Source organism: Lytechinus pictus, chromosome 15 (assembly GCF_037042905.1).
Source record: "Lytechinus pictus isolate F3 Inbred chromosome 15, Lp3.0, whole genome shotgun sequence".
In the NCBI taxonomy this organism is placed as follows: domain Eukaryota; kingdom Metazoa; phylum Echinodermata; class Echinoidea; order Temnopleuroida; family Toxopneustidae; genus Lytechinus; species Lytechinus pictus.
This window is the reverse complement of record NC_087259.1, coordinates 18,290,960-18,528,344: the sequence shown is the minus strand read 5'-3', so window position 1 is coordinate 18,528,344 and position 237,385 is coordinate 18,290,960. Positions and strand designations below refer to the sequence as shown.

General features: G+C 36.7%; 3 protein-coding genes and 2 long non-coding RNA genes across 10 annotated transcripts; 3 read left to right on the top strand and 2 right to left on the bottom strand.

Moving 5' to 3' along the window:
* The first annotated feature begins 28,413 nt into the window (after positions 1-28,413).
* LOC135156830 (uncharacterized) lies at positions 28,414-33,862 on the top strand. Its single transcript, XR_010295873.1, has 2 exons — positions 28,414-28,816; positions 33,665-33,862. It is a non-coding gene; the product is annotated as an uncharacterized LOC135156830 (long non-coding RNA).
* A 39,621-nt stretch (positions 33,863-73,483) lies between these two features.
* Positions 73,484-94,444, bottom strand: LOC129277847 (negative elongation factor B-like). Of its 2 annotated transcripts, XR_010295829.1 has the most exons (7): positions 94,377-94,438; positions 86,234-87,146; positions 85,089-85,191; positions 83,773-83,868; positions 82,509-83,000; positions 76,295-77,653; positions 73,484-74,162 (listed from the first exon to the last, which is right to left on the bottom strand). XR_010295829.1 is itself a non-coding variant. In XM_054914022.2 (6 exons), exons 2-6 carry the CDS (start codon positions 87,121-87,123, stop codon positions 77,522-77,524), a joined length of 1,713 nt encoding a protein of 570 aa, XP_054769997.2. In that variant the 5' UTR covers positions 87,124-87,146; positions 94,377-94,444; the 3' UTR covers positions 73,484-77,521. The 2 variants fall into 2 exon arrangements, 1 of the variants encoding a protein (XP_054769997.2); XM_054914022.2 differs by having other exon boundaries at positions 73,484-77,653; positions 94,377-94,444.
* Positions 94,445-109,116: 14,672 nt separating this feature from the next.
* Positions 109,117-173,900, top strand: LOC129277845 (uncharacterized). Of its 5 annotated transcripts, XM_064110185.1 has the most exons (33): positions 109,245-109,445; positions 118,669-118,797; positions 119,359-119,438; positions 120,426-120,540; positions 121,007-121,182; positions 125,278-125,374; positions 125,652-125,746; positions 127,997-128,111; positions 128,666-128,773; positions 129,894-130,081; positions 135,066-135,186; positions 136,313-136,369; positions 139,749-139,809; positions 141,027-141,140; positions 143,689-143,808; positions 144,808-144,926; positions 145,538-145,778; positions 145,982-146,128; positions 146,894-147,007; positions 147,503-147,616; positions 148,002-148,115; positions 148,501-148,614; positions 148,866-148,979; positions 149,237-149,350; positions 149,597-149,710; positions 150,802-150,915; positions 158,414-158,527; positions 159,061-159,174; positions 159,532-159,659; positions 160,213-160,417; positions 169,515-169,661; positions 170,267-170,643; positions 171,436-173,900. In XM_064110185.1, the coding sequence occupies exons 1-33, from the start codon at positions 109,341-109,343 to the stop codon at positions 171,637-171,639; spliced, it is 4,389 nt and encodes a 1,462-aa protein (XP_063966255.1). In that variant the 5' UTR covers positions 109,245-109,340; the 3' UTR covers positions 171,640-173,900. The 5 variants fall into 5 exon arrangements, with proteins under 5 accessions (XP_063966256.1, XP_063966257.1, XP_063966258.1 ...); XM_064110186.1 differs by lacking the exon at positions 148,501-148,614 and having other exon boundaries at positions 109,117-109,445; XM_064110187.1 differs by lacking the exon at positions 148,866-148,979 and having other exon boundaries at positions 109,148-109,445.
* LOC129268256 (uncharacterized) lies at positions 163,396-169,208 on the top strand. Its single transcript, XR_010295850.1, has 4 exons — positions 163,396-163,482; positions 166,405-166,507; positions 167,060-168,534; positions 169,136-169,208. It is a non-coding gene; the product is annotated as an uncharacterized LOC129268256 (long non-coding RNA).
* LOC129277370 (uncharacterized) lies at positions 173,715-216,235 on the bottom strand. The gene is made up of 21 exons (XM_064110190.1): positions 215,867-216,235; positions 210,594-210,719; positions 200,923-201,002; positions 199,956-200,070; positions 198,671-198,840; positions 193,129-193,225; positions 192,500-192,594; positions 191,776-191,890; positions 189,694-189,801; positions 188,972-189,159; positions 188,221-188,341; positions 186,409-186,495; positions 184,835-184,895; positions 183,936-184,049; positions 183,013-183,135; positions 182,596-182,714; positions 181,850-182,081; positions 181,060-181,200; positions 180,124-180,276; positions 177,194-177,729; positions 173,715-175,837 (listed from the first exon to the last, which is right to left on the bottom strand). The coding sequence occupies exons 1-21, from the start codon at positions 216,011-216,013 to the stop codon at positions 175,742-175,744; spliced, it is 3,024 nt and encodes a 1,007-aa protein (XP_063966260.1). The 5' UTR covers positions 216,014-216,235; the 3' UTR covers positions 173,715-175,741.
* Between the last annotated feature and the right edge of the window lie 21,150 nt (positions 216,236-237,385).

Below are 237,385 nucleotides of genomic sequence, written 5' to 3'. Positions count from 1 at the left end.
TACCACAACGCATATTACAGTCTGAAATAGGATGTGCAGTATACCACCATGTGAACTTAATTGTGTATGGATATATCAATATATGTTATTTACAGAAATGTTGAAGTTTACTTGCAATATGTAAAGGAATAATTGAAACTTTCATTGTAATGGTGAAAGTTTCGGATGCGTTTTTTATTTTTTGACGAATCGTCAAATACTCAAATAACTGAAATAACTCTATGGTTTATATCGTTCCTATATTTTTGTTTCATGTAGTAATGCGTAAGACAGCTTGATACAGTTGATGATACGTCACCTCTTCGTTTCCAACCTACAGTGGTAAATCGCGTTGTAATTTTTTTAAACAAATTCCACTGGAGCTATTACGTGGATTTGCTCAGGCCTAAACTGCATTGCTATGATTTACATTAATTGTTACATCTTGAAATAGTTGATGTATACAAGATACATGGGACCTTGGAATTCATGTTTCACTTGTATTGTATGAAAGAGAGAGATAAGAACTTATCGTCCAAAATGATACGAACTTAAGAGCATTGTTGTCATATTTATATAGTCATTGCCAATAAAGTATATTTTTACAGCATATTTATCTTTAGTATCTTATATTTGTTTTATTCACACCGTTTACACGCATTCTGTTTCTTTTGAAAATCTATTTGGAGTATATACAATTTGAGCAAGATTATGAGATACATAACCTTTTGATACTTGATATGATTGTTGCAAGAGCGGAAGAGCCAATGTTTGTTGAACATGTTGCATAGGATTGACAAGACAACTCACTGTTTTGAATGGATATCAAGCGAATAACAAAATATTATATATTCAAACACTTACAGATCTAAGCAGTGCACTCCCAATTAGTAAATGCTGAGTGCTGACTACTGAGTCTACCTCAACTCTATAATAAAAAGCATGTATATCTTTTCAAGAATATATTACCCAAAATAAAACATTAATTTTCTTTCATGCAGAATATGCAATTTAGTTATTGCACAACCAGTGTTCATACGCGGCGATACAGGGGCGTCATCCCTGTAAGATTTGTCAAGCCCTGAAACAAAAAGTAGAAAAGATAAAAATGGGAGTACCCAGAAGAACGAAGTATGCCTATACAATGCAAGAGAGGTTTTCTGTGTGAAGTAAATGAAAAATGAAAGCAAAGAATGCAAGAACTATTCACTGCATCTTCTTTTCTATCTATATTATAATAGATGAAAGAAAGCGAACTATTCAAGATGACATGGTCGAAAACAACCTTTGATTTTCTAACAAAGCGAGGAATGCAATAACTATCTTTGTATCTTTGCTCCAATCGGTTATTTTGCTTAATGGTAGAAAGCAAACTACTTAACGATGTCTTGGTCGAAAAAACTATTGATTTTTCGAACAAAGCGACGAATGAAAGAAACTAATCTTTGCATCTTCGCTCCAATCGGTTACTTCATACTTCCATAGTTTTCATTTTAACCCACATACACGACTCTCTTTATTGGCTTTCTGACTCACACAAATTGTATTACATATATTCCAGTAGATGGCACTAGCTTCAGGTCAACTCCATTCACCCACATGGTGATAACATAGAACACTGTACAATATATGTTATTATTATTCATTTTTATTCCATTTTAAGTCCAGACATAATACACAAAGCAGATTTTGATACAAAGGTAAAAGTAATCGAAGTTATGTAAGTAAACGTATGTTGTAGACAAAATAATTTCTAACTGTTATATCTTCGCTGTAACACAATCCATGTATAGACCTATGGCTGGTATGAATATTGACGATGGAAATAATAGAGTTTAATCTGTCATTTATGTTGACGGAGTTTTCAAGTTCTTGGATTATTTTGTTGACAAGGTGGTGCTGTGCCTTTAGTTGTAGACTCCATCCTCACTCTCTAATTCTTCATCATCGTCGTCATCGTCACCTCCATCTGGGAACTGGAATAAACCATCAAATTGTGGACCATGCCTGGCTAAGACTCTTTGTACGGCTTTCTGGAATTCCATGCCATTTTCTAATCTTTCCTTGAGATCAGAAACGATCTCGTGATTGATGCCTGCTTCTCCTAGGCTAACGTTCTGCTGCAAGAACTTGGAGTAAAGATCGAAAAAGATGCGTTTGACGGCCCACAGTAGTTTCACGTGAGCCTTTTCTTTAGCGTCTTCTTCTTCCATTCCCTCTGAGATATATTTCTGATATTTTTCGTCTCTCAAGTCCTTGGTGGCTGTCATGGCCTGCTTTAACCATACTCGGTAAGCAATGTTGTCTTCAATTTCATCTACGTTATCTGTCTCTGACATTGACGATTCATCCTCTCCTTCGTTTTCTGAATCACTAGATTCTTCAACTCCCTGAGTTTGAGAGGATGGTTCGGAGTAATCATCCTCACTTGTTCCCAATGCCAGAGGACCTATAGTCGAAAGTTTGATATGCAGAGGCATGAACAAAAAGCTCACACTGATACAGAAGATGAAGGCAAAATTGAATCTTCCTACGCTGAAGAAGGTACAAGTGAGGATGATTACTCCGAACCATCCTCTCAAACTCAGGGAGTTGAAGAATCTAGTGATTCAGAAAACGAAGGAGAGGATGAATCGTCAATGTCAGAGACAGATAACGTAGATGAAATTGAAGACAACATTGCTTACCGAGTATGGTTAAAGCAGGCCATGACAGCCACCAAGGACTTGAGAGACGAAAAATATCAGAAATATATCTCAGAAGGAATGGAAGAAGAAGACGCTAAAGAAAAGGCTCACGTGAAAATACTGTGGGCCGTCAAACGCATCTTTTTCGATCTTTACTCCAAGTTCTTGCAGCAGAACGTTAGCCTAGGAGAAGCAGGCATCAATCACGAGATCGTTTCTGATCTCAAGGAAAGATTAGAAAATGGCATGGAATTCCAGAAAGCCGTACAATGAATCTTAGCCAGGCATGGTCCACAATTTGATGGTTTATTCCAGTTCCCAGATGGAGGTGACGATGACGACGATGATGAAGAAACAGAGAGTGAGGATGGAGTCTACAACTAAAGGCACAGCACCACCTTGTCAACAAAATAATCCAAGAACTTGAAAACTCCGTCAACATAAATGACAGATTAAACTCTATTATTTCCATCGTCAATATTCATACCAGCCATAGGTCTATACATGGATTGTGTTACAGCGAAGATATGACAGTTAGCAATTATTTTGTCTACAACATACGTTTACTACATAACTTCGATTACTTTTACCTTTGTATCAAAATCTGCTTTGTGTATTATGTCTGGACTTAAAATGGAATAAAAATGAATAATAATAACATATATTGTACAGTGTTCTATGTTATCACCATGTGGGTGAATGGAGTTGACCTGAAGCTAGTGCCATCTACTGGAATATATGTAATACAATTTGTGTGAGTCAGAAAGCCAATAAAGAGAGTCGTGTATGTGGGTTAAAATGAAAACTATGGAAGTATGAAGTAACCGATTGGAGCGAAGATGCAAAGATTAGTTTCTTTCATTCGTCGCTTTGTTCGAAAAATCAATAGTTTTTTCGACCAAGACATCGTTAAGTAGTTTGCTTTCTACCATTAAGCAAAATAACCGATTGGAGCAAAGATACAAAGATAGTTATTGCATTCCTCGCTTTGTTAGAAAATCAAAGGTTGTTTTCGACCATGTCATCTTGAATAGTTCGCTTTCTTTCATCTATTATAATATAGATAGAAAAGAAGATGCAGTGAATAGTTCTTGCATTCTTTGCTTTCATTTTTCATTTACTTCACACAGAAAACCTCTCTTGCATTGTATAGGCATACTTCGTTCTTCTGGGTACTCCCATTTTTATATTTTCTACTTTTTGTTTCAGGGCTTGACAAATCTTACAGGGATGACGCCCCTGTATCGCCGCGTATGAACACTGGTTGTGCAATAACTAAATTGCATATTCTGCATGAAAGAAAATTAATGTTTTATTTTGGGTAATATATTCTTGAAAAGATATACATGCTTTTTATTATAGAGTTGAGGTAGACTCAGTAGTCAGCACTCAGCATTTACTAATTGGGAGTGCACTGCTTAGATCTGTAAGTGTTTGAATATATAATATTTTGTTATTCGCTTGATATCCATTCAAAACAGTGAGTTGTCTTGTCAATCCTATGCAACATGTTCAACAAACATTGGCTCTTCCGCTCTTGCAACAATCATATCAAGTATCAAAAGGTTATGTATCTCATAATCTTGCTCAAATTGTATATACTCCAAATAGATTTTCAAAAGAAACAGAATGCGTGTAAACGGTGTGAATAAAACAAATATAAGATACTAAAGATAAATATGCTGTAAAAATATACTTTATTGGCAATGACTATATAAATATGACCAGGCGCGGATCCAGGATTTCGTAGGGAGGGGGGCCCAAATTCGACCTGATTTTGGCGCCCCTGTGTACTTTTCGGAAAAATGGCGGCCCCTCCCTCCCCCAGGCAATCATAAGTGCCTTAAATGCATGTTAAATTATCTTATTTCATAGGCACATGAAGAAGAGGCAATTGATTAATGGTTTCATAATGATGTGTTCATGAATAAATGTAATATCACTTTAAAAAAGAATCAATGCGAGCGCGAAGCGCGAGCGATTTCTATTTTAACCATTTGATGCTTTCAATCTCGTTTAACTTCTCATCAGAGTAGGCCCTGCTAGAATTATGTGAGCGGGAGCCAGGCGCGGATCCAGGATTTCTTAGGAGGCCCTAATTTCAAGTCAAGTAATAATCGTGCCAAAATATTGACTCCCATTGCCGATTGGGTAATGTCTAGTTGCTTCACACAAAAACCTCTCTTGCATTGTATAGGCATACTTCGTTCTTCTGGGTACCCCCATTTTTTTCTTTTCTACTTTTTGTTTCAGGGCTTGAAAAATCTTACGGGGATGACGCCCCTGTATCGCCGCGTATGAACACTGGTTGTGCAATAACTAAATTGCATATTCTGCATGAGAGAAAATTAATGTTTTATTTTGGGTAATATATTCTTGAAAAGACATACATGCTTGTTATTATAGAGTTGAGGTAGACTCAGTAGTCAGCACTCAGTATTTACTAATTGGGAGTGCACTGCCTACTTAGATATGTAAGTGTTTGGATATATTATATAATCTTTTGTTATTCGCTTGAAATCCATTCAAAACAGTGAGTTGTCTTGTCAATCCTATTCAACACACATTGGATTTTCCGCTCTTGCAACAATCAGTGACGTACCGTGGGTCACGGCATTGGGGGGGGCACCAGCAAAATTTTTAAGTCACTTATATAGTGATCGCGCGAAGCGCGCTAAGTTGTCAGGTATACTGACCTATTAGAGACATTTTAAGGAAGCACTTGCAGTCATTGTAATCATGAATAACATACGCATCTCATCAATCAAATAATACGAGCGCGAAGCGCGAGCTGAAATTTTTTGATATTCAGACCTAAAAAAGGACTTTATAATCGAATTTTTGTAATCATGATACGTACCTGTCTTGCTAAACAATGCGAGCGCGAAGCGCGAGCCGAAATTTTTGTATATATTGATCCCAAACAGGGAGATCTTAAGGACTTTATTTTAGGAATCTCTTAATAGTATACATATCTCACCATAGTCATGTAATGCGAGTGCCAAGCGCTTACTGATTTTGTTAGAATTACATCTGAACACATGAAGCACTTTTTGTAGTCAATGTTATCATGATTATCATACGCATCTCACTAATCAAATATTGCGAGTGCGAAGCGCGAGCTGAAAATTTAGATAATTCAGACCTGAAGCGGGGCAGTCTAAGGCTTGTTTGTAGGAATTCACTAAGACCATACGTATTTCACTAACCAAATGATGCGAGCGCGAAGCGCGAGCTGAAAATTTTGGATATTCAGATCAGAAAAGGGGACATTTCAAGGACTGATTTTGGGAATTCATGGAGAGCAGACATATCTCACCAATCCACTGAAGCGATCGTAATCACGGACAGGAAATGTTTTATATTAAGACCTTAACATGGGGCAATCACTTTAAGTAGTCATGAAAAAGAAGCATATGTCACTACATAAAACAATAATATATTTGGTGTATATATATTGACTTGAAAACGGGAGGTTTTCGAACAACAGGTTTATATCTCTTTAAACAGACAATGCGAGCACCAGGAACAATGAAGACATGGACCCTGAGCAAATTATGTTTCATAACGTTATGATAAAAATGTTTCCTATGTTATATAACATAACATGATTATAATACAATATACAATTATAATGAATAATAATTTCTTCTTTGCCACTACGTTCCTCTTCCTTTCTCCCTCTTTTTCTCCTTTCCCCCCCTTTTTTTTTGGTCAGCCGATTGGGGGGGGGGGGGCACGTGCCCCCCATGCCCCCCGTAGTTACGCCACTGGCAAATGGTGTAAACGGTGTAAATAAAACAAGTATAAGATACTAAAGATAAATGCTGTAAAAATATACTTTATTGGCAATGTCTATATAAATATGAAAACAATGCTCTTAAGTTCGCATCGTTTTGGACGATAAGTTCTTATCTCTCTCTTTCATACAATACAAGTGAAACATGAATATCAAGGTCCCATGTATCTTGTATACATCAACTATTTCAAGATGTAACAATAAATGTAAATGATAGCAACGCAGTTTAGGCCTGAGTAAATCCACGTAATAGTTTCAGTGGAATTCGTTTAAAAAGATTACAACGTGATTTCCCACTGTAGGTCGGAAAGAGTGCTTCCACAACTTAAAACTGGAATTCCTTATTTGAGCCCCGAAATTTCCTTAAATTTGGACAAAATTCCTTGAATTAGAGTCTGTCTATATTTTTGCGTTACAAGCCTAGTTGTTGTTTCACTGATCATGTAGAATGTTACATACATGTATCAACATATCAAATGCTAAGCCTTTATTAGTTGCTGTATGATCAGGCACAGAGAAGAAAGTAGTAAAGAAACAGAACTAACAGAAACGTCTTTACGCACAGTATGGTAGTCAGTGGCGTACCGTGGGTCATGGCATTGAGGGGGGGACCAGCAAAAATGTTGAGTCACTTAGTGGGCGCGCGAAGCGCGCTCAATCGCCACGTGATATTTTAAGGACGGTGTCATTAAACGGTTATGTATCTCAGTTATCAGATAATGCGAGCGCGAAGCGCGAGCTGAAATTTTTTTATATTCAGACCTAAGAAAGGATATAATGAGCAAAGTTTTGTAATCATGATACGTATCTCTCACAAAACAAACAATAGGAGCGCGAAGAGCGAGCTGAGAGTTTTTGTATATATTGACCCGAAACAGAGACATTTTAAGGACTGTTTAATGGAATTCATTAAGAGCATATATATCTCAACATAGTCATCTAATGCGAGCGCCATGCAAGCGCTTGCTGATTTTGTTAGAATTACATATAAACATGCACATAAAGCACTTGTAATCATGATTAACATATACCCATCTCACTAATCAAATCTTTCGAGCGCGCAGCGCGAGCTGAAAATTTAGGAAATTCAGACCTGAAGAGGGGCATTTTAAGGCTTGTTTGTAGGAATTCCCGAAGACCATACGTAGTTCACTAACCAAATGATGCGAGCGCGAAGCGCGAGCGGAAAAATTTTGATATTCAGATTAGAAAAAGGGACATTTTAAGGACCGATTCTAGGAATTCATGGAGAGCAAACATATTTCACCAATCCACTACTGCGAACGTAAGCACGGACAGGAAATGTTTTATATTAAGACCTTAAAATGGGGCAATCACTTTAAGTAGTCATGAAAAAGAAGCATACTATTGTACATAAAACAATAATAACTCGAAGTGCGAGGAAATATATTTGGCAGTTTGGTGTATATTGACTTGAAAACGGGAGGTTTAGTATAACAGGATTATATATCTCGGTAAACAGACAATGCGAGCACCAGGAACAATGAAGACATAGGCCCTGAGCAAATTCTGTTTCATAAAGTTATGAAAAAATGTTTCTTATGTAATATAACATAACATAATTATGATATAATATAACATTATAATGAACAATAATGTCTTCTTTCCCACTACGTTTCTCTTCCTTTCTCCCTCTTTTTCTCCTTTTCCCCGTTTTTTTTTTGAGGGGGGGGGGGGGGGGGTCAGCCGATGGGGGGGGGGGGGCACGTGCCCCCATGCCCCCCCCCCCCCCGTAGTTACGCCACTGAATCGATGAATGTTCATGTTTCACCATGTGTTCCTACCTCTCAAATTTGGGCGGAGGTACTTGTCTAGGGAGCCAGCTTGTTTTAGCCTCTCCGCTTTTCTTTTTCGATTTTCGCAACCTGAAAATTTTTTGCTGGCCATGGTACTTGAGAACTTTGTAGTTGGGTGTGGTCGCCTGGGCGCCATGAGTTGCAGACTGGCGAGTTTGAATTCGCGCCTTGCCCGCTTTCCAGACCATAATGCGCATGCTCGTAACTTCGAGAACTTCGAGAATTTCTCGGAAGTCTCTTCGTGACGGAATGTATGAATGCGGAAATAGTCACGAATAGTCTTAAGGCCTGAACAAGTTCTTGTAATGCGATCGAGGCGGTCTTAATATACGGTTATTATCAATTTCCACTTTCCAAATAACTATGGAGCGCAAGTTATCCCGACCTACAACTAGCTACACGGTGGGTCATTGCTTGCTTGTTATTGGTGTTGAACGTGACGATGTTAACATGTGCTTTGTAACCTATGCAATTATAGGTATATGGCTTAAAAAGAATGCAACTTGTATAACTTATAATAGTTGCATTCTTTTTAAGCCATACCCATACACAATTCCATCGCCCCCTCGTTCGCACATCAATTTGGCGCCCCCCTCGTTCTCACATCAATTTGGCGCCCCCCTCGTTCGAATAGCGATTCGGCGCCCCCTAGTTCGAACATCAATTTGGCGCCCCTAGTTCGAACATTCAATCGGCGCCCCCCGATGTCGAACATAAATATTGCGCCCCTACGTCGAACATCAATTCGGCGCACCCCCCCTTACGTCGAACATCTATTTGGCCTCCCTAGGTCGAACATCAATTTGGCGCCCCCAGTTGGAACATCAAATTGGCGCCCCTAGTTCGAACATCAATTCGGCGCCCCCCCCCCTAGTTCGAGTATCAATTCGGCGCCCCTACATGTAGGTCGATCATCAATTCGCCCCCCCCGTTCGAACATCAATTCGGCCCCCAGTTCGAACATCATTTTGGCATCCCTTCGATCTCAATTTGCCTTCCCTAGTTCGAATATCTTTTCGCCCCCTAGTTCCAACATCAATTTGGCGCCCCTACGTCGAACATCAATTCGCCCCCCCCCCCCGTTCGAACATCAATTCGGCCCCCAGTTCGAACATCAATTCGGCGCCCCCCCTAGTTTGAGTATCAATTCGGCGCCCCTACATGTAGGTCGATCATCAATTCGCCCCCCCCCCGTTCGAACATCAATTCGGCCCCCAGTTCGAACATCATTTTGACATTCCTTCGAACATCATTTCGGCGCCCTTTTGCTTCGAACATCATTTTCTTTCCTCCTCTTCCTCTTCTTTTCTTCTCGTCCTTCCCCCTTTTCTTCTTTTCCTCCCCGGGGGGGGGGGGGCACTCGACCAAAAAAGTGGTAGGGGTGTGCCGCGGGCGAGGCAAAAAACGGGGGCCTTGGAGTGGGCTTATTGTAAAAAGGAGGGTCCTCGGAACGGGCTTCGGAACTACAAATGTTTGTGAAAACGGGGGTCCTCGGAACGGATCTCCGTATCTCTGTGAGTGCATATGCATCCCTATGAAACGGGCAATCGTGCATGACGCAGCTAGCGCGGCCTCCGCCGGGTGCGCTCTCGCTTAGGCGATGGTCGAAAAGCGCTCTACGGCCGCTTTTCACCAAATTGCAGCTCCTTGTAGCAAATCAATGCGACCGGAACGGCGTAACGAAAAATATGCGAAGCTTTGGAACGGATTTCTTTCTTCTTTTTTCTCGATAAGAAGGAAATGCTATGCCTTGGAGCGGCTTTCTTTGTTCTTTTTCTCAAAAAGACAAAAATGCTATGCCTTGGAACGGAAATTTGAGTGTAAAAATGGGGGTCCCCTCCGCGGCACATACCCACTATGCATTATATACTGAGTGCCCCCCCCCCGGGTTTTCCTCCCCCCTTTCTCTCTCTTTTTTTCTTCTCTTTTTTCTTCCCTCTTCTTCTCTCTCCTTTTTTCCTCTTCCTCTCTCTCCCCCCTCTTCTTTCCCCGCTTCCTCTTTTTTCTTCCCCCCTCCCCCTCCCTTTTTCTTATCTTCCTTCCCCCTCTTCCTCCTTTTTCTCTTTGTTCCCCTCTTCTCCTTTTTTCTTCTTTCCTTTCTTCTCTTCTTTTTTCTTCTTTTCTTTCCCCTCTCCTTTTTCTTCCTCTCTCCTTTTCTTTTCCCCTCTTCCCCTTTTTTCTTCCCCCTCTCCCTCCCCCTCCCTTTTCTTTTCTTCTCTTCCTCTTTTTTCTCCTTTTCTTTCCTCTTTTTTCTCTCTCTCTTTTTCTTCTCTTCCTTTCCCCTCTTCCCCTCCCTCTCTTTTTTCCCCTTTTCCTTTCCCTCTCCTTTTCCTTCTCTTTCTTTCCCCTTTTCCTCTCCCTTTTCTTTCCCCCTCTTCCCTTTTTCTTCTTTTCTTTCCCCCTTTCCTCTCTCTTTTTCTCCTCTTCTTCCTTCCCCCTCTCTTTCCCCCTCTTCTTTTCCCCTTTCTCTCTCTTCTCTTCTTTCCTCCTTCTTCCTCTCTTTTTTTTTCTCCTTTTCCTTTCCCCCTCTCCCCTCTCCTCTTTTCTTTCCCCCTTTTCCTCTCTCTTTTTTCTTCCCTTCTTCCCCCTCTTCCTTTCTTCTTTTTCTTCTTTTCTTTCCCCTCTTCCCCTCTTTTTTCTCTTTCTTTCCCTCTTTTCTTTTTTTTTAGCCGAAGGGGGGGGGGGGCAAGGCCCCCTCGGCCCCCCCCATGGATCCGCGCCTGAATATGACAACAATGCTCTTAAGTTCGTATCATTTTGGACGATAAGTTCTTATCTCTCTCTTTCATACAATACAAGTGAAACATGAATTCCAAGGTCCCATGTATCTTGTATACATCAACTATTTCAAGATGTAACAATTAATGTAAATCATAGCAATGCAGTTTAGGCCTGAGCAAATCCACGTAATAGCTCCAGTGGAATTTGTTTAAAAAAATTACAACGCGATTTACCACTGTAGGTTGGAAACGAAGAGGTGACGTATCATCAACTGTATCAAGCTGTCTTACGCATTACTACATGAAACAAAAATATAGGAACGATATAAACCATAGAGTTATTTCAGTTATTTGAGTATTTGACGATTCGTCAAAAAATAAAAAACGCATCCGAAACTTTCACCATTACAATGAAAGTTTCAATTATTCCTTTACATATTGCAAGTAAACTTCAACATTTCTGTAAATAACATATATTGATATATCCATACACAATTAAGTTCACATGGTGGTATACTGCACATCCTATTTCAGACTGTAATATGCGTTGTGGTATGAATGTCTACCCACCTAGAACATGCAAAACGTTTACTAGTATACATGTAGTAACTAGTAAACTATACTACTAGACCGATTTTTACTCAAACGGCTTTCCAATAGAGAAATAACAAGAGAACATTCACCTAAGAATAGAAATCCTCATTTTTGTTCTGATAAATATCAATAGTATCAGTACAAAATGTAAACAGTGTCAGCATAAAATGTAATTTGAAATTAATAGAAATGTCAAAGAAAATCGGTTATTCAATCTGCTCAGATTAATGAATAATACTCTCACTACTGCTAAAGTTATATAATTGTTGGCCGTGTACCCCATTCACCGTCCAATTGAAATATAGGACCCATATATAATATTATATTCCACTTGTTATCATTATATTTTCCAATCCGTTTGGGATTAGTGGCTTAAGTGTTGCAAGCAATATAAAAACAACAGTTAAAGTTAGACGCTTCTCATACATTTGTCAACGTGCAGAATGCTTCCCTTCATGCAAGAAGAAATCACAACTCTTATTCATATTTTGTTTTTTAGCCTTTAATAAACAAGAGCGACTTTTGTTAGGAATAGAGTTATGGAGTGCTCAGCTCGTGAAGCTCACGAATTACTCATTAAAATATTGACGAATTGCCTACGTGCCCCCTCCTAAAACAAGTTACAGAAGTCGCTAGGACAGAACATAATTTTTGTCTCGCCTACATAGCAGAGCGAGACAATAATTGGCGCCTCTTTTTGACGACGGGGACGGCGTCAACACTGAAATCTTAACCAAAGTTAAGTTTTTGAAATGTCATAGTTCATGAAACTTGGAAACAAGGGTAATAAAGTATAGCAAAATATCCTGACTACGTTTGTTTAAGGTAACATGACCAAGGTCAAAGGTAATTTAGGGTCAATGCAGGCCTGGCCGCCTGGGTCAATGAACTTAGAAAATGTTGGGAGAATCAACATCGAAATCTTACCAAAATTAATTTTTTGAAATGTCGACATAAATTAAATAGTTTATGGATCTACTAGTAATTCATGAAATTAAGACCAAAAAAACAATCAAATATCCATTTGTTATACGTTACGCGTTTCACTTGTTATACATCGTTAGAATCATCAATGACACAGGAAAGCCTCATCTTTCGAGGATGTTCTGAAGTTGTAGCTATTATCTTTAAATTTTTTTGTTAGTTGATGGTGGACTGCATGAAAGAAGCAGCCACCATCCCCTTTCACATCTAATATAATTCGAAGACCGAAAGTAGCGAGATTTTCCGTCAGACGTCTTCTGAAAAGTTCTGTTCCAGTACTCCTTTGAGTCCTCTCTGTTAATAAAAAGATTTTAAAATGTTTAATTGATAATTGCATGTCTTACATTATCAGAGGGACGACTGATTCAATGATGAGAAGGAGCTGAATCTCCCCTTTATCGTTTACTTTTATTTCACCAATGATTTCTAAGAGGTAAGGGACACGTCCGCTATGTTTTAATTTCTGATATTGTTAACGTTTGCTTGATATCTCAGTTTAAAATTATTTATTATCACATTTTCGTCGGCCTGATTCATACCAATAAACAACGCAAACAACCCTTTGTTGTTAGCAAAATTAAAAACTAGAATCAGATATTCCAAAGCGTGTGTAAGATTAAAGCTAATCTCCCACATTAGATGTATTCAATTTTAAAAATACAATATAAAAAATGTACGTCGTATTATACAAACTAGCAGATATTCAGATACACCCGTGTATCTGACAAGTTCGATGGTATAAGTAACATTGAGATGTTTTCTATCATGTAGTGTATATGATTATAAAGTGTTTTGAATTGGAAACATGCGCTAAATGTAAATATTTATTTTGATATCAATATATGAATTGAGTAATTTGAATTTATTTCGCGTTGTGTTTATGTTAATCATCAACCATAATCTTGAAATACAATGGATCGTTAGCTTGTATGTAGATTTAGTTGTATGTGAAATAATATGTAGAGTTTATGGAGTTTTGAAACTTTTGGAAACGTACTTGAAGTAGATCTAATTTAGTTGATTTGGGATTGTGGGGGCCTAACTTAAAAATAGCATTACCTGCCGTTGATACGGCGTGCTAAGAATTTTTATTTAGTGTTTGAGATCTACTTGACGCCCCCCCCCCCGTAGGGATAGTAATTTTTAGTTTGCTTGTGAAAGAAATATGCACCAGTCGGTGACTGGCCGTTTTCTTTGGGGACTTCTCATTTAACAGTATTTTACCTAGACCAATTGAGAGGTCCCTCATTAACTGGTTCACATGCTTTGCAAAGTACAAAATTAATGAAGTTAACTTTCTGCCGGTTCATCCGTTTGTACAGGGGCCGCGGAACGGTTTACAAAGTGGAGGGGAAGGGGGCTGCTGACCATGCAAAAAATCACATTCATAAAATTATGGTAATTTTTGTCTCACCTGCATAGCAGAGTGAGACTATAGGCGCCGCTTTTCCGACGGCGGCGGCGACGGCGACGGCGACGGCGGCGGCGACGGCGGCGGCGGCGTCAACACCAAATCTTAACCTGAGGTTAAGTTTTTGAAATGACAGCATAACTTAGAAAGTATATGGACCTAGTTCATGAAACTTGGCCATAAGGTTAATCAAGTATTACTGAACATCCTGCCTGAGTTTCATGTCACATGACCAAGGTCAAAGGTCATTTAGGGTCAATGAACTTAGACCATGTTGGGGGAATCAACATCAAAATCTTAACCTAAGGTTAAGTTTTTGAAATGTCATCATAACTTAGAAAATATATGGACCTAATTCATGAAACTTATACATAAGGTTAATCAAGTGTCACTGAACATCCTGCATGAGTTTCACGTCACATGACCAAGGTCAAAGGTCATTTAGGGTCAATGAACTTTGGCCAAATTGGGGTATTTGTTGAATTACAGCCATAAATTTGAAAGTGTGTTGGTCTAGTTCATAAAACTTGGACATAATAGTAATCAAGTATCACTGAACATCCTGTGCGAGTTTCAGGTCACATGATCAAGGTCAAAGGTCATGTAAGGTCAAAGAACTTTGGCCACGTTGGGGGTATTTGTTGAATTGCCATCATATCTCTATAAGTGTATTGGTCTAGTTCATAAAACGTGGAAATAAGAGTAACCAAGTATCACTGAACATCTTGTGCGAGTTATAGTAGTTTTCAAAATCAGCACTGCTGCTATATTGAATCGCGTGATGCAGGTGAGACGGCCAGAGGCATTCCACTTGTTACGTTTTTGCACACGGTTTTGACAAAAGTGGGGAAGGGCCTGAGGCCCAAGTGGGGAGGGCCTGAGGCCCCCAAACCCCAACTTCCTCGGCCCCTGTTCTATCCATGGAATTACCCGACTAGCTGACTGCAAACTGCATGATTTTGCAGTGTACAAAGAAAACGTCGAATCCAATATCGTTTGGAAAATGACCACAAAAGCCGTTATAGAAATAGATTACTTGAATCTGTGAAATCATTAAGTCCAAAATGTTTTTATGCATGTTTTTATTTTGTATGTAATTGTAATGGTAATTATACATCAATAGAAATGTTTTGACCTTGTGGGCAAATAACGGCTCTTTTTTTTTTTTGGGGGGGGGGTTGATATTCGGTTGGCAAGCAAAATCCACAGAGTGACACACAAAATGTTGACGTGCGCACAAAATGTGCCAGTCCAGTCTTTCTTTTTGGTAAATGTCAAATATCATAGAGTCTATGTCAACTATTGTATGAGAACCATTGATATGGTCTTTAAATGACAGAAAGAAATCATATATTTCGATTTATACATCACATGAGGAAAAATTATGATTATGGCAGCAAAAACTTTCACCGAATTACGGTTTCGTTTTTTCTGGGGATTCACTATATTCTAACTTCTCAATGAGACATCAAATTATCAATCGATATACACTGTTGGTCATAAAGGTGGAATAAAATATTTTTGAATAAAAATCGACAGTTTTGTTGGTATTTGAAAGGCTACGCGTAGACAAAATGGTAATTGAGTGATTACATTATGTTTCCCCATTACACAGGTGACATTATAACATGAGAAATTTGGATTACGTAATAAATTCTTTTGTTGTAGTCTATAAAAGCCTATGCATATGATATTCTGTCCCTTTTCCTGATTTAGCACTGTGTATAAGAAGGTTGCATTTTTTCGAGTTCCTTGTACCGTTTGGAATAAAAATCGGTAGAGACGTTCCCTGGACTATGCCTGGTCCAACGGCAACAGCAACACGCGAGAGAGTGGTAGCACTGTGACAGAAGGGCTACAAGCAGACTGATATCGCAGAAGTCCTAGGGATATCACAGAGTGCAGTCTCTAAGATCCTGAAACGTCAACGTGAGGCGGGGAATGTGCGGCCACGGAAATCTCCAGGACGTCCCAGATTGACCACAAGAAGAGATGATCGCCAACTGTTGAATTTCAGCCGCAGAAACCGGAAATTGACCACGAGCCGTCTTCGTCGCTTGTGGAGGAGATGTCATGGATCAACGTTTCCCGGTCAACCGTTAATCGCAGATTGCTCCAACATGGTTACCGAGCACGACGGTTGACCAAATGTCCACACGTGTCTGGTCGCCACAGAGTAGTTCGTCTTCTTTGGGCTAGGGAGCACAGAAGGCTTCGTCCAGGACATTGGCAACATGTGGTCTTCACGGACGAGAGCCGGTTCATCCTTTACCGAGAGGATAGGAGACAACGAGTTCGTCGATTAGCCGGGGAAAACCTTCGCAATGAATGAATCCACGAGACGACTCAAGGCGGAGGCGGCTCAGTGATGATATGGGCCGGCATCCATTATGGAGTGGAAACGCCATTGGTGGTTCCGGACGGAAACGTCAACGCCGCCGCCTACAGGGATATCTTGGAGTTCCACTGTCTTCCATATGCAAGACGAGTGTATGGGCACCTTTTCCGACTGCAGGATGACAACGCTAGACCGCAGAGGGCCACTGCAGTAAAGGAATTCCTGGAGGCAGAGGGCGTCGTACAGTTGCCATGGTCAGCTTGTTCGCCGGATATCAACCCCATAGAGCATGCATGGGATGCCCTACGTATGTAGGCCGAGCCATCAACGACAGAGAGGTCATTCCTCAAAATCTGCAGGAGTTGGCAGATGCTCTGAGGGAAGAATGGGACGCTATGCCTGTTGACGTCATCAACAAGCTAGTGGACAGCATGCCACGACGTCTGCATTCGCTGGTTCGTGCCAGGGGTGGACATACCCGATACTAGTGACTGAGTAAGAACAATGACTCAAGTTTGATGCAAATTTGTCCATGAAATCACAAAAAAGAAGTCATCTGGAAAACTGAGAGAGATTGAAAATAAATATCTTATGATTCTTTAATTTACTGTATATTGTCGTCATTGTTGTTCTATGCTCATGACATCCATCGCTTAGGACATAAACTTGTAAAATATCACTGTCAAACGTGTGTAAAAGGCAGAATAATAAAGTAAAGTGGTAATCATGCACCATAAATGCCATATTCATATCATTTTGTAATAATTACGCTGTGAAAACTTGATGAAAAAAAATATTCCACCTTTATGACCAACAGTGTATGTTCATGTTTCACCATGTGTTCCTAACTCTCAAATTTGGGCGGAGGTACTTGTCTAGGGAGCCAGCTTGCTTTAGCCTCTCCGCTTTTCTTTTTCGATTTTCGCAAACTGAAGATTTTTTGCTGGCCATGATACTTGAGAACTTTGTAGTTGGGCGTGGCTGGGCGCCATGAGTTGCAGACTGGCGAGTTTGAATTCGCTCCTTGCCCGCTTTCCAGACCATAATGCGCATGCTCGTAACTTCGAGAATTTCTCGGAAATCTCTTCGGGACGGAATGTATGAATGCGGAAATAATAACACGAATTCTTGTCATGTGATCGAGGCGGTCTGATACGGTTATTATCAATTTCCACTTTCCAAATAACTATGGAGCCGCAAGTTATCCCGACCTACAACTAGCTACACGTCGGGTCATTGCTTGCTTGTTATTGGTGTTGAACATGACGATGTTAACATGTGCTTTGTAACCTATGCAATTATAGGTATATGGCTTAAAAAGAATGCAACTTGTATAACTTATACTAGTTGCATTCTTTTTAAGCCATACCCATACACAATTTCAGCGCCCCCTAGTTCTAACATCAATTTGGCGCCCCCCTCGTTCGAACATCAATTTGGTGCCCCAAGTTCGAATAGCAATCTGGCGCCCCTAGTTCGAACATTCAATCGGCGCTCCCCGATGTCGAACATAAATTTTGCGCCCCTACGTCGAACATCAATTCGGTGCAACCCCCCCCCTACGTCGAACATCTATTTGGCCTCCCTAGGTCGAACATCAATTTGGCGCCCCCAATTGGAACATCAAATTGGCGCCCCTAGTTCGAATATCAATTCAGCGCCCCCTAGTTCAAACATCAATGTGGTGCCCCTAGTTCGAACATCAATTCGGCGCCCCCCTAGTTCGAGTAACAATTCGGCGCCCCTACATGTAGGTCGATCATCAATATGCCCCCCCCGTTCGAATATCATTTCGCCCCCCCAGCTCGAGTATCAATTTGGCGCCCCCCTAGTTCGAACATCAATTCGGTGCCCCCCTAGTTTGAGTATCAGTTTGGCGCCCCCCTAGCTCGAACATCGATTCGCCCCCCCAGTTCGAGTATCAATTTGGCGCCCCCAGTTCGAACATCATTTTAACATCCCTTCGAACATCATTTCGGCGCTCGAATATCAATTCGGCGCCCCTACATGTAGGTCCAACATCAATTTGGCGCCCCATAGTTCGATTATCAATTTGGCGCCCCCTAGTTCCAACATCAATTCTGAGCCCCCCTAGTTCGAGTATCAATTTGGCGCCCCCCCCCTAGTTCGAACATCGATTCGGCCCCCTTCCCCCCCTAATTCGAGTATCAATCTGGCGCCCCCAGTTCGAACATCATTTTAACATCCCTTCGAACATCATTTCGGCGCCCATACATGTAGGTCAAACATCAATTTGGCGCCCCTAGTTCGAATATTATTTCGCCCCCCCTAGCTCGAGTATCAATTTGGCGCCCCCTAGTTCGAACATCAATTTGGCGCCCCAACGTCGAACATCAATTCGCCCCCCCCCCCCCCCCCCGTTCGAACATCAATTCGGCCCCCAATTCGAACATCATTTTGACATTCCTTCAAACATCATTTCGGCGCCCTTTTGGTTCGAACATCATTTTCTTTCCTGCTCTTCCTCTTTTTTCTCTTTTTTTCTCCTCTTCTTCCTTCCCCCTCTTCCTCTCTCTTTTCCCCTCTCTCTCTCTTCTCTTCTTTCCTCCTTCCTCTCTCTTTTTTCTCCTTTTCCTTTCCCCCTCTCCCCTTTCCTCTTTTCTTTCCCTCCTTTTCCTCTCTCTTTTTTCTTCCCCTTCTTCCTTTCTTCTTTTCCTTCCCCTCTTCCCCTCTTTTTTCTCTTTCTTTCACTCTTCTTTTTTTTTGCCAAGGGGGGGGGGGGGGCAAGGCCCCCTCTGCCCCCCCCCCCGTGGATCCGCGCCTGAATGATTATGAGTAGGCCTATGATTTAATTTTCATCATCATCATCTTATAATCGATATACAGGCCTAATTGTAAGAATTATTTTATTAGAATGATTTATTTGATGAGCGACTATCTCGTCATCGATGTGTGTGTGTGTGCTTTGGCTTTCACGTCTTGAACTTCAATAACAACATGCTTTAACGAGACATACTTTATTTTTGGAGAATGCATCAAAAACACTTTTTGTACAGAAAGCCTATACACTGTGCAGATTTGACACCCAGGATCCAACAGCTTCCATTTTACAGTTCTACAGTACTTCACGATTACCTATCAACATGCCAGAAGGATTGACCCAAAATAACATCGAATTGATTACCGACAATACATGAATGGTGATAAGTTTCTCAATACAATTTGCCAAGTAGTGCGTGAAGCCGTTGAAAATGCATTTAAAAAGATCATCAGCAGAATTGAAGAGAGCGAAGGAAGATTACTGGACCTCGAAAGTACAAAGAGATCGCTACCCTATCAAAATAAACGAATTATACATTAGTACCCTGATTTATCAAACACCATCGACGGTCAACGGGAATCTCTAGCTCTTCGTACGTTTCAAACGGACAGCGAATGACCAAGAACAATACAGTCGAGATATGCTATTTCGTAGGTGGTTTTTTTACCGTACTCATTAAGCAACTCCTGGGGAAAAATGAGACTGATCGGTTTAGTCATGCATGAGTAATTAAAGATTAAAATAAAAATGACCATTTTTGAAAGTCACAAGAGTCGTTTTTCAGATTGTGCAAATGCAAAGTTAGGCAAAAGTTGTTTTAAGGTGAATTTTATGGTGTTATGCTGTTTTGCTATCCATCATTTAGCAACTCCACACATAATTTTGATATCGTATGTTCATGGTTGAGTGAGCACAATATCGCAGGGGCCGCGGAAGCGGGGGTGGGGGCCCACTTTTTTCCAAAATCATGTACAAAAATGTAAAAATGACCATACGATTGTGATTTTTTGCATGGTCAGCCCCCCCCCACTTTTGGCTTAGCCCCTCCCCCACACTTTGAAAACAGTTCCGCGGCCAATGTATTGTGACGTATCATCATAGGGGTTTTTGGTAGTATCCTCGACAACTTGTTAGGTCATATTAAGATTTGAAAATGTTGGTGGCTCCCCCGATTATAGGCCCCTCCCCCATTTTTAAATTCTGGATCCACCACTGATTTGTCCATAAATTTAACTGATCGTGAGAAATTGTTAGGAAAAGAATACATTTATGCAGTATAAAGAGTATTCATTCCTAAGTTTTCGAATGTGCTCGCTCAACCATGAAAATGTTAAGTTCGGTAAGTGTGTGGTGATAGAAATGATGGATGATAAAAACGACAGCAATTAAAGTCACATTTGAGACCGAATTTGCCCCCAATATTCACCTTATTATCCTTTAAAATGAGTCTGTGACATTGAAAATACCAATTTTCTCACTTTGATGCGTGTGCTCACTCATCCGTAAATAAACAAATCGATTTCATTTTTGCACAGAATTGTGCCCATAGTATGATAAACATTACTGCCAAATGACATTGCTAAAGACAGCCTTGAAAAAAAGTTCCACCATATTGAATAAGGGGTTACTTATTCTTAAACATATGTACCCATAGCGTACACAAGTCTATGAGAGAGGAAGTCAAAATTTTAACAAATATGTTAAGGGGTTTGTTTCATGGACGGTTTTTGTTACTTCTGCCAACAGTTATTTCATAAAAGTTTGCACATGGCTTCAGAGTAACACAATCCAAAAGGCGCGCACACCAAAATAACAATTCGATACGGCACAGAGTAGGGCCAAGGCCTTGAACTTTCTTGTCATTTGCATAATTTTCGAATATTGTGTGCTCACTGATGCATTAAACATCGGGATTTTCATAAAAATCAAATCAAATGAACCATGCAAGGAGGTTTGTGACAGATATCCATAGTTACAAGTTGCATTTTTTTCAAAAACGTAAAAAAGAGCTAATCACATTCCACATGTTCATTCAAGTGTGAATGCTTAATTAAACGCCTTTGAATCATTGAAGCATGTTAATTGGTCATGAACATAACGATAAAAGATCAGTTTCAGTTACCAAAATGAAACAATACTTGCCTATGATATTGAAAATCGTATTTTTTGTTTTCAATAAATGTTCATTGAACCGTGAAACCATGAATATTGTTGAAGATACTCTTTCCAAAAATAATTGTCATCATATTCTATCATTTTTATTGATGAAAATGTGTAAAAAATCCAATATAGCAATTTTGGACTTGTGTTTATTCAACCGTGAAATTTAGCCAAAAGCCTTCTGACTATTTTTCATGATGAGAATGTGGAATCAGTTCCAATAAAATGGAATCAAAGTCATGATTTTTGGCTTGTGACTTTTGAAAAGTGACATTTTGGCCTTCTTACGGTGCTCACTGAAGCATGACGTAAAATACGTCCATAACATTTACTCAGAGGGTAGCTTATGAAATTACCTACACGCTCATGTAAAAATATATCAAAAACTCGCATTGGTTCGGAAATTATTGATGTTTGTTCAAGGGGGGACTTTTTTTTGTTGTGTATAGATGAAATCAAATTGTTTTTACATAGTAATGATATTCGTCTTCTTGCATTAAATGAAACATTCCTTGATGATTCTATTTTTGACAGTGAACTAAATATTGCTAATTTTAACCTTGTTCGAAAAGACAGAAATAGGAATGGTGGCGGAGTGGCCGTGTATATACGTAATTCTTTGTATTTTGAACTTATCAAATATGATGTTGTAAATTCTTTAGAAATCATCCCATTCATTATTCGACCAAAATTCTCTAATCCAATTATTTTTCTTACTTGGTATAGACCACCAAATAGCAATGTTCATTTATATCTTCAATATGAAAATCTGTTATCATTCTTGGATAGTTTTAATTATTCAATTATTGTCATGGGAGACACAAACTGTGATTTACTGAAAATATCTGGATCGTCCGATTTAAAACGTGTAAGTGATATATATAACTTATTTTCACTACAGCAAATTAATACAACAGATTATACCAGGATTACAGCAAAGCAATGACACTCATTGATCATATGTTAACTAACTCAATTGAGAAAATAAAATCACATGGTGTTTTGCATGTTGGAATGAGTGATCACTCTTTAAGTCATTTAATATGAAAGTCAAAGACTGAAAATTCTTCTCGAGTTATTAATTATAGAAATTTTTCTGGTTTTGATTTAGAATCTTATTTAGATGATTTAAGTAATCAACCTTGGCATGAAATTCTTGATTGTACGTGTATCAGTGAAGCAGTCAGTAAATGGGAGGGTTTAGTTATGAATGTTGTTAACCAGCATATGCCTATCAAGAGCAAGCAAATTAGAAATAAGAAGTCTCCATGGATGAATTCATATATTTTTTAATTGGTAAGAAAAGGAGATATATTAAAGCGAAAAGCTTGGAGAAATAAAAATGAAATAATAATGAAAGAATATAGAAAACGGAGAAATAATGTTACTTTTCAGATAAGGAAAAGAAAGAAAAAATATTATTCGGAAAAGATATTGAAAATAAAAGAAAACTCTGGTAACAGCTGGAAAGTTTTGACATCTTTATTACCACGTACCAATAGTAATAAAAATACATTTCAAACAGATAGTGAAAGTTTGTTCGAAAAAAAGTGAAAAATTTAAAGAGTATTTTGCAAACGTTGGTAATCATTTAGCATCCACAATTCCTATTATAAATGAATCCATATCTCATCAAGAGTATCAAGCCATATCTTCTTTCAATTTTAGAGTATTATCAGAGGCAGATGTTTTAAAGGAATTTAATCTCTTGAAAAATAAACCTTCATGTGGAATAGATGGAATCACTGCACAGTTTTTAAAGTTATCTTCTGCTGTTATAGTTCCTTCTTTAACTTATCTTTTTAATAAGTTACTGCTAGATTGTGTTTTTTCTAATCAGTTTAAAGCTGCTAAAGTAATGCCATTATTTAAATCTGGTAACAAGGATGACCCTTGTAATTTTAGACTCATATCAATTTTACCAACTGTTTCGAAAATTCTTGAGAAACTTGTTAGTAATCAATTGAAATCTTACATGAAAGAAAACAATATACTGTGACGGATTCGGCGGCGGGCGTGGGTGTTCGGTCCGCCGGCAGCTCGCTCTTGTCAGGATACCTGCCGCCCGGGGGGGGGGGGGGGGGGGGGCACTTACATTGACGAGTGGATACCATGCGCGACCAAAAAAACACGTAAAAAGGATGTCCTTTTCACGATAGGGCACGTTACGTACGTAACGTGATTAGGGTGTCAAAAAACACAAAAATAATGAAAAAGGGTGTCTATTTCGCAAGGAAAATTACGTGTTTAGGGTCGAATTTGCGGGAATGATAAAACAAAATTAGAATGTTTTATAAAGGGTGTCCATTTTGCCCCAAAACTTCGTGTTTAGAGTCTGATTTGCGCGAGGTGTAGAAGGTGGGGTCGTACTAATAAACCAAAATAAGGTAAAGCCGACGACCGAAGGACCCGTAACAATAAAACATTCCTGTACATACTTGTTTAGGGGTTCATTTCAGGGAATATTTGCCAAGAGTATCGTTTTGTTTCCAATACTTGTTAAGGGTAGGGTTTCACACGCCAATACTTGTTAAGGGGTGCATTTTCAGAATATGGAAATTACAAGTTTAGGGTGCTTTTCGAGACCCCATAGTCGATACCGTACTGCACCAACGTCTGTTCAGCACTGCACCCACGTCTGTTCAGTACCACGACTACGTCTGCAGGCGCGGATCCAGGAGGGGGCCGAGCCGGCCCCGGCCCCCCTATTTTTTTACAACCTGCAGAAAAAAGTGTACCAATTAACTTGATAGAAACTATGAAAAACAGAAAGAAAAAGAGGTATCATACCCATGATGTGTAATTTGCAGCCTCGTAACGGCCGGCCCGGCCCGACCCCGAAAGAAAACAAGAAAAAAGTGAGGGGATCAATTGGAAAATAGACTTTATATTTTAAAAAAATCGCTCGCGCTTCGCGCTCGCATTGCTTGTGTAATAAATCCCATTCAAGAGGATTAATGGCACTTATATATCCAGTTCTGAAATCAATTTGCACACAATATTTTAGCTCGCACATCAAGCTATCATTATTTTGTTTGATTTAAACAAATTGTTTATCAAAATTTTCGGCTCGCGCTGTGCACTCGCATTGCTTGATTTGTGAGATACCCATGCTCTGAAAATTCTTACCAAAATTTGTCAAAATTCTCCTTTATCATGTCAGTATATCAACAAATTAAGCTCGTGCTTCGCGCTCACATGTAATTGTTTGTGAACACACAATTTGTTCTTTATTTAAATAAAAACGCGCTTAGATTGTCCAGTTGTCAGGTCGGAATATCAAAAAATTTTGAGCTCGCGCTTCGCACTCTCATTATTTAATGGGTGATACTTGTACCCTCTTCATTAATCACTAAAGAACAGTCCTAATTGAGTCCCTTTTCACGTTACTATAATAAAATTTCGGCTCGCGCTTCGCGCTCACAATGTTTAGTTGGATACTTATCTTTTTTTCATGATAATAAAATCTCATCAGAATCTTCAGGTCTATGGAGATAAAATATCAAATAATTTGAGCTCGCGCTTCGCGCTCGCATTATATATTAAGACCACATGAGATACCTTATTTTGTTTATAACAATAAAAACTAACATATTCTTAAAACTTTAGTCTTTAGTTGGGACTACCCCCTGAAAAAAAAAATCAGATTATAGTGGCAAATCGAGAAAAATGTTGATGAAAATATTTTTCGGCCCCCCCCCCCTATTGGCGAAAGCTGGATCCGCCCCTGGTCTGAGTCCGTACTGCAACCACTGACATCTGTTCATTACCGGAAACTACGTCTGGTTCCTCGACCATATGTATGGGTCCTTCTGCAGTCAGGCTCTCACGACCATACCCATTGGCTCTGCTCTACTTGTAGTTTCCACCGTTGTCTGCTTCGAACCTCCGACCATCTGCTTCAGACCAGCAACCATCCGCTTCAGACCAACCCGTCTGCTCCGGACCACCAGCCGTCTGCTCCAGACTCCGAACCGTCCGCTTCAAGACCAACCAGACTACCAAAAGAGCAAGACCTGGTATAGTCTCTTGCTAGCGTGCAAAAGACCCAACATACAAGGAAATCTAACCACAGTCGTCGCCTAGGACTAGAAATCCATCCTAGGTTTACCCGTGGAAAGACATTCGAACGGTCATATAAATCATTTCGATCGCAGCCACCAACTTATTTTATTGGAAAGCGAATCCAAATCAATCTGCATATACTTTACGTGCAATGCACCCCGTGGGCGCCGTATTTCAACAGATTGTAGGCAAAGCCTCACGAGTGTGTGTGTATTTGAGTTTTGTCAGACGTGTATCAATCAGATATTATTATTTACGTCTGGGACCGACCTTTAACGTCACCATCCGGAAGACGTGACCAGGGCTCGAACCTCTGCATCAATTTGTAACTTCCCCCACATACCTTGGATTATAGGCGCACAACAATCGCCCAATATAGAAACTTAACGTACTTTTGCATTAATTATACATTTTCTGTTACAGTTAACCTCTGCTAGAATCTTAGATCAGCTATAACTTTGCTCTCCGAATTCAGATATGCCTGAATGACATATCAAATTAAAGCATTTATTTAGATCAAGCTAGTGATAACCACAATAACCAGTTAAACATCTCCAAAAAATTGTTATTCCACAAAAATGGTTCATAACATGAATACCATGTTGTTATCTACGTCATTATTAGTGTAGAAACATGCATGTAATATCACCAGCTACGACAAAATCATTATAAATCAATTGAAGATAAATTTGTACACACGAAATAAAACCCATCTCGTGACAATACAGTCGGGCTTCAGAGAAAAGCATTCGACTGTAACATCTTTATTGAAAGTTACCGATGAATGATTGAAAGCAATGGATAATGGCCTTTATACTGGTGCTGTGTTCATCGACGTGAAAAAAAGCCTTTGACACCGTAGATACTACAATACTTATTAGAAAACTCACAAGAATTGGTGTTTCGGCGGATGCCTTACACTGGTTCGAAAGTTACTTGTATAATAGGAAGATGTGTACTTTAATAGATTCTGTAATATCAAATATATCATATATAAACTATGGAATTCCTCAGGGCTCCATACTTGGACCAATTTTGTTTACAATTTACATAAATGATCTCATAATACAAGTAAAAAAAAATGCAAATTGCATTTATATGCAGATGATACAGTGTTATATTTCTCTCATAGAAATATTGATATTGTTGAAAAAAATATAAATTTTGATCTCCGTAAAATTCATAACTGGTTATGTTGTAATAAAATAAGTCTTAATGTTAATAAAACCATTTGCATATTATTTGGGACTGGGGCAATGCTATCTAAATGTGATACTTTAAATGTAACTATATCTGGTAAACGTATTGATCAACGAAATACTGTTAAATATCTGGGAATGAACCTTGATCCAAAGTTAAAATGGAATATACATACAGACGAAATGTGCACTAAAATTAGTAAGGAAGTCAGCTTTCTGGCCCGTCTTAGACATTTTATATTAGAATCCAATCTTAAGATAGTTTACAATTCTATTATCCTTCCACTTTTTGATTATGCAGATATTGTTTATGATTCGGCAAGCAAAAAATACACTGACCGTTTGCAAAAATTACAAAATAGGGCCGGACGTCTCATTTTAAAAATAAATCCATTTAATCACGTTTCAAACAATGATATTCATATAAGATAAGGATGGCAGTCTCTCAAATCAAGGCGTAAATTACATTTAAACATAATGGTATACAAATCCCTTCATAACTTAGCCCCACCTTATTTAGAAGAGTCTTTCCAATATTGTAATTATTCGTATTCTCTCCGATCGCAAGGAAATATGAAAATGCTGTCGAAGAACGTTCTTATATAGAGGATCACGAGAATATAATGATCTACCATCTACAATAAAATCATCAAATAGCCTATTTACTTTTTATAAAAATTTAAATCAGATAATTCAGTCTTGCCCTGACCTTTAAAAGAAATACTAGCGACAAGTGGGTTGGGGGGGGGGGGGGTCGCGTTAGGGTATAGATGTATTCACCGTCCACATTCTTACTAATGATTTTAGTCAGAATACAAAAAGGACATACATTAGTTGATTAGTAATACCTGAACAATGTTCTTTTAATTACAAACCATGTATCTGGTTTCTAGCTGACAACTATTTCAACTGTCAATAATATACAGCCAATACCGAAATAATTTTTTTATATATATACATGTACATGCTAAATACATAATAACTTCTCGTGCTCGATAATAGTAGGCATGTAAACATCATTCAAAGATTTTTTTTCCTTTCCTCCTGCATCTCATTCTGAACCTTCATATTAGGAAAATAAAGAAATGAATGTTTCTCTTTTATTTCTTGTTTTTCTTCTTCAACGAAACATCCCTCTTTTGGAGTACACAACAAAAGCACAGTAATGTGATTTTAGTTTGCTTGTTTTTTTTTCCTTCTTGCACCTCTTTATATAAAGGGAAAAAAGTATATGTTCCTCTTCTTTATAACCAGATGGCGCCGATTTTTCTTGCCCGGCACCGATTTAGATTTAGGTGGCGCTGATTATCCTTGATCTGCACCGGTTAAGAACTCAGGCAGCGTTGATTTTTCTGTACCGGCGCCGATTTATAACCAGATGGCGCCGATTTAGATTTAGGTGGCGCATATTATCCTTGATCGGCGCCGGTTAAGACTCTTGCAGTGCCAATTTTTCTTGACTGGCGCCGATTTATAACCAAATGGCGCTGATTATTCTGGTCCGGCGCCGATTTAGATTTAGGCGGCGCTGATTATCCTTGATCGGCGCCGGTTAAGAACTCAAGCAGCGTCGATTTTTCTTTACCGGCGCCGATTATTCTTATCTGGTGCCGATTTAGATTTAGGTGGCGCATATTATCCTTGTTCGGTGCCGGTTAAGACTCTTGCAGTGCCGATTTTTCTTGACTGGCGCCGATTTATAACCAAATGGCGCTGATTATTCTGGTCCGGCGCCGATTTAGATTAATGTGGCGCTGGTTATTCTTAATTGGCGCCAGTTATATGCAGGCAGCGCCCTGCTGATTATCATAAACCGGCGAACTTGTTGGGAAAAGGGTAGTTAAAAGAAAAGATAAGGAAGATGATATGATTGTGCTTTGCTCTGGGATAGTCTTTCCTTACTGTTGCTAATATTCTATAAGTGTATAATTTTTTTAAGTGGCGCCTTTTTTTCTCTCCTTTATTTTTATTTTTTCAAGCAGCGTCTTTTCATTCTTTTACTTTACTTTTATTTTTTTTTAATTATTAGGGGGCGCGCGCCCCCTGCGCCACCCCCTGGATCCGCCACTGTTATGCATCAGTAACCCCAGTAACCCCAGGGCTAACGTACCGTGTTTTGAGCGTCCTTATACCAGTAGGCTGACAGACACACCCTTCACCAGTCTTTGACTAAGAGAAAATTCTGTTCGTTTCTTGACGTTATCTGAATAGCTTGGATCGAAAATGAAGCATCTTTTAGCAATCGTATTGGTGGTGATGGTCTTCGGTGCTTTACTGCCAGGTAAGCGGCTTAAAGTGAAAGGACAAAGAAATGAAGGCTGGGATAGATGAGGAAAAATAAGACTGGCGTAACTTTTAATATTTCATCATAATATGGCTTTTTCAAAGTTCAATATTTAGTTTGATTTCATTATACTGCTATGCACTTAATACACGATGATAAGAGCCGTTGTTGGATCACGTACACTCACTCTAATTGTTTAGGTAAAAAGGTATTGCAATTTTTCCTCCACTGATTTGACAAAAATATTGACTTCTTGAATATTTCTAAATGTCTGTAAAGTATGTTTTGTTTAACGGTTGCATTCATTTTGAGATTTATTCGTTCATCCTCCCTCAATGAAATATTTTTGCTTTCTGAAAAGCGAAAAATGAAGAAGCGCTCACCGTATATAGATGAGTAATATTAATTAAGAATTACACATTGTAATCACTCATTCAATGAACAAGGTTATGATATAAACTTGTTCTCAGTTACATCTCCATGTGTGGCAAAATAAGGGTGGGAATGTTTGGCTTATTTTCTCTTTTTTCTATGGGACAAATGCTTGATTTTCTTACACTGTCAGTATTCATTACAGCTATTAATCATATAACTTGGCTACTATGTAAATCTAATTCTTTGAATTATTTTTTTCTCAATTGAAAATAGATTGAAAAATGAAAGTTTTCATGCCGTATAGTTTTCCACCCATAGATGGCGTACACAAAAAATATGCCCAAAATTCAAGTTTTTTAGAGCTCTGGTGAATACAAAACCTATTCCCAAGTTACTAATGAAAAATAAATGAAACTGTATGGAAATTAGTAATTTCGGTCACAAAAGTGATATTTTAATGATTTTTTAAAGTGTGTGCTATGTACAGTATTGGCATACCATAGTCCTACCTGTAGATTCCCCACAGGCTGGGTGGTTGCAGTGAACAAGTGATTGTAATCATTATTAGTGTTATCATTATTATCATTACTTTTTAATTATTTTACTATTATATTATTATATTATTATATTATTATATTATTATCATTATTAATGTTATAATTATTATTGTTATTATTAGTTCTGTTATTATCATCATTATACTATTATTATAATTATACTATTATATTATAATTATTTATTATTGTTATTTTTGTTACTATGGTTGATGTTATCCTAGCCTTTCGTGAAAAGCTCCCCCGGTATTCTGGAAAAAAAAGGGCGCGGCCACCTCCGTTCCGCGAACGCGGACAATTGTCACAAGACTCATTTTGAGGTGCTATAGAATGACACCCGAAGGCAGTTTCGCTCGATGTTTGCGTTTTATCTCTAAAGATTCGATATGGCGATTAAATCAGGCGCCGTTCTAGGAGGGGGCTTTGGGAACTGACCCCCACCCCCCCCCAAAAAAAAAAAAAAAAATCGACCACAAAAAATAGATATGGGTATAGGCCCTATATTGCGCATGATATATACACTCTAAAAACACGAAGAGCTAATTAAAGAGCGTGTATAGTGACTGCTCGTCGCGCCAAATGCACGTGAAGCACACCGAAAATTTTACAATTTTGTATGTATCGTGCTACTTTAATTTACATCAAATGTGGATTTGATGGTTTTTATAGCGCTTTCAGATGCTTTTTCAAACACATCTTTGCATTGGATACCAAACTTTTCAATTTGTCAAAATTATTGAGCACGGGCAAATCGATATGTTTGCTGCATCCCCAATATTTTCAGTGTCGATCGCCCCCGACCCGTCCCCAACATAGATGCAACATGCATGATTATGACTTGAATCCATTCTGCATTGTGTAGACTTGTGTGTTATATGGGGGCAGCCGTAAATTAACGATGTTGCAGATGTACATTAATATTTGGAGGTTCAATGAGGGGAGATCTCATTACACAAATGGACAAATCAAACCCGGACAATTATTTCCAGAGAGTAGAGTGTGACAAATGTAGCAAATAGAAAAAAAATATTATTTTTCTTATCCAAGTGGTTTTAAGACAGTGAAAGTAATTTGCTACATAGAAGAAACATCTTTTTGCCTCAATATGGGCTCCAAATTCGCAGATTTTCTAATAAAAAGGTAAAATACAGAAAAGGGGTTGGTAATTTCAGGAGCCCCTGACGGGGGTAGGCTTTGCTGTACCAGCACATCTTTATATGTAACTGATAGAGGAAATGCAACTCTTTCGTCTCCATGTGGTTTTAAGACAATGAAAATTTATTGCTTTTTAGCAGAAACACACTTTAGCCTCAGTGGGGGCTCCATATCTGCAGATTTTTCCACAAATTGGCAAAATACGGAAAAGGGGATGGTGTTTTCGGTATCCCACTGACAGGGGTGGCTTCGATTTTTCAGCAATTCTTTATATGTAGCAGATAAAAAAAGGTCTACTCTTTTGTCTCTATTAAAACAATAAAAGTGGTTTCCCTAAATAGTAGAAACACTCTTTTCATCAATGTGCCTCCAAAATGACGAATTTTCCAAGAAATTGGCAAAATACGAAAAAAGGGGTGGGCGACTTGGGGCAGCCCCCTGAAAGGATAGGCTTGTTGTGCCCTCACTTCTTTAAATGTAGGTGATAGAGAAAAGCCTACTCTTTCGTCTCCAGGTGATTTCAAGAAAATAAAAGTTGCTTTTTTACCTAACCGAAGGGCTCCAAAAGGCAAGATATTTTAATAGTCGAGCTTCGGATAAGGGTGGGGTACCATCGACAGGCCCTTGCGGGACTATGTTTTTGAGGTGTCCGAATGTAATTGCTTGCGACATGCAGAGCAATCCCTCCTCTAACTTTTCCAAGAGGTTTCATTAACATAAAAGTTGCTAAAATATGTAAAAAAAAAAAAAAAAAAAAAAAAAAAAAACACCGCCTTTTGCCCATATATGTAATATATATATATATATATATATATACACTTTTTTATCGCGACGTTCATTACATGCATTTATGCGTGCTAGTCACACCAACCATGGACCTATTTCGTAATAGGTCCATGGTCCATTGTACTCTTTTGAAAGGCAAGATAGCGAGTGCATAGAAGTCGGTATCACTCGTGTGACTCCCTGGGGGGGGGGGCACTCGACCAAAAAAGTGGTAGGGGTGTGCCGCGGGCGAGACAAAAAACGGGGGCATTGGAGCGGGTTCATCGGAGCGGGCTTCGGAACTACAAATGTTTGTGAAAACGGGGGTCCTTGGAACGGGTCGCCTGCGTGCGAGTGCGTATGCATCCCTATGGAACTTACATGCAGCTAGCCCGGCGGCACGACTGACGGGCGCGCTAGCGCAGAGGCGATGGCCGGACAGCGAGCTGCGGCAACTTTTCACTAAAATTGCGACCGGAGCGGCGTAACGGAAAATATGCGAAGCCCTGGATCGGATTTTTTTTTTCTTCTTTTTTTTTCTCGAGAAGAAGAAATTGCTATGCTCTGGAGCGGCTTTTATTGTTCTTTTTCTCAATAAGACAAAAATGCTATGCCTCGGAACGGAAATTTGAGTGTAAAAATGGGGGTCCCCTCCGCGGCACATACCCACTATGCATTATATACTGAGTGCCCCCCCCCCCCACCCGGGAGTGTGACTAGTGACGGAGGTTGCTTTTTTGGTGTCATTTTATCGCAAAATCGGGGTATACATTTGGAGGTATTTTTCATATATCTAAGCAAGTTAAGACATCAATACTGTCATGAAGCATATCAATATTGTCTATAATATATTCTCTTTCGTGTTGAATGCTGATATTTTGCATTAATTGTTGATATTAATGACAAAAGAGAAAGATATCAATTCACATGCAAGTTTTTTGCTTAAAACATGGAAATTTTGGCATAAATTCTTATATTTTTCAAAAAAAATATTTACCGGACTGTCAAGAAAACGATTGCTCGATTTCTTCTGTCTGAATCATTGTGAAAGGCGTATTTATTTAATACTATTCCATTGTTTGTGTAAAAATATAAGAATAATTGATTTTCATGAAAAATCCAAGATTGCCGACAAAAATTGGGCCCTCTGGGCCTTCCGTACAGGATATGACCCGATAGCAACACATTTTATTGACCACTGATATCATGCCAACACGTTGGGGCCATCAAACCTTATGTACCCGATCAGCTGAATAAACTCCCCCAGCCCCCGGACTAAGAGGACACTCTCTTAAATTTGCCAAGCAACGATCTGGACTGGATATAAGGAAACACTTCTTTAGCCAAAGGGTTGTCAATCAATGGAATAAACTCCCACAGTCCACAATTGAGGCACCAACTCTCCTGCAATTTAAGACACAATTATCAAAATTGGGTTTATGAAAGGGGTATAAGAGCCTACTTAACCATGCCACACTCATCTGTACACCCTCGTTGTGAAGACAGCGAGATGTGGCCATCAAAGTAACTCAAGGTAACTCATAATAAAATCCTCAGAATGTTAGTTTTCACTTAGAAAATTTTATCCCTGGCACCAAATTCTCTCGTAGTATTTTAAGGGGTCCCATTAAACCCATCCACTGCGAGGTTCTATTATACCTTAGTACATTTAAAGTTCTCAATTAAAAAAAAATCTTTCTTGAACCCCCCCCACCTGGATAGAGTAACAACACGAACCCATTTCCTGATAACCAGTCCTGCATTCCTCATCATCAATAGGCGGGGGGGGGGGGAACCTAGCTGCTCGGTCAATATTCATGGTATATGGCTACCTATGATATACCATTTTCATTGCATTGAATAAATTAACCAACGTCGAAAATTTCCTAAACCCTCCAAAAGTCCCCCCCCCCCCCCAAAAAAAAAAAAAAAAAAAAAAAAAGAATAGTCTAATCGCCTGGATTAATTTTTTAAAAATTATTTTCATTTCGGCTAGGTCATGTCGACGCAGCACTTCGACCAGGCCAAGAGGGTCGAGACATTCGATTCGAACGCGATGAGATGATCGCTAAACCGCGACGTAGCAACGGCAACGGCCCACTGCAGCACGGTGTTAGTCGCCGCCGCCGCAGCCGCAGCGGCGTCATCATGGCCTACAATCTGAACGCCGAAGAGTCGGTGCTTGAGACTATTGGTGAGTTTTGAATTTGGATTATTATTAGCCTTACCGTTTTTTTTCCAAACACAAGACAAATATTCACGTTCAAAGTTTATAGTGAATATAGTGCAGTTTAGCGGCATTAACAGTAACAGTCTGCCTGGGTATAAAAACACTTGCACAATAATTTTATAAAACACGATGCATCTTCGCGTCTCGGCCTCCTGTTTTAACTAACCCGTGTTACAACCGATAATCCCGACCCTTCGCTGGAGAACGCAAACGCTTATTTACGACGGTAGTTGATTTCGGAAGAGACTTTTGGGGCCGTCGTCATGGTCGTAGAATTCTGCCCGGCAATGCAAATTATGTGACATGAGATTTTTTTTTTCGTTTCGCATCTGCAACGGAAACATTCAATGCGTTTCGTGTGCAAAATTCTGGTTTCTACTATGGTAACAGCGATATATCCAATTTAGGACGACTTTCCAGAGCCACATTTGGTTCCTCCCAGAGCTCGAGAGGCCGCCCCGGGGGGGGGGGGGGGGAGCACTTTCATTGAAGAGTGGATACCAGGCGCGACCACGCGTAAAAGTGGAAAGAGTGGGCAAGTACGTTACTTATGGGCCTATGTAACGTTATAAGGGTGTCAAAAACGATGTTTAAAATACTGAAAAGGGGGATATATTTCCAATTCTTGTAGGGTTTCACAAGCTAAATACTTATTAAAAGATGCATTTTCATATTATGGAAAAGATTTTCTTCCCTTGTTTAGGATGCTTTTCGAAACCCCATGGTCGCGCCTGGTATCCACTCATCAATGGAAGTGGTCCCCCCCACCCCCGGGAATTTGAATCTAATCCTCCATTTCTGGGGAAAGTAAAACATAATGCCCATTACATTGTGTGCTAGAGGCATATCGTTTGTGTAGGAGGAGTCAGCAAAAGAAAAAACCCCGCAAATTCGGCTGGTGTTCAGACGTTTAGGCCTATTGCATATGTTGTGTACATATCAATGCATGCGAAATGATTTCGGCTGGAGAGGTGATCTGACCTTTGGAATCAATTGCCAGTGATTCACGAATAATCCACATTAAATGCAATATCGAGTCGATGGATTGTAATGAGCTATATCTCAGCCTAAATTCAGTAAGTTTTTCCTCACTCAATATGTACTCGATTTGTTTGAAAAACCACTTTCTTATCCCATGTCATAATCTATTGTGGGCCCTGCATTTCGAACATCTCCAGCCAGCTGTCATAATAGAGGCTCGCCGCCGGCTCAGGGGGCATATACGATGATGATCAGACGTATATGCATGAAAACGGGATTTAATCTCGCAGCATGGTGCGGGTGTCGCGTGAAAGAATTTTGCACACGAAAAGCAGATCTATAGGGCCTGTATCACAAAGCTTAGCAATGAATGTAGAACAGTTTTCTATGATTGATTCCATTGATAATAATGTACAATTAATCGTGAAAATCGAATGTACGATTAGTCGCTAATTTTCGTGTTAGTGGACACTAATGTTACCGTCCTCGAGGTTTGCGAAAGGTGGCTATTGTCGCAGCGACGCGTAATGTCGCAATTATGCGTTGACTGTGACATTATGTGTTGGATGATTTTGGCATAATGTCAAAGTCAACGTATAATGTCGTAGCTTAAATTACTACAGCATAATGTCGGTTTTTTATTAAGGAATCGAGTGGCAGATAAGATAATAAGATATGAAATATGTTTTCACTCAGTAATTTGTTTAAGCTCGGTCATCTGAACGTTTTTTGAAAGTTTGATTTGAGGGGCAGGCGTAAATGCAGGGGGGGGGGGGCAGTATTGAATTAAGTATGATGAAGAGTGGTCACTTATTTAAAATTTGATACTTTATCGTTGTTCATGACATTTTAAGAAAGAAATTATATTTCGTATTGTAACTCGGAATGTACCGTATGAATAATATTATTTAAGCAATATATAGGTCCTATACCAATTTCCCCTGGGGGAGAAGGGAGCACGTGATAAATTAATAACATGTTGGTACGTAGCGGGAAGGGGTAGAATAATATGCCCCGCCCCTCGGAAAAAAGTGAAAACCTTCCTCTTTTACTGTTAGAGTTTCACAAAATTCACTAAAAAAAGCACGAAATCATAAATATCACATAAGATTCGTTTTTCACATCCCCTCCTCAAAGAAAAAAAAAACAACAATCGCGTATACTATTTCAAAAAAAATGAAATAAACGGGCATTACAATGTTTTACATGCATTGACAACCTATTTTCGTTTCTCTCCTAAAGAACGAGAGCCCCCAAGCAGTGGTGACCCCAGGATTTGAAACTGGTGGATGCCAAAGGAAAGATAATGGGGATAACATTTATTTTGCATGTTTCACAAAATGGAGTGTTAGCGCAAGCTTTGTGACTAGGGCGCTGGATCCAACTTTTGGTTCCCTGCTTAAGTCCAGGGGCAGAGCACGCATACATATTTCTAATACAGTATATGAATCAGGATTTCGCCAAAATGGGGTGGGGCGCAGAATGTTTTTCATCCATGTTTTCCCGATCTGCCGCTAAAGGCCAATTTTGCTGTTGGTTTATAGATCGAGGGAGCAGTCCCAACTAAAGACTTAAGTTTTAATTACATTGAATAAGCTTTATTCTTTCAAACAAGATAGGCTTTCTCACATTGCCTAAATAGATAATGAGTGCGCGAAGCGCAAGCTCAACGGTTTAAAAAAATATTTGATGCATTAATAATTTAATACCAAAGCAATGAACAATCTGAGCAGTTTTTGGTAGTATAAGATACGCGAGCGCGAATCACGCGCTAATTCTTTAAAATATTGATGGCATATATTCCGAATAACAATACAAAATATAATTTCATTTTTTTAATGTCATGAACAAGAAATCTAAATTTACTTTTCAGCTAGATGACCTCACTCTCTCGCAAAATAAGTTGAATTGCAGTTATAGCGATATGCAAGATGCAGACGAATGGTGGTATACTTGCGTTTCACTCGGGGGGGGGGGGGGCAGTCAAATATATTGCTGTACACACGCGTGACTCCCCCCCCCAAAAAAAAAAAAAACTAGATTTTAATTCGTCATGCGGACGAATTAGGTGGTCTGTCCTTATTCTCGCCAACATGATCACTATTACCATGTTCAAGCAGATCAATATGATCTTCATGATGACAACGGAATGTTCATTATGGATGGAATACTTGTGAAAGTCGGGAGATGATAAAGAACTGTGAAAAGGGTCTCTTTGATATATGAAAATACATGTGATATTAAAATAGTAATTATAATCTGTTTAATCTTGCTAAATTTTAACTTTCATACCTTTGAAATACCATAAAGGATCATGTGCGAGGTGGTAAAAAGAAAAAAAAGGAAAAAAAAATCACCTTGTTCACCCCCAGGACTCGAACCTGCGCCCCCGAGAACTCAAGTCAAGTGCGTTATTCATTGAGCCACGATATTCCCCATAGAGATTACACGTAAGCAAATTTGAGAATTACAAATCCAAATTTTGCAAGCGAAAAACGGGCATGATCCTGGCATCTGATCGAAAAATGGAGGGCACACTTCCGAAAGCTTAGAATCTCAGCTACATCATACCAAAAGCTCAGGGATAACTATCAAGAAAAAAATGGAGGTATAGCTCACAAAATAGAGGAATGTAGGATCTAGTTTTAAGAAAAAGTCATGTCCCATAGAGATTACACGTAAAATGAGGAAAAATGACATGCCTCTTTTCATCGCAATTTTACACCATGATGCGTTTTTCAAAATGAAAATTCATGATAACTGACGAGAAAGAGTACATTCTAAACTACTACATATCGAAATCTGGGCGACAAATGATCAATATTCACGGAGTTATGATCAAATTTGCATAAATTTGATGACGTCATTTTTGAAAAAATGAAATTTTCAGTTTAGGCGCAATTTTGATGATGTCATGATCAAATTGAGGGACAATGGTGACATGAAATCAAATCTACAACTCATACTCTATCGATATATGAAAAAAAATTGGGGGTCAACGGACTATTTAAAGAACTACAGTGAATTTTTAATAGGCATGTTTTTGCCCATATATGGCCTATAGTAAGAGCTCGCGCGCACACGTGCTGCAAACTTTAACGGGTGTTAATTTCGTTATTAATGGTCGTAGAAGGTTGATCAAGGTATCAAATTGCTCAGAATTATATTATCAATGCAATGATATATAAAAAAAACGGCGTTTCTGCGTTGCGTTGAAGGCGTTACGCGCGGAAACGCGCGCGCATACCTGTGCGTGCGCAAATTTTTGAAATGCCTAAAATGACCTGAAACGTACTTTACTTTGGTCAAAAAGTGATTTTGAGCATTTTAAAAATTTGACGAGCGCATACGCGCGCTTCGTGACCTCCAGGTGACCTTTGATGACATGACCTGTTGACCCTTGACCTGAAATTGATGTGATGTTAATTTGATTGATTTTTGATAATTGATAATGGAGATATGATCGACAATGTGATTTTACAAAATGGCGCCTGGATGACGTCACGATGACGTGATGACCTTGAAAAAGTTGATTTTACTTGAAATCATAGGGCTTGATGACTGACAGAAATTTGAAGGAAATTGACCAAGTCGATTTCGAGTGAACGTGTGTACAAAAAAGTGTACGGAAGAAATAAAAATAAATAAAGAATAAAGAATAAAGAATAAAGAAAGAAAATTCTGGCGAAATCAAAAGGTGATCTGTCGTTGACAGACCACCTAATAAAGAATAAATAAAGAATAATAATAAAGAAAGAAAATTCTGGCGAAATCGAGAGGTGATCTGTCATAGACACACCACCTAATAAATAAATAAATAAATAAATAAAGAAAGAAAATTCTGGCGAAATCAATAGGTGATCTGTCATAGACAGACCACCTAATAAAGAAATAAAGAATAAATAAATAAATAAATAAAGAAAGAAAGAAAATTCTAGCGAAATCAAGAGGTGATCTGTCAAAGACAGACCACCTAATAAAGAAAGAAAATTCTAGCGAAATCAAGAGGTGATCTGTCAAAGACAGACCACCTAATAAAGAATAAATAAATAAAGAAAGAAAATTCTAGCGAAATCAAAAGGTGATCTGTCATAGACAGACCACCTAATAAAGAATAAAGAATAAAGAAATAAAGAAATAAAGAAAGAAAATTCTGACGAAATCAATAGGTGATCTGTCATAGACAGACCACCTAAAAAAAAAAAAAAAAAACGCGTTAAAGGGATGTTTTTTATGCGGGCCGCGTGTGCACTCGTTTAGGGTAAAAAAAAAACCACAAATTTTCAAAAAAGGGGGTAGTTTTTTTTAAAACTGGTCAATGGTCAATCGCATGGTCAAACGTATTAAGGGTATGTTTTTTTCCAAAGATTTTTTTTTTAACACTAGCTAGTGTTTAGGGTATGTTTTTTTCCCCCCAAGCTTTTTCCCCGGGACATATTCTGGCGACAAATTGTTTAGGGGCCAAAATGTGTAAATAAAGCCCGCGAAAAACTTGTTTAGGGGGTCATTTTGCACACAGAGAAAAAAAAATCATTGAGGGGGTGTTTGGAAATAATTTGGCAACTCGTGTGTACAGCAATACATTTGACTGCCCCCGGGCTTTCACTAGGCCACACATCAAAAATTTTCAAAGTCGATACTGACCCCCTCCCCTTCATCCGCACCTGCCCCACCAGACACGCTCTTAAAAACGTTCATAGGACTGAGCTTGCAAAAATTAATCAGAGAAAATATTTTATGTCTTATATTTAACTCGAGTCCCGAAGCGAAAATTACCGCTACGACATTATGCGTTAAGACTTGCGACGTTATGCGTTAGTAGACGACATTATGCGTTGACTGTGACATTACACTTCGTAATTCCGAAGGTTCGTAATTTCGAAACACGTAAATTGCCTATATAGTATCCCTAAATTAGACCCCAAAACAGCCAATCTGGAATACAATTATTGGAAATGGTTTTTCAACTGATTTGAGTAGGTATGGGTGTCAACATATTTACCAAAAAAAAGTTAGGATGAATACGGGTTGGGGAAAGTGCTTTTTTTCAAGGTCAAAGGTCAATGACCTTTTCACATATACTGTATAATGGTATCTCTGAGATGGAAAGGCGCAGGTTGGTGAAAATGGTGTCAAAATGCACAAATTCTTACCGAAATATCAAATAAAATAAAATCAAGTACCTAGAATGCACATTCACCAATATAATTCAAGGCCAAAGCCTTTCAAAGGTCAATGACCTTTTTTACATTATATACCATACTGTATAATGGTATCTCTGAGATGATAAGGTACAGGCTGGTGATCATGGTGTCAAAATGTACAGATTCTTACAAGAAGATCAAATGAAATAAATTGAAGTACGTAGAATGAACATTCACCGATAAAATTCAAGGTCAAAGCCTTTCAAAGGTCAATGACCTTTGTTTACATTATATACCATACCGTATAATGGTATCTGTGAAATGAAAAAGGCACAGGCTGGTAATCTTGGTGTCAAAATGCACAGATTCTTAACAGAAGATCAAATAAAAAAAAATTAAGTACCTAGAATGCACATTCACCCATAAATTCAAGGTCAAAGGTCAATGACCTTTTATACATTATATATCATATTATATAATGGTATCTCAGAGATAAAACGGCGCAGGTAGGTGTTCTTGGTGTCAAAATACACATATTCTTGCAGGAAGATTAGATAAAATAACATTAAGCATCGAGAATGCAAATTAATCCATAAAATTCAAGGACAAAGGTCAATGTCCTTTTTAACATAAGATAATAATAATTGTATTTCTGAGATAAAACACCGCCGGTTGATGATCTTTGTGCCAAAATTCAAAGATTTGTGCAACAAGATTAAACGACACCAAAATAAGTATAAAGAATAAACTTTCACCCTTTTAATCCAAGATCAGAGGAAATATATATATATATATATATATATATATATATATATATATATATATAGTATATATTTATCTGTATGACATAAAAATAACCCAAAATTTATCCTCTGTGTTCATATTTTATTTGTGAATAATGTCACGAAGAATCATTTTTATCACTGCAGTCATCCTGCTGTTGTTTTAGTGATAACCTTGTCAACGGGTTTTTTTATATGCTGTTTGAGCATGGATAGATTTTTCTATTCTCTTTTGGAAAGACAGAGAGTAAACATCGCTGTCATACAAATACTAAATTATTTTCTGCTTAAGGGATAAGAAAGCTTATTCAGTGCATGATTCCAATTTCGATAATACATGTATGTATTTGCGGAAGGGTTAAATTTTCTCCTGCAATAGATCCATGAATAAAACCATATTGTGATCGGCGATGTTGCGTGTTGGCATGTTTGAGATTTTCTTTTTCGAAAAAAAACACATATAAGAATGAGTTCAATTCACTGTCTTCGAATATAAAAAAAAAATGTATCTCGAAAATAAAATGACCAAACATGCAAACACTACACTCTTTATACTTTGATTACACAAAAAAAGTTTGAATTTCTAAATCTAGGCATTATTTTGCCTGTGGTTATTGTCAACGTATACCATGTGAACATGTTTGGATATCTTATATCTTATTTTCTTGAATAAAGAAATTGAGCAAATTTTATTGTCACTTGACACATCCACTTTTTATATTCTGCGAAAAAGTAACTTTTCGCATATACATACATACACTGCGTGATTTTCTTTATTTTTCCAAAAAATAATGCTGAGTTTACGTAAGTCTTGCATTAATTTTCTCATATGCAAATGAAGTAATTCATTAAAATGAAGCTCAACGTGATAATATTGCATATGACCTGATCTTGTACACGATGCCTTTATAATTCCGTTGTCTGTTTGTTTGTTATTAACCGAAATCTTTTCCATACTCTCCTTCGAAGTTTTATGAAGTTAAAACTGTATTTTCTACGATTTTTTTTTTCTTCTTTTTTCTAGAACAGGTTGCCTTACAAACACATTTCTATAAAAATATCGCTATAAATATTATGGTCAATGCAAATGAGTTTATAAATACGATTGTATTTTTAACTTCACCTTGCCATTTTCAGAGCTAATGTTGGATCTCATTTGGTAAATAGAAAACCCAGTGTAATAGGGATCTCATTATTGTATCTTCGATACAAAACACGTCTATGCATTTTGCTTTTTATCTCCTTATATTCCAAATCAAACCATTTGTAATGTTTTGGTTGTTCAAGTGCACTGCAAAATTCTTAATACCTTTTTTTTCGACCTCATTATAATACATATTCAGTTTTTGATGAATAGGCTACAATTACAGCACGTGAATGTGTCGGATTCCTATGCAAATGTGATCCATCTTACATGTCTTATGAATTCCAACACGAAGGAGACCTTGTTATATACGTTGTTCCCCTGCTGTTATTATGTAAAAGGAAAATATTTCTATCATCATTGGTTTACATGCGCATTTCTACATTATACCAATGCGAATGAGATTATTCAGCTGTTACATTTCAAAAGCGACTTGCCCTTTTCAGAGTCAAAATTCCTCATTTGGTACAGGGTCCATTTCTATTTGCCCTATTTTAACATAAATTCCTGCATGACAGGGATCTCATATAATTGCGTCTCCGATACGTTTCCTCACGTCTGCTTGCTATGCATTTTTCTCTTTATTTCTTCCCATTTGAAATCAAACCATTTTGGCATTGTTTATTGTCAGATGTATTGCAAAAAAATCTTAATTGCACTCAGATGACATTATCATAGGTTCTGTTTTTTATGAATAGGTTACAATTTACAGCACGTGAATATGTCGAATTCCTATGCAAATGAGGATCTTTAATGCTCGTACCTATACACTACTATGCTTAATAGAAACCTTGTTTTACCGTTCATTCGCCCCTACTTTTTGTACATCAATGTTAACTTATATTGCTCTTGACATTCTCTATCATCTATTGCTTTACATTCCAACCACATTCATTTGTCAATGACATCTTTTTCTTCTTTTTTTTTCTAAGAGGGCAGGATTTTTTTTTTCCATTCCAAAATGCTGTTTGACGCCAGTTTACGAATGCACAGGATTATTATATTCCCTTATTCGTCAGCATGAATCTGATTACATCATGTGCATCTATTGTATGGGTTTTTTTATGTACTAGTATTAGTTCCATCAGCGTCTATAAATTTCTTCCACATAATTCCTTATATATCTATTTTGCCTCCCAAAATGTTCTTCCGAGGCTCCAGTAAGCTGTAATATGTATATAAATATATGTGTGTATATTTTGCTTTAACACTACCTTTTCTCCATGATATATCTTCTGTTATTCAAGGTATAATGATGTCATGAAACGATAGAAAAGTATACTTCTAATCTAATTACTGTTTTCTATCAATTCAAAGATATTTTTAGTTATCTTTTCAACCTCATAGTTTTACACGAAAATTAGGAAATTAAAACTATATCAATAGATTCATAGACTTTTAAAACCTTTTTTTATGACAATGATTAATTTATGCACCGGCCCCGAGTCTGTCAGATCGTCACGCAAAGGTGAACATGTATACGGACTCTTTATTCATTGCTTTTAGCCTACACCTCTTGCACTTGCACACACCGAGCACTATTTCGCTTACTTCTTTAACTCGCCATATGCCATACATTGTTCTTTCATGTTTGACTCAACAGATTTACTGAATGCTGGAATCTTTTCACCCCAAAGTAAATATTATACAGCTAACGAATTCAATAATGCTTTCAACAAAACAGTTCCAAATTCTATTCCAGATTACTTTAGTTTAATGCACGTAAATATAAGAAGCTTACAGAAAAATTTTGATACGCTTTGCGAACTTTTATCCATTCTTGATACATTTCCATTTTCTATCATTGGTCTCACAGAGACTTGGTTGCATTCAACGTCACCTCCCATTCTCAATATCGATAACTACAAATTTCTCCACATTGATCGTAAAATTGGTAAGGGGGGCGGTGTCGCTTTCTATATTCATAATGATTTGAATTTCAAATTAAGACATGATATTGAGCTGAAAAATATAGAATCCTTATTCATAGAAATTACTAATGCTAAAAATAAAAATAAAATAATCGGTGTTATTTATAGACCCCCAATCAGTTTAGCTGAAACATTTTTAAATGAATTGGAAGCCAGTCTTGATTCAATTTCGCGTGAAAACAAAGATATTTATATCATGGGTGACTTTAACATTGATCTATCATTTCCCTACAATGCAATCGCTCAACATTTTACAAATCTATTATCATATTTTGGACTTCAACATCTTATAAATAAACCTACTAGAATTACAAACGTATCCAATACAATACTTGATAATATTTTTTCTAACGCACTTGATAATAACAATAATGGAATAATTTACTATGACATTTCAGACCATCTGCCTATTTTTGCAATGTATCCAAACGATAAACGCCAACTCAAGGCTACTGACAAATCATACACTATAATGCGAAGGAAAGAAACCCATCGTAATATTGAGTCATTGAAGGCAGATTTGGCTGAAGAATCTTGGCAAGATATTTATCTTGAACATAATGTTAGTGACTCTTATGAAAGATTTTTGGACAAACTTCTTTATTATTACGAAAAAAATATGCCATTAATAAAAATTAAATCGAATAAAAAAAAGAGCAAACAACCTTGGATTACCCAAACTATAATCAAATCCATATTTACTAGAAATAGATTATATAAAATATCAATTAAATCGCCTACAACTGAAAATATAAATAAATACAAAAAATACCGCAATAAATTAACATCAGTTATACGCCAAGCTCGAAAATCCTACTTTTCTGATAAAATTGAAAATAATAAAGATAATAATTATACATTATGGAAATCTATAAAAGAAATTTTAGGTAAGAAAAAGGAAACATGTGATAACGTTAATTTCGTAGACAATGGTCAACAAATGCAAGACTCCTTTGATGTTGCTAATGCATTTAATAATTTCTTCAATAATATTGGCCCAAAACTAGCTTCAAAAATAACATCTAATGATGATGACTTTTCTGTATATTTAAACGATGTTCCAGAACATTCTTTATTTTTCAATCCAACAAATACTAACGAGATTTTAGAGATTGTTAGGTCCATGAAACCGACTAAATCCTGTGGGCATGATGGTATAAGTGTCTATCTTTTGAAAAAAATAATTTATTTTATAGCCTCCCCGCTTTCGCATATTTTCAATCGTTCTCTTTCTTGTGGTATTTTCCCCGATCTACTGAAAATTGCAAAAATAATTCCAATATACAAAAAAGATGATCCATGTCTTATCTCAAACTATCGTCCAATTTCTTTATTACCGGGTATCTCTAAAATACTTGAGAGAATAGTTTACAAGCGTTTATATTCTTTTTTGAACAGCAATAATTTACTGATTCCTAATCAATATGGTTTCAGAGATAATCATTCAACGGACCTTGCACTTTTGCAATTATGTGACAAAATTTCTGATTCTTTATCTAAAAAGGAACACACTGTTGGTGTTTTTATGGATTTGTCGAAAGCATTCGATACCATGGATCATCGCATTTTACTTTGTAAATTAATGAAATATGGAGTTAGGGGGGTGGTTCTCGCTTGGTTTAAAGATTACTTAAGCAATCGACGCCATTATGTTTGTTTTAAATCTAAATCATCTAATATTTGTACTTTAAAATGTGGAGTACCACAAGGATCTATTTTGGGTCCCTTGTTATTTTTGATTTATATGAATGACATTGTGAATGCATCTAGAATATTAACGTTTGTTTTATTTGCAGATGATACAAATGTATTCTATTCACACAAAGACTTAGATATACTTGTTCCAACACTTAATTTAGAATTGAAGAAATTATCAATGTGGTTTAGAGCTAATAAGCTCTCTTTAAATATAAACAAAACAAATTTTATGTATTTTCAACACATTCAAAGTAAACACAAGTTTCTCAACAACATTTTTATAGATGATATTCCCATCACGGAAAAACAAGAAACCACATTTTTAGGTGTTTTGATTGATTCAAATTTGACTTGGAACAGTCACATTCGCAATATTTGTATGTTGACATCCAGAGGGATAGGAATCTTATATAGATTGAAATATTATATCTCAAAAAAGTCATTATTTATGCTTTACAATTCATTCATCTTATCCCACTTATCTTACTGCAACATTGTTTGGGGGTATAGTAGTAAGTCAAGAATAGAAACTATATTCCGTCTTCAAAAAAAGGCACTTCGCATCTGTACACTTTCACATTACATTGCACACACTAATCCAATATTTCACAACTTAAAGACATTGAAAATTGAGGATATTAACACATACCAAATAGCCATATTTATGTTTAAATTTTCCACAAATACCATTCCAATTCCATTTCGCAATTTTTTTATCTATAACAAAGACATACATACTTATCCAACGCGTCATTCAACAGATATCCACTTAACCAACCCCAGAATCTTACTCACTCATAAAACAATTCGCCACCATGGTCCAGATATTTGGAATGCCTTGCCACATAACATCAAACAGTCCGCGTCTCTTTTTTCTTTTAAAGCTTCATTGAAAAAGTTTCTTATTTCTAAGTATTCATAAATGTATCACCTGCACTCACCCACTAGCACTCACTCGTACTTTAAAAAAAAACTTTATCTTGTCTCTCCCCATTTAAAATCTAAACTTTTATACTTTCTCTTTTGTGACATCATTTTATCGAATTCTATTCATAACCTATTATTACGGTTCCCATGTAGCCCTCCCTCATGGCTGCTATTGTTTCAAGCAGTTACCTGCTTATTATAGCTGGCCCCTGCATTTTTACCCACTTTACTATTTTACGTGCTTCATTTATGTATTTTTCAGCCTTATTCATTATTTATATTTTCGATTTTCACACAAAAATGTACTCATTTATGTCATTGTTATTGTATCATTCTATTTTCATTTGTTGATTTATGAATAAAATGCAGAAATTCCTGCAAAAAAAAAAAATAAAGATGGCTAATTTGTAATGAAAGCATGGATGTTTCATAATTTTAATCTGAAATAATGAAGGTCATGGAGAACGTCAGAGGTCAATGAACTCTTTCCAATATATCAGTTGAAATAAACAGAATCAAGTATATAATCTGAAATGATTTTTATTTTAAGTAGCAGCATTTAATGCATCATCTAAATCAAGGCTGTCGTGTCTTTTCATCTCCAGCGATAGGCCACTCACCTCAATGCTATAATAAATACTTAACTATTAGCTTAATCTTCTGAAAATGGATAAGATAGGTCTAACTCTCAAGTCACAGCTAGCATCATCTGAGTTCCAAACAACAGAGGGATGATGACGAAGATGAAATGAAGGCCGCCATTGGAGCTGCAGCTTCCGTCCTAGTAAATGGCATGTATCTCAACTTCAACAAAGATGAATTCCTGTTGTATTATTAATTACCTCTCATTGCGAGCTGCCAGAATCTCTTGAGATGCTAATGCTGCAGGACAAAACTTCATTATCCGCTCTCTGCTGTGTCACCCAGGATGCTACTTTTACTAGGTTTCAGTTTGTACAAGGATCATGTATTTGGTCCAGAACAACTAATTGTTATCACGCACAAATTTGGCATATAATAATGAAATACAAAAGGAGATAATAGCTTATAAGTACACATCCATCGACCTAACAAAACTCCAACAGCACCACTTCCAGTTCTTGAGAATCAAGCTGTGCAACATATCAGTAATAATACAGATCCTGGTCTGATATCCCTTGACAGAACGTTAGGCTTTCATTGAATGGGCCAGATCAACGTCCTGAAAATGTCAGAAGGTTTTCAAGAGTTTAATTACTCTTTGCTGAAGTTGAGATACTTAATTTACTATGACAAAAGCATTTGAAGTTAGTGACCTATTGCTATAGAGAAATAAGTACCTTGATCTGACATTATTGACATAGTTGATTCTCCTCTAACCCCTAAATATATTTTTCATGGCCATTATGATTATTTATCCTTATTTCAGAGTGGAATTATTAATTAAACATCCAAATTTTCATTACAAATAGCTATCTTTCTTTCTATTATTCACAAATAAAATGTGAATATACTGAATAAATTGGGGGGGGGGGAATCATGCATGGATATATAAATATTAACTTTTGACCTTTGACTTTGGATATCAAAGGTGAAGGATTATTCTTTTTTATTATTTTGTACCTTTTTATCTTATTGCAAAAATTGCTTTTTGACACCAAAATCACCAACATACAGCGTTTTATCTCAGAGATACCATTATACGATATATAGCCTATGTAAAAAGGTCATTGACCTTTGAATTTGAACTTTATGGATTAATATGCATTCTAGGTGATTAATTTTATCTTATTGGACCTTCCTGTAAGAATCTGTGCATTTTGACACAACGATCACCAACCCGAGTGTGCCGTTTCAGCTCAGAGATACTATTATACCATATGATACATGATGTTAAAAAAGGTCATTGACCTTTGAAAGGCTTTAACCTTGAATGTTATTGTTAAATGAGCATTCTGTGTACTTAATTTCGATCTTCCTGTAAGAAAATCTGCATTTTGACACCAAGATCACCAACCAGCACCTTTACATCTCAGAGATACCATTATAGTGTAAAAAAAAAAGTTCATTAACCTTTGCAAGGCTTTGACCTTGAATTTCATGGGTGAATGAGCATTGTATGTACTTAATTTGATTTTATTTGATCTTGTAAGAATCTCTGCATTTTGACACCAAGATCACCAACCTGCGCCTTTTCATCTCTGAGATACCATTATACCGTATATGGTATATAATGTAGAAAAGGTCATTGACCTTTGAAAGGCTTTGACCTTGAATGTTATTAATTTGCATTGTCGGTACTTGATTTTATTTTATTTTATTTTATCTTCCTGTAAGAACCTCTGCATTTAGGCTAAGATCATCAACCTGCGCCTTTTCATCTCAGATATACCATTATACCGTATATGGTTTATAATGTAGAAAAGGTCATTGACCTTTGAAAGGCTTTGACCTTGAATGTTATTAATTTGCATTGTCGGTACTTGATTTTATTTTATTTTATTTTATCTTCCTGTAAGAACCTCTGCATTTTGACACTAAGATCATCAACCTGCGCCTTTTCATCTCAGATATACCATTATACCGTATATGGTTTATAATGTAGAAAAGGTCATTGACCTTTGAAAGGCTTTGATCTTGAATTTCATGGGTGAATGAGCATTGTAGGTGCTTGATTTGATTTTATTTGATCTTCTTGTTAGAATCTGTGCATTTTGACACCATTATCACCATCCTGTAATATTTTATCTGGGAGATACCATGATACAGTATATCTAAAAAGGTCATTGACCTTTGACCTTGAAGAAAAGCACTCTCCCCAACCCGTATTCCTCCTAACTTTTTTTTGGGTAAATTTTGACACCCATTCCTACTCAAATCAGTCAAAAAACCATTTCCAATAATTTTATTCCAGATGGTTACTAATTACGGGATACTAAATATCCGAACCTCCGGAATAACGAAGCTTCGGAATAACCAACGTATGCGATGCGTTGGACGCTCTTGGCATATAGACCGGGGGCTCAGGGAGTTTATTCAGCTGATCGGGCACGTAAGGTTTGATTGTCCCAATATGTTGGCATGATATCAGTGGTCAAGAAAATGTAATGCTGTCGGGTCATATCCTGTATGGAAGGCCCAGAGGACCCTATTTTTGTCGGCCATCTTAGATTTTTCATGAAAATCAATTATTTTCATATTTTTGCACAAACAATGGAAAAACATTTTTTTTAAATACGCATTTCACAATGATTTAGATAGTTTAAATCGATTGCAGTCGTTTTCTGGACAGTCCGGTTAATATTTTTTTTTTAAATATAAGAATATATGCCAAAATGTCCATGTTTTAGGCAAAAATTTGCATGTGCATTGATGTCTTTCTGTTTTGTCATTAATATCAACAATTAATGCAAAATATCAGCATTCTACACGAAATAGGATATATTAACGAGAAAATTGATATGCTTCACGACAGTATTAATGTCTTAACTTGCTTAGATATAGGGAAAATACCTTCAAATGTGTTCCCCGATATTGTTAAAATGACACCAAAAAGCAATCTCCGTCACTAGTCACACTAATGATACAGACTACAATGCGCTCGCTGGTTTGCCTTTCAAAGAGTACAATAGACTCAATCGGTCTGGCCTCGCCTTGGATGGCATACATAAATGCATGGAATGAGCGTCGCGATATAAAAGTGTATATTTTATATATGGGTATCAGGGCAAAAGGCGTGTTTTTTTTTTTTTTTTTTTTTTTTTTACATATTAAAACAACTTTCATGTTAATGGAACCTCTTGGAAAAGTTAGAAGAGGCATTGCTGTGCATGTCGCAAGGAATTACATTCGGGCACCTCAAGTTAAAACATAGTCCCGCAAACCTGTCAAAGGTACCCCACCCTTATCCGAAGCTTGACTATCAAATATCTTGCCTTTTGGAGCCCTCAATGTGCCAAAATGATGCTTCGGTTAGGTAAAAAAAACAACTTTCATTTTCTTGAAATCACTTGGAGACGGAAGAGTAGGCTTTTCTCTATCAGCCACATTCAAAGAAGTGAGGGCACATCAAAGCCTACCCTTCAGGGGGCTGCCCCAAGTCACCCAGCCCCATTTTCGTATTATGCCAATTTCTTGGAAAATTCGTCATTTTGGAGCCACATTGATGAAAAAAGTGTTTTTACTATGTAGTGAAGCCACTTTGTTGTTTTAAACCACTTGGAGACAAAAATAGTAGACTTTCTTCTATCTGCTCCGTAATAAGGAATTGCTTGAAAATCGAAGCCACCCCCGTCAGTGGGTTGCCGAAGACACCATCCCCCTTTTCCGTATTTTGTAAATTTATGTAAAAATTTGCAAATTTGGAGACCCCACTGAGGCTAAAGGGTGTTTCTGCTAAAACGCAATCCATTTCATTGTCTTAAAACCACATGGAGACGAGAGAGTTGCCTTTCCTTTCCTCCTGAAATTACTCACCCCTTTTCTCATAAATAAACCACTTTCATTGTCTTAAAATGATTTGGATAAAAAAGTTGTATTTTTCTATCTCCTGCATATAACAAAGTGCTGGCACATCGAAGCCTACCCCCTCAGGGGACGGCTGAAGTCACACAACCCCTATTTCGCCTTTTAACAATTTATAGGAAAATCCGTCAATTTAGAGCCCCCATTGAGGCAAAAATGTGTTTCTGCTATATATCGATCCATTTCATTGCCTTAATCCACTTGGAGACAAAAGAGTAACATTTATTCTATCAGTTATAAAGAAGTGCTGGTACAGCAAAGCCTGCTCCCGTCAAGGGCTTCAGAAATTACCCAACCCTTTTCGGTATATTTCCTTTTTATTAGAAAATCTGCGAATTTAGAGCCCACATTGAGGCACAAAGATGTTTCTCCTAAATAGCAAACCACTTTCATTGTCTTAAAAATCTACTTGGTTCCAAAAAGCAGTATTTTCTCTATCTGCTACATTATAATGAAGTGCTGGCACATTGAAGCCTACCCCCTCAGGGGGCAGCTGAAGTCACCCAACCCCTTTTTCATATTTTGCCCATTTCTAGGAAAATTTTCGAACCCCATTGAGACAAACATGACAAACTACGTTTCTGCTTTGCAGAAAAGACACTTTTATTGTTTTGTAACTCCTGGGAGACAAAAAGGTAGGATTTTCTTCATCAACTTCATTTGAAGGCGTGCTCGCACACAGAAGCCTACCCCCTGTCAGAGAATGCCGAATCCCCCCCCATCCTTTTGCCTATTTTCCCACTTTATCAGTTTCTTGAATAATTTGCAGTTTTTGATAATGAAGCAAATTTAATTTTTTTGAAGCAACTTAAAGATGAAAGAATAGGCTTTCTTTTATCAGCTACATGCACAAAACGTGCTGGCGCATTGAAGCTACTCAATTCAGGGGCTGCTGAAGTCACCCCACCTTTTTGCATTTTTTCCCTCTTTATGGGAAAATTCGCAGTGTTTAGCCCCATTGATGCAAAAATGTATTTCTGCTATGAAGTAAAACCATGTGCTGGCACATCAAAGCCTACCCCCTCAGGGGGCTTCTGAAGTCCCCCGCCCCCTTTCCGTATTTTGCCAATTTATGGAAAAATCTGCCAATTTGAAGCCACCGAAGAGGGTAGGCGTCGATGTACCAGCACCTTTTTTATATGTAGCTGATATAGATATAAAAAAAAACCTTCTTTTTAATTTCCAGGTGGTTTAAAAAACAAAAGTGACTTTACTATTATATCAGAAACGCCCTTTGCCTCAATGGTGACTCCAAAATGACGAATTTTTAAATAATTAGACAAAATGGACAAACAGGATGGGGTGACTTAATATTCGGCAGCCCATGAAGAGGGTAGGCGTCGATGTGCCAGCACTTCGTTATATTTAGCAGACAGAGAAAATACGAATTTTTCCTATCCAAATGTTTTTAAGACAATGAAAGTGGTTTGCTATATAGGAGAAACATCTTTTTGCCTCAATGTGGGCTGCTTCAAATTCGCAGATTTTCTAATAAAAAGGTAATCTATGAGAAAACGGGTGAGTACTTTCAGGAGCCCCTGACGGGGTAGGCTTTGCTGTACCAGCACTTTTTTATATGTAACTGATAGAGGAAAGGCAACTCTTTCGTCTCCATGTGGTTTTAAGACCATGAAGACAGTGAAAATGGATAGCCTTTTAGCAGAAACACCCTTTAGCGTCAGTGGGGCTCCAAATTTGCAGATTTTTCCATAAATTTGCAAAATACGGAAAAAGGGGGTGGCTTCGATTTTACAGCAATTCTTTATATGTAGCACGTAGAAGAATGTCTACTCTTTTGTGTTCAAGTGGTTTAAAACAACAAAAGTGGATTCACTACATAGTAGAAACACTTTTTTCATCAATGTGGCTCCAAAATGACGAATTTTCCAAGAAATGGGCAAAATACGAAAAAGGGACTGGGTGACTTGGGGCAGATGCCAGTGTGCCCTCACTTCTTTGAATGTGGCTGATATAGAAAAGCCTACTCTTCCGTCTCCAAGTGATTTTAAGAAAATACTTTTTTTTACCTATCCGAAGCATCATTTTGCCACATTGAGGGCTCCAAAAGGCAAGATATTTAATCGTCAAGCTTCGGATAAGGGTGGGGTACCTTCGACAGGCTCTTGCGGAACTATGTTTTAAGGTGCCCGAATGTAATTGCTTGCGACATGCAGAGCAATACCTCTTCTAACTTTTCCAAAAGGTCATTAACATAAAAGTTGCCTATTAAAACGCCTTTTGCCCTCATACCCATATATGGAATATACACTTTTCTATCGCGACGCTCATTACATGCATATATGCGTGCTAGTCACACCAACAAAGGCGAAGCAAGACCGATTTATACCTCTGTCACATTTTCTCTACGGCGGCCTTACGGCGAGTCGAAAACAGCAGTTTTAACATTTTTTGTACCAGCTAAATACAGGTGGTTTGAATAGAAATGAATAAAACGGCTGTTTTCGACTCGCCGGACGGCCGCCGTACGTAGAGCAAATGTGACCAAGGTATGAGTTTATTGTACTCTTTTTGAAAGGCATGCCAGCGAGCGCATTGTAGTCTGTATCACTAGTGTGACTAGTGACGGAGGTTGCTTTTTGGTGTCATTTTATCGCAATATCGGGGATACATTTTGGAGGTATTTTCCCTATATCTTAGCAAATTAAGACATTAATACTGTCATGAAGCATATCAATGTTCTCGTTAATATATCCTCTTTCGTGTAGAATGCTGATATTTTGCATTAATTGTTGATATTAATGACAAAATAGAAAAATATCAATGCACATGCAAATTTTTGCCTAAACATGGAAATTTGGACAAATTCTTATATTCTACAAAAAAATATTAACCGGACTGTCCAGAAAACGATTGCAATCGATTGATACTATCTAAATCATTGTAAAATGCGTAATATTTAATATTTTTCCATTGTTTCTGCAAAAATATGAAAATAATTGATTTTCATGAAAAATCCAAGATGGCCGACAAAAATAGGGTCCTCTGGGCCTTCCGTACAGGATATGACCCGGCAGCAACACATTTTGTTGACCACTGATATCATGCCAACATGTCGGGACCATCAAACCTTACGTACCCGATCAGCTGAATAAACTCTCTGAGCCCCCGGTCTAATAATGTCGAAATCTGCGACATTATGCGTTGCTGCGACATTATCGGTTGTAACAACCCGTCTTTGTATAACGGTGTTATTTTACGCTTTTCCGGTTCACATTAGTAGGTCTAAAGTTGGTCTACATGTAAGTCTGTACCTAGAATGGCGATTGGTCTAAGATCTACATAGTACATGGTCTTATAACCACCTTGTCAAGTTCTCATTAAATATGATGCTCTTTTGGTTTCATATCCACTTTGCCTTTTTGTTTCACTTTGTCAAATAAAAAAAAAGTTCATAAACAGTTCTGCTAACTACTTGTAAGGTGTTAGACCAACATTTGGGATGAGACCAAACGGAATTTCATAAAGACTTCTCATGATAACAGATTTGAAATAGCAGTTAAAAGCTACTGAAATTCTTCAACCTGATTGGCTGATAGTTAATTTGTTATAGAAATTGTGCATTTGTTATTATAAAAAGTATTTGTGAAACGGGACGTTGATCATGTTGATATATATGGAAGCTATCTTTCCCAAAGTTAACATGGAGGGACTGACATACCAAATTCCATAGTTGTCACGTGTGTGATTGTAAAGTAATTTGTTTGTTTGAAGAGAGAGAGAGAGAGAGAGAGAGAGAGAGAAGAAAATAAACATAAAAAAAAAAAAGCCAATCCCCTCAGCTCAGTCCGCATAAACGAAGCGAGTGAAATACCCGATTTCCCATGTGATGGAAACGGGGAGGGAAGGGGGAGGGTGTCCTCTTAGCCTCTTAGCATGCATGCAGTAGGAGGGGGGGGGGGGGCTCTATTATGTGGGTAAGATTGACCCAAACTTTTTCACTTTCATTTTCGACCCACTTCTCCCTCTCTTGATCCCTTCCCTTCTTCTCTCACCCCTTTCCTACATGTATAGCCCTTCTTCCTTGCTCGCGGCGTCCGCCAAAAGCTTTTGCTGTTCAGGAATTACGCCTTCTTCAGCTAATAAATCTGTTATATATCTATACGGTTTTATGGCAAATATTCTGTATCATTTATATTGAAAATTATATTTTGTGGAAATGGAAGAAAGGTTTATTTGGATTAATGAATCATTCACTGCTCAATCTATATATTCACCATCGCAATGCTTATACATATTTCATTTTATGAGTGCAGTTGTACTATTATCTAGGTATTTTTTTTTCATATTTGATATCTTTATTGTCTGTTTTCCTGTTTTCCTCTATTCTCCCTCCCTCTTTGTTTGCTGTCCCTCTTTCTTTCTATGAACACTTTCTCTCATTGACAGAAAACGTCGTTCCCGTCCGTGAAAGTGGTTTTGGAGCGGGTGCTGACATCAAGACAGGTCGTTTTGAATTGTAGAACGCAGAGCCCTATAATATGATGACATGGAAAACGACTCCTTGTGCGAGATTTAAATTTACCAAGAACCAAAATATTTTATTTTCTTACAATACTTATCCTTTCGATAGATGATTAGAAGATAATGGAATATATATTTTAATTGGACTATATGAAATGTAGTTCATTTTATACTTTGATATTATCCTCAGTTATATGGCGTCCACCGGGCATGTTAACAGTATCTTAAAGATCTATAAGTATTAAACAATATTTCTAGGGGTCATGTACTGGTATTTTCATTGCTTGTAACTTTTCGTCTAGTTTGATGCGTAGAGTATTTTTTTTTTAATTTAGAAATATAGTTGATATTACTTCAAATATTAACTGGCCTTCAATGCTCCTACATAAACTTATGGTAGACTATTATTGCAATTATTACAAATTCGCGTTTTTTATCGAATTGTCGAATGGTGACAATTTATGTCAGTTCATGTCAGTATTTTCAAATATGAAATTTGTTTGTACTTTGCTGAGAAAAAAATAAATTTGAATGACGAATCACTTCTCTATCACTATCACTCTACTACAAAAAGGAATTATTCTAGTTAGTTCGCCGCACTCTCTCATATAAAATTTAAATATCAATTAGTTCCTAATTGCATATTTTCTGAGGAGTGAAGTTAGGAGTATATATATGTATTTAGACATTAAGAGAATGCCCAATACTGTGACGCATAAGCCGTCATTAAATGTATTTTAAACAAAAAATGCTTTATTCGTTTGCATAAGATTGAGGTATCTAACTAGTAAACTGTGGAAATAAAGTCACATTCGAAACATGCTTCGAAGCATAATGGCATTATTCATTTGTTGGAGTTTCATCTGTAACAGCTTGGCATATGTTGATATTGTACGCAATCAATTGATATCGATGTTTGTGTGTGTGTGTGTGTGTGTGTGTGTGTGTGCGGTAGGCGTTCGGGAGGCAGATGATTGTCAAAATAATTTTGTAGCGGCCGTGGAACCTAGAGAGGGGGAATTGGACTTCGATCAGCCCCGCCCCCGCCCATTTAATATACGTGTACAAAACATAAAACAATTACCATCTATATGTTCTTGTCCATGGTAAGCTCTTACGAACATATCCGTTCCGCGGCATTCGTTTTAAAGGGGAATCCAACCCAAATAAAAACTTGTTTTTATAAGGAAAAGGAAAATCAGACAAATTGATAGCTGAAAGTTTGAACAATATTATAACAAGAAAGTTATGAATTTTTAAAAGTTGTAAATATTGGTAATCACTATACCCATGGAGACTTCAAATTGGCCGCATATGGGATATCATAGTGATGTAAGCTAAGGCAAGGACTACTCTTCCATGTACTCCAATACATATTATGGCTAAAATGTCATTTTTACCAAATGTTTTATTTCAAATTATATTTTTCTTTCATGAGGACATAGAGCAATATACTACCTGGGTTATATGTAGATTACTGCCGCAGGGGAATGGGTACTAAGGAGAAAACCACAAATCCCTGATAATAAAGTACATGGCCTATGGGAAAGTTGTCCTTGTCATAATTTACTTACCCAGTTGCCAATTTGAAATCTACATAGTCTTAGAGATCTCAATTTTAAAACAGCCATAACTTTCTTATTGCTTGTCGGATTTCTTTCAAACTTTCACCATTTTGTTTAATTTATTTTTCTCCTTCCCAACACAACATTTTATAGCCAAGGCTGGGTTCCCCTTTAAAGGCGCCCATGGTTCGAAGCCGAGGGCGATTTGTGTGTGTGTGTGCGTGCGTGTGTGTGTGAGGGTGTGTGTGTGTGTGGGGAATGTGGAGCTTTCCGACCATGACGTCCAGATAGAGACAAGGGTGGGTGGGTGAGATGTGACACCTATGGTATATACTGTTGGTAAAATTGTGCTGCCTTCTGGAATATGATAAATACAAAGGTGTATGAGAAAGAAGGAGGGGGGGGGGGGTGGGAGAGAAGAAAGTAAAGGAAAAGAAAATAGAAAATGAGTAAGCGAAAGGCGAAAAGAAAAAGGAAATAAGAAGAGGAAATGGGAAAAGAAAGGGAAACGAGTACAAAGAAAAGAGAATAATAAACTAAAACGTAATAAAATGTTTATAGTGAAGAAAACGAAAGAGATGGGTTATGTAGAGATAGAAAGAGGAGAGCCAAATTGTTTTAATCACTCGTATTATTCATGGTATAGGCCACGTTTTTCATTTCTGAAATTTGAATACCACAAAACGCTATGTCGGGAAAGCTTACGCAACATCTTCATTTGATAGTCGGGTCAATATGGGGGTTGACCCTAAACAAATTGCAACTAATTTTTTTCAACTTATTTTTTGGTTCTATTTGGCCTACTAAAAGGATGACTTTCTAAAAATCTACCTAAAGTACGTGGTTGTTGCTACTTACAAATTGACATAGTTGATTTAATATCCGCCTGGGACATGATTTTGATGTCTACACCATGGTCTCAAGGGTTAAGAAATACAAGTTACAAGGACAGTCAGTAATTCAGTGTCCAAAAATCTAATGGACATAGTTTCCACCTTGGATATATATGATTTTTGTGTCCGAACTATGGTTTTAAGGGTCAAAAATAATTTTGGACTGCTAACAGTGATACGTAGTGTTGTTAAATTTGTCTAAAAATCCAAGAATTTTTGAAAAGGGCGTCTAAAATCGACTTCAATTACTTCAAAAATGGACAATGTTCATGCAATATCAACCTGTGAAAATGATAGATATTTTCACAAGTATGGACTTTTCCCATTTTGTCCAAATATCAAAGTTGGCTTCTAAAATTGGGCGTTAAAATGAATGTTATCTCATGAAACAATAGGATTACTTATCCCAATGTATATAAGTGTAGATGTCACCTTAGATGCCCTATGGGAAGCCATCTTTGATTTTTAGGCCAAAATGGACAAATGCATCATTGTAACTAGTCCTAATGTATTTGTGACCCTTGAAACCATGGTGTAAACCGCATACATTTGTAATTCCGAAGCTTCGTTATTCCGAAGGTTCGGATATTCCGAAGGTTCGTAATTCCGAAGGTTCATGTTATGTTATATCGAGGTTTTTACCTGACTGCTAAGAAAGCACGAATGCCTGTGAGCAAGCAACCAGGGGACCGACGGCTTAAGGTCCTCTCCGAGGGACCTGGTAATGAGGATAAATGCCTTACCAAAGGGCACTAGCGCACCACTTGGGAATCGAACCCGGGTCACCGGAATCCGAAACCCCCGCTCTACATAATTCCGAAGGTTCGTTATTCCGAAGGTTCGTTAGTCCGAAAACGAAATGAGTATCGTAATTCCGAAGGTTCGTTAGTCCGAAAACGAAGTGAGGTTCGTAATCCCGAAGGTTCGTTAATCCGAAAACGAAATGAGGTTCGTAATTCCGAAGGTTCGTTAGTCCGAAGCTTCGTTATTCCGAAGGTTCGTTATTCCGAAGGTTCGTAATTCCGAAGGTTCGTTAGTCCGAAAACGAAATGAGTATCGTAATTCCGAAGGTTCGTTAGTCCGAAAACGAAATGAGGTTCGTAATCCCGAAGGTTCGTTAATCCGAAAACGAAATGAGGTTCGTAATTCCGAAGGTTCGTTAGTCCGAAAACGAAATGATTAACGAACGCTATTTCATTTTCGGACTAACGAACCTTATTTTGTTTTCGGATTAACGAATCTTCGGAACAACGAACCTTATTTCGTTTTCGGATTATCGAACCTTCGGAACATCGAACCTTATTTCGTTTTCGGATTATCGAACCTTCGGAATAGACCAGTTCGTAGTTACTTCATGGACAATTTTGGTCAAATTACCTTTAATTTCTTTCATTGAGATTTCAAAGCAAGCTATTATGTAAGGATGCCTTACATATCAGGTTGAATAAATTGAATAGACCAGATGACTAGAATAGCACACAATTGAACACTCTATGAAGGTACTTGTTGCATTTCTACTTTGAATGCATATTAGAGCATGTTGTACAATGTACTTGGCAAAATGTGAAATACCAGTCGTTCGTGGACGCAGTGTTTTTTGTGGATGTAAAATGAAAAACACAATTCAAAAGAATATATGAATAATCAAGACATCAAAGATGATGCTTATCTCATTAAATTTTAAACCACCATGTCACTTTGGTACAAACATGGACCTATTACGAAATAGGTCCATGGTACAAATGACCTTCCTCTGATCATGCGCAGAGTGGAACTACGAACTGGCTTTTAACGAGCCTTCGGAATAACGCCACAAATGTTCGGATTAACGAACCCTTTTACGTTTTCGGATTAACGAACATCGAGGTATAGGCAATAATACGTGTTTCGGAATTACGAACCTTCGGAATAAACCTTCGAAATTACGAACCTTCGGAATTACGAAGTGTAACTGGTGTAAACACGAAATTCATATTCTCCAGGTGGATATAGAAAAAAAAAAAACATGCCCATGGAAACAACAGCAGTCAGTTTAAATTATTTCCGGAATCCAGTTTGGATTTTCGACATACCGGACACCTGACTGTCCTTTCAACTTGTCTCTAGTGTATTACCTAACCCTTTAAACCATGTTAAGACACTAAAATCATAATAGCTCCATGCTATAATCATATTCCCCAGCAGACATGTATTGCGCAAACTATGTCCATTTTCAAATAAAAGCAGACATTTTAGACTCCAATTCAATTCAATTCATCTTTATTTCACAAGCCGATTAAAAATGCACTTTTAAAAACAACATAAATACAGTATACACTCCAAAAACACTGAGTAAAATTCTACCCAATATTGAGTAAATAGGGAACATGCATGTTTGCTGGGTATTTTTTCACCCCATATTGGGCTATTTCAACACAACATTGCGTAAATTTACCAAATATTGGGTATCTTTGTACCCAACCAGCATGCATATTCCCAATCAACCCAATATTGTGTAAACCGCTTTTTTAGAGTGTAAACAGTTCCAAGATAACAATGTAGAGCAGCTCATCACAGAATATGTAGATTTCCATAATGCACTGCCAAACCCAGCACAAAACAAATATTATTCAACGTGAGCTGGTAAAAAAAGACTTAAAATATGTTTTGAAGGTGAGTTCTTAAAGTAGGATGGCGTATTATTCCAAAGCTTTGAACCATTTACTTTGAAGAAAGCAAAGGTTTTTGTTATGTCTTGTAGTAAGAATGAAAGGAGTCTGCTGAAGAAAACATGTTGTCAAAATATGTGGTATTTATACGTGAATAAAGCCGTTTAGTATTCAACAATGTCTGGAAGTCGTAAAATATTGAGCTGCTTATATAGAGGGGTGTGTGCAGTGGCCACGGAAATCGGCTGCGTGACGGGCTGCGTGAGTGAGAGCATGGACCTATTACGAATGGACATTCAACGAATCCCCTCCTTTGACACAGAGACCGTCGCCGCTAATCCTTTTATAAACAGAGCGCTGGCAGCTGACACCCATCAAGCCGGTCGTAAAACATGCTCTCACTGATGGACAGCGGAAATCAATTGTACGCTGCTCCTACCCATTGCGATGTTGTTCGTTCACTTTATCAAAAGCAACGCACAGCAGCGAACGTTAGCGCTATGAAAATGATAGCAGAAACAAGAAAACAGGCGTGCATAAACGTATTTTTTACGTACATCGCTAACAACCGGAAATGAAATGCATTGACATCACCTTGCAGATCCGTATATCTACGGCAAAAAAGCAGTTGAAACTCGACGAAAAAATCTGCGGAAAAACGTTAAAATCTCAGCTTATTCGGACAGTATTGATGTCGATAGTAGCGCTTACCTTCGGTCAGAAGTTGATTTTCATTTGGGCATAAAATTCCACAGGATTGATGAAATTTAACGGGATTTTTTTTTGATGGACAGACGACAATCGCACATTATAGAGAGCCTAAAATAATGTACTGAAAAACCGGATATGAATTGCGCATTGCATTCTAGGTAATGTAAGGACTTTCCCTATTGGCAATCGGGGCTACAACATGACCGTCTTTGGTCGAAAGAGGGCCAGTGATCGATCGGTGACGATCATCGGCCGAAAGGAGCTTGTGTAAACAATCACCCCGGGCGGACGTCGTAAAAACCGCGTAAAGAGAAAGTTAAAGCAATTTTGACAGCTGGAAACAGGTGGTGGTCATAAAATGCTCTCGTTGAATGTCCATTCGTAATAGGTCCATGGTGAGAGCTAGAGTGCGAACGGCCCTTTTCGGGGGATCAGTGTACGGTTCCGGGGGGGGGGGGGCACTTCCATTGACGAGTGAATACCATGCGCGACCATGGGGTCTTGGAAAGCACCCTAAACGCGTATTTTCCATATTCTGAAAATGCACCCCTTAACAAGTATTGGCGTGTGAAACCCTACCCTTAACAAGTATTGGAAACAAAACGATACTCTTGGCAAGTATTTCCTAAAATGAACCCCTAAACAAGTAGAGCGATATTTTATTGTCACCTTAATTTACGCATCATTTGGTTTAATACGGCCCCACCTTCCACAGCTCGCGCAAATCGGACTCTAAACACATAGTGTTGGGGCAAAAAGGACATCCTTTATAAAACATTTTAATTTTGTTTTATCATTCCCGCAAATTTGACCCTAAACACATAGCTTTCCTAGCGAAATAGATACACTTTTTCCCATTATTTTTGTGTTTTTTACACCCTTATCACGTTACCTACGTAACGTGCCCTATCTTGAAAAAAAGACATCCTTTTTACGTGTTTTTTTTCGGTCGCGCATGGTATCCACTCGTCAATGTAAGTGCCCCCCCCCCCCGGTGGTACGGTTCAAAACTGTGAATGATCCTCTGACCCTTATGTTTCCATAATTTAAGTCCCGGGGCGGGGGGGGGGTGGCACTCGACCAAAAAAAGTAATGGGTATGTGCCGCAGGCGAGACAAAAAACGGGGGCCTTGGAGCGAGCTTATTGTAAAAAGGAGGGTCCTCGGAACGACAAATGTTTGTAAAAACGGGGGTCCTTGGAACGGGTCGTTTAAGGAATTTCATTCCGTCCTTATTTGCTTCAGTTTTAGTCTCACTCTGCTATGCTTTCCGGCGGCGGCGGCGGCGACGGCGGCGACGGCGGCGTCAACACCAAATTTTAACCTAAGATTAAGTATTTGGAAATGACAGCATAACTTAGAAAGTATATAAACCTAGTTCATGAAACTTAGCCATAAGGTTAATCAAGTATTACTGAACATCCTGCCTGAGTTTCATGTCACACGACCAAGGTCAAAGGTAATTTAGGGTCGATGAACTTAGACCATGTTGGGGGAATCAACATCAAAATCTTAACCTAAGGTTAAGTTTTTGAAATGTGATCATAACCTAGAAAATATATGGACCTAGTTCATGAAACTTGGACATAAGGTAATCAAGTATCACTGAACATCCTGCTTGAGTTTCACATCACATGACCAAGGTCAAAGGTCATTTAGGGTCAATGAACTTTGGCCGAATTGGGGGTATCTGTTGAATTACCATCATAACTTTGAAAGTTTATGAATCTGATTCATGAAACTTGAACATAATAGTAATCAAGTATTACTGAACACCATGTGCAAGTTTCAGGTCACATGATCAAGATCAAAGGTCATGTAAGATCAATGAACTTTAGCCACGTTGGGGGTATTTTGTTGAATTACCATCATATCTCTGTCAGTGTATTGGTCTAGTTCATAAAACGTGGAAATAAGAGTAACCAAGTATCACTGAACATTTTGTGCGAGTTATAGTAGTTTTCAAAGTCAGCACTGCTGCTATATTGAATCGCGTGATGCAAGTGAGACCGCCAGAGGCATTCCACTTGTTGGTAAATATATATGTTTTTTTTTTGCATATCCTTGTTGATATAAAATGAAGATTTGTAATTTTTTTGTATTTATCTGGAGTTTATGTAATTCATTTGAATGAAATCCTTAATAAAAACATGTTGAAAAAAGTGTGTGTGGGTGCGTGCATATTTGTATTATATTGTGACATGTACAGCCATGTATCTTTTTCTATTTTGGGGGACTATATGTCTAACAAGTTTTTTAACTTTCTTAATCGTCTCTAATTTTATCATCAGATAATATCTTGATGTTATTCTGTATATATATTTTATGATTGAAATAAATAATTGAATTGGATATTGTCAAAACAGCTGTTAATTTTCTTTATTCTCTTTAAGAGGCACATACTCACTAGGCGGCGGATCTCGTTCGATCAAAGAAGTGATTGCGTGGAACATCCATCTCTAATAGGTCCGTCCTTGGAATGTATTTGGACTTTTGAATAAGAACTTTGTAACCTTGATTTAAAAGCCAGTTCTGAGTTCCATTCTGCGCATGATCAAGAGTTTCTGCACATGCTTAGAAAAAGGTCGTTCGTTCTAAAGTGACATGGTGGTTAAGATAAGCATAAATTTTGATGCCTTGATTTTTCATATATTCTTTTGAATTGTGTTTTTCATTATAGATCCACAATACATACAACAATGTGTCCACTAGCGACTATAGTATTTCACAGTTGGCCAAGTACATTGTTACAAACCAACATGCTAATGCATTCAAAGTATAGAAACGCAACAAGTATTCTCAGAGAGCATTCATTTGTGTGCTATTCTAGACACCTGGTCCATTCAATTTCTTCATCCTGCTATGTAAGGCATGCTTACGAAATATCTTGCTTTGGAATCTGCCTATCATAATGAAAGAAATGAAAGGTCATTTGACCAAACTATTGTCCCTGAAGTAACTACGAACTGGTCTATTACTTGGATTCCGTGTTTTACGCGTCTATATAAGTAGGCCAACACGAATTAATGCTACACCAGGCCATGCCAACATTACTGCTCTTGACGATATCTGAATAGCTTGGATCGAAAATGAAGCATCTTTTAGCAATCGTATTGGTGGTGATGGTCTTCAGTGCTTTACTGCCAGGTAAGCGGCTTACAGTAAAAGGTCGTGGAAATTCTTTAAGTTGGTTTGGATATAGATTAAGAAAATTGAATATCAGATATTCTGAATGATTCTACTTATACAATAGGCCTATACAAATTTATGATATAAATACCATCCGTTAATAGCGCTCACTTTTATGCGAGGTTATTACCTTGACACAAATTCGTGAAATTAGTATCACCTTGATTAAGTATAATAGATAAAATGTTTGATTTTTTATTACATTGTCACTTTCTACTAGTACTACCGCAATTCCAATAAGTCACCAACTCTATATTTCGCATGTCCCACTCATAGGTCTCGTTATGAATCGCTCGGGTCATGGTACATTGCGGCATAAACAGCCTTTAATGAAATGCAAAACAGAAACAAATCATGCCAGGATTGCCCAATTTATACGGGATAGGACATGCTTTATAAAATCGCCCCTAAATTGACTCGTAATAAGCCTTGGCTCTAAAACTTAATTTCTTCACTTTTTCCAATTTCGTCAATAGTGGGCAGCACAAGAATATGCCTTACAGTTTTCATTAATAAAAAGGGCTACGTATTAGCTACAATTTAAGACTAGGCTTTGTTGCGTGCTGTATAATACACACTCACACTAGTACGAGGTTAGTGTATACTATATACTAACGTATAATAGATTCAACGCATACTAGCAAATATTTCATCAAAGTATGATATTTTTAATGGTAGGTTTTGATTCAATAAAACAGTAGTTATACGAAAATTGGTTGAAGGTACCAAGTGAGTAATGAAAAAATTTCACACCTCAAAAATCGCAAAATTTATGAAAGTCCGTTTCATTATAATTGAGATTTAACTGGCCCTTCCAGCCCTGCTGCTAGTAAATAGGTATGTAATACATAATATGCAATTATTCTTCGGAATGTACATGATGTAAAATGTTTTTGTTCACACTCGACTTTCGTCTTTTTGTAAAATTACGATGCAAGTTCTATCTACATGTATTTTTTTCCGGGGGGGGGGGGGGGGTAAGTTTGTTTCGATGAAGGCATGTATACATTTTTTTTCCAGTGAACTTGTATAAATTTGTGACATTTAGTTTTTGTTTACTTTAATTTCGGCTAGACCAAGTGGATGCAGCACTTCGTCAAAGTCTGGAACATCGAGACCCGATCCCAAATTATACAAAATCTATCTCGTCCTATCGCCGTCGCTCTTATTACGCTCGCCGTTGCTCTTACACTCGGATTGCCAATGTAGAACTTGGGAACCTTGGTGAGTTCTGATTGTTTTTCTTCATTGTTTCATATAGGTACCCATGTAATTTTTTTTAAATAAAAATCTGATATTTGGCATTTGGTTTCTCTTCTTTCCGGCCAAAATTCGGACTCGGTTGGCTTTTCTAAGCGTATGTTCGAATTGACCTGTAGCTCCAGTGGCGTACCTAGGATTTTTCACAGGGGGCAAAATCGGTCGCCAAAAAATTTGACAAGGTCTTCAAGCTCGTCAGGGGGGGGGGGTACAATAAAGGTCTTCAAGCTCGTCAGGGGGGTCAAAAAGGGTCTTTTAAGCTCGTCAGGGGGGCATGTATATGTCTTTTGTATGGGTTCTGGCTCGTCAGGGGGGGGGGGGCGCAGAGTGCCCCCCTGCCCCCCCCCCCCCTAGGTACGCTATAGTGTGTAGCTCACATGCACGCCCTTATTCCAGGCACTGCGTGACTTTATACCACCCTTCCTATGCGGAGACTCGTTCTCTAAAGAGCTGAATTTATCAAATGAGGGGAAGAGCCACATGGGGGTATGATGGGGGTTCATTGACATTTAATTGCCCCGGCGCCTATTTCTCCGATGGAAAATCTGCGCGTTAAGCCAAACAGAAACCACCGGGATAAACCATAAAATCCCCGATGGCTAAATAAACCATAATCCTCATTTTTACATTATTCTGAACCAAAAGCTGTTAAATCCTAACTCTATAGATATCTTTAAGATTTTGTTGCTTGCCTTTCATAGTATTCGTGGATCAGCACCACAACACAGTCTTTCATTTACCAATCACTACAGACCAGGCAGATCTTTGCGCTCATCCACCTCTGGCTTCATTGTCATTCCGAAAGTTTCAAAAACTTGGGGGGAAAGATCAATGCTTTTGCATGCCCCATTTTGTGTAATAGCCTTCCTGAAGACATAAAAAAATGTACCTCTGTCGAAACTTTCAAAAATCTTCTAAAAACTTCTAAAAAAGCATTTTTAACTCTTAGCTCTTTATGCGCCTTGAGCACTCTACAGAGTGGATTTGTCGCTTTACAAGTCTCATTATTATTATTTATAACATGCTTTTGTCGTGTAAATATAGATAGTACTCCTATTTTACCCATAGGCCCTACTCATTTTGGGAACAAAACGTGCCATATGCTAATTTGTCTTAAATACAAATTCCCTGGCGCCGTCTGACAAGTCGGATCCAAAATACGGGCATTATTCTTCCAGAGGATTGGCCAAATTTTAACCGACAAGACATGAAACTTATGCCATAAAAATCTCTGGCAAACGAAATTATGCCATTGACACATTAAAAAACTTTATGCAAAAGGTCCTGAAAATATTGGTCAAAATAATCAATGTTTGTAAAACTGTAAAAACTGTGGTGTTAAAACTGACACCAATGGTGTTAATAGAGAACCACACCCTGAGGTGTTAAAATAACACCCTAGAGATTGAACATAACACCAAAGAGTGTGAATGTAACAACCATATGTATTGTAATAACACCTATATGTGTAAAACTAACACCACCAATTTTACACCGGTGTAAAATAACTGGTGTGGTCCTCTATGTACACCGGTTAACACCACAGTTTTTGCTGTGAATGTAATAACCATCAATATTGACCAATAATCATAATTGTGATCATCATGATGTATTGCTCAATCCATATTCATCATCGAAATCGTTATTTTGACCTATTTTCATGAGTATATAGTCTATACTATTTAGCATGTTTAGGATTTTCATTTTGATATATTTATATTTACACACACACACGCGCAAACGTTTACATATGTATACATACTTATAAACATTCGAATATAAAGTATAAAAAACTTATTAAATTATATATTTGTATCTTATACAGAACACTTTCAAGTTTAATGTGATTTTTTTTTTCACATTTCATTTACATTTATTTTTTTCTGATATTTTTCATCCCCCTGCATGCCTGTATGTAGCCTCTTGTCGAGGCCCTGGCGGCTGCTTCCCGAGGGATTTCCCAATTCCTGGCGTCTCGTGGCGCTCTGCTTCGCTATCTCCCTTGCTTCGCCATCTTCGCTCGGAAAGCAGCCGACAGGGCCTCGGCAAGAGGCTAGCCTCTATGTATCTATGACTCTCTCTCTCTCTTTTTATCTCTTACAGTGAAAGAGATTCCCGAGATTCCAGTCCGTGACAGTGGTTTAGGAGCAGGTATTGACGTGAAGACGGGTCGTTTTGAGTTGTAGAAACGCTGGCAGAGCTCTTCATGAGGACATATAGGAAAAGGCTCCTTATGCGAGATTTGAAAATCGTTCTATTGCCTTTCTTTACAGTATTTATGCTCAAGATAGAATTGTTTCATTCGTTACATTCTGCTGCATAATGATCAGAATTATCATGATTGTAAAATAGAAAATTGATATAGATAATTGTATTATCCAGTTATCGCCAATGGCCAATGTAAGGCCTATATCCAGTAGGTTAACAGCATTAAACACAGTCTGACTTTTACATTTTATGTCTCCAGGCAGAAGTAAATCTGTCATCGAAGCAGTGGCGTAACAGGCGGGGGGGCAGGGGGGGCAAGCTGCCCCCCCTGGAGGAGCTCACCGGGAAAATAAATAAAAAACGGGAAAAAAAAAAAAAGGGGGAAGAAAGGAAAAGGGAAAGGAAAGAAAAAAGGGGAAAGGGGAAAGGGAAAGGAAAAGGGAAAAGAAAACATAAAAAAGGGAAAACGGAAAGATAACGGGAAAAGGAAGGAAAGAAGAACAAGTGAGAAAGAACAATTTTCCCCGATATACAAATACATTAGCATGATTAGTAAGACAGGGAAATAAATAAAAGATGACAAAAAGGCAAACAAAAGCGGGAAATAAAGGCATAATGGAATTAGCCAAAATCTAAATTGGAAAATAAAGAATAGGGACAAGATAACGTACACTACCGGGCTGCCGAGGATTGAGATAACGAGCGGGAAAAAATGGATGGTATATAGCATAATGTCGTATGAAAATCTATCATAAACTTGCTAAATCTCCAAAGGCTCTGTCCAAGAGTAAAGACCCCGTGCAGTGGGGGCTCTTCATCTGTAACCTTCAATGGGTTCTATAACGGGCCCCTATATGGACCCTTCCTGCATTAATTAAGCTTTACATGGAAGCACTGGCATACCGGGGGTGGTTCCACAGCCAAGGAGAAATAAAAGAAAATAAAGGAGGCAGCGAAATGAGATGAATGAAAAAATATATGACATGATATTTGCTATAATGATGTAAAAATCTATCACATAATTAGAATTTCGTTTTAACATGCCATTTTTTTTCTGGCTCGCTTCGCTCGCTGGCGACTTTTTACAAATTTTCCCACATTTGCTATGGTGTGCCCCTCACAATATTTGGATGATTACGATACGCAACTGCATTGAATTTATGTGTTGTGTGAAAGCTATATAAATGTACACGCAATTTGATTAAAATAAGTGGCCATCTGTAAGATTTATGGCTTTGATATCAAGAGGTTTCGGGGCTCTGCCCTGGACCCCACCCGTAAAGCACTGTTATATGGATGAGTTTGGACCATGGCCCCAAAAAGTTCTACAACCAAACACAAAAAATGAGGAAAGAAAGGAAAGTGTGTTATATTTTTCTGAATATCACGTTAAAATCTATCTTCATGTTAGATTCTCATGAAAAGGTGATTTTTTTTTATCTCGCTCGCTTCGCTCGCTCGGGACCTATATTAAGCTACTTCTTGCCACAAGCGCCAAACTCGGCCCCTCGAGCATACAGTGCTTCGCCCTGATGCTCACAATCATAACAAATATCCTGTTCACCGTGGCGTACAAAAAAAAAGAGAGAAAAAAGGAAAGAGAGGAGGGTGAAATATAATATCATCTTTTTAACATTATGTCAAAATCTATCACAAAATTTGATTTTTGCAATAAAAATGTCAAAAAATTTTGCTCGCTCGCTTCGCTCGCTTATATATACATATATTTGCCCGATACGCCATATCACCCCCTCAAAATTTTTGCCTTATGACGCCATGATATGACCGGGAAATTTTTGGCTCTTGCCCCCCCTGGCCACCGACCCCTGTTACGCCGCTGCATCGAAGTTTCACTTTCTTATATAAGTGAACTGATGAATATTAAAAAAAATTCAACGTTGTATTTTGTAAGACTAAACAATTTAATGTTGAATCTCGAATCTTCACTTTGAATTGCTCTACCATAAATTACGGACCGTTTTAGTCTGCTCGTTGCGCTCGCTCGTATGTAAATGCCCGTGTTGAGTGAAGTGCTGAATACCTATCTTTTCAAAATTGAGAAAATGCCCATGAGACGCTCGAGTGTTATATTGCCCTTTCCTAGTGACCGTAAATTGGTAAACTCTCAAAATAAAAGTACATTCAACAACAATTTGCCCGAGAATAGATAGCATTTTATAAAGATTTTGTTGTGATAATAAGCCTGTTCACGGTTGTAACCTGCACACAAGCAGTAAAAGGTCATTTGAGATAAAGATGAAGCTGGTTTTCAAATTCACTGACATAGGCATTTGTGATTTGATGATTATTCATGTATTCCTTTTAAAATATTGTTTTCATCACATCCAAGCTGAAGAGTAACAATGTCTTCATAATCACTGGTATTTGACAGTAGCCCAAACTATAGTCAAAATGTGACAGGAGCAGACAATAAAACAAACAGATAAAAAAAAATTTACCCCTGATGTACTATTCTAGTCACCTGCTTTATACAATGCCTTTCATTCTTAGAATTTGAATGCTTTGCCGGGAAAACTTACTCAACATCTTCATTTAAAAATGTTAGTACCCATCCTAATGAAAAAATGCAAAGGTCATTTGAGAAAAGTTGATCATTAGCTAACCGTGAACAGGCTTATTGGAATGTCTGATTATAAATCTACATCACCTCTGATCGGAGGCGTCGATCCGGGAGGGGGGGGGGGGTGGGGGCAGGAGCAATTTTCATCCAAATAAAACATTGATGGGGGCAAACATATCAATATGCGCCCAAATCTTTTTCTTAAAAAAAATCTGTAGTATCCAATGCAAAAAAGGTACTACAAAGCAATGTAAAACCATCTATATCTTGGCATAGGCCCTACAAAAATGCTGTTACACATACAAAATTTGGCACGTAGAAAATATTTGAGCTTTCTTCCACTATTCGCCCTCCCCATCCAAAACGTGGATCGACGCCTCTTCTCTATCCAATGATTATCATTTTCGCAATCAAGACTCGACCCGCTTTGATGCTATTATGACAATAATTTGTGTGTATGTGGTGGGGCAGTTTGGAAGCAGATGGTCAGTGGATTTTCTAAGGGCACTATATCGACATGGAAATGGAAACCACCGTGGTCAGGGGCGGATCCAGGATTTTCTAAGGGGGAAGGGGCACATTTTCCCGATATAAATTTAAAAAGAAAGAAAAAACTCCCCGGCATGCACATTTACATTATTTTTTATTATAATGACTATTAGGGGAAGGGGAGGGGGGGGGGGGGGCACGGGCCGGATCCGCCACTGACCGTGGTGTTAGGTGTATATATATCTGGACGTTAATATTAGAAGTACGTGTATATTGTTCGGAAAACAATGGATATATATTCCCATCGGGAAGACCTGAAGTCCTCTAAATTTTCACACCAACTGATTTTGGAAAGACTCTTTCGGCGAGTAATATGTGCAATGCTCGAGTGTTGTTTTCCGGACATATTAATAATGTCCAGATACAGACTCGGTTGGAATGTTTGAGATCGTTGGACAAATTGTGCTACTCTCGGGAGAAATGAGAAGTCATTGAGAAAGAATGGAAAAGGAAAGAGGAAAAGAAAATGTAGACGTAAAAAAAGGCTGAGAGGATAGTAAAAGAGGGAAAGAAGTTCAAAAGTGAGTTGAAATTTTTTTACATTTATAGATGGGATGAATACGTGTATAGTCTGGCAAATATGGTTGTGAATTTTGGAAGGGCGGGTGGGGTGGGTAACACATCCCCAAAATGTTATGGGTTGGCCCCCCCCCAAGTTTGTTGAAGTGTTATATTTCGCGAAAGATAAGACTCGACTTAGAATTAATGTTTTTAAAACTCATTAATTTCGATCGTAAAATAAAAATTCATGGGATAATTTTAAATTTCTAATAAAAGATTATGTGAATTCATTTCAAAAATTGAAATGAAAGTCCATGAGCCAAGAATGATTTTTTTGAACAAATGAAAGGAAAATGATGAAATGAAGCAATCCAAAATGACATTGGAGGCCACCTAATTGACTCCAATTTTACCCCATTATGATCAATATTTAACTTCACGTAATAAATTGTCAAATTTTTTTAACATTACAACAAGGTGTTTAAAGGACAAGTCCACCCCAACAAAAAGTTGATTTGAATAAAGAGAGAAATATCCCAAGCATAACACTGGTTTTTTTTTTTTTACCAAAATCGGATGTAAAATAAGAAAGCTTTGACATTTTAAAGTTTCGTTTAATTTCACAAAACAGTTATGCACATCCTGGTCGGTATGCATATTAGGACAATGATGACGTATTCCACTCACTCTTTCTTTTGTATTTTATTATATGAAATATTCTCATTTTCTCCTTATTGTCAAGTGAAACAAAGATTAATTCCTTCCTGAACATGTGGGATTAGCATTGTTTTAATACTACATGGTTCAATCAAGATGTTAAAATCTGTAAAATTTTTTTTAAAAAATTGTACATTCAAGCAATAAAAAAAAGTGAGTGACGGGCACTATAATCGACTGTCTCATTTGCATGTCACTGTAATGTACATACAACTGTTTTGTGGAAAATAAGCAAAACTTTAAAATGTCAAACTTTCTTAGTTTACATCCGATTTTGATGAAATTATCGGCGTTTTCCTAGTCGACTTTTCTCTTTTTATTCAAATCGCCATTTTCTGGGGTGGACCTGACCACGAGTCTCGCCTGATTTCGCGATCAATAAAATATGCCGAAAGATCATTTGTACCAAGTGTGAACTTAACTGATGCACAAATAAAGAAATGAGAGCAATTTGATCAAAAACGTAACCTTTGACCCCATCCTCAACAACACACATGTAGCATTACCCAGTGATCATTTCAACCAAGTGTGATCGAAATTGATATGGAAACACAGAAAATAAAACAAGTTGCACAAAAACCTAAAGGATGAATATGACCTCATATCATTTGACCTTTTGACCCCTAGATGACCTTTGTCCCCATTATCGTCATGGACACTGATGTTGCCCTATCCAAGGATCGTGTATACCAAGTGTGAACATAATTGATGTACACATAAAGAAATGAGATCAAGTTGAACAAAAACTTAAAGGGATGAAATTGTTTTTATTTCTATTTATTTATTATTATTATTATTATTTTTTTTTTTTTTTTTTGGGGGGGGGGGTTCAGAGCAATTATGAAAAATCTTTGTTTTCGTCAATTTTGACAGGTCACGGGTCGGCAGGAGAGCCGAAAATCCGTCGGAAATAGATCTTTATTTCCCTTTAATTCAGCCCTCCTTTCTTTTCTCCATTAGTAATTAAAAAAATGACCATCCCTCAATCCCATTAATTTTTCTCTCTCTCTCTCCGATCTCTACCCTCTTCCTTACCCACTCTCTCATATACATTTATGAACCATGTTCAAAATCCCCCTTCCCCCCAAACCACCATTCTCTCAATATCTTTTCTTGTCAAAACTGCACTATATCACTCTAAACTTAAATGTCACAAAAGCAAAATGGGAATGTACATGTTTTAGACACTTTACTCACTTTATCAAGGTGGTTTTTAGCAGTAAACAACAAAATTGGGATGTTTACATATACAACTTGCAGATGATGTTAGACACATGATATAATGAATACGCAGGCGATGAGCCTGTTGAGGCACCTGCAACACAAAGAAATATAAATCAATATTATTTTGTAGTTGATTGTCAATTATGATCAACTGATCATTTCCTTCTTGTCTCAGGGTCCAGATTATAATCCATCCAGCAGCTCATTATTTAAATCGGAACAATTTTCAATTTTACTGCTTTATGAGACCAAGATGAACATGAACAATGTGATGGGTACAATAACAATAATCCAATTATTCACAAGACATAAACTTTATGGCCCGTTTTCCGAACACTGGTATAACTTAGACCATGGTCTAACTCTGTGCTAAATCTATGGGAAGTCAGTCAAAATCTTTAAGTTGTATGTTTCTTATATTTACTGTGCTCTTTCCCGTTTCTTTGATATTGAAGACAATTATCTATACAAAATTCCTAGACGATTGAGAATGATTCGAGAGTCAAATGAGCTGAAATATCATATATCTACTGATTTATTTCACAATGGCTTTCCATACTTAAACCACAACTTTAAACCAGAGTTTAAAACCCGACTTCAGAATACGGGCCTATGAATCTAATACCCCTTTCATAAACCCAATAAAACCCAATTATGCGGCTACTAGCAGCATAATTTGGTCGTAAAATCAGAGGACAAGATTTTGAGTTTATGAACTTATTTCCAAATAATGCGGATAATTGCCATGGTGCGGTCACAAGGTCACCCTTTTCCAACACAACCGCATCGGAGGGGGCGTGTCCAGGTGTCATGACGATTATCCACCTTTTTCAGGACGGGCGCTCGTAAAAATATTTTTCGGAGTTTGTGAACGCAATTTTTATTGAATTATCCGCATTACTCTTAGGCGGCTAATTGGAGGATAGGTTTTATTAGGTTTATGAAAGGGGTATAAGAGGTTAGAGCGCCTAGTGTTTCACAGATTTATTATTACACTTGCCGTCCGATTCAACAAGTCATTCACGCACACAATGTAGTTTGCTGTGCAAACCCTTCACTCAAATTAAGGGGTCTGAATAAGCAGCCTACAATGCCATGCGTACTGTCTGCTATTCTTTGCATGATGAACCACTTGTTGATCAAAGTGTCAATCAGGGTCTGTGCCTGCAGACTAATTTAGCCCCTGACTGAGAATGGCAATGTGTGGATTGACACCCAGACAAAGATGTGACGTCATTTTGGAATTCATACACACGACTCTTGATTACAAGGCGAAAGTCAGAACTTTGTCACAGCTTTCAGACACAACATCATAGATTTTGGCCCCATATATTCATCCAATAGGTTCACAGGAATGGAGAAACAAAAATGTTGCCATAAAAAAAAAAATAAAAAAAAAGAAGAAATTGTGTAAAAATCTCAACATGATTGGCTCAAGTTGAACAGAGAATGTGAATAATCTCTTGGATTCTGTGTTAAAATAGTCAACATTGAGAAAATGTCTTACATTGAGAAAAACAGTTACCAGAGTGCAAGGTTTTTCATATGGATTTTGGAAATCAATTTTGATTGAAATAATAATACAATGTAATAATAACAATACATCCACTTATATAGAACATTTGCTATATGCATATGTTTTTGATACTTGGTATCATACTACCCCGGCTCTAGCTGAGCCACCAAATAGGTGCTAAAGCGTTCAAGGCATTTATCCTACCGATTACCCGTCATGAATCATGATTTTCTGTGTTTTTCTATGATATCCACACAAAGAGAATACATGTATTACCTGAACAGGAAAAAAGCTTGGACCAAACTTCTGACCAATTGCAGGACAGTTTATATGCTGGGTCACTTACAGTTAAAGATAAATTCCAGTTTTGGTAACGATCTCAAAATGACTTTTTACAGAACCTAATATAATGACCACCCAAGTGTCTGTTTATATGAATAAAAAATATGTGCCAAAGGATTCTGGAAGAAATTGTGTAATTGCTGAGAAATAAGCAAAATAAGCACAGATTCGGTCACTTCCGTCGGGTTTTTATTCCAGCAATAATAATACACTGTCCAACGTGTGCCTATCTGTGTTGGTGATCTTCAGTGTGAACATTTTACAGCATAGATTTCAAGATTTCACAAAGTTCAGTTTATGTAACTGTACCAGACCTAGATCTTCGATGATATACTGACAATTAAGCCTGGTTTTACAGACTTTCTCATGAAATCAGTGTTTACTGCAACTACTGGCATTTCTCTTTAACTCTACCGAGGTCGACCTTTTATACATGCAAGTCAAACAATCACTAAAGTTGAAGCATTTTCAGACCTGAATATGAAATAAAAGTATTAGCTTACATTCTTCTTGCATTCTTCTCCACGGCAAACGGTAGAATTGACCAGTATATACCAGCAATACAATGGTTCAGTAATATCGAGGTTTGCAATCAAATTCTAAATGCCAATGACCAATCAAGGTATCGTTGCATGTGCACTTACTTCAAAACACAGATTCGGTTTGGATAGAATCTCACATGATGAATTATTGAACATACACACAAAAGCGTCCCCATGCTTTACATACAAGCTCTTTCCACCCATGTGACAGCAAGAGGACAGAAATAAGTTAATCTAAAGACTAACTTCTTATCTCAAATGAATTCTTATTGAATTACAACTACACTTGCCAGCAAGTGTTAAAACCACCATGGTAAATCAGTAATACACATTGATTACTCTCTATATTAATGTATCACATTACATAAAATTACAAATGCAATGGAATTTGTAACAGGATGGAGACCAAAAGCCACAAGGGTGATGAGTCCCCCCCCCCCCATCTTTCAGCCCTTTCAATGACTTGAGGAAGCAGTTGACAAGAGTTTATATACTTGAAGAGCAAAATGATACACTGATGTCAATGTAATTTCATACTTGCCTCAGAATGTACATTTATCTACTTGCAATATGAAGGGAAAAAATACTGTCCAATGCATAAGTTTGTCCCAGACATGAAAAAAAAAAAAAAAAAAAAAAAACAACACAATAATTACTCAATCAACAGGTCAGGACATCATGTGCTTCCTTCTTCTTTTGTGAATACAGTGCAGCATTCAGTTTTTCACTCTTATAAATCACAAAGCAGATCACACAGTCTACAAACTGGGCCAAATTTTGCAATAGGATTTATGATATGCAAATATGGAAAGGTCATGACATGAAAACTGGGTTCACTACATATCTTCTCTCCCTCAAGTTATGATCAGTCCCACATGAAGGAATTTGTGTAAAGTCTGTTTGCTGCTTAACCAAAACCCATCCGCTTTTGACTCTTTGTGGCATAAGATTCAGAAAAAGACAATAGTTTTGAGCATCACATTCACATACTCTCATTCCTAAACTAGCACCAGTGAGCTTGATTACAATATCCCTCTTAGGTCACCTGGGGACGCTTCACAAAGAATTAGGTGTGACCCGAGAGTCGTGCTTAAAACTGCCAATGCACACATGATATGTAACGCGCAATCTTATTGATAAAGATGCAGTAGTGCATCTCCTCTTTGTATGATTTTATCAATGCAATGATGCCTTCTCTACCACACACAACTAGCAGTTTAAGTGCAACTCTCACACTCAAGTCTTTGTGAAACACCCCCCAGGACATCATCGCAGATATTGTACTGTGGAATTTCTCCTGCACAACATGGCTAAACATAATTCAGGCAGTTCTGAGCAAAAGCATGCATGAAATCTTCTGGCCTGGAGATGGTGCACATTAACGGCTCCGGTTCATACAAACTCATTGTGGTTGTCAGCCATCAGAGCTGTGAAGACAAGGTCGCAGGGGTCGGAACACTTTTCAGTGGTGAGTCAGCGGGCTCTGGGAGTCTGGGACGGACATTGACTGGACTGCAAGTGTTAGAGCTGATCTAGCATGGAGTTGCGCACATTAGCACAGTGATTATCGGTCAACAGAGCTATGTTCATAAAGGCGCAGGTGTGGGAACACTCCTCAACGGTGAGTCAACAGGCTCTGGGACTTTGACTGGATTGGGTGTATGGGAGCTAATCTTCTCCATCACTGTGCCGTACAGATCACGTACTGCTTGGCTGTGCTGTACATGTAAAAGAGAACATGAAAAAAAAAAAGACGATGTGTCATTATTGGAAGACACCGACAGGGATAAATCATCTTACAGAATTAAACTTTCAATGTGTATTTTTGATGCCAAACATGAATCCAAGAAAGTGGGCCCAAAAGCTGGTGCGGATCCAAAGGGGGGGGGGGGGGAGAAGGTGCAGGGGCATCTCGCAAAATATGTGAAAATCTAATGTTGCAAAATATTGCATGCACTAATTGCGTAAATGAGTAATGACCTTTTTATTTTTTTGTGCTTGTCAATATCTTTAAGAGAGAAAAATGTCCTTAAAGGGATGGTCCGGGCTGAAAATATTTATATCTTAATACATAGAGTAGAATTCACTGAGCAAAATGCCGAAAATTTCATCAAAATCGGATAACAAATAATCAAGTTATTGAAGTTTAAAGTTTAGCAATATTTTGTGAAAACAGTCATCATGATCATTCTGTTCATTAGGTGGGTTGATGATGTCACATCTCCCCTTTCCGTTTTCTTATGTTATTACATACAATCACAATTTGTTCATTATTTCATACTTGTGTGAATAATATGTCTCCCTTATAATGAAATAAGTTGCAGCAATAAATATCTAATGCACTAAATCAGTTGTCAACCCAATTTTTCTAGTTCTTGGAGGTAAAAATTTGAATAAACCTAATTTCATATAATAAAATACAAAAGAACAAGTGGGGATGTGACATCATCAGCCCACCTAATGAATATTCATGACGACTGTTTTCACAAAATATTGCTAAACTTTAAAATTCAATAACTTTGTTATTTGTTATCCGATTTTGATGAAATTTTCGGCATTTTGCTCAGTAAATTCTACTGTATTTATTAAGCTATAAATACTTTCAGCCCGGACCATCCCTTTAAATTGGGACTGACAACCTTTTTTTTTTACAAGACATATTCGCACCCTGTTAAAGTATGACTCTGGATCCGCGCCAGCAAATGGGAAGACAGAAGCAAAATAAAGACATTACAGTGTCCTATACATTAATACAGACAGCTTTTTTTTCAAAAACTATAGTTACAGAGTGGTTAAAGTGGCTCTCTCTTTCACAAAAAAAAATCTGCAATGTCCCAGTTAATGGGGACAGTTGTCAGATATCATAGGCATTCAATTAAATACTTGCCATAACTACTGAATACAAGTGTGGGTCAATCAATAGAATTTATGGTGATATCTTTTGTTCAATTTGTGATCCAAAATATTGATATCTTGTTTACACAAAAGGCAATGCCTGAAATGGTGTTTCATATACTTATCAATTCAGATAGCTGCTCGAGTGCATGCAGTAAAAATTAATGATGCTGACATTACCTCAAGATTTTATGAATCATTTTGATCATATCTTCCTTCCGAACTGCTACATGAACCAATTAGAACTCTCAGCTTGATCTAATGGCAACAAGCAATTTACTTGATTGGCTCCATAAACTTTAACATGGACCCTGATATAGTCATCAATATCATAGACATACAGGAGCAAAGTTTGAAATAGTTTTACCAAATAATCCTCCTGGTGGGTGTTTCATAAAGCTGTTCATAAGGTTACGCAAGACTTTACGCACGACTGGTGACCTTTCTTGTGCCACACTATCCCTATGTAGCTCACTTTTCCAATAGCACCTAAGATCATGTTCCAGTCGTGCATAATGTTGTGCGTAACTTTACGAACATCTTTATGAAACACCCACCAGTTCTCTTGAGGACTAAATATTTTCACATACATGTACACATTGACTTCTATGACCTTTGAAATTTCGATCCTAAATAAAACCAGGTCATTGCCACTACTTTATGTGTAAATAAAATAACAAATGTTTGAGGGTAACCATCTGGTCCTGCAGTTATCTTGAGATATCTAAATATGTGTTATTCTATGTAATGACCTCTGTTACCTTTGACCTTGTGACCTCAAAAGCTGGTTAGCCCACCTTCACTCCCATATGCATGCACAAGCCAAGATTGAAGATGATGATCCACCAAAGATAGATAGTAATCCTAAGAATGAGTCATCTATAGGTTAATAGTGATCGCTGCAACCTTTGATCTTATATCACATGAATATGCATGCGATCCAACTTGCCAAATGTTGAAGTTCTCCTGCCAAACGATTCTTTAGTGAGAATAAAAACAAGCCATTTTTAGGTACAACTTTTGTGACCTCTGACCTTGTGACCCCCACATTACATCGGTGTCACTCCATGATGCATACACAAGCAAACTTGATCCATTACAGGGTGCTACATAAATTTTTTGAAGCACTTGCCCAGTCAGGCAAGTGAATTCCTAAATAGTTGGAAAATACTTGCCCGAAAATATATTTCACTTGCCCGGAAAATCTCTCTCAAAACATTTTTACCGCTCCAAAAGAAAGAAGTGCAGGTTTATATACCATTGCTTTTTTCCTCTCATTTAAACATGAACTGGCCTATGTACCTTGTATTTGCCTGCCATGACCATGATGACTGACATTAGTGTCAATATGCCATATGATTAATTTCCTCTATCAAATATTTTCATGCACTTTTGTATACGGTATGTCAATGGCACAAAATAAAAAAGAGAATCACTGAAAATAATACTGAATACAAAGAAAGAAAGAAAGAAAGAAAGAAGGAAATAAATAAATAAATAAAGAATGAAGGAGAGAGAAAAAAGGAAAGAAAAGAGAACAGAGAAGAAATATGGGAAAATGAAGTAAAGAAAATGGGGGAAAATGAAAAGAGAGAGAGGATAAATCAGGATGAAAGAAAGAATAAAGGAATGAAAAAAATGTTTCCTTCATTCTTTGAAATAAAGAAAGAAAGGAAAGAAAAAGAAAGAAATGGAAGATGAATTAATGTGTGAAAGAAAGAATGAAGGCAAAAAAGAAAAAGGAAGTAAGAAAAAATGAGGAGGAAAGAAAAAGGTTTCCTTCATTTTTTGAAAGAAAGAAATAATTATGAAAAACAGGGAGGAAGGAAGTAACATTGAAGGAAAGAATGAAAGAAAGGATGAAAAAGAGATAGGAAAGAATGAAGGGGAGAGAGAATGAAAAAAAAAGAAGAAAATAATGGAAGAAGGAAAGAGAACAAAAAGAAAGAGGAGAGGAAGGGAGAAGGAAGCAAAAAGAAAATATCAAGGAAAGAAAGAATGAAGGAATAAAAAGATGAAAAACATGAAAAACAATGAGGGAAATAAGAAAGACTGATGAATGAAGAAAATAAATGAACACAGAATCAAAGGAAGGAAAGCTAGGAAATAAAGATAAATGGAATGAAAAAGGGAATTCAGGAAGGATAGAAGAAAGGATGAAGAAAGAAGGAAAAAATTAGAGAAAAAGAAAAATCAGGAAGGAAAGAAAGAATAAGGGAAAAGAAAAGGAAAAAAGAATGAAACCAAGAGAGAACTGAAGAAAGAAAAGGATGGAAGAAGGAGAGAAGAAAGAAGGGATGACAGAAAGAAAGAACAAAAAGAAGAACGAGAGGAAGAGAGAAGGGAGCAAACAAAGATTTTAGGAAAGAAAGAAGGAAGGAAATTAAGAAAAAAGAAGGAATTAAAGTATGAAAAGGAAGGAAAGAAAAATGAACAGAGAGAGAGGGAGGATCAGGAAAGAAAGCAAGGAAAGATTGAAAACAAAGATAGATGGAACAATTAAACAAGGCCAGCAGAAAGGATAGACGAAAGGATGAATTGGATTGAAAATGAAAAAAAAAGAAAGAAAGAAAGGAAGGAAGGAAGAAAGAAAGAAAGATAGGAAGGAAGAAAGAAAGGAAGAAAGGAAGAAAGAAAGAAAGGAAGGAAGAAAGAAAGAAAGAGGAAAGAAAGTTCAAACTTAAAAAAAAATCCAATCATCTAAAAAAAAAATTACAGATATGTTTTTATAAATCTTAAAATTGAGAGAAAACTAAAATGTTTTAGAATTAAATAAAAAAAAATCAAAGTGAAACCTTGTCAAACTTGAAAATTAGGTGAATCATCACGGCATCACACACACACAGCTACAAGTTCACACCGATCTCAAGACTCAAAACGAAAGCTGAAAACTCAATAACTTGCTCCTCTGATCACATCACCAAATCAGTGATATGAGAATCGATATAATTATAACAAATTCCCACCAATTTTGTGATTATTTTGGTGGAAAAAATATTTTTCATGTGAGATTGTTGACTCTGATTGATCGGGGATGTGCAGGTCCGGAGTGCAGGTAAGCACAGCCTGCATGCCTGCCACACACGGGCGGGAGGCCCCGGCCATGTCCACCGGCTAGTACATGTTTGTATGCTGAATTTGTGTGTGTGTGTCTTTGTGTGTAGATTTAAGAAAATAGCGCAATTACCGGCTTGCAATATGAATTGAGGGAAGTTGTTCACTTTGTTTTTTCTCTCTCTCTTTTGTATTTTTGCTTGTGAAATATGGGAAAACTTTGAAAAATTTCATTCACAATGAGAATTTTGCTTGCCCGATTCGGGCAAGCAGTTTTTGTCTTTGCTTCAAAACACTTGCCCGACTCTTACTTTTACTTGCCCCGGGCAATCGGGCAAGCGCTTATGTCGCACCCTGCATTACACAGTTCTCACCGCAATAACCAGCAATGTCAGGTACAAGAACTCTGTGACCTTTGAACTTGGTATGATGACTTTAAAATCTACTCACGTCGCCTCTTCAAAATGAATATGTGTACAAACTAAAGTTCATCAGTAATACAAGTTTTAATTCATTGCAACACATCAAAAAAGGGAAGGATGGAAAGATGACTCAGTTCCAGCATTTTAAACGGGGTGGAGACATAAAAATAGTAAAAAAAATGCACGACACAGTGTGTTTTACCTCTGGTTTAGGTTCAAGGGCATTCTGTAGCTTAGAGAGCTTAGCTGCCGGCAGCTTATGAAACACAAACTCCATCAATCGTAAAGAATGCCTTGCTACATTCTCCCTGGATGCTCCATGAAGCAAAAATCCATCAAAGACTATCTCACAGAAGGAATCGGATGAGAACTCGTCCAGGAGTACAGACAACTGGGCAACGAACGGGTGAAGGAAGATATCGTTGAACGATAAATCCCCTTCCATCTTGACAATGTTCGGGAGGACCCTGGCGAGGGCGTCTTTGTTTCGTTTACTGGTCGCATGCAAGGCATAGTACAGGATGAGCGTAGCACCGATCTTGTTCCGTCGTATGTACTTGAGGAGGAATGGTGGAAGTGTCTTCAGGTCAGTGTCGTCGCTGGTGTCGTTGAGACGGCGGTTGACAATTCTCATCTGGTCGTCAACGAGGAGCGACATGAGTGCTGGCAAGAACTTCAGGACGAGATCGTTTTCCTAAAACAGGATGCAAGAATGAGTATGGGTATGCATTTTGAATCTTGGAAAAATCGAAATACATGCAATATCTTTTGAATTCCAACATAAAACAGAGATTTAATCTCTAGACCAATACCCAGTATTTGATCAAAGATTGACCAGTAGGGGGCCCACAAGGGAACCCACATAAAAAGTTAACGGTCACCACCATTCTTAACTCTTTCCCCTCTTTGTTCGTCTAGAGTCACATACAGCAGGGAGTTCAACTCAAGTCACAATGCACACAATGCATTAAGTCTATTGTTCATACACACATACACAATAGTGATGTGTGCATCGCATTGTACTATGTTACACACAAAGCTTTTCTTTACAATATATATCAATCAAAACCTGCTGTGAGCTGAATTAGCAGAGCCCATGCTCCTTGAAATTAATGTGGCGCTGGAGTGATTCTGTCTGTGGTGGGCAAAGAGTTAACTTTCCCAACAATTTCACCATGAGCAAAAGACAAAGCAAAATTTAAGAAAAAAAAGTTGAAACTGCATTACCCGTAACACTCTCCTCCCTTGACTTAATGTCAGCGAAGGGGTCGAGGGGGCAATAACATTCAATAATTTTCTAATTTTCGATTACCTTTTTTTTCAAATTCATTTTTACTCCCCCCCCGGAATCACCACTGCATATGCATGTATCTACAGTATTTACTTTGTACATTAATATTTTGGTGACTCATAATATCTATCAAACATTGTGACAAAGGAAGAAGAAGAAGCAAGATTAAACTCACCAACTTGGGTTCTCTAAATCGTTGGCTGTCCAACATATCCCAAGCACCAAGACCAAGCGAGAGCATGCGGAGAAGAGATGTCAAATCTGGGCTGTCCTGTACAAAATTAAATATAGAAACAAAGTTTATGACATCCATTTCTCTTTCCTTGCAAACTACTGTACATCTAGGGTGTGTTTCATGAAGGATCTTGTCCATGATTTTCTGTGAAAATTTGTTCTCAGCCAATCAAATGAAATGAGTTCGGTAGCTTACAACAAATAGCAAAATGCTCCTGGACATTCCTTATCAGTGAGGAGCAATAAAATGCCGGCGTACATGTTATGTACCGGTACCCATTTTTGGTTCATATCTTTCCTGTCTTATTAGGCTCTCGACTGGTAAAATAAACATCCTTTGTAGTCTCCCATCAATTGGAAATCCTTTACGACAAACAAATCCAAACTACTGTACCCTTAAAGAATGAAAAAATTATTTGATATGAGGAAGAAACTTTGATGATGGGTTGTTGGGTACATCACTGGTTTGGACAAAAGATAGCGCACCAAAATATGTGTCTGTACGCTGTACAAGTAGAATAGTATTCATTTTGATGAGAAATGGCTGAATCCTATGTTTGATCCCCAAGTCCTTCACAATTTATGAGATGTTGCAAATTACGTTTTCCATATTTTTTAACCCATCTATTACTGGAAACAGTTTGACCCACGCATGTATTCCCAAACCTATAGGAATAACAGGATTTTAACCCTTTGCACCCAAATTACCGGCCAACCGGTGAAAGCACAATTCTAAATGTTAGGTGATGTACGTGTACGGATATTTAGTCAATAATTTCAGTCAAGATTGGTATTGATTTCGGAAGGATTTAGCATATAATGGCCCAAATATGCTTCTCTCCTGGCTCGTGGAACATTACACAGGGTAATACGCAGCAGGTCACATGCTGACTATGGGGAAGCTATTGATACATCTGACTTTAGTCAAATCAGTGATTTCAAGCCTAACACAGACACTAAAGTTGATACTTCTGACTGTAGACTAGGTCTACAAGAAGCTAACAACTTAAGTACTAGCAGGGGGAAGATACGGTTGGGGCTCGAATCATGGGAGTTTGTGAATGTGGTCGATACAGGCTAATAATTCAGGGTATGGGTCACGGCCACTCCAAATAGTTTAGGGTTCAAAGGGTTAAAGGTCAGGGGGTGAACTAAGGTCCTGTAAAACAGCATATGTCTACTGATTAAGATCCCCTGTTTAAAAAGACGACATGAATAAAGATACTTTCAAACTTTTCTTGAATTACTCGTACATACCCTTGGAAGTTTGTCTTGACTGATGAGGCTGGTCATGTGACGAATAACACTGGTTGCTAGAGTGTGTACAGCGAAGGGATCGCACAGGATCATAGATAGGTCACTGTTAAAAAAAAAAACGGTTCAGAAAAGACTTGGGGATAGTATTTCATCAACGAAATTCATACCTTAGGATCAAACATTAAAGGAGAATGAAACCCTTGAAACCAGCTGAATCCATATCAAAGAGAAAAATCAAAGAAACATATTGTTGAAAGTTTGAGGAAGATTGAATGAATAATAAGAAAGTTATGAGCATTTGAATATTGAGATCACTAATGCCATGTAGATCCTCCCATTGGCAATGCGACCAAGATCTGTGATGTCACACACGTACAACTCCCTCATTGCTTTAGTACTTATTTCACTTATATTCTCACTTTTATAGAATCTGTCACAAGGTGAGGTGTTCTCTTTATGAGAGGACAAGTACAGAGGTTTCACAACATTATATCATTGATGAATCGTTTGTCATATGATTAGAATGAGCAAAAAGAGATGTTTTGGGGTATATTTTCAGTGTCCAAAAGGGGAGAGTTGTTCATCTGTGATATCATAGATCTTGGTTGCGTTGCCAATGGGAGGATCTCCATAGCATTAGTGATCTCGACATTCAAATGCTCATAACTCTTCTATTGCTAGTCCTATTTTACTCAAACTTTTGTTGATCTTATTCTTTGATTTTTCTGCTTTCACAAAAGCTAACTTGCTCCAAGAGTTTCATTCTCCTTTAAACTTTGACAAAAATAACTGAACTTTGTGTGATACTGTTATTGTCTTTTGAGAAACTTCTGTAAAATGATGATTGATATAAATCTTGAGTACAGATGGGGTGATGGTCAAGTACAATTCACATAAATTTTCCTTTATTTTTTTACTGCAACTGATCAGATAAAAGTATGACAAATTCAAAGGATCCTCCAAACATGACTAAAACTCCCCACCTCCCCAACCACATTAAGAGAGAAGTGACAGCAATACTTAAACATCATGAATTCCTAGAATGTTAACTTTCCAATATACAGTTGCAGATACTTTCCCATCGTTAAAAATGTGTAGTTTGGAGAAACCTCTGCCTTATTGTTTGGTGATTGATTGATGCTTACCCAAGGACTTGTTCCTGTCCCCTTCGCACACCATCCAGAAAACCTTGTAACTCCTTCGCCTTCTTATCATCCACCTGTCTATCCCTAACACATGCATCTAAGGTCCAGGTAAACTTGTGGCACGGATCCTCGGTACAAATTTCATGGATCTCCAAATCATGTAGAGACATCAGTAGTTCTGCTCTTAGTGTACAGTAATGCATGTTCCTGGTGCTGAGGAAGAGTGTCCGCAAGAATTGGAGCACCATGTCAAAGAGCTTCACACTCTTTCCGACCATTTTTGTGAGTTTTTGGACCACATGGCCCTGCCGTCTCATCTTTGGTGACACAAGAAAGAACATTTGAGAGTTCACTGCCTCGCTACCAAACAGCACCGACTCTTTATTCTTGATGTAGTCTGTGAGGAGCGGTGAGACCTCGTCACCAAAAAGAGACGGGTTCCGCTGCCAGATCTGTTGCTTCACCTCAATGGAGGCCACATCATAGAGACTCCTGTCTTCCACAAGAACTGTTAGGTACTTCTCTGGAATCTTTGGAAGACATTTCATAACAGACATCACCACAGGTTGGATGCTCTTGACCCTTATCAATGGAAAGCACTTCGAGAGGAGATCCTCTATAGTCTTGAAGCGCCCCTTGGTGTCACTGTTGGCAAGCTCCTGCGTCCGGGACATGAGTTTCTCACGTAATTCTTCCATAATAGAGTGGTGAAACTCAAAACGTCGAATCATGTGGAGATCCAAGAGAGGAAGGGCAGGTTGGAGGGTTGGGAGGAGGATGCCATTTTCCGACTGAAAGTCCTCAATGGCCTGGAGGGGATCTGTACAATTGGTGAGGGCCTCCCGAAGGTGTATACTCCCGGCAATACCCACTTCCTCAAATCCAGACATGTTGTCAAGCGTGCTTACCAAATCTGCATGGTTACAAACACATAGAGGGCAATCAATGACATGTGAGCCAATCTATGAAAACTGACATTATAATATAAAGATAGGGAAATAAGCAGTATTTTCTATATTGTAGTTTACTTTCTTGGGCAATTTTTTATTGAAGGCCAAGTCTACTCAAACAGCTAGTGGGCTTAAAGAAATGGATGAAAATCAAACAAGTATGACAGTGGAAATTTCATCAAAATTTGATGTAAAATAAGTTACATCCTGACCAATATGTTAATGGGAGAGCCAAAGATGCCAATATCAGAGACTTTTGTAAAGAATTTGGGTATCCAATTTCAGAGACAGTCTCCAGTTTTGGAGACCAATATCCTTTGTTTACATTTGCTGCAAAAGGATTACCTTGGCGGCAAATAAAAATGTGATAAGCAGATTCCTCATGAAAAATAACCCCTTTTCACCGTCTACTTTTGTTGTGATAAGGATTTTTGTTGTCAATCACACACAAAAAAAATGGGCTTCTGACCTTAGTGAGACAAAATTTTGGGTGGAAAAAATCATACTTTTGTAGGTGTTGTTTCGTTTGTCCTTTTGCAAAGCAAGTCTCCAATGTGGGAGATTGTCTCCCCTATTGGAGAGAGTCTCCCATATTGGCCATGCGCCTCTACTGTACATCGGGCGGTGAAATCACAGACTCTGACTCTGTGTTTCCGAACACCTCTGGCTCTGTCACACTCACAGATATGACAGAGGTGTTCAGAAAACACGGCAGGATTTTCGTTAGACCAAAAGCTTTGGTCTCTGTTATGTTGGTTGTTCAGCTGAACTCCGTTGGCTTCACTCACCAAATACAGAGACCAAAGTTCTAGCGCGATCTGTACAGGGGACTCAAAAATTGTCATATTTATGTTTATGTATATAAGTTCGGATAAAACAGGGAGGTGAAGTTGCGTGACAGCCGAGGTAAGTCACTGTTTTTGTTCGTTTTAACTTGATTTTTCCCCGTTTTTTGGCAATCAATGCCAAGAGGGAATATTAATTTGCATTTCGGACGCATTAATTTTCAAAAGTTTGATTCATTAAACTTTAATTTAAAGACAAAAATTGAAGAGCCCTGACGGGGGGATTTTGCTTTGTATTTGTAATTGTATTATTGTAAGTCCCCTAATCTAATGGTGGCTGCACGATAGCGAGCCGTCTGTGTACGAGGAGAAATTTAAATTCTATTTCTATTTTCCCTGGTGTAGAGCTTTAAGATAATAATTTAATATACTTCAATTTCTTTGACTGAGTGTGACTGTGGTGTGGATGTTTGAGTCGCACAAAAAAATACTTTTACGTGGGTGGGGGCTCGGGGCGATTTCACTCCTGCCCCCGAAATGTGAAAAAATAAATATTCGGGGTGTAGCTGTGTGGGCATGCCGGGATGAGGGTAGCCATCAATAAAAAATGTTTTATTTGGGGGCTTAATTTGAAATTAAATTTATTATTATTTTTCATTTTTTACAGGATTTAAAACAAAATGATGTAATTTATTGTGCCCCTTTCCATTCCTCGTTTTTTCCCTGATTTACTTTCTTTAATTTCATTTATAGGTCTTAAGGGTGGATGTCAGGCTGCCGGGGTGGAATTCAGCCGGAATTGCCAATGGAAGTGGACGTACCTGCACAGTCGTGAGCTTGGAGACTGAAGCCTTGCCCTATACAGTTGTGAACATTTTTTTCAATCAAGTTTTAGGGCCACTCAGTGTTATTCCCATTTGAAATATAATCAGGGGCGGATCCAACATTTCCCTACAGGGCCAGGGGGGCATTTTGTATAGGAATTTTTTGACAAAAGTCTTCACTGCCAAATCATAGTAATTTGTTTCCCCCAGGAAAAATTTGACAAGCAAAGAAAAAAAAAGGGTCTCAGTTGCCTTTTGAGTACCTCTCAAGGGGGAGAGGCCGAATGTGCAACCCCCCCCCCTGATTCGCCACTGGAACTAATGTCCATTTCATTTAGTTTGTAATTTTTTACAGGAGGAAAGAATGGAGTAAGAAGTTTTGTGTTTTGTATTTTTACCAATTATTGTTTATTCAAAGTAAAACGTATTTAAGTTAGTATTGTTCCAAAATGCATCACTAATCTTAATTAACTTGTTTAAATTTAAAATGTAAGCCTGAATAATAATGAATTGTGAACTTTGAATAAATAGAAATATACATGTATATGTCATATTCTGTAAATTGTAATATTTTCAAATCATATTTTATCTCCATTCTTATCTAATCATTGTCTCCCTTTCTCATTATGTTCATCACTCTTCAATTAAATTTATATTCTATTACTGGTATAAAAAATGCCAACAATACTAAACACTGATACATCGATCAATAGAAAAAAACAAAGAAAAAGAGGGAAAATACAAAGAAATTACAGGTACATGGAGGGCCCAGGCCGGGGGTAACGACAAATCATGCTTGTCTGGGTATTAAAAACAGGAGAAGGGTGGTCAATACAATATTGCAAATAGAAACTATGAAGTGGGTTTTGTTTTTATCAAATAATATTTGCAGTTCCTTTGGAGTGATGTTGTTTTTGTTTTTCTTTAATAGAATATCACCCATTCTAGAAAACTGAACTTTGTATCTAACACTTAGTTGCCCTAGTGTTGTTTTCCAATCTACATTTTCTAGTTCCTGGTATCATGATTATGGATGTAATCATTTAAGGTGTACCAGTTAGAAATTTTTTGACTTTTTGTATATATTTACATAAATTATGCAAGTTGCAGGTCACGTGGTTGATAAATTGTTGACACAAGCATTAGCTCTATGATCATCTTCTCAATGACTCTTAAGACAAGCTTCTGTAACAATAAAATTATTGTATTTACTAGATAATTTGAACAACTTGAACAAATTGTGGCAATATTATTTAATAAGTTATATATCAGTGATAATGGGGTACTCCAGGCTGAAAATGATATGATTTGAACAAAGAAAACATTAAAAATTTGATCAAAATCGGATAAGGAATAACAAAATTATCGCTGCATTTTAAAGAATGATTTGCATTATTCTGGTGAAACAGGTCTGGCGTGTCTTCATGGATATTCAATAAGCAAGCTTATGATGTCACATCCTCACTTTTATTATATGAAATTAGATTGATTAATTTTTAAACGTTAAATTCAATAACCCCGCTATTTGATGTTAGATTTTAATGAAATAAGCACTTTGATATGTGAATGTTACTATATCAAAGTGCTTATTTCATTAAATATTTTCATTAAATATTTTCATCCCGGAGCATCCCTTTAAATGATTTATTTATTATTTCTGTTTTCTCAAGAAAGAGTGGTCTCTTTAATAAAAAAAACTGAGTTAAGTAGAGAGCCCTGTAATGATACAACAAGTGGAACGTCACTGGCAGTCTTACCTGACACCTGCATTACACGATTCAATATAGCAGCAGACCAGCAGTGCCCGGGAGCAGTGCTGACTTTGAAAACTACTATAAAATAGTTATTCAACAAATACCCCCACATGGCCAAAGTTAATTGACATTGAATGACCTTTGACCTTGGTCCTGTGACCTGAAACTCGCTGCAGGATGTTCAGTGATACTTGATTAATCTTATGTCCAAGTTTCATGAACTATGTCCAAATACTTTCTAAGTTATGCTGTTATTTCAGAAACTTATTCGGTTAAGATTTGATGTTGACGCTGCCGTCGGAAAAGCGGCGCCTATAGTCTCACTCTGCTATCCAGGTGAGACAAAAATCATGATACAGTGATGAAAAATAAAGTAAAATAAATTTAATAAAAAAGAAAAACCACATGCTATATAAAAGAAATGAAATTCAAAATCATAAATTCGTCATTTTTATTGAATGAAGAATTTAATTTATTGATAATTGGAAAAAATATTACCCCTATTTTCTTTCAATATAACCAAAATACGTGTAGGGCCTAGTGTGATTTTCATCACATAACATGATTTAGAACAAAAATCAAGCCATATTTTTTGGTTATCATGTGGGACGGAATCTTCATGACTGCATTCGTCGGACGGAATTTTCCTCTTAAATCCATCTCTGCCGGCTTTTCACCTTCCCTCCCCATCATCCTCATCCCTATCATCATCCCCATGGGCGGAAATCTGTCCCCAGGGGAGACCTGGGGCTGGAAAATTTGACCGTGAGCATTAAAAAAAAGGTTATCGCCCAAAATGTAGGGTCACCCTTGTCCCTCTCACCATCTCCATGCACCCCTCTCATCATCCCCATCCCTCTCATCAAGAGTCATCATCCCCATCCCTCTTATCATTGCCATCCCTCACCTCCTCGTCCCTCTCATCATCAAGGCCCATCCCTCATCATCGCCATCCCTCACATCCTCGTCCGTTTCATCATCCTCATCTCCATCTCTTTCATTACCTTCATCCCTCTCATCACCCCCCCCCCCTCTCATTAAGAGTCATCAAAAATTATCATCCCTCTCATCATCACCATCTCTCACCTCCTCGTCCCTCTTATCATCAAGGCCCACCCCTCATCATCGCCATCCCTCACATCCTCGCCCCTCTCACCATCTCCAAAACTCGGCTCTCTACACCAGGGAAACTCAATATAAAAAATAAAAATGAAATTGGCATGCCCACACAGATACACCTAGAACATTTTCACATTTCGGGGGCAGGAGTGAAGAGGCTCCGAGCCCCCATCCACGTATAAGTATTTTTTGAGCGACTCAAACATCCACACCACAGTCGCACTCAAAGTCAAAGAAATTGAAGCATATTGATTATTGCAACTTAAAACTCGGCTCTCTACACCAGGGAAACTCAATATAAAAATAATAAAAAAAGAAAAAAAAAAGGCCTAAAAATAATCAATTTGAAGTTAAAAATTAAGCCCCCAAATAAACATTTATTATTGATGGCTACCCTCAGCCCGGCATGCCAACACATCTACACTGCGAATATTTTTTCACATTTCGGGGGCAGGAGTGAAATCGCCCCGAGCCCCCACCAACGTAAAAGTATATTTTGTGCGACTCAAACATCCACACCACAGTCACACTCAAAGTCAAAGAAATTGAAGCATATTGATTATTACAACTTAAAACTCAGCTCTCTACACCAGGGACACTCAATATAAAAAAATAAAATGAAATGAAAAAAAAAATAGGCCTAAAAATAATCAATTTGAAGTTAAAAATTAAGCCCCCAAATAAACATTTATTATTGATGGCTACCCTCATCCCGGCATGCCCACACAGCTACACCCCGAATATTTATTTTTTCACATTTCGGGGGCAGGAGTGAAATCGCCCCGAGCCCCCACCCTCGTAAAAGTATATTTTGTGCGACTCAAACATCCACACCACAGTCACACTCAAAGTCAAAGAAATTGAAGCATATTGATTATTACAACTTAAAACTCAGCTCTCTACACCAGGGACACTCAATATAAAAAAATAAAATGAAATGAAAAAAAAAATAGGCCTAAAAATAATCAATTTGAAGTTAAAAATTAAGCCCCCAAATAAACATTTATTATTGATGGCTACCCTCAGCACGGCATGCCCACACATCTACACTGCGAATATTTTTTTCACATTTCGGGGGCAGGAGTGAAATCGCCCCGAGCCCCCACCCTCGTAAAAGTATTTTTTGTGCGACTCAAACATCCACACCACAGTCACACTCAGTCAAAGAAATTGAAGTATATTAAATTATTATCTTAAAGCTCTACACCAGGGAAAATAAAAAAATATATAAATATTTACAAAAAAAGGCAGAGCCTATACGACACTGCCAAACTTCAAGCTCTAGTTCACTCTCTCACTCAGTCAAGCTCAGCTCTTTGACTGTGCACGCCCACTTCCATTGAGGATTCGGGCTGAATCCCACCCCGCCAGTTTAGGCGGCCGAGCTACGTAGAATTGCGATGAAGAGCAGCGGACCGTTCATCGGTTGTTCGCTTCTTGCGACCAGAGAGAAAAGGTGAAAAACTTTAACAAAATCGTGCAAATGCACCAAATTTTATTCTTGTGATGAGAAAATGGAGTTAATGGAATACAAGAAAGTCCATCTTCTGCGATAAAAGTGGTAACTTGAGGAGAAATGATCACAAAATCAAGTCAGTTGTTGAGTGGGGCCGAGCCGAGCACCGACACGGTTAATACACGCGCGCCTATGGGAATCGCGAGCTGTCGAAAAACGCCTAAAATTACACCTTTTTTTTTATTTCAGCGAAAAAAAGTAATAGAAAGTGAAGAACATTACCATCAGACCATATCTCTAGAAAATCTTTACAAGAAATTACGAAATGACGGAAAAATAGACGCAGATTTGTGAGAAAAAAAATCTCGTAATGGGTGGGACAACTCGGCCCGCGGTCCGAGATGTCCCGTGGTCCGAGTTGACCCGATATATTTTTGTTCAAATATTAAAATTGGCATAGTCTATATCGTTTGAAAACAAAGTAAGTAGCTTTAGGTCCCCCCATCATACATGTAAGTTAGGCGCAGGCAGAAAAAAGCCACTGGCACTGCGCAGACTTTTCCTTCAGTTCGGGCACCTTATTACCTAGACAGCTGGCAGCCGTCTGTTTCGAGGAGTTTTTTAACTTTTTTTTTTTTAAATTTCTCCTCGTAGTCGTACACAGACGGCTCGCTAGCGTGCAGCCACCATTAGGGGACTTGCAATGCAAAATCCCCCCGTCGGGGCTCTTCAATTTTTGTATTTAATGAATAAAAATTTTGCAAATTAACGCGACCAAAATGCAAATTAATATTCCCTCTTGGCATTAATTGCCAAAAAACTGAGAAAAATCAAGTTAAAAGGAACAAAAACAGTGACTTACCTCGGCTGTCGCGCAAATTCACTTCCCCGTTTTATCCGATCTTAAGTACATAAACATATGGCCATTGAGTCCCCTGTACAGATCGCGCTAGAACTTCGGTCTCTGTATTTGGTGAGTGAAGCCAACGGAGTTCAGCTGAACAACCAACATAACAGAGACCGAAGCTTTTGGTCTACTTATTACCATACATGTATTTGAACGACTGGGACCAAGATGAAGAACCTACTTGACATTAACGTGCAACATCTGCTACAAAGATTGAATGATATTTATTCTTCAAATATCCAAAACGCTTTGAAATTAACAAAAAATAAAGATCTTTATTGACGGAATCAATACAATAGAATGATACAGAATGAAATGTGGTATTAACGAAATTAAAACTAAACGAACCTGACGTAATTTAGAGAGCGTGTACTATTTCCGAAGATGGCCGCCATGGGCCAATTTTTCATATGCGCATGCGCCATAGACCCATATCTTTCAAGCGCGCGAGAATAAAAATGTCTAAAAATCCCGGGGGGGGGGGGGCTGGGGGAAGTCAAATGTATTGCTGCACACATGCGTGACCAAATTATTTCCAAACACCCCCCTAAAAAAACGAGTTTTTTTCTGTGTGCAAAATGACCCCGTAATAGTCCAGGATAGGCCCCATAGAAAATTGTCCAAACCTTGTTTTTTCATACATACAATATTTTTTCATGGTTTCTTGTCAATTCGAGGGTGCTGATTACGAATCTGAATGATGCCACTCGTGTAACCTTGAGCATTTTCCGCAAATTGGCAAAATAATATGGCCGCCAAAATGTGCAAATTACCCATGAAAATCATAAAATTGCCAGTAGATTGGCTATAAAATGTATGTAATTGTGTTGCAGGAGTGAAATACTCTCTGAAAAAACGATTTTTGAAAAAAATATGTATTTTCTTGATATTTAAAATGGCCGCCATAGACCGCTGTATTCAACTTTATGTACAATATGAATGGGGAAAATAATTTTCACAAAAGTGAGCACTAAATGCAAGTAGTTGTGATTTTTTGTGAAGTAATGGATGAAAACATGATTGCTAACGAAATATATCATTTGTTATGTCATATGTGTAATAAATGAAACATTTTAGTATTCAAAAAGCCACCAAACGCCCTGACAGTATTATGTATAATGTTAATGGGGACAAAAGAAAATCACAAGAGTGAGTACTAAAATGCATATAATTAAGATAAGTGAGTGGCATATTGGCTAAAAATTCAATTTTAACGGAATATAATATTTGAGATGCAATTTATGTGATAAATGCTGTATTTTGAAATTCAAAATGGCCGCCATATGCCCATTATACATTATGTACAATGCGAATGGAGAAACTCATTTTCACGAGAATAAGTACATAAAATGCATGTAATTGTGATATACGAGTAAAATATTGTCTGAAAACACGTTTTCTAGCTAAACATATCATTTCTCTAGTCATGCATGAGATAAATGCTGTATTGTTAAATTCAAAATGGCCCCTATAGGCCCTAACAGTATTATCTACAATGTAAATGGGGACATATAATTTTGTAAGAATTTGGATTTGCTTGACTATGAAATCCATATAATCCTTTTGTATGAGTAAAATATTATTTGAAAGCATGATTTTTATGAAATATAGCATTTCTTCTGCCATGTAAGTGATATATACTGTATTTTGACATTCAAAATAGCCGCTACAAGCCTTAAAGGAGAATGAAACCCTTGAAACCAGCTGAATCCATATCAAAGAGAAAAATCAAAGGAACACATTGTTCAAAGTTTGAGGAAGATTGAATGAATAATAAGAAAGTTATGAGCATTTGAATATTGAGATCACTAGTGCCATGTAGATCCTCCCATCGGCAATGCGACCAAGATCTGTGATATCACACACGTACAACTCCCTCATTACTTTAGTACTTATTTCACTTATATTCTCACTTTTATAGAGTCTATCACAAGGTGAGGTGTTCTCTTTATGAGATGACAAGTACAGAGGTTTCACAACATTATATCATTGATGAATCGTTTGTCATATGATTAGAATGAGCAAAAAGAAATATTTGGGGTATATTTTCAGTGTCCAAATGGGAGAGTTGTACGTGTGTGACATCACAGATCTTGGTCGCATTGCCAATGGGAGGATCTCCATAGCATTAGTGATCTCGACATTCAAATGCTCATAACTCTTTTATTGCTAGTCCTATTTTACTCAAACTTTTGTTGATCTTATTTTTTTATTTTTCTGCTTTCACAAAAGCTAACTTGCTCCAAGAGTTTCATTCTCCTTTAACTAAATTATGCTACATGCGTTTAGGGAAACTTATTTTCAGTGGTAATCATAAAATATGCATGTTGCTGTGATGTACGAGTAAAAATATTGTCTTAAATATGATTTCTAACTAAATACATCCCATGTTGCTCATGGAGGTAATAAATGCTGTACTTTGAAATTCAAAATGGCTGTCATAGGCCCTAAAAGTGTTATGTACATTGTAATTTGGTACATATAATTTCGACAGAATTTGGCTTTGCTTGACTATAAGAATTGCATATAATTGTGATGTTAGAGTGAAATATTGTCTAAAACCATGGTTACTAACGAGATATATCATATCTGGTGTAATTAAGGTGGCAAATGCTGCATTCTGAAATCGTAAATGGCCGCCATAGGCCCTTACTGTATAATGTACAATTTGAATGAGGACAGAGAATTTTCACACAAGGGCATATTGCGGCCATTTTCAATTTTGAAATATAACATTAATCACATAAATTTTATATAATATGATATATTTCGTGAGTAATCATGTTTTTAGACAATATTTCACTCATACACCACCTTTTAGTCAAGCAAAGCGAAAATCTGTTAAAATCATTTGTCCCCATTCACATTGTACATAATAATGTTAGGGCCTGTAGCGGCCATTTTGACTTTCAAAATCCAGTATTTTCACCTACCTGGCAGGAGAACTGATATATTTTGTTAGAAATTGTACTTTCAGACAATATTTTACTCATAGATCAGAATTACGTGCATTTATGGTGCTCACTCCTGTGAAAATTGATTTCCTAGTTCGCATTGTACATAATACAATATATGTTTATGGCGGCCATTTTGAAAGTCAAAATAAAGTATCATAACACAAACTTAAAACCTGAATGATATATTTCGTTAAAAATTATGTTTTTTTAGACAGTATCCCAATTATTTATCACAAATAAATGCATTTCAGTGCTCACTCGTGTGATTTCATTGGTCCTCTTTCCCATTGTACATAATACTTTAAGGGCCTTTGGCGGCCATTTTGAATATCAAAATACAACATTTATCACATACATGGCATATTAAATAATATATTTTGTGAACAATTATGTTTTTAGTCAGCATTCCACTCGTTTACTTTAATAATATGCATTTTAGTGCTAACTCTTGTGATTTGTTTTTGCCCCCTTTGCTGTAGTACATAATACTTTTTGGGCCAGTGGCGGCTATTTTGAATATAAAATACAACAATTTTCCCATACATGACATGATAAATGATATATCTTGTTAACATTGATGATTTACATACATTACTTCGTCCATATATCACAATTACTTGCAGTTTAGGGAATATTTTTGTGAAAAATATTTTTCCCTATTCACATTGTACATAATAGGGTATATGGCGGCCATTTTTAATATGAAGAAAATAAATATTTTTTTCAAAAATCGTTTTTTCAGAGATTATGTCACTCCTGCAACACAATTAAATACATTTTGTAGCCAGTCTGCTGGCAATTTTATGATTTTCATGGGTAATTTGCATATTTTGGCGGCCATATTGGATTTTGCCAATTTGCGGAAAATGCTCAAGGTTACACAAGTGGCATCATTCAGATTCGTAATCAGCACCCTCGAATTGACAAGAAACCATGAAAAAATATTGTATATATGAAAAAACAAGGTTATGCCTCTTCTATCCTGGACTATAAACAAGTTTTTCGCGGGCTTCGCTCATTTACACATTTTGGCTCCTTATATAAGTTGTCGCCAGAATATGACCCGAATGCGGGGCCCGAATGAAAAGCTTCAAACATACCCTAAAATAAATATATACGTTTGACCCCGCGATTGACCATTGACCAGTCTTTCAAAACCACCTTTTTTAAATCGGGAGCTAATTTTTTTAATCATTGTTTTATGCATGTTGTCGATCCTAAAATTAGAACATTCGATGGGTATATGTTTGCAAGGACCTAGCTGGCCACGGAGGATTATCTATTGTTACTGGGGGTGCTGCGACAATGCTCAGCCTGAGCACCCCCAGTAACAATAGAATAATCCTCCGTGGACAGGTCCATGTATGTTTGTGATCCTGAACAATTAACAACCAAATAATTACTGCGAGCGCGAGCAGAAATTTTTAATATACGTTTTGATCTGATCGAAAAGGACGTGTTAAAGGAGAATGAAACCCTTGAAACCAGCTGAATCCATATCAAAGAGAAAAATCAAAGAAACATATCGTTGAAAGTTTGAGGAAGATTGAATGAATAATAAGAAAGTTATGAGCATTGGAATATTGAGATCACTAATGCCATGTAGATCCTCCAATTGGCAATGCGACCAAGATCTGTGATGTCACACACGTACAACTCCCTCATTACTTTAGTACTTATTTCACTTATATTCTCACTTTTATAGAGTCTATCACAAGGTGAGGTGTTCTCTTTATGAGAGGCCAAGTACAGAGGTTTCACAACATTATATCATTGATGAATCGTTTGTCATATGATTAGAATGAGCAAAAAGAGATGTTTTGGGGTATATTTTCAGTGTCCAAAAGGGGAGAGTTGTTCATCTGTGATATCATAGATCTTGGTCGCATTGCCAATGGGAGGATCTCCATAGCATTAGTGATCTCCACATTCAAATGCTCATAACTCTTCTATTGCTAGTCCTATTTTACTCAAACTTTTGTTGATCTTATTCTTTGATTTTTATGCTTTCACAAAAGCTAACTTGATCCAAGAGTTTCATTCTCCTTTAAGGACTGCTTCCAGTCAGCCATGAAGACGTTACATATTTTCCCAGGACCAAAATCCAGTTGAAACCAATTAGAGCAAAACCAATTAAAACCAGTTGGCCAACTGGTTTTAATAGGGAAATTGGAACAACTGCATGGCCTTCCAATTAATTGGACAACTGGAACCAGTTGGCAATTGGTTTCAATTGGTTCCCGTTGTAGGCCAATTGGGCAACTGCATCTCAGTTGTTTCCAGTTGTTCCAATTTCCCTATTAAAACCAGTTGAAACCAATTGGAGGCAACTGGTTTCAATTGGTTCCAGTTGAAACTAATTGGTTTCAACTGGAACCAGTTGGAACTTCCAGTTGGAATGAACTTAATTAGTTACAAATTATTAGCATTTGTACTAATTATTGCTCATGCCAACTCAGAAGCATTTTTATATGTCTATTAATACCATTGTAAAGAGCAGTAATACAATTTAAACTCTCATACAAATATATTTATATGGTGGAGCTTCGAATATATGTATTTGTATTTGATGTAATTTGGTAACAGTTAGTGGTGTACTAATTATCTTTTAATCTGTTAAAATTGTAATCTATAATATGAACATGCATGGTTTTCACTGCTAACTATTCTAAACATTTACCTTAAAAAAGTGAGGCACTTGAGAATTAAAAGAAATTAATAGATACATTGTAAATGATGATGAATCACATAAAACATTAATCTGTACACATTGGCAGATAATATGCAAACTGATTTCAATTGGATCCAGTTGGGTAACTGGAAAAAAATCAAATTGGAAAACAATTGGAAGTCATTTCCAGTTACCCAACTGGATCCAGTTAGGATTTCCAAGATATCCAACTGGTTCCAGTAAGAAGTCATTTCCAGTTACCCAACTTTCCAGTTAGAAGTCATTTCCAGCCTATGCTTTAAACGCGTTTATGGTCCATGTGTACAGCAATATATTTGACTGCCCCCCGGGTAAAAATCCCGGCTATAAATTTGCATTTGAATAAGGCATGAAACGTTTGTGCCTCTGTTGAGACTTTGAAGAATTCCCACTTGGAACACTCGCTATATCCACTGGTGTATAGCTGCAGATCGATAGGGGGGGGGGGCAAAGCTTGGGCTGTGCCACGCTCCCCAAAAGTTGACAACCAAGAAAAAAAAAAACTAAACGTAAATGAAGGGGAAAGGGATTGAATATCATCATAATGTTCTGAATATAGTGTGTCAAAATCTGAATGGAACAAAAGTTTTTTTAAGTTAAAAGTGTCAATTTTTTTATAGCTTGCTCAGCTCGCTCGCAACCTTTTAGAAATTTTGTTCCATACACCGTAGGTCTACGTGTCTGGCCACCTCAACATGTTTGGCTCACGTTCGCAAAGGCCTACACCACCATCACTGCACTGGCTGCTGATATGTAGCCCTAATTGCCCAGTATATGTATGCCTATATTATATAGGCATCCACTGTTTGCGGCAAAAGGCAGACGAGTGTTGCATAATTGTGATGAAATGCAGTGTAAAAATTTAAGGGAAAACTTTTTTTTCATTTTTTACAGGAAATATTCATTCCAACATTATCGAGCCTATAGCTGCTCTGCCCCCTGAATTAGAAAGCTTTCTCATGCCTGCCCATTGTAATGATGTAGTAGGCAAAAAAAAAAGGTTTAGGCCTACACCCAAAGTTTAAGGTCATTTTGTCCAAGGAAAAAAAAGGGTCCTCGCTTTCAAAGGGGGCACACTTGTGTTATCGCGGCATATTTAGGCTACATTACAAATTTTGATTAGGCCTCTCAGGGGGGGGGGGGCACGGGCCGGATGTGCCCACCCCGGCCATGGATCCGCCAGTATTATAGTCACATATTTTTTTATAGAAGTTCCTGAACGAAATATGGAAGTGACATTGTCATTTAGACGCAAACATGGATGTGGCATTGCTATTTAGACGCAAATTGAAAAATTGATAACCTAAACACATACCGGAATAATAGTCTTTAAAAAAAAGTATGTTTCGATAATTTTTGTATTCTTTTTTATATTGATACTTTGTAGTACATTGGAACTTAGAAATACAAGCTCTGCCTTTAAATAATTGTCCCTTATTCTCATCTTTAAATGTGTGTCTCCAATCTGCAACTTCAAATGATACCGTATTATCCTTGTTTTTATTTATTATTGTAGTGTATTAATTTATCATTAATGTTTTGTTCTTTCTTGTCGAATGTAACAATGTGTCCGACAATGTATTAGATGTTGTGAGATATGAAAATGGTCCAACTGAACTGAATTGAACTGACAAACACACACAATGATGGTAATGTTTACTGTTCTCTACCTATATGCACGTGAGAAAATTTTGTGGTGCTCGCCGCTCTCATTTTTTTTTATCCACGACAAAGAAAAAAAGGAACAAAGAGAGAAGGTTGAAATATGATATTATTTTCTGAATATTATGTCATACTCTATCACAAAATTAGATGTTTGTAATAAAATGTGCAAAAATGTCTTCTCAAAGAGATGTAAAATGTTCGTTGTCAAAATGTCCCGTACGTACGAGTACACAACATGGAATTGCCCATGGGCATTTCAACACTGTAAACCATGCCCCTTTTATTCTCTATGCTTTTTAAATACCATTTTACAACTTCCCTCCATATATTTTAGAGGCTAGGGGGAGGGGGTGTGTTACACCCACAAATGTAATAATCGCCCACAAATGTAATAACGCCCACAAATGTAATAACACTTTACCCACAAATGTAATAACGCCCACAAATGTAATAACACTTTACCCACAAATGTAATAATTTCACCCACAAATGTAATAATGCACTTTACCCACAAATGTAATAATTTTTGATCGCCCACAAATGTAATAATGACTTTACCCACAAATGTAATAAATTTGAAGGGATTTTTGGCGAATCTGTTCTAAACTAAAATCCTATAGTAATGCGTTCATATAGCACAAAAGTGCAGTCTTTTTTCCAGACCTGGTTAATAAAACATTATAGTACAATTCCAAAGTCTATTTCCAGACCCGGTTGTTTCAAAATTATAATATACGTCCAAAGTCTTTTTTCCAGACCCGGTTAATTTAACAATTATAATGCAAGTCCAAAGTCTTTTTTCCAGACCCGGTTGTTTAAAAAATTATGATATACGTCCAAAGTCTTTTTTCCAGACCCGGTTAATTCAAAAATTATGACGCAAGTTCAAAGTCTTTTTTTACAGACCCGGTTGTTTCAAAAATTATAATATACGTCCAAAGTCTTTTTTCCAGACCCGGTTAATTCAAAAATTATAATATATGTCCAAAGTCTTTTTTTCAGACCCGGTTGTTTCAAAAATTGTAATAAACGTCCAAAGTCTTTTTTCCAGACCCGCTTGTTTCAAAAATTATAATGCAAGTCCAAAGTCTTTTTTTCAGACTCGGTCGTTTCAAACATTAGAATATAAATCCAAAGTATTTTTTCTAGACCCGGTTGTTTCAAAAATTATGATATACGTCCAAAGTCTTTTGTCCAGACCCGGTTAATTCAAAAATTATAATGCAAGTCCAAAGTCTTTTTTCCAGACCCGGTTAATTCAAAAATTATAATATACGTCCAAAGTATTTTTTCCAGACCCTGTTGTTTCAAAAATTATAATATACGTCCAAAGTCTTTTTTCCAGACCCGGTTGTTTAAAAAATTGTAATGCAAGTCCAAAGTTTTTTTTTCAGACCCGGTCATTTCAAACATTAGAATATAAATCCAAAGTCTTTTTTCCAGACCCGGTTGTTTCAAAAATTATAATATACGTCCAAAGTCTTTTTTCCAGAACCGGTTAATCAAAAATTATAATGCAAGTCCAAAGTCTTTTTTCCAGACCCGGTTGTTAAAAAAATTATAATATAAGTCCAAAGTCTTTTTTCCAGACCCGGTTAATAAAACATTATAGTACAATCCCAAAGTCTTTTTTCCAGACCCGGTTATTTCAAACATTAGAATATAAGTCCAAAGTCTTTTTTCCAGAACCGGTTAATCAAAAATTATAATGCAAGTCCAAAGTCTTTTTTCCAGACCCGGTTAATTCAAAAATTATAATATACGTCCAAAGTATTTTTTCCAGACCCTGTTGTTTCAAAAATTATAATATACGTCCAAAGTCTTTTTTTCAGACTCGGTCGTTTCAAACATTAGAATATAAATCCAAAGTATTTTTTCTAGACCCGGTTGTTTCAAAAATTATGATATACGTCCAAAGTCTTTTGTCCAGACCCGGTTAATTCAAAAATTATAATGCAAGTCCAAAGTCTTTTTTCCAGACCCGGTTAATTAAAAAATTATAATATACGTCCAAAGTATTTTTTCCAGACCCTGTTGTTTCAAAAATTATAATATACGTCCAAAGTCTTTTTTCCAGACCCGGTTGTTTAAAAAATTGTAATGCAAGTCCAAAGTTTTTTTTTCAGACCCGGTCATTTCAAACATTAGAATATAAATCCAAAGTCTTTTTTCCAGACCCGGTTGTTTCAAAAATTATAATATACGTCCAAAGTCTTTTTTCCAGAACCGGTTAATCAAAAATTATAATGCAAGTCCAAAGTCTTTTTTCCAGACCCGGTTGTTAAAAAAATTATGATATAAGTCCAAAGTCTTTTTTCCAGACCCGGTTAATAAAACATTATAGTACAATCCCAAAGTCTTTTTTCCAGACCCGGTTATTTCAAACATTAGAATATACGTCCAAAGTCTTTTTTCCAGACCTGGTAGTTTCAAAATTATTATAAGTCCAAACTAAGATAATGATATTCTAGTTGAATAAAATGAGAATCGAGCTCAGTCTTTTCTCCAGACCCAGTCAATTGAAACTGGTGGAAATGTAACAAAGACCCCAACTCTTTTGTAAATGTTAAATAACATGGAAATATAGCGTAGTCTTTCATCCAGACCCAGATCTTTCAAATAACAAATGAATAATAATAATAATAAATTATTAATAATAAAAAAGCAAACAACGACCCACGATCCTATTTATGTTGAATAACATGGAAATATAGCGTAGTCTTTCCTCCAGACCCAGATCTTTCAAATAACAAATGAATAATAATAATAAATTCGTAATAATAAAAAAAGCAAACAAACACCCACGATCCTATTTATGTTGAATAACATGAAAATATAGCGTAGTCTTTCCTCCAGACCCAGACCTTTCAAATAAAAAATGAATAATAATAATAATAAATTAGTAATAATAAAAAAAGCAAACAAAGACACACGATCCCCTTTATGTTGAAAACATGGAAATATAACGTAGTCTTTCCTCCAGACCCAGTTATAAAAGTCATTTAAAACACAACAACAACAAAACAAAGACCCTGCAATCTTATCATCATTGAATAACATGGAAATATGGTGTAGTCTTTCCTCCAGACCCAATTATTTCAAAATAATCAAAATCATTAAAAAAGAATAACAGAATCTAAGGCCCAACTATCCTTCAAACTAAGAACCTTCAATAAATAAAAGTTTAGAGAGTTTTCTTTATTCCAGACCTTGTCATTTAAAAAATAAGATAAATTAAATCCTCATGACTAAGACTCAATCATATTCTTGTGCCTGTTCAACATGAATAAGATGATTGGGGGAGTATTTCATCAACATTTATGTCCGACAAGTTGTCAGATCTGACAACTGTTCTTGATGTTGATTGGCTAAGAAGCAGTGCTACCAGTGTCGGATAAAACGTCAGACAACTCCTTTCATGAAATGCTCCCCGGGCTCTAAGTTTTGATGTTGTTTTTTTATTATAAATTTCTTTTCCTGGAAGAAAAAATGAATGTTTAATTGCATCATTTATTATAGGATGTTAGGCTGGAAGAGGGTTAATTTTTTTTTCTGTTTTTTTTTTAACAAACTGGTCTGGTCAAATTAAGTATGTGTTATCACAAGGGTTTATAGTTTGGAAGATGCTGGGGTCTAAGTTTTAAGATTAATGTTTCGCTTAATTTGTATTTTAAAGAGAACTGGGTGAGGGGTAAACACAACACTCTAAGCCCAAGCATTTTAAGTTGGTTTAATTTTGAAGATTGGTCTTAGCTGTGATTTTTTTTCAATATTTGTTTATCTTTTAAATAACCGGGTCTAGACGAAAGACTAAGCATAATACTCGTGTTATTCCACAAGAATAAGAATATGACAAAGTCATATTCTTATTAATATATTTTAAGATTGTTTAAATCATTTTTAAATTACTGGGTCTGGAATAAAGACAACGCTCTAAACATGTGCTTTTCTACATGCATGGTCTTAATTTGGAGGATTGTTGGTTCTAAGATTCGTTTTGGGGGTTGGGTTTTATTGATTTTTTATTCTTGAAATAATTGTGTCTGGAGGAAAGTCGATCTTCGACAATCGGTCTTCATGTTATATCACAATAATTAGATTATTGGGTATTCGTTTTAGAATATTTGTAAAAACTACTTTATTTTTTTCAAATAATAACCAAGTCTGGAGAAAGGATGTTTGCTTTACCCATGCATTATTACAATGTTTTGTAGGGGTCGTAGTATTATTTTTTTTTAAATGGGTGTGGGGTAAAGACATATTTTTTTACTGGGTGAAACTTTGGAAAATTGGTTATAGATTTGAAGTTTTTTAATTCATTTTTTAATAGCCGGGTCTGGAGGAAAGACTTTGGACTCATATTGTAATTGTTTAATTATCCGGGTCTGGAAAAAAGACTTTGCACTTTGGTGCTATATGAACGCATTGCTATAGGGTTTATTTTTTAGTTTTAAGTAACCGGGTCTGGAGAAAAGACTACGCTTGATTCTCAATTTACTCTTAGTGCATATATTCACAATATACGCCGTATAAGTTGAAACAACAACAAAGACATTAATTCCGCCAGTTTTGATTAACTGGGTCTGGAGAAAAGACTAAGCTCGATTCTCTTTTTTTTTTCCACTGGAATATCATTATCGTATCTTAGTTTTGACTTATATTATAATTTTTGAAATAACCGGGTCTGGAAAAAAGACTTTGGACTTATATTATAATTTGTGAAATAACCGGGTCTGGAAAAAGACTTTGGACTTATATTATAATTTTTTAAACAACCGGGTCTGGAAAAAAGACTGGACTTATATTATAATTTTTTAAACAACCGGGTCTGGAAAAAGACTTTGGACTTATATTGTAGTTGTTTAATTATCCGGGTCTGGAAAAAAGACTTTGCACTTTTGTGCTGTATGAACGCATTGCTATAGGGTTTATTTTTTAGTTTTAAGTAACCGGGTCTGGAGAAAAGACTACGCTTGATTCTCAATTTACTCTTAGCGCATATATTCACAATATATATATATATATATTATAATTTTTGAAATAATCGGGTCTGGAAAAAGACTCTGGACTTATATTAAAATTTTTTAAACAACCGGGTCTGGAAAGAAGACTTTGGACTTGCATTATAATTTTGGAATTAACCGGTTCTGAAAAAAAGACTTTGGACTTGCATTATAATTTTTGAAACAACCGGGTCTGAAAAAAAGACTTTGGACTTGCATTATAATTTTTGAATCAACCGGGTCTGGAAAAAAGACTTTGTACGTATATTATCATTTTTGAAACAACCGGGTCTGAAAAAAAGACTTTGGACTTGCATTATAATTTTTTAATCAACCGGGTCTGAAAAAAAAGACTTTGAACTTGCATTATAAATTTGGAATTAACCGGGTCTGGAAAAAAAGACTTTGGACGTATATTATAATTTTGAAACAACCGGGTCTGGAAAAAGACTTTGGACTTGTACTATGATGTTTAATTAACGTCTGGAAAAAACACTTTGCACTTTTGTGCTATATGAACGCATTACTATAGGATTTTAGTTTAGAACGGATTCGCCAAAAATCCCTTCAAATTTATTACATTTGTGGGTAAAGTCATTATTACATTTGTGGGCGATCAAAAATTATTACATTTGTGGGTAAAGTGCATTATTACATTTGTGGGTGAAATTATTACATTTGTGGGTAAAGTGTTATTACATTTGTGGGCGTTATTACATTTGTGGGTAAAGTGTTATTACATTTGTGGGCGTTATTACATTTGTGGGTGCAACAGGGTGCTCCAAGCTCCATTGGGCAATAATCATTAATAATATTCTAATATCGTATTTTTGTTCTATAATGCATCATGACTGGTGGAAAAAACGCAGCATGGGAGTAATGGGACTAAATATTGACTGAAATTCTTCAAGTCAATTTAGTTTTAAAGGACACGAGAAAAGATCTAATGAAGATTTCTTTCTCCCCCTTTCTCTCCCTATCTCTTTTCTTTTTCTCTGTCCTTTTTTTCTCTTTGCTATTCCCTCCCTTTGGGTCCTTTCATACTATTCGTTCTATTTTTGGCAATGTTCTGAATGGGGTGTTTATGTTAGTGTGTTTATGTGATAGTGTGCTTCATATGAGGTACGTTTTTCTTTTGATTAAGATTAGGCCAAGTAAAAATAGAAAGTAGTTGATCGTCTGGATTTTTCGAGAGCAGTGATGAGGGAGGTCCTTACTATTTGCTATCTTACTATTTAAATAAAACAAGGATACATTTTCTCGGCCTTTTTTTTTTTTACATCGGTGATGAGGGAGGTCCTTACTATTGACTATTTTTTAATCAAAATTAATGATTGTCAGGCCATGTCAGGCTTGATTTAGGTGATCGATGCATGCCCAAATAAATGATTAGAAACATATATATGCATATACCGTATCGTATAAATAAATATATATACATCTAGATTCTATATTCAATCTATGGAAAATGTATGATGCAATAAAAATTCATTGATGTATTACTGATGTATACCGGTACTGTATTGTTGGAAAACAAAATGTTCATGTCAAGTGAATGATTTAAACATTATTCTACATTATAAGGGTAAAAAATACTTGGGGGAGGGGGCATTTATAAAATAAAAAATAAGAGTAATTTTTATTACCATGGAGACATGTTCAGTTTTCCATTTAATCTCTTTTTTTTCAGGGCATGGACAGTTTCGCATCGCAGTTTGTCCTGCTTGGTTATTCATTTAAATAATGTGTAATATTGTATATTCAATTGGTATTCATTTTTCTTTATTGATATCAATTGTTTAATAATTATCAAATTCGTTGTTAATTGTTCACTTGATGTTTATTATTTCAATATTTGTAACTTAAAATTGTCCTATCAAATTGAATAGCTTAAGGAAGGATGAAGTTTATAAAATTTGAACAGAATTGGTACTTGCCGGAATCCTTTTCATATATACTGTATTTATTTAAAATTTGTCTATATGTTCATCTTTGTACAGGGTCCCATCCTCGCAAGGAATGAATTTCTTTGGGTCCTTCCGATTTTTTAGTTGTAAATTTTGTTTTACTTGAGCTTTTAATTGGAAAATAAATGAAATTGTAAATAAATTTCAGCAATGTCAATGGTTAGTGTACATATCAGAGGGAACTGGCCTGGGCAGTTGCCCCCCAAATTCCAAGACTGAAAAGGATGAAAAGAAGAAAAAGATAACAAATAAGTAAATTAGAGGTAATATTTTATGGATGTTTAGTTTAAATCTGCCCCACCATGTCCCCCTTTTGAGAACCATAACAAAATATTTTTAGTGGAAAATGTCGTAAAAATACGCTAGTGGAGACCCTTTTTTTTCTTGTCAATTTTTCTAAAAAAAAATGCCCCCTTCCTTTGGCATATCCTAGATCGACGTGCCCCTGGTTCACAACTATTAAGACCCCCCCCCCCTTCCATACGCATATTTTCGCGCTCCCTCACCGTTTGTTCCCACTCATTACACCACGTAGCGGTATGCAGCATTGGGTATCATAATAAGTACTTATACGTAGTGCTTTATTTGGTCACTATTGTTAAAAATTTCAGTCGAACTGAATGCAAATATTATCCGAAAGAACTTGACAACCCCTACACCCACCTTAGACCCACATTACGAACTTCACTCATTATGGTCAGTGAACCATTCAACCAAGTCCTTTATGAAGGATTATTTTTTTATTCACAAAGCTTATTCAACAAGCTTTTGGATGAATAGAGAACCATATATATTTCGAGTTTCTCCTTTGATCCAGCTCTGCAAAAATCACAGATGCTATACCTCGTCCCGAATATGATGCGACATTTCGGAACTGTAAATTTTAACTTGAATATATTTTAGCGAATCACAATTCATTTACGCGATTCATGTGCATCTTCATGGATATGGAAATACTGTAGAAGAGTCTGAAGCTTTAAAAGAGGACGGTTGGGAGAAATACAATAGCTATGGCCAACTTTCTTGTCAGGATTATTTTTACAATCAGTGTTCTCGTGTATTCAACAAAATCGGAACAGAGTCACTGTGGTCACAAACCACTGCTACTAACACCGGTAAGTGATTCAAAGATGACGTTTTTGCCCGATATCTTGCAAGGCTCCCCCCGAAAAAAAATAGCATTCGGTCCACACTCCGAGTCTAAAAATAATATGAAGATCATACTCAAAAGTTAGTACCAAGCTGAAAAAAAAGATTTATACCTTATATAATAATAAGAGAAATAGTACCATAATATCTTTTTAAAAATTCTTATTTTTTGAGGGGGGTGTATTCTTTCAATAATGTAAAGTAATCATAAAAGAGCCGAATTCTAGTTCACAAGAAAATAAAAACAGATCGCTTTGAAGTGATAATTCTCGAAATTTTACAAGATTATGATAATTTCAGGTTAATACCTTCCAATCCATGGTGGCCCTAGAAAAATGTTTGTACATACATGCATTAATCTGATCTTGAAACCTATAAACATGATAAAGAAGAAGAGATGCATGTCTCAGAAGAGTCAAGGTTTACGGCGTCATAATGTTGAAAAGGAGTTATTCGTATCATTAATGATTCCTGGAAGCGTTTGAGACATCACATATATATGAATAGGTTTGATTTATGAATTGATAATTCTATCTTATTTCGACGAAGTGAGACTTGTGACCCGCATTTGCCAAAAATCTATACTCAATGGTTTGATTCGATTTTTATGAGGAATTCGATTTTTTTTGTTATATGACATGATGCAATAAAAGTGTACACTCCAAATGGTACAACAAAGTCCGCCAGTAGTTTTATGTGCCTGTTTTATTTTCATGTCATCATGAGCAGCGTTGAAGATCAAACGAGTTGAACAAAGCAAAACAGCCCCCCATAAAAAAAGACCTACAACCCAACAACATTAATAGTGGAGCGGTTATGTGACAAAAAATGGCCAAGATGCTCGGATCTGGCAGAAAGTGTGAAATTTGGCATACATGGATATTTTTGGGCGCTGATTTCAAAAATTGCCGGCCCCAAGCGATTTGACCATCGGGTCGGCCGCCATTTTGAAATCCAAAATGGCCGCCATAAAAAATCATTAAATGTCATTTTCTTGAGTTTTACATGGCATGTGACACTGAAATTCGGCATATATGGGTATTTTGGGGCACTGATTTCAAATATTGCCGGTCCCCAGCAATTTGACCATTTGGCCGGCGGCAAAATGGCCGCCATCTTGAAATCCAAGATGGCCGCCATGATATGATATTGCAATAATTTTCTCGAGTTTTATATGAACTGCGGTACTGAAATTTGGCACATAGGCTTAATTTGGGGTGCTGATTTCAAAAATTGCCGGCCCCAAGCGATTTGACCATTGGGTCGGCCGCCATTTTGAAATCCAAGATGGCCGCCATGAAAAATCATTAAATGTAATTTTTTGAGTTTTACATGGCATGTGACACTGAAATTTGGCATATATGGGTATTTTGAGGCACTGATTTCAAATATTGCCAGCCTCCAGCAATTTGACCATTTGTCCAGAGGCAAAATGGCCGCTATCTTGAAATCCAAGATGGCCGCCATGATATATTATTGCAATCATTTTCTCGAGTTTTATATGAACTGCACTATTGAAATTTGGCATATAGGCTTAATTCGAGGTGCTGATTTCAAATTTTGCCGGTCCCTAGTGATTTGACCATCGGGTCAGCCGCCATTTTGAAATCCAAAATGGCCGCCAAGAGAAATCATTAATGTAATTTTCTTGAGTTTTACGTGACATGTGACACTAAAATTTGGCACAGTTTGGGGATTTTGAGGCACTGATTTCAAATATTGCCAGCCCCCAGCAATTCGACCATGTGGTCAGAGGCAAAATGGCCGCCATCTTGAAATCCAAGATGGCCGCCATGATATATTATTGCAATCATTTTTTCGAGTTTTATGTGTACTGCGGTATTGAAATTTGGCATGTAGGCTTAATTCGGGGTGCTGATTTTAAATATTGCCGGCCCCAAGTGATTTGACCATCGGGTCGGCCGCCATTTTGAAATCCAAGATGGCCGCCATGCATATCGAAAAATAAGACCTCAAATTTCTTCTCCCTTTCACTGCAAACGTTCGAGTGCACTTAAGCGTATCACCAATACATAAAGACACGTCGATAGGGGTGCATGGTAGATATACATTTCAGGTGAACAATGGGTGCGAAGGGTGACCGTTGTTGTATGAGCTTGCATGATTTCACCCTCCATGGAATACACTATTCCACCACACAGATTTGTCATGGTACTATCGCCAATCCTTGCTACGAGTCTGAAACTGCGTAGATTTCCCGTTTGACAGGCAAAACGATGGGAGCTATATCGCATATGATAGATTTCAACAACTGAACTTCTCTTGCAAATTATATATCGTGGAATTCATAATTTTTCGACAAGAAAATGTAAAATTTTGAGCTAAACAATGTATATCGTCATGGGTTCGATGGCTAAAAATGAAACACAAAATTTGTGCCTGGAACGTGTGGTATGGGCACATTGCTGAAGCCCCATTTAATACTGTATAAAAAACGGGCTTACGCACATGCATATATTATTGTGGTCTTGGGTGAAATTATGTTATGTGTCTTTTGATTAGATGGTAAATAACCAAGTGTTTTCAATCAATCAAAATATATGTATCATCAGTCGAAAGAGAAGAAAATAAGCTTTCTTTTTGCGTCCGAGTTGCTTTCTACACGTGTTTTATAAAGTTTGATGGAATCGCCCACAACTGGGATTTCCCTGTGATCTCCATAGACTTCTCTCGAATTCAGTAATGTTCATCCAATTTATGGCAGCCATCTTGAGATCCAAGATGGCTGCCATAAAAAAATTCATTAAAAAAATAAGTATCATAATTATAACGTAGTTATTATTTTGAAATTTGGCATTTTTGGATAACCATCGTGTGTTCGTCATTATCTGACAATGGGAGCATGTTCGCCTCTCGATCGGGAGATCGGGAGTTCAAGCTCCGACAGCATCAGACCAAAAGATTTTAAAAGAAGGGAGTTCCTTCTAACCTGTTTGGCGGTCAATGAATTAAAGGGAAGTTCAACCTGACAAAAAGTTTATTGAAACAATAACAGAATAAATAATAAAAAATATTGAAGGTTTGAGGAAATTCCATCAAATATTAAAAAAACTATTGGAATTTCATTTGGTCTATTTGTGACGTCAGATGCAAGCAGTTCCCCCATGTTTCTTATAGTACAAAATCAATGAAATGTAGCCTCCTAAAAAAAATCAAAATGTTTTTATTGAAGCCTCGGTATATCAACAAACAAATGATTTCACACCCGCTCCAGAAAGATAAAAAAATACCCATGATGAACCATTTATGCATTTTATATCACACAACATAATGGGGCAGCTGCTCGTACAGTAGCCTATATGACGTCACAAATCAAAAACTTAAAATTCTAATATCTTTGATGGATCCACCTATATCATTTTTATATCATATTTTCTTTTGTTTTTACAACAAACTTTTCTCCGGGGTGAACTCCCCTTTTTAAGGGATAGAGCAACGTCTGACTGTGTGGCGCTGCTAAATTGCTGCCGGGCTCACGATCTACAGGGTATGGGCAAAATAAATTTTCGGAGCATTTCTGTTATTGAATTCTATTTTGAACAATAAAATGTGTATTATTATCATCCATCATTGATATTAATTTCATCATCATCATCATACCACTATAACCATCAGTACTTCAAGTCTGGAGCAGTTTGATTTGTAATAAAATATTGCAATTATTGGAGCAATATTTTCAAACCAGCAGGTCAAAAACTTGCCTGTATGTCTAAAATGCAGTGCCTCAAATTATTTAAAACCAAGAAAATGATTTTGATGAATTTTCATGACAGTAGATCCTCTCTAGATTTCAAGATGTGGCCATTTTGCAGCATGTCTATTGGACAGATTACTGGGGGCATTTTCAATATCCCTAGATGCCAAACTTTAAAAAAATACGTTATGTGATACTAGATAAAGTGATTTTTTTCAATGATCTTTTTTCATGGCAGCCATCTTGGATTTCAAGATGGCTGACATTTTGCTTCTGACTCGGGATCAGATCACTGAGGGCCAGCAATATTTTAAATAAGCACCCCACACTCCGTCGATATGTCAAAGTGCAATACTGCAGATCATATGAAGAAATAATTTACAGCCTCTCAACAGAAAATGATTGTTCCGGATGGTTATTATTCAACCAAAGCCACTTCAAATGTGTAACTGCAGAAGAAGCTAGCTGGTTTGTGTATGTATGGTGCTTCAAACTTAAGTAACATCTATATCAGCAATTAAGGGTGCCAAAGTATTGTAATCCTTGCAACGGACAAAGATGTGCTTGTGTTCGATTTGTTTTCAGTGCCTATACAATGGGTTTTACTCACCATTATAATGTTGTACATCATTCAAACTTGGTAACCATATTGGAATTCAAATTAGCATCTATTTATTATCTTCTTTTCATTGATCAACGATGCAAAGATCTAGTTTTTCTCCAAATCTAAAGTGTTACAGGCCATACGTAAGACTTGAGCAAATTATCTTTCATGGCGGCCATCTTGGATTTTAAGATGGCGGCCGTTTTGTCGCTGACCTGGAGATCAAATTGCTGGGGGCCGGCAATATTTGACATCAGTGCTTCAAAATACCCCTATATGCCAAATTTCAGTGTCACATATCATGTAAAACTCAAGAAAATGACATTTAATGAGTTTTCGTGGCGGCCATCTTGGATTTCAAAATGGCGGCCATTTTGCCGCCGACCAAATTGTCAAATTGCTGGGGGCCGGCAATATTTGAAATCAGTGCCTAAAAATACCCATTTATGCCAAATTTCAGTGTCACACGTCATGTAAAACTCAAGAAAATGACATTAATGATTTCTCATGGCGGCCATCTTGGATTTCAAAATGGCGGCCGACCCGATGGTCAAATCACTTGGGGCCAGCAATATTTGAAATCAGCACCCCGAATTAAGCCTATATGCCAAATTTCAATACCGCAGTTCATATAAAACTCGAGAAAATGATTGCAATAATATATCATGGCGGCCATCTTGGATTTCAAGATGGCGGCCATTTTGCCGCCGGCCAAATGGTCAAATTGCTGGGGGCCGGCAATATTAGAAATCAGTGCCTCAAAATACCCCTATATGCCAAATTTCAGTGTCACATGACATGAAAAACTCAAGAAAATGACATTTAATGATTTTTCATGGCGGCCATTTTGGATTTCAAAATGGCGGCCGACCCGATGGTCAAATCGCTTGGGGCCGGCAATTTTTGAAATCAGCGCCCAAAAATACCCCTGTATGCCAAATTTCACACTTTCTGCCAGATTCGAGCATCTTTTTCACATATCTACTGGACTATAACGGCACCACACAAAGGCAAATCAATACTAAACCAATCACATTTTTTTCTTTGGTTATGGTCGGTCGCTTTTCGAAACGTTTTATAACCATTCTTCCACATTCCAAATGCTCTCCTTTGCACCGAACCAACATGGCATGGTGATTATCAATTTCTGTATTCAAGTTATAATCTATCAGACAGATGTTCTGATTTTTAGTAAATAAATGAAAAGTTAACAGATATTGAATTTGAATCCTACAATACGAGACTTCATTAATCTAGTAATGTTGAAGAGTTCGAAGGTCAGACAGTGTGCTCCCAGTGTCTTCACATAAAACAATAAATATTTTCAAAATGAACAAATCAAAAATGTTCATCAATTTCATTTCACAATATTTATTTCACATTTTTGCACACCAACAAGCTCTTGAATGTCTTGATCTCTCTTCTACACATTCTTTCATATCAGTTTAATTAATGACTATTAGCAATTCAATGTATGTTTGCAATTCTCAAACAATAAGAGAACAAATGGGAACAGCATTTGAATTATTACAACCAATTAATAAGAATAACAGAACAAATAAATATATCATACAAATACTTTTTCAAGTGATTCACACTTTTAAAATGCTCAAATTTAACGACGTAAACATAATAGTTAAAGACAGGCGCGGATCTAGCTTTTTTCCAAGAGGGGGTTTGACCGAGAAATTTGATAAGCCCCCCCCCCCAAAAAAAAAAAAAAGAAGGGTTTCATTGCCAAAGGCAGGTCAAAAAAAGGGTTGGCTCCAAAATGTATAGGTCTTTAATTTGTTTGTATTTGGCAGCCCAAATGGGGTTTAGACCTCCAATCCCCCCCCCCCTCACTGAAAGAGATTTTCACATTGTGTTGCACACTGTGAACACCCTGCATTGTTCCCAGCTAAGATATCAATTCGATTTTCATTTGGTTAATTTTTGGTCTGTTTATGCTTGTGCGTTTAACATAAAAAGATGAACGTCAGATGAACGTCAAATTCGTACATTGGTGACTTCTAAAGAAACCGTAATTGATCAGAATCCTGAGATAAAAAAAACGGAACTATAAACCCTATCCACACTCTAGTCACCATGTAACCCGAACTATTGTGAGGATTTCATTTAAATACCTTTGTCACATAATCTTCTGTTTCGTTGAATAGTTCCTGTTTTTGTTGTCTATCTAAACCATTTTTTTTTCTGACAGCTTCGAAATTTTCGTTAATTTCGTGAATAAGATCTGCCTAAAATGATCATTTTACGCTCCACATCATACAAACAACGATAATTGATATTTCAAAGTGGCCCGCCTGCCATTGCTACCCACTGTGATAACCCCTGGTCATTTTAATCAGTTCTATTTGATCGAAAATAACACCAAGGTTTTTGAGATTTGTTGATGTGACGAAGTGCCGATCAATTGGTATTACTTAACTGGTCTATTTGCAAACTTCATGACAGTCATATTTGTCTAATACCAATATTCATAGAATTGTATTACCCGTGTGTGAAGTCGTTTCACAAAACTTATAGCTTGCAGACACCCACTGTATTGTTTGATGTCCGTAATGCCCCATGCACTAGTTTTACATTTCAACCGGGTTTTTTTTCTTAAATTTTAGTTTACGACAGTTTTGTTGGAATCATCAATTACAAGCTATTTCATTCAAAATTGAAATCTGAGCATTCCACTTATTTGGTCCTTTATAAATCACCCTATTGATATTGGAATGTTGTTGACAAATCCAATGTGAGTATATTTCGGATTAGCATTTTATTTATATTCAATACAAATTATTAGAACTTTTATAAGTATGGCTCAAAATCTCCTCCACAAATCATACTGGTTTCGTTTTAGTGGCTCCATGTAAGTTCACTTTAATTCAAGTTCTATTTCCATGAAATTTCTTTTTTTTTCATTAAAAGTTTACAGACCAATAGTACAGAACAATGAATTTGAATAGAGTATTTTATGAATATGACAGAATGCGTCAAACTCAGAAAGCAGTGGCTTCTGTCGGGATTACGCACGTAATTATCATTCTGCGAGTCCCCTTATCCTTATTTATCATGCTTATGATGCCTAATTGATCATAAACTATCCACGTTTTTGTATATAGGACACAAATGCCATCAATGTTAATAGAATGACAATGAAATTTAGACATGTGACAAGTTTACTTGTCTTTGGCCTGCCCGAAGCTGAAAATGCGACCCTGCATTATGACTGATTGACATAAATGATTTATTGAGAGAGAAAAAAATCAATATATAAAAGCTAAAACCTCCAAACTACATACAGTTCAGAGAAATATACAAATACAATGCAATATCATGATAGCATATACGTATTATGTTTGTGATAAATCACCTTTGGCATGCCATAAACAGTAAACACACAGTTCAGATTGGTTCAAGTCCTTTAGAGCTATAGTTCAATAATAAACTTCAATAAGTGGTAAATAGGTCGAATGTCCGCCGATAAATTGGCGCTGGTCCGTGTTTCGCCTCTGTTATGTTGTAGTTGCGCAATCGCTGAAAGTTTGGGTGTTTGGCGCCAATTTCCACCAGTTGAAAATATTCATTTCTAACTCCACGGTTAAAGTTTCAAATCATTGCCCATTCATTTACATTGAGACTATGATTAGTCTTCTTATTACTCGAATTTTCTAGCTTTCCAGCTTTTCGAGCTCATTTTCATAGCTACATGTTCTCCTTACTACATCCCGCTTTCACAATGCCATATCCTTAGCTTCCATAATGATTGCGGAACATGAAAACCTTATTTACATTTTTTTTTTCATTTAAAACGTTTCATTGACAAAAGGAAATTGTTTGCGACCATGAATCCGAAATACTAATCCCCTTTACTTCGTAAAATAACATATCAAAGTACATCATCATTTTCTTTACAAATTGTGGCCATAGTCCTATTAAAATTTGGTAACATTAAATAGATAATAATAATGCAACTTATATAGAGCGCACATAAATGGCCTTCTCTGCTGAATAAGCCTGTTCACGGTTGTAAACTGCGCACGAGCAGAAAAAGGTCATTGGAGATAACCATGAAGGTGGCTTTCAAATTCACTGACATAGGCATTTGTGATTTGATGATTATTCATGTATTCCTTTCAAAATAAGAGTAATAAATAGAGCCTTCATAATCACTGGTATTTGACAGTAGCCTAAACAATAGTCAAATATGCCAAAGGCAGACAATGAAACAGATTTCCAAACTTTATCCCTGATGTACTATTCTAGTCACCTGGTCTATACAATGCCTTTTGTTCTTAGAATTTGAATACTCTACCGGTAAAGCTTACGCAACATCTACATTTGAAAATGATAGTGCTTATCCTAATGAAAAATCACAAAGGTCATTTGAGAAAAGTTGATCATGAGCTAATCGTGAACTGGCTTATTGGCGCACAATCAACTTTTTGAAGGGACACTCCTATACCGTGATTTTCCTTTTCTGGGTCGGGAACAATGTGGGGGAATTTTATGCCGAATGAAATTGACACAATGGCTGGGATTCGAACCAAAGACCTACTGTCAAACAGCTAAACGAATTGCATGACCGTAAATACATTTCCGTAGGCCTTAGCATGAAGTGTTACTATACAGTACCTTCGACGAACACATTTATAGTCTGGCTCATATAAGGTATTTAAAAAGCGGTCACCATGGTTACGGTAATAATCAATGACAGAGATTGTGTTTAATTTCAATATTCCTCAAAATTCAACTGTTACTACCCGAGAGGGGGGGGGGGGTGACGAATTTCAGTGTATGAAGACGTTTACAATGCAGGAATGAAAGGTAATGTTTGCTATCTTAATACAATTCCAATCAAATCTATTTTCTCTAGAAAAGTCGAATTCATGTTGAGAGGCCAAAGACCACCCAGTCACGGATATTGACACCTGACCAGAGAATGAAGACGCACGTGGAATATGACCAATCCGTGTTAGATCTTGATGTCGCTACCGATATTCAGGTAAGACAACATATTAAAGGGGACCGAGCTGACCAACATTGTACATGTTGTACTTGGTGTCATGGTGGATTTCCTCTTGAAAAAAAATTAAGAGTGGTGGTTTTACTACCAAGAGGTTTGCGAGACGTCCCCATGTATTTTGACGTGGGTCGGGGCAAGATTATGCCTAACCATAAATGATTGGTCATTTTTTTATCGTATTTTTTTTAAGTTAAAAAAAGATAGTGACAAAATATGGGTGTTATAGTTGTCAAAACAAGCCGTATATTTGCTCTTTATACCTTGGTCACATTTGTTCTACGGAATACGGCGAGTCGAAGACAGCCGTTTTGACATTTTTGTACCAGCTATATATAGGTGGTTTGAATAAAAATTATTAAAACGGCTGTTTTCGACTCGCCGTACGGCCGCCGTAGAGCAAATGTGACCAAGGTATTAGGCCTACTGTTATTTTTCCCTCTTCATGAACATTTTCACCTTTTCCTCGGGGAATAAAGTTTTCTACCCAGTTTTCATAGAAGGTTAAACATTGTATAACAATAAATATTGATTTTTCTAAAGGATGCTGTAACTGAGGTGGTGGAGCGCATATCGAAAACACTCTCTGTCAAACAGGACCCGGGTTTCTTTTTATTTCCAAAGTGAGTATTTAAAAAGCAATTCAACCTAAGATAATTACATCAGACACAAGTATTTCGATGACATAAATGAATTTATGAAAAGGGAAACAATGTGTTGGCCATTTTATTGAGAGACAATGTTCACGTCGAATTGCAGGTTTTGAATATTATTGGAACGAACCAATAGCGGTTTATAAAGAAGATCTTTATCAATTACAAGGGCTATTTTGAATAGGAGTGGGCTATACATGGGTCAAAAATACTTTTTTTGTCATTTTAATATGGCAACAGTTTTTATTCATTCCTTGTAATGTATCTCAACATGAAATGACAATATTTTTTGTCTCGGGTCCGAGAAAAAAGTGTGCCGGGCCAAAATCCAAAATGGCCGCCAAAATCCCCCAAAGTCTCAGTGTTTGCCACAACTTCTTTATTTGGTGGTTTTTTTCTCTGGTTTTTGTGTCTATTCATATGTTTTGGGAGGCAGGCAATCTGTTTTACCTAAAATTAGTACTTAAAAATCATTATTTATAGAGTTAAAAAGTGATTTTACCTAAATTTACACATGCATCATAATTTAGAAAGTTTATGGATCTAGTTCATGAAACATAGACATAAGGGTAAGCAAGTGAGAATGATTGTTTTGCAAAAGTCTTGACTCACATGATCAAGGTCAAAGGTATTTTACTATTATATGAATATTTTCTTTTTGTGAAATATTATTCAATAGTTGTTTTCAAAGTCCGAACAGCTCATATCAATTCGCGTAACGCAAGCGAGACTGCCAGAGGCGTTCTTATCACACATTATGGGAGTACTAGAAAATCTTTAAAAAATGTATTTTCAAATTCACTTTTGTCTCACCCTCTCGTCCAAAATACGAATCGGCACCCTGAAAAATCGATGATGAGGCTTTTGAAAAAGTGATAAAATAACATCCAGGATGGATGAATTGATTAGTGAACATAATTATGCATAAATATATATTTTTTTCCAAATCTTTGTCAGAGACTGTGAAGATCCTGTGAGTGCTACGATCATTGATGGCCAGGTATACTGTACCGTAGGATCCTGTTACGCGCCTGTATGTGGAGAAATAATAGTACCAGAAAGCTTATCAGAGGTATACTATTTGTCTAGTATCACAGCAGGGGCTGGCCTCGGTGAGGCGGGGCGAAAGGGCCTCTTCCAAAGTTTACATTTATGGTGCTGAAAAAAATTAGCTTTTGATCGCAAGTAAATTTTAGGTTAAAAAAAAAAACAATCGAAAGTCGTCTATTAACTCTGCAATTAAAATGATGGACATCCTCCAAGAAAAAACAAGATGCCTACTGTAGTCAAAATTGATTTCCCACTTGTAAATTTACATTTTGAAATTATTGCAAATATTGCCTTGCAACGCCCCTAAAATGTCACGGTGTTTAAGGTTCTATAACAGCAATCGTGTACTGTCTTATAATGGGTCAATTATACATGTAATGTATATGCAAATGTGCTCAAAGGATAATTCCAACCCAAAGAGAAAAAAGTTGATTTGAATAAAAAGTACACAGAATTGATAAAAATATATTATATTTTCCCATAAATAGCCTTGTTATGACTGCAATGATGACGGAACCAACTGCTTGGGATTTGGAGGAAGGGATATATCGGAATTGACTGAAAAGGTGCATTTCACGCTCTTCGTTGGCTCTATCAATACGTCGTGTGACTCGGGAACTATTGCCTACGCTTCGGCATGTTACCTTGATGACGTACTAGACAGGTAAGAAATGGGTCATGGTATTGGGGGGGGGGGGCACCAACAAAAATTTTGAGTCACTTAGTGGGCGCGCGATTGCCAGGTATACTGACCTAATAGAGACATTTTAAGGACTGTGCCTTTATACGGATATGTATCTCACTGGTCAAATAATGTGAGCGCGAAGCGCGAGCTGAAAATTTTTGATGTTCAGACCTAAAAAGGGACATTATAAGCTCAATTTTGTAATCATGATCCGTACCTGACTCGCTAAACAAACAATGCGAGCACGAAGCGCGAACTGAATTTTTGTATATATTGACCCCAAACAGGGACATTTAAGGACTATTATTTAGGAATCCATTAAGAGTATACATATCTCACCATAGTCATCTAATGCGAGTGCCAAGCTCTTACTGATTTTGTTAGAATTATATCTAAACACATGAAACACTTTTTGTGGTCATTGTAATCATGATATACGCATCTCACTAATCAAATATTGCGAGCGCGAAGCGCGAGCTTAAAATTTTAGGAAATTCAGAACTGAAGAGGGGCATTCTAAGGCTTGTTTGTAGGAATTCATTAAAACCATAGTATTTCGCTAACCAAATGATGCGAGCGCGAAGCGTGAGCTAAATATTTTTGATATTCAGATCAGAAACATGGACATGTTAAGGACTGATTTTAGGAATTTATGAAGAGCAGACATATAAACACAAATACACTAATGAGAACGAAAGAACGGATTGGAAATTTTTCTTCCATACCCATATATCATTTAATTTGTATTCAATTTTGATTCTGCCGCACTTAAACTATGGTATAATAGCATGGGGGAATTGTGCTGACTACACCTCGTCAACAAAATTCTACTCTTACAGAAAAAGGTTATGCACATTTATTTGTCATACAGATCTTCGTTCACACACTGATGCACTTTTCTACAATCATAATATTTTGAAGGTCGGTGATTTATATAGTTATAATCTGGGAAAGCTTATGTATACTTTAGATATAAATGAACTACCAAACATTTTTTATTCCATGTTCACTAAAAATGTCAATATTCATCATTATCCAACACGGTCCGCCGGACTTTTTTCACCCACCAAGGGCTAGAACCATCCTTATGAATAAAACATTTATTTTTGCCGGTATAAAACTTTGGAACTCTCTTTTGGAATCAGTGCGCAATAAACCGACACATTTTAGTATCAGTAATGGGTTAAAGAAAATTCTTCTCCACAAATATAAACCGCTGATCTCCAACGTCTCTACTTAAGCAGCTTCCTCCTCTTTTTATTTTTCTTATTCTATCTTCCCCTCTCCTCACACTTTTGTCTTCTCTTTCAATTCTTAATGTGCAGTTTTCTTGTTTGCTTTGTCTGTTTTACTTTTGGTCTGTTTGATTGTTTTCTGTAGTGTTTTTTTTTGTTTCTCTGTCCTGTCTTGTCCTCCTCTGTACACTGTCTTTGTTTTTTCCTGTTATTAATATTTTCTTTTATACCATGGGTATGATTATTTTGTAATGGTTGTATTAATTTTATATAGTGCATTAACGTACGAAGCTTGACCCCATTAGTATTTTTCAATTATTCTATTGAACATTGTTAATTTCTATTTGTATTTGATAAATTTTAATCAGTTATTTATTTCAGGGGACTCACATAAACAAGCGATGCTTTTCTGTGAGTTCCCTTTTTTCATTTCTGTTATTCATATTCTGATTTGTTCCTACTTACTTTGTAAATTTGTTTGAAATGAAAAAGAATAAATTCAATCAATCAATCAATTGGAAATGTTACATATTCAGGCCTTAAAAGGGGCAATCACTTTAAGTAGTCATGAAAAAGAAACATATGTCACTACATAAAACAATAATAACTCGAAGTGCTAGGAAATGCATGTGGTGTACATTGACCTGAAAACGGGATGTCTTATTACAACATGATTATATATCTCGTTAAGCAGGCAATGCGAGCATCAGGAACGATGAACACATAGGCCCTGAGCAAATCATATTTCATAAAGTTATGAAAAAAAAATTCTTATGTAACATAACATTAGATATATGATATAATAAACATATTATAATGTACAATACTTTCTTCTTTCCCACTACGTTTTTCTTCCTCCCCCCTTTGTCTCCTTTCCCCCCATTTTTTTTTTTGCAAGCCGATGGGGGGAGGGCACGTGCCCCCATCGTAGTTACGCCACTGGCGAAGGTGCTCAACTAGTGGTATATTTAACGATTAAAATATCCTTGGCCTGATGTTATCGCCATTATAAGGACAAGTTGCCCACTATTTCCCTATTTCATTTTCTTCTGGCCCAGATGTTACCACCATATGACAAGGTGCCCATATTTACCAAATTATATATTTACCAAATTATATATTTTTTTTATTATCTTATGTGGCTGATGTTACAATCAAATGATGACAAGTTGTTCATAATTACCAACATCTTTTGCGCTTGATGTTACTACATTATGATGACAAGTAGCCCATATGTTTTTTTATCATTATGGCCCGATGTTACAATAATGACCAGTTGCCCATATTCACCTAACTGGGTTAAAAAAAATATTTTGTGCCTGATGTTACAATCATATTTATATGACAAATTGCCAATAATCCTAAAATAAAAGCCATAATTTAAAATCACTTATACAATTATACCAAATTACAAGAAGAATTTCTTACAAACTTATTGAACATGAATATACACATTTTTTAAAATAAAACTTAATATCTTCCATGATGGTGGGAGCATAAGGTTAATAATACTCATAATGAAATGTCAACGCTCTTCAAAACTGTACGAACTCTCAAAGCGATTTCCAGACATAAAATTAACAGCCTAAAAACTTACACACTAATTCGAGCAGTGGAAGTAGCTTACTTGAACACTTATACACCTAAAAAACAAAATTAGTAATTATGTATGGATAATATTCTATAGATATTATTAAATTAATAGTTCCGTTGAAGAGACAGGCCTATGTGTTGAGTTTGGTTTTGAAATTAAATCGACATGAAATTATATCAACAGTCGAGTCATCCTTCAAGTGTATGAAGACTTTAATATGGCATTGAATGGAGAGACGCGTTTTACTCTGTGTTCACCTCCATATTTCAGTTCAAAAGAAAATAAAACACAAACAAGAATCACGTGGTAGAAATAGGGGCTTTAAAATTTCAACCAACAAGCTTTTTAGTTTGTGTTTTAATTAACCAAACACTTTGGTTGATTGCACCTTTCTCACATTTTCGTTATGGCTGAAAGCGTCAGTATAATGATTATTTTTCAGTCTCATTTTTCTATTCATACTCTTTTTATCATATTTTGAAAGGCCTGGAATGTACACCAAAACCCACAAGGGGGGGGGGGTGGGAATCGGTAAAATGAGCCGCCTATTGTGTGGATTCGCCTTTCGGTGACCTGTTGCACTATTGTGTACTTTTTGTTAGAACGTAATTCTTTACAAATCAAACTCATCAACCTGTATTTTTGAGATTGCAAGATAAGTTTGAATTATTTTACTTCACTATTCACCACTTCACACGCAAGTTTTGTTCAACCGATTCATGTACAGAGCTTTATATTGACAACCCAAATTTGATATAAATAAATAAATTTCATATATATATATATTTATATATGCTAAAACAGGGAGGTCGAAGAGTAAACATACAGGAAGGGATTTTATTTCGTTTTTATTCGTTACCCAGTATCATTGGGAAGTTGATTAATTTTCATTATTTTAAGGCGAAATTACAGTTGCATCGCAGGCGCACGTCAGTGCCACACCACAAAATTCATTTTCATATCATGCCCAGGGGCCAGTTTCATAAATCTTGTAATAATAACAAATAAGCAATAACAGTTTAAAGCTACTGAAATCATTCAATTTGATTGGCTGATCGTGAACATGTTATAGAAAGCGTGTATTTGTTATATGAAACGGATACCAGTCTTCATAAACCTTTATGACACGGGGCCCCAGTTTTTTGTTAGTAAGTTTCACCAAGGCATACTATTTAGTACCTCGTCCTAACTAAGATCGATCTCAATATTTGGTTATTTGGATATTTGTTTATTTGAATTCATTAGACCGATTGCAGGTTTCATGAACATCTGCCCTCTTGGTCTTCAGCTGGTAAGAGAACGCCTTTTGTCCGTGATCCAACATGAGATCTTCCATGCCCTGGTAAGTACTCAATAAATTTTAACCAGTGATTGTATAACAAGATAACTACTTAAGTAAACAAAATATATGATGATATTATTTATAATGGTGATGATGCTAATGATGTTAATGATAATGATGAACGATGAAAATGGTAGCAATGACAAAATAGTATGCGGGCATTCGACTGACCGGGGTAACGCACAGAAACACAAAGTATTACGCGCTTATAAGTGTTACTTTTCTATTTTTTTTTTATTTAGGCCTATTTATTTTGATCGTGGTTGTCATTATACAGGGTTTTTCTCATGGACTTTATGCGTTCTTTCGTGACAAAGATGGAGAGCCTCTGACACCAAGAGAAAGTAATGGACTGCCACCTTTTAACCCAGAGTGAGTATTATGTATAAATTCCCCCGCCACTAGTTCCGGCTAGTGTAGTGACGACACAACGTATAGTTCCATTGGGTCCAATTTCGTCTGCAAGGTTCAGCGCGTACTTTTGAGGCTCGGTCCCACTGCAATTACGGATGCAGAGAGGATGTTAAACGGAGAAGAAGCTTGCCATCCGTCGGAAAACGTTATGTTTCCGTTGTGTACTCTTTGCATACGTGTTTCGTACACTCTATATCCATCGAGTATCCGTCCACTGTGATTTCATTGTTCGCCCCGCCCATTTCGTTCATTGTCTGAATTGGATGAAAACGGATGGAGCCACCCCGAAATTTTGCTTGCCTGCTGTATCCGTTATGAATAAGTTTTGTCTCCGTCGGCCAGTGGGACCAGGCCTTTAGAAGTAGTACTACTCCATTATAAGCATGATAGGATCAATATAATTTGAATGCCATGGGGGCACTTACATTAAAGGAGAATGAAACGCTTGGAGCAAGTTAGCTTTTGTGAAAGCAGAAAAATCAAAGAATAAGATCAACAAAACTTTGAGTAAAATAGGACTAGCAATAGAAGAGTTATGGGCATTTGAATGTCGAGATCACTAATGCTATGGAGATCCTCCCATTGGCAATGCGACCAAGATCTGTGATGTCACACACGTACAACTCTCCCATTTGGACACTGAAAATATACCCCAAAACATCTCTTTTTGCTCATTCTAATCATATGACAAACGATTCATCAATGATATAATGTTGTGAAACCTCTGTACTTGTCATCTCATAAAGAGAACACCTCACCTTGTGATAGACTCTATAAAAGTGAGAATATAAGTTAAATAAGTACTAAAGTAATGAGGGAGTTGTACGTGTGTGATATCACAGATCTTGGTCGCATTGCCGATGGGAGGATCTACATGGCACTAGTGATCTCAATATTCAAATGCTCATAACTTCCTTATTATTCATTCAATCTTCCTCAAACTTTCAACAATATGTTTCTTTGATTTTTCTCTTTGATATGGATTCAGCTGGTTTCAAGGGTTTCATTCTCCTTTCGAGTGGATACCATGCGCGACCAAAAAAAAAACCCACGTAAATTAATAGGATGTCTTTTTCAAGATAGGTCACGTTACATACGTAACGTAATAAGCTAGGGTGTCAATAACACTAAAATAATGAAAAAAGGGTATCTATTTTGCTAGGAAAGCTACGTATTTAGGGTCAAATTTGCGAGGGTATAAAAAAGACTAAATTTTTTAATGAAAAAGGATGTACTTTTTGCCCCAACAGTCAATACTACGTGTTTAGAGTCCGATTTGCGCAAGGTGTTCTAAACCGGCCGTTCTAAACCCAATATGATATATGTAAAGCATGGAGCTATAGCTCCATGGGTAAAGGTAACACCGACGTCCGAGACATTTAAAATATCGCTGTACTTGTTTAGGGGTTCAATTAAGGGAATACTTGCGAAGGGTATTGTTTTGTTTCCAATACTTGTTTAGGGCAGGGTTTCACACGCCAATGCTGGTTGAGGGGTGCATTTTCAGAATATGGAAAATACTGTCTTGTTTATGGTGCTTTTCGAGACCCCATGGTCGCACATGGTATCCACTCGTCAATGGAAGTGCCCCCCCCCCCCCGGTTTGAATAATTGGAGAAAAATTAAAATGAGATCTAAACTAGTGAAATTGTGATTTTTTTATTCAGGATCTATGCGACTTCGTTTTATAGCCCTTTGCCTACAAATAAGGCATTCCCAAATGTTTCAAATTCCTGTCCAGTGACGTCGAGTTCTACATTAGCAATGTTGACTGTCTATGCCCAATTTTATGAAATTGCAGCTATAGCTGCAATTTCATAAACTTGGGCATTAAGTTACTATGCGGAGACAGAGTGACTCCTGGTGGGTGTTTAATAAAGCTGTTCGTATGTTAAGAGTGACTTTAAGAACGACTGCCTGGTGATCCTTTCTGGTGGTAAATGGTATATTCATTGGCGATGGTTTATAGCGCGTATAAGAAGGGTTCACCAGTCGTTCTTAAAGTCGCTCTTAACTTACGAACAGCTTTATGAAACGGCCCCTAAGACTCTGAAGCAAGTCCAAAATGCGCACTGTTGATTGGTTGAAAATCAAGTTGCGCATGATTTTTAGAGTTGCGTTTGATTGCAACTCTTTCTGCAACGGGCCCCAGAAGTGTTAAAGGCAGGAGGATTGTATTACATTCTGCTTTTTATGAATTTCCTGTAGTATTGGTGTGCATCAGTGGAGCGATCAAGTGATCCGGGAATTAAGTATAAGTTGGGAGTCACCGGGAGGGACAGCAGCACGTGCGGTCCAAGCGCTCGTTACACCAAATATTGTGGTAAATTAACATTACTTTATATTGGTCTGTATGTATGATTTTTCTTTTTTGGGGGGAGGGCAGAGTAATGAGGAAGATTTGGACCTTGCCATCCTCCCTTTTATAGCTTTTAAAATACATTTTTTGGGGAACAAGTAGGCTAAGTAAGATAACGAATCACGAAGAAGGCGAGGTAGGAAACAGCGAAGGGGGAGAAAAGGAAATAATAGAAGCATGAATTGAATAATAATGATTACAAGAAAATGATGGTGAAGATGATGACTGCGATGATGATAATACTAAAAGCAACCTAATTTGCTGTGACGATTATGTACAGAAGTAGAACGACAACATGGAGACGAACATAAAGAAAGAGAAGGAAAAGAAACGGAATAATAATATTAAAAAGAAGAAAAGAAGTCCTAGTAGTAGTATTTGTAGTAGTATATATTAGGAGGAGAAGAAAAAGGTTAAGAAGAAGAAGAAGGAGGAGGAGGAGGGGGAGGTGGAAAGGGAGAATATTAAGAAGGAGATGTTTTTCTGTAATAATATTTTTCTTCTTTTTTTCTTTTCAGAGAGAAGCTAGAGCTCACTTTGGGTGCCCTTCGCTCGCCGGGCTTGAGATAGAAGATGGAGGTGGAGCCGGTACAGCACTCTCACACTTTGAGAAAAGAATACTAGCGGTATCGGCCTTATAATTATACGAGTTTCAGAATCTAAAGTAGTTCATGTTATTATAGACCCCGCACACTCTTCTCTAGGACGCTGTCCAACTGGAAATGGGGAGTTTTCCTAATTACTCGACGCACGGACGGTTCAAGAACAGAGACAATGTTTTGTTAGATGATCTTCGTGACAAGAACAATCAAGCTTTTATCGAAATCTTATGAATCAAAACAGCAGTTTCGTTCTTGACTCTGGACAAAAGACATATATGCATTTTGTTGTCCGCTCCGAAATAAGGATGAAACTGCTGTTCCAGTCACCAATTTCCTTTTTTAAAGACAGATCGCAACTGTCTTTGTCAAACGGGCATTTTCAGTCCCGGAGCGAAAACTTACCATTTATAGATCCCGCACACTAATTTCAGGACGCCATTGTACAAGTGATATGGAAACAATGTTTTATTTTGTCAGAGTACAGCCGGGGAGTACAGACACCTAAAGTTATGAAACTAACGAACGGGTCCTGCATAGTCTGTCGAAAGTGATTCCGCTGCGATCTGTAAAATATCAAATACCCCTCTGAATAGCCAAGCTCATGCTCTCTTCATGCTCTTGGTCGTCGCAAAACATGATACGCCGAGGGCGCAAAGACTTGCGCTATAGGACGGCGCCTTATACCGAATACGTATGTGCCGCGGTTGAGACCCCCATTTTCAGCCTAAGGAAAGAGTTCATCTTGCGACAGCCACCCAAAATAACAAATGGTTGTTGAGACTCTCGGTTAATTTACTTCCTAATTTCTCTATCGGTTCTTTTTTATCTATTATTTTTTTAGTGTTTCTTACCTTAGCTGTGACTTGAAGTCACGTCGTTGCACATACTCGAACTCGGATCACAGAATAAGACATTATCGGCCGGGCTGGTTTTGAATATGCCTGTCTCGTACTTTTATTTAATTTGAATATATTTCAAAACAAGTGCAATTACTGGTTTACCATGCAATTAAATGCGTGTTTACGCATACCACTAATAGTGTTTTTAATATAATGTGAAAGATGGTTTTGATCAGTGTGTGAGTTATTTGTAATATAGTGTAAATAATGGTACTGGTTTTCTTTTTTATACAATTGGTTAACAGACAGAATCAATGAACGGTTATCTAGCACCAGTAAGCGCGTTCTCACGTATGACCCTTGCTCTTCTTGAAGACACTGGATGGTACATACCGGACTATGATCAGGCCGATAGGTTGAACTGGGGTAAAGATCTCGGCTGCGACTTCGTCCAAAAGAGTTGCCACAACTGGATTAACACCAAACAGAATGCGTAAGAAAAGAACGCCTTATAATGATCTTTGATATCCAACTCATCTCCAGTGCTCGTAGTCCTTACTACTACGACGTCATCATTATCATGATTATATAAGATAATAAAATACATTGTGCAGTTGTGGGAAGAGTTTGAACTTCGGCATTTTATGATTTACATCTGCAAATTGACTCGACCAATTTCGTAATAGTCTATCCAGGGCCGTAGTCAGAAGCATTTTGCGGGGGAGGGGGTATACCAGCTAAATTTGCCAACTACTTGGCGCGACAGCGCCAACGTACACATGGGGGAGGGGGGGGGGGGGGCTAATGGGGGATGTGTGGGGATGTGCCCCCCTTACATGCTAAAAGATTTTGAATTTCTAGAATTGAATTTGTGGCATTTGGTGAATACTTTAAGGTGAATTCTACAAAGATTTAAAGATATTTGCACTGTAAAAATACATATTTTGGATCCAAATAGAACGGCTACTGAGCCTTATTGTTGCTGTAACTTGCAGATAGTCGTCAGAAAGTATGGCTCCACACACTTTACATTGAAGTTTGATCGGCTCCTGAGGTTGCTCAGGTTGATCCATTGTTGACAATGATCAAATGTATTTTTTTTCTGGAGGGGGGGGGGGGACTTGTATGTCAAAATTGGCATTTTGGTGCAAACGGATATGTTCAATATGAGATTATCATCTGCGTGAAGTAACTGTGTGTTTTGTAGTAATCAAGTTGAGCAAAGCCTTGTTGAAGTGATTTTTTATTGATACAATATATATTTAGGCTTTATTTTTTGGAAAAAAAATCAAATCTGAAGTGAAACTCGCTTTTTGGTCAATTATGGCGCTAATTAGCCTACTGTTAAAATGGCACCGTCGCGCTCGCAACATCGATTCTTTTAGACATTTCATTTAATAAGACATGAAACTTAAACATTCTCAGCGGTTTTTTATCATGAAAAAGATTTGTATCTAACTAAAGAATTGACGACGCAAGCGCGAAGCGGGAGCTGAAATTTTCAATATAGGCCCTACTGACCAAAAAAAGGACTTGGTAAGGACTACATTTAATGACTGATTAATAGGATACATATCTCACCAATCGAATAATGCGAGCGCAAAGCGCGAGCTGAAAAATTGTGATAATATTCCAACCTGAAATCTGGACATTCTAAGCAGTTTTGTAACCAAGGACAGATAAGTACTTTTATTAAACAATCATTGATGCAAGCGCGAAGTGCGAGCCCAAAAATTGTGATTTTCTAACCTAAAATAATGTTTTACTTCAAAAAGGGTATTTCATAAAAAAGGCACATTTCATTTTTAAAAAGGCACTTTCCATTTTGAAAAAAAAAAGGAATTTTTTCCTACGAGGAATTTGCCGGGGGCAAGTGTCCTCCCCCGCCCCTGGTTCCGCCGACCCTGCAAACCTGTTTCAACTGTCTGGATCACAATCAAACAATATTAACAGTACTATTTACATGAATCAGGGAAGATAATTAATAACATGTAGGCTAGCTAGCTAAATATAGTACCAGACTCTTTTGATGACTGGGAAAGCATGGTGTCATTTCATAAAGACTAATTATGGGCAAACATTAGTTTAAGTATGTTTAAACATGATTTTAAATGACTAAAGTTGATTTTAAAGTAGATTTATTTTATGACAGTTCTGGGAATAAAAGGGATTAGAATGCTTTCAAACAGCATGTTGGAAGCCTGGAATTGATTGCACCAAAGACTTGATTGACTGCAACCCCTACCTACCCCCACTCCCACCCATCCCCACTCCAAGCACATTCTGACTCCATACAAAAAATACGGCAATTTTTTTTTTTTAATGTATAGGCCTGCTATTTGTACATGACATTTTTGTGCTTTTTGCCAACTGTAAACTTGTTTGTCATCATGAATTTGCCATACTGCACATTACATGACTGAACACGAGTTACAAGTCTTTAAGTCTTGTGTTCTGTTCTTTACAGATCTGAATTTTGCCGACTGGGCAGTAATTGTACAGCACTTTACCAACCGGTAGAACCTAGAGTGTCTTGCCACTTTAATATATAGGCCTACTCCATAATTTGCCAACTATACTATGGCTTTAATTATTCTATTTCAACTTTGGAAATTCACCCCCAACCCATATTCTTTACCTCGTCTTGCCTCTCCTTATTTTGCAAAACTAGTTATAGCTCCATCTTTTTTGCCCTTGTAATTGTATGACTGGTAGGGCCCTAAGCCTGTCTACATGGACTTGTATTTGCCAACTGGTAGCCTTTATATGTCTACATTCTGTAGCCTTCTCCGGAGATAGTTCCTCTATCAAACTCTCCCCCTCTCTTTCTTTCTTTCTTTCTTTCTTTCTTTCTTTCTTTCTTTCTTTCTTTCTTTCTTTCTTTCTTTCTTTCTTTCTTTCTTTCTTTCTTTCTTTCTTTCTTTCTTTCTTTCTTTCTTTCTTTCTTTCTTTCTTTCTTTCTTTCTTTCTTTCTTTCTTTCTTTTTTTCCCTTTTTCTTTCATTCTCTCTTTTTCTCCCCTATTCTCCATTTTGCCAACGGGGGGGGGGGGCGTTTTATAAAGCTGTTCGTAAGTTAAGAGCGACTTTAAGAACGACTAGTGAACCTTCCTTGTACCATCGCCAATGAACATTTTGGAGTATACCATTTAACACGAAAAAGGATCACCAGTCGCTCTTAACTCACGAACAGCTTTATGAAACACCCACCTGGTATATGAATTTGCCGACTGCCATCAATGTGGGGGGGGGGGGGGTGTCACACCCCGTACGACGTAAGAAATAAATCTGGCGTCACAAGGGTCCCGTGACAAAGGTTAGCGAATCGTACGCTTGATTTTCACGATTGATTATACATTATTGTAGTCAATGCAATCAATCGTTAAAAATATTCTTCAATGATTTCTAATAAATTTGTTTACGGCCTCGTGTCAGTGCTTTATGGAGTATTGCGACAAGTTACATGGCATCACATATCTACAGTGCGTCCTAAAAAAAAACTATACACTTTTGAAATGGCTGCCAAATAAAAAATATAGCACTTTGGGGGAAAAGACTTATAGATATGGAAAGCCAATAAAGTCAACTTTCAAATGACACCAAAAAATTGGAAAACTATTCATGCTTGAGCGAGCACTGCCCACTGAAACAAAGGGTATGAACATTAGGGTGGGTCGGAATTAGCATTCCAATTTCTTTCAGGTATTTTGTTTGGTACATGCAAAGTTGAGGGTTATTTGGTGAATCAAAGATCAGTTGTGATCAGTTTATTGTTTGTGAAAATTTGATGCGTTATTAAATTGAAATTTAATGCATGAGTGATCATGAATTGCAATTTTTAGTGCAGCATTTTGTCTTTATCATGTGGATCTCAACAATGTGTTCATGACAGTCAGGAGAAGAGGGGGTAATATGACTTAGGTAGGTGAAGTACGTTGATGGGATAGAGGTCAACAGAACATTTAGCAACCCCTCTCTCCATCTCAACCCCCCCCCCTCCGCTTCTCTCCTGAGAGACTAAGCTCAGCTAGGCTGGGCAGGAATTAGCCTTACAGTTTTTTTGAGTGATTAGTCCTTTGGAACTTGCTAAGCTAAATTAATGAGTGAGATAAGTTTTGGTTTCTTAGGCAAATTTCATGAGTTACTAAATTGAAATTTAATCATGAGTGAACAGCAATTGTAATTTTAGTGTAGCATATTCATCTTGTGGACCTCAGAAGTGTGTTCGTGAGAGTCAGAGTAATGTGATTGTACCTGTTACAAGCAAGAGGGCGAGATATGCTAAGACTTGGTTAAAAGGGCATTCCTCTTCTTTTTTGTCCTATAAAAATTACAAATTAAAAATCATATGTACCCTCCCCTCTCCACCACCATTTCCCAGCCCCCCCTCTCTCTGTCTCACTTCCTGGATTGTAGCGTATTCAAAACTTATAACTGCCAAGTGACCGGTGGCTGATGGTCAGTTTTGTTATTGAATGATTACCAAGAAATTTAATGATTATGATGATTAATGAAATAATTTATTGAAAAAAATGAATGTTTAATTGATCACATTGCACATTGAATGAGTTGATTTACTGATAAATTGTTGATTAAATGATTGATAGGAAAAAGTTGATGCCCCAATTCAGAATTAATCATTAAATCAACATTCTGCTCTGGACTTCGCGCGTACATGACAATAGCCATTAGTCTCTCAACAGGAGGGGAGGGCGGGAAAGAGGGAGGGGGCAGGGGCTGAATGTTCTGTTGAGCCTTATTCCATCAACCTACTTCTCCCACTTAAGTCCTATCTCACCCCCTATTCTCCTGACTCCCATGAACACATTGCTGAAATCCACATGATAAAGTTGAAATGCTGCCCAAAATGAGATCCAAATAATAAAGTTGAAATGCTGCCCAAAAAGTGTAATTTGTGTTCACTCATGCATTAAAGTTCAATTTAATAATTTATAAAATTTGCTTATGCAACCAAAACTGGTCACGGTTGATCATCAATTTATCACAACGCCCTAAACTTTGCAAGTTCGAAAGGATTTGCTGCCTCTCAAAAACTGACATAAATTGGAAGGCTAATTCCAGCCCACCCTAATTTTCATACCCTTTGTTTCAGTGGACAGTGCTCGCTCAAGCCTGAATAGTTTTCCAACTTTTTGGTGTCATTTGAAAGTTGACTTTATTGGCTTTCCATATATGTAAGTCTTTTTCCCCAAAGTGCTACATTTTTTATTTGGCAGCCATTTCAAAAGTGTATAGTTTTTTTTTGGGATGCACTGTATATAGACTGGGCACAGATCAAGTTGATGTAAGGCTTTCCCAACTAATAGAAAGTCTGAATTAGAGCTTAAAGTAAAGTTATTTGATGTAACATTTCCTCGTAATGAATCAATCAAGAATAGTAAGGGGGAAGAAATGGTACAACACCTTGTTTTACATATAGCGCATGCGTAATCAGCAATCTCTATCTGTGTCATTACAGAGGCCAGAGTTTACTACCCTGGTGTAATGAGATCGGTGAAACTGCCTGCCATGCTGAGGGAGTTGATGTGGCTGTATGTGGATTCTACGAGTACGAACAGCCAATCCCCGCCATCTTTCAGGTACCGGTCAATAGTACAAATATGTAGACCTTATGCGTCGACGTCATCGCGCCGCCATCTTAGATGCTGAAGCCATTTACTTGCATGCGTTGGTGATCTGCAGGTAGCGCAGTTTGAAATCTCCGTTTATGCGTATTTTCAATATCCTCTGAGGGATGGCCCCAATGGGATTATGACGTCACATCTATAAGGTCTATAATCTGCTTCAAACTTGAGGGGCCCTGTTTGAAGAATCACCCTTTCGTCTCGGGGAGAGAATTTTAATGTTTTGGTGATCCCCTGCTAAATAACCTGTCGATATCTGTTTTGTGTCCTCGAACATGCATTACTTAAAGGACAAGTCCACCCAAACAAAAAGTTGATATGAATAAAAAGAGAATAATCCAACAAGCAAAACACTGTAAATTTCATAAAAATTTGATGTAAATTAAGAAAGATATACTTAATTTAACAAAACAGTTATATGCACATCCTGGTGGGTATGCAAATGAGGAGACTGATGACGTCATCCACTCACTATTTATTTTGTATTTTATTACATAAAATAGGGAATATCCTATTTTTCTCCTCATTGTCAAGTGAAACAATGATTAATTCCTCCCTGAACATGTGGAATGAGCATTGTTTAATACTATATTATTCAGTCAAGTTGGTCCTTATTGTCAAATCTATAAAAAATGAAATATTGTGTAATTCAAACAATAAAAACAAAATAAATACTGAGTGAGGGACATCATCGACTGCCCCATTTTAGTTGTGCATATCACTGTTTTGTGAAATATAAGCAAAACTTCAAATGTCAAAACTTTTTTATTTTACATCCGATTTTGATGAAATTTTCAGCATTTTGCTAGTTTGATTTTTCTCTATTTATTCAAATCAACATTTTTGTGGGGTGGACTTGACCCTTAAACATATCTGATTATGCATTGAACTCAGTAAATTTGGGAAAATTTTCCACATTCAAATCAGTTTATGATTTCACGAATGGGTGTTAATTTGTCTATCTCCCTCTTTCCCCTTCCTCCCTCTTCAACCTTTTGCCCAATCTTCATGGAAATTCATCAATTCATAAGCAAGGATATAAAGCGATACCCATATTTACATCCTTGTCTGATCTTTCTAGATTTTTGGAACCACCATTGGAGGAACTGGCCTAGCTGACTACTGTCCATACTACGATGTAAGTCCTTATGTAGCACGGGTCCGTTTTGGGTGGGGGAGGATCTTTTACTTTACAATAACAACAGTGCAGCGGAAGGATTTTTATACAAAGAATCCCCACCCTGTCCGTCTACAGAGGTATAAATTAAATAAAACACTATTATGTTGTAATTATTTTACTATGTAATAATCACACATCACAGAATCAAACACCATCAATCAACAACATTCACACTATGCTATTAATTAATGTAAATAATACTCGATTAAATAAACTAACATACACATTATATAAAGGATATATGTTCCTTTAATTCTAAACTAATAAATGAACATAATATACATGATATTTACAGTTATAAAGATATGGTGTAACTCTTGGTTACATAACTATCCGAACGGGTATGAACATATAGTTCAAATGATACTTATAATTTACTTAACTGGACATAACTTTAAAATAGTTGTTGAACAACTACTGTTATCAAGACTAACATAATGACATTGAAACTAACATAACATTGAGGGTCTCAGTGCAGGAAGAAATAAAATGTGGATGCCGTTCATGGTCAGAAGACCAGTGACCTGAGAATCAGGAAAATACAGGTATTAGTGAAAAGTGATGTCTGGAGGAAGATACTTTCTCTCCATCTCGAAAGTTGTCTATGAGTTTTAATCAAAACATGATTAATTATTTCTTATACTAAATATTAAATATCAAACTTCATCTCAATAATTTTATAGCAACTATGATTAGTAAATCATTTTACAATAATACATCAAATCATTAATGAAATAGAATGGTTTAGCACACTGATATTCAGGAGAGTCTTTAATCAGATACATTAGAGTCCGCTCGGTATTAACGCGGCAAGATAGGGAACTCAGCCTATCCGCTTGACCAGAATAATACCGTTTAGTTGTTTTGGATTCGCGACTTGCTTAAAATGTGTAATTCGCAAAGTTCAAAAGGCTCAACTATATGAAACTCGCACCATGCTCGCGCTGCTAGACAATCATAAATAACAAGTGCTTCACCATGAACAATAATCATAGATGGTTAGTAACAATTATAAGAAATTCAAACATTCAACAAGAAGTAGATTATAGAATAATATCTATCATCAGTTATGTAAAACTAAATTTTAAATATTATTCAATCGAAGATTGGTAATAAGCCAAATGTGTAAAAGACAATTTTGGAAAAGTAACTTAACATTACAAATTAAATCTATAAGATCAGTTATCAAATAATCTTATAAAGTGAAATATGGAAGGATGACTTTGGATCTTACCTGAGAATCAGGAAAATACAGGAATTAGTGAAAAGTGATGTCTGGAGGAAGATGCTTTCTCTCCATCTCGAAAGTTGTGAAGAGGATGCCTCCAGAAGCTCTATATATAGGTATTTTTGACAATACCATTATTTTTGGGAAGGGGTGTGTATATTTATAACAAGTAATACTTTTTTATCCTTGGTCATCTCTTTTCACAAACAAAAAACCAGTAAACAATAACTGCTTACCCCTTTAGGGTAGCAAAGATGGAAGAGTCCATCAACTTTTCCCCAAAATACTACTACGTCATTCATGTCATTCACGTCATTATTTTCTGAGAATAAGGACCACCTGACCCTTACTCACGCTAGCCAGAACTGACCATTGGCTCTCTCTTTCGCTCTCTCTCTCCCAGTATGTACAAAAGGTCATCCAAATCATCTCACTCTCTCCTCTCACTCTCTGTATGTTCTGTATCTACATAAATATGGATTCAAATACTACAATACAAAATTAATAGAGACTAATCTCTTTTAACTTATTTCTCCAATTATGTAGCACCATAAGAGGGGCTACACTTACATGATTATAATAATAATAATAATAATGATAATAATAATAATAATGATAATAATGATAATAGATAATAACGTTATATTTACAAAGGGTAGCCACTTCAGTTACGAAAAGTGTTCTCCCAGCGGGCTCTGCTATTACTATAACCCGGCTTTAGCTTGGCTACCTATTGGCGCTCAAGCATTCAAGGAATCTCTTCCTACGTGGACCCATTCACTTCACCTTGGTTGAGTGCAGCATAATGTGGGCAAATTTCTTGCAGAAGGAAAACACGCCATGGCTAGGAATCGAACCCACGTTCCTCGGATGAAAGACTCGAGTGTCATACCCACTAGACCCTGACGCCCCCACCCCAAAATTTGGGGTCTGCTGTCGATGCGTCATTTGGGTATTTATTATAAGAGTGAAGACCAATGCATATAATCTGCCGCAGCAGCTTCAAGGTTAATGAGGGAATGAATGCAAAGTGGGATTTTGTTTCCTTGTCTCCTTCTTTGACCGAATGGCAGTTGCTGTATAGTTTTTCAAAGTCCTCGATGCCTATTATGCATTGGTGCCTCCGTAGAGTTCTGCCGAGGGACATGTGGGATATTGCCTCAGAAAAGTCTGGATTGAGGTTGAACTCTGAAGGCTTGCCATAAGAGTGTCCTTGTACCTCTTAGGGGTCTTCCTTGAACGTGATACCCCCGCTTCAATACAGGATTTTTTTTGGAACCATGTCGTTTGCCATACTTATAATGTGTCTTGGCCAGACCTGGAGGTTAATAAGACACTATATCCTGCCACTTAATTGCAGGTTCTTTGCAGACAACGTTAACTTCTTTAACATCCAAATATTATGCAACACCAAATAACGGGTCGATGCTTACTGAGGACTAAAGGAGCTCCTCCCCCATAATGAGTTAAAATCGAAATGTACCAAAATTCTCAATCAAGAAAGTCACAAATAATGTAATTGAGTCAAATGTTTTATATTCAACAGTTCAAGACACATGATTTTGGTGTGAAGGAGGGGGAGGGGATGAGAAAATAAAAATAGACAATGAGGATGAAAGTATCAAAGGAAGGAAAAAGCACCCACACCCAAACCGCTACGACCATCGCCACCACCATGCACCATCACCACTAAAAGAACAGAAATGAATAGACAAAGGGAAGTGTCAAGGTTAAGGGAAGCACCATTAGATATCAAGGGGGGGGGCTTGAAGTTTTTCCAAAAAACAATGACTTGCTATATGAGCAAAAAAAAATGGACTCATTATCAGAATATAAAAAAAAACTTGGTCCACTGACAAATCATCTGAAAGGTGCAAAAAAAACTTGTCTCAATGGAGTAAGGAAAAAAAAACTTTGCTCAAAGAAGAAAGGATTTTATTTTCATCAACCCAAACTTCCAGCCACCCCCCCCCCCCCTGAGTATCTAATGGTGCGTCCCTAAAGATGGTAAATCGACACGATTTGATTTTTTGTGGCTGGGTAAGACTATTTTAAAAGAAATTTTCATAGCTATCGCTTCATTTCGTGCATTTTACTAAATTCTTACAGGTGAATAGTTTCGCGCCAAGAAATCAAACAGCCAATGACCTATACTGCACTAATAAGGAAAGTAAGTATGCAAATCGAGTAGTTTACACCAGTTACAGATTTAACACTTCGCGTTGTTTGAACTCAAAGAGAACAAAATTAATTTGATAATCTTGGGGCATTTGAATGATAACAATGTTGGATAAACCTGCATCCTGTAATTATTCATTGCCGCCGTCTTCGATGGCGATAGTGATGGTTGGGATGTTGATGGAGATGATGATGGGTGGTGATGGTATGATAATGGTGGTGATGACATGGATGATGATGGCGATGGTGGTGATGATGATGGTGATTATGATGATGTTGATGTGGTCATGGTGGATGATGATTTCGATGATGATGATGGTGATCATGATAATGATGTTAATGGTTTATGATGATATGGTGACTGATGATGGTGGCTGTGATGGTGGAGGTGGCGAGGATGTGATGATAATGATTACGACGGTGAAGATCGATGGGTCAGATGCATAAAAAGTAGCAATTGCTTTTGCTAGGCATTTGCTTGGCTTTTGCTTGATTCCGTATGCATACAAATGAGCGAGCAAATGCTTTTGCCAGTAAGTTCAAGCAATCGCTAACTGACTGCTAGCATTTCCTTGACGGTTCAGCTATTGCTAAAAAAGCGTATGCATAAAGCGAGCATTTCGCTTTTGCGTTTCGGTTTAAGCACTTGGTTGGGCCAGCTCCATTAGAGCATCTTACGCTTGATCTGGGTATTCGCTTTTTTTATCATGTTGCTTATGCACTTGAGAGAGAACCCCAAGGTGTACCGTAACCTACATGTACTTGTTTTCTTCATAATAAGTACAAACCAAACGCCACATAAATGTATCAAAAAGAAACTTTTGACACCACGTACATCTGAGGGAAAGATGTTGTAGGAAAGAAGCGGTAATTTGCACTGCCACACCTTTGTGTTCGAGTCCTGCCTTTTCTGTGAGTCGTGTTCGCACAATCGTGACGTTGCTATTGTTCAGACCGCTAGCAATTGCTTTCTGAAGGCAAGAAAAGGGTTCAAGCACTAGCAAGGGGTTATGCATATGAAATAAAGCTATTGCTGAAGCATGATATTTTGCTTGGCTAGCTATTGCTTGAAGCCATTGCTAGTTTTTATACATCTGATCCTAGTAACCCATTATCTCATATTCCTTATTGAAGTCAATTCCAGTTTCGACGTACTTCATGATTGGAGCGATTTGAAATGAGCTGCAAAATTTTTCTTTATTGTTCTAGTTGTCAACGACTGTCGAGTTAATGACTGCATGAATGGGGGAGTATGTCGTGACGTAATCGATGGCTACTACTGCGATTGCCCGGTTGGATATGCAGGCGCTGTTTGTGATCATGGTGAGAAATAAAAAAAGAAGAATTCGTTGTAAGAAAAGCTCTTCATTTAAACATTGATTGAAAAGAACAAGTCAGGGACAAGTGATTGGTTGGTTAATTTCTCAATTTATATATTTACCACTTACTTGGTCTATCATTAATTAGATCGATCGTATTATTACTGCATAAAAGCAGAGCACAAGACCTTTGTCGTCTATTTTCATCTTACCCTACAAATATTTGTTTTATAGTGAAAATACGTTTGAAAGACAGATGAGCAGTTATTTTAACGTTGGTTGTTTTGTATTGTACTTTCCCCGCTCTGATTCATTTTAATAAGAATTATGTATAGAGGGCGCTAGGGTATTTTGATTATAGGTCAGGGCGATCAAAATGTCACTCCACCCCCCCCCCCCTCCAATCGAACTGTAGGGGTGATACGCGAGTAAGGGGATGTTGCAAGAAAATATTTGCAATCATTTGCAAATATATGTTGCTAATTTGCGATCAATATATTAAAAAAAATTGTAACTGTAGAAAATATGATTTTTACTTCTTGTTGCCAGAAACTGACCAGCAATCAAGTCCGAATGTAAGTTTTTTGGCCAGAGTTATGATCGATTTTGGGACCTACTTTCTTGCAACGCCTAATCGGTCCTCTTAAAAAAAACTTTTATAACTACTTGAAAAATCACAAGGGCATCCCCTTTATCGTCCAATTGATTATATATGATTTTCTGAATGTGCTCCCATAATCATAATAATAGATAAGCATAGCAGCCGTATATTAATTCGTTTATGCATGGACATGAATTGCGTAATGGAGCGCGAAGAAATTAATAATAGGCATATTTTTTATAATACGTGTTTTGATTCTTCCCTAAATAAGTTTTTTTTTTCGGTCATGAAATTAAAATAGAAAGATGAAATACTATTTTATTGATTTGTATACTTTATCTCTGACCACCATTTACAACTGCTCCATTCTGTATCGTTGGTTTACTATGTACAAAAGTCTTTTATATTTGTATCATGATTTGGTCAAATGAATAACAATATAAAAACATAAATAAAATTATAAAAATAAATAACAAAAGTATATAAATAATGATAATGATAACAATCGTAAAATAATATAATAATAATAATATGAAAAATGAATGAAATATCGTTGAGAAGAAATGTTTACTTGAATTGAATAAAAATGTACGATTCAAACGTAGAGGAAATTAAACGTCTTGTTTTAGTCTCGACCTTGTTCAAACCGATTAGCTACGAAGACACTATATGTGAAATTGATTCGATGATAGTTGTGCAAAATAACCTTCACTATTATTTCGTAGATGATGTGAAACCTTTATTACATCAAACCAATGTTTACCTTGTGATTTCAGGACAAAAGTCTGATAAGTATTCATGAACTTCGTTAATAATGTCAAGAGTAAATACTCTCAAATTCATGAATACTTATACTTAGTAAATTCCGTAAAATTCTTAGGATTTGTACTTGATGACAAATTGTCTTACAATGAACACCGCTTTTTTGTTAGTAATAAGATGTCAAAAAATATAGGTATATTAGCTAAATTACGTAATAATCTTACAGAAAAACATTTGCTTATGCTCTACAATTCTTTATTGCTTCCTTATATCTATTATGGTAATATCACTTGGGCAAGTTGTGGCACTGCAAAACTAAACCCCATACACATACTCCAAAAAAAGGCTTTACGTATTTGTTCTAACTCCCACTACCTAGCTCCGTCACGCCCTTTATTTTTTAGATTAAACACCTTGACAGTTTTTTGATATTCATAAAATTCAAATTGCAATTCTAATTTACTACTTAAATCACAACTTAGCACCCCTTATAAATATGATTAATCTATTTAAATATAATAAAGACTACCATCAATACAATACCCGTTCCCACTCTAAATTCCATTATCCTGTAGCATTCAATCAATCATCCCTTTATTCATTTAAATCCACTGGTCCTCGAATATGGAATTCCCTCCCTTCCAATGTAATTTCTAGCACAAATGTTACTGCATTTAAAACAAAACTCAAAAGTTCACTTGTAATTATGTATGCCAATTAATCACATAATTCATTTCCACACCCTTTTCCTGACCACCCCCCCTGCTCTCGCCTGTATGTTTACCGTCTTATTTTCTTATGTATTGTTTGTGTTTATTATTGTTACCTTTTCACTTTTATGTACGCTTATATATATATATATATGTATTGGGTGTCCCACTCATCAAGCTTTTGCTTTTAGGGGCACCCTAATCATTTAAACTATACTGTTACATTCATGTATGATTTGTATATATTTTGGTTTATATATTGATTTTTTAAATGATTGAATTGAATTTTTCTTGAATTGAAAATGTTTTGAGTAGGACATGCAGGATGTAGTGTTTCATGTTTGGATTAGATTTGTAGATATGTGATTAGTAGTTCCAACCTTTTTCTAAATGTGGCCAAAAGTGCTATATTTTGCTGTATTTTCTTGTCTGGGCAAATGATAAACTCACTACATATTAATATCTTCTTTTTGTTAAAGAGAACGTCGACTGTACATTTGACGCTGACTGTGAAGTCAACGAAGTTTGCTCAGAGCGAAATGAATGCGAGTGCGAACGAGGTCGGACGAGACAAAACGATATATGCATTGGGGTCGCAGGTAGGTGATTAGTGAATTTTGACTAAATCCCCACATCTTTTTTTTGTGGATCTGATGGTTATTCATTTTCAAATTTTTAATTATTATCAGTTTAATAGAATGAAAGAGTATATCATAAAAACAAAAATATCGGGAGTATATTCAACACTTACTATTAAAATGTACTATGACTATAGGAAACTATAAACAAAAAATGGCATAAGCCCACTTTGCACATGTTGCACGCAGAGAATGGGATGGAAATTAAGCCTTCTTATCTTCACTCTCAGAACATAGGGAATTTTTGCGAATTCTACGCAGACGTTTTCTGGAACGTAGAGAACCTATTGTAAAAAGCCCTTCATGACAAAGGAGCCTTCGTCGAAAATTAAAACAGCAGTGTCGTTGTTGACGCTGGACAAATGAAATATTTGCAATTTTCCATCAGCTCCGAATCTTAGGACGGTCTGCTGTCCTTGTTCACCCATTCTCGACAATGGACTCAAATCTTTTAATTGTGATTTTAAGGGTCGGAGTTTTCAGTAGATTCTCAACGTTGCAGAAGCATCTGCGTAGAGGTTGCGAAAATCCACCGATGACATATTGACAATGCAAACCTGGGGGGGGGGGGGGCTTTTCAGTTACACCCTACTTAATACGCACGACTCTTTGATGACTCTTGTTTCAGGAGAGGATGTGAAATGATTTGTGTATTAATATACTGAAGGTACAATGAAAACTAATTTCAATTTTCTGAGAAAATTACATTTCATTGATATTTCACCATTCGATATGTGGGGAATCTGCTCGCATAGGACGTCACATATCAAAATATTATAAATTCTGATATTTTTTTATTCTTTGAAGGAGTTTCTTAAACCTTTTACCAATATTTTTTCTGCTATTTTTAAAATAAACTGTTCGTGAGGATGAACTTCCCTTTTAATAAAAAATGTGCTCTCGGCTGGTTTACGTTCGTGTTACTAGTATGATTTTTCCCTTGATCATTGTCATTGTCAGAGGTTAAGGAATACTCAATGACCCTCGTCGTATCTGAGGTGAATGGAGAACCAGCTGTGTACGACCCTTCACTTCTGGGACCCGAAGGGGAACAGTTTAGACATTCGATAGAGTATGAGGTAAGGAGCAGGGGTGCAAAATGCCATGGGAGGGGTGATGCATGCCATGTGGATAATTTTCTTCTAAAAATCCCGTGATATACACTCACAAGGGCTCCACTAGGGTATTTTGATAGGCGTCAAGGTGTTCTGAATATAACTTCATCTTCCTACTTAATGAATACCTTAAAGAGTTTTTATTTTACTCATCTTTCCTGGCCTCGCTTTTTTATATATGCAATATCTGCGAACCATCGTTTAACGTTAAAACTGAACAAACTATCAACGCCAATCATTCAATCACACTGATATTGCAGTACCATTTAAGCAAATTTGATTGATAGTGAATTGCTTTGTCTTCATTCTTTTTAATACAACCTCTGAAAATCAAAGCTTTAGTCAAGTTCTGGCAGTTGTTATGGGATTTCATCTGTTTCTCTTGGTCCTCCAGACACAACCTTCTATAAAATTTACATCTTAAACGATGAAAAATCACAGAACTTTAGTTAAATAAAAGTCATAGTTGATAGCTTCGTTCACGGACACTTTAATTCCTACCTTTTACCCCGTACTCAATCTGTGGTTTCGTAATGGTTTTATTCAGATAATGATTACGTGCATGTTTCTTTTAGATTCGTCAGATTATAGGGAATGATGCTTCTCTTCGCGTGGCACTAGTAGAGGTGGTAGCCAGGAATATATCCAGCGGAAGCATTGTTGTAGATATTGCAATGATATTTCGGGAGAACGCATCAGATAACTCTACCAATATTACCCTTGCTTCAGTTGTGGCGGCTACTACCACTGATCAGAGTGTCTTACAAGAAAGTGGCACCGCTTTTACAATCATGTGGAATGCATCGGTTGTTCAAGGTAAGTATTCCTGTCAGTGTAATGGTTCAAATGACATGTTCACCCCTTCTCCATAACCCGATAACCAAGTATGATTCGCAACGAATCTGTTTCTTCACGTGTAATCTTGATACTTTTTAATGAAGTTTGGCATAACTGACAAACTCTGAATCAGTTAATCCTAATAATTCAATACCTGATGTCATTCGAATTGTGCTTTTCAGATGCAAACGAATGTGAGGATGGAGCTGGTAACGACTGTTCTCAGTCCGCCCGGTGTACAAACACAGATGGAAGCTATGAATGTGCATGTCTTCAAGGGTACGAAGATACCGGACAATCGGGTGTTCTTCCAGGAAGAAATTGTACAGGTATGCCTGAAGTATTCCGAATACTACATCATTTACTCGATGGGTAACTACGATTTGTGTGAGGATGTTGTTGTTGATGATGATGATGATGATGATGGTGGCGGAGCAGGTGGTTGTGATGGTAATGGTTCATATGAATAGATGGTCGCTGTATTATTTCTCTTAAAATGTATCAAGGCGCAGAGACTTCTCGAAAATGCTAGCAAAAGAAGCAATGTGTGTCTGGGGGGGAATTTGAGTCATTGGTGAAGTTTATCAACTTTACGATAGATTAAAGAGAGAGGTGTCTATAGGCAAGGGGAAGTAGAAAAGATGACTGGCATCAATGCGCTTGGATATTTCCGGAGGTATCTTGATAGTCGGGTTAGATGAAAAACAGGCTAGATCGATGACAATTACATCAAGGAGATATTCCTCTTATTCTTTCTAAATAAAAGTAATCGAAGAGTATTAGTGTTTTCAGGGGACCTTTTTTAAAGCTCATATCTTTATTACAATTTGATTTGTTGCAAACAATATTCAAAATGTTGGTGGAGACAGTCATGGCCATATTTTGACCTTAACCACATTATTCCAGGGGTATTTTAAATCTAGTTTCTCCCGGTGAACATAATATTCAGAGCCCATTCCCATAATTTATATAATCCCCCCCCCCCCTTCACAGAAGAATGTGCAGAATACTCTGTTTACGCTTGGAAGATCTTATAAACATATTTCTTAAACGGAAGTTTCAAACACTTATATTTTTTAAAATTCCTAATACAGAAATAGACGAGTGCGACACAAACCCATGTCTAAACGGTGCGACTTGTACGGATGAAATCAATGGATATTACTGTATTTGTGCTGCTGGATATACGGGAAATAAATGTGAAACAGGTACTTAAATTTTTGTCTTGGTTGAAATATTGCACTGCATCATTATTTGGGGATATTTCTGACGGCAATTTACTGCTTGTACACAATTTCCGATTTCGTTACAATGTTATTCTAATTCCGGAATTAATGTTTAACTTTGTCATATTTTTTTAAAGTATCACCTTTATTCAATATGAAACAAGGGAAGTAACATACAATAGAAATAAGTCCAGGTTTCTCGTTTATTTAGAACGAAGTACAGGACTAATAAAAGAAAATCATTACAGATACACAATAAAACAATAAAATTTACATAGATTATACATTGTATAAACGATAAACGTTCATACATCGTATTATATTGCTTTCCACACCACATTGACATAATTTATATAACTCGCCTATGTGCTAAAGAAAGTGAAGAAAAATCTGAATACGCTTGGATGATGTAATGAGAATATTTTTCAAACGAAACTTTTAATGATGCGTATTTGTTTATTTTTATTCCGAATACAGAAATAGACGAGTGCGACACAAACCCATGTCTTAACGGTGCGACTTGTACGGATGAAATCAATGGATATAACTGTACCTGTGCTGCTGGATATACCGGAGATGAATGTGAAACAGGTACCCTACTTTTTCGGACGCCATTGGGAAAATGATTTCATAAGAATTGTAAATTTACGCCTTTATTACGACTTAGATTTACAATTTTCACATACAAGATCAATTAGATAAAAAACCTTATTAATTTTATCTTTTAGTAAACGTGAGAAGTGTTTTCTTTTAATAAGTGTTCAAATTCTCATCACCAGAACTACGTGTAGGTGGAATTCTGAATATTCTTGGAAATCTTCAGTGATTGAAAGATTCCCCAGAATAAAAGAAAACCTATGTCAAAATTACTGCTCTTAATCGTTTTTTTTATAGTGGGAGGTGTGAGTTGTGTCAGTTGTACAAAAATAACCCCAAACTTTAATGACGTTTAATACTTTTTTAATTCCGAAAATAGATATTGACGAGTGCAACGTGAATCCTTGTCTTAATGGTGCGACTTGTACGGATGAAATCAACGCATATAGCTGCACCTGTGCTGCTGGATATACGGGAAATGAATGTGAAACAGGTACCCTACTTTTTCGGACGCCATTGGGAAAATGATTTCATAAGAATTGTAAATTTACGCCTTTATTACGACTTAGATTTACAATTTTCACATACAAGATCAATTAGATAAAAAACCTTATTAATTTTATCTTTTAGTAAACGTGAGATGTGTTTTCTTTTAATAAGTGTTCAAATTCTCATCACCAGAACTACGTGTAGGTGGAATTCTGAATATTCTTGGAAATCTTCAGTGATTGAAAGATTCCCCAGAATGAAAGAAAACCTATGTCAAAATTACTGCTCTTAATCGTTTTTTTAATAGTGGGAGGTGTGAGTTGTGTCAGTTGTACAAAAATAACCCCAAACTTTAATGACGTTTAATACTTTTTTTATTCCGAAAATAGATATTGACGAGTGCAACGTGAATCCTTGTCTTAATGGTGCGACTTGTACGGATGAAATCAACGCATATAGCTGCACCTGTGCTGCTGGATATACGGGAAATGAATGTGAAACAGGTAACCCCTGTCTTGCAATAAAATATTGCACTACTTCATTATTTCGGGGATACTCCTGATATTATATGACGGATTTTCCCGAATAGTTATTTCAGATTCCTCTTATCTATAAGCCTTAAAAAATATTTTTACATATATTTGTCAAAACTATTATTTTCATAGTTTCCTCAACGTTTCTCTCGGAGGTGTGAGTGGTATTATTAAAAAAAAAAGAAATCTTTACTGCATATTTGTATTTATTCCCAAAACAGATATTGACGAGTGTAACGTGAATCCTTGTCTTAATGGTGCGACTTGTACGCATGAAATCAACGCATATAACTGCATTTGTGCTGCTGGATATACGGGAAATGAATGTGAAACGGGTAACACCTTTCTTGCAATAAAATATTGCACTACTTCATTATTTCGGGGATACTTCTGATATTATATGACGGATTTTCCCGAATAGTTATTTCAGATTTCTCTTTTCCATATGCCTTGAAAAAATTCAATATTTTTTTTATATATTTGTCAAAACTATTATTCTAATAGTTTCCTCAACGTCTCTCTCGGAGGTGTGAGTGGTATTATTGATTAAAAAGAAAGCTTTAATGCATATTTGTATTTATTCCCAAAACAGATATTGACGAGTGCAACGTGAATCCTTGTCTTAATGGTGCGACTTGTACGGATGAAATCAACGGTTATAACTGCACTTGTGCTGGTGGATATACTGGAAATGAATGTGAAACAGGTACTAACATTTTTCCTTGGATAGAAGTACTTCATCATTCTGGAAACATTTTCAATTATACGACATACTGGTAAATTTCGGAAAAAAATAAATTATAAGCTTCTGAGAGTATAGATACTTCTGCGTACTTTTGTAAAAATTGAATTTCATACTGTTGTTTGTTTTAGCTAAGGGCATGAGTGGTATCAGTTCTTTCTATCATTTTAATGAAAATTTTGATATGATATATATCTATTCCCACAACAGAAATAGACGAGTGTTACGTGAATCCTTGTCTTAACGGTGCGACTTGTACGGATGAAATCAATGGATATAACTGTACTTGTGTTGCTGGATATACGGGAAATGAATGTGAAACAGGTAACCCCTTTCTTGTAATGAAATGTTGGACTGCATCATTATTTCTGGATACTTCTGACATTATATTGGAGAGTATTTCACTTTCTTTTTTCATTTCATATTTCTATAAGCGTAATATATTTCAAAATCTACGCATTTATTTGCTAAAACTTTTTTTTTGTTATAGTTTCTCATTGTATATTTTGGACATGCCCAATGTGTTGATGGTATTTTTTTTTAAATAAACACACAAGCTTCAAAGTATATTTGTTTTTATTCGAAAATTGATATTGTTTAGTGCGACACGAATCCATGGCTTGATAATACGACTTGTACGAATGAAATTAATGGATATAACTGTATTTGTGCTGCTGGATATAACGGTAATGAAATAACGGTAATGAATGTGAAACAGGTGCTTAACTTTTTTCACTCTATTGAAAAAAGGTATACGTTATTATTTAGGTAACATATATCGGAATTTTTCAATTATTAGTTTTCGAAACTTTTGCATACTTTTAACAAAACTTTTGTCCTCACCATTTTCAAAGATATTTTAATTGGATGTGTGAGTGATATAATTTAGGTAATATTTATAAGTCCTGTTTTTATATCACGTAATTAATAATGTATTACGAATATTAAATTGAAAACTGCGAAACAAATATTTTCTTTTCACTTACCATACGAAAAATAACAGGCTTGATTTTGATCAACTTATTTTATTTACTCTGCATAATTACGGTTATTTGTACCTCTAAAGTGTATAAATAATGATACAAGCCTTTACACAAATTCATAAGTTTTTTCAAGTGGGTTCAGTTGGTCAAATGCTTTATTCTCGTCGAAAGAGGTTCATCATCGAAATAGAATGGATGGACATTTTTTTTCTTAAAAAAGACCAGTAAATAAAGTAATTGATCAAGCTGTTTTGTAAATGTCCGAAAACGATTGGCAATTTTCCCGTTTTCTGTGTTTACTTTTCTTAGGAGGAAGGGGTGGATGGGCGGATGGCTCACATCCAGCGAAATCTATTTTGTATGGCCCTTGAATGTTCTTAAAGCATAAACAGTTTTGTTGTTGTGTATGTTTGTGTGTTCGAACCCATACAGATATTGATGACTGTAGCACAAATCCTTGTCTTAATGGTGCGACTTGTATGGATGAAATCAATGGATATAAATGTACTTGTGTTGCTGGATATACGGGAAATAAATGCGAAACAGGTAAAATATTTTAACTATCTCTCTATCTCACTAACATTTAATATAATGAAGCAAGATTGTACAAACGTCCAGGATGTTAAATCAAGGTAGCAGACATATTTTAGTGCTAGGGAAATTAATAATGATATGTTCTGATTTTTATTTTCATTTTCAATAAATTTGTAGGCTCGTGTAGTCCTTTCGATTACCGCCGTAATAACACAACATTTATTTCAAACCTCAATTCTTTGGAACAGAAATTAATGAATGAAACTCTGATCCTTGTCGAAACGGTGCAACGTGTTTGGACGGAATTAATGGGTATTCATGTGCTTCAGGGGCGTAACAGGGGTCGGTGGCCAGGGGGGGGGGGCAAATATTTCCCGGTCATATCATGGAACAGACAATGGCGTCATAATGCAAAAAATTTGAGGGGGCGATATGGTGTATCGGGCAAAAATAAATATATATAAATGCGAACAGGCGAAGCGAGCGAGCACAATTTTTTGACATTTTTATTGCAAAAATCAAATTTTGTGATAGATTTTGACATGATGATATCATATTTCACCCTCCTCTCTTACCTTTTTTCTCTCTTTTTTGTACACCACGATGAACAGGATTTTTGTTATGATTGTGAGCATCAGGGCAAAGCTCTATATGCTCGAGGGGGCCGAGTATAGCGCTTGTGGCAAGAAGTAGCTTAAAATAGGTCCCGAGCGAGCGAAGCGAGTGAGATAAAAAATCACCTTTTGATGAGAATCTAACATGAAGATAGATTTTGACGTGATATTCAGAAAAAGATAATGCACTTTCCTTTGCTTTTCTTTCTTTCCTCCTTTTTTGTTTGGTTGTAGAACTTTTTGGGGCCATAGTCCAAACTCATCCATACAACAGTGCTTTATGGGTGGGGTCCATGGCGGAGCCCCGGAACTTCTTGATATTAACCCTTTGCGTGCGGGCCTGCGAAACCGGATACCTCTCCCTGCGGCGGAGCCGTTTTTGTACATTGCTGGTATTTGGATCTGTGGCGGTATTTTCCTAATCTATTGCTAATTGCACCAAACTGAAGTATTTTCAGGATTTTTAGTTAATGTAAAGATGAAAGATCAGACATTTTTCTTTTTAGAACTAAAGGTCTCGCTTCTCAAATCAACAGAATAGTTAAGAAATTTACGAGGAAAAAGTCGTGTTATTTTGTAAAATCTTCGCTTTTTCCCAAGTCAATAGGCACTGTGTACAAAAATGCGTAAGGGCAATCAGCACGCGCGGACAAGTCGGGTTCGATCGATACCGCTTTGTTGTCTGCTCTGGTGCTTTTTTTCATTGCCAATCGTCACGCTACTCATGAATGGTCTCTTTACCCCCTTGTATACAGATCATTTGCAAAATGTATAATTACGACGATAATCCGTTTTGGGTGAAATCACAGCATACCAAATACCTTTATTTTCCAGAATAAATTAAAAAGGGTGAATATTCCCTTGCAAGTACGATGATGATGCTGCGCAACGAAAGTCCGAAACTATTTTGTGATTTTTGGCTTCTGGGCTTTAAGACGGTGGCCTCAATGTTTCACTAAAAATCGTGTTTGGTTTCTTCTTTTCATGAATTATAGTTTGTAATAAAAAAATAATTTTTTTCCTGAAAATTGCAAACCAGTCTTCGATTTATTTTCCTGTTGCAATTTCAAAGAGCGAAGGGGGTAAATGTGACTCAAATAGTGGATCTGAAATCATACCTCCCACTAACGCTCTCCTCGTCTCGTTCTACGTTTCATTTTTCTATCTCCCTTTTCCCTCCAAAATAACCATGCTACCGACTACTGTTCGTCACAATGAGAGAAAGTGAATTATTTTTATCTATTGAAATTGTAGCATCTAAATTAAATTTATTTATACATCTTTTTCAAATATTTGGCTGTTGATTCTCACCAGGGTAAGCGCCCCCCAAAAAATATAAGGTCAACCTGTCTTTATTTTTTCTTTATATGGATCCTTTTCTGCTACGATATTCGCCAGAAAAACAAAAGACCAAAAAAAAAGAAGAAAGAAACTGGCGAAAAAAATTAATAGCATTTTTAGGGGGAGGGGTAGGTGTAAGATTGAGAGGGGTTTGTCGGGACACGTCAAACAAACGTGTTTTTTTTTTAGGTGGATATACTAATCTTCCTTTTATTCAGGGCGTTGGCTATTTGTCCCCATGCTCTTTTCATAAGGAATTTGTTTGAGCGTCCGCCATGACTTTCTTTTTGTTTGGGGAGTGCCGAGACCAAGAACTGCATGGACGTTTTCATTTTCAAAAGAGCAGAGGATAAACGGTGTTCTAAATTCCTTTATTTTCTGTTTGTTTCCTTTGAAATAGAAGACGAAAATAAAAGCAATATCGGATGAGAGAACGAGAGAAAGCGGAGGGGGGGGTTCAAAAATTTACCAGGGGCCCGTTTTATATAAAATTTGTTTACAAATTTTCAATAACACTTGAAAGGTACTGAAATCCTTCTATTTGACTGGCGGATGGTAAATTTGTTTAAATTATTGCGCATTTGTCAATATAAAATGTACATGTATAATGTATTTATAAAACGGTACCAATTAGGGATTTCCTCGTTTTCCCTTTCTTTGGTTTCTAACCTGTAACCGAATGTATTATCTACCGCTTTCATTCCCTTATATCTATCGTCTTTCTATATCCCCTCCCTTCATGCCCTTCTACACCTTTTTTTCTCTGAGTTCTTCTCATTTAAATTGTATCTGTATCGTCTTCCTTCTTCCCGATTTGGATTACGAGGTATATACCCGCCCCCATCCCCCTCAATCCTTTCTGATTTTTTCTTCTCAGTACCTGTCGTTTTAGATTACATCTAACGTCTCCCCCTCTCTCTCTTCATCGGAAACGGTTCCGAGAGAATGCCTCGTTTTTGGCAACTTGTATCGGAGATGGTTGGATTTGTGGGCCTCTCGTTCTATTGCATCGTGGTCATCAAGTCGAAATTTTGGGGGTTTTTTCCCCAGTTTCTCAAATAATGTCTCGAAAAACCTTTTAAAATTACTTTTATAACTGTCATTTCACAATAAATTCTATATCATCTTCAATTTTCTATATTGATAACATCATCATCGTATAAAAATGCACAACTAAACAATTTTTTGTGAACTTGGGGCTTAGGGTTATGGCAAGACAGAGGCCTCAATCTTTCACTAAAAGTAATTTTCTTTTTTAGATTTTTTCATAAATTATATGTCTCAGTCTCATTTCATTCGATTTTCCACGCAGCTATTATAATGATAAAATAATTTTGTTCCTGAAGTTTGCGCACCGGTATTCGATTTGTAATATCCTGAAATTATTTCAAAGTTTTAAAATGAATAGAAATGACTAAAATTGTAAGTCTGAAATCATACCTTCCAACTCTCCTCTTGTCACTTTCTACGTTTCTTTCTTTATCTTACTATTCCCTCAAAAAGAGCCATGATAGCAATTACTGAAAGTAAGAGAAAGTAATTTTTCTTGAATAAATTATAGCATCCGTAATCATAAGTGTTTTTTTTTTATTTGTTCTTTCGTTTTGTTCGATTATCTCCTTCGTTTTGTTATATTGTCTCCTTGATTTCACAGCCGAAAACAAAGTAATAAATAAATCATTAAAAAAACATTCACAATAGTTATAATTCATTTTTGTCTCTATCGTTTTAATCGTTCAATCTCATAGTACAGAGGCAGCGGAATTGGTAGGAAGTTTCAGTCCTCACCCCTTTCAGCAAACATGTACACAAAAAATCCGAAGTCTATATAAATTTATGATTTTTTTTGGGCCGGTCCACTCCCTCCCACATTCAGCTCAACCCCTCCATTATCAAAAACGCTCAGTGGCCCATGTTTTTTATTTAAAAAAATCAGATATTTTGGTTTTGATGCTAACCAGGGTAAGCGCCCAAAATGTTTGTTTGCAGTAACGGAAACAATTTGTTTTCCTCTATGAATCTTTTCTACCACGCTATTCGCCGGTAAAAAAAAGAAGAAAGAAATTGGCGAAAAAGTAGGAAAATCAATAAAATTTGGGTCGGTATCAACATTTTTTTGGGGGGGGGGGTGTAGGTCACACATGAATAAAAGTTTGTAGGATTGAGAGGGTTCTATCGGGTGACACGCCAGACAAACAATTTGTCATCCTGTATCATTCTATTTCCTCCATTTCGCGCGAGGAAACTTTTAGTTCATTATTGGTATTATCATTTGAAGTGATTATGTTTCCGGCAACTTTTCAATGCAAAAGTTTTCAATGGGAGAGAAAAGGAAATAAGATGAAGAGCTTCTAAAACCTAACCTATTATAAATTCATTCTGTAAAATGACATGAATTAACAAATTGTGATTTTTTTTTTAGCCGCTTCACCCCCGTCCCACAGCTCAACCCCTGCACCATAAAAAAACATTGCTGTCCCTGTATAACATCTTTTTCCAAATATTTTGGTTTAGATGCTAACCATGGTAAGCGCCCCAAATGGGATTTTTTTTTTTGTTGTTCGTAAGGGGGAAAAACTGGCCAGGACGGTCTTTATTCTTATCTTTTCTACCGCGTTACTCGCAATTAAAAACAGAAAATCGGAGAGAGGAGACAAACAAGCAATATTAGAGTGTAGGTCAGAACATTTCCATCTGGGGGGGGGGGGGGGGGGGCAAGGTCAAACAAGAATAATGATAAAAAGTCATCAGTTTGGCAAGGGTCTGGGGACCGAGTTGCGACAAACAAACGTTGTGGGATTTTTTAAAAGTAATCTGACCAAAAAAGTCATGTTGTTATTCGTTTAAGTAGATATTCATGGAATTTTAGCAAAAGCGCACTTGTCTATTCCCCCTTTTGTCTCTGTCTCTCATTCACTCTCGTTCTCCGTGACATCTGAACATATTTTTTCTATAATTTCTCTAAATGATTCTTCGTTCATCCTTATATGCATCATCACCCAGGGGTAGCGCTTTTATGCAAATTGAATCACTGACGGATGTCATAAGCACCTGTGTTGTCGGTAAATGAGACAATTTTTTTTAGATACGGTATGTTGGTCGAAATAAATGCTTTTTGTATTGCTAAGTACGAAAAGCATTCAATGGGTCATCCTGCCGATAAACACTAATCTTCCTTTTGTTGACCATCTGTATCCTGCTCTTTTCGGAAGGAATTTGTTTGAGTGGCCGCCCAGACATTCTTTTGTTCGGGTAGTGCCGATATCATGAACTACATGGACGTTTCCCTTTTGAAAAGAGCAGAAGATGAATAGTGTGCTTAACTGCTTTCTTTTCTCTTTTTTTTTCAGAATAGTAGACAAAAATAATAAGAAGGGGGATGATGGGGAGGGAAAAAGTTCAAAAGTGCACCGAGATCAGCTCAAAGTACTAAGACATTACAAGCGTTTTGTTTTTCTGAAAATACAATCGATCGATGAAATCAAGGAGATATCATTCTATCTAGAGTGATATCTTCTTGATTAAACAAATAAGACGAAAATGGTGAATAAACGCGTAGCTTATTACGTGACGATCTTGCAGAAAAGATGTTAGCGTATGTATATATCTATCAGAACAACGATATGGTTCAAATCACGTGATCAGAACAAATCACGTGATCAGGCCTTGTGCGCGCGCGTACGTGCTCGTCACAAAATTTATCTTCCCCGTCAGACTCCAACGAAAAAATCGGGTAAAGTTGAAATGATTTCCCATTTTCGGGATTTTTCCCCACGTAGCTGTATATTTTTTTCAATCTGTTATCGAAATAGGTTTATAAAGGAAATAGTGGCAGAGGTTTTAGTACATAACAATTACGAAAAAGCTGAAAAACTTAATTGAATTAAACCAAACATATCTCGGCTTCTGTAGAAGCCCGTCGTAGCTAAGTGAACGACTCGCTGGGCTTCTGTACGTGGAAGCCCGTCGCACGCAAAGGGTTAAAGCTATTTTAAACCTTACAGATGGCCACTAATTTTAATCAAATTGTGTGTATATTTATATAGCTTTTACACAACACATAAATTCAATGCAGTTGTGTATCGTAATCATCCAAATATTGTGAGGGGCACGTCATAGCAAATGTGGGAGAATTTGTAAAAAGTCGCCAGCGAGCGAAGCGAGCCAGAAAGAAAAATGGCCTGTTAAAATGAAATTCTAATTATGTGATAGATTTTTACATCATAGCAAGTATCATGTCATATATTTTTTTTCATTCATCTCATTTCGCTGCCTCCTTTATTTTTTTTTATTTCTCCTTGGCTGTGGAACCACCCACCCCCCGTACGCCAGTGCTTCAACGCAAAGCTTAACGCAGGAAGGGTCCATATAGGGGCCCGTTGTAGAGCCCTTTAAAGGTTACAGATGAAGAGCCCCCCACTGCACGGGGTCTTGACTCTTGGACAGAGCCCCCGGTAGCTTTGGAGATTTAGCAAGTTTATGATAAACTTTCATACGACATTATGCTATATAACATCCATCTTTCTTCCCGCTCGTTATCCTCAATCCTTGGCAGCCCGGTAGTGTACGTTATCTTGTCCCTTTTCTTTATTTTCCAATTTAGATTTGGGCTAATTCCATTCTGCCTTCATTTCCCGCTTTTGTTTGCCTTTTTGTCATCTTTAATTTATTTCCCTGTCTTACTGATCATGCTTATGTATTTGTACATCGGGAAGAATTGTTCTTTCTCACTTGTTCTTCTTTCATTCCTTTTCCCGTTTTCTTTCCATTTTCCCTTTCCTTTTCCTCCTTTCCTCTTTTCTTTCCCTTTCCCTTTCTTTCTTTCTTTTTCCTTTTCCCGTTTTTTTATATTCCCGGTGAACTCCGCCAGGGGGGGGGCAGCTTGCCCCTCCTGCCCCCCGCCTGTTACGCCACTGATGTGCTTGCGTTGAAGGATACAGTGGAGAGGAGTGTCAAATAAGATTCACTGAAGTCTTATTAAGATTAATAGTACCCAATCTCACTATTTCCACAGACAAATCCAATTACTGATGGTTTTCTGTTTTGATGTTACTTTCATCATTTTGTGTTTTTAACTGGTTAGACAATTCGAATTGAGTAAACATTTAATAAAATATATAACAAATGAATATCTTTATTTATGCATTCTACTGTCATGGTCATCGATGTATCTATATCTGAAACGGGAAAATAATCAGCTTGTCGTCAATTTGTGTATTTACCCAGCAGTATATTCTAATGGCCGATTAAAAAAAGAAAAGATAAATTTCAAATACTGAATAGTCACTTTTAAAAATATCTGACTTTTACTGGGGATTGTAAGAGGGTTGCTGCCACAAAAGTATTTTGTGCATATTTTCATAACGTTTCGTTTCGTCTAATATCCGTCCAATTTAACATCCCGCACATGCAAATTCTGCTAGTTATTTAATCCTTCAAGAAATAATATACATTTGAAATAAGTGAAATGTCAGCATCAAATTAAACAAAATCATACATTTGATATTTTAAACACATATTCTGTTACTTTTTTTATTTTGGTCCTAAAAATTAAGATGTGGACGAATGCCTTTCATCGCCATGCCAAAATGATGCTACGTGTAGTAGTCTGGCCACAAATGTTCTATGCGAATGCCCAGAAGGCTATTCTGGAGACCAATGCCAGATCGGTAGGTTGTGATTTGAAAATAAAGTTATAAGATTTATAAATGGAATTCACTTGCTTTCTCCTACCGTTCCTAATTGTCTTCATATAAGTGATTAGGTGAAATACACGTTCTCGATGTTGTGAAATATATTTGCATGAGTATTATTCTTCCAACCTTACTGTAATAAGTCATCTATGATGATGATGATGACGATAATGATGAGAGAAAGAGAGAGAGGGAGAGAGGGGGGGGGGAGGGGCAGAGAAAAAGAAGGGATTTGGTAGCTTAGACGTATGGAACATGGTTATTCTTTCAGAAAAAGTATACCGAGTAAAAGTAATAAAATCGAAAAAGAGGATTTTTAGGTTTGGAAACAGTAATTTTTTGTCATAACTAAAATCATCAAGACAATTAACACAGAGAAATGTCCAGTATGTCTCATCATTGAGCTTTATAATATTTTTGTCATATTTCAATAGCTCACGAGCCCTTATTATTATTTTTTATGCTGTATATTGTCAATTCGAAGTCGTGTATATTTTATTGTATGGCAGAACCCGTGACCTGTGTAGGTGCCAACAGCTGCGGAGAACTTGAAATTTGTAACACAGAAGGAATGTGTGAATGTGGTCCCAATTATATCGAGAATAGCAACGGACAGTGTGGAGGTAAATGATCGTTAATTTTAAAATGATACTTATTTTCCGCTTCTATTTTCTGCTTGTTTGTTTTATCTTATGTTCCTATTCATCTTTGATAATATGTAGATATAAATGTATTTGTACTTTTATTATTCATTTATTCTTTAACTTATTCATTGATTTACTCATTAATTCGTATCCTTTTAATTTATTTGTTTATTTAGTTATTTATTTTTCGCGAAAAGTTTATTCCTTCACATTCATTTCCTCCTATAGCAATACACTTATCACCTGTGCATCTGACAGAAGGATTTTTGTTCATGACACTGGATGCAGCATTATATATTTGACTTTAATACCTGTTTTCTACATTTTACTTTACAGTTGCGTACGTATATACGGTATCTCTGACCATCACATCATTCAACGGCCAGTCAATATCATTTACTATTGCCCTTACTGATGTTACGAGTGACGAGTACCTTAGACTAGCATCCATATTGAGACGATTGGTATTTATTCATTTTAATTATCAGCGAAATCGATTTATATCAATGATAGATCATACAAAAAAATAAATAAATCCTTTATAGACACTTTCTATTTTTTTCTGTCAGTTATATCATTATTTTCATGAAAGTCATAGTAATCAAACATTTTTTATTGCATTCTCATCTGGGACCATCTTTGATCGTTATCGTTGATCACTGCCCTCGTGGTCGCTGTAGGAAATATCATAAGTATTGTGAGATGCTTTAAAAGTTACAAGAACTACTTGCAATCGGCTTTTTAAATGCACAGAATGAATCCAAAATCCTAATTTCTAGATAGGGTATCTATCTGGGTACATTGAAATTATTATATAAGTTTATGTTCTTCAAAGATATATTTTTATATCTTATTTCATATTTAGGACATTTACATATTCTAGATCAATGTGCCTAATGATAGAAAGAAAAACATCCGATCTGCATAATTAAAAAAAATATATATATATTCAAATTTATTAATCCATTAATGAAATTGACGATAAAATAAACTTAGCATTTCTTCCCATGTTAATAGCTTTTGTTGCAAGTACGCTTGCTTCGACGACTCGCCCGTATCATTTTCCGAAGCGGAAGTGTCATCGCCACGTTCGAAGCCGGGACCGCCGAACCGATGTCAGCAAACGATCTCCAACAGATGATCATATCCGATCTGGGCAGCGGCAATATTACTTCTGGTGGGAGCTCCATAGGTGTTGACCCGGATACCCTGGTCGCGACAGGTTAGTGCATACGAATCTGGATATGACTACGGGTTTTGGTAAGACATCCAAAACAAATGAAGTTATTCTTTGGTCTTAAGGCCACCGCACACCTTACGACCCGACCAGTCGCCGACTGGCTTGCGACTGGGTGAGGGGAGATGTGACGTCACAGCGCATGTCAGCTTCAGAGTCGCAGACCGGTCAGAGACAAGTCGCAAGGAAAATCGGAAGGATTTGACATGTCGAATCCTTATGACTGGATCGCAAGCTCAATCCAAATTCCAGCCAATCAGACAGCAGAGTTGCACGACGCGTATATGATAAACAACGCGCATACGCAGTAGTAAACGCATTCTCTTTGTTGTTATGCCAAAAAGCAAAAAGCGCATGCGTGAGTCGCAAATCGGATCGCAAGGTGTGCGGTGTCGTGGTTTATGACTACCAACGAACGTAGAGGGCAGCAACACACAAGCGTGTTGCTCTAGGTTCCACGAGCCTAATTACATCAAGAGGGCTAAAGATATTCATTCGACCCAACCCATTCAAATTTTTGTCAATTTGATATTGCTGATTGACAAAAATGTATGAATGTGATTCAAAATCTAACACTGATTCTAGAAATGGTAACTACTGAACTTACTTCGCCCAAATTGGGAAGATAAATAAGTGATTTGGAACTATTTTTTGACTGGCGGAATAATTAGGGCTATTTTACTGTTTCAGTTGATGAATTCGATCGATTCATAGTTATCTTCATAAATGGCGATTTATTTTTAAAATGAGCTGGCTACGGTACCCTTTCCTGGTCAGATTTGGAATGTCAGATATATATCCTATCCATTGATAGTAAATATTCCACCCTCTAATTTCACATTTATTTTTTATGAATTTTTCAAAAGTGCCATTTTAACACACAAGTCTATGGGGAATGTTTTACGCGCGTGACACCTGTAAGTAATATGGGAAATCCCTAGTAGTGGATGGAATACTTGGCCAAACTCTTCAGTAGCAAACAATTTCTCACTGATATCAATATGTTTAGTCATCAAGTGGTGCAAAAAAAATGGATTTAATGGCTAGCAGGGCTACATCAGGTAAAGTAAGTAGGTCTGTGTAGCCTAGGAATGTATGTATATTGGTCAATGTATAGAGTCAAGGCCTCTTTATGTTCTGATTTATCATTGTTTTGTGTTAGTGTACATCACCTACTTAGCATTAGAAAGACCTTTAGAAATTCCTCATGTTAAAATTGTTCTTAGGAAGGGGGTAGGTAGAGAGGAGATAGAACTTTGAGAACTTTACTAAAGAGAACTAGAGTGGTGCCTTCAAGAAGGTATTTAGAAAGGGGCACAGAGTAAGGTAAGGTATCTAATAGTGCTCAACTAAGGAGGGAGGGGGGGGGGGTGGCTGTGTGCTGCAATCTTAGTATAGCCCCCCCCCTCTTTATTAAGCCATGCCATCTATAACATTATTTTTCTTTCTCTCTCTCTCTCTCTCTCTCTCTATGTATCTCTTCCTTCTTACATCTGAGAGGCAACAGCCCTAGGAAGATTTTGATGAATAGGTCAAATGCAAATATACTAAAGTAGTATCTCATTCTTTTATTGTTTCCTCATCCAATCTCATGTATATTTGGTAATTATGTTTGGGACAGTTCTGGTATCCTCATATCTACACAGAATTTACATACACTTTAATATTACAATTGATAGGGACCTATATTGTCATTGCATTCACTGTTGGGCTATATGCAGGTAGGATTTGTATACATCCATATATATAGTGAAAATAACACGTATGGGTAACACATTAAAATGGGTCATTGCATAGAAAATAGGCATTTTCAATGCATTTCTTTGTGCTAGTGTGAGTGTACAGTTATAAAAGAATAGAAAAGTAGCTATTCAAAAAAATAAAATACATAAGTCACATAATATAGGTTCCACGAGCCTAATTACATCAGGAGGGCTAAAGATATTCATTCGACCCAACCCATTCAAATTTTTGTCAATTTGATATTGCTGATTGACAAAAATGTATGAATGTGATTCAAAATCTAACACTGATTCTAGAAATGGTAACTACTGAACTTACTTCGCCCAAATTGGGAAGATAAATAAGTGATTTGGAACTATTTTTTGACTGGCGGAATAATTAGGGCTATTTTACTGTTTCAGTTGATGAATTCGATCGATTCATAGTTATCTTCATAAATGGCGATTTATTTTTAAAATGAGCTGGCTACGGTACCCTTTCCTGGTCAGATTTGGAATGTCAGATATATATCCTATCCATTGATAGTAAACATTCCACCCTCTAATTTCACATTTATTTTTTATGAATTTTTCAAAAGTGCCATTTTAACACACAAGTCTATGGGGAATGTTTTACGCGCGTGACACCTCTAAGGAAGGTCAACTCCGCTCGAATTTTGTGACCACTTTAAAAAATAAGGTGGGGTTTTGGGAAATTTGTCGAGTTGATTTTTTTTCTTTTGTTAATTTCAAATATTTTTTAATGAACAATTATTAGATCGGTTATTCTGGGTATAAATATTAAAAATATTACTTTTATTTTTAAAGAAAATATTTAGCTTAAATAATCATGATTTTCACATTTTTCCTCATTTTGGAATATTAAGTCTATGACGAGGATACCTCATATCTCTTATTTTCTTCTGCTGAATTTCGCTGCACCACTAATAAATGCATAGACAACCACCGTAATAATGGAGGTCATTTTTCTGGCCTGGGTGCGCCGAGTCTGGGCCGGTCGCGCAGCTAGCTAGTGACGTTGATGATGCGCTGGGGCTTCAGGCGACTCGTCATAGATCTAGCAACTTATGGGGTGTTGCAAGAAAGTTACGTTGCAATTGATTGCAAATCGACTGCAACTTTGCAGCCGATTCCGATCGACTGCAACTAGCAATCAATCGCCAATTTGCGTTGCAAGAAAAAGGCTTGCAATTGAACGCAAGTTGCAGCTGAACTGCAGACGATTTGCAGCTGTAAACAGGGTCTGCAGCACAAGACTAGCCGAAAAAGCAAAATAATGGCTTGCAACAATCCTGTTTGTGAAAGAGAGTAAGTAGAAAATATTCATTTTTCAGACAATTCTTTCTCCATTATGTATGTTTTTAGAGAATTTATATATTTTAGACCTATGCCAGGGAAAAAATTATTTTGAAAAAAGTGAAACTGTATCTTTATCGCCGGTCGAAATTTCACCTTCAACAAATTTTCTACCGTACAATTTCAATCCCAGTCCCACACTTGACTTTTTGTGTCGGTAATGCACGGTTGTATCAACAACACGGCAGGTCATTGCCGGTGCAGTGCTGTTAAAAATCACACAGAAGCAAGTAAATGTGTAGGCTCTAATTATGTATGAAACATCGAAAATGACCTTCAAAATTATTTTTGTTCCTACTTGAAATGATTTTTTAAGTTATATCGGTTTCAACGGAGAATAGCCATCCAGTAAATAGAAATTGACTTCCATTACACTACAGTCTAGACATTTCCAAAAAAAAAAGATTCCTCTCCATTTGTCTCTCTTTTTTTTAAGAGTCTGTCTAACGTTACCTCGAGCGAAGTTCGTGCAGGCCCTACTCCACTTCACTACCGCTACACTACGCTCAACCTACCTGAACTCTATCTGATATTCCGAGTGACAAAGGTGGGATTTTATGGGGGGAAAATATAAAATTCATGCAACATCACGATCTTTAAAAACAATTAAAACTAATATTCTTACTTTACAGTTACACCAAGACCAAGACCAAGTTTCACTTTTTCATGCTTCTATCAGTCTCAAAATTGGTGATTTAGAGCCAACAAGAAGTTCCTCACACAAAATGCAAATAAATAATTTGCTGCCGTATCGCGCGTGCATGCAATGTTTTGAAATCGGCAGTGAATTATTTAATATACGTGTGAGGAACTTCATGTTGGCTCTAAATCACCCATTTTTAGACTGATAGAAGCATGGAAAAGAAGTGAAACTTGGTGTAAAGTAAGAATATTAAATTTAATTGTTTTTGAAGATCGTGATGTTGCATGAATTTTATATTTTCCCCCCATGAAATCCCACCTTTGTCACTCGGAATATCAGATAGAGTTCACGGTCTCGAAGTTCGGGTAGGTGGAGCGTAGTGTAGCGGTAGTGAAGTGGAGTGGAGCCTGCACGAACTTCGCTCGAGGTAGTCTACCGTTAACCTCCCTTTTTATGACTTTCCTTGGCCTGGCCTGGGATAAAGTGAAAATTTTGCTGTTTCGACTTTGGTCTTTGGAGGATAAAAAAAAAAAATATTTATTATTATTATTATTTTTTTATTTGGGGGGGGGGGGGGTCTCCAGACTCCGTATATCTCGCCAGACAAGAAAAAAAAAACAAAGGTATAGGGGGTCTACATGTGTTGGGCTACCTTTCAGAATCTATTGGCCACATCTGCCACATTCTTGGGAAAGTTTTAACATTGAATAGGATGTTGCCTGCCCAGGGCCCTTTTAAATTTCTTACGGGCAGATTGCACAAGAGGTTCTTTGCAAGGACAGTTTATTTGTGTCGTTGATTTGTAATGATGTGCCGTCACATTTTTAATATCCATCTCATATAAATATAAAAAGATATACATGTAAATACATTTTATATTTTAGATTCAATATGTAGATCTACTATGCCGGGGGGGAGGTACTTAGATTTGGTTTGGACAAAGGTGTGTGGCTGAAAGTTTGAAACCAGTAGTAGGCAGTACCCATATTTACAGGTCATTTTGGCTAAAAAGGTACCCATTATTACGGATTCATTACAGGGGCGGATCCAGGATTTCCAAAAAGGGGGGGGGGGGCACATTTTCGCCTGGAAAAACTTGACAAGCAAAAAAAAAAGAAAAAAAAAGGTTATCACCCAAAATGTAAGGTCATTTTGTATTTGCACCTAAGACATTGGAGTAGAATATGGACCCATGTTTAAGGACATTATCTATAAATTGGGCCATGCTTAGGGATTTTCCAGCATAAAACCATACGCCATGTTTAGCGATTTCTTCAAAAAAGGCGACCCATTCCTGCGGCATATCCCCATATGCCTTATCTCGTGAGTACCCCCCCCCCCCGGGCTACTATGTAGCTGACTCTTGATTTTTATGCAAGCACATGAGGTGCTAAATAGATGACAGACTGTTTTTTCACTTTAAATTGTTTAATGGATGATTACAATGCTTTTCCAGGTGCTTTCAGTTAAAGGGTGTCTCATATGGTGCATCAGTATTAATATTGAATGCATAATCATGATTTTTTTTACATCCTTTTACATCAAGCACAATACTCCTGGGGGGGGGGGCATATGGTCCCCCTTGACATTTTTCAGAATAAATCTGCCACTCAAAATTTTATTACCGCACCGCTGACTGACGTTTTACTTTCAAGTCTCACACAACTTTTGGTACTAAATTTGCCATTCCCAGGTACAGGGTCAGGAAATTTTGCAATATTATGTTTGTTTAAGTACATGTCAGACAAAAACACGATTACATGTAAAAAGTCAATATTCATAACTGGGTAATTTGTTTTTTATTGACAATAGTAATTTAATGTCACTGATGAACTTTGTCTTGAAAATAACAATAAAAAAAAAAAATTAAGAAGTTAAGAAAAAATATTTAAAAAAAAACATGAATTGAAAGGAATTTATTTTGATACCAGATTTTTTAAAGTAAAGTTGTTAGGATTGCTCTAGAAAGGAATATGTACACCAAAGTTTGGCATTCTATTACAAGCTTTTTTTAGTAAATTAAAGCAAAAGGTATGATTTCATAATTTTTTTAATTGCGCCGCCCATGGCTGAGGAACCATAGTGCCCCTCCCCAGGCCAGAAGTGACTTCAATCAAAACACCCTTGGACTGCTATAATGATTAACACACTGGCAACTGAGCTTAACTTGTATATTAATTTCATGAATTTGTTTTATCTCTTTGCTTTTTGCTTTTAATTGCTTACTACAGTTATGACAAAGAAGTCTGGAACCTCAGAACCACCATAACTGTGTCTGCTACAATGTGTGTTCTTGCAACCAGCTGATTGATTCATTTTATCAACTCTTGAATGGTAGGTTACATGTAAACTGTATTATTATTAATAATTCACCATGATGCGGATAAGGGTGAAATCTGTACACATTGACCCAAGGATAATGCAAAATGAAAAAGGCTAACACAAATCTCTATCTTGACTGGACTTCTCAGAAATGAAGACATCCCATTGATGGGGGGGGGGGGGGAGAGGGGGTGGTTGTGCTCATCCAAGGTGTACTGTATGAAAGTGTGTATTTTGCTTTCATTGATTTAATTTATTGCATATTTTAATTTCCATGATTCTTTTATTTGGGGAAAAACAATAAGTTCACACTTTTTTAGATTACATCATGGCAAATTGCCAATTACTATGGTCTCAGGAGTAAGCCACTATCCCTCTATCATATCATCATTTGGGTGCAAACAACGCCCTTACCAGCAGACATAGGGGCATTTCTGCACCGATGGGTGCACAAAAATGGTTTGCTAAGGGCGTTCTTGCACTGAAAGGACAAAATTTGAACTAACCCAAGCTATGTATAGTTATGGGCTTGCATTATTTCCCATATTATTTTTTTATGAACAGGTTGATTATCAGAACTGAATTCAGAGCTGCTCCTGTCTGAAGTAACATCATTATAAGAGTGGACTACAGAATGAGGGCGTTGCTTGTTTAAAAACTTCACTCCGTGGAGCTCTCCAAATTCATCGCAAATTAGACTGCTTCTGGAAACCAGATTTGTTCTTTTAAGCAGAGATGCTTGTGGCTTTCCTGACTGGACTTCTATGGATTATTCATGCCAACATTAAGAACTATGGTCTTCTGCATGATACACATCAATTTCAAACAAGACATTCTGTGGTGAAACACTTGATGCAGATGAAATGAAATTTTATTACTGAATCTCAGAAGTGATTCCTTGGGAGCAAGAAATAATGAAAAATAAAAATAAAAGGTCCATCAATAATGAATGTCTTGAGCAGTGTTCTTTTTTGTGCACAGATCAATGGATCTTTTCAAGTCCAAGCAGGGATGTAGTCAATGCTGACCTCGAGGCAACATTTTGCTGGCCTTGGTCCGAGTCACTGTACAGAATCTATGGGAAGTTCTTTCAAGCTGCCTCATGACTCGGAAGAATCAGCCTCGACCTCATCCCTGTATGCAAGTGTGATATATATCTACGATGCAATCTTATGATTAAAGGGAGAGAAACAAGAGAGCTTCAGATTTTGAAGTGTAGCAATCTCCTGAAATGTATGTTTTATTTGAAAAACTTAATTGGGCATGTTATTCATTATGATATGTATGAATGAAAGCATTTAAGCAATTTAGTGCTCTTGCAAAACATATTCTGAGTTGTATTTACTGCAAACGCTCAGAAATATTGATAAGCATTTGCCAGTGCATGAAGTGTTTTATTAAAGAGTGGCTTTTGTGCCTATGGAGAGTTATTATTTCTTCAACATTTCTTCATACAAATTATTTCAGAAATCACAATTTGAATATTCCATGACCTCTGATAACAAGAGCAGAATATTTTTGGTGATTGACACACTTTAAAATGATATTAGGAGAGAATGTACTGAAATTGTGTGAAAATAATGGCATAATTGCTGAAGAGGCCTATAAAGATTGAAAATAACATTATTTCAAGTTTTTCTTGAAAAAAACCCATGGAAAATTGAAAATTGCATAATTTACACAAGTTTTCAAAACAAAATACAAAAAAAAAGATTTTTGCAGAATTTTTAGTACACAAGCCTATGGACAATCAATTGAACGTAAATCGAACGCAAATTTTGCGCGTCCTCCAAAATCTTACATAAGTTACGTTTGATTTGCAATCAATTGCAAAGCTTGCGCTTGATCTACGTTCAATTGATCAAACGCAACTTCTTCTTGCAACAGGATTGAACGTAACTTGCGTTCAATTGCAGATTTACGTTTAATCGGAGGACTTGCGCTCAATTTTGGGAGTTGCGTTCGATTTGCGTTCAATCGCAAGTTTCTTGCAACACCCCATTAGACAATGACGTCTAATTTGCCTGGCCTGATTTGAAGTGTAATGGCTTCAGGGCTGATGTTTATCAACGATGATTGTTCAAGGTTAGATTTCAAATTTTAAATGTCATTTGACTTTTAAGTCTATAAATCTGAAATAAAGGCGCTGTATCCCCGAAATCCGGGTCTAAATTTCAACTCTGAGTCCGAGACCATGGCATGGACGGCGAAAAAACAACCCATGCATCGGATGCATTGCATTGGCTGCGCGCTGCGCTGCAGCTGCACTGTGATGATGGGTTCAGCGAAGAGCTCAGAGAAAATAAGGTGGTTATATTCTATCCCGAAATGCTTTGCGAGTGGTCACAAAATCGTCTCGACGCAAATCACCTAATACAGCCGTCTGGTGAAATCGCTGATAACAACAATCACCGATTTGGTAATGATTTTAGTGTCCTGAAACTTATATTTGTAAAGTTTTAAATATCAAAGTATGTTTTTATATGTACGTATATTCCTCAACATATTTTTTAAGTTATCTTTGATATTGTTGTAGTCATATTCTTTCATATTCGTTTTTTGATCGCTACTTATTTGTTGTTGTATTAGATCGGTATTTGATTTCGTTGGCATGAACAATAAAATACGCGCGCAGCTCAGCTGCATGCGCGTATCGAGTTGACCTTCCTTAGAGCAACACGCTTGTGTGTTGCTGCCCTCTACGTTCGTTGATGACTACCTTGCGATTCATCTCCCCTCTCTCAGTCGCAAGCCAGTCGCCGACCAGTCGGGTCGTAAGGTGTGCGGTGGCCTTAAGGAATAATGACTAGCAAGAAAAGGACAAAGTTTGCAAATTTACTATGGACACTGTAATGCCCCACCCCGTCAAGATTAGTAAGTAACAGACGAGAGGCGGAAAGGTTAGATACGTTGTTTGGGTCCATGTAACAAAAAAGAGAGTTTTCCTGGATGATTAAAAATACTGACGACACTTACGAACATATTAAGATCACGAAGATTTTTTTTTATATATTTCCAGATTTCAACGAATGTCTAATAGCATCCGACAACGACTGCTCGCCCAATGCCGACTGTTCAAATATGGAAGGGTCTTATACATGCAGTTGTCGTGAGGGCTTCACCGACAACTCTCCTGACACAGGAAGACCCGGCCGGGTGTGCACTGGTAAGTATACATGTAATACTACCTTTTTAGGATACGAGGCCTAGAATAATGAGAAATCAATTGCAACTCTAAAAATCATGCGCAACTTGATTTTCAACCAATCAACAGCGCGCATTTGGGACTTGCGATTGATTTTTTTACTTGCGTTTAAACGCAATTCTTTCTGCAACGGGCCCCTGATGCATAATGGGATGTATCTATGGTTCTTAATCGGAAGAGCCTTTTTTCTACCAGTGGGGCTTGTCCACACACATCATGATTGTAGTCAGTGTGGTCAATTACTGCTCCTTGATGCTATCATTTTGAACTTGATAAATGCCTCGCACGCAACCTTTATACTTTGGTTAAACAGGTATTGGTGTGTCGGTTTAGATTTCCAAGGAAGCTGCATTTGAGAAGCAACCACTCTAATTTTAGAGTGGAATGAGACTGATGTAGGAAGAGATACCGAGTAAGTGAGAGAGGAAGATAGAGAGATATATAAAGAGGGATAAAGAGGAAAGAGACATAGAGAGATAAAATACACCAAATCTGGTAATGGACAGCTGAATTTGGAGTTGGTTCCATAATAAGTCAATGTCTTCTTTATCATTATTTTCTTTCAGTAGGTGGCCTTTCGAAGGGTGCCATCATCGGCCTTTCTCTCGGCCTGGGCATGGTGTTTATCTTCACACTCCTTACATGTACGGCATGCTTATTCATGCAGTCCAAAGCAAACGCATTTTATAACGAATACTACAAACGACCCATCGCTCGTAAACCCCGCCGCCCTCCCCTCCGAACCAGAGATCGAGGTCGAAACTTCAGGTCGGACATGGACCAGAACTTGGCGCCAACAAAGATGACCAACGGAATATACGGTGCTCCCGGCTCTCCCGGACTGACAGCGCTGTATGGGGACGGCACGAAAAACTGGTACTTGCGCGATGGAAGGGGGCTAATGGATTCTCCTTTCGCATCGAGAGGACCCAACTATTACACTGTAAGTAGGGTGATTGTGTATTAAGCAAACTCTAATGGTGATCTCTAATCACCTGAACAGATTACATTTTCAAAACTACAAGTGAACTGACTCGAGTGACAGATTCTTTTGACAGTTTTTATTTTTATTGAGAGTAACATTACCTAGAAAGTGATAACGTATTTTCCAAGGGATAGGATATAATTGAGAAAGGCCTGTCAAACTTCGAGTGGCCTTTTAAAAAGTATTTCTATTATTTTTTTCTTTTTATTTCCATTTCTTGAAAGTTGCTAATACATCTTTTACTGATGTTATACAAATAATGAAAACTATTTTAGCTTTCAATTATAATGATACTTACATGGAGTATAAGTAGTATGGTGCTTTTTGGCAACCATTTATTATTGAAGGCTATTCTTATAAAGTTCGAACCTGCAATGTATTTTCCCTTTATGCTACTAGCTCTGAAGCACCGTAAGCATAATTGAGATTGAAATTGCGCCATAAAACTTCTATGTACATGTATGTTCGTCATAATCATTAATTCCAGTTTTTGTGTTTATGTCATATATGAATTATCGCTTCTTTTTATTTGAATGGATTTATTCATTTTTATTATTAACAATTACTTTTTTTTGGGGGGGGGGGCAGGAGTGATGTATTTTTTCGATTTCCAGCACTATTCGTCGTTAAATTTGCCTGGAATCTTGGCAATAGCCAAAGAAGGCAAACAACTTCTCATAAAAGCATAATAATCTGTCAATAACATTGGTAGAAATGCAAATGTAAATGCTTTCTCCTTTTATTCCTAAGTCGCCAACAAGGGGTAATTTTGCCCGCCCTTCTCGGAATCGACAGCCACCAAGATACTCTGCTCATCCTGGCAATCGTCATCAAGCTTCTTGGACAGACTACGAAGACCCTTTACCTCCGTATTCAAGACGTGAAGGTCCCGACTTTGACGAGGATAATGAATTCCATCGTCCGACTCATACTTCAGGAAATTTATTTTACTGAAATGGTTACGGGTAGCAAAGAAATTCACCCCCAGTTTCCTTAAAAATGACATCTCTATCGGGATCTCTATTGACAAGAATATCTCATTTGGGAAGCGAATGATCCATAATTTTTATTTCATTCATAAATTATAATAAGGGTAGGTTTAGAGGTTGGCTTAGAGGCAGGATTGCTTCATATTAGCTGTTTATTCTAGTTTTATATTTTGCAAAAGCTTTGTTCTTATATGAGAACAACGTATTTCATGTGACGCAGCGAAAAAGGGTCTCATTTATTTGTTCACTTTATTTCTACTACTTTCTATTCTATATCGCGATGGCTATTCCAATTTTATTCGAAGCTGCTACCCCTTTATTATTACCAATCCGTATCCAGTTTGTATGATGCCGTATTTGGACATTGAAGACCCCTAGCTATTGAGCTCAAACTAAAATCAAGATACATGTATTTTTTGTACATTTCATGTAAGTACTACAGAGGTCCATCAGTTAAAATACCATTAAAGTTCTCAAGTGATCTAGTTCACCAAAAACATGAAAAGCAGGTAATTATTAATTACATCAATATCTGCAATTGCAGTACTTTACTACGATACCCGAACAATGGCATTTGCTGCTGATCTGTAATTTGTAAATAAATATCCACTTCTGAAAATGAAAAGGGTACAACAAATATATCAATTGATGCGATGGATTATTTATACGTTTTACTTTATTGTTGAATATTAAACCCACGCTATTATAGTGAATTAAACCATGACTTTGAGTACAACTAATTTCATTCCCCCTTTCTAATCCCCTTATTATTGTAATCCATGCATATTAAAGGGGAAGTTCAACCTGAAAAAAAAGTTTATTGTAAAAATAGCAGAAAATCAGCCAAGGTTTGAGGAAATCCAATCAAATAATAAAAAAAGCTATTAGAATTTTAAATAATTGATTTGTGACGTCATTTGCGAGCAGAATGATTCCTACGTATCGTATGGTAAACAAATAGTCAAATGTCATTTTCTCATAAAATTGAAAATGGTTTTAATTGTAACAGTACGCAAATCAACTTATTATTTTACATGCTATTTTTACAACAAAGTGTTCGTCAGGGTGAACCTTCCCTTTAAAGAATTTTTCATTTTCCCCGGCAACTCCGGCAACTTTGCTGATTCCGAATCTGAAAGCTACATTATTTGTTGTCTCGCCCATCTCCGTCTTTTCCTGGACATATTTTCGCCACTGTCTCTTTCTCTTACACACACCCTGCCCCACACGTGTTCGCACACACACACACAAAACCTCATACACAAACACGTAGTATGATATGTTTTCCCCTCACACTCACTTTTTCAACCATCTTTTTTTTCTTCTCCGTCTTCCTTGTTAATCATCGTCCGTGCTCCCTGCTTCTTAGTCCGACCCTTTCTCCTGTAATTCCCCCTCCTCAATAGTTTATTTCCAATTGGTCTAATGCCAATTCGTCTAATTACCAACTCGTCTACTATCATCTGGTCTATCATCAATTCGTCCACTATCCACATGGTCTGATTACCATTTCGTCTAATAACCAGTTGGTCCAATAGCCATTTAGTGCATAAACCATTTGTTCTAATTGGATAAGTGTTAATTGGGCGAAATGAATGAAAAGAAAATTATTAGACCAACTGTTTATTAGACGAAATGGTCACAGACGAACTGGTGATTAGACGAAATGGTCACAGACGAACTGGTGATTAGACGAAGAGATCATTGGACCAAATGGTTGTTAGACGAGATGTTGATGGACGAAATGGCACTAGACTAAATGAAAGTAGACCATGTGATGAGTGGACGAGTTGGCAATAGACGAATCGGCAGTTTACCTCCCTAATCGCCCTCCCCCCATCTCTCTCTCTCCCCCCCCTCTGTCTCTCGCTTGCTCTCGTCCTTTCTATTGTAGACTTTTTTTATTTCGCTGTCGGTTTCTCTTGCTTCGATTTCCAAATAGATTTATCCCCAAACATCCATGCATGAAAGTGCAAGAAAAGCCAACAAGTTCATACTTTCTTATAAAAAGAAATAAACTTTAATGGAATTTTCACAGAATGGAGATTTGGAATGCATGTTTTTATTTAACATACTATTAATTTACCGCATACACTGTATTGCATCGAAAATCAAAAGTGTACATATTTTATATTTTAGTCTTGATTATTCTACTCTACGGATTGTCTTTGTCTTTCCATCAGGGAGAATAGAGCTGTTGTCACATGAACCATATACTTAAGAAGCAAATAAAATGGAAAATATAAAGAGGTGCGTTTCATAATGGGTTCATACCAACGTTTCATCCGACATTTACTCCAGTAATTGTGCTTCTAGGCGAATCAATAGTAAGGATAGTTGTCAAATTGTTGTTGTCATTTTTCATACAATTAAAATTTGTTCCCATGATATCAAGAATCAAGCACAATAGGGATATAATTATCCATGTAATTACTGCGCTATTTAATTGGATATATTATCATTATTAATATATAGAATATATTGGTATGTATTGAATACATGTCTATCTGTCTATCTATCTATTTATCTATCTATCAGTCGTTATCTGTATCATCTCTATTCATAGTCAAACAATTTGTAAATTTAGATGATTGCAATGTCAACTCATCAATTGATATATCATCACATCGGAAATTTCTCTACATTATTTACGCTATCCGCTAAACAATATATCGAACGTTTCTGTATTCATATGTACTCATACCTGATTAGTTCCAAATTGGACAGGTTAAATGTCAAATCCTTGGCATGCTCATTTTTCTACTGCACGCAAGTGCTAAACATTAGCAATATTGCATGGGGCCAAGTGATTATCCATGATTTCTATGACCTTAATAGAAATCAATCGCATTGTGTTTTAGCCTTTATTTTTCACTCTAGCACAACATGACGAATGTGGTTCACTAAACATAATCCGTACTCTTCTTGTGCCAATACGGTTCTTTAACTGTAAAAATAGTTATTTATTCATTCATAGTTCATCGAAATCGGATGTAAAATCACAAAGTTCTGACGTTTTAAAGTTTAATTTATTTTTCACAAAACAGTTATATGCACAATACAGTGATATGCAAATTAGATGGTCGATCATGTCCCTCACTATTTCTTTTATTTTTTATTGTTTGAATTATACAATATTTCAATTTTTATACATTTGACAACAAGGACCAACCTGACTTAACCATAAACTGTTAAAATAATGGTAATTCCACATGTTCAGGAAGGAATACAATTTTGTGTCAGATGACAATGAGGAGAAAATTCGAACTTTTAATATTTCATATGATAAAATACAAAAGAAATGGTGGATAACGTCATTGGTCTGCTCATTTGCATACTGACCAGAATGTGCATATAACTGTTTTGTGAAATTAAGCGAAATTATCATTTCGCTTGATCAATAGTTAACATTTATAATTATTATTTCATATCCGATTTCGATGAAATTTTCAGTGTTATGCTTGGTGGATATTTAACCTTTTATTCAAAGCAACATTTTGTTGGGGTTGACTTGTCCTTTAAATGCGATTGATTCCCAACTAGGAAAGAGGTTGCAAAATTCGCAATGAACTCTTTGTAATGTAGCCTAGTGGTTGCAAAAATCGCACTGAACTCTTTGTAATGTAGCCTAGTGGCTGATTATTTGGTTTAGTGAAACATCTAATGTTCTACTAAAAATTTATACCATACAGAAATTAAATTTGAATACGTATTAAAATTCTGACCAGCAGCAGTGCAGCATTCTTTGTTGAATTTTAAAAGGCGTTTATTTTTTGGTCTGAAAAAAAAATGAAAAAATTGGTCCGAGTCGATGGCAATGTTCAAAATAAGATTTCGTTCTAATTTATATCATTATTTATTTTCTACGTTTGCTACAAAATATTCATGATGTTTTTAGAAATGCCTTGATATAACAGTTTCCGTTTTTGCAAATTATTGCAAAGTTTAGAAATAAACTCTTCCGACCCCTTCCCCTTGATGCAGGATCTCTCCGTCCTCTAACACCAACACTCCAATACAAAACAAACTCTGGAGACAAGCGGTGTGTCGCCAGAGTCAAGTTGTCATCAAATGTGGTTATCGAGAGATATTGGACGATTTCTGGGTGCATATCTTACTTTGTGTGGTGTACAAGCTTCCGTCGAATGTAAATCCTTTGCAAGCTGTGGTCAACGAGAAGAAGATATAAAAAGTCAAAGTCAAAACTTTATTCTTTACCAACTAAACTTCAGAACACGATCTGTATTCGAAACAAACATTCATGGTGCAAAGTAAGTTTGACAAAGCCATGAACAGAATATAGCAAAACAACATTTACACAAAATAATTTGACAGTCATAACCATAATCATAACTAATACCAAATCCAGCCTTTATTTCGTTTAAATGATGCTTCAATCCGAACTTGATTGCCTGCCAGATATACCTGACTTAATCAATACTTGAATAACTATACTGATAAAAATATATGTTTCTACCACTTTCCTCGATACAACGAATGCTATCTAAAATCTTTATGACTATTATAATAGAATTTAATTGCTTAAGGACGTTCCACAGTTATGTTTGTGCGCATTATGATCTGCGCATATTTAACACTCCGCGCGCTGACGTCACAATGGATGAACAGGTGATTAATTAGCTGTGGGTATGAGCTGATTTTTCTCATCATCTGCATCCTAAATGCACATCCGATGCGTTATTTTATGAAGCTAAAAGAATTGAATTATTCCATGGACCATTAAAAAAAATATCTCTACAATGTCAAAATACTTTACTCTGCAGTACTGCCAAGAATCACGAATATGACCCCGAGTTTGAATAAATGGTAGAGTGGTTTTGATTTTTCTTCACATAGATACAAAGCATTTGGCGCATTTTTGGTGTTTTAAAAAGCACGTTTGCTCATATAAAAATGCTAATAGTTTGAAAACAAGCACATGAACCCCTATTTTTTAATGTTTGTACCTCTTAAGTATATATTCCTCTACAACTTTGCAAATTTAGGTGAAAATGACATGGATTTTGAATAAAGTGCAGCATTTATTGTACTTTTGTAGTCTGTTATTGAAATTTCACATTTTTGAGATTGGGTTTTTGTCACATGTATCTTTTACGCCATTTTTAAGAACTGACTGTGCTGTTAGACTTAAAGTTGCAAACAAATAGCACAATAATTAGATTATCTATTCTAACGATTCAATTATTAACTCTCTTCCGAAATTTGAAGACTTTTTCATGTATTTTGACTGAGTAATAGAGGTTTAAACTCATTGTAGTATTCTTGCGAGGTCTAAAAATGCCAAATTCTTTTGAATGCGCAATTCTTAAGAACATAAATTTGGGTGAACTTTGAAGCTCTATAGCAAAAAATCAAGCACATGGACCTATGTTAATTTTTGCATATTTCGAATATTAAGGTTCTTAAGTATCTATGTGCAAAGTTTGGTGAAAATGACATGGATTTCACTTTAACTGTGGAACGTCCTTAAAAGTGTTCAATAATAAAACCATATCTACCTCACATAAGCCAGGTTCCGTTGAAAGATGCGTGGATTCTGTATAAGCCTTACTGTAACTCGAGTTTAAACTGCTTCCTATGGACCTAGCAGAAAATAGAAGTTGGTGGTTCGTCTCAAGATTATGATGTGGGTGGGACCAAACATGATCTTTATGTGAGTGGGACCTGTCCTGTTTGCGATGTGAGTGGGGCAACTCAAAATTATTATGTGGGAGGTGCCTGTCTGGTGTACGACGTACGTGGGGAGCCTTATGATGGTGAAATGGGAGGGGCGTATCGTGAATTGGGTTTCTACTGACGTCACCATGGAGTGCTTTGACGTTCTTAGCATCAGTGTTCGTGTCTTTACGAGGAAGTCGATTTAAAGATCGGGGATTTGGGGGATCGTTGTATAGCGGTCCTGCCCGTTTTCGCCGAACTAAACACGATATGTATGCGAGGAGGATGGCGATCAAAAAGAAAATTCCAAGACCAACAGACACAGAGATGATGATCACTGGTGAAAGTCCAGGGGGCGACGACGGACTTGGGATGGCTGCAATCAAGAGAAGAAAAAAATATAATGTAGAGGGATGGTTGAAATTTTGACATGAATATGGTATATATCACTTATTGATTCTTTGTGGTATTACGTTTTCTTGCGATTCTCTGACGAATCGGGAATTTGTGACATCTCAACAATTACGAGAATGGAAATAGATGAAGATAGTAGTCTTATTCTAACATTTAAGGAAGAATAATACACCAATTTAAACTTAGTTGAACAATGAATTGAAAATAAAATATAAAAAATAACATGCACAAAGCCAGAACAAAACTAACCAACCAAAAAACAAACAATTGTTTTGCATGAATTCAGTATTCAGTTTCAGTTTAGTTTATTTCACTTCCATTTTCTGATAATAAACATAACAAACATATATATACATATATATGAAGGTACAAAACAGAATAAGTGTCATAAGAATACTTCAATAATCAATTAACAGATTCGTAGGATATAGATGGAATGTATACAATTTTTTGTTCAAGATACATTTTGATTAGACAAATTATAGATTACAGTTAGCATGTGAAAATGAAAATGAGGGACTTATTAAAAAGCGAAGCTTGTAATTGTAAGTCCCTTAGGATAAATTTATAGTAATCTTAATCGTATGTAATTAAAAGTAAAGTAAGACAATCTATACCATATATGAAGAACGGCAAAATAGGTTTGAATAACAAGGAAAGAAAAGGGGGGCAGTAACTACATAGGTTAGGGGATAAGGGAATATTAAAAAAACTGGGGGAAAAAAAAAAAGAAACGATTATGTGTCCAGCAGAAAAGGAAAGGGGAGGAGAAAGATAAATAGGGTCGAGAGGCAAGTATCGTGGAAAAGATAAAACAGTTCATGTGTGTCATACATTGTACTCATTAAGGAATGAGAGTTTTAGGTGTTTTGTGAAGGTGTTTATATTTCTATTGTGTTTAAGGCTTTGGTGAAGACCATTCCAGTATTTGGGACCTGTGTAAATGATGTTTTTTTTTGTGCGAGTGTGGTTCTAGTCAGAGGGGGTGATATTGATGTTGTATAGCTTGTCTTGTAGGGCATGTATGGATGTCAGTGTTTTTGGTAAAGAGTGAAGTAATTGCGGTGGGTAATTCGTTTTTTGATAGCTGGAACATAAAAGTTCCAAGGTTCAGGAGATAGAGATCGTGGATTTTTAGTATTATATTTTTTTTTAAATAACGGGCTTGTATGAGCACGGTAATGGGCATTTTCAATTATTCTAACAATTCGTTTTTGGAGCAAAAATATTTTATTAGTTTGTGTTATTTGTGAATTACCCCAGGATAAAATTCCGTAGTTTAGATAAGGGAGGATGAGGGTTGAGTAGAGGGTCAAAAGTATTTTGTGAGATAAAAATGTTTTAAGTTTGTTGATGACACCAATGTTTCTTGCGATCACTCTACAAAGAATATCAATGTGTATTATCAGAGGTTACCAATTTCATTTGTAAAATGATTGTCTAAAAATAGAAATTGATGCACAGTTTCAAGGTTCGAGCCCTGTCACGTTTAAAGGGATGGTCCGGGCTAAAAATATTTATATCTAAATAAACATTCACAAAGCAAAATGCTGAAAATTTCATCAAAATCTGATAATAAATAACGAAATTATTGAATTTTAAAGTTTATCAATATTTTGTGAAACCAGGTAATATGCACATCATGAATATTCATTAGGTTGGCTGATGATGTCATATCCCCTTTTTCCTTTTTCTTATGTTATTACATGAGATCATAATTGTTTCATTTTTTTCATATATGTGTAAATGATATGTCTCCATTATGATGAAATAAGTTGCGGCAATAAATAAAATATGCACTTAATCAGTTGTCAATCATATTGTTTTAATTCTTGTTAGAAAAAATTGAATAAACCTAATCTCATATAATAAAATACGAAAGAACAAGTGGGGATATGACATCATCAGCCCACTTAATGAATATTCACGAAGACATGCCTAGAGCTGTTTCACCGGAATAATGCAAATCTTTAAAATTAAATAACTTCGTCATTTGTCATCCGATTTTGATCAAAGATTTAGCATTTTCCTTTGTGAATTTTACTCTATTGACATATAAATATCTCCAGCCTGGACCATCCCTTTAAGATCGGCCCAGACGTAAATAATCATATCCGATTGCACATCTGCTTAAATTCAAACACACACACACACACACATTTTCAAAATAGAGGTAAAACTAAAATATTGCCTGGAGATATGCGAACATTTTAAGACACCCGCTTAGATTCCGTTCATTCTCCTTTACATCTATACCGCTTACATCTACCATAGCAAGTATCCAGTATTAACAAAAATGAATAGAAAGATTAAAAGTACAGACACAAACGAGTAGAATTATTACGTAATTACATACCCTGTTTGTGGCACACTCGACCGGGCCCGTCATCGCTAGGTGAATCGTCTTCATAGCCCTCACGACAGCTACAGTTGTATGACCCCATCATATTTATACACTGGGCGTCAAGCGAACAGTAATTGTCCAAACTAGACTGACACTCATCTATGTCTGGAAAAAAAGTAACAATGATTTCATTTGATAATGTATAGAGCTAATTCAGATTCATGTCAGCAAAATGGTGAAAATGCTGAAGTATTCAAGATCTAATCTCCCAATAGCGTACCGATTTAACACATTAATTTCGTGGAGTGCCTACCTACGCAAAAAGGGAAATGACTTGGGTTTTGGTACCACACAAGTTAATTAGTAAAATTTTGGCTAAGTTGCAAAATACCAAGTACCATTAATGTTAATTATCATAGCAACATATCCATACAACCAATCAAATACATGATTTCGTAGAAAATCCCAGTATAAAAATGGCAGTTATGTATCGGAGAATACACACAAATACACCGACACCCACTAAACTAATGTATTTCTGAAGGAGGACCAATGGCCAAGCGAAATAGTAGAAAATCAGATCTGGGGACATGTAGGCACACACCCTCCTTTACACATCCGATCACGCCAACAGACTTCATGAAAATACACACACACACCCTCCCTCCCCCTCACACCCCAACACTCCTACACACCCGCATCCCTACTGTGAAGCATTCCTATAACTAAGGATCTACCAGTATGACCGGGTGAAGTATACAATATCACCTCGGATTAACAGGGTTTTACACACACACACACACACACAAACCCTTACACGCCCACATCCTAACCCACACACACACACACACACACACACACACACACACCCCATCCAACGATCAGGCGCACTCACTCCCATTCCCATACATGCCTCCTCACACATATCCAATCATATATAATCCATACCTATGCATTCTCGTCCTAAAAGTACCCCTGTTCCTTCAGTAAACCCCGGAAGACAAGAGCATTCGTAGCTTCCTTCTGTATTGATACACTCGGCGTAGTGAGAACAGTCGTTTCCCGCTCCATCTTCACATTCGTTGGTATCTAAGAGGGAAATTGTGACGAAGTGTACCAAATGAAAACCAGAATGAGTCAATATTTTCCAGGGTTGGCAATTAAATATGGGGTTGGAGTGCTAGGTTGGGTATTATTTCAAGTTCAAGTTTATTATTTCATTTCCATCATATATGTACATGTACATAATAAACAAATACAAATAAAATATACATCATACAATACAAATCAAACATTATTACAAATCAACTACAGATAAATTACCCCAAAATTATCATAAAATAAATTAAAAGACTCATCCAGTCCTCTAACAGTGCCAAAGAATATCTGATTAACCCAAGAAACTAACCCCTCGATGAACTCGAATCCGTTGCCGATAGGAAAGGTACAAAATGACCTAGCCCGAGGTAACGTAATTTTCCTTTACCTGTTTACTGGGTAGAAATAGAATAACATGACGCCAACCTCTCTTCTTTATACTCTTCTGTCTTCTTATTTTCTTCTCTTTTATCACTTCTCCCCTTTTTAATTCTCGAAAACCATGCGAGTTGATGGCCTCCCTGCCCACCCTCTGAAGTACCGCCTCTGGTCGAAGTACAAATGATCAGGAGAAACCATCAACCGAGAACCTGAGATCGTATCGAGCACCCAGGACATGACGTATGGCCCCCGTTCTCACCTCGGACGACTGTTTCACTTGGCACCACCGTGTATGCAGTGCCACTCTTCCGCAAGATGCTATTCTGCATGGAAGCAACACCTGCAAGATTGGCCAGTGAGATGGGTGTAGAGGCGTTCTTCTGTAGGATGACCGACAGGTCCACCATGATGCTCCCTCTGTAAACCCTCCTGGTTACGACGTTCAATAAGGCACTGCGAATGGCTGAATCGTTCCATGTCATCTGGCGAATCTGGAGAAAGAGAGCGGTTACTGTACGTAGTTTCATGTAAGGTTTTTACCAATCATGTCCATGATATGGTACTGCATATTACTATCGTTATCAGATATTGACGTGTTGTTGTTAATTGGGTGAGAGGTAATTGTGAAAAGGGGACCCGGATCGTTGCAACACACATATATTGATGCCGATTCTTATTTATGGCATCCCGCAAACAATTTCAAGAAAGTTTTCAGTACATATTGTGGATGGTTAGGCCTATATGGTTATTAATTCGCATCGTGATGCATGATGCGATAACTCTGACTCATTCTTGACATCCCGGAGACCACCATTTCATGCCAAGTTTCAGCACTTACAAGTTGTCATCACCCGACGGTTACCATAGTAGCCATAGCAGAAGGCATGTGCTTCTCGGCCAATCATAACAAATAAAAGTTGTTTAATAATCTGACAACTCGTAGGTCTGACGACAAATGAAGATGTAACGTTCCCCGGTGCTTTCAAAGATTTTGTCTTTCCATACCTCATATTCTATGTCATTTCTAAATCCTTCTCCAGATTTGCCCGTCAGCGATGGCTGGTACACAGCTGGGACTCCGTTTACTTCCGTTATCCTCACAGTTATTGTGTATTCTTGTACATCTGCAAAAAATAATTCACACACAACGCTTTGATGTTTCACTCTTCTAAAACATCATAGATCTTGCAAAATGCAGACGTGAGACGAGATTTAGTTTCATAGAAAACCAAATGAAGTCCATTCACATGATTGTTCATCAATGTTGAATACACAAATAAGATTATAATCATTTTTTTGTTTTTCAATCCATGTCAGGTAGGAGAACTGATCAAAATTAAGCTACCATGATGCCATTGTACCGTGGCACACAATCTTTAATTGTTGAATATCCTCTAAAAACAAACCCTCAAGTTGGCATACCTGTTACACCGATGCAATGTCCATTATCGTCGCGTATTCTGTTTCGGACGCACTCGCAACCATGGTTGGAGGAACAAACCTCGTTCATTTGACAGTCTGAATTCGTGGCACAGTCTCCATTCACTAAACAATCAAATAGAATTAAAATAATGAACATAAACGAGAAATGACAAGTAAGGTATTATCAAAGGCAAAGATTGTACAGGAGTAATATTGAGAGATGTGCATGAATGAAAATTCATTTTCTGGCTCATGTAAAATATGAAATGTGTTATCCAATGAGTCAATAACTTTCCGATATATTTTGCAGAATGAGAATAGAGAATTGATTTGTTTCTTCTTCGTCAAAGATTGTTGACATGTGAAAAGTCAAGCAGACTCGGAAAAGTAGGGACTCTGATTATGTTGCAATTACAATAAAATAACCCAAATATAAATTTCGTTACTTCCTCAGCCCCAAGCCCTACCCCCCCCCCCCCGTCTCCACCCGGGAAGCATTTAATGAAGTATCTTGTCATTGATTTTTACTCATCTTTTTGTTCTGAGCCAATAAGATACAAGGATTTCCGTAGCTTGTAACAGTTCTCAGCGATAATTATTGTTTCATGGACTGCTCCACATTAAGCCGATGGCGCCCTCCGTACCAAACTTCTCTTATTCATCATGTTCACCCATTCAATTGCATGTCTTCGTTATTCAGATGATTTTACATGATGGAATAACGCATGCGTGTATTGTGTAATATTTATATTCCATGATAAGTGATGTAATATCATGCAGTGACGTCATATCAACGGATTTACTATCTTCCTACTTATTCAAGGGACTCTGTGCTTCACACATCTGTCATTCTGTCAATGTAACACTATCATTATTGTATTTTAAATAGTGAAATAAATAGATAAATAAATAAACATACATACCATAGTCACAGAAAACCCCTGAATATCCATTTGGGCAATCGCAGTAATAACCATTCATGATGTCACGACATACTCCACCGTTTGTACATTTACTATGTCTGCAATCATCGATAACTAGAAAACGAATGAAAATGGATTTAAAAAAAAATCAAGCTAATTTGCTCACTCGCATCATTTAGCCACATTTTCGGATTATACTAATGGCATAATATATACTAATAACATAATCATTCAAATCAGAAATTATGGTATGCATGTATGAATAGAGGTGTTTTATTGTGCATCGACCTTGGAATTACATTTTTTCAGATATTACTTGCATTTGTTGAAACAATTTATAAATGAAACCGACAAACTATAGAAAGGTTATAAATATTTGTGCAGTGCCTTACGTGTAAATATCATCGCATTTATCGTGAAAAAAAAATTAATGGTAAACAAATTTTCTGAGATACTGTACATAATGGCGACACTTATCCACCTGGAGTAAATATTGCTTTGTAATATATCATACCAAATTAACCAAAGACATCATGTTCATATGATTATCTTGCAATCGTATCGTACACTCCCAAACACTAAATAAAAACCTACGATTGAAGATCAAACTTGAATAGCATTTTCAATCATTTTTAATTACTATACATCGCAAACACAAAATTATATATCAAATTTGAAATAATTGGATTAAATTTTTCAGATTCCCCCTGATTCCTTCTTAATTGGCTAGTCAACTATGTTCATTAATTGTTTATGTAAATCCACATATGAATGTATTCATCACATTATCTTTCGAATAGTCTCTGCTACACAACATAACAAGGAAATAAATCAAATCAAAGTGAGCTTAATCGGATCAACTCGACAGAAAAGAGAATTCAAAAGATTCGTGAACATACTTTCCGTATTTGTGCAGTGAAAGTCGGTTGCTGATAGGTTATGCGGAGAATCCATGTCGACCTGGGATGGTATATGAGCAATAATAATAATGATCAAGTCGTATGGAGCTTAAGAGTATTATTTTGAATTACAACTGGATGAAATAGAAATATTTCCAATTATCGGCGTAATTTTACTCAAAGGGTCTGTCACATATTGTTGGATAGTCTGCCTCGGTGAAGAAAATTGTTAGATACGGTCAAACGGTCAATACAGTAATTTAGTTTCATTTTGCTTTATTGTGACTGATATTTTATTGGTCTGTTAATACATAGCACAGTAACAGAAGACTATTGCAAGAATCATACATGAAAAATCAACAAATTTCACAAATCAAATCATAAATATCTCAACATTGTATAATTTTTCATTCCAGACATGAGAAAGTTTTAAATGACAAAAGCGCCCCTGTCAAAGTCCTGGTTTAGGCCTACTGTATTACAGCCACACCACTGAAACCGATTGTAAACCAGCCCATGGTATATGCCTTACGAAATAGCTTTGATGAGTGTGAGGTTGGCCCAGTGGCGGCTAGGTAGGGGCACATCCGACCTGTCATCCCCCCTCTGAAAGTAATAGCAAATATTTGTAAGGGGAATGTGTCGTTCATATTCAAGTGAGGACCTTTTTTTGCGTCTCGAATTATTCCTGACATTTTTTTTTTGGGGGGAGGGCTTGTTATTTTTTTCAGTACAAAAATCCCCCGCTTTTGGAAAATCTTTGATCCGGCCCTGAGGTGCCTCAGTGGTGTGACTTAACATTAAAAGGGAGAGGAGCACCTTGACAATAAGTTTATTGTAAAACCAAAAAAAAAAAATAACAGGGAAAATAATTAAAACTATTGGCGAGGTTTGAGGAAAATCCACCAATTGAAGATTTCAGAGTTTTTATATTTCGATTAAAATGGCGTCATATTTAAGCAGATTCCAACGTGTAGTAACAAAATGAATAAAATGTCATTTTCTAAAAAAAAAAAGAAAAGAGTGTTTTTATATTGTACCTCGGTTCAATACATCAACAGACAAATCATTTCAAACCCGCTACTTACGGTTTTTAAAAGTCATCATGAACCATTATAAAGTTGAAATGTATGCATTTTATATTACATAACGTATGGGGAAGCTGGTATAGTATATGATGCCACAAATTAAAAAATTAAAGATATAATAACTTTGTAATAACTGATGGATTTTCCTCAAACCTTCACCAATATTTTCTTTTCATTTTTTCGTCAAGGTGATCTTCTCATATAAGAACACGCATTTTATCATAAAGCATGTAGGTCACCATGACCTAGTTCTTGTGTGTATCGCGACATTTATATGAAGCTAATTTACAATTCAGGGGTACTGGTGTGTATCAAGCCACTCCATCCGATTAAATTACAAGTAATGAAACGGAAAAAACATAACAAAGGGAGAGATAAGTTCGAGTAAACGAGGGATTAAGGAACGAAATGATAACTACAACAATTTTCGTGACTGTAAATAAATCCCCCCTTGGGATTATCTTACCCCCCGGCCTCGTAACGTACCTCATAATATGGGCAGTAATCGGATAAACGGTTGCCCCCAATTCTTGTAAGATCGGCTGGTTCGAATCCATCGACTTCGGTAAACATCTGATGAGAGAATACATTAAGATTTATACGATTCAACCATTTTTTTGCAATGTATGCATTTATTAAAGAGCATACGAAACGGCAGCCTTGAATAGAACCATGCCAAGGCCTCAGGTGCTCATATCTGGCCAGGTTTATTATCCACAATGCAACATTCTGAGCGTGTAGTCTTGTAATATAAACCAACAAAAATGATAACACACTAAATTTACTACTCAATACATTCATATATCACAATAATCATGTCATCAAGTGGCAAAACAGGTACCTTTCCTGACAAAATCATTTTAATTTATCTATAAAAATACAGTCATAGGCTAATTGATAATTTTTATGACTAATAGTTATCTCAGAAGGTATATTTCAAGACTACCAATTTATAAAACATAGTAAATATTCAATTAGAATGCAAACGCAGTTAAATAAACACTAACAGTCAATGAGCATATCCTTGGGAAGCAAGCCTTTTCTGGGGATGCTGTGTATATGCTATAAACCTTAGGCAGCACCCCCTGGAAATTATGTTGGTATGTTAAGACCCAAATCTCCTCCATTCGGGAGCGCAAACCCACTTTTTTACTTGTCAAATCTTTCCTGACCAAAATCCCATTCATTTTGGAGTGGAAATATTTCTTTTTGGGTGGCCTATCATTAAAAAAAAATTAAATTACCTTCATTTTGGAGTGAAACCTTTTCTCTCTTTTTCCCCCTTTTTCTCTTTAAAATCGTTCCTAAGCTCCTGTCAATGAGGGTCAGACCATGGACCTATTGTAATAGGTGACTCATTACAACACAGAAAGCGGCTAGAATTGTGAATGAATAATACGCCTATAATTGATTCATTTGTTACTTTTGATGTTCCATCAATACAAGCCTCTGCACTGGATCGATGACATAAACCCGTCAAAATAATAGAAATATCGAATTAAGAAAAATAAGTTGTGTATTGTTGATGACCGAGGTCATGTAATTTGTATGTCAATTTCGAATTGGCAATATTTTGCAAGGAAACAATAATTAATATATACGACTACTGACAATGATCCTATTTGTCGGGTCATTAAATTGCGGTTTGTTACTCGGGTAACAAAATGTGTATCTGTATTTTGTTATAAATCTTGACATTCCCATGAAGAGAAGATTTAAAAAAAGACCTGATATAATCATTTTGCTGAAAAATTAAATTTTGTCGTTTTATTTATCGGAATAAATGTGAGATTTGCCCTTGACTTCCATATCATTCAAGCTACCAAATCACTTTTAAAATTAAATTTGTAATGGTTCAGCCAAATATTTTTCACATAATGTTGTTTGAAACGTTACAGTCCACTACATTCCTCATTTGAAATATTTACTATATTTAATGTTTCATAAAAAGTCAAATTTTAATGTTTTCAAGATATTGTAATGACATTTCCAAGAAAGCAGAATATATTTTTGAATATGTATATTTTTTATAAACTTTAGCCTACACCATTGTGATATGGGTATAATGTTCTTGTGCTAGCTTGGATGGTGTACATATCTCTGAGTGTTCGGTAGATGTTTTGGATTAGAATAACAAATGTAAAGTAAGTAAGAGTTGTTCATATTTTTTGGTTTGCATTATTCGATTACTTAAACTTTTGCAAATTACTTTTCTGATTCTCATAATTCGTTAGGACAACATGCAAGCACATATGAATCTCTCTTTCTCGTTAATTTATGGTACATTTAGGTCCTTACCTGATAGATTGATGGGATAGGCGAGTTATAAGTGCGTATCTTGCAAACGGCAGCATCCGTCCCTTCGGCGTGGCAACTACTATCATTACGACGGCTGCACCATGGGGCAGGAGAAAGACCACTATACAACAAGGAGATATATGTTATATTATACATATGAAAGATGGATGGGGAATAGACGACAATGGATCATGCTCTTTCAAGGTTTCCATGGTTGTGCATGTAACCTATATGCCGTAGTCACCCGGGAAGGGGGTTGGGGGTACTCGGATTTGGAAAGGGTAGGGATGTGCAGTCCCAAAATCTGAAGGTAAATTGCCAATTCGTCTACTGCTGAGCGGAAGTTGCTACGAAATGAGATGGCCCTCTGAAAATGGAAGTACTTGGGGACTGGAGTTAACATGAAATGGGTGACTCCGAGCAATGGATCCTGAACTGAGGGGAATCGGAACGGGGAGAACGCGTTGGTCAATGAAAAAGGAGGAAAATTATATGCTTTGGAACTACTGGCAAGGCGTGAAAATGGAGTCTTAAGGACCGCACGTACCCATTTACTTTACGGGAGTCGCACCCGAGAGTCAAACCAATGGAACCGTGACTCCTCAACTTATTTACTCTTTGCTGGTCCAAGTTTTTTTTAGGGAAAGTCAGGAAGAAGAAGCGTAAAGGAACGAGGAAAGCAATTTTCTGAGTGAGGAAAAACTGTAATCCGTTTAACAATGATTGAAAGTTTGCATGAGGTCGCCCTTACCTATCGATTCTCGTATCGATCCAGTTCTTGCAGCTCTTCAGAAGGAAATCGCATCCGAGATCTTTGCCCCAGTTGAGTTTATCAGCCATGCTGTAGTCAGGTATGTACCATCCTGTATCTTCCATCACAGCAAGGGTGATACGAGAAAACACGCGAACTGCAGTTAACATTCCATTCATTGATTCAGTCTGTAAAGCGAAACAAAATTCTATGAATAAATTGTAATTTTTACACTTTTCCGAAAGAGTTTTGGAAATAAAGATAGGAATGATGGGCATGGTGGGGGCAGTGGCAGCGGCTCTCCCGAAATTTTGAAAGCTTCCCTTTTTTCTGAAAATTCCCCCCAAATTCACAAAAATCCTTCAATTTTTCTTTAGTAAATTCAAAGCCCCCCCCCCATGACACGCTCGGTCAATTCGTTCCCTCGCTTTTGCATTTCTTTGAATCTTGTGATGTGGTCTTATTCTCCCCCCCCCCCCATCACAATTGGAAGCTGCCCGGGAATTTACTTTTGCAATCACATAATCATGCTAACTCAGTTATTTATACAATGATATTCGATCTTGAATGTTCATGTTGACTACTACACGACTTCCAACTTTAAAAACCGGATTGATAATCAATCGTGAAGTATGCGATGTATATAGCATGAATAGTACCAATGATGTCTGCTGGTTCCACTACACGACCTATCGCTCATTTTCATCTCGTATATGACTTACCGCTAGAATTCTTTTCTCAAAGTGTGACATAGCTGTGCCGAATCCTCCCCCATCTTCCAACTCCACGCCCATCAGACTAGGACACCCGAAGTGGGCTCTGGCTTCCCGCTGTCAAGAAAATGACAATCGATATCAGCAAGGTACAAAGGACAGTATTCTAGGAACAAACTACCGGGACCCAGTCTTAAAAGATTCGCGATGGATTCAATTTACTCAAGATGCAACTGTTCCAAGTTTATGTAGCTTAAGAGATATGATATAAGAAAAATCGCAAATCAACTTTGAATTGCATCAATTGCATATTTTGAGAGAGGGAATGGGTTTCTCTCACTCGTTAGTCAAATCAGGGTGCCGTTTCATAAAGACTTGTTTTAATAACAAATGCACAACTTCTATAACAAAGGTTTGCGATCAGCCAATCAGATTTAATGATTTTAGTAGCTTTAAAATGGTACTGAAAACCTGTTTTATAAGAAATATTAGGAAACATACCCCAGAATATACATTAATTCTAATTGGAACATTCCTTGCATCCTTTAGAAAATCAAAAAGTTTGTTAACCCAGGTATGGAATTATCATTGTTTTCTCATCTTCCAGTTATAATCACGAAAAGACATTTAGGGTGGGTCCCTCCTCATTCGTACCATCGCACAGTGGGCCGGGGCGAAACAAAAGTGCGCCAAAAGTCATTTTGGGCAATTTCAGATTTTTAATTTTTGTTATGCCCAGCTGAAAGACAACACTTTGAAGAATACTTCAGCAAAATATTTCATTCCGGAATTTGCATAAAGGTTGTTAATTTCCTACCTCAAATCGTAAAATGTGACATTTTGCGAAATTTCGCGTATATGATAACCTAGTTGAAAAACAGGCCATTTCACAGGAGGTTTTTCATGTAGGAATCTGAAATGGCTCCAACATAATCCTGAAATATTCTTTTTTCGTAGGAAAGGGTTCAAAGTAGATAAAAGACACCTTTCAGGCGGTTTATAGGATGATTATTCTTCGAAATAGGCTGAAAATCCATGTTTTTTGCATTTACATTAGAAACGTTTAGATTTCCGTGGATTTCCGTCTAAATTCTATAAACATAATTTTTCCCGATGTCTAAGCTTTAAGTCGATACCAAATTTAGCTGCCCGTTTTTCCCCGTTGTCATGTTAGAGCCGATTTTACTTGACACAACACCCCAAAAACCTGTTCAAAAACGGTCATTTTCATACCGTGCAGTCATCGTAGCGCACCGTATGGGTGTACATTGCCGTTCGCTTTTGCACGGCGAGGACGATTCCCCTTCCATTCCATGAAAATGACATGAATTCCGGGCATTATAAACAAAATAAAGGTTGCTAACGCAAATAAGGGCTATACCCACAACTCTTCTAGAGTTAAACTTACTTGTAGAATAATTTCAGCCAAAAACCCTCCTCATAGTGATACATTCGTGGTGTTATATACTCTGCGTTTTACACAAGTCAACACAGCTTGATAAAGCGCGGTTAATATTTTTCAGATTTTAAAGGTTTTTTTTATAAATCTAATTAATGATCATTTTGATGCCATAAAATTATTTTCGGCATATCATACACACCTTTTAGGCATGTGAGAAGCATAAACCAACATTCACTCTGGTCAATCTTAAAGTAGCACATAACACAAAATTTATATACCACACATTGTTTAGCGTAATTTGTCTTTTCACAAATAGGTTTTAAGCAGCCAATCAAAATTTGGTATCAAGGTGACGTCATATCGGCTTTAGATTATGTTCAGTCGATTCTACGCCCAAAATTACCCAACACCAACATGTTAAAGTAAAAATCTAACACGGAATATAATTTTGGCGAACTTTCAACTCATTCTGGCCCACTGCATCGGTTTGACAGACAAGATGTTAATGCCCGATAGATCACTCGATCAGATTCTGTCAAGCCGGTTGTGAAGTAATCAAAGCTTTCTTCTTTGACAAGTTATTATCATGAAAAGACATTTTGTCGATTTCATTCCCATCAGTGTCCTTGGTTTGATAGGCAATCGGATTGGAGCATAGGATACTTTTAATCTCAAATCTTTAAACTCACCAGAACGTTGGGCAAGACGAATGCCTGGACAGACCGTTGCATTGTCCCGCCAGCATAGTCCCAATCCAATGTGAAATTGCGAATCACTTGATCACTCCATTCGAATTCAATAGTTCTACATATAACCAAAAAACATCAAATTTTAAAATGTGTTTGCTAAAGAGTAACAAATATCTTGACCATTCGTACGTGAATCATAAAAATGTCCTATTCCTTTACATCAAATACTTCAATTTATCATTTCTGTCTCACTTTTGGATAGTTTTTTATTATCATTTTTGTTTTGTTCTTTCTGTCAATCTGCCATTCCTATTTTCTTTCAAGTTTCATATTTTTTCCTACTTTAAATTTCACTCTTCTACTTTCTTCTTCAATTTTCTTTTTTGTCATTCAACTGCTTTTTCCTCTCTCTCTCTCTCCCTCTCTCTGCCTTTCAACTACCTATTCTTCTTCATCCTTCTTATTTTTCTCTTTATCATCGTCATCATCATCGTCGCCATCTTCTTCTTCTTCCGATAATGTTAATTACCAGGAAGAACAATTTATTGCGATTACCACCATCGTTATCATCATCACCACCACCATCATCATTATCATCATCATCATCATCATTATCATCATCATAATCATCATTATCACCATCATCATCTCCTTTTTCTTCGTCATTATCACCATTATTTGCGGTTTTATCATTTTCTTCAATAAAATGTAAAATGCTTCTTACTTTTGATTAAGTGCCGGTAGCCCATTTGATTCTCTTGGTGTCAAAGGTTTTCCTCTGGCATCTCGATAGAGGCCATACATTGATGAAGAAAATCCCTGAAAAAGGTTGGATTTCTGAATAGTATTACACTGAAAATTCTATAGCATATACTCGTGTTCCCATTTCCACCATCAGCATGATAATTAATTATCAGTATTTTGTCAATACAATCAATGTTGTGTCCCAGTGGATTAGTCTACGGACATTAAAATAGGGGGTCGAAGGCTCGAATCCTGGCCATGGAGTAATTTACGTGTGCAAGAAATTGATTTACATTGTGCTGCACTCAGCCCAAGTGATCAGGTCCGGCAGAATTAACTCCTTGAAAGCAACTTCTTAGCAGGGGCCGCATAACGGTTTTAAGGGGGGGGGGGGGGGGTGAATCCCCCGCCAGCCCCCACCGGTTCTGCGACTCCTGTTTATCATGTTTAGCAGCTGGGGTTGAAACCAGGGTAGGCCTGATACGGAATATAGTTGGCCGTTGATGAACGTGTTGAATAGGCAACTACATGTAGATAATCGGCGCCTCATAAATGCTATATCATCATTATTATCACAATTGATAAGGTATGTTGACCCCTTTTTCTTACCAGGACGTGAAACATCTCATGTTGAATCGTATCCATCATTTGGGTCCTATCCAGCGCTAACCCGATCGGACAGAAATTGATGACACCTGCAACAGGCCTGCGATAAAAGAAAATTAGAAGTAACAATTCATCTGCATTCTTCAAAAACGGAAGAAAAAAAATTATACAAATTATAAAGAGTCCCGAGCGAACGAAATTTCGATTTTTTTTTAAATGAAAATCCTATTTCAGATGATTTTTTTTTCTCAAAATATTCAGAAATATGATATTCCACCCTTTTCTCTTTCCTATTATCCACTTAATTATTTTGATACGTTGCTTTTTGTGTTTGCGTGTGCGGGGGTGGGGGGGGGGGGACTAAGGGCCCACTAGCCCTATATCTATGATATAGATATCTATATATCGGAATAACGAGAACATTCAGATGCAAGTTCTCCTTGTTTCAATTTCTTTTAATATACAAGCACAATGTGCATGATTGGGGGTCATATACATGAGCCATTCCACATGGGAAATTTTGTTCCGATAAACATGTTTGTTTGTTTATTTTGTCAATCAACCTCGCTTTTAGAATTCAAAGCAAAATTTGTTTATATTATTATCACCTTAATTTGTTCATTCAAGCATGGACCTAATGCTGGGTTCATGTTTCAAGTGTTGTTTTTCTTGCATTCATGATAAAGTGTTGTATAGGTTTTCGACTCACAACTCACAAACATTTGAATCTCGGCTTATTAAAATACTACATGTCTTAATAATAATCATTTGTTTTGCATTAAAATCAATGTATATATCTTTATTGTAAATGAGTATGATCGTTTACTTTCCATTTTAGATTGTTCTAGATGTACTTACAAATATAATTATGCCTATGTACATGTGTATTATGAAGTTGTTTAGTAATGTTATGATATGTACATCGTCACAAGAACGCACGAGAGACCAACATTGTTTTACACTTGATCGGCTTTTGGTTCAGAACCAAAAGCCGATGCAGAATTGGCTTTTGGTTTGCGTTTACACGATGTATTAAACAGCTCGCGGTTCAGAACCGCGAGCCGATGCAAAAACCTGAAATGATACGCACACCAACAATATACGTCATAATAAAGATAACGCTGGATCAGTGCGCTTACAACTACGTCACAATGGTAAAGTAAATGAAATGCGCACAAATTGCCGATGCAGAATCGGCTTTCTGTTTACGCGTAGTAAAAAAGCCGATTCTGCATCGGCTCGCGGTTCTGCACTTACTACTTTGGTGGTGCAAATTGCCGGTTCTGAACCGCGAGCCGATGCAAGTTACTCGCGTTTACACGCTATGAAAAAGCCGATTCAAAAGCCGATTTAGTGTAAACACGGTAATTGTTGAATGGGCGTCACTATTTTTTTTTTTATAATTGAATAAATGAAATAAATAAAAAAAATTGAATAACAGTAGTAATGGAATTTCCAGAAAATGGAGTTAACTCCCTGATGATGTCCAGAATTCAATTTCAGTTGAAAGTTTCAAATATCATTATAAGAAATTTCGCTTAGATCAATAAGAATCTTTTAAACACTTTCTATTTCCGTTTATATATACTTATAGTATTGTTATTATTAGCATGATTACATGAGTAAACACATCTAATTATTATCGATTATTATGATTTCCCTATATGACACTGCTTATTGGAATATCGATACAATTCTTTAAATTAAGAGACCTATTCCTGTTTTAACATGATTTCATATCGATGTATAAAACCTCTTTCTTTTTCCTTCACTTCTTTATCTTACTATAAGATAAATCTTACTATTTTTTTTTCTTTCTGATGTTTCACTTTTAGCATTATTTGAATATTAGATTTGCTGTATATAATTATTCCTAATTATTTGTAATCTTTTCTTTGAATGTGTGTATTTCTCTCTTTATGCAGGACCATAATACGTGAAATAGCCTGCGAGCTGATTAATATTTTATTTGTTTAAAAAAATAAATGAATAAGTAAATAAATAAATAAATAAATGAGTAAATAAATAAATAATTGTGCCTTCAATTTTTGGTCAGAGAACTTTGAGTTCCTGAGCGCCAGTCTCTGAGTAGTCAGTGGTTAAGGCATAGGCGATCAAAGTCAATGGCCCGGGTTCGATTCTCGGTGGACACATTTCGCCAACGTTGCCCAAATCTTTAACAGGTCAGACAGCCCTGGGGAACGTTTATTTAACCTCCGTAATTAACATCCTCTTAATCGATTTATCATGTCATATGATGAGTGTGGGTGACGTGGCCGAGTGGTCTAAGGCGCCTGGCTATACATGTCCGGGGTTCGATCCCGACCGCGGCACTTATGCCCGTGAGCAAGGCATTTAATCTACAATGCTGTTTTATCCTGCTTTCAAATAAACGAAAATGCTAAATGCATTAATGGTAACTAGGTATGCTCTTGTTTTTAATTGAAAAAAAAAATCTCATCATAGTTCAATTGGATGTGTTGAATGTGGACGACCCTTTCTTTTTATAACTAACCCCCCCCCCCCCCCCCCCGAAGAACCACATTTGTCTTTCAGTGAGAGCTAATTTTCCCGATTACATATTTTAAAGAAAGTGAACTGCTTGGCGTAATTTGGGTTTGAAGACGAAAAGACTTCTGATTTATTTTTTATTGTAACCATGGACATAAAAGGCGGGTAATGGGGAAGGTATGTTTGGCAGATGGAAACATTTGCCCCCCCCCCCAAAAAAAAAAAAAGCTTTCCGAAAGAATGTAAAAAATGTAATCGGAGGTTTTAGGTTTATATTATGTTTCCAGTTCGATGTATTAGGAATTTGACCTTCCTCTCTCACGTTCAAAATGTTTTTGAACGTTTGACGTGTCCACCCCCCGTCGTACGTGGTCTTGTGTGAGGCCGCGATGGTCCCACTTGGATGACTTTCTCCTTCATCTCCAATTTGTTATGATTATACTATGAGGAATTACGTCAAGATAACCTTCCCATGTATTTTAAGACCCATTTATGTGAGGAGGACATATAAGTGAGGGGCACATTGATCAATGTTTAAGAGAAGAATAAGAAACCATACATGCCATAATACTTGGAACGAGCCTAACCTCAGCGGCTACGCTTTTTGTCCTTTTTTAAAATGTTTTATTGAGGCCTATGCACTTTTCTACTCAGATAAGGTCATCAAACAAGTCACCTGCTCTTCAATTGCTCATTTGTATGATACGAGAAATAGTTTAATTTCGTTTTGCCGGAGAGAGTGTAAAAATGAGAAAATACTTTATATTTCAATGGTATAATTCCTCCCTGATTATTTTTTGTTTGTTTGCAATTGTACTTTTATTTGCATTTGTAGGCCTATTTGCATTTGAATTTGCATTCGTTTTTGCGGCTGTAATTGCATTTGTATTTGTATAATTTCTATTTGTATTTGCACTTGTATTTGTATGTGTATTTTATTTGTATTTGCTTTTGTATTTGTATGTGTATTTGTATTTGTATCTGTATTTTGTGTTTGTATTTATTTTCTATTTGTTTTTGTTTGGATATTTGTTTCTATATTCTAACCCTTATTTTTCTATTAGTAATGTTATTCCTGGCGAATAATACTAGTCGATCAAATGGGGGGGGGGGGGATGCGACAACTTCAAACCCTCACACACTCTCCCGGAGATATCTGAATGTATACATACACCGTGCATTTGTTGATTTCTTTTTAAACAATAGTGAAAAGGAACATGGTTAGGCACATTACGAGGAGAAAGAGAGTACAGAGAAGCGCTGTATACAAAAGACGAAATGATACAATGGAATTGACGAGTGACATCGTGTCGTCAGAATGATCGCTGTCGAAGGATACATATTGTCTAGAGATAGGCTTATACAGCCATTGTATTTTTTGTCAGAGCGATCCGATTACAGGACCCCATCAAGCATGATTAAAATAAAAATAGATACGATCATAGAATTCATGTTACATACAGTTATAGTATACAATTATATGTTTTTTGTATTTTTAAAATTGAGGTATACGGTTATATATTACAGGGTGCAATGAATTATAAACTGTCATTGTCTGTAAATACCAGCAAATGATACGTTCATGGAAGACATGTGAGTTTACAGGTGGTGGATTTGAAAGAATATGGAGGAAAAGAAGAAGCCAAAGGAAATGATAAATTCAAGTATGCATGTACATACAACTTACGTAACAATTTTTTTTTGAAAAATGCAATATTGATAACAAAATAGATATGTTAAATATTGAATTTTAATGGTTCTTAAATATGGTGTTGTCATTTTTCTCTCGAGCAGTCTTCTTATGATGACAATCATTCTCCTGTAAATTGTTTTTGTTATATTGGTAGTAGATCCTATTTGTATATAATTATATTCTGTTATCAAAATTGTTACCTATGATTCATGCCAAAAACAGTTTTTAATGTATTATCTGTGTTATGTTATGGAGAAATGTATTATACCAATGATATCTTGGTCGTGATTTTGTTTGGGGAAAGGTTTAAGAGCCCCCCCCCCCCCTGCCCCCATATGTACGTCAGTGTCTATACCTAGGTTCTATATACACGTGTTATCAGCACGTATTAGTCACATGTACTTCCAGTCATCTGCGCCTATTATCATCTTCTGAAGTCCCCCTTTCAACCCTTCCTTCTCATTATGTCAATGCTCTCTCTAAACACCTATTATTGTCTGGCCCGATCTATTGATTTTTCCTCATCCATTTCATCCCCCCTCAGGGGATTACAGAATCTTCCCATTTCTGATATAGTTGATCGTTCCACCTTATTTCCCGCTTGTCCGAGACGATTTTTTTCCTTTAAAAGGAATAACTGATGATAAGCTATTTTCAATAAAAGTGGAAAAGGTGGAAAAAAATATTGATGAAAGTTTAATGATAGTTCACCAACAAAATAATAAGAAGAGAGTTATGAATGTTCAAATTCAATACATTTGAGACGTCAGTGAAATGATGTGTATAATGTCGTCCTCGCAAATATAAAATCACCAGGTTCGACATCTTTATAACCCCTTGTCTTGTCAAATTGCAGTACAAAATTATTACAACTTTGTGAGTCTTGATTCAATTTCTGTGTTGCCACCACCCCAACCCGCCCCGCAAAAAAAACCCACAATCATATGAGCAAAATGTATTTACTTACCTCTCAGTAGAGCCTGGATCTTTATATATATATATATATATATATATATATATATATAAAGATCCAGGCTCTGGATATATATATATATATATATATATATATATATATATATTAGTTCAGAATGTCCGCCCACTGATGGGTATTTACATTCAGGCATTACTATTCTTCAATATAATCACAAACCATCATGGCAATAAATCAAATTGTGGAAAAATTGAAACGGGACATGCAAGGAGATAATTTTTTTCAAAGCGGGTTATGTAAGATGAGGGTCCCCCTGTGCTAGGTACTGTCCTCAGTTAATGAATAGCGTGAATATGGGGGGGGGGGGTAAGAAAGGGGGAATTCCAGGTGGGGAGGTGTTTTTTATATACCTGTCTGTTGTGTCATCAATACGGCATGCGTATGAATAACCGATGAAATTCTCTCTACACGATGTATTAACAGACGAAACCAATAAATCATAATGAACTGCTCCTCTGTCCGGTGACGGGCCTCCACTCCTTTTGCAGTTCTCACCACGATCGTCACAGTCAAGGCATGGCTGTAGGGTCAAGAAAAGATAGATCGAATCATGCAATGCTATCATCAATTGAAAATAACTTTATTTATGTGATGGGGGAAAACTTTTTATTTATTTATGAATCATCCAAAAGAAAACCTGAATTGATGTTTGTGAAATTTACTTAATTATGGACAGAGCATAACTACGTGACTACGTGCCATGACTGCTTGCTCATGCGCATCAAACCAATAAAAGATGAAAAACTGCTCTGATATTTATGCAACTGGTATTTGTGCAGTTTTCATCACGATTATCACAGTCAAAGCATGGCTATTGCATACAGGGGCGTTGTGGTCCAGTGGTTACGACTCTCGTCTTTCATTCAGAGGGACGTGGGTTCGAATCCCAGCCATGGCGTTTTTTTCCTTCAGCAACATTTGCTGCACCCTACCCAGGTGAGGTGAATGGGTACCCGGCAGGATGGATTCCTTGAATTCACTGAGCGCTGAAAGGCAACTCGGCTAAAGCCGGGGTAATAATAATTATAACAATGCGCCTCGGAATAGATCATTTTTAGATAGATGGTGCTATATACATGCCTATTATTATTATTATTATATGTCGCGTCATAATATGGAATATGATATTCCTGCAAATTTAAAGATTCTGTTTGGTATACTTCGAAAAGACCTCTATCGCTGCATGGGGGGGGGGGGTTATTTATAATAAATCGTCCAAAATAAAAATTGAATAGGCACCGCGTTTGTATCATTGACTTTTGAAAGCAAAACGTTCATAAATGCTTGTTCATGGATCAGACTTTGTGTACCTATTCTGTTTTTCTAGTCAGGCGAATGGCGTGTGGGTGAAATGCTGTCTACTGACTGGAACTACATGATCGGAAACAAATCATCCAAGAAACATAGGTTGGAAATTCAAATATCATTATTAACAGTTTCCTTTTCAAGCAAACAAATATCAAGGTTGACCAAAATATATGGAACAAATGAATTCCTTGTTGTAGAAAGAAAAATATCTCGCTTGGAAATTACAATTTCAAGGCTGGAGCAAGCGCGAGGCCTCAACTCCCTGCCCCCATCCGGCCCCTATCTACCCAAGATACACCATTATTGAGTACAGTAGGATATACAGACCTCTGATAAAGTTGCCGGCGCCATTATCCCACCACAGTAAGAATAGGAACACGACCCGACAGTGCAATATTGTTGTCCGTTGATGTTAATTTGATGCCGAGGACTATCGCAATACCTGTATACCAAAGGAACGACGAACAGGTCGTTATTAAATAGTATTTCCAAATTTCCTTATTCCAATGTTAAAGACAAATGTCAAAGTTAAATCGCGTTGCCATAATTGTCATACGCAATATGAAAATACACAATGATTACCATTGGTCACGGTTCCAGGCGAATCATAGGCCCCCAAACAGTTAGGCCAGTTTGCTTGATTTAGCCATTTTTAAGGTGTGAGTAACAAGCATAAGTAATTAAAGTGACTGGTTAACATTGGTTTGACTTTTAAAAATCTGAGCTAGAAGGTCACACTTGTCACCTGTATCTGTGATATGTTACAAAAATGAAGCCCAGAAAAAATTGCGTTCGAAAATAATTATTTAGTGCTTCAAAAATTGAAATATAAAGTGACCGAAAACACCATCTTAATTTCATCCCATACACTTATGTGTACTATTTAGGCGTCTATAAGACGCCTATTTACAAAATCGGGGTTTGCCTTGTAGTTTTAGCTTTTCATTCTCAATAACGGTTGTTTTCAGGGTTTATTAGTTCTAATACATGTACTTGTACACATGTTTCATCTTGGTTTGATAATTTTTTTAATCGGCTGCTCACAAAGTTAAACTATACCTTTAAGTGAATTATCTAAGGAATTTCTTTTTGTAACAAAACGTGAAAAATGGGGGTATAAAGCAAGCAAGAGGGGGGGGGGTAATGGTTTCTACTTCCAAAGACAAAGGTTCCTCTAATGTGAATTACATTTGTATTAAGATTTATGTCAATATCGAAATTCACGTTTCTGAGGCACCCTTTTATAGCACCACACTATGAAGGTATGAACTTTCACAAGACGAATGGTTCTTACGTTTTAAATTGAAAATATCCAGGTTCCTGTTTCACCGAAAGTGTTCGTGACATCCGGTCAACAACTTCAGCAACAGTATTCTGTATTTAAACAAACATGCATTACATGTATATTACATATAATTACATTTTCTTATTATACAGTGTGTATAAACAAAACGGAACAAATTTTAAAAGTCTAATTTTTGTTTCAAATTATGACATTTATATTTTGATGTTAATAGGTGCTCTGAAGTCTTATCTTTCAATGCCATTAAAAAAAATCAGTTTCGTTCATGCTTGAGCGAACACGGAATGTTTTTTGTCTGGGGTTAAAAAGGAGGCTTGCGACAAAATTGCATAACATGATAAATATGATGATCGGACTTCTTGCTAATCAGCAGCCTTCCTCTTAACCTTTTCATTATCTTTGCCATCATTTTCGAATTATGTGGTCAAAATTTATTTTCAAATATGTTTATTTACTTGCATTTTTTTTTTCTCCTTTAGCTTTCAATATTCCTTCTTTAAGCATAAACAAAAAAAATTCAACCGAAGTATGGGAGAGAGTGTATCTGTTTCCAAATCATTTCATTGTGTGCTACAAAGGTTATGGTGCCTTTGAACAGTGGCACGCAGATGGGTGGGGACTCGGGAAGGTCCCCAATAAAAAAAGTGGAAAGGAAATAAAAGGAAAGATAGAAAGTGAAATATGATTTATTTTCCGAATATTATGTCGAAATCTATCACAAAATTGGATATTTAAATAAAAATTGGAAATGTTTGCTTGCTTGCTTTGCTCACTTACAACTTTTTGAATACATTTTATCCGATCTGCCATATCTAGCTCCTTCGAAATTGACTCAATACGCCATTGCCATTGAAAGACATGAATCCTTTCTTTTTTGTCCTGTCAAGCACAAACTTGGTCAAGGAATCAATAACCCCTTGAAAATAGGATTCGTGTTTTTCAAAGGTACCATAACATAATTTTTCACATAATAAAATACGATTTGAATAATTACAAGTTCTCCCAATTAATGCAAATCTTCTTGCTTGGGTTGACAAAAGTCTTATTTTCTTACTTATAAAGGAAAATTCAAAGGTAAAATAAGTTTTAATGAAAAAAAAACAAAATAATTCAAGTAAATAAATGAATTTGTAAATGAAATTTGACAGCAAATTCGAAAATCATGGCAAAGAAAATGAAAAGGATAATAGAAACTGCTGATTAGCAAGAATTCTGATGATCAAATTTCTCGTTTCTGCCATTTTTGGCGCAAGCCTCTTTTTGAACCCCCGACAAAAACGACACAAAATTTATATTTTAAATGGCATTTCAAAGATAAGATTTCAGAGCAGCGATTAACATCAAAATATAGATATCATAATTTGAAACATTTTTTTTATAGACTTTTCAAATCTGTCCCGTTTTTTTATACGCACTACATACACACACACACACACATACATATATTATATATATATATATATATATATATATATATATATATATATATATATATATATATATATATATATATATATATATATTCGATTCTCGGCAGAACATTTTTCCAAAGGGCAGATAGCTCTGTAGGACCTTGAATTAAGCTACGTCTCTTCATTCATTCCTTTCACAACATGTTTAAACGCAAGAGTTGCCAAAGTTGTTGTACATGTATAATTTCTCAAATATGTATGCAAAATGCCTCCGTCAGAAATCAAACCTGGGTCCCTGGCTCTGAACGCCACGGTGCCGGTGTGTGTGTGTGTGTGTATATATAGCGCCGGGTCCCTGGCGTTCGGAGCTAGGGACTCGGGTTCGATTTCCGGTGGAGGCATTTTGAAACTCTTGATGATTCAGAATTTATGACAGCTCTTCTCTTAGGGACCTTGAGTAAAGCTACGCATCTATTATTCTCTCACTTTCATTTGTTTCACTGTTCATTATTTACAAGAGAGTTGCCACAAAGTTTTTTTGCAATTTATCTAATTTCTTTCACTATATATTGTTCTAATTATTCATTTCTTTCACAACATACCTAAATAAAAGGAGTAGCAAAACGCTGTTGTACATGTACATTTTTTACATGAAACTGCCTTTCTGCTTTAAACAAAAATGAATATAAAATACATATTTATCAATAATAAATACAAACAAGCACAGCTATGGTATCTTTTATATAACGCTTGATATACTTTCCATTAGAAATATAATAGATTACATCAGGGAATATAAATACTGGGGCAGTCAAGTAACCGAAAACTTGGTATAGTTTATTTCATAAATTATCGCAATGATTTTAATGAATATTTTTAACCATGAAATAGCATTCCATAATTCTTTATTTTATCCTCCTTTTTTCTTGCGGTTATTGACATGTCGATATCAAAGATGAAGAGTATTCATTTTAATACATTAATAACAACGGATAGAAATACCTAACCTTAACGCTAACCTTAACCTGGATTTTGTTTGCCGATGTCACAATAAACCTAGCTTTTCCTTTTATTACATGAAATAAAGCTTGTCAGCAAATGTTGCCCTGGTTCTCAAAAGTGAAACTTGGAGCGTTAATTCATTGAAGATTATCGGGTTTTGAGACCAATCAAAGCTAAAATCCGTAGAGATTCGAATACAATACTCGGCAAATATTTACAAGTACCTCAAGAGGTTCTACTTATTAAACAATGAATTTAATGGAATATCGGGACTTCTGTGTCTACCCCCCATATTGTACGCTCTGTGGACTTTAGGCGTAATATTGCCCCGTCCGTGTTTGCACATTAAGGATCCGTCTTCTAAGAGTTTATTTACACGCACCCAGCCTGCAAAGAAAACGAAGTTTCCACATGCTGTTTGTTTAAAACGTGTTACTGTTCGTTTAATATGGAACAGGACGATCCGAGGATTCGGTTGCATAAATTGATCATCTTGGGAAAATACCGAGGAAGTATTGCCAGAAGTGATATCATACAATTCTTTTATTGACCAAGTTAATCGTTGACAATTGCATCCAATCTCCTTCTCTTTCTTTCTTGCTTTTTTTTTTCAACACTTGATGGTTAAAAGTGTTCTATCGTGTCATTTGGAGAGGTGTGGTTGTAACATTTAAAAATCGATTTATTTTCTTTTACTAGCACAGAGTGCAAACAGCCGTTATGACAAGTGAGCGTTACACATGCATTGAGGGTCTCAATAAAGAAAACTGTACGCGTCAAGGCATCGATGTACACGTTGAATAAAGAGTATGTTTTTTTATTTTTTTACAAATTATTTGATCGATTTGATTAAATATAAAAAAAAGTTTTATCAGGGGACGCTTGCTAGTTTCTATTTTGAAATTTTGAATTAATACTTATTTGCCAAAACGATTGTATTTGAAATAGTCTATTCAACATTCGTGCATAGGCTATTTTAATATAACGTTGCACATTCTGCACGACCACAGCAATATCGTAGCTTTTGTCTGATAAATACGCGACTACGCACTAGTCAAGAAAATGAGAGAGAAAATCCTAAATTATTAAGGAAAGAGGCAAATATCTGGAACAAAAAAGCAGAAAAGAAAAAAAAATGTATGAACGTTTATCATAGAGCCACTCGCTTGTTGCTCTTTCTAAAAAAAAAGGCGTTTTGGGGTGTTTTTTTATACTTATTTAGGCGGATCATACTTAGAAAGCAATAGGAAACATGTGCATATGGTGAATGAGGAAAGCGAGCTGCCCCCCCCCCCCCCCTGAAAAATGATTTTTTTTTTTTTTTTTTTTTTTTTTTTTTTTTTTTTTTTTTTTTTTTTTTTTTTTTTTTTTTTTTTTTTTTAATAAATATCTTCTAAAAGACAATATCGGTCATAATGCATGCAAGTAATATGAACAGTATTCCTGTTACGAAAAAGCACAATACAATTATTCCAAGTCCTAAATACATTGGTAATTCTGTCTGCAACCACCCCCTCCATAAACACATAATTATCCGATATGTCGAATGATACAATTTCTACGTTTCGCTAGTCTAGTTCTAGACGATATTAAACGAATTTATTTGCACCGATATATACGTTCTATTCCGTGCGTACGCCCAGCCGAGTGTGCGCGCAAAACCGAGAACCGGAGTACAGGTTCTCGGTTTTGCGCGCACACTCGGCTGGGCGTACGCACGGAATAGAACGTATATATCGGTGCAAATAAATTCGTTTAATATCGTCTAGAACTAGACTAACGTTTCGCATGCACAGGCGCAAAGATATAATAATGAGTATATCCCCCTCCCCCACAAAGCCACTCGATGCACATCTTTTGTTAAATGTGATTATTGTCCCGTTAATCGCCCTGAAAATAATGGTGCACCGTGAGAAGCTCACGTATTAACGGTCAACCTTCTTTATAAAATCAAACTAGATCAAGGCCTCCAGTCGGGGTCTGTCGATTTACTAATGCTATAAGGCCAATTATATTTCATGTTCAATTCATGAGGCCGAAGATGTGTGTGGGAGAGGGTGTGTGTGTGTGTGTGTGTGTGTATGGATAAATGTGTATGGATAGAAGGTTATATTTTACTTTACTCACTTTAAATGTCAGAGGTCTAAGAGATAAGGCTAAAATAATTTTTTTTTGGAATTTTGCAAAAATAAAGAAAGTAATATTGTGTTTTTACAGGAAACCTGTAATACGGAAGAGGTTGAAGAAAAGTGGAAATTAGAGTGGAATGGGCCTATATTGTTTAGTCATGGAACGAACCATAGTAGAGGTGTTTCAGTTCTCATTTCTCCAAATTTAATTATAAAAATGGATAATGTTGCCTTTGATGAAAATGGAAGATACGTCGTTATGAAGTTAGAATTTCAACAATCTAAAATACTTTAAGTTAATTGTTATTTCCCCACAAGAGATAAGGAGAAGATGCAAATTGAATTTATAGAGGAACTGGATAAATGTATTTCAAAGCTTTACAGCTCTGAAGAAATGATAATTATTGGGGGAGATTATAATACAATAATGAATGGAGATTTTGATTATTTGGGTCCAAGAATCTTTTATAAAAACAGATTTAACGAGAAATTTGATAGATTTTTAGATAGATTCGGTTTAGAAAATATATGGAGGAGGATGAATCCTGAAAAAAAAAACAATTTACATTCAGGCAAAAATGTCCTATTATGCAAAGTCGATTGGATTATTGGTTCGGGTCCTCTGCTTTTCAGCATTTAGTAAATGGTTGTGACATTGTAACATCAATTACGCCAGATCATTCGGGCGTTCTGCTTCGATTAACAAGCAGTGTAGACAAGCCGCACTTAGGCAATTCATATTGGAAGTTCAACAATAGTCTGTGCGCAGATCAGGAATTCGTGAATTTATTCAAAGATAAAGTAGTTGAATTAAAGAAAAAATGGCTCCCGAAAATAGAAGATAAATTATTGTTGTGGGATTAAAAAAAAATGAAAATGGGGGAGATTATTAATAAGTACACAAAGAAAAAAGCAAAGCTTAGGAAACATGAAATTCTAATTTTGAGGAAGATATAAGAAGTTTGGAAATACACCTATCGACTCAGCCTTCGAGGAAAATACTTGATGAAATGGAGGAGAAAAAGTCTAGATTGAACAAATTGTTTGATTATAGCCGACAAGGTGTAAAAATCCGATCAAGAGTTTTTTGGTTTGAGGAAGGAGAACAAAAAACACAACATTTTGAACAGTTATTAAAATCAAATAAACGGAAAAGTGTAATAAAAGAAATATATGATCAAGGTGAACAGACTATAAAAGATAGGAGTGAAATATTGAAGAAAATAAAGTCATTTTACGAAAAATTATATTCATTGAATGAAGTGATTGTAAATGAAAACTTTTTTTTCCTTAAGGATATTCCTAAATTATCTAAAGAAAATCGAGATATTTGTGAAGGTAAAATTACTATTCAGGATTGTTTAAGTGTTTTGAAAGAAATGAAATTTAATAAAACCCCTGGAAACGACGGTTTTGCTGTTGAATTTTATTATACCTTTTGGAATTTATTGGGGGGACTTTTGGTGGAAGTGTTAAATGAAGCGTATAATAGGGGATTATTGGCAACTTCACAAAGGCAGGGCGTGATTACACTATTACAAAAGGAAGGCAAAAACCCTTTATACATTCAAAACTATAGACCAATCACGCTTTTAAATGTTGATTACAAGATCTTATCAAAGGTATTAGCAAAAAGATTGAAAAAGGTTCTGAATGAGATAATTCATATTGATCGAATAGGGTATGTTGAAAATAGGAACATTGGAGATGGTGTAAGATTAATCGATGATATTTTATTTCAGTCCTCTTTTGGAAATATTGGATATTTGATCACGGTGGACTTTGAAAAGGCTATTGATTATATTTCCCATGATTTTCTTTTTCAGACTCTTAAATTATTTGGATTCGGCCAGTCTTTCTGTTCTTGGCTTCGTGTTTTATATACAGATATAAATAGTTGTATTATGAATGGAGGTTATTCCACTGGTTATTTTGATATAAAACGAGGGGTAAGACAGGGGGACCCCCTTTCCCTTATCTGTTTTTGCTGTGTATAGAAACACTAGCTTTGGCAATAAGAAGAGACGTTCTAGTTGAAGGAATTCAGTTTGGATCTCATGAAATTAAGCAAATATTGTATGCCGATGATATCACTCTGTTTGTTAAAAATAGCAATTCTGTTAAACGGCTTAAATATCTTTTGGAAGAATTCGAAAAAGTGAGCGGTCTGAAGATAAACAAAGGGAAAACCCCGTGGGCCACTTCCATTGACGAGTGGATACCATGCGCGACCAAGGAGTCTCGAAAAGCACCCTAAACACGTATTTTCCAAATCGGGGGGAAAACAAACTTTTTTTGGATGGGAAAAGATCAAGACAGACCTCAAACTCCGCTATTTGGAAATTTGGTTCAGCAAATTAAAATCTTAGGCGTTTATTTCTCTCTAAATGTGATAATAAAAGAAGATCTAAACTTCAAAGAGATACTTAGCAAAATAAAAAGACTTTTGGGATGGTGGAAACAAAGGGATCTAACCCTAATGGGTAAAATACGTTTGTTGAAAAGTTATGCATTATCAAAATTAAATTACGTCTCGTCACTTTTAGTTGTTCCTAACTGGTTGTTCGTTGAGGTGGAACGGATCACTTTTGAGTGTTTATGGTCAGGTAAAGACCGTATAAAGAGAAACATTATGTATCAGGATTACTCACACGGTGGGTTAAGAATGATGAATTTTAAGTTGTTCATTAAGACCCAACGTCTAATGTGGCTGAAACGTCTATTATACGGGGAACGCAATGCTGGGTGGAAATTGTATTTTGATTTCTGTTTTAGATCACTCAGTGGGAGACTGTTAGTTCTATGCGATTTTGATATTTGCAAATTAACACAGACAATGCCACAATTTTATTCTGAAATGCTGAAGGCTTGGCAAGATATGAGAAAATATAGATATACAAAAGAGGAAGTAAACCCGATTATATTTAATAATAAGAATATATGTGTAAGAGGTAAAATTATTTTTGATATTGATCTTTATAATAAGGGAATATACACTGTAGATCATATTTTTGATAACGGGGCTGTGAGACCTGTGGCTTATTTTCAAAATCTTGGGGTAACCGCAGATGAATTGCTCCACATCATTGATATAGTACATGCTATTCCAACTACTTGGAAAAATGCCTATAGCTCTATTAAATTTATAAAGATTGACGATGAGAACTTCAATGTTAATTTGAATATCAGTAAGCTGTAAACTACTTTTGAGGTGATTAAATAAAAAACGATTTATAATTGTTTTGTTGAAAATTTACGGGAAACGTATAATTTAACATTGAAAGATAAAAACATTAATTTGAATTTTACAGATGTTGAAATGTGTAATGGGTTTGCCCAAACCAGGAGCATAACTTTGATTAGGAAACAAAGATAATTCCAGTTCTTACTTTTACACGGGGCGATTTATACCAAAGAACAGTTATTGAGATTTGGGTATGTTAAAGACAGTTTATGCTCTTTTTGTGGCAGAGAAACCGAATCATACATTCATATTTTTCTAAATTGTTCCAAGGTAAAACCTTATGGGAATTTTTCATTAAATATTTCTGTATGTCTGAATTAAGAGATTTAGAATGGAGAGATATATATTTGGGATTATCTGGAAGTACGAATATAAATAATTGTGTGAACTGTATAATCTTTTTCATCAAATATGCCGTTTTCCAATCCAGAACTAATGGTCAGGTACTCAGGTTCCTTCCTGCCATAAAATACAAAAATATATTGCGGAACGTATAGGGAGGAAGAAAAATGCTTAATCCCCCATCACACTTATTCCGAATCAAGCAGAATTGGCCTGAATGAAAGGACTATTGTTTGACCACCAGTTGGTCATTTACATCTACTTCGAACACCGTTCGAAAATATCCCTCGAATGTTTTGGACATGACCAAAACCTTCGGGACGGCCAAAAGAAATGACAAAAATATTTCGAATGCACTCAGAATGCAGTCAGGATATTTAGATTGCCCCTAGAATGTCCAAGAACGTAGCCCGAATTATCAATCTGACTCCATTGCGGTTCATTTTGACTAGTGTATGATGATACACGTGGTCAATTTACTGAATTTCAACTCCAGTTTGGTGAATTCATAAGTTCCTCCCAAAAATTTCTAGATTTTTTGAATATTTTTTTCTTTCCAGCTTCTGCTTGATTCCTGCTGATTCCGAATAAGTGTGATGGGGGCTTAAGCTATAAAATCGGGCAAATTGAGTTTGCATGTAAAGAAATTAAATTAAATTAAATGGGAAGAACTGAAGGTGAATGAGGCAGTGAATGCAAACAGGTGTTAAGCGTCTGCTGGTGCTGTGAGTGTGTAATGGTATGTCCGCGTGTGAATGCGAGTGTGCAATGGTATGTCCGCGTGTGAATGTGAGTGCTTGCTGCCAGGGATGGGGGGGGGGGGGGGTCTTCCTATCTCCATGGTTAGCAAAAGATATGTTTGAGTAGATAAAAAAAAATATTTTGTTTGGGGGTGTTGAAAAGGTTTTGTTTGTTTTGTTTTGTTGATGTTGTGTTTTGCTTTGTTTTCTTATGGGCTTTATATAAAAAACCTTTATTCAGATTATTGTATACTATCTAGGAATAAACATAGAGACTTTTTTGTATTGTCTTACAAAAGTTGGAGGCATGGATATACATGTATAAGTACTTTTTTTATTATTATGGGATAACTTCTTCACTTAAAAATTCTTTACTTTTGATTTTTCATCATACAATACGGTATTATTATACAGTAAATATATGTGAAATTACGAGGTTTTTGTTATTGGTATTATGGATTATGATAATATTTGTTCGAAAAATTTATATCAAAATGTATATTATTTCATTTGTTTTATTGCTGTATACGTGTACTTCACTTTAATTTGTATACATGTATTTGATTTATTACCCTTGTATGTATGAAAAATGTGATAGTATCTGAATAAAGGCTAAAAAAAAGCACAAAAAAAGTGTGTGGTAAAGTTACCAAATTGATCGCATATCTTCATGAAACGACCTAGATATTATAATTTTTCTCTTTTTTAGGTTAACATTTTAATCACTTCAGTAAAACAATGAAACAGAATGCATAAATACCTCATTTAGCCGATTGTGATTATCATGTCTTACCTGAACATCTTGTGCCTTTGGGTGTTCCAGAAGCGACTGATGATACTCGACATGAATTTTCATTCTTTTATCTGGACTGAGTATTCGAGACTGCGTGTTCGGCCTTTCGACATGTATTCGGTCATTCTTAAAAAAAGATGATGATTGAACAAAATATGAATGTCATGCTGAAACATTATTTACGTTATATCGCCATGTTCATACTATAGCAATTTAGGCATTGAAATATAAACTTAGTTAGATCCTGGTCTGTTTCGTTTCAGGCGCTTTGAAATTGTTGTCGTTTAGTAACTAAAGATACGGTGAGGGGGTTTGGTGCCTGTGGCGCTTATAAAGCATACACTTGTATTACACATTCTTTTTTTTTTGACTGTGCAGTTTAGCTCTTACATATGCGCTACCATGACTAATCATAATATTATACAATGGTTTTACTTTCTGAAAATCCATGACCAATATTTACACTTTCTGGATTGTACCCATGCAGACATGGGATTAAACAGGGGACAGCGGGTTTGTTGGAAGACAAGATGGGGTAGAATGGGCGAGACATGAACGAGCTTGAAGCTCGTGAATGGACCGAGGAGGAGGGGGTGGGAGAACCTTCTTTCAAATGAGAAGTGAACCTGAAACAAGTAAACCTGTGAGAAAAGAGAATAACGAAATGATAAGATCAATGAACGCTTGAGAAAGATTAGACAAACAACAACCGATGATGCTTATTCTATATGGAGATCCTCCCAGTTGCAATTCGTGATGATACATATGAGCTACTCTCCACGTTGATGGGCAAATCAAAAATATATATATATATTCATATATTCAAAGTCTTCATCCATGATTTATCCTGTGAAACCTGTATTTCATAACCACAAAAGATCATATGGGCTCCATTTCATCAAAAAGTTGATATGATAGCAACTGTTGCTAAAATGTAAGCTACCATGATAACAGTGAAAATTCTACTTCCTGGTTGGCTTTTCCAATGAATGTTGACATTTCAGCAAGAGTTGCTATATTAAAGCAACTTTCTAAGAAATGGGCCCTTGATCTACCGATATACTTGATAAAAGAGACACATTTATGTTAATTGTAAAGGGGAATGAAACCTTTGGAACAAGTAGGCTTGTGTCGAAACAGAAAAATCAAAGAATAAGAACAAAGAAAGTTTGAGAAAAATCGGACAAATAATGAAAAAGTTATGAGTATTTGAATATCGCAATCACTAATGCCAAGGAGATACTCCCATTGGCAATGCGACAAGGATGTGTGATGTCACATGTGAACAACCTTCCCTTTGATGGACTATAAAATACCCTCAAAATGTATCTTTTTGCTTTTTCTTATGGTGATGCAAACTCTTTATCCATGATGTATTCTTTAAAAATCTGTATTATCCGATTTTTTTCAAACTTTCGTTGATTTGTTTCTTTGATTTTTCTGTTTTCACACAAGCTATCTTGTTCCAAAGGTTTCATTCTCGTTAAACATCCGGACAAAGCAAACAAATTGTGAATTACACAAAGTGAAAAAAATGTACTCATCACATTTCTAATAATTGTGATATGCGCTCTATATTTTTCTTTGGGTTCAAGGTACCAAATATGTTTTTCTGCAGTGCTTGTCACCACGAGTGACTGTGGTGTGGATTATAAAGCATATTTCGAATCAAGTTCATTGTTAACATCAAGTAAACAATGTCATGAATGTGTGACGAAGCCCCAAACCTATCGAGACACTGATCAAGCGAAAAATCAACTTAAAAATAAATTAACGCAAACAGCAAATTTTCTAAACTAAAGAGATATGTTTTTAATTTTGATTTGAAGATAGTCACTGATGGAGATCTTATGATATCGATTAACAGGCTATCGGTAGTTGCCGTGGCCGAGTGGTCTAAGGCGCCTGGCTATACATAAAAAAAGTCCGGGGTTCGATCCCCGGCCGCGGCACCTATGCCTGTGAGCAAGGCATTTAATGTGCAATGCTCTTTTATCCTGCTTTCAAATAAATGGAAATGTTATAGGCATTATTGGCAACTTAGTGTGCACTTCTTTTAAACAAAAATCCAAAGTTTGGGGGCAGCATGTGCAAATCACGATCAAGTGTGACTTTTGTTTTGTGAAAGATCTGGAACTTGCAATAATTTATCTGGGGAACTTCGCAGGCTTCGACTATGTGATGGGTTTAAAGTTCGAGTAATTAAGTTTGATTTTAGAATACAAATAAATGGATCCCCCATTAGTTTAGGGGGCAGAGCCCCCCCCCCCCCCCACCCCCTCACCACCGACATAATTTTGAGGACACTTTTGGATAGAAACTTATCTTTATTCGATGTGCTCACAAAAATTACAGTGACCTTTACGACCTTCTTTTTTTTTCGGATGGGCGGACGTCTTTGACTGGAACGCGCTTTTGTAAAATAATAGCGGTGTACTTTGACTTTTTTAAAAGTTCCAAAGGGGAAATCCGGGCTTAATACAAATATATCTAAATAATTAGAGTATAATTCATTGAGCAAAGCGCCGAGAATCTCACCACAATCTGATAACAATTAACAAAGTTATTGAACATGTTGAATATTCAAGTTTGACAGTATTTTGTGAAAACAGTTACATGGACATTGTTTATGCAAGAGATGGGCTGGTTATATGTCATGCCCAATTCTTTTTATATGCCTCCCATGTTAAAAAAATAAGTTGAAGCAATGATTATCTTACACAGTGAATCAGAAGTCAGTTCATTTTTCGGATGTAAAATAAGAAAGTTATGACATTTTAAAGTTTCGCTTAATTTCACATAATAGTTATATGCACTTCCAGGTCGGTATGCAAATGAGGGAACGGATGACATCAGTTACTCACTTTTTCTTTTGTATTTTATTATATGAAATATGATATATTCTAATTTTCTCCTCATTGTCCCGTGAAACAAAATTTTATTTCTCCCTGAACATGTGGAATTACCATTGTTTTATATCATATGGTTCAGTCAAGTTGGTCCTTATTGTCAACTCTGTAAGAATTGAAATATTGTATAATTCAAACAATAAAAAAACAAAAGAAATAGTGAGGGACATCATCGATTCTCTCATTTGCATGTGACTAAATTGTGCATATAACTATTTTGAGAAAAAATAAGCGAAACTTTAAAATGTCATAACTTTCTTATTTTACATCCGATTTCGGTGAAATTTTCAGCATTATGCTTGTCTGGTTTTTTCTGTTGAGTCAAATCAACATTTCTATGAGATGGACTTGACCTTTAATATATATTTCCTAACTTTAACTTTTTACCGGTTTTATGCTCAAGTTGTCATTTTGAGTGTGTATGCGTTTTGTTTTTTTAATACTATTTGCAAGAATTATTTATTAGGAGGCTGCACCCTACAAGCTCCACTTTTTAGCAGCCTCCTCCATTTCTAACTTGCTAATATGATAATCGTAACTATAATTTTTTTACGTAAAAAGTTGCTGTTTCATTGCTTTATATATATTCTGTATTATCATGCTTATTGTACAAAGAACAATTTAATTGTTGGAATTGGAAATAAATGAAATGAAATATAACAGTCGTCTTCTATTACTGGATGGTCCATGTACAATGTATTTGGTATTATACATTTTCAGCAGACTTCATTTCATACTAAAACATAAAACTAAACTAATCTAATCTAACCTAAACTAATCTAAACTACACTAAACTAAACTTAACAAGACTAAACTAATCTAAACTGAATTAAACTAAACGTATGCGATCAATAATTAGTTTGATTTTTAGTGTCCGGTCTGGGTATCAGTGCTAAAAAATATATTGATTCTGAACCTCAAATATGATTATTATTTTTTAATATAGAGAAAAAAAATGAGAGAAAACAAACAGAACAAGTAAACAAAAAAAGAATTATAAGTATCAATCGTTCTAAAAATCGGCCATGGGTTTTCCTTGCAGTGCGCATATTTTATAACTCTCTAGAACACTGTCAATTGTGTCTTTTTGAAATATGAAACAGCATTGATACATCATGTACATGTGGATGGTATATTCTGTTCTAACATAATGAAACTAAGCACAAACATTTATTAATGTGTAATTATGCACGATAAATAAACGAAGTACACGGAGATCATTCAATGAAATGGCATTACGACGGCAGAAAAGAAAGGAAGAAAAAATAAAATAAAATAAATAAAAATAAACATTCATAAAATTAGTAAAATTGTGTTATTTCCCCCAAAATTTGCACTAATAGTGTGAACTTTTATCAAAAACATGTACTGAAACTTTGAATGCAAAACTTTATGTAAAGTAGTAAAATTAACCAATTTTAGATTACCAAATAGTGGATTTAGCTCCTTTTGGAATAAAATTGCTTTGGATCTATTTAGTATCTCCTCTTGGAATAATACTTAAATTTGAAATCAATTTTTGCCAACCTTCCCAAAATTATTTTCAAATGCGATATGGTGCATTTCATTCGCACGTCGAAAATATGTATATATATTAAAAAAAACAGTTTTGGTTAAAAAGTTGATTTCGCCCCTTTTGGAATCAAGATCTTCATTTATATTACAGGGCATCTAGTACTGCAGTTGTGTGCATATGCACACAATGAAGAAAGGAAGAATACACAAACAATAGAAACTGGAGTATCATACTTTACACTGTAAAACTAATCAATAGAAAGGAATTATTTAAGAAAATGTACTTATATGCAGATAGATCCAATCAATTTCAGGGACGCACAAAGAACAAAGAAATGAAATTTATTATTTTGTAGATTGTTGCAACGTGACTCTGCAAAATTATGTTAATGAATAAAAGCAATTTACCTTTAAATTGACACAATTGAAAAAATGATAGAAAAATGAAAGAAAGGAAGAAAGAAAAATGAAATAAATACATCAATAAAAAAATAAAGAAATTAAGACAGAAAGAAATAAAGAAAGAAAGAGGAAGAACGAAAGAAAGAAAGAAGGGAAAAAGAAAGAATGAATGAATAAATGAAAAAAAGAATGAAAAATAGAAAGAAATAAATAGATACAGACAGAAAGGAAATAAGAAAGCAAACATGCAAGCTAGTAAGAAAGAAAGAAAGACAGAAAGAAAGAAAGAAAGAAAGAAAGAAAGAAAGAAAGAAAGAAAGAAAGAAAGAAAGAAAGAGAGAGGGAGAGAGGGGGAGAGAGAGAGAAAGGATGAAAAAGAAAAACAGAAAACAAGAGAGAAAAAAGCATTGTTCGAAATCAAATCAGTTCAGAGAATAAGATACTTACTGATGTCAGCTTAACAGGAAGATGATGGCATTCCTGGCTAAGTACTGGGCAGGTCAAGTCAACGAGGAAATACATAAGAATTACACACCTTGAATTACTTGAAATATAGCTTGATGACATCGTGAACATCAAATTCCTTTTCCTCATCTCGGATTCGCAAAAAAAAAATAATTAAGATGAAGTATTTTTTTATAGATTTATTGAAAAGTCACTATTTACTACAAATAGGAATGTGATCTTATCACTTCGAGACGATCGCTTTATCTGGCACACTTCTCGAAGAATGATCAGTTCAGGGAAGTGTTATCGTGTCTGGTCTGTCTCATAATGGCCATGATGATACGCATGAGTGCACGCCATGCGTTGAGAGACGACAGCTGATCTATTATTAATATACAGATCAGTGCAGATGAGAGTACCTGGTAGGGTTATGGAGAGCCATTTGTTCCATAGAGACGATAAACTCAGTTTTTCGTTCGCTAAACAGTGGCGTGCAGATTGGAGGAGGGCGCTCCCCCCCAAAAAAAATCATGAACAAGAAAACACATAGAGAAACGGAATGAAAGAAAAGAGAGAAGGGAGAAATCTATTATTTTTTAATATTTATTGTGCCAAAATCCATCACAAAAAATGTCAATTTTGCTTGTTCGCTTCTCTCGCATGATAATTATTAATATATTTTGTATAATTATTTATGAGTGCGCTTGTGTGAATTTGAGATAATGAACTTTTAACAAAACTCGATTCATTGTTACCCGTTTTACCCCACAACTGACGTACTAATGCATCACCATAATTGGGCAAGCCAAGAGTTAAAATCTGACGTTATCTTGTTATTCCGTGAAACTCTCGCTCGCCAAATGAAAAAATATTTATTATTTAAACACCCGAAAGCCATTGTTGAAACTTCAGTTTAAAACGCATTATCTTGCAGTCGGCTGGTCACATTGGTTAAAGCAGGCTAGTACCAGGGGCCAGGCGCGGATCCATGGGGGGGGCCGAGGGGGCCTTGGCCCCCCCCCCCTTCGGCAAAAAAAAAAGAAGAGAGGGAAAGAAAGAGAAAAAAGAGGGGAAAGAAAAGAATATAGGAAGAGGGGGAAGAAGGGAAGAAAAAAGAGAGAGGAAAAGGGGGGGAAGAAAAGAAAAAAAGGGAAGAGGGGGAAGGAAGAGAAGGAAAAGGGAGAGGAAAAGGGGAAAGAAAGAGAAGGAATAAGAGAGGGAAAGGAAAAGGAGAAAAAAAAGAGAGAGAGGGGAAGAGGGGAAAGGAAGAGAAGAAAAAGAGAGAGAGGAAAAAGAGGAGAAAAGGAGAAAAAAGAAGAAGAGAAGAAAAGGGAGGGGGAAGGAGAGGGGGAAGAAAAAAGAGGAAGAGGGGAAAATAAAAGAGAGAGAGGAAGAGGGAGGAAAGAAGAGAAGAAAAAAGAGAGGGGAAAGAAAAGAAGAAAAAAGAAGAGGGGAAAGAAAAAAAGAAAAAAAGGAGAAGAAGAGGGGAAAGAAAGAGAAAAAAGAGGAAGAGGGGGAAGAAAGAGAAGAAAAAGGGAGGGGGAGGGGGAAGAAAAAAGAGGAAGCGGGGAAAGAAGAGGGGGGAAGAGAGAGGAAGAAGGGAAAGGAAAAGGAGAAAAAGGAGAGAGAGGAAAAGGGAAGAAAGAAGAGAAAAAAAGAGAGAGAAGGGGGAAGAAAAGGGGAAGGAAGAGAAGAAAAGGGAGGGGGAGAGGGGGAAGAAAAAAGAGGAAGAGGGGAAAGAAAAGGAGAAAAAGGAGGGAGGAAGAGGGAGAAAAGAAGAGAAAAAAAAGAGAGAAAGAAAAGAAGAAAAGGGGAGAGGAAGAGGGGAAGGACGAGAAGAAAAAAAGAGGAAGAGGAGGAAAGAAAATGATGTTCGAACCAAAAGGGCGCCGAAATGATGTTCGAATGAATGTCAAAACGATGTTCGAACTGGGGGCGCCAGATTGATACTCGAACTAGGGGGGGGGGCGAATCGATGTTCGAACTAGGGGGACGCCAAATTGATACTCGAACTAGGGGGGCTCAGAATTGATGTTGGAACTAGGGGGCGCCAAATTGATACTCGAGCAAGGGGGGGGGGCGAAATGATATTCGAACTAGGGGCGCCAAATTGATGTTGGACCTACATGTAGGGGCGCCGAATTGATATTCGAACTAGGATGGCGCCGAAATGATGTTCGAAGGGATGTTAAAATGATGTTCGAACTGGGGGCGCAAAATTGATACTCGAACTAGGGGGGGGGCCGAATCGATGTTCGAACTAGGGGGACGCCAAATTGATACTCGAACTAGGGGGGCTCAGAATTGATGTTGGAACTAGGGGGCGCCAAATTGATACTCGAGCTAGGGGGGCCGAAATGATATTCGAACTAGAGGCGCCAAATTGATGTTGGACCTACATGTAGGGGCGCCGAATTGATATTCGGAACTAGGAGGACGTCGAAATGATGTTCGAAGGGATGTTAAAATGATGTTCGAACTGGGGGCGCCAAATTGATACTCGAACTAGGGGGGAGGGGGCGAATCGATGTTCGAGCTAGGGGGGCGCCAAACTGATAATCAAACTAGGGGGGCGCCGAATTGATGTTCGAACTAGGGGGGCGCCAAATTGATACTCGAGCTAGGGGGCAAAATTATTTTCGAACTAGGGAAACCAAATTCAGTTCGAAGGGATGCCAAAATGATGTTCGAACTGGGGGTCGGATTGATGTTCGAACGGGGGGGGGCGAATTGATGATCGACCTACATGTAGGGGCGCCGAATTGATACTCGAACTAGGGGGGGGGGGCGCCGAATCGATGTTCAAACTAGGGTCACCACATTGATGTTTGAACTAGGGGGCGCCGAATTGATATTCGAACTAGGGGCGCCAATTTGATGTTCCAACTGGGGGCGCCAAATTGATGTTCGACCTAGGGAGGCCAAATAGATGTTCGACGTAGGGGGGCGCCGATTGAATATTCGAACTAGGGTCGCCAAATTGATGTTCGAACTAGGGGGCGCCGAATTGCTATTCGAACTTGGGGCGCCAAATTGATGTTCGAACGAGGGGGGCGCCAAATTGATGTTCGAACTAGGCGGCGCCAAAATGACGTTCGAACTATGGGGCGCCGAATTGATGTTTGAACAAGGGGGAGGGGGCGAATTAATTTTCGAACTAGATGGGGGCGCCAAATTGATGTTTGAACTGGGCGGGGCGCCAAATTGATGTTCGAACTAGGGGAGCGCCGAATTGATGTTCAAACTAGCGGGGCGCCAAATTGATGTTCGAACTAGGGGAGCGCTAATTTGATGTTTGACCATAAGGCGACATGTTTCAGAAGGGGGAGGGCAAAGTGATATTTCACATGGCGCCAAATTCATGTTCAACCGAGGGCGCCAAATTGACCTTGAACTTAGGGGGCTCCATGCAAATTCATGTTCGACCAGGGGCGCAACATTGCTCGTATTGCCTGTTTATAGTGAAATTTATTTCCTGCCCAGAAAGGTTAAATTAATGCGGCTGATTTAAAATATCATGTTTTTACGATAATAGACAAAAATCAATGTGCTCGAGTTTGAAGTTTGTTTGGCAAGATAGGTAACCTGTTCAGGGTCAGAAAAGGGGTAAATATCAAATTCAGCTGGCGCTACGCGCTCGCAATATTTGATTAGTGAGGTGTGTATCCTCTCCATCGATCACACGTACATAAGTCCTTAAAATGTTAGTGTTTTTCAAGTCAATATACATAGGCCGATCCAGGGGGCAAAGTTTTTCCCCCCCCCCATGGTGGCGCAAAAAAAAAGGAAAGAAAAAGAAAAAAAAAGACGAAGAGAAAAAGGAAAAACTTTTAGAATAGGAATTATACCTTAAAAGAGTCCTTCTTAAGTCAGTATATAAAAAATTGAGCTCGCGCTACGCGCTCGCATCACTGTTTAGTTATATACGCATCCCGACCTCACAGGTTTTTTTTTATGCGAACGAGAAGCACAAGCTGAAAATATTTCATATTCTAATCTAACAACTGAAAAAGCTTCGCGCTCGCATTCATTTCTTAAAGGACAAGTCCACCCCCCCAAAAAAAAAAATGTTGATTTGAATAAATAGAGAAAAATCAAACAAGCATTATGCTGAAAATTTCATCAAAATCGGATGTAAAATAAGAAAATTATGACATTTTATAATTTTGCTTATTTTTCACAAAACAGTGATATGCACAACTCAGTGACATGCAAATGAGACAGTCGATAATCTCCCTCACTCACGAATTCCTTTGTTTTTTATTGTTAGAGTTTTACAATATTTCATTTTTTACAGATTTTACGATATGAACCAACTTGATTGAACCATTTAGTATTAAACAATGCTAATTGCTCATGTTCAGGGAGGAATTAATCGTTGTTTCACACGACAACAGAGAAAAATTGAATATTTCATATTTCATATACTAAAATACAAAAAGAAGTAGTGAGTGAGTGATGTCATCAGTCTCCTCATTTGCATACCGACAAGGATGTGAATATAACTGGTTTGTGAAATTAAGCGAAACTTTAAAATGTTGTTGGCCTACCTATTATCTTTGTGTATTTCCTAAAAGATTCTCAAAATATTCCTTTTCAGGTGTCTCGATTGTCAAAATGAAGGCCTATGAGCTAGCGCTGTGCGCTTGCATTTTTATTGGTGATTTCTGTATACCTATACAGTGGCGTAACTACCATGGGGCATGGGGGGCACGTCCCCCCCAAAAAAAAAAATTGTTTATTATAATGTTATATTATATCATAATTATTTTACATAAGAAGCATTTTTTTCATGACTTTATGAAACAGTTTGCTCAGGGCCTATGTCTTCATTGTTCCTGGTGCTCGCGTGGACTGTTTAACGAGATGTATAACCCTGTTGTACTAAAACCTCCCGTTTTCAGATCAATATACACCAAATATATTTCCTCACATTTCGAGTTATTATTGTTTTATGTAGTGACATTTGCTTCTTTTTCATGACTACTTAAAGTGATTGCCCAATTTTAGGGTCTTAATGTAAAAACATTTCCTGTCCATGCTTACGTTCGCATTAGTTGATTGGTGGGTGCCAGGTAAAAATGGCAGAGGTAATAATGGCAGAGGTAAAAATGGCAGAGGTGAAAATGGCAGAGGTAAAAATGGCAGAAATAAAAATGGAAGAGGTAATAATGGCAGAGGTAAAAATGGCAGAGGTAAAAATGGCAGAGGTAAAACTGGCAGAGGTAAAAATGGCAGAGGTAAAAATGGCAGAGGTGAAAATGGCAGAGGTAAAATGTCAGAAGTAAAAATAGCAGAGGTAATAATGGCAGAGGTAAAAATGGCAGAGGTAAAAATGGCAGAGGCAAAAATGGCAGAGGTAAAAATGGCAAAGGTAAAAATGGCAGAGGTAATAATGGCAGAGGTAAAATGGCAGGGGTTATAATGGGAGAGGTAAAAATGACAGCTCTAGGTAAAATATGGCCAGTCTTAAACCCCCATGCAATGAATTGTCAAAATGCCCCCGCATGTAAAATCCTGAAGATTTTTCCACATTTTAACATTGGTACAGATCCATTTAAACAAATGACGATATAACTGTCGAAAAATATTTCCGCTTGAGTGAGCACCACTTACTTTTGAAAAGTTATTGAAAAATGGGGTACCGGTTTGTTAAAAAGCCGAGAAAAAAAAGTTTTCAATCCAAAATGAAAGGGGATTTGGTTAAGGGGGAAAATTATACAAAAATTATTTCAACTAAATGAAGTTCTTTTAGGTCAGAAAACAAATTACAACAAAAATAATAACAATTAGATAATAAACAATGTTTTTTTTCTGTTTGAAAAATAACAGATTTGTATCAAATCTCTACATTTTAGCATACCAAGCTAATTACCAAGAGGGTGCTGCTTATGGTGTACAAAATACCCAACAGTACTTCCGCTTCCAAGGGTTATGACCATCAAGGCGTTTATATCATATTGGATGCAGTGGTTAAGGTTCAGGGTCTTCTTTTATGCAAAGAATCTGAACCAGACGGTCCCCCTCGATCGACCCCAAATTGGTTTACCATTAAAAACAGGATTATTATTGATTTTCATAATCAGTTACATATTCAGTGCCAAGCCTGGGAACGCATGCTTATTGTCATTCAAATATTTAAAAAGAATAGTACAGACGACATTACAAATAAGGACATAATATTTAACCACAATCATTCATAAAAATTTCAACGTCTAAGCTTTCCCCGCTATGTTCTCTATGTTGTTCCCCGCCCCCGTAACCCACTCTGTCTCTCCACCTCTCTTATGTCTACTCTTCCTCCTTTTTGCATCGGTAAACCTGGCAATGACAATGACAATGACAATGATTTTATTTCTTTGACGGCCCCTCCTGGGGGCATAGAAGAAATATGACAACTTACAACAATGGCAATAATAGGCATAAGAAAAAAAAAAACCAAGGTAAACAAAAAAAAATAGATATAAAGAAACCAGCCAGACAAAAAGGAATGTTATGAAATGATGAATGAGAATAGTGCAGTTTCATTTTGCTCCTGATAAATTGAATGAAAAAAAATCTGTCGTTTGATTTCTTTTTAAAAAGCGTTCACGGTACACCTCCAACGAATTCGTAAATAGCATTGTTCGGCCGATGAAGACATAATGATGATGAAATGCCTAACCGTGACATGCACTTCTTATTTAATGTATGTACATGCGGGGGCTTTTTGACAATTCATTGCATGGGGGTTTAAGACTGGCCATATTTTACCTAGAGCTGTCATTTTTACCTCTCCCATTATTACCCCTGCCATTTTACCTCTGCCATTATTACCTCTGCCATTTTTACATCTGCCATTTTTACCTCTACCATTTTTACCTCTGCCATTTTTTTACCTCTGCGATTTTTACCTCTGCCATTATTACCTCTGCCATTTTCACTTCTGCCATTTTTGCCTCTGCCATTTTTACCTCTGCCATTTTTACCTCTGCCATTTTTACCTCTGTCATTTTTACCTCTGCCATTATTACCTCTGCCATTTTTACCTCTGCTATTTTTACATCTGCCATTTTTACCTCTGCCATTTTTACCTCTGCCATTTTTACCTCTGCCATTATTGCCTCTGCCATTTTTACCTCTGCCATTTTTACACCGAGCCGATTGGTGAGATGTCTGCTCTTCATGAATTCCTAAAATCAGTTCTTAAAATGTCAATTTTTCTGATCTGAATATCAAAAAATTTTAGCTCGCGCTTCGCGCTCGCATCATTTGGTTAGTGAAATACGTAAGGACTTAGTGAATTCCTACAAACAAGCCTTAGAATGCCCCTCTTCAGGTCTGAATTTCATAAATTTTCAGCTCGCGCTTCGCGCTCGCAGTATTTGATTAGTGAGATGCGTATGATAATCATGATTACTATGACAACAAAAAGTGCTTCATATGTTTAGATGTAATTCTAACAAAATCAGCAAAGGATGCCACTATCATTAGATGACTATGCTGAGATATTTATACTCTTAATGGATACCTAAAATAAAGTCCTTAAAATTTTCCTGTTTGGGGTCAATATATACAAAAATTTCAGCTCGCGCTTCGCGCTCGCATTGTTTGTTTAGCGAGACAGGTACGTATCACGATTACAAACAATTTGCTTATAATGTCTCTTTTTGGTCTGAATATCAAAAATTTTCAGCTCGCGCTTCGCGATCGCATTATTTAATCAGTGACATACTTATCCGTTTAATGGCATTGCATGTCCTTAAAATTTATCTATTAGGTCAGCATACCTAAGTGACACCAAATTTGTGGTGGTGCCCCCCCCCCCCAATGCCGTGACCCACGGTACGTCACTGTACCTATATATTCTGTAACAAACTACTTGAATTCCCCCCATTTAAAAATTTCGGATCGCGATTTGCGCTCGCATTATTTGCTATAAATGTATCAACCCATGAATGCTGTTCATGATTACAAAAAATATAAAATATCCAGTTTTTCAGGCCTCATGCACTGTCAACAGATTTCACGCACTCATTAGGCTTATTAGATTAATAAATGAAGAGCTCACTTGCAAAAGGGGTTAGGTCCATTTTTCATCAAATTTGATTTTTATGTCTCAATGTATAGATTTTTAGTAGCTCTATGAGATGATACCAAAGAAAAGTTGAAATTCCTATTAAAAAGTGAACTAAAATGGCAAAGAAAAGCCACTTTTTTTCAAAAGGGTTTAGGTCCATTTCAGTTTAGTTGCAAAAGGGGTTAGGTCCAAACATAATTTTTTTGGAAAAGTATATCATAAAATATATGAAGACAGGTAGATTTCTTTTATACCCAATTTAATGTTCTCATGGAAGGGTATCATGAAAATTCAGTTTCGCATAAAAATATTGCAATATGGGAGAATTAAAAAAAATATTTTCTTGGAGTGGACCTAACCCCTTTTGCAACAAAACTCTTCTGAAGAACTCATTTGTCAAAATGGGTTAGGTCCATTTTTCATAAATTTTATTGTTTTCTGTCTCTAAACCTCTAAATTTTTAGTCACTCTGATGATACGAAAGAAAATTTGAAATTCAAATGAAAACGTGAATGAAAGTGGCAAAGAAAAATCACAATTTTAATCAATGAAGAGGAAATTGAAATAGTTCATAAGTTCAAATACTTAGGTACCATTATTGACGATGGATTAAAATGGGGAGATCAATGCAATTCAATTTACAAGAAGGCAATACAACGGATGTATTTCATAAGAAAATTGAAGTCATTCCATGTTGACCGCACCATAATGGTTTTATTCTATAGATCACTTATTGAAAGCATCCTCATAATTGTGTGGTTTGGTTCACAAGCTGTCGCAAAAAAGATCTGAATATACTAAGTAGAATGGTCAGACAAGCAGAAAAAATAACAGGACCCGACCTTAACCTCACTGATGTATGTCGAAACAGAATACTTGAAAAGGCAACAGAGATACTATACAATAATGATCACCCATTGAATGTAAACTACGAAAGGATGAGATCTGATAATAGACTACGGTCGGCACGTTGTCGAACAAATATGCATTTAAACTCATTCGTGCCAAGCTCAATCCGAATGCTGAATGAGGAAGGGATTGTATAAGAATAATGATATGCCTAATAATGTAAATTTACCTTGTCGGGTAGTTGATGTTAATTCTTTAAAACAACAATATTGAGAATAAAAATAATATGTAAATACTGATAACAATAACAATTACAAGTGGACAATGCTGTGAAGATTTATAGTACTGATTTATTACAATTCTAATGCAATTTCAATTCAATATCCGATATCTAACTTTCAGTTCAGATTTACATTTCAATCTTAATTTTAATGTCAATAACAGTATTTTTTTCAAATGCTACCCAGTGGGTAGCATTTGCACGTGTATATCATAATTGACTATATGTGATTGTTTGATTTTCTGTAAATATGTTCATTTTCTATGCTATGTTATGTATGTTCAATACCATGTAAAAATGCAAATTTCCACTTATTTATTTATCTGGACAATAAATACTACCTTATGAACCTTATGAAAAGAGATTGGATTCATTTCAGTTTAGTTGCAAAAGGGGTTAGGTCCACAATGATAATTTTTTTTAAGATATATAGAAAAAAATTGAAGACAGGTAGATTTCTTTTATACCCAATTTTATGTTCACATGATAGGGTAGTACATCATGACAATTTAGTTTCTCATAAGACTATTGCAATAAGTGAGAATAAAAAACATGGTTTTTCTCGGAATGGTCCAAAGTGGACCTAACCCCTTTTGCAACTCAACTCTTCAAATATGAAATACAATTTTTATGAATTCATAACTAAATTGTCCTTTTTCAAAAAAAAATATCGACACGTTCTAGGAAGAGGAATAAAAGATAGGCATCATTTTTATATGACAAAATGTCCTTAGGCCTATAATGTCTCGATCCTAGTTTAAAAAAATAATAAAATATCAGCTCGCGCTTCGCGCTCGAATCATTTATTAAGTACTTTCCACATCCACTTCACAATTCCCCTATATACACAGTGCTTTAAATATTGCTTAAATTGACCCATTTCATATCGGAATTTCAAATATTATTTCCAGCTCGCGATCCGCGCTCGCATTATTGATTTTCATGATGAAAAATGAAATGTATTCAGAATGCCCAGATTTTGTCTAACTCTAAAACACGTGCATGCATGTTTATCGAGATACGCATCTTGATCTTATTAAAAACGTGCTAAAATTATCCAGTTTTAGATCAGAATATCAAAATTTTCTGCTCGCGCTTTGCGCTCGCATTATTAATGTAGGAAGATACCAAAAACTACCCATCATTTTTCATGAGTGACAAAACATGAATCGAGTGTCCCGTTGGGGGTTTGAAATCTAATTTTTTAGGTTGGAATATCAAAAATGTTCAGCTCGCGCTTCGCGCTCGCATTATTTAATCGTTGAAATATGTATTGTCTTAATGGCTAACTGCAAAACTTCCTTAACAGGTCCCTTTTCGACCAGGTCAGAACGCACATTAAAAATTTCTGCTCGCGCTTCGCGCTCGTAGTAATCATCTAGTTACATACGCATCTTGTTCAGGTTCACAAACATTGCCCAGAATGTTCAATTTTCAGGTAAAAAATAAATGAAATTTAATTTTTCCTCGCATAGGGCTTATGAGATTATTGCACATTAATGTTGTTTATAAAGTAAAGCTAGGAAATGACTGTTAGGACATGGGCGTTTTGTCCCCCCCCCAAAAAAAAAAAAATCACGACCAAGAAAAAAAAGAGAGAAAAGGAAAGGGATTATGGTGAAATATAATATTATTTTCCAAATTTTATGTCAAATATATCGCGCTTCGCGTTATCATTATTTATTTAGGCCTTGTGAGATACCTCAATGTGTTTTTAAGAATAAAATTTCGGAATTTCTTTAACTTCTACCCCCCATTTTATTTTTATTGTTTTATCTTGGTACCCTCTACAAAAGTTCAACAAGCCCCCCCCCCCCCCCCGTGCAACCCTGCTGAATAAATCACAGCTTCGCTACTGATGAGGAGATTGAGTCGATTGCTTCGAGATTGCATTATTCCCAAGAGGTTATCATTGATATTAATAAGGGCTATTCTAAACAACTAGTAAAGAAACTACAGCTCCCGTTCACACAATATTCTAGTAGGGCCTACTCTGGTGAGAAGTTAAACCAAATTGAGACCCCCCAAAATCGCTCGCGCTTCGCGCTCCCATTGATATTACATTATAATTTCATGGATTTTTTGTTCAAGAACACATTAAAAAAGTGGTCTTTAATTGCCTTTTTTATGTGATTATGTAATAAGATAATTCAAAATACATTCAAGGCATTTTAGCTACATTTAAGTTAGCCTGGCCGGGAGGGAGGGGGCGCCATTTTTCGAAAAGTACACATGGGCGCCAAAAATCAGGTCAAATTTGGGCCCCCCTCCCCACAAAATTTTGGATCCGCGCCTGCCAGGGGCGTAAATCTTTCCCAAAAGGTAGGGGGGCCAGGGGCTGGAAAATTTGACAAGCAAAAAAAAAAGATTATCACCGCAAATGTAAGGTCATTTCGACCAAAATAAAATTGACAAGCAAAAAAAAGGTCATCTCGTCCAAAATACATGTTTTATTTCGATTTTGAATGATGTATTTCTTTTCATCACAAAAGACCAAAAATAGTAGGGGGACATTTGATATTGTGTCCCCCTACTATTTTGAGTAGGGGGACGCGTCCCCCTGTCCCCCTGGGATTTCCGCCCATGGCTGGTACTTATTGGGTACATTCCTATCCTTCCTAACACGTCCCAGATGAGATACGTTGTCTCGCTATATATGTCGACATATCATAAATGGCGAGAATTTGTTTTATAAGCGCAGCGTATGTTGATCTGTAGCCAACCACGCCGCGGCCTGGATTCTTTTCAAATGGATGTGGTGCGTGCACGCTGTGATATGATATATACTTACATAATTATCGTCATTTTCTTGATAATCTCTACAATTAAGTCGATGGCAATTCAAATTTTCCGTATTTCGCACTAATAAAACTGAGTTTTTTTTAAGTGGGTGTGTTTATGCTTCCATTGCGAGGACAGAATCAGCGTTTTCAAACGTCGATTCAAAACGCCGATCGTAAACGTGGTTCTGGGAGTGCTGTTTATGGTTAACTTTTCAGAGGCGAAATCACGATCTCCAGCTGGCTTCGCATCGTAATTTTCGTTGAGCAGAAAAGCGAGGTCAAATTGGGCGCGCCCTTTTTCGAAAGTTTTTTTCCCGAGAGTTGTAATATGGGATAGGTACGTCGACTGTTATATAAACATCGAACAATTTCCGATATTTTAGTCATTGCATTGAGCTTCTTGATATAGCCATATAATTTCCACCATGGTGAGGATAATAGTAAAAAAAATAAAGAATATTAAGTATACAAAATAATAAAATATCTATTTGTTTATGCTACTGGAGCATCTGGCGATGTCTCCTCATTATAACTCATGTTCCAGGGTTTTTTTTGGGGTGTAAATTTCTCAACGTTCATCGTGATGACAAATTGGAAGAGTAATACGAGTAATAGTACTACACATGCAAAACAAGGGAGATGAGAGGTAATTCCGTGGAGGTAACATGCGACCACGGAGCAACGCTACTGTATTTGCCGCGGATTTTCATCTCACCGGAAGCATGTACCAAATGACGTCATTTAAACACGTTTACGATCGTGGTTCTGTTTATACTTCCCAGCCTGATTCTGGTCAAACGACGTTTACAAACGCACCTTTTTGTGAGTTTACGATCGGCGTTTTGAAACAGCGTTTAAATGAAAGTAAGCATGGACGCAATTGTGTGTTGGACTAATCACGTTTGGAAACGCTCATTCAGGCCTGAAAAGTGGAAGCATAAACACGGCCCTAGTTTATCGGCGAAAAACTTGTTTTTTTATGGCAATAAACTATGTTTTTCGGGGATAAACTTACCCTTTTCTGTAAAGATTAAGTGTGTTTTTCAAGTGATAACCTTGATAGTTTATCGGCGAAAAGATTAGTCTATCGCCAATGAACTAAGTTTCAATCAAAACGAAGTTTATCGTCTGTATGGAACAAATGGCCCTCCATATATCATGTTTACGGTGTCAGACAAACATACCTGTGCGGTGATCTGGCCCCGGGGATCTGGCACGATGTCTCGCGTTCGTTTTTAGGCCATAAACTACCCCGTGACCCAGTTTAGGTGGCACACAAGCATAAACCATGAAGAAAAATAACCCAAAGCTTTTCTTATTCCATTTAATTGTATATGGATAGGGTGTTGGCGCATTACAAGTGCATTTGTGCTTGCCAAGTACCCTTAAGTACCCAACTGGTAAATACTGCAAGTAAAATCATCATCTTTAGTGTAAGCAACTGAACTCCTAGGAAGAGGCTTATACATACCTTACTTCAGTTGATTGATGCCCCCTTATTCTTCAAGATAGCTGGGAGCGATGTCAGCATTTTTAATGGGGGGGGGGGGGGGTGTAGCACCCACCAGATATATATTAATATCATCCTTTCTTCTTCCCTTTTTGGGGGGTTCCTGTTTATTTGCCTTCTGCCTGTTTTAAATACATAAATATCATAGGAGGCTGTCGCCTCGACTAGCCCGTTCTTCGAGCGAGTGAAGCGATAGTTAAAAAAAAAACACAATTATTTATGTCCAATGAACACCGAGTAAGCCATGGATTTAGTAGAACCAAGATAACTCTTTATATGCCAATTTGTGCCTCAACACTAGGGGCCCCATGCCTCCACCCTTCGACAAAGAGGCAGTTCTGTTTTTTTTTCTAAGACCCGGTATTTCCTTTTCGCACATTAAGAAGGCAGTCCACTTGTCATCTCAGCGTTAAAGACCAATTATTCAGAAGAGACTATTTTGGTTATATCGATAGACTTATAGTTCGTAGTTCCACCCTGCGCACGATCAGAAAATTCTGTGCATGATCAGACTGAGGAAGATCATTGGTACTAAAGTGACATGGTGGTTAAATTTTATACCCTCGCAAATTTGACCATAAACACGTAGCTTTCCTAGCGAAATATATACCCTTTTTTTATTATTATAGTGTTTCTGACACCCTTATTAAGTTACGTACGTAACGTGCCCTACCTTGAAAAGGCATCCTTTTACGTGGTTTTTTTTTGGTCGCGCATGGTATTCACTCGTAAATGTAAGGGCGTAACGAGCTCAAATCGCGTCACCAGACCAGATCCAATGTCGTGCTTTTCTTTCTCTTCACGGCATGACAAGCACGACAAGAGGGACGTACGTTTGGTGAGATTAGAATGTCGCCCTCTACCGTTGGATCTGATATTTTCAAGCTGGGATAAATCATTTAATTCGTCAAAATTGATTGCCGGGTTTGGACTTATGGTGGTCTGCATCGGGAACACATATATTTCTAACAATTCAATAACAAAGCATGTATTAAGCTTTGGAAAACGGTTCAAATGCAGATTATGCTGGAGCATCGGCTGAAATGTCATTCTTGTAAAAGTGATCTTAAATTGTTTGTTCTTGTTGTTGTTGAAAATGTTGATTTTACATTTGAGAATTGCCAGCGCTCTCCCTCGATATTTTTAACGGCATACTTAACAAAACAACAAAATAAGCTGACCGAATAAGCCTTTTCACAGTTAGCTCGGTTGCCACGGTCTCTTGTTTACAAATGCTCGTTCACTTTTTTAGCATACCAAGTATTTATGATGAAATGCTTAAAATCACGCCAGTACACTTTACTGCATTGTCCCTTATACATTGTTAGAGATTTAAAATGTCAAATTTAACTGGTGGACGTGGCATAAATTTTGTTGTGTTGCTACGCTCCCTCACTTTAACTCACCTCTGGAATGTCCAAGTTTCACTGGCGGAAAGGTACAAACAGAGTTCTCATTAGAGTACCCTATCTCATATTTATCATTTCAAAATACTCATTTTAATAATGAAAATAGTGAAATGCTCGATCGCTACGCTCCTCAGATCAAAAGTATTCCTTCACTGAAATGTCTTTAGTGGCGGTTCAAAAAGCAAAGTTTCACTGAACTGCTGAATAGTAGAAGAAGCAGAATCTCCTTATTTGCTCGCAACTGACAACAGATTAACCCTTCACTTAATCATTACACGAACGCTGTCCTGTGACAAGTTCAAATAAAGAAGTTTCACTAGTGAAAACGCCTAAAAAAATCTCACTCATTTGCTTCGCTCCCTCGCGTCTTTCCGAGATGCTATCTCTGACGTCTCCTGTGTCATATTCACGTCACCCTCTAATGCAAACCCAAACACAATTTAAAATTTTGTTCATTTTGACAATGTTCAGAAGTAAATGAAAAGCTTCTTGTAGTGAGATGCAGCCATCCCATACACCAGTCCATTGCTTCGAATCATTGACTTGCCCATCTCCCATCTGCTAAGCATTCCAGGCTAGTTAAAATCCGTCCCTCGGATAGGGAGTCGAGCCTTCCATCTGATGGTTATTCTTACTTACAAGCATTCTCGCTTTATTCATGCAAAATCAAACAGAAGAATAGATGGTAGATGGGTTGATGTGAATAACGATAACTAATTTTATGTTTTTTAGGACATAGAGTGGCGTATCAAAGGGGGCGAGGTGGGGCACGTGCCTTGCGCGCCATTGTCAGGAGGTGCAAAAAAGGGGAAATGTAAAAAAAAAATGAGAAGAATAGTCAAAGGAAGAAAGGGGCAGAAAAGGAAAAGGAACGGGTAAGAAAAAGTAAGTAAAATAAAAAACAATCTGCTTTAATTAGTTTCTTGTAAACTGAAATTTAATTTGCACTTTAGAATTTAGTTCTGCAAAACCTGCTACATTAGCTACTCGCAGAACTCAATTTTTGCAAGAAAAACGTTTTTATTTATTGTATGCTGCAAACTTAACGTAGTAAAAGTTGAATATGATGGCGTTCTTCAATCTCTCCAAAATAAACGCGCCTGTCGCTTTCGTAAACAGGAATTCGGAAAGCCCACGTGACGTCTAACCACTTGGCGACGATTATATGAATACGTCAAAGGGATGGTCCGGGCTGAAAATATTTATATCTATAAAATAAATAAAGTAAAATGCTGAAAATTTCATCAAAATCGGATAACAAATAACGAAGTTATTGAATTTTAAAATGTATCAATATTTAGTGAAAACAGTTGTATGCACATCGTCATGAATATACATCACGTGGGCTGATGATGTCACATCCCCTTTTTCTTATGTTACTACATGAAATCATAAATGTTTCATTATTTCATACATGTGTAAATGATGTGTCTCCATTATGATGAAAGTTGCGGCAATAAATAAATAATGCACTTAATCAGTTGTCAATCCAATTGTTTTAGATCTTGGTATAACAATTTTGAATAAACCTAATTTCATATGATGAAATACAAGTGGGGATATCACATCATCAGCCCACCTAATGAATATACATAAATACATTCCTAGAACTGTTTCACCGGAATTAAATAATGCGAATCTTTAAAATTAAACAACTTCGTTATTTGTTATCCGATTTTGATCAAAACTTATGTTCAGCATTTTGCTTTGTGAATTTTACTTTATTTATTGAGACGGATGTAAATATCTCCAGCCTGGACCATCCATTTAATATTAATTAGTTACCAATCCAAGTATTAGTATGCCCTACAAAATATCTTCACCAAAAAACCCGTTCAATATTTAAAGAGTTTGGTTGCAAAAGGGGTAGGTCCATTTTGGACCATTCCGTGAAAAATCATGTTTTTTATTCTCACTTATTGCAATATTCTTATGAGAAACTAAATTGTCATGATGTAATCCCCTATCATGCGAACATAAAATTGGGTATAAAAGAAATCTACCTATGTTCAATTCTTTTCTAGATATTTTTTTTCCAAAATTATCATTTTGGACCTAACCCCTTTTGCAAGCAGACTGAAATGAATCCAATCTCTTTTGATTAAAAAAGTGATTTTTCTTTGCCACTTTCATTCACGTTTTAATGCGAATGTCAAATTTTCTTTGGTATCATCAGAGCGACAAAAAATCTATAGGTTTTGAGACAGAAAACAATAAAATTTATGAAAAATCGATCTAACCACCTTTTGACCAAAGGGCTCTTCAGAATAGTACGGTTGCAAAAGGGGTTATGTCCACTCCAAGCAAATTTTTTTTTTTATTCTCCCATATTGCAATATTCTTAAGCGAAACTAAATTTTCATGATACACTACCATGTGAACATAAAATTGGGTATAAGAGAAATCTACCTGTCGTCATATTTTGTTAAAAACATTCTTTTCCAAAACAATTCTTCGTGGACCTAACCCCTTTTGCAACCAAACTGAAATGGACCTAACCCCTTTTGAAAAAAAAGTAATTTTCTTTACCATTTTTGTTCACTTTTTAATGGGAAATTCAACTTTTTTTGGTATCATCTTATAGAACTATTAAAAGTCTATCCAATGAGACAAAAAAAAATCAAATTTGATGAAAAATGGACCTAGCCCCTTTACCAACTTAACTCATCATTTTATATAAATACATAATTGACAAAGTAAATAACGTTACATGTACATGATTGTTCGTGGAAAGGGCAAGGTTTTGGATGATTTTTGTTTTGTAAACTTATATGTAATCTCTATTTTTAGTATAGATATATATACATATATTTTCTTTCTCCTCTCTTCACCTTTTTCTCGCTCTTCTTCTTTTTTATTTTTATTTTTATTTTATTTTTGATGAGAATTCTAACTTCCAATTTTCATGTCATGTGTTTGAGTTTTTCCCGTACTAAGCTTGGCATGCTAGGCCTATAAAGGTTATTGATACCAAAAAATTAAACTTGTTTTTTTTCATACTTATCCTTGAAATGCTGGGTAACTGATGAACTAGATCGAAGTGTGCTTTCATCGACCGTTAACTCGAACCACCTACGACCAATCAACAGTCACGGCGGAGACTTTCTCCAACCGTTGACCAATAGTAAAATACTTGCCCTAGAATTTACAAAAACAACTGATCTGACGTAAGCATTCGGGCATTCTTGTAATTTGTGTTTCCTTTCAATCATTATCGTTGTTAAAGATGAATACAATCTGTAAATATACTTATTGCCTTTATTTATTTATTTGTTTCATTTTATTATCATCTTCTTCTTTTAGATATATTTTAAGAGACGCATGCCATTATTTAAAGGAAAGGACCACCCCAACAAAAAACTTATTTGAATAGAAAGAGCAAAATCAAACAAGTATAATACTGAAGATTTCATCAAAATCGGATGTAAAATAAGAAAGTTATAACATTTTAAAGTTTCGCTTAATTTCTCAAAACAGTTATATGCAAATCCTGTTTGGTATGCAAATGAGGAGACCGATGACATCACCCACTCATTATTTCTTTTGTATTTTGTTATATGAAATATTTTGAATTTGTCGTCATTGTCATGTGAAACAAAGTTTCATCCTCCCTGAACACGTGCAATTCCATTATTTTAACATTTTGTGGTTCCAGCAAGGGGTTCCTAATTGCCATATTCATAGAAATTGAAATATTGTATAATTCAAACAATAAAAAACAAAATAAATAATGAGTAAGTGACATCATCGACTCTCTCATATCATTGAGTTGAGCATAGAACTGTTCTGTGAAAAATAAGCGAAACTTTAAAATATCATAACTTTCTTATTTTACATCATATTTTGATGAAGTTTTCAGCGTTATTCATGTTTGATTTTTCTCTATTTATTTAAATCAACTTTTTTGGGGGTGGACTTGACATTTAAGGGAGAATTTTTATGACAGCAGTAAAACCACATACTAAGTCTCCAGCTAACGAAAACGTTCTGCTCTTAATGACACTAACATGGGATAACATGTGATATATATATATTTATATACAGTTCCTGTTCTAAGAATTTCCAATTTTGACCTATCTGTCATGTCTGTGTATATATGTGCAAATAACCACAATTCCTATTATTTCTAGAACGATAGATTTCATCTCAGCCGTTTTTTTTTTCTATGCTTGCCTTAAATATATTCCTTCTCAAAAGGGTGCTTGCGACTTTATTGCATAATTTCTTGAACGACAAGTCAATGGATACCAACGATCATAAAGTGGGTAGGACTGAGACTGCCAGACTAGATAATTTCACATCTAATGAAGACAGACAATTCATGTATCTTTGACAAATAACGCATATACAATGTGCGTACTTTGTTCCAACTCGATAATCATTGATTAATTATTTATCCGCCCCTGAAAACAGGCATAAATACATTAACTCTTGAAAAAGGCCAAAATTCCAGTCACCATCTAAAGCTTTATAAATCCACTTTCCCGAATAAGCCTATGTCGTAATTCTATTTCACATAGTTTTGTGTGCTTTTCAGTCAGTTCCTCTGACATACCTATGGAAGCTTAAAAGTGCCACCCAGATGTTCAGACAATAATCTCATCATGTCTACAATCCTTGAAAAAGATGATGAGATGACAAGATATTGAATCTGTGGGAGAGATGATCAGATGACAAGATCTTGGATCTCGTCATGTCTACATCCCATGGGAGAGATGATCAGATGACATGATCACGGATCCAAGATCTTGTCATCTGACCATCTCTCCCACAGGAGGTAGACATGACAAGATCCGAGATCTTATCATCTGATCCTTTCTCCCACAGGATGTAGACATGACGAGATCCAAGATCTTATCATCTGATCCTTTCTCCCACAGGATTTAGACATGACGAGATCCAAGATCATGTCATCTCATCATCTCTCCCGCAGTATGTAGACATGACGAGATCCAAGATTTTGTCATCTGATCATCTCCCCACAGGATGTAGACATGACGAGATCCAAGATCCTGTAATCTCATCATCTCTCCCGCAGTATGTAGACATGACGAGATCCAAGATCTTATCATCTGATCCTTTCTCCCTCAGGATTTAGACATGGCGAGATCCAAGATCTTATCATCTGATCCTTTCTCCCGCAGTATGTAGACATGACGAGATCCAAGATCTTATCATCCGATCCTTTCTCCCACAGGATGTAGACATGACGAGATCCAAGATCCTGTCATCTTATCATCTCTCCCGTAGTATGTAGACATGACGAGATCCAAGATCTTATCATATGATCCTTTCTCCCACAGGATGTAGACATGATGAGATCCAAGATCTTATCATCTGATTCTTTTTCTCACAGGATGTAGACATGACGAGATCCAAGATCTTTTCATCTGATTGATTGCATTTATTCTTTTTCATTCCAAAATTTAACAAAAGTTACAATGTATAGCAAAACACAAATATATAATATACAGAAATGAAAAAAGGGAACCCACTGGAAAGCAAAGCTTGTTAGTATGGGTTCCCTGCAATAAATAGTTAATTAAAGTATATCTTTGATCAATGAAATTCAAATCGTAAATTAAAAAGGTTTGTACAATGAAAAAGAATACTAGTGGGGTCAAGCTTGTTATGCCTACTATGTTACAATTAACAAAAAATATTATATCATATATACCCCTGCTGTATAAAAAAAAACATGAATTCAGGAGTGTGTGAAGAGACAATCACTTGGACAAGACAGGACAAATACTAAAAGCAAAACAAAGACAAAAACAAAAAAGGCACACAAACAAAAACAAAACAGGACAGAACAGGACAAGACAGAAAAAAAAAGGAAAAGAAACAAAACAAAACACACTACAAAACATAGACAAACAGGGAAATAAGAAAAGCAATAGAACTAGACATTAATGTGATAGGAAGAGAGAGAGAGAAAAAAAAATGTGAGAGGGAGGGGAAAAGAGAAGAAGGAAGAAAATAAGAAGGGTAGAAGAACAAGAGGTGGTAGCTGCTTATACATAAATGTTTAAGTTCTGGGGTTTATACCCAAGGATAAGAATTTTCTTTAACCCTCGACTGAAACTTAAATGTGTTGGTTTGTTACGTAATGATTCTATAAGGGAGTTCCAAAGTTTGATACCTGTAAAAATAAATGTTTTATTTAAAAGGATGGTTCTAGCTCTTGGTGGATGAAAGAGCCCGGCGGACCTAGTAGGATAATGATGAATATCGACATTTTTTGTAAACATGGAATAAAAATATTTGGAAGTTCATTTTTATCTAAACTATACATGAGTTTTCCGAGATTGTATCGATACAAGTCACCAATCTTCAAAATATTATATTTATAGAAAAGTTCGTCAGTGTGTGAACGAAAATCTGCATGACAAATAATACGAATAGCCTTTTTCTGTAAAAGTAAAATTCTGTTCAGGAGGCAGTCAGCACAATTCCCCCATGCTGTTATACCGTAGTTTAAATGAGGCAGGATCAAAGTTGAATACAAATTGAATAGTATATGAGTGGGAAACAAAAAATTTACTTTGTTTATGATACCAATATTTCTCGAAATAATTTTACAAATGTGATCAACGTGTTCTTTCCAGGAAAGATTATTATCAATGGTT

Coding starts and splice junctions, on each gene's coding strand:
- LOC129277847 (XM_054914022.2), bottom strand. CDS start 87,123: ATGTCTGGATTTGAGGAAGTGGGTATTGCCGGGAGTATACACCTTCGG. Junction 85,192..86,233: donor GGACAGGAACAAGTCCTTGG/GTAAGCATCAAT, acceptor TTTTTTTAACAG/TGACCTATCTATGATCCTGT. Junction 83,869..85,088: donor GTCAAGACAAACTTCCAAGG/GTATGTACGAGT, acceptor AATTTTGTACAG/GACAGCCCAGATTTGACATC.
- LOC129277845 (XM_064110185.1), top strand. CDS start 109,341: ATGGCCAACTTTCTTGTCAGGATTATTTTTACAATCAGTGTTCTCGTG. Junction 121,183..125,277: donor CTTGATGACGTACTAGACAG/GTAAGAAATGGG, acceptor TGAATTCATTAG/ACCGATTGCAGGTTTCATGA. Junction 130,082..135,065: donor ATTAACACCAAACAGAATGC/GTAAGAAAAGAA, acceptor GTGTCATTACAG/AGGCCAGAGTTTACTACCCT.
- LOC129277370 (XM_064110190.1), bottom strand. CDS start 216,013: ATGAGGAAAAGGAATTTGATGTTCACGATGTCATCAAGCTATATTTCA. Junction 183,136..183,935: donor AGGGGTTTTCTGTGACTATG/GTATGTATGTTT, acceptor TTGATTGTTTAG/TGAATGGAGACTGTGCCACG. Junction 180,277..181,059: donor TTTAGGACGAGAATGCATAG/GTATGGATTATA, acceptor CTTTTTTTCCAG/ACATAGATGAGTGTCAGTCT.